This window comes from Schistocerca nitens, chromosome 7 (assembly GCF_023898315.1).
Source record: "Schistocerca nitens isolate TAMUIC-IGC-003100 chromosome 7, iqSchNite1.1, whole genome shotgun sequence".
Lineage (NCBI taxonomy): Eukaryota > Metazoa > Arthropoda > Insecta > Orthoptera > Acrididae > Schistocerca > Schistocerca nitens.
In genome coordinates, this window is record NC_064620.1 from 401,806,634 (window position 1) to 402,094,991 (window position 288,358).

The window sequence follows — 288,358 nt, forward strand, 5'->3', positions numbered from 1 at the left end:
TCACCGTCTAGATGATGACGTCACCATCACCAAGATAGGCCATTTGTCACAGGATTGCTACGTACAAAGGATTTCGACAAAAAGTTAGAAACAGCGCGAGAAATCGAAGGTTAACATAAATAAACATGTTAGTCAATCCTGCAGGTAGTGCTGTTGTATTTAACGACGAACGGCATGAGCCAAACGCCTTCAATACGTTACAAGTGTTGCAGTGAGCAGTGTTCTGTGTAGTTGTCAGTATATGAGGTCGGATCTCAGTGGATTCGAACGTGAAAAATTGTTCTTGCTCATTTGGAGCCGACGTGTTGGGTTTTCAAGAGGCACGCAAACACAAACGGGAAAAAAAAGATATTATCTGCTAAGTCACAACGCGTCCGAAAGTGTAATTTGAGTGCTCGCACACATGGTCATTGAAAAGGATTGTGACGACAAAAAAGAGAATGACCGCTGCAAAAGTCACTGGAGAACTGAATTACGCATTCATGAACCCTGACCGCACCGAAACAACACGAAGGAAGTTCCATAAGCTAGGAACTGTAGGGCGAATTGTAATTCGAAAACCACACATCAATGGGTCAAACGGCCGTAACAGGAGAAACTGATGCCGAAGCCGTGAAAGTTGAATCATGGAGCAAAGGAAGAATGGCATTTGGCGTGATAAGACTTGTTTCACACTGTTTCCAAATTCTGGCCGAGATTACGTCCCAAAGGTGAAACACAGCAGTTGTTAATTGATGATTTGGCAGCCATGTTGTGGTATTTCATGTACCCCGTGGCTTCTACGCGAAGTAGCAGTACTGTCAAGGATTATGTGACCATTTTGGCTGATCATGTCTCACATTTAGTTCCATACAGTCGTTTCACTTGATGTCGTTCCAGAGGATTGTTCCTGTGTACTTTAATTTTGTCACTGTTTCCAATGAGTTCTCGCTAATAGAGTAATCTAATAGCACTGGATCTCTTTGCATATTTACGCCCACCGCGTTATATTCATCTACGTGTTTCAACTGCCATTCTCTGCACCAATCATCGATACCTCTAAGGTATTCCCACGCTTCGCTACAGTCTTCTTGTGTGGCCACATTCTTGTGGGCAACGAGGTCATCTATAAAATGCGTCATGGAACTTCCTACTTTATCCACTAGATCATGACTACTTACAGTATATAAAGGCACATTTGCATGCCGAGCGTGAGTTTCCGCGGAAACGCGAAATATTAATTAAATAAATAATCAGTGACAAATAAATAAAGCCTATGGCACACAACTGCAGCGCTGTGTCGCTGATAAAACAAAAGCGTAATTACGTTACTCTTATGTTTGATTAAGAAGAGAGAGCTCTGGTAGAAGTGGTGCGAGAAGCACGTATTTTATTTTATTGTCTGGCACACCGTCATATTTTCATGTTATAGAAGAATACTGCGAGTTGCAACCACACTAGGCACTCGATTCTGTAAAGAATTTGTATTTGTAAAAGTAAGTAGGATTATGAACTGTAGGCAATTTCATTGAATATATCTGATTTAACTAACTATGTAACTTTTTTATGTTCAGTAGACAATCACCTCTGTACGACGTATTGGCATGGCTGGCAAATCATTGTAATATTGAGATTAGATTATGAGTCCGTACCTACCGCAGCAGTCTTTGGAAACGATTTAATTACGAAGTCCGATTATTTCAGTTTTATTTCACGGTCAACTACGAGTAACATTGCCTTTACCAAATAGCCATTGTCAAGCGTCTGATTCCGAATAATTAAACGTCCACGTTCCAGATAACGAAATGTCAATTACAACCAATCACAATCATATACATCACAAATAGTGAATAATTGAAATATTTTATTTATTATATTTTATTTATTTTATATTGGCGACTGCGTGTCGGACTTGTTATTTTGTCATTTGTTACATTGTTCTTTTTGTTTCATGTCAAAAATCAACTTTCTGGACCTGGACGTGAATGTATGAGAGATAACAAAAATCTGAAGATATTTTCCAATTCTAAAGTTTTGCCGGAAGACGCAATGAAACTTCCAGCAAAATAAGGTAAGACGCAGCATCTTTGCATTAGCAGGCTTGACCAGATATATAAATTCAGTGTATTAGCTTTTCAGTAAATTCTGTAGTGTTTCTTTCGCGCATAACAGTTTTCAGTAATAAATTCCATTCTCAGTACTTTTTCCTAAACAATAACGTATGCAACAATACCAATACACGAGTGTACAATATGGCCGACTTCTGTACGATATGATGTAACATGGCCAGCAGCCATTACCAATAATCTCAAATTCAGTTTATATTTTTAAATTAACGGACAGCCATTGTTGCTACGAGCGATTCATGCTCAACTGCATTTCATTTTAAAATCAGTGTCAAATATTTTCTTGAAACATAAATCACGTGTGGCATGGTAATGACTAGAAATCAATACGCAAAAATGGAATAGCAAAGACGTACTATTCAGACACAATCCGACTCGGACGAGAGACAAATGTTAGAAAATGACTTTACGACAGCAACCGGTAGTGACGATTTATCAAACATTGACGCAAGTGTTGACGGAAATTTTGACAATAGCCCGTCCACCACAAAAATTTCAAAGTCTCAGTCAGAGCCCATGTTAATGCATGACGTCACGTCTAATGACGCGGCGGGGGCACAGACCTTGCAAACGGTAAACATTGCCGACATGTTACAAATGTTAATGAAACAGAACGCGGAGAACATGGCAACCTTAAAGACACAAAATGACGAAATTAAATCTGACCTCATAGCACTCAAGACAGGTAATGACACTTTATGTAAACGTGTGGAACTTATAGACGCCACACTGACCAAACAGATGAATGAACTCAGTACTAAATTTTCCCAGCTTAATACGAGACAAGAAAAGACTACAACTGACGTAGCACTTTTAAGACACAAGTAAAAAACCTTAATGTCACGTGTGAAGTTCTTACTGAACAAATTCAAACATATCCTTTAGTGCACGACAACCTTGAAAGACGAATTACTGACGTGCAGAATAAATTTGACAATGTTGAACAACACCTGACTGACATCTTACAATCTGATGCCACAGCTCATTTTCAAAACATTAATAAAGAATTTCATGATTGGGTAGTGAACAAAGACAAACATTTTGATGGATGCTTACGTGAAAATTTACCAACAATTGTGCACGACTCCGTAGCGGAATACATGACTAATAACAAACAGCTGATCAGTGATGCAGTACAATCCGTCACTGCACCCATGAGAGAATTCACCGATCGACCACAGACTGAATGTAACGAAAATATCAGTCAAAATGCACAGTTCAGGAGCCAATATACATTCGAGTATGACACACACATACCGCACACGTCAAACACACAAGAACAAAACACACCACGACTACAATACATACCACGATGTGCAAACACAAACACAAGCTATTATCATGGTAAACCACAGCAACATTATCGTAATTACTCGCCAGCTGAACATAGCAGTAATTACAGTGGAATAAATCCATATCACAATGCGAAGGAAGAAGAAAGCTTAATGAAACACAGGCAATTTCAGATTTTTATCCCAGAAAAACGAACCATTCATCCGGTGATTTTTCTTAAATCTTTTAGTAACGCATTTCCACGCACTTGGAGTGACCGGAAAAAGATTTCATATATTGTCGGTTACATCCAAGGCGATGCAGCTGACTGGGCATACAGTCAAGCTGACGTATGTACCACGTACAGTGAGTTTGAGCGTGCTTTTCTGAACAAATTCTGGTCGCAATCCATCCAGGAGCGACTCAGAAGACAAATTCTAGAACCTGAATTTTTTAGCAGTAAAAATGGCAACTTACGCAGATATTTTGAAAAATACTTGAACATGGGACTCTTTTTAGACGAACCAGTCGCAACACGCGATATACTCCGTGCGTTGAAGGCCAAATTGCCTTTCAACATTAAAGAAAAACTCCTACATATTCCGGATGACGATTCACATTATTTCTTAACAGCTTTAGATTCGGTTGACATGTTACTTGAAGATCAGCGCTTCGCGCGGCAAAACAGCAGCCACAATGTTTACACTAGTGGAATGCAAAACATGCAGGCTTGCCAACTCAATTCTGGCGCGCCCACAGTTGGATACGCGGAACAGCAAAAACAGCAAACTCACATGCCGTCTCAATACGGAAATCAAAATCAACACGCGTATTCCAATACAAACAATAGTTACAACAGTAATAACACTTCATGCGGCAATCCATACAAAAGGCACCGCGGTAATAACTACAACGGTAACAAAGGGAACGACAAAAGCACAAACAGAAATAGAAATAATAATAACTACGAGCCAAGACAGCGTCAAGGCTGGACTCGTAACGATCAGTACTTTCATTCAAACACTGCTTTACCACAGCAGCCACCAGGACAAAATTGGAGCATACCTTACGACCGACAGGTAAGTTATAATGCGCAACAGCAACAACAACCGCAAAAGTTTGGAGATCACAATAGGCAATATCCGAATGTGAATATAATAGAAATGACACCTGATACACAACCTCAATCTGTGTCAGTACCTAGTACAAATGCTAATCCGACAAACTAGAAACAGTCACTTCTATGCCCCAGGTCGTGGCTGAAGAATTCTTGGGGGGCGACTTCAATGTTAATCAGTTATTTGACACCACACTTGAACAACAGAATAATGATATGCCGAATAACTCTAAACAGAAATTACCTGTTTTATTTATAAGATACAACCACAATAACAATATATCAGATGAACTTTTGCAAGACAGTACACAATGTCGTTCAAACACAAATGAAATTGTTTTAGCATCTACTACTGGTGTAGTAGGTGGGATTCCAACTACTATTATCCTAGATACAGGTGCAGCTGTGAGCGTTTTGTCTTTTAATTTCTATAAAAAGATGTGTGAATTGGAACCCGTGCCTGAGTTTCCTGCCCAAAACTGTAAAATAACTACTGCACTAGGTAATAGGTCATGTAGGGTTACGAAGCAAGTTTTTGTAAACATTAAAATAGGTAATGGAACCGTACAATGGCCATTCCTGGTTGTACAAAACCTTGTGACAAATTGCATATTAGGAATAGATATTATGAGCGAGAAGGACTGCATTATAGACTTCTCCGAAGGTAAATGTATTTTAAAGGATAAAGGCAGTGTAATTATTATTGATTTGGACAGGAGAACTCTAAAGCATGACAAACACTGTACAGGGTACAAGGTTCAGTTAGTACTTGACAATGACATTCAAGACACGCACACACACTCATCTGACACAGAGCTAATGGACTTGAAAACATTGCTTGATCATAAGATAAATGAAGCTACAGCTCTCAGTGCACATGAACGTATAAAACTACAGGAAGTGTTATCCAAATATTTACAAGTTTTTACCAAACGAATAGGTGTTATCAACACGTATGTGTACAAGATTGAAGTTAAGCCTCACAAGATCTTCTACCACAAGACATATAACGTACCGTTATCTCAACGACCTGCTGTGTGGCAAGAATTAAAACAAATGTTAGACTGGAAGGTCATTGAACCATCCACCTCACCTTACTGTAGTCCTCTACTTGTTGTCAAAAAATCAAATGGAAACATTAGGTTAGTGTTAGACGCACGAGCAATTAATGAAATAATTTTACCAGTTCACACAAAACCCGAAAATTTAGAAGAGCAATTACAGAAATTTCTAGATGCAAAATATTTTTCCACAATAGATCTCGCTAATTCATTTTGGCAGGTGGGTATCACTCCTGATTCTCGGAAATATACTGCATTTATGTTCGGGGGGCGAACCTATCAGTTTTGTGTTCTACCTTTTGGACTGAATGTCAGTTCTGGGGTATTCATTACAGCCCTGGATACCGTGCTTGGCGACGATTTAGTTGAGACAGTCACACACTATGTAGATGATATACTGATAGCTACACAGTCTTGGAATGAACACGTTGACACACTTCAAAGAATTTTAGAAAAATTTGCACAAGCTGGAGTCACAGCCAATCTTAGAAAATCAAAGTTTGGTTGCAGTGAGATAAAATATTTAGGACATATCATTGATTCACAGGGCATACGTCCTGATCCCAGTAAATTAGATGCTATCAGAAACTTTCCTAGCCCTCGAACTAAAAAGCAGTTAAAATCATTCCTTGGGCTATGTTCATTTTTCAGACGTTTTTTGCCACAACCACTTTTGAACAGTAAACATCTGCTAAATCTACTCAGAAAGAATCAAGTTTGGATCTGGTCAGAACAGTGCCAGAATGACTTTAATACAATTAAACATGCCTTAGTGAATGCAAACTTTTTGAGCCATCCAGATTTCAATTTAGATTTTTGTATGACTTGTGACGCTTCAAGTTGTAAAGAACAAAGAAAAGGAACAGATATGAATTATTGGGTTTGCGAGTCGTACTTTATCTGAATGTGAGCGTACATACTCCACTACTGAGTTAGAAACACTTTCCATAGTATGGGCATTCAAGAAATTCAATTATTATTTATTTGGAAAACATACAGTAATTTACACTGACCACCAGGCCCTGACATTTTTGTTAAATTGTAAACTTGTACATCCTAGACTATCACGATGGGCAGTTACACTTCAGAACTACTCTTTTGAAATTAAATACATAAGAGGTAAGGACAACACCATTGCAGACGCTTTGTCTAGACTTCCACAAGGTGTGAATGATACCAACAGTGACTTGGAAAATGTAAATGACTACAGGATTCTCTTAATGCAAGATAAGCAGTATCACCAATATTATATTGATATGTGCAGAAACATGGCTGAATTACAAAAACCTGATCCTCACCGGTATAAGATAATAACATTACTGGTAGAAAAACACAATCATCCTTTGACTAAGTATTACAAGTTACACAATGATGTGTTATTTTATCGCCGACATCCAAATGCTACTAACTGGTGTGTATGCATTCCCAAAGAGTCTGAACGTAATCTGATTTGGCACACACACTTAGTTTGGGGTCATTATGGGACGAAAAAGTGTTTAGCAAAGATCAGCACATACTGTTATTTTAGCAATATGAGAAGAAAAATTTACAGGGAACTGAAAACATGTGTCATATGTCAAAAACCAAAACCTCAGAATTTATCCACAAAAACAGATTTACATTCTATTTTACCCAGTAAACCCCTGGAAATTCTGTGTACTGACATCAGTGGACCGCATCCAGCAAGCTCTGGAGGCGTCAAATATATCTTAGCTTTTTACGATATATTTTCTAAACATGTAAAACTTTATGCTTTAAAATCCGCCACTGCAAGTGCTATAATACGAAGATTCTCAAGTGATTACCTGACGCACGTGGGAAAACCTAAAGCAATTCTGTCAGATAATGCAGCATACTACTCTGGGTACAAATGGAGAAATTTCTTGAAGGACAATAACATTAAAAGTATATTTATTTCGAGGTTTAGTCCACAATGTAACGCGACTGAGAGACTTTTCCGAGAATTAAACCGATTCATGAGGACCTATATTTCATCAAAACATACTAATTGGGTGTCCTACCTAAGTCTTTTCGAAGACGTACACAATAACTTAAATATTTACGATACAAATTACACACCTAACGATATCATGTTCAATTGCAAACAGAACGATCAGTGGATACAACCATTACCTAAGTTGTCAGACAAGGAAATCACACCAGAACAGAAAATAAAAGAAGTTTTGACTACGCTGACACATCACGCACAGATATGAAACAAACATCACAGAAACACAATAAAAAGAAAACAAAAATTCGAGGTAGGAATGCTTGTACTACTTCGTACTCATCATAAATCTGTAGCACTAAAACGACGCAACGCTAAGTGGCGTCTGCTATATGAAGGACCTTATATAATTATTAACATACCGCATCCTGGTGCGTATCTGTTACAACATCGTAGAACTAACAAAATTATTGGGCTATACGCACACCGAGATCTTAGAGCATTTCATGCGGAATAATGTCAAAGTCATACCCATCAAAACATTGCTAAGCAACTCGAAAAACTCTGTTGCTACAACACAGATAATAAGTAGTATAGAAATTTTCATTTCAGCGGTTCCAGTGACGCAGTTGAAGGCAGAAGAACTCTTCTTTCAGCGCGCGCCACCACCTGGAAGACGGAATATTAAAATAAAATTTATGTTTACGTAGCAGTGAATGATATATTAATTTTTCACGAAACATTTGTTACTGTAGGTACCACTGACTTGGTATGACACCTGACGAACCGACAGACGTCATCTGTGAAGCGATCTTTTACTTCGAAAAATAGATTAGACGCACATCTCTCAACACGAAAAGCATCTATCAGTAGTCAAGGCCACACAGACACTATACACACACGCACAAAACGCGAGGAATCGAACAGTTTTCCGTCTCTTATTATTTTGAATATTTATTGAGTAGTGAAAATGCCTGGTCTTGCCTACTGATGTAATGAATGTTGTGTCTAACCAATCTTAATTTCAGATAACATCATAAAATAAACATCGATAAAATTCCAGCAAAACCGATAAAGAGGACGTCAATATCTGCAATTCATGTAATCAAATGTGACACAATGTAATAACCCATAGCTATGTAATGATGATGTAAACATGTTTATGTGCAACTGAATTATGTTTATGCTAAGAAATTATGTAACGTGTATATGTACGATTACTCATGTTTATTTTTCTTTCAATGATGTATAATGTAACTGTTACTATGTAAAAAATTGGAACAAAACGAGTGCCAAAAAGACATTGCATAGTGAACCACTGTTCACGGACATTAACGAACATTACTAACTCTGCAACCACGCAGAAACCTATGTGAAAGAAACGGTTAATGCCATTCATTATGCATCGTACCTATGTAAACGCGATGAACCATTTCTTTGATTAATAACTACGAACATTTAGGTGAGCTATATTAAAAAAAAAAAAACTGAAAATGTGAAGTGCATAATTCGTGCATCGTCTAGTGACATTACTACAGTACCTAACTTCAAGATGTTAACTGGATTAAATGGACACAAAGTGCCTGTCCAGAAAACAACACGACGGGTGGAAGAATTTTGGTTGGAACTTCAGGGAATGAAATGTTCTCGAAATGTGACGGACACTCTTACCTGGACTGTCCAAGAATCGACGCCAGCTATGTGCCGTCCGAGGTTCTGCAACCAAGCTTCCACGGAATGTAAAAAAAAAACGAACTGCACGTGGACCAATTACTCGACGGGTCACGTCAGATCTGTAATAAACAATGCTTTTTGTCACAATGAACTGTAGCACAACGACTATAATGGAAATGGGAAATGGACACGCTTATGTATTAATCACGTTGTTATACAACGATGTTACTGTGATCAAAAAACTTTACCACGACGACACTAACCTGTAAAAAATTATTGTGCAGCAGGTGAATATGAACTGAAATAACGTCACGATGTGTATAGGTCAACGCACCTGAAACATACGGACATTTTTCTTTGAAGTATTTCAAAACAATACTAAGTAACTAAGAAACATTCAACAATCTAAGTTGTATTGTGTTATAACAAATATTGCAAATTTAAAACTAAGTTACCTGTCATAGAATGTAGTCTTCATATGAAATCTTGCTTGAATATCTTCTTTGTGCAACGATTTAGAAACGCGCGCGCACGAACAATATGAACTGCAATACTGTGCCGCGTTATCTAACTGTACAATATAACGGCAGTGCCGGAGTCACACAGACGCTTCTGCGCATGCGCGCACTCTATCTGCCAACATAAGAACTTTTACGGCGCACCCGCATCATTCAAATTTTGTACATAATGTGTATAATGTGTGTAATGTAAGTCATGTAAATAGTTGTAGATAACTTAGATTTTCTTGTGCCTTTAGGTGAATTGCTCGCCTGCAGGTGTGTCCTTTCGCCTCGCAATTCAGGGGGCAATATAAAGGCACATTTGCATGCCGAGCGTGAGTTTCCGCGGAAACGCGAAATATTAATTAAATAAATAATCAGTGACAAATAAATAAAGCCTATGGCACACAACTGCAGCGCTGTGTCGCTGATAAAACAAAAGCGTAATTACGTTACTCTTATGTTTGATTAAGAAGAGAGAGCTCTGGTAGAAGTGGTGCGAGAAGCACGTATTTTATTTTATTGTCTGGCACACCGTCATATTTTCATGTTATAGAAGAATACTGCGAGTTGCAACCACACTAGGCACTCGATTCTGTAAAGAATTTGTATTTGTAAAAGTAAGTAGGATTATGAACTGTAGGCAATTTCATTGAATATATCTGATTTAACTAACTATGTAACTTTTTTATGTTCAGTAGACAATCACCTCTGTACGACGTATTGGCATGGCTGGCAAATCATTGTAATATTGAGATTAGATTATGAGTCCGTACCTACCGCAGCAGTCTTTGGAAACGATTTAATTACGAAGTCCGATTATTTCAGTTTTATTTCACGGTCAACTACGAGTAACATTGCCTTTACCAAATAGCCATTGTCAAGCGTCTGATTCCGAATAATTAAACGTCCACGTTCCAGATAAGGAAATGTCAATTACAACCAATCACAATCATATACATCACAAATAGTGAATAATTGAAATATTTTATTTATTATTTTTTATTTATTTTATTTATTTTATAAGTACACTTCATCTCATTAAGAAAAACATGACGAGTGCTACACATTAGAAAGTGTTAAAGCCAGACACAAGTATGGTATGATACTGAGCCACCTCTTGTTAAATAAACTACAGAGGGAGAACTGTATCTAATTTTCTTCTGGAAACTATAGACCACTGTATCAAGATGGGCGTCTTTGTCTATGGTACTACAGAGCGGATCGTTTTTGGTAAAATCTCTGTTTACGGAACCCATGATGGTTTTTATAGTGTATATTTTAAATCTCCGGACCTTGTTCCATAATTCTACAACAGGCGCTTTGCAATATGTTTCCTATCACTAATTCCCTCATCTACTTCTATGATCGGAAAATCTCACGTTTGTAAGCTGCTACAGGTCTAAGACATTGACTCGTTTCTCCACAGCATCATCTGCTTTGGAAATGAAAATTTCGCTGTGGGAAGGTTATAAGTGGAACGCAAGGTAAATGCATATACATTATGAAAGGTTTTGACTTAGTCCGACATGTGCTAAATGAGCCACTGACCTAACATCCCGGCATGTAGCGAGCAGAGTATCGCTAAGAGATCCAAGCTATGTCGACAAACGACACTAGCGAATATTAATAGCAATCTCAGACTTTTCGCTAATGGTACAGTAATGTATGATGAAGTAGCAGAGAATATTGTGTTTTGGTACTTTTTACAGATCGACCTCTAGCCAGCCCTGCAACACAAATTTAATACACTTTCTTATTCCACTTCGAAACAGTCAGTATTTCAAGATAATGGAATTCTGCTGCACTTGTGGGCCATAGGAAGCTTACATAATGCAACTAAATTTATAACAAAAATAGGGAAAAGGAAATAAGAATGACATTATAATTAACCAAGGAATTCAACACGGCAGCAGTCTTCATCCAGCTTCATACAGTGTGAGTATAATTGACATTGTTACGCGGTGGAATGAGGAACCAGAAAACAGCAATGGAATGAAACTGGATAAGGACTATTACAGAAAATCATTCATATATGCTGACGACCAGACTATAACAGCCACTTCAGAACAAGAATTACAAAACAATATTTTTATATGAAACCAATTTGACCAAAATTATAATTTCAAAATATCTGTAGAAAATACGCAAGAAATGATGCAACACATGCGCTTACAAAACAAAATCGTCGAGCAAGTAGGTCACTTTAATAACACGGGCTACGACATTTCTTTTGATTATGATAAGAAGAACAGATATCAGGGTGGCATTAAACAATTAACAAAACCTGAAACAAAAAGACAAATAAGTAAATACAGTTGCAATTCTATAAAACATTAAGTGTTCCAGAGCTGCTTCACAGATTAGTGGTCTTGGGCAGCAATGAAATCCTTCGGATAAGTTAAAGGATGCACACTAGTAGATAAAATAAAAAACGAAAATATTGGAACTGAGGATGAAATATTTTTAATAATAGAACAAATCAGAAATAAGCGTAACATATACACAGAATGCAACAAGACAGATTTCCCAAAAATGGTTCCTCGAAACTAGTCTATGAATGTTGTTGTTGCTGAGAGTGATGATGATAATGATGATGTTGATTCTGAAATGATAGAACTTACTTTGTGTCTGCTGCAAACTTTTTCAGAATTCACGAACATTGGTCCGGAAGATTAAGGATTTTCCAAAGGTAAAAAACTGTTCCTAGGTACAAGATAGTCATGTATTTAGGGCCAAATCGTCTATTGAGATTTAAATTGTTGCAGTCGAGAAAATCTTCTAAACGCTGTATTTCATAGTCTGTGAATTACATTATTACTCTACTGCACACCAACAACGAGTAACAGAAATCGGTAAAAAGTAGAATTTTCAAAAACCAATTACAAGCTGAAAACATTCTAAATTAGAAGCTATTGACGACTAACACACATTTCCATTTTCGAGACAGGGGAAATTGTTATCACTAGAGACCGGATTATATGCATTTGCAAGTTGCATATGCATTTGCATATTTGGCTCCTTTTCACAGGTTATTGCTTCTTTTAACTAAAAATAGCGACGATGCATATTTTCGCAATATGCTAAAAATATTTATAAAATTTTAATGGGCGGTCTCTAACTCGATCTCGTTTTGATGTCCCATGGATTGACCGCGACCTAGAACTGTGTGCAGTCGCTAATCGAGAGGCCACTGCCTAGCGAAATCATTACAGGAGAGGAACAGGGACTGGCAGACAGCGTCAATGCTCTTGCGCTCGCGCCCCCAATTAGTCCCCTCCGCTGTCACAACGTACGCGTCGGCAACAACTACTTTAACTACGCAAGCTTTCAGTCGCACGTTCTTTGTTTCAGTTTAGCTTTCCATTTAGTTGTACATAGTTGAACGTGTTTACGACGTGTAGTGTCTAACGTGTTGTGCGCCATGCCGCCCGAGAAAAGAAACGTCGCTTCGTGGACAGCTGAACATCCTGGAACATTTACATATGACGGAATTTTTTTTATATTATCGAGTATGCGACGAAAACGTTTCGTGCAAGAAAAAGTTTCAAATAGCCCAGCATGTCAAGACAAGTCTTCATATCGCAGGAATGCAGAAGAAAGGACCACGACAACAACTTCTGACAACAACAAGTTGCAGTAGCAGGGATTTGTCCAAAGGTATAAAAAAAAAGTCGGTTTAACATGGATCTAAGTGAAGCATTCCTTGCAAGCAAGATTCCTCTTCACAAACTTACAAACTCTGTCCTCAAAGGCTTTCAGCGCAAATATTGCTTAAATCAAAATATACCAGATAAATCAACATTCCGGAAAAATTACATACCGACAATTTATGTAAATTTTCTGGAATAAAATACGCAATGAATTCAAGGAGAGCATTAGCTGGATTTCAGTTGACGAAACGACAGACGCTTGCGGAATTACAACGAAATCCAGACCTTTAGCTGCTTACAGGAGTTGATAAATATCAACAGGGACAGTTGAATATGTGTGCCCTGACCAGGAGTCGAACCCGGGACCTCCTGCTTACAAGGCAGATGCTCTATCCGTCTGAGCCATCGAGGACACAGAGGATAGTGTGACTGCTGGGACTTATCTCTGGCATGCTCCCCGTGAAACCCACATTTCCATCTTAGTGACCACACACTACGTTTGTAGCGTCCCTGCCCACTATATTCATTACTCGCGGCAGTCAATCTACCGATTCCAGCAAGAGTTCGGACAACGTGAGTGCATCCGCACTGAAAAAGGTCATTGGCCGTTAATGAAAATGGTATCTGTTCTTTCTCACATGTGCGATAGAGCAGATACCATATCCTTACAGATAAGGACATATCATCTTCATACAGACACTTGTCGCCGTTACATTGCAAATTTAACTGTTTGTGCGTTAAAAGAAGAACCTTCTTCTTCGTATTTAGCGGCCTACATAGAACTTGAAAAAGTAAATCATCCTCGATCGCCAAATTTGTAATGAGGGTATCAGAAAAACGTTTTCAGAATCTTCTGCAGATGAAAGGGTGTTTGTTTTTATTTAAAATGTTCCTCAAAGCACGAAAGTCCTTCCAAGTATTTTATCCCAATTTGATTCATGTGACGTGCTTTGCTCATGGAGTACATCGCCTTGCTGAAGAAGTACGTTTCACGTTTGTGAATGTAAAGAAACTGATTTCATTCACAAAGAAAGTGTTTCTAAAGGCTCCTGGTCTCATGAAGACCTTAAAAAAATGTAACTTTATATCCCAAACCAGTGGTAACTCTTTGGGGTATGTGGGTCGAAGCTGTGTTGTTTTACAATGAATATTTAGAGGCCATTAGAGGGGTAGTAAATGACTTCGATAGCGCAGAGGCTTTGGCAGTTTGCCAGTGCAAGGAAGCTTTTAATGATTCCGGTATTAAGACAATGGTGTGATTACCCCTGATTTTAGCCATATACCTGTAAGTATTACAAAGCTTGAAACCCAAGATTTGACGTTGAATGAATCTATTCAGTTAATGAATAAAATTATTCTAGTGAACTCCTCATTGCCGGAGGTATCCCCAAGGAAACTTAAAGAAAAGTATGAAAACATTTTAAACAGTAACCTAGGCTTTGAATCCTTGTGCCAATTTGATAGTTTTATTAATGGGATGGGTGGACAGTTACCAGAAACAATAAGTGCCAACATAGCACCCAAATTCAAATACTGCCCAGTTACCTCAGTTGATGTAGAACGGTCCTTTTCTGTTTATAAAAATGTTTTGAGTAGTCGAAGACACAATCTGACTACCGAACATTTGGAACAGTACTTGGTCGTTTATGTTTACCATAGTAGAAAAATGTAAAATAAATTGCAAATGATGCTTTGATTGAATAGTATTAATTAAAAGTTAATGCTGTACAAAAAATTCATGATTGTATGTTGTTTTTTAAATAAAATATTACGGAGTTTTTAGTGTGCCCCTCTGCGTGTGATACATCTCGAAGTTAGTCCTATACATATCGATTGTTTCGCAGCGACTCATTCGCGTCGCATCCGCTTGTTACCGACAATAACAGCAAAGTAGGAACAATTCTTCGAACATGGTATGCGTCCCCATTTTGAAAATTGTTATAAAATAATCCCAGAAAGGCCCTCTTCCTAACCTCTACCAGAAAGTATTCAGAAAATGATATCAGCGTTCTAAATGTAGGGATTTTTCGCATGGCCGGCACTCTCCCTTCTAACAGATATGCACAGATTCAACATCGAGATATAATTCACGCACCAGCGAACGTATTTTTTATTATTTGATCCTGCATATTTCGATACTTTTCAAGCACTTTTAAGCATTTGTCATGCATATTAGCATGAGTATTTTAAGGTTTCTATGATGAATACTTATGACATTAAATAAACTCAGTTCATTTGCAAATATCACGTCTTCCATAGTCGAAGATCTTCTTCCTGAAACGTCCGACGACATATAGCTTAATGTGCACACATTATGTAACTAGTTTTGCGAATATTTAGAATTTAACTCATCATAAAACTGTGTCCTCCAGATAGCTTCAAAATATTATACACCACTTAAATATGGTGAAATTTTAACACACAAAATATTAATTTTTGTCTCACAAAAACATAGACAGTAGAAGATTCAAGAATCTGCTTAAGGCAGTCTCTAGTGCGTATTGGCTCTGAGCACTATGGGACTTAACATCTGAGGTCATCAGTCCCATAGAACTTAGAACTACTTAAACCTAACTAACCTAAGAACATCACACACATCCGTGCCCGAGGCAGGATTCGAACCTGCGACCGTAGCAGTCACGCGGTTCCAGACTGACGCGCCTAGAACCGCACGGACACAGCAGCCGGCCTCTAGTGCGTATTCTTCCATGTGATTCTAAAACCGGAAACAACAGCAAGGACTCATCATGTGTTCCTAGATAAACTGTCCCTCAGATAGCACTGTCTCCCCTAATAAGTACGTCTGGGAACAACCGATCATTTGATGTTAGTCTCAAGCAACAAAAAGTTACTTAAAAAAGTCAATGAGAACTATTAGAGTAGATTCGATTTTCTAAAAACAATTCTCAGCATTAAATAGTATTTTATTATTTTTCAAAATGTTATATAACACATTGTTCACGATTTATGCTGTTGTTTCAGAAAAGCCACAAACTTATTGGAGACTGGCCTATAACTTCGTATATTTTGGTAATCGCCCTTTCTATGAAATGCTTTTGCTATTAATTGTTATAAGATGGTGTAATATACATATGTTTTTTAACGTTCGTTCGTTATATCAGTTACGTAAGGAGTTATTCTACTGGAATCTTGTTTAATGTTCTCATACGGGATGTCTGCTAGACTAAAGGATACATTATAGTTTACGGTTAGTCTTCCGGTTACTCTTACAGGAGTATTCCACCTAGCATTTCCTATATATGAAGACCTACGCCTCACCCATGCGTACCACCGGTTACAGAAACACCTTCTTTGTGACAGTTTTCTCTCTGTTTTGTTTCCAAATCACGTCAGAGGTCTACTGCGTGTTTTCTGTGTTTGCTTCTGTCAGAGGATCCTCTGTAGTAAACACCACTTAAATATGTAGAACTTTTAACACACAAAACATTAATTTATCTCTCACAACCACATAGACAGTAGAAGATTCTAGAATCTGCTTAAGGCAGTCTTACCAACGTATTGCTGGAGGCCCTTGTAAAGCTCTCTCTCGGCCCCTATCCAGCTTTCGGACGTTTCGCTGCCCTTCTTTTACTTCCGCTACTTTTTCCTAAACTGGGCTATGTCCGGACTACGATATTGCCAACATGCTTGACATTCCTGAAGGCTACCTGTCGCTCTCTTCAGCGGCAGAGGTCAGCGAATAAGGTTAAGGGGAAGCATCCCCACATCGACTGACGTGCCGTGCGACTTTCCGTGTGCGCATCTTACCTTTCCAATAACGTCCAGTCTGCATGGTGGGCTACGGTCAATGGGAAGCGCCTTCGCGGAATTAATCTTCCAGACATTCCGTTGTGTGTCGCCTGTAATGTTCTGGATACGGACGAGCATCGCCTGGTGTGTGGAGAGGCGGCAGTTGTCTTGCTATTGGAATGATTGGTGCACGCCGTAATTATCGGTACGACTCCTAATCAGACATCTGGTCCTCCTTCTGGACTCGTGATACTTCCCAAAAATGAAGACCAACTCCGTGAAGTGGACTTATGGGCACGCAATCACTACTTGTTTGCTGACGCCGAGAAAAATGTCCTCGATTTTTGGCACAACGTTAATGAACAATATTGTGCAGTTGTCCGCAATCCCAAAATGCAGACAGTTTTCCTCCAGTTTCCTTTGCAGTGTCTTTCTTAAGCCGTAATGAGGAGTCGATCCACGTCATTTCCACTCTCACAACTGGTTATTCTCTGGTCACCGAAATTTTCTTCTCCGAAAAATTATGCGTCGCTAGTCTCGCTGAGTCTGGCGACTTGCCGCTCCTTCGTCATTGTGACGTCCGTTTTCTGCTATTCTCGGTGATACGAATAACAACGAAAAATATAATGAAAAAGGGAAAATAAATAAATCATTGACGTTCTTTGTACCACTACTTCATGTTCCCTCCGCATTCTTGGTTAGAAAGGTTACTTTCGAAGAAAAGGGCGGTTAAGGCGGCCGCTCACGTAAAGCGGGGTATCTGGGTTCGAGACCAGGTCTCGCACAAATTTTCGTTATCGTCATTCCCTTATACAACTGACGGTTTTTCGTATTCGCAACTGCAAATACTTTTCATGCATTTCATAACGACTGTAGACGCTGCAGCCCCTGCTCCTTCAGACATATATTCATGCACAATTGCATTGCTCTTCTTATCAACACAGGCACTGCAATATCGTTTTTTCTGTTAGATGATTTAAATGATACCAAATTACTAGATTTAGAAGTGTTCAGTAAAGGAAAGCCGAAGTTTCGTACTTTGCATTTAAGAATCGTTCACACAGGGCACTCGTACATACTACCGTCGTTTGACAATCGCACAGACTCCCACATGGAGAACACAGTAATAGGAATCCCTGGCGTAGACAAACAACTGAAAGAGTTTACAGCAGGTAAGTCACCAAATTCGGATGTAATCCAAGTTCGGTTTTTACAGAGTACTATACGACATTAGCCACTTATTCGTACTTAGCTTGCGTTCATCGCGAATCTCTCGCTCACTGCAAAGTCCTATGCGATAATAAATTTCCTTGAGACGGAAAGTTTCAGTCCTCGTATCACCACCGTTTTACAAGGCACCGCTCTTGTCTTTTTCTCGCTTTATATCCTGAGAACCGTAGATGAAGGGCAACAAACTGATTCCATATTCCTAGATTTCCGAAAAGCATTTGCCACAGTGCCTCAAAGCAGACTGTTAACTTAAGTACGAGCACACGGAATATGTTTCCATGTGAGTGTCTCGACGACTTCTCGAGTAACAGAACCCAGTACGTTAGCGCCGACGGCGAGTGTTCATCAGAGACAAGTGTTTCGTCAGGAGGACCCCATAGAGAGGCGTGAAAGGACCGCTGTTGTTTTCCACATACATAAATCAACTGGCAGGTAAGGTAAACTGTAATATGCGGCAGTTTCCTGATTATGCTGTGGTGCATGAGAAGGTGTCATGGTTGAGTGACTGTAGGAGGATACAAGATGACTAAGACAAAGTTTCTGTGTGTTGGACAGTAGCTGGCTCTCATTGTAGAAAAAGATGTAAATAAATGCAGATGAGTAGGCAAAACAGAAAAAAATGGCTCTAAGCATTATGGGAGTTAACATCTGAGGCCATCAGTCCCCTACACTTAAAAATACTTAAACCTAACCTAAAGACATCACACACATTCACGACCGAGGCAGGATTCCATCCTGCGACCGTAGCAGCAGCGCGGTTCCGGACTGAAGCGCCTAGAACCACTCGGCCACAGCGGCCGACGGCAAAACAAACCCATAATGTTCGAATACAGCATTAGCAGTGTCCTGCTTGACACAGCTACATCAGTTAAATATCTAGACATGATGTTGGAAAGCGATATGAAATGGAACGCGTATGCAAGGATTGTAGTGGACATAGCGAGTGGTCGACTTCGGTTTGTTAAAGGAATTTTAGGAAAGTGTGTTTCATCTGTAAAGGAGAGGTCATATAGGACACTAGTGCGACCCATCCTTGAGAACTGCTCGTGTGTTAGGGATCAGCACTTGGTCGGTTTAAAGAAAGACATCGAAGCAATTCAGAGGCGTGCTGCTAGATTTGTTACCAACAGCTTCGAAAAAGGAAGCAGGTATTACGGATATGCTATGGGAAATCAAATAGTAATCCCTGGAGGGAAAGCAATGTTCTTTTCGAGGAACACTGTTGATAAAATTTAAAGAGCCGGCATTTGAATACTGACCGATTGTACAGTCGCCAACGTACATTTCGCGTAAGGGCCATTAAGATAAGATGAAAGAAAGCAGGGTTTTTACGGGGGCATACACACAGTCGCATTCCTCTCGCTCTGTTTGCGAGTGGAACCGGAGAGACAATAACTAGTAATGGTACATGGTACCCGCCATCACGCATCACAGGATAGCTGGCGGAGTATGTATGTATGTTTATATGCATGTATGCAGGTAGATGTAGTTTTTGAGTGCGAAATAGGTGCGTAATTAGTCTGGCGACCACCTGGAAACTGTCATAAATGGGTAGAGAAAGCTAGGGATAGCATTCTGGGCATTCAACCTCAAATATCAAAGTATGCTGGCAAATTAATATTTCCCTCAGCAGTAGACAAGTAAGATTTTCAGATGAGTGCGCAGTAGTTAATTGCTTCAAGTATGAATCATACAAGTATATCTTTCCCTTTGGCACAGTAATCAGGAAGATAACTCGGCAATTGGTCAAATTATTCGCTTCCAGCAGCGTCGCCTTGGGTCTGTCATTAACGAGGATTAATTCGGCTAACAGGGATGGGCGTCAGAGTCGCAGAACTTTGGTCAATAACGCCTTTATTCCGCAAATTATAGCTTTCCACCAATCACACCTCGACCCAAGACACGACGGAGGGGCAAACTGGTTTCGGTCGGCTAAACTGAATTATTAGTTCTCTAACAGAATTATATGGTCGTAGCAGGAGTTCAGATTCGGGACCAGTTTCTGTAGCATTTACAGCTGCGTTAACAGAGCATTTCGTGTTATAAGCGCCTCTGCGTTCCCACAATATGGACATGGAACTTTATACTGGCGGCAGTCAGTTTGCTTGTTTTTTCCCGTGATCAAGCTAACAGACGGACCGCATAAATGGAACACTTATGTATGAAACCAAAGTAAACTTAATTTGAACTAAGCTTATGAAAACGGATCTCGGTCACGATGTCTCCATATTTTAATGAAACCCATCCCTCAAAGAGAAAGTGTCATGTCATATTTTTTTCGTAGTGCCTTCGTCTCAGTGGAAGTTTTCTCCGCAGTCTGGCTCTACAAGAGTCCACATCATTATTCCAAGTCATCCATCTACAACGAATTAGCTTATTTCAAGCAATTGTTTCGGCAAATTCCCTATTCTTGATCGTCGATTGAGATAGAATGCATAGTACCAAACATCGCTGTAGTCATTTTTACGCTACCCGCTGGCTGTTAGACATTGTAAAAGACACAACCGCCTTTTTCAGACCCTTACTTTAGCGATGACTTTTCTTTAGGTCTTGCTTCAGCATCAGAGATTAATGAGTTATCAGTTAAAATACTTCTTGAAAAGTGTTTCATGGTGAATGTGAATGTAGCTATGCGGAATACATTTTAAGTTAATGTATATATCTCGTCAATAAAAGGAATGGCTATTGCTTCATTAACTAGAAGCTGTTATTCGTTAATATATCCTCATCGTTGAATTACCTAAGAAAACAAAAGAACAATAATCCAAACAGTGGTTGACCTAAAATAACAAGTCCCTTTTGTCATAACTTTGTCTGGGAGTCTAGAATTTTGTTGTTCGATGAATCTGCTACACGTGTCAATTTTAAACATTCGGGTTATTCATTTTAAACCCTACAATAAATACAAAGACATCCAGTGCCAATCGCTACCAGATATGACTATCGCTATTCTAGTAGTAATTGTATATTTAATATGCTGCCTGGCTAGCTTTATTATACATGGCTACCCAGATTTTTGTCTCGTGCTATGAAATGTTTAGTCACATTACTTTAGTACGTACAACAGATAAGAAAATTCTAATATCTCCAAGTACGATAACACTTGCTCTGGCGTTGCGCTAAATTTAACCGTAGTTACAATTCATCAACGAATGGAGGTACAAAGTTGTATTATAGTACAGGGAAAAAGGAGCCTAAATCGCATCCGATAGCACTTTTTGACAAGTCTCGTATTACAGCTTTATTGAAGACTGTTGCTCGCAAGTGGTAAGGACAGCCAATGGGATGTGGGGGGGGGGGGGGGGGGGAGGGGAGGAGAGGGGAGGGGAGGAGAAGAGAGGAAGAGGGGAAGGTAGTCCAATGTTAATCGAGATCCCACGGGACCTCAATTTGCTCTCTTTCAATGGAAACCATTTGAACTCTGTGTCCTGTCATAAGATTATTATTTTATCAATTTTTGTGTTAAATTATTGTTTAAAAAATTATCCCTTTGCTGATAAGAGCTTCGCACAGCCAGCATCACGTGCGACGACATCATAGACGCCGATGTCGACGTTGGCCCTGATTTCGACGTCGCACCTGAGGGCTATATTTTCACACTATATAATGATTCAAAACATACAGCTCTAGAAGCAAGGCTATGCATGGCGTACAACACTCCCCGCTGGATGGCGACACAACCACAATCTCTGCACATTAATGCAGAAGAGAATTCGTGCAATTAACTGGATGAAAATATTAAGAATCATCAGATATCCAATAAAAATGATTTAAAGAACGCTTTACTAGAAGAGCGATGTGAAATTACAACACAAACAACAGCTTCTCTGGTGAAATACACGACGACTAACAATGCAAGGGGTTATAAAGGGGACCTTTACTTTTAAATCTTCTAGTGTTCTTGTTGTAGTCTTCATTCCAAAGACTGGTTTGATGCAGCTCTTCATGCTACTTTATCCTGTGCAGTCGTCTTCATCACCGACTAATTACTGCTATCTAGATCTGTTTTGAATCTGCTTACTATATACATCTTTTGGTCTCCTTGGTCTCCCTCTACGATTTTTACCTCCCTTAACCATAACACTTCCCTCATGTATTAAACTGGTGATCCCTTGATGTCTCAGAATGTTTCCTACCGACCAAGCCCTTCTTCTAGTCAGGTTGTACGATGTATTTCTTTTCTTCCCAGTTCTATTCAGTTCCTCCTTATTAGTTGCACTCTCTACCCTTCTAATTATAAGCATTCTTATGTGCCAACAAATTTCAAAGGCCTTTAGTCTCTTTTTGTCTGAAACGTTTATCATACACGTTTCACTTCCGTACATGGATACATTCCATAATAATACTTTCAGAAAAGACTTCCTAAATCTTAAATCTGTATTCGATGTTAACAAATTTCTCTTCTTCAAAAACAATTTTCTTGCCACCAGTCTACATTTTATATCCTGTCTACTTCGGCCATAATTAGTTGTTTTTCTGCCCAAATAGGTCCCCAGTCTAATTCCCTCAGCGCCATCAGATTTAATTCGACTACATTCCTTTATCCTGGTTTTGCTTTTTTATGTTCGAATTGTATCCTCCTTCCAAACACCTTCCATTCGGTTGAACTTCCAGGTTCTTTGCGGTTTCTGACGGAATTACAATGTCATCGTAAAACCTTAAAGTTTTTATATCGTCTCCCTGAATTTTAATCACTACTCGAAATTTTACTTCGGCTTCCTTTACGGCTTGCTCAGTATACAGGTTGAATAACATCGGTGATAGGCCAAAACCCTATCCCATGCCCTTTTCAATAACTGCTTACCTTTCATGCCACTCAACTTATATAACTACCTTTCGGTTTCTGTGCAAGTTGAAAATAGCCTTTCGCTCCCTGTATTTAACCCCTCCTACCTTCAGAATTTCAAACAGAGTATTGTAATCAATAGGTTTGTCTTTCCTTAACCTATCATCTAAAGTACGTCGTATGTCCAGCATTGACTCGCGTGTTCCTACAGTTCTCCGGAATCCAAACCTTTCCCGATGTCAGCTTCTACCAGTTTTTCCATTCTTCTATAAAGAATTCATGCTAGTATTTTGTAACCACGACTTATTAAACTGATAGTTTGGTTATTTTCACACCTGTCATACCTGCTTTCTTTGTAATTGGAATTATTACATTATTTTTTTAATCTGAGGGTATTTCACCTGTCTCACACATCTTGTAAACCAGATGGTAGAGTTCCGTCATGGCTTGCTCTCCTAAGGCTGCCAGTAGTTTTACCGGTATGTCTTCTACTCTCGGAGCCTTGTTTCCACTTAGGTCTTTCAGTGCTCTGTCATCTTCTTCTCGCAGTATCCCATGTCATCTTCGTCTACATCCTCTTTCATTTCTATTGTATTGCATTCAAGTTCATATGCCTTACATAGACCGTCTATATACTCTTTCGGGAGAGTATCTTTGACTAGCGACGAACGTAAACAAGTGTGTCTGTCTGCTGTTGGAAAAGTATTTAAAACAGTGGATTAAAGCAACTGTTACAGTTCGTGAACTTGACTTTGTTATAATCTAATTCACAAACAACTGTTGTCAAATTCGTTGTAGCGTAGAGATGCTTCTCACGTGTAATCAAGTTAAATAGGGCAGCTTCGTCGGCGTGGAGAGCTCTTTAAGTAGTGACAGTACGACGCCGCAGTCAGCTGTTCTGAACAGCGAAGCTACGAACGTGCGTGGAAATAGGCGCGCTATTGAAACTTCCACGACTGAATCGTATTAACAGACACCTGCTGCCCCAGCAAAAACAGCAATCTTCTGTTTATAGCGATAATGTAATCTCATCTGAAAGGTGTCATCATCGACATTATTCCCATTAGCGTAATATATGACTGTAAAGTCGGTGAGTGACATAATTTCTCGCATATTACACATTTCTCTCTCATATCTCTCGGCAACATTTGTATTTTTGCTAGAACTACTGAATATGTAGTTTGATTAGTGCAAGAGGGTAATTTGTGCGTTAAAGAGACAATGACAACAGTAAGGCGAGTTTTTTAACTGATGTATTTTTATTTATTAATAATGCTGTAATTGTTGGCAAAATGTCTAAATTGGAGACGTATACCAGGGCATGTCAGAGATATTCTAACTAGCTCCATGGTTCAGGGATGTTCTCATATAAAATCATTTTGTCACACTGCTCAATGCATATTCGACGACTTAAGCAAAGTACCATCCACGATACAGATCCCCTATGACGGACATTATTTCAGAGTATATTTTACGATGGATGACGTTGTATGTCATCATTGCAAAGGTGTTGGTCATATTAAGAAAGATTGCTCGCAGTTACTGACTATAACAAATGGTGAAACTGAATTTCCTGGTCTCGTACACAATGCTGCTACACAAAAAGTCCATACCATGGGTACAACTAACAGCTCCAAAATATACAATACTCATGTGCTACAGTACTAGAAATATCACCAACGGTACAAGATGGAAAAGAGCAACATACATCTGACTCTGGCCGTAATACACAAGACTCATGTACTACAGTACTAGAAATATCACCACCGATACAAGATGGAAAAGAGTTACATACATCTGACTCTGGCCGTACTGTTTTAGAAAAATCACCTAAACACCCAAAAAGACGTAGATCTGTTTTAGATTTTAGTAAGGACACTGTCAGCAGTTCAGTCGTCACTAATAACAATATTTCGTCCAATGAAAACTGTCAAAAAAAACTGTCAATGTTCTTCCTATGGAAACTAATGACTTACGTGAATTTAGCGAGGCTGACGAATCTAATACTAAAGCTGACATAGCGTCAGGCGCAGTAGCTACCACTGACACACTACCTGCATCTGGTGCTACACAACAAAACTATGATATGTTACATACGGAATCAGGATGTGATGAAGAAATTCATAAAGATTACCTCATGTCTTCAAAAGAATTCAAAGCCTTTTTGAAAGCGACAAGAAATCATAAAATAATACTTATAATTCCAAAACAAATCATTAAAGATTTTGTACTTTGCAACAAGTGATTGATAATTACAAAAACCAAAGCAATCGACGAACTTTGTCACCTACAACGATTGTTAAGTGTGATTAAAAAAGAAACGGTCACTAAATGAGATACGTGTTTCTTACTTCTGTGTTCAAGCAAGAACATTTCAGTAGCATGGATATGTCCGAAGTGAATAGCATACAGTGCAAACAGAACACTGATTATCACTAACGGACACACCAAGTATAAGCCCAGGAACTTGATCACGTGCTTACAAATAAATCTACAGCGCTCCAGAGCTGCAACAGCTAACTTAATGCAGCGTGTTGTGCTACCTCTAATTAACTTTTATTTCATACAGGAACCATGTTGTTATCAACAAAACGGAGGTAGAATCACAAAATACTACAGGATATTTAGCGCAGGTGACACAAGGTAAAGGGCAGAATACAGACAACGAACAAAGATATTGATTCCGTAACGGTCATCCACTTGTCAGTGTCCGACGAAGATGCAGTATTTCTAGAAACAGTAGAACAAAATTTTCGATTTTTCAGATATAATGTGTACTTAGATGTCACAAAACCCATAAAAGATAACCTGAGAAAAATTGACGACATGATAACCTACAATAAAGGAGTTGGTTTATTAATTGCTATAGATAGCAATGCAAGATCTAGAATGTGGCGTAATACAGTAAAAAATTCCTGAAGAAAGAAGATGGAATAATTTCTCGTATCCACTAATCTGTACATACTGAACGCGGGGAATCACAGATCAACATTTGAAAATAATAAAGGAAAGAGCAATGTTGATTTAACTTTAGTCATTCATCTATTGTGCCCAACGGCATTTCCTGAGAGCATAATTAAATTAGAGAATTTTTTATTAGAGACGAAAACCTGGGAGACTGTGATGGATGTTTGTTGAAAGAACTCGTGCACGAAAATTTAACAAACACAGACTTATAAAATGTAAAGGAAACAGACCAGGATTTGTCAGCAAAACTTCAATAAGAAACAAATATTGAAACTGTTATCACAGAATTTGAGGAACTTCTAGGTTTACAAAGCCAGCCGAAGTACAGAACTGGAAGAAAGTCTGTCCTGTGGTGGACATCTGAATTAACTGCAATGCGATAAAAACCAACACGTTAAAGTGAATACAAACACGGACAAAGGACAGCGAAAATTTTAATGAGGTACGAAGGAATAAGTATTCCAAAGAGGAGAAGGAATGCAGCACAGCTATACATAAAAAAGTTTAGTAAGCAGCTTGAACTCAGCAACTAACCCTTGGAATGTAGTTTATGGAATCACATCAGGGAAAATCAGAACTAATACTGGGCGTATGTCACCCCAGTTCTTTTTTGCACCGTAAAGCAAAACACAAGAAGAACTAATACTCCCATGACAATGCTAAGGAAAACACGACAACGACTAATTTAACCGAAACTGCCACCTATTATGCTCGAATACTTTCTGCTAGAGGACGATGCTATTCAAGACACGGAACACCATGAATTAATAAGATCCCAAGGCTACGACCCAACTGAAAGGTAGATGATGTAGCTTATGCACAGACAGGAATGGAGGAAATAATAACAAACGTGATTAAAAACAATACTCCTGGTGAAAATGGTGTTGCTGGTAAGATTCTTCGTCGATTGAATAGCATTATTCCCAACTATCTTGCCGCTTTATATAACAATTGCCCAAAGGACGGTTGCTTTCCGAGACTGTGGAAAAGAGCTAAAATAGCACCCATTCTCAAACCTGGTAAAGGAAACAGCATGGAAGTGTTCACATTTTTTTCCCATCAGCCTTCTGTATATGTAGGGAACAGTATTGGAGAAGCTATTAATTAACAGAATTATCAGCGTATCTTCTCTAAGGATTTCCTAAGTAATAATCAGTATGGATTTAATCCACAGAATGGGATAGTCGATGTATCGTTGGCTGTTAAGAACTTCGTAGAGGAGAGCGTATCACTACGACAGTATGGTTTGATGTTCAGGGAGCTTTTGGCTCAGCTTGGTGACCCAGCATCCTTAATGCGATACTAGAATTTGAAGGTCGTAGGAACTTATATAACCTAGCAAAAAACCATTTTAGTGATAGAACAATAGTGTTGGTGTTTAACAGCATGCGCTACGGTCGCAGGTTAGAATCCTGCCTCGGTCACGGATGTTAGTTAGGTTTAAGTAGTTCTAAGTTTTAGGGGACTGATGACCTCAGATGTTAAGTCCCATAGTGCTCAGAGCCATTAGAACCATTTTATTAACACCATGAAATTAGAAAAGAAGAAGACAAAAGATTGCCCACAGGGGTCTTGCTGTGGCCCAGGTTTTTTGAATATACATAATAATTCTCTGCTTGGTTTGGATTACACAGCAAACACGAAAACGATAGCATTTGCAAATGATTTAATTCTGTTGAACAAAGCAGATACTATCGTTCTTGCTGTTGAGCTCTGCAATATAGAAATGGAAAAAATCACAGCTTGAATCCAAAACAAGAATATCATTTTATTGAGCAAAAATGGAAAGTAATGCTAATAATAAGGAGAAGGCATAAATACGAAGCAACAGCTAGTATCGTTCTGACGGATTAAAATATTTCGGTATAGTTATGATTCTAAATTTATGGTTGGTTGATTGATTTGACGGGAGGGGACCAAACTGCGAGCTCATCGGAGCCATCGGATTAGGGAAGAATTGGGAAGGAAGTTGGCCGTGCCCTTTCAAAGGAAACATCTTGGCATTAGCCTGAAGCGATTTAGGGAAATCACGGAAAACCTACATCAGGATGGCCGGACGCGAATTTGAACAGTCGCCCTCCCGAATGCCAGTGCTACCCACTGCGCCACCTCACTCTGTCTAACTTTGTGTCTCATTCTTTGTCCATATCGGTGAAGGTCAACGAGGAGACGCCATAATACCAATATTGGCATATGCAGCTTCTGTGTGGATTCACGCACTAAAGGGAAAATATAACTATATTTGAGGAATCCAGCGCTTAATTAACTTAAGGATTGCTAAGGCTTACGGAACGACGACGGTGGAAGCATTGTGCATTCCAACAGGCCTTACGCCAATAATTATTAAATTACAGGCCATAGCTGGAGAATACAAAATTACAAATATTGAACACGTAATCCATTCTATACACACTGCTTTAGATTGCAAACGAGACCCTATCCACCAACTACAGTAACTTCAGAAGAAAATTAGAAACTCAAGGAATATCCTTTATGGATTTGTACCGATGGGAGATTTTCAGAGAATGCAACAAGTTTAGAAGAGGTAATAGTGGTTAATGAGACACCTACTTATCAGTTAAAGTACACACTAAAAACTGGGTGCAGCATTAACTAATCAGAAGAATTAGCAATTTTGCGAGCTTTAGAGAAACTAGAGAACTTACGAGAAAAAATGTTAAAATGGTAGCTGTAATACGCACTAACAGTAGAATTACGCTGGATTCATTAAAATATTCCAGGAATAATACATATTTGATAGAAGAGTTCAGAAACAAAATTAGGGAACTGCGGCAGAAAAGTGGCATCTTAACTAAGAATGGACGAAAGACACACAGGAACGCCTGGGAATGAACTGGCAAACAAGCCAGCCAAACAAGCTGCTCGAGAAAACGCAACAGCAAGCTACAACAAAATCCTTTCGTCTGTAATCAGTAGGAAGCTAAGATGCACTGCCATAGAATAATTCAAATGAGAAGGGGATGAAACTACAAAAAGGGAGAACACAAAAGACATTTTTCCGACATTCAGCATCGTCTTTCCATAAAAGTTACCTCACTCATCTAATCTTACAACAATGTTATCCGGGCATGGAAAATTAATGTCTTACTACCATAGGTTCAGCCTAGCTCCATGTGCTGCTTGTAGGTGCGAAGAGGGTGATCAAACAGTAGACCACCTGAATGAGATTTTCACTCTGCAGCGGAGTGTGCGCTGATATGAAACTTCCTGGCAGATTAAAACTGTGTGCCCGACCGAGACTCGAACTCGGGACCTTTGCCTTTCGCGGGCAAGTGCTCTACCAACTGAGCTACCGAAGCACGACTCACGCCCGCTACTCACAGCTTTACTTCTGCCAGTACCTCGTCTCCTTCCTTCCAAACTTTACAGAAGCTCTCCTGCGAACCTTGCAGAACTAGCACTCCTGAAAGAAAGGATACTGCGGAGACATGGCTTAGCCACAGCCTGGGGGATGTTTCCAGAATGAGATTTTCACTCTGCAGCGGAGTGTGCGCTGATATGAAACTTCCTGGCAGATTAAAACTGTGTGCCCGACCGAGACTCGAACTCGGGACCTTTGCCTTTCGCGGGCAAGTGCTCTACCAACTGAGCTACCGAAGCTAGTTCTGCAAGGTTCGCAGGAGAGCTTCTGTAAAGTTTGGAAGGTAGGAGACGAGGTACTGGCAGAAGTAAAGCTGTGAGTACCGGGCGTGAGTCGTGCTTCGGTAGCTCAGTTGGTAGAGCACTTGCCCGCGAAAGGCATAGGTCCCGAGTTCGAGTCTCGGTCGGGCACACAGTTTTAATCTGCCAGGAAGTTTCATATCAGCGCACACTCCACTGCAGAGTGAAAATCTCATTCTGGAAACATCCCCCAGGCTGTGGCTAAGCCATGTCTCCGCAGGATCCTTTCTTTCAGGAGTGCTAGTTCTGCAAGGTTCGCAGGAGAGCTTCTGTAAAGTTTGGAAGGTAGGAGACGAGGTACTGGCAGAAGTAAAGCTGTGAGTACCGGGCGTGAGTCGTGCTTCGGTAGCTCAGTTGGTAGAGCACTTGCCCGCGAAAGTGGAAGGTCCCGAGTTCGAGTCTCGGTCGGGCACACAGTTTTAATCTGCCAGGAAGTTTCATATCAGCGCACACTCCACTGCAGAGTGAAAATCTCATTCTGGAAACATCCCCCAGGCTGTGGCTAAGCCATGTCTCCGCAGTATCCTTTCTTTCAGGAGTGCTAGTTCTGCAAGGTTCGCAGGAGAGCTTCTGTAAAGTTTGGAAGGTAGGAGACGAGGTACTGGCAGAAGTAAAGCTGTGAGTACCGGGCGTGAGTCGTGCTTCGGTAGCTCAGTTGGTAGAGCACTTGCCCGAGAAAGGCAAAGGTCCCGAGTTCGAGTCTCGGTCGGGCACACAGTTTTAATCTGCCAGGAAGTTTCATATCAGCGCACACTCCACTGCAAAGTGAAAATCTCATTCTGGAAACATCCTCCAGGCTGTGGCTTAGCCATGTCTCCGCAGTATCCTTTCTTTCAGGAGTGCTAGTTCTGCAAAGTTCGCAGGAGAGCTTCTGTAAAGAGTGGAAGGTAGGAGACGAGGTACTGGCAGAAGTAAAGCTGTGAGTACCGGGCGTGAGTCGTGCTTCGGTAGCTCAGTTGGTAGAGCACTTGCCCGCGAAAGGCAAAGGTCCCGAGTTCGAGTCTCGGTCGGGCACACAGTTTTAATCTGCCAGGAAGTTTCATATCAGCGCACACTCCGCTGCAGAGTGAAAATCTCATTCTGGAAACATCCCCCAGGCTGTGGCTAAGCCATGTCTCCGCAGTATCCTTTCTTTCAGGAGTGCTAGTTCTGCAAGGTTCGCAGGAGAGCTTCTGTAAAGTTTGGAAGGTAGGAGACGAGGTACTGGCAGAAGTAAAGCTGTGAGTACCGGGCGTGAGTCGTGCTTCGGTAGCTCAGTTGGTAGAGCACTTGCCCGCGAAAGGCAAAGGTCCGGAGTTCGAGTCTCGGTCGGGCACACAGTTTTAATCTGCCAGGAAGTTTCATATCAGCGCACACTCCGCTGCAGAGTGAAAATCTCATTCTGGAAACATCCCCCAGGCTGTGGGTAAGCCATGTCTCCGCAGTATCCTTTCTTTCAGGAGTGCTAGTTCTGCAAGGTTCGCAGGAGAGCTTCTGTAAAATTTGGAAGGTAGGAGACGAGGTACTGGCAGAAGTAAAGCTGTGAGTACCGGGCGTGAGTCGTGCTTCTGTAGCTCAGTTGGTAGAGCACTTGCCCGCGAAAGGCAAAGGTCCCGAGTTCGAGTCTCGGTCGGACACACAGTTTTAATCTGCCAGGAAGTTTCGTTTCAGTAGACCACCTGCTATGGATGTGCCATGAACTTAATACAAGGGTAGAAGCCATAAGGAAGAGAATTTCAGGAAAGGGAGGCAGCTGGCCAGTCTACAAACCTGTTATAGTAAAGCTATACATGAACGAATTTCACAAATTTTGCACCGAGCGAGGTGGCGCAGTGGTTAGCACACTGGACTCGCGTTCGGGAGGACGACGGTTCAATCCCGTCTCCGGCCATCCTGATTTAGGTTTTCCGTGATTTCCCTAAATCGCTTCAGGCAAATGCCGGGATGGATCCTTTGAAAGGGCACGGCCGATTTCCTTCCCCATCCTTCCCTAACCCGAGCTTGCGCTCCGTCTCTAATGACCTCGTTGTCGACGGGACGATAAACACTAAATCTCCTCCTCCTCCAAATTTTGCAATTAATAAGGTGCATATTATGTTACTAAAAGTTTTTTAAAAAATGATGTTCTAGCTGGAAATAATCATATCACAAGTTTACCGTTGTGAGTATAGCTATTAGTATATTTTTATCGTTTTACGTTTTCTATTGTGAATACTTATCATGCATACTACTGTAACTCGCTAAAATTAGGCTTCTTCTTTATGTATCTTGATATCTAAACATGTAGTATTACAAATATTGTAATGAAGCATGTTAAATAAATGAAATGAGAAATATAGGTGGTATCCATCTTTCACCTTGTGAAACATGCTTCTAAATCTTTACCTTTTTCCCCTATCCATTCCTCACTAGCCACTTTCCATTTCCTGCGAATCTAGAATTTTATTTTTTTTCTGCCTGCTTACTATGCTGCATTTATACATTTTCTCCTTTCATCAGTGTTTTTTCATTTCTGCCAACACCAGTGAGGTAGCTGTTGTAGTGTAGAAACTGCGTGGTGACGCTAAATGTTGCAGTTTCCGTTGGTAGCACAGAGCGCCGATTGCGTCAGCATTTACCCTCACGCGTCACCACCCACTGCAAAGACTAGCCTTTAGATTTTTGTTCATCATTTTCAGCAATTGCTTCTGAAGAACGCCGATGTGAAGAAATAGCACGCTAGTTACTTTAAACATTGTTTTTTAACGCAACTGGTATTCTATTTCTTCACATCGGAAATCTTGCTATTCTATTCATACTGCCACCCCCACAGTGCAATCGGAGTTCTTCTTTTGTGCCACATATGTTTGTACCCGTGGTCTAGGGGGGACAGTTCCGCTTCGAGCGCCGAGCGGAAAGGTTCTTGTTTATTTCACTTGCCGCAGCGTCGCTTGTATGAACTTCTCCTCTTAACTGTTGTTCGGTCTGCCGAGTGAGTCGTACAGCCTTCGCTCCGCGTTACTGTTTATTTGTGTTCGTCTACTTGCAGAGGCGTCGGCCGCTCCACGATGGCTACCGTGGTTAGAACGTGTATTCCACTAAAAGGTACTGTGAGCTTTACTTTAGATAAAACAACACGACACGTGCAGTCCGGGTCTCTAGAAATCCACGACTGGCTAGTCGACACAATTCATGTGAACTCTGATCAGGTCCACACCACTTACTGTGAAGCAGACGAGTACGTGTTTTACGTGATTTATGGATACCCTTCACGTTGAAAGGTTACTGTCTCGACATGGTTCTCAAGCCCCGTTCAAGCATCGAGATAATTCCGTTAGTATGGTGTCACTCGCAGATGGTGAAATCAAATATACCAATGTTCGAGTGTTCAACCTCCCGCTGGAAGTTGATGATAACTTTCTGAAGGACATATTAACTCCTTATGGCAACGTGAAAAACGTCCGTCGTGAACGCTGCTCTACTCAAGACAGATTACAGAGTTGTAGTGGAATTCGTTCCGTGGAAATGCATGTCAAACGCAATATTCCATCACATATACTATTGTGTGGTTATCGCGTTGGCGTCATGTATACTGCTTCCTATCTAATGAAAGTGGACACGTTCGGTCTAACTGCCCGCGTAGGGTTTTTGTATTAAAGCCGTCATTAATGAAGTGTCGCAAATTGACAGTTGCTCATCTTGTTCCTTCCCTTCCCACCTTCGGATCTACTTCTGCTTCGGATCATAATGAACAGACAGTCAATTCTAATAGTCGTGTCAATGAATTTCCGCCTTCCCTTCCGCGACAGGTTCAGAATCCTATTGCCCCAGGATAGAACCTGTAACCGTGACAAACAAGAGACGTCACACTCAGGATGGGGACAGTGGGGATTTGGCTGTGCCTTCTGTCCCAACCTCCTCCGCATCGATTCTATCGCCTGCCCCTCTCGATGCTACGATACCTCCCGTCTGTTGTACTGTGGGTGGCAAAGAAGTTATCTCCACCATCCTTCCTGCTTGCGAAGTGGTTCCTCCTGAGCTGCCTCTGTGTGGTGAGGGAGCGGAGTTCTCCACTTCGTCCTCGTATTCTCCGTTACAGTCTCAGCCGATGCAATGTCCTCCTGCTCCTTCGTCTTCAGCCGCCGACGGTCTCCTGAATTTGTCGACTACAGTAACTTCCAAGGAGAATAAGTATCACTTGGATTGGCAGTTCCACAGAATGCTTCCGCCTTACTGAATGGAACTGCATTACACGACCATAATTCGGAGGGGCAGGAAGCTGTGCCTATGACTCCTCCCACGCCCCAGTCTATAAAGGCCGTCATGCAACGTAGCGACAGAAACAGCGTATACAACCTGACCGTGCGGTGGCACGTAATAAATCTACGAAAAAAGGTTGCAATGACGGGGGTTCTGGTCCCACGGTGACTGATTCCTCTTTGGATTCCGCAATGGATATTGACTCTCAGCTGTCTACCTAATTCTGCTCTGATGTTCCGTATATCCCTGTACAGCTGTGATCAATGATCCAAGACTACACGTTCCTTTCCTTAAATGTTAACCGTGTGGAATCAGAATTGCGATTGGTTTCTCTGCGTCAGTTCATTTACGATTCATGTGCGGACACAGTCTTCTTACAGGAGGTCTTATTTAGCCATTTCTCCTTACCTGGTTTTAGTGTGATCTTTAATGTAGCATCCGAATATTCTACAGGGACCGCCTCATTCTTTCGCGTAGTCATTCCTATCGCTGAGGTCGAAATGTTGGATTCTGGCAGGGGCATAGGTTGGTAACTTTTTAATATTACCTTGGTTCTTTTAGGCGCTCTTCTGGCACTGGATCGTTCGCGTTTTCATAAAGCACTCTCCATCTTCGGGCCACAAGTGGCCCATCGGGACCATCCGACCGCCGTGTCATCCTCAGGTGAGGATGCGGATAGGAGGGGCGTGTGGTCAGCACACCGCTCTCCCGGTCGTTTTGATGGTTTTTCTTTGACCGGAGTCGCTACTATTCGGTCGAGTAGCTCCTCAATTGGCATCACGAGGCTGAGTGCACCCCGAAAAATGGCAACAGCACATGGCGGCTGGATGGTCACCCATCCAAGTGCCGGCCACGCCCGACAGCGCGTAACTTCGGTGATCGCACGGGAACCGGTGTATCCACTGCGGCAAGGCCGTTGCCTGTTTTCATAAAGAGAATATTGTTTATTTATGTAAGTCATCCGGGTATTCTGTTGTGTGGTGATTTTAACGGTGTGTTGCGTCCTGCAGATCGATCTCCAAATTTTAATTTCTGTCGTGAATTACATGAATTGGCCCTCTCCTTACACCTGAAAGACCTTTCGATATGTAAATACCCGACGTTAGTTAAATTTACTCACTTTACTGCGACTTCCAGTAACCAGTTAGATAGCTTTTATTTATCCGACTGCCTGCGCGATTGCATTCTTAATGTTGAAGTAATCCCAGATTCCTTTCGGATCATTATGCTGTAACTATAGCCCTCAATCTAGAACAGCAACCAGTTAAAATGTTTCGCACTTTGTGGATGTTAAACGTCGCTCACATAGCTGACCCGTTTCTCGATGACGTGATGCGAGCCGTGAGGGAGCGTACTCTACCGTCCACTGGGAAGTAGTCTTCTATCCTTTACTGGTGGACACAGCTGGCAAAATCGAGGCTCAGCCAACGTCGATGCTTTTTTGTGGTGCCAAAGCGCGAGACTTTCGGAGAAATTACAAATATTACTATTTCACCTTGGGTGAATGTTATGATGCTGCGGATCACGCCTCTATAAGAATGTTGGATATTAGGAGTGTAAAGGCAAAATTGTTGACCTCGAAAAAAAATACAAATGGAATGCGATCGAAACAACAACCATTGGTAACGGAGTAACTGACTTCCTAATATCATTTGCTCCGGCATGAGACCCGTAGCCAACGGGCTTGTATACATTCTCTCACGACAAATAATGAAAGTATCGTATCGGAGCAAGCTGATATAGTGCGTGTCTAACACCAATACTATGTAGACAAATGGTTCAAATGGCTCTGAGCACTATGGGACTCAACTGCTGTGGTCATAAGTCCCCTAGAACTTAGAACTACTTAAACCTAACCAACCTAAGGACAGCACACAACACCCAGCCATCACGAGGCAGAGAAAATCCCTGACCCCGCCGGGAATCGAACCCGGGAACCCGGGCGTGGGAAGCGAGAACGCTACCGCACGACCACGAGATGCGGGCACTATGTAGACATCTACGAAGTCGAAGAGTTCAGTGCAACCCTGGGGAAGTTTACAAACTTATTGTGGGATCGCCTTCTCACATGTCTCCTGGTCTGGATGGACTTCCCAAGGAATTTAACGGTGCTTTTGGCCGCTGATAGGTGCTACCTTTACGACTTTTTTGAACGAAGTGTTACAGGTTAGAGTGGTGCCAACCTCTATGAAAGTTGGAAAAATTGTTTTAATCCCGAAACGCCCTGGACCAGCTTCTCCTCATAGCTTTCGCCTGAAAACTTTTTTAAACTTTGGTTATAAGACTGTGGTGAGGGCAGTTAATAGTAGGATGTCGGCTGTGATGGAGATGATTGTTGCCAATAAACAAAGCTGCGTACCTGGTCGTAGCATTCTTACTCCTGTAGTCGAGTATCGTGGCGTGCTTTCGGTTGCTGCTGTCACGTCCGTCTCTTGTGTTCTTGCTGTCCTAGAATTTGGTGAGGCATTTGATCGTGTTAACCACGACTTTTTGCTTCGGATTCTGGAGGCAGTTGGTTTTACTAATGACACACGGCGAGTGCCCTCAAATCTATTTATGGGTTTTTCATCTTCGGTGGTTGTTAAAGGGCAATTGACGCCCCCGATAAATATCCGTCGGTAAGTGCCTCAAGGAAGTCCGCTGTCAATAACTGTGTTTGTGTTGTCTCTGGAGTCCCTACTTCGGAAGCTAGCATCCCAGCTGAAAGGTTGGACGCTTTCTGGAGAGACTACAGCTGTTCGTGCATATGCGGATGACATGATGGTTCTACTCCGCAAATCTGCAGATATAACTCGACTGAAGTGTACTCGGCGATTATTTTCGGACTTCAAGTGCTCTACTTAATGAAGGTAAATTCAGGATTCTTACTTTGTGAGGTTTTGATTACGCCATTGTTCAAAAAAATGGCTCTGAGCACTATGGGACTTAACATCTATGGTCATCAGTCCCCTAGAACTTAGAACTACTTAAACCTAACTAACATAAGGACATCACACAACACCCAGTCATCACGAGGCAGAGAAAATCCCTGACCCCGCCGGGAATCGAACCCGGGAACCCGGGCGTGGGAAGCGAGAACGTTACCGCACGACCACGAGCTGCGGACAACGCCATTGTTCCGTGGGCTGCTGTGGTGGATCTCTCGGTATCATCATTCATCGTTGTCCACTCAAAATGGCAACGCTCAACTCGAAGTCTGTTACGGAAAAAATAGAGGGAACGATACTAGAACATTAAAGGTGTTCTCTTACTCTGGTCCAGAAAGTCCGAATACTGGATGCATATGTCTTATGCAAAGCTTATTACATGCTTCAAGTTTATCCACTTCCCTCGATGATGGCGAAGAAACTACAGCAACTGTCTGGTCGTTTCTTATGAGAAAGATTTTCACGTCTCGTTTATTTCTCTGTGTCCGTCCTGCTAGTCCTGAACCCCCTATTGATGTCGGTCTCAAAAATTATATGTTACAACACATTCGTGACTTCTATCTTGTGGTGAGCTACTTTTAGGGGCTGACATTTTATGGAGACCCGTCCTCATCATGAAATTCTTACGGACTCGTTGGAAAGCAGTCTCTTGCTCCAACCTCGTTGAAAGAGAATCGCCGCAAACGAACTGGGCGGCAGTCTGGTGCAATATCAGTCTTCCGATATTGCTGATGCGCGTAGCGTTCTCTTAGTATGAGTTAGTCAGTACCTTGATTTCAACGAACGAGCGACTTTCCCGTTTTGATCTTGGCGAAACGGATTTATGTAGTCGTTGTGCGTCTACAGATACGATTCGACATCGCTTTATTTGTGGAGGCCATATGACAAATTGGTCTTGGAATTGGACGCAATAGGCCTTCCTTACTCGATCTTCTGAGACTTTATACACTACGGACATCATATTGCCACCTGATTCTTCCTTCTTTTCACGGTCGAAAACCCGTACCGTTATGTGGCTACTGGCACACTTCGTTCATTATGTTGTAGAAGGCGAGGGGGAAGATCACATGAACTTCATGCAGTACATGATCACCGTATATTGGACATACATTCGAATGCCTCGATATCGAGACCTCTTGGCCAAGATGTTGAATCTCGTTTTCCGTCGGCAAGGTGTTGGTTAATTTCATTTTTCTGATGACAGTTTTTTTCCTTGTTATGTGTGCTTCCCGTCTGATTTGCTTTGGCTTGTTCTAGTTTACCTGCTCGTTTTGTTTAGTTTTTTGAGTCAGTGTCTCTTCAGTACTATTTTACATTGTAAATAGAAGTATATACACACACTTGAGCATATACACTCCTTGAAATCATTATGGAAATTTTTTTGTTTGCTATTTAGAATTTAATCTGGTTCGCTTGTCTTTCTGCTTTTAGATTATATATAAAGATTAATATATATAGTAAATCAAAAAATAAAAAAAACAAAAAACTAAAAAAATATAAAAAACTAAAAAATTGTTTACATATAACATAAGAGCTTGGCGGTGGTTTTTCGGCTATGTTCTTGGTTTTATTTCCCTTTCTCCTCCTCTTATTATTTTGTTATCATAATTAATTTTTTTCTCCCACTTGCAACTTATATTACATGATGATTTAACTACGGGCTACTGAAGTTTCATCATAGTTCCAAGTCACTTTGGTAATAAAAAAGGGTAGCGTCTATGATTAGTAATCTAAACACTCTCGTTTCCAGGTTCGAAACACGCCATCACTTAAATTTTGATTAATCATTAGCGGCCGAAGACCACCACTATAAGGAGGTCACTCTCATTCTGCCAAAGGCTTTGTCAAAGGCTTTCTTGTCGTTGGAGTGGGAAAATGCTCCTAAAGGCGGAAGAATCTGCAATGGCCAACGGCATGAAGATACAGAAAGCAATGAAAAAAAAAAAAAAAAAAGATTGAACAACCAACGAAAGGATAAAGTTCCACGTGTCGGGGCGTGGAATGTCAAAAGTTTGAATGTAGCAGGGAAGCTAGAAAAGCTGCTAAGGGAAATGCAAAAGCTCAATCTTGATATAGTAGGGGTCAGTGAAGTGAAATGGAAAGAAGACAAGGATTTTCGGTCAGATGAGTATAGGGCAATATTAACAGCAGCAGACAATGGTATAACGGCAGTGGGATTTGTTATGAATAGGAAGGTAGGGCACAGAGAGTGTTAACCTGAACAGTTCAGTAACAGGGTTGTTCTTAGTAGAATGGACAACAAAGCAACACCGACAGAGATAGCTCAGGTATACATTCCTACGTCGCAAGCTGAAGATGAGGATATATAGAAAGTACATGAGTATATTGAAAAGGTGATACAGTACGTAAAGGGAGATGAAAATCTAATAGTCATGGGGGACTGGTATGCAGTTGTAGTGTAATGAGTAGGAGAATATAGGCTTGGGACAAGGAATGCGAGAGCAAAAGACTAATTGAGTTCTACAGTAAATTTCAGCTATTAATAGCGAATACTCTGTTCAAGAATCATGAGAAGCTACTCTTGGAAAAGGCCGGGTGATACGGGAAAGTTTCAGTCAGATTATATCATGGCCAGACAGAGATTCCGAAATCATATACTGGAATGCAAAGCGGTCCCAGGAGCAGTTATAGACTCAGATCACAATGTAATAGTAATGAAGAGTAGGCTGAAGTTTATGAGATTAGTCAGGAAGAATCAATACGCAAAGAAGTGGGATACGGAAATACTAAGGAATGACGAGACACGGTTGAAGTTCTCTAAGGCTATAGATACAGCAATAAGGAATAGCTAAGTATGAAGTACAGTGGAAGAGAAATGGTCGTCTCTAAAAACGGCAATCACAGAAGTTGGAAAGAAAAACACAGGTACAAAGAAGGTAGCTGCGAAGAAATTATAGTTAAAAGAAGAAACACGTCAGTTGATCGATGAAAGAAGGATGTTAAAGGAAATTCAGGAATACAGTAATACAGGTCGCTTAGGAATGAAATGAATAGGAAGTTCAGGGAAGCTAAGGCGGAATGGCTGCAGGAAAAATTTGAAGAAATCGAAATAAAGTGATTGTCGGGGGGACTGAATCAGTATACAGGAAAGCCAAAACAACTTTCGGTGAAATTAAAAGCAAGGGTGGTAACATTAAGAGGGCCACGGTAGTTATAACGCTAAATGAAGAGGAGAGAGTGGATAGGTGGAAAGAGTACATTGATGTCCTCTATGAGGGGGAAGATTTGTTTAATGTGATGAAAGAGGAGTCGATTTAGAATAGATAGGGGATAATGTATTAGAATGAGAATTTAAGACAGCTTTGGAGGACTTAAGATCGAATAAGGCAGATGGGATACATAACATTCCATCCGAATTCCTAACATCATTAGGGGCAGTGGTAATAAAACGATTATTCAAGTTGGTGTGTAGAATGTATGAGTCTGGCGAAATACCATCCGACTTTCAGAAAAATATCATCCACGCAATTCCGAAGACTGCAAGAGGTGACTAGTGCAAAAATTATCGCTCAATCAGCGTAACAGCTCATGCATCCAAGTTGCTTACAAGAATAATATAAAGAAGATTGGAAAAGAAAATGGTGAGTGTGTTAGACGACGATGTTTGGCTTTAGGAAAGGTAAAGGCTCACGAGAAGCAAATCTGGCGTTGCGTTTCATAATCGTAGGAAGACTAAGGAAAAATCATGGGACGTGTAGACCAGGAAAAAGCGATCGACAATGTCAAATGGTGCAACTTATTCGAAATTCTTAGGAAAATAGGGGTTAGCTATAGGGAGAGACGGGTAATATACAATATCTACGAGAGCTAAGAGGGAATAATGAGAGTGACGACCAAAAAAAAAAAAAAAAAAAAAAAAAATGCTCGGGTTAAAAAGAGTGTAAGAAAGGGATTGCAGTATTTCGCCCCTAATGTTCAATCTGTACACCGAAGAAGCAATGATGGAAATAAAAGAAAAGTTCAGAAGTGGAATTAAAATTCAAGATGATGAGATATCAGTGATACGATTCGCTGATGACATTGCTATCCTGAGTGAAAGTGAAGAAGAATTACATGATCTGCCGAATGGAGTGAACAATCTAATGAGTACGTAATATGGATTGAGAGTAAATCGAAGAAGGACGAGAGTAATGAGAAGTAGCGGAAATGAGAAAAGTGAGAAACTTAACATCAGGATTGATGGTCACGAAGTTAAGGGTGTCTGCTGTCTAGGCAGTAAAATTATCAATGATGGATGGAGCAAGGAGGACACCAAAGGCACTGGCAAAAAGGGCATTCCTGGCCATGAGAAGTCTACTAGTAACAAACATAGGCCTTGATTTGACGAAGAAATTCAGAGAATGTACGTTTGGAGCACAGCATTGTATGGAGGTGAAATATGGACTGTTGGAAAACTAGAACAGAAGAGAATAGAAGAATTTGAGGTGTAGTGCTTCAAACGAATGTTGAAAACTAGGTTGACTGATAAGGTATGGCATGAGGAGGTTCTGCAAAGAATCGGAGAGGAAAGAAATATGTGGAAAACGGTGACAAGAAGAAGGGCCACGATGATAGGATGTCTATTAAGACGTCAGGAAATAACGTCCATGGTACTAGAGGGAGTTGTAGAAGGCAAAAAATGTAGAGGAAGAAAGAGTCTTGAGTACATCCAGCAAGTAATGTAAGACGTAGGTTGCAAGTGCTGCTCTGAGGCGAAGAGGTTGGCGCAGGAGAGAAATTCGTGACGGACCGCATAAAACTCGTCGGAAGACTGATGACTCAAAAAGAAAAAGAAAAAAAAACTTGATTAACACAGTCAAAGAGGAAGATTGGACATGATGAAAGCTCAGTTAATTGTAAGACTCCCTCATGCAGCGAAAGTAAAATTATGTTCTACTACAATTTCAAAAGAACAGCTTCAAACATGTACGGGTAATTGTGAAGAAATTTAATATAAAATAAAAATTGACATTTTGATATTTATATATCTATATATCGTGGGAGAAATATCGCCGTTACATTCCCACACCTTTTGGAGAAAATTTCAATACATCGATATTTCAACAACAGCCCTGAAACTCCGCCCATGACGCATTTTTGGATATTCACCATTCTATTATTCGCACTTGTGCAATTTTGCTTCTGCGTGATTCTGCCGATGAGTTCGACCGATTTAGACCTTAGGTATTTAAAATGAATAAACAAATGATGGCTTAATTTATTTTATGTTAGAGGAAAACCCATGCCTTTGTCACCAAAAGGCCTTCAAAGACAGCAAAAAATGATATTTGGACAAATACTTAAAAAAATGCTTGCTTGCTAGTAGTGTATGTGGATATTAACGCACAACATTTCAAACACTCTAATGTCCCGCCTCTGGCCCAAAATTCGTATAGTTACTCCCAATTGTTTGTTGTCTGGGACTGCCTGTCTCATTGTCGTGTTTTCTTTTTACATTCTTTCTTGTGTTAGCATTAGTAAATAATTCTTGTCCGTTCTGAATGTACAACAAAACTGCAAAGTGCAGCTGTTGAAACTAAAGGTAATATGTAATGGATTAGTAGCAAACGGTTCCCTTTACAGCCGTTTATATTACCATGATGACATTTCAAAATGACTGGCACACCATTTTCAGGTGTTAATATTTGTTTATGTGCCATGAACATTGTTTCTTTACTGACAATTTTGCAATGGAAGTTCTTAAGACATCGATTGTAATACGTCGTAAATAATAATACGACGTAAATAACATGATCATGTAAGTAAACGTAAACATCTGCAGATGGAGTGAACGTAAAATGAACGTACACTCAAAAACGCAAGTTGTGAGGCGTGTCGGGAAAGTGGTGCTGTTCACGTCGCTGCGTTATTCCTTAAAAAGTGGCACGGTCTTTGTAGTTTTGACTTTATTCGCTAGAAGCGCTGCTGTCGCTTCACGTGACTAGTTGGCCCGCCAGCTTTAAGTATGTGAATCAGACCCCGGATACGGTACCCAAGCACCAAGCACAGGGACAGGGAGGGGCCGAGGTTCCCCACCTCCCCCACCCCACCCCCACCCCCACCACCCACACCACACCACCCTATCTCCCACAGAAAGTAAGAATGTAGTGTACTGAGACGTTTTCCTTTGAAAACAATGATTTGAAAGTCGGTATTACGCGGGTTTTTTGTAAGGGTAGAAATGGAACATTCTTATGGCTATTTGCAAGTGCCATCCGTCTTCCTAAATATTAAAAAGTACTTCACCCATGTATTGCCTCCCCCATTCCCCTATAGTATATCGTATGGGCTCCCTTAGTACCACGGTTCACAAAGATTGTCCTTACCTCCTTTACATTCTTTAATCAGTAGTAATTGTTCCATGCTAAATACTGATACTCCTTGAAATTGACACGGACGCGTGTCTTCACACTAGAGCATATACGAAATTTCCAGGGAAATTTCCCTGTTGGATTGCCACTGGAAGCAAAATTGCTTCCTCGATAGCGTCCTTCCCTCTTGGGAGAAGCGATCACTGCGCAGATGCCCTCGGCAGCGAGTTGTATATTACCTCTGCGGGCAGAGTTATCGTCGGGGAAGTGGGCCGTGAACTGTTGAATGGCTCTGTCATCCTGCTGGCGGGTTTCTTTTGTGGCGCCCAGTGTCCGGGCATCGTTCACGCCGCGGGGGCCCCCCACGGGCCATTTCCTGGACCGGGTCCGCTTCCAGAGGAGCTCCACCAGCCTATCAGGACTGCGGGCTCAGCGCTTGCCGCCACATTCAGCCGAGGCGCCCCGTTACCGAGAGAAAGGCCGCGCTCTGGCGAGTCGGAAATGAGGTGACGATGTGAGGAACATGTGATACGATGGCAAGGCGAAAAGTTTTCCGCCTTTCGTCGAGAGACTGCATTTTAAAACAAGTTCTTTTTTCCGACGTAAACTGCCTTTACGCAAATGAAATTTGCCCAACCTTTTCCAGTGAGTGGATCTTATTTTTGAAGTGTGGATCTGGAAAATCTGTAGAACACTCGTTCATCTCGCCGCAGCATTTTCCTTGGATTGAAACGACGGCTCATATTCGGCAGGACGACGGTTCAAGTCCCCATCCGGCGATCCAGATTTAGATATGCCATGATTCCCTTAATTCGCTCCAGGCAAATACGGGGATGGTTGCTTTAGAAAGGTCACGGAAGATTTCCTTCCCCGTCTTTTCGTAATCTGAGCTTGTATTCCATCTCTAATGGTCTCTGTGGAGATGGCAGATTATACTGAAATCTGCCTTCGTTATTTCGGCTGTAAGTATTTCCGAGATATAAATTTTGGTATAAATTGCGGTAGTTTACAAGAAAAACAGCTTTCGCACACTGCATTATAACTATTTGTTTTGTTTATGTAACCAGACGCGTTTCGCCTTTATAACAATGTACTTATGGAAGAGCTTCTAATTCATTATCTGAATACAAAGCAGCTTCCCCTCATGTGGAAAATCGGTTCGAAGTCTCCAATTTTTCTTGTACTCACTGTGTTTTTACCACTTTATCCGTACTCAGCAGCGGCAAGAGTAGCTGCCGAAAAAAATCAGTAGGCAGTTGCACAGATGATATTTTAATTTCTACACTTGTCTCAGGCCTCTAGTACCTGTCTTCAGAAGCTTAGAACTATCGTATTGCTAACGAGCTTTAAAACTAAACAGGTGTATTCACCCTACTACAACTTCAGTTGAGACTACAGCAATATCATACGTACACCTGTTTATTTTTCACAGACGCTAGTCTTGCGGTAAATCAGAAGAAGGGCACTAAGTGCCTGAAACCGATCAAGAAATAAAACTTCTGTTAGGTAAATGGCTGTTGATTTTTTCAACGGTCACTGTATTTTCATAATATGACACTTAAGCTGCAATTTTGTATTTCTAGAGTGTCGTTTGTTTTTGTAAGTGTTGCTAGTTTTTGCTTTCAGATGATTTTTGTTTGGCTGTATATGTGTTGGTGAATGTCTGTCTGTCTGTCTGTCTGTCTCTCTCTCTCTCTCTCTCTCTCTCTCTCTCTCTCTCTCTCTCTGTGTGTGTGTGTGTGTGTGTGTGTGTGTGTGCATAGTCAAAACAACCTTAGGAATACGTGGTCCCACTCAAACGTTGCCAGGCTGTTTCCAGTCTGCTGCAAAAGATTCCCTGGTAAGCAATTACAAAAACGGTTCAAATGTCTCTGAGCACTATGGGACTTAACTTCTGAGGTCATCAGTCCACTAGAACTTAGAACTACTTAAACCTACCTAACCTAAGGACATCACACACATCCATGCCCGAGGCAGGATTCGAACCTGCGACCGTAGCGTTCGCGCGGGTCCAGACTGTAGCGCCTAGAACCGCTCGGCCACCTGATCCGGCTAAGCCATTACATATCGTCCATACAGCCCCTATCTCTCCCCCATGTGATTGCAACGTCCCTAGAGACTTGAGGAAAGACATTCATGGTTGTCGATTTGCTGCGGAGGAAGAGGTACTATCAAGGTTTCATAGATAACCGCAAACATTTTTACACGAAAGCAATGACCGTCATGTCTTACAGTGGGGCAAATGTATCAACCGTCACAGCGTTTACTTTTGATATAATGAACAGTATTCTTTCCATCTGTCTCGTTCTCATTTCACTGCATATTATACACTCCTGGAAATGGAAAAAAGAACACATTGACACCGGTGTGTCAGACCCACCATACTTGCTCCGGACACTGCGAGAGGGCTGTACAAGCAATGATCACACGCACGGCACAGCGGACACACCAGGAACCGCGGTGTTGGCCGTCGAATGGCGCTAGCTGCGCAGCATTTGTGCACCGCCGCCGTCAGTGTCAGCCAGTTTGCCGTGGCATACGGAGCTCCATCGCAGTCTTTAACACTGGTAGCAAGCCGCGACAGCGTGGACGTGAACCGTATGTGCAGTTGACGGACTTTGAGCGAGGGCGTATAGTGGACATGCGGGAGGCCGGGTGGACGTACCGCCGAATTGCTCAACACGTGGGGCGTGAGGTCTCCACAGTACATCGATGTTGTCGCCAATGGTCGGCGGAAGGTGCACGTGCCCGTCGACCTGGGACCGGACCGCAGCGACGCACGGATGCACGCCAAGACCGTAGGATCCTACGCAGTGCCGTAGGGGACCGCACCGCCACTTCCCAGCAAATTAGGGACACTGTTGCTCCTGGGATATCGGCGAGGACCATTCGCAACCGTCTCCATGAAGCTGGGCTACGGTCCCGCACACCGTTAGGCTGTCTTCCGCTCACGCCCCAACATCGTGCAGCCCGCCTCCAGTGGTGTCGCGACAGGCGTGAATGGAGGGACGAATGGAGACGTGTCGTCTTCAGCGATGAGAGTCGCTTCTGCCTTGGTGCCAATGATGGTCGTATGCGTGTTTGGCGCCGTGCAGGTGAGCGCCACAATCAGGACTGCATACGACCGAGGCACACAGGGCCAACACCCGGCATCATGGTGTGGGGAGCGATCTCCTACACTGGCCGTACACCACTGGTGATCGTCGAGGGGACACTGAATAGTGCACGGTACATCCAAACCGTCATCGAACCCATCGTTCTACCGTTCCTAGACCGGCAAGGGAACTTGCTGTTCCAACAGGACAATGCACGTCCGCATGTATCCCGTGCCACCCAACGTGCTCTAGAAGGTGTAAGTCAACTACCCTGGCCAGCAAGATCTCCGGATCTGTCCCCCATTGAGCATGTTTGGGACTGGATGAAGCGTCGTCTCACGCGGTCTGCACGTCCAGCACGAACGCTGGTCCAACTGAGGCGCCAAGTGGAAATAGCATGGCAAGCCGTTCCACAGGACTACATCCAGCATCTCTACGATCGTCTCCATGGGAGAATAGTAGCCTGCATTGCTGCGAAAGGTGGATATACACTGTACCAGTGCCGACATTGTGCATGCTCTGTTGCCTGTGTCTATGTGCCTGTGGTTCTGTCAGTGTAATCATGTGATGTATCTGACCCCAGGAATGTGTCAATAAAGTTTCCCCTTCCTGGGACAATGAATTCACGGTGTTCTTATTTCAATTTCCAGGAGTGTAGATATTGCGTCTGGCCACGGCAAACATCTGCAGCCTCCAACACAATACCGGAAATTGAGTACTGTCAATATGACAAATTGTTAAAGAATTATATGAAGACCCGGTATTTCAGTGTATCCTTTAGAAGGTAACTCTCACAACATTGCCGCTTTGGAGAACTGTATAAATAAAACTATTCCTCCGACAAAATTGAGACGTGCTTTACATTGTTGTATTTCATATACAACGTGGTAAAACCAGATTTCATTTATATCATAACCGACACTATAACAGATCCACATAATGTTCCATCTTCCGAGCCGCGCGGGGAAGCCAAGCGGTCTGAGGCGTTTAATGACGGTCCGCGCGGTCTTAGGCGTTTTGTCACGGTCCGCGTCGGAGGTTCGAGTCCTCCCTCGGGCATGGGTGCGTGTATCGTCCTTAGCGTGAGTTAGTTTAAATTAGATTAAATAGTGTGTGATGACCTCAGCAGTTTGGTCCCATAAGTCCTGAACACAAATTTACATCTTCCAGTTGCGTTATATTTCGTGGAAAATAAAATTCGAGACAGTGTTCAAACATAAAACCGTAAGAAACTTCCTGGCAGATTAAAACTGTATGCATGACCGAGACTCGAACTCGGGATGTTTGTCTTTCGCGGGCAAGTGCTCTATCAACTGAGCTACACAAGCACGACTCACGCCCCGTCCTCACATCTTTAATTCCGCCAGTACCTCGTCTCCTACCTTCCAAACTTCAGAGAAGCTCTCCTGCAAACCTTGCAGAACTAGCACTCCTGAAAGAAAGGATATTGCGGAGACATGGCTTAGCCACAGCCCGGGGGATGTTTCTAGAATAAAATTTCATTCTAGAACTTTGATAGCAGAGAGAGATAGACAAAGATCGCCATTATCATCAATCATAGTTTCACACTTCTCGTGAGTTGGCTCTTCCAGCAATGACCAATATATTTCCACAGCACCGAATACTCATTACCAGCACTAAGCAGGATATGCCATTTCTGTTCAAATGGTCGAAGATACATTCTGCTACGTACTGATAATCTTCCACTTGTACTATCAAAAGCTTCAAGTCTTTCAGAGGGTACATTTAAGAAGTAATGGGATTTAACCAATGCTTTAATGGAGTTCCTAGTTAATGACATCTGCATCTACATGTACAATCCGTAAACCAACACACAGCGTTGAGCCTGTTGAGTATATCTCTAACGCTCTCGCATCCACTAAACGAGTCCGTAACGGAACGTGCCGCTCCTCGTTGGGTCTTGTCTCTCTCTTCTATTAAACCAACATTGTAAGTGTGTCAAACTTATGAAAAATACTGAATAATCAGTCGAGTATACGTTTTTTTAGCCACTTCTTTCGCGAATACATTGCGTTTCCATAAGAGTGTTACTATGAATTTCAGCCTGGCATCTGCATTTCCTTTAATTTATTTTATGTATTCAGGAACGTGGAATGGTGGTTGTGGGTGAGTGACTGTTTGGTAAGAAAATGAAGAGCTCCAGAGAAAACAACAAGAGGACATTATGCCTCACTATAAGGCATAAGTGTGGAGATTTAACACCTGTTAATGCATAGGCACCAACAAACGTAAGTAACAACGAGGACAAAAATGAGTTTTATGAAGAACTGGACAGAATATTGGAATACATTAGTAAAAGAAATATTAAGATCGTTTTGCAGATTTAAATACCAAAGCTGGACAGGAAGACAAGTACAGGTCGTGAATCAGAAAGGAGAATCGACTTGCAATAATAAATGGTAATGAGGTGCGTCTCTTTACTTTTGCGCTTACACCCAAACTTCCAAAAGCCAGACTCTCAGGCGGGTACCAAACGTTGTACGTCGACAGAGTATCAACGAAAACACCGATTCAGTTCGTGCTATGTGCTGTCGTTCAGTAGAACATGCGTAAATTGCAATGAAAAGTAACATCAGAACTGTGAGTGATTCCTTCGAAGACCTCGCGTGTTGAGCTGGTAGAGCACGAAGTCACCGCACCAAAGTCCTACGTTCTACCCTGACTGATGAAAATTTTCGTTTAGGTGTTTACGTATGAAACTGTTTTATGGGAGAACATTGTCCTAAAATGTAAAAGGATTTTTCCGGGGTTGTAGCAATGTGCTTTAGGCAGTCTACTTTCGCTCGTTAGCTGAAAGCAGCAGACCTATAAAGTACATTTGTACGGATAGTTGTGGTGTCCTGTCGGACATGTCCCCTATCTATACAAACGTACTCTGTAGGATTGCTACTTTCAACTAATGAAGCTGAAGCAGACTGCCGAAAAAACATTGCTACAAACTCAGAAAAATCCTTTTACATGTCAGGTAAATGTTCTCCCATGTAACAGTTTACACGTAAACAGTTTAAAAAATTGACATCAGTAGGGTTTGAACGCGCTACCCTTAGTGTGTCCATTTCACTCTCTACCACCTTTTTTTTCCTCCTGGCAACTAGGAAGATGCATTAGCCACTTTTTCTTTCTTTTCTTTTTTTTCTTAACTCTATGACGACCGCTTCAAAACACGATCAAGATACCACCATCGAGTCGGGTATAGGAAGGTAGGAGAAACTGAAATCTTTGTTATTCACAAAACCATAGTATGTCCTTATATTGTTATAACTGTCCTGGAAGGAATCTCGTTTCCGTCCTACTATGCAGCAGGAGGTAACAAGAAAAAGTGCGGCCACCTCCGGCACCCATAAACATTAAACAAAAATAAGAAAGGGTTGTTAACCGTAGTCCCGTACGTTCATATGTGTATCTCAATGTATGTAGTGGAGCGTCATTCCTGTGATCCACGCCACTCACTGCGTTCGTCTTATAACGCAGAAAATACGTTCCCTCTGGAAACAATGCAATGTCGGGATAGTTTGCTGTATGTATAGTGTGCCGCCTGAGCTCTATGACCTTTGCCCGGGTCCACATAGTCAGCGCCTCGCCGCAGACCAGCCGGTGTTTGTGCGTACCAAACATGCCGCATTGTTGACACATGGGCCAATTCGCCAAACAGTACTTTCTGTCAGTCGTTAGGTACTTCCTGTTCAGTTCAATGTACCATGTGGGTGGGTAGGTTTGTGTGGTGTCACCGCCAGACACCACACTTGCTAGATGGTAGCTTTAAATCGGCCGCGGTCCATTAGTACATGTCGGACCCGCGTGTCGCCACTGTCAGTGATCGCAGACCGAGCGCCACCACACGGCAGGTCTCGAGAGACTCACTAGCACTCGCCCAGTTGTACAGCCGACTTTGCTAGCGACGCCACACTGAGAATTACGCTCTCAATTGCCGAGACGATAGTTAGCATAGCCTTCAGCTAAGTCAATTGCTACGACCTAGCAGCAGTTGAACGGAATGGATAGTGTCTTGAAAGGAGGATATAAGATGAACATCAACAAAAGCAAAACGAGGATAACGGAATGTAGTCGAATTAAGCCGGGTGATGCTGAGGGTATTGGATTGGGAAATGAGACACTTAAAGTAGTAAAGGAGTTTTTGCTATTTGGGGAGCAAAATAACTGATGATGGTCGAAGTAGAGAGGATATAAAATGTAGACTGGCAATGGCAAGGAAAGCGTTTCTGAAGAAGAGAAATTTGTTAACATCGAGTATAGATTTTAAGTTTCAGGAAGTCGTTTTTGAAAGTATTTGTATGGAAGTGAAACATGGACCATAAATAGTTTACACAAGAAGAGAATAGAAGCTTTCGAAATCTGGTGCTACAGAGGAATGCTGAAGATTAGATGGGTAGATCACATAACTAATGAGGAGGTGTTGAATAGGATTGGGGAGAAGAGAGGTTTGTGGCACAACTAGACTGGAAGGAGGGATCGGTCGGTAGGACATGTTCTGAGGCATCAAGGGATGATCAATTTATTATTGGAGGGTAGCGTGGATGATGAAAATCGTGGAGGGTGACCAAGAGATGAATACACCATGCAGATTCAGAAGGTTGTACGATGCAGAAAATACTGGGAGATGAAGAGGCTTGCACAGGATAGAGTAATATGGAAAACTGCGTCAAACCAGTTTCAGGACTGAAGTCCACAACAAGTCACGCTAATACGTAACGTTCCAAAATATAGCTCAATACTTCATGCGTAACCGAGCAAGCTATTTATATAGCTCAAAGACTTGTTACCACTGCGAGAGACAGATTATTTCTGACTCGTGATGTAAAACTGTGGAAACAATATGGAACATTGCGAGGACAATGAACTTACTTTGGATTGAGAATTGCGGAGAGTAGGATCGCAGTGGAACTGTAATTAGCAGCATTGTAGTAAGCTGTCATTTTGAATACTGAATGTAATTTGATGAATTATGATTACATTTCATGTCATGCAAAAGGATGAAGTATACTTGAATGTAGCTAGGAAAATCATTTATGGGGAAATATAGTTTCATGTGGAAAGGTACGTTAAAATTCTCTGGTTATTTTTGCTTGTCCCTCGTTTGTGGGTCGGAACTTAATTTGGTGTGTCGTAACTCGTAGGGAACTTTGAGTCCTGGGAAAACAGTAGAGCCTGCACCACAGTCGTTTATGCTCCATTTTAAGAGATTAAATTCTGGACTTTATCGAAACTGATACACTACTTGAACACTAATTTCCATGCTGCAGAGTGAGTACGTCATAGCACCCAAGACGGATTCCCCAAGGCGTACGCTTGTGCCTCTAATTATTTTAAGCACTTTCAGATCAACGATCGCCGGAATTATTCTAAATTCTGCCTAGAGTTGCTTTACAGATCGGTCTTGTGACGGTACGTCATATAAATATTGACATTTTTATCGGTTGTAAACTGCATTTAGAGTATTTTATGAATACAATTAGTGTAAAAGATATAGTTAATGTTCTTGAAACAACTGATATGCAGCGATAATTTAAGAGTAGCATCTTTATTTAATGTCTATGAAAATAAAAAAGGATCGAAAGAGACGCGATCGTACGGCCGAGGAGGAAGGACGTAGTTTATGGTACACACGCTGTTTTGTTTCGTGGTACGGAAGGCAGCCCTTGAGCGACTACACATATTTTATGTAAGTTATTCGTATTTATTACTAAAATAAAGTTGTTATTATTATCACAAAATGAATTTCTTTGTAATAGTTGTCACCTCAAATGCTCGCAGTGGCTAACTATTTTTAATAAGCATTTTTTCAGTAATTTGCGCTGCCAGAAGCTCATCTTCCGATGCAGCCTCTGGTCGGCCATTACGCGCCGAAGTATTAATTTATTTTTGAAAGTGTTAACAGTAACTGTAAATGCGAGATATTTCGTTATAAGAAGCTTTTTAAATTGCAACAGATAATTAATTTACGCTAAAGCTCATTTTTTAAATTATACGAGTACATTTTCCATGAGTTCAGTAAATTTTATCTTGGCTGCTCCACGGCAACAATCGAAATTCTCTCGAGCTTTGATTTGCAATTAATAAATAGAAATTAACAAAATTACATTCAATTCAGTTAACGGCAACTATATTTTAGTCATCACGTTCAAAATCTAAAGTTGGTACATGAATAACTGAGGCCCTTCAAGAACCCGTTTCATATTTACTTATGCACGTAAGTAAAAGTGATAAGAAAAGACAATATCCCTGAGAGAAATAACCATGCTGATAAATTAAAAATAAAAATATATATGTAATTTCCTTATGTATATGACGTAACGAATTGGCACCGACGTCACAGTCTCCAGCCGTCTCTAATGAACTCGTTGTCGGCTATGCATTAAACCTTAATCGAACTGCCTTCCTTCTGTCTCCTGTACACACTGGAGATGTCATAGTCGATGTTTCTCCCTAATTCTCTTCCTATGTCAACATTGTCAGGAAGACTCAGTTAACCTTTTAGCCGCAGTTCTTGATAACTGTGTCCCGATGAAGCTCAAGGAAAAGCAGTAGCTTCCAACTCAGAGTTAAGGTACGCCCAGTACACAAGAAGCACAGATCTGGCCGATCAAAGACACTCGCTTAAAGGTGAACCATGTAAGATGTCCCTTCTCAAGCTCTGCACAGGCACACTAATGGGCTGCGCGACCACCCAACTTCGCCCTTTCAAGTCAGACACCTCTTTTTTCCCCTGTTAGCCTCATCAAGTTCCTCCCGACGGCCGCTCCCGCACGCCGCCTCCCTCTGCCATGCGAAGCCTTTCGCGCTACCTTCATAATTAAAACATCAAGGGTCTTATTAATATTAAGACCGTCGCCAGACTAAGTCGTCCGGACTAATTGGCAATAAGATTTAAACTGGCCAAATGAGACTCCCTTTACGGACCAGTTAATGAGATACGCGGAGCAACAGAACAGCGGGGCGGGTCGTCCCTGCGCTGTCGGAACACGGTTTCTCCTCTGAGGAAACAGGGGCGGTGGGCGATAAAAAGCCGGAAAAGTGCCTAAACAGCAGCGGCTGGCGGGAACCGGGCGTCTTGTTGTTTATGTGACCGTGCTGTCCGGGGCCGGCGCGCGCCAGTTGACTCCCCAGGGTCTGAGAGACGAGCGGCTTTGGTTTTTTGTAGCGTAGGGTGAAACAAGAGGCCTGAAACTGAACCTCGAATACATTTTACATACGTAAAGTGTCACAGTGTAGGAGACACTGTCTAAAAGTTTTACGTATCGCCTCGAAAAATTGAAACTCCTACCACGAGTCTTGGTGGTGGTTCCAGTCCTCCACCACATGTTCATGCTTTAACGAAACACGTCTTTCCCACTAATGGATGACTTAGCGGAGACCGTGGGTGTGATAATTTGTACTCCGGCGTGATCGTAACTAGATGGGGTAGCAAAATGGTATCTCCAAACTTTCAGGACACATCCCTCATGCGTAGAAGAGGAAAATACATGGCCTGGAGTAAAAGCGATTGCTACTATTTTTTTCCCTTGCAGATACCAGCCAGAAAAACGACATATGCAGATGAAACAACGAGATGGGAACTACATACACTACTGGCCATTAAAATTGCTACACCAACAAGAAATGCAGATGACAAACGGGTATTCATTGGACTAATATATTATACTAGAACAGACATGTGATTACATTTTCACGCAATTTGGGTGTGCATAGATCCTGAGAAATCAGTACCCAGAACAACCACCTCTGGCCGTAATAACGGCCTTGATACGCCTGGAAATTGAGTCAAACAGAGCTTGGATGGCGTATACAGGTACAGCTGCCCATGCAGCTTCAACACGATACCACAGTTCATCAAGATTAGTGACTGGCGTATTGTGACGAGCCAGTTGCTCGGCCACCATTGACCAGAGGTGAGAGATCTGGAGAATGTGCTGGCCAGGGCAGCAGTCGAACATTTTCTGTATCCAGAAAGGCCCGTACAGGACCTGCAACATGCGGTCGTGCGTTATCCTGCTGTAATGTAGGGTTTCGCGGGGATCGAATGAAAGGTAGAGCCACGGGTCGTAACACATCTGAAATGTACCGTCCACTGTTCAAAGTACCGTCAATGCGAACAAGAGGTGACCGAGACGTGTAACCAATGGCACCCCTTACCATCACGCCGGGTGATACGCCAGTATGGCGATGACGAATACACGCTTCCAATGTGCGTTCACCGCGATTTCACCAAACACGGATGCGACCATCATGATGCTGTAAACATAACCTGGATTCATCCGAAAAAATGACGTCGTGCCATTCGTGCACCCAGGTTCGTCGTTGTGTACACCATCGCAGGCGCTCCTGTCTGTGATACAGCGTCAAGGGTAACCGCAACCATGGTCTCCGAGCTGATAGTCCATGCTGCTGCAAACGTCGTCGAACTGTTCGTGCAGATGGTTGTTGTCATGCAAACGTCCCCATCTGTTGACTCAGGGATCGAGACGTCGCTGCACGATCCGTTACAGCCATGCGGATAAGATGCCTGTCATCTCGACTGCTAGTGATACGACGCTGTTGGGATCCAGCAAGGCGTTCCGTATTACCCTCCTGAACCCTAACAGTCATTGGATCTCGACCAACGCGAGCAGCAGTGTCGCGATACGATAAACCGCAATCGCGATAGGCTACAATCCGACCTTTATTAAAGTCGGAAACGAGTTGGTACGCATTTCTCCTCCTTACACGACGCATCACAACAACGTTTCATCAGGCAATGCCGGTCAACTGCTGTTTGTGTATGAGAAATCGGTTGGAAACTTTCCTCATGTCATCTTCGTGGTGTAGTAATTTTAATGGCCAGCGGTGTATGTCGTCACTGAAAAACATTGTACCTGACATATATGGGGTGTAACAGGTATAAGCGCACATATTTTCATATGTGATACCTTAATATGTACACAGATCAGCGTTTTGGTTGCTTTTCCTCTCCATCGAACAATAATCCCACATGCATATGACAGATTTTACGACCTGATATTTCTTCCATGTTAATAGATGCACCAGTAGGGTAGACTGGGGCAAAACGATCCCTTGGGGTATAATGGTCACGCTCTCTGTCTTCACAGTTAGTGATTCCATGCAGCGGACAATTCGTGAATTAAGAGCTCACATGTGTCTAAGGTTACACCAGTGATATAGTTCCGCCGTGTGTTCTGCAACAAGATTTACAGAAGAAAACTTCGTTTTATGCACTGTTGATCTAAGGTAAGTTCTAAATCGATAATTGTATATGTAACACTGTGTTGCCTCTCAAGCGAGTCACAAATACTTCCACTTTTAAGGCAGTTTATAAGGAAGTTGTATTCGCTTTGTTGTTAGCATATAAGATGGCGTCCTCCCGCAACGTTGTTGGTGCAGGACGAGGGTTTGGGGCCAAATGATCATGTAGGGGGGATCATTATATCCCGTAGGGATCATATTACCCCACTAATAAACTATTACATATAAATAAGGCTACTTATATATTTTTATGCATGCGTTTACTTAACGACATACTTAATTGTTCAGTTTCATGCGATTGTTGATTTAAGTGTTTCAATTTTCAGATTCAAAAATGGTGCGAACTTACGTTTGGAAAACTGATCGACAAAGCTGGTGTTCTGACAATATGAACAACGCCATTAAGGCAGTTCAAAATGCAATGCCTGTAAAAACAGCAAGTAGGAATTGTAATGTCCCTAGAATGGCACTAAAAAGATGAGTTACAAGAAAAAATACATCTGCTGTGCAAGATAAGAAAGTCTTAGGAAATTATAAACCTGTTTTCACTCAATATCAAGAGGAGGAACTGGTTAACCATACCATGGATATGGAATCAAGATTTTATGGTCTGCCAACGAAAGATGTGCACCATTAGCATTCCAATTAGTAGTGAAAAATAGTATATCACATCTTTTTAACACAGAACTGGGTATGGCCGGAGAAGATTGGTTAGCTGGTTTTCGACGACGGCATCCAGAGCCCTCCCTCCGAGTTCCAGAATAAACATCAGCTGCAAGAGCTCGTACATTCAATCGGCCTGTAGTGACGAAGTTTTTCAAAATTCTTTGGGATGTAAATTCTGATCGGCCATATCCTCCTCACAGAATTTTTAACGGCGATGAAACTTCTATTGGAACAGTTTCATCTAGTAATTCACGAGTTTTGGCGAAGACGAGACGACTAAAAGTAGGGCAAATTGTGTCTGGCGAGCGTGGTGAGTGGAATACAGCTACTTTATGCATGTCTGCTGGAGGAACATTCATATCACCGATGCTCATATTTTCCCGAAAAAGGATGAAAGCAGAGTTAACTGATGGAGCTCCGCCTGGAACTATTTTTGCCTGTAACTCTAGTGAATGGATGAGACTCAAAGTGTTCGATGATTGGTTTCAGCATTTTGTGCAACATGCAAAACCATCAAAGGATGATCCAGGAATCAAAATTTCATTTCCCCTTACCTAAATGCATTTATGTAAAATAATATGTTATCTAATTACATTGCACAGTATTAGTTGAATAACATATGCATTTAATTTACTGAAAAAAAATTACAAAGAATGGCAGTAAACTGCAAATTATAAGCCAGGGGATCATTTTACCCCAAAGACCAGGGGCAAAATGATCCTTTACATTAAAATTATCTGTGCATTTATTCTAAACTTCATTTGAGTTTCAAAATTTTATAAGACAGTTAAATAACAAGTAAAATATGTGCAGAACCCAATGGATTTTATAAAATGTTTTTGTGGTGTCACCGCCAGACACCACACTTGCTAGGTGGTAGCCTTTAAATCGGCCGCGGTCCATTAGTATACGTCGGACCCGCGTGTCGCCACTGTCAGTGATAGCAGACCGAGCACCACCACACGGCAGGTCTAGAGAGACGTACTGGCACTCGCCCCAGTTGTACAGCCGACGTTCATAGCAATGGTTCACTGACAACTACGCTCTCATTTGCCGAGACGATAGTTAGCATAGCCTTCAGCTACATTTGCTACGACCTAGCAAGGCGCCGTATTCAATTGATATTGAGATTCTATTAATGTATCATCAAGAGCGATGTTCTACAAATGTGGATTAAAGTTAACTATTCCAGAAGCTACGTACTTTTCTTTATAGCATTCATTACGTATCCTGTTTCAGACCTCACGCCAGCCTGCGTGAGTTTAAGCGCGTGCCTTTCGGCTTCCTCTCATTGTGTCTAGGCTGTCTTGTCTAGACACAACAGTTTTGAATGTTACCCAGAGTAAAAGGACTGACTTCTTAAAGGGATCGTTTTACCTGGTCTCCCTTAAGTGGACTTTTTTTGTGTTATCAGTCTTCTGACTGGTTTGATTTCGCCCGCCGAGAATTCGTCCCTGTGCCAACCTTTTCATCTCAGCCTACATCCTCAATTATTTGCTGCATGTAATCTAATCTCTGTTTTCCTCTACAGTATTTACCCTCTAGATCTCCCTGTTGTACCACTGACGCTATTCTCTGATGTCTTGACGGATGTCCTGCCATCCTGTCCCTTCATCTTGTCAGTGTTTTCCACGTATGCATTTCCTCGCCAATTCGAGAGACCTCATGCCTTTCCTTATCAGTCCACCCAATTTTCAACATTATTCTGTAGCACTACATCCTAAATGCTTCAATTCTCTTGTGTTCCGATTTTCTCACTTTTCATGTTTAACTAGCATTCAGTCATGTGCTCCCAAAGTGCAGTGTCCTGCGGTTGGCAGGAAAGAACTAACGATCAAGTTTGAACACTGTTTATTTAACTAAAACGCCTTCTTGGCGTACACTAATTTCCAAAAGCAGGAACAAGAAGAAGCACAACAGTTATTGTGGTGGTAAAAACCAGAAAGAGTACAAGACGATGAAAAGAAATAATAACCAAAATACTACTCAACACAATTACAAAGTGGCGTTACGCCCAACAAAATACAAATTTCTACTAAAGTCTATGGCGAGTGCCTGCTAGACTAGAGCCTGCATAGGTACTGGCCGGAGCTATCCTAGCCGTTGGTACAAACTGCCGGTCTGACTCTGCTGGCGTGTTTATAACACCGATTCAGCGAAGTCTTACACGTAGTCACATTAGTTCCAATTGGTGGATCTCTATCTCATGGCTTTTCACGAACTGGTGCCGTGTTTATGCGGAGAGTCTGTTGATGCTTACATCCACTGGCGAAGTTTTGATCTGAACTATTGAAGAGAGGTCAGCAGCCCACCTTGGTTGTTTGTTGTGCGGTCTCTCTAACTGATAACGGGCCGTTACGACACAACGTACATGCTCGGGAATTTGTACCTCAAATTAAGATTTGTGTTCCTTACTAACAGCCTTCTCTTGGCCAGGAATATGCTTTTGGCCACTCCTAGTCTGCTCCCTGTTTTAGTGCCTAGGTACCAAAATTCTGTAACTATTTTACTTTGAGACTTCCAATTCCGATGTTAAGTTTGTCGCTGTTCCCGTTTCTGCTACTTTTCATTACTTTCGTCTTTACCGGCCGCGGTGGTCTCGCGGTTCTAGGCGCGCAGTCCGGAACCGTGCGACTGCTACGGTCGCAGGTTCGAATCCTGCCTCGGGCATGGATGTGTGTGATGTCCTTAGGTTAGTTAGGTTTAAGTAGTTCTAAGTTCTAGGGGACTAATGACCACAGCAGTTGAGTCCCATAATGCTCAGAGCCATTTTGAACTTTCGTCTTTATTCATTTACTCTCATTCCATATTCTGCACTGATTAGACTGTTCATTCAATTCAATAAGTCCTGTAATTCTTCTTCACTTTCTCTTCCACTAAGGGTACTACACTTCTCAATATTGACCAACTGTCTTGTATCCATATGTCAACAGTTCAACACCTGATTTGCTGCCAAGAGGAAAATAAGCATTAATAGATTGCTCTTGCCTATAGCTGTAAGATCGCCGTGGATTATCATAACTAACCATGGTCTGTTATGATCGTCACTGCGTTATCTAAAGATTAGGTGTGTTGCATACCCCTCAGGCGTTACCTCATTTCGATCCCTTTGTCTGCAAATGAGATCAGCCTCTTACTGCATTACCCTAGAAACAGGAAGTGATGAACTGTCTAGGAACTGAGTGAGTATATATAAAGGGCTGCGTAACCTACAGAACATTTTTGTAGTACATAGTTATCTTCTTTTCTGTTACTTAAAAATAAGCAGTGTTTATAGCAAAATAAAGTTGTCATTTTTTAATTCAAGTTTTATTCGAAAACTGTTTATTTGTTACGTGAAAGCGAGGATGTTGTACAAAAAAATACAAAGAACTACAAATTTATCATACAATGCTAGAAAATGCAATTACCCCAGAGAAAGGTAAAATTAAAAAACACCGCAAAGAAATTCTACATCACTTCAGTACCTTGCCGAGATTGTATGGAACACGTGTATGTTATACAGACACCCGCCAGGGTAGCCGAGAGCGCTAATGCGATGCTTCCTGGACTCAGGTAGGCGCGCAAGCCCCGGATCGAATCCGCCAGGCAGAATAGCGACGACGCCCGGTTTGCCGGCCAGCCTGGATGTGGTTTTCAGGCGGTTTTCCACATCCTCCTAGGTGAATGCCGGGCTGGTCGCCACGTCCCGCGTCAGTTACGCGACTCGCAGACATTTGAAACACATTTACATTATTTCACGATCTACACTAAACGTAGGCAGCTGGGGTACACTAATTCCGTCCCAGGGGGTATGGGGTGGGCATCTGGCCACCCCTTAGAATTAACCATGCCAATTACGTACTTAACCCTGACGACCCTGTGCACAGTGCGGGATAAAGGCTGTAGCCAAAGAATGTTACTTACAGACAACTTTCGGACTTACGAATAATAATAGGAAACTCTTGCTTTTGATAATGATGAAGAACACCCTTTTGAGTACAAAATAACAACAATAATTATATACATATTTTTATGTCTGTGCTTGTAGACTGTACTTGCATCACAAACAGTTGCTTCGGTTACATAATAGGACAGAAGTTACACAATCAACTAATTTTATTACTTATAAAATGCAATTTATATTTTGTAAGAATATAAAATACACAGTAGACGAACACTAAACGAAGTTCGGTTCTAATTATATGCAGAAGAAACAATAAATAGAAGTCAGTGACACCCCGTTTCTATCACATTTTCATTTTCGTTTCTTTCCCTACCAATGATACAATTATTACTGTTATGCTGTCATTTACTACGTCATTTACGTAGTATATCAAAACTAAATTTTGGTTGAGCGCTACTCTACTCTTGCCAATGAACACTGACGGAAAAAACCGCAACACCAAAAAATAATTAATATACAGTAATGACATGTTAGGAATACGGTTGATCAGGTAGCATATTTAAGTGATTAACATTGCAAGATTGCAGTTTAACATAAGAGCGAGGTGTCACTGCAAATATGAAATTCTGGTACATTAATAACCCATGTAACCACCAGAAAATGGAATGTACGCTTGCAAACTTGGATGCATTTTGTTGTACAGGTGCCAGCTGGCAGTTTGTGGCATGGAGTTCTATGCCTGTGGCACTTGGTCGGTCGTTAGAAGTACGGTTAATGCTGGTTGTGGATGATGCTGGGGTTTTGGTGTGATGAAGTGCCATATGTACTCGACTGGAAACAGATATGGTGATCGATCAGGCCAAGGAGACATGTCGACACTCTGTTAAACATGTTGGCAAAAACTGTAGAGAAAGACAGAGCCTGGAATACATTCAGCAAATAAGTAAGGACGTTGATTTCAAGTGCTACTCTGAGATAAAGAGGTTGGCGCAGTAGAGGAATTCGGGGCGGGTAGCATCAAAACGGTTAGAAGACTGGTGATTCATAAAGAACACACGTTGGGTAACAACAGCAGTATGTGGGCGACCGTTATCTTGTTGGAAAGCGCCCCCCCCCCCCCCCCCCCCGCCGGCCGAAGTGGCCGCACGGTTCTGGCGCTGCAGTCTGGAACCGCGAGACCGCTACGGTCGCAGGTTCGAATCCTGCCTCGGGCATGTATGTGTGTGATGTCCTTAGGTTAGTTAGGTTTAACTAGTTCTAAGTTCTAGGGGACTAATGACCTCAGCAGTTGAGTCCCATAGTGCTCAGCGCCATTTGAACCATTTGAACCCCCCCCCCCCCCCTGTAATGCTGTTCATGAATGGCGGCGTGTCTAGCACACGTAAAAGTTGTCTGAAGGCCTAAAACTGACCTTCTTACGAGGATACGACCATCAATGGTGCCGAGGAAGAACCAGGGTTCACCAGAAAACACAACAGACCTCCATCCTGCCCCCCAATGAACTCTCGTTGGACACCACTTAAGTCGCAAATGGTAGTGGTTTGCTGTTAGTGGAACACACGTTACTCGGATTCTGGCGTGGATCTCTCCTTGAATTAGCCGATTTGTTACAGTTCGTTGTGTCACTAAGGTGACAACTGCTGCTCGAATTACTGCTGCAGATACACTACGATGCGCCAGTGCCATACGGCGAACACGATGGTCTTCCTTCTCGGTAGTGCCACCTGGCCGTTCGAGCCCGGTCTCCTTGTGACCGTAAATTCTCGTAGCCACCGCTGCCACCAATCACGTACAGTGGCTATATCCTGCCAATTCTTTCTGCAACATCGCACAAGAAACATCCAGATTCTCGCAGTACTAATAACCGACCTCGTATAAAATCAGTGAAGTTCTGATAAAGGTGACTTTACCGCCTTAAAGGCATTCTTGAGTGACATTAACTCACCGCGTCCGATCTGAAACCTGATGTGCATCATAATACTGTCACTATTAACGCTACTCTTATGTGACTGGTGTGAAATTTGTAAAAATATCATCTTTCAGAAGTAGAAACACGCCTACCAACTTTCGTTTATGTCGCACAACTCCTTCTTGATGTTGCGATATTTTTCTTCCGTCAGTGGAATTGAAGGTGCCACTCAACCTAAGGACATACGACTTGTAATAGCTAGAATTATTAGAGTGTAAACGACGTAACCGCTGGTGTCGTGCTGTTCAGTACAACGTCCCCAGCCATAAAATAAATGTCAGCACTTACACCCTGTATATTTCGGTAGTGTACAGGGCAATACTGGATTCTTCGTGAAAAATGATTACTGTACAGCACACATGCATTTGACGTGCTTCTGAGTCTGATAGCCCTCATTGCAGACCCCTGCAACGTTCGCCCACGTTGTTAACGATGTGGCAGGCGCTGAAGTGGATAGCGCTATCGCACAGCACGACAACAAAAAACCACATAAAGTACAATGTGTACGACGGCAACTGCGATGCTGGTGATGGGAACAAGGGAAGCATCTGCCGTACTATCTTGACCGTTCACCCTGTGACTTTGATCTCATACGAAAAATAAAGGAACCAATACGTGGTAGGCAATTTGCGTCACGAGAGGACATTGCCACTGATGTGTGACATAGATCCCGGTCCAGATATGGGGCAGCAAATGGTGACGCAGATGGTATTCAGCTCCTCCTAAATCATTGGGAGCGTGTGGTAACCGTTGCAGAGGACTATATGAGGGCCCTTAGACCCGGTTTGGTCATGTCCAGTGGTGTAATTATTCTGCACTACGAAGGCAGTATTCTTCATTATACTACTTTTACAAATATGTGAGGCACAATGTTCGCTTGTTCTTCAATGACCACACACGTAATTCACAGCTTGTCCTTCCCTCTGTATATGTCACTTTCTCCCGCCAGTAGCAGAGACTTTTGCCCCAACCCTCAGCTATATGGACGCGGGTCCGGAAACACTTCGTTTCCAGGTTATAGGTTAGTTTCTATCACGTTACAGGTTAGTTTCTATCACATGGTAACTTTCTCCGTTGTACCTGGGTCAAAGAACATGAGACCTTAACAGTCCCCTACAATGACGGCCCAAAACTTTGACAAAGTATCGTGGTTGATCACGTGATTGCATAATTTCATGAGAAATCAAGACAGCCCATACGTGTAGACTGTGAAAATTTACAACTGGATCGCGATGAAAGAAAGCCTCATACGTCAACAGCAGGTTTGCACTATAGTGAGGGTTAACACACTGTTGATTGAAACATTCAGTGAAGTGTGCCCATGGTAAAAACTCTGCTGCTGATCGAGCTTGCAAACGTTGTACATGGTATGGATACCACAGGTTCTCATGGAGCGCTCTTCAGACAGTCATGTGCCCGAAATAGCTTGTTGCAGGTAGTTGTCTTACGCTGACACTAGAATTGTTGTCAACAGCACGAAGAAGTTTCTCCTCCAGCTTCAGTGCCTTGCTGTGCCCCTGTCTATTTTCTCTTTTTGGCCTATCACAGTCACACTCACGCTCCCAGAGAAGACGATCATCTTCTGCAGACTTTATCTTGCCCAGGCACGCTAGTCCTGGAAATGTCTCCCGACACAAACGCTGAGGGCAACGGCCATTTTTATCAGTTAATCCTTACAGAAAATGAGCATCTGCCAACTCTACGTTTGAGCACACTTCCATTTCACTGTGCCGGAAGCCAAGTACGTGATGAAAACTAAATAGTTAATTCTACATGCTTGATGATGGTAGAGCAACGAAGCAGGTCGACACAGGAAATGAATTGAATCACGTGTCAACGTTACCTTCGTTCAATAGGAACAACCGAAAAATAACTTCTTCCTGTACATTGTAAGCAAATATAATGTTTTATCTGAACATTTGATGAAACTTCCTGGCAGATTAAAACTGTGTGCCCAACCGAGACTCGAACTCGGGACCTTTGCCTTTCGCGGGCAAGTGCTCTACCATCTGAGCTACCGAAGCACGACTCACGCCCGGTACTCACAGATTTACTTCTGCCAGTATCTCGTCTCCTACCTTCCAAACTTTACAGAAGCTCTCCTGCGAAACTTGCAGAACTAGCACTCCTGAAAGAAAGGATATTGCGGAGACATAGCTTAGCCACAGCCTGGGGGATGTTTCCAGAATGAGATTTTCACTCTGCAGCGGAGTGTGCGCTGATATGAAACTTCCTGGCAGATTAAAACTGTGTGCCCGACCGAGACTCGAACTCGGGACCTTTGCCTTTCGCGGGCAAGTGCTCTACCATCTGAGCTACCGAAGCACGACTCACGCCCGGTACTCACAGATTTACTTCTGCCAGTATCTCGTCTCCTACCTTCCAAACTTTACAGAAGCTCTCCTGCGAAACTTGCAGAACTAGCACTCCTGAAAGAAAGGATATTGCGGAGACATGGCTTAGCCACAGCCTGGGGGATGTTTCCAGAATGAGATTTTCACTCTGCAGCGGAGTGTGCGCTGATATGAAACTTCCTGGCGGATTAAAACTATGTACCCGACCGAGACTCGAACTCGGGACCTTTGCCTTTCGCGGGCAAGTGCTCTACCATCTGAGCTACCGAAGCACGACTCACGCCCGGTACTCACAGATTTACTTCTGCCAGTATCTCGTCTCCTACCTTCCAAACTTTACAGAAGCTCTCCTGCGAAACTTGCAGAACTAGCACTCCTGAAAGAAAGGATATTGCGGAGACATGGCTTAGCCACATCCTGGGGGATGTTTCCAGAATGAGATTTTCACTCTGCAGCGCAGTGTGCGCTGATATGAAACTTCCTGGCAGATTAAAACTGTGTGCCCGACAAAACTCGAACTCGGGACCTTTGCCTTTCGCGGGCAAGTGCTCTACTATCTGAGCTACCGAAGCACGACTCACGCCCGGTACTCACAGATTTACTTCTGCCAGTATCTCGTCTCCTACCTTCCAAACTTTACAGGAGCTCTCCTGCGAAACTTGCAGAACTAGCACTCCTGAAAGAAAGGATATTGCGGAGACATGGCTTAGCCACAGCCTGGGGGATGTTTCCAGAATGAGATTTTCACTCTGCAGCGGAGTGTGCGCTGATATGAAACTTCCTGGCAGATTAAAACTGTGTGCCCGACCGAGACTCGAACTCGGGACCTTTGCCTTTCGCGGGCAAGTGCTCTACCATCTGAGCTACCGAAGCACGACTCACGCCCGGTACTCACAGATTTACTTCTGCCAGTATCTCGTCTCCTACCTTCCAAACTTTACAGAAGCTCTCCTGCGAAACTTGCAGAACTAGCACTCCTGAAAGAAAGGATATTGTGGAGACATGGCTTAGCCACAGCCTGGGGGATGTTTCCAGAATGAGATTTTCACTCTGCAGCGGAGTGTGCGCTGATATGAAACTTCCTGGCAGATTAAAACTGTGTGCCCGACCGAGACTCGAACTCGGGACCTTTGCCTTTCGCGGGCAAGTGCTCTACCATCTGAGCTACCGAAGCACGACTCACGCCCGGTACTCACAGATTTACTTCTGCCAGTATCTCGTCTCCTACCTTCCCAACTTTACAGAAGCTCTCCTGCGAAACTTGCAGAACTAGCACTCCTGAAAGAAAGGATATTGCGGAGACATGGCTTAGCCACAGCCTGGGGGATGTTTCCAGAATGAGATTTTCACTCTGCAGCGGAGTGTGCGCTGATATGAAACTTCCTGGCAGATTAAAACTGTGTGCCCGACCGAGACTCGAACTCGGGACCTTTGCCTTTCGCGGGCAAGTGCTCTACCATCTGAGCTACCGAAGCACGACTCACGCCCGGTACTCACAGATTTACTTCTGCCAGTATCTCGTCTCCTACCTTCCAAACTTTACAGAAGCTCTCCTGCGAAACTTGCAGAACTAGCACTCCTGAAAGAAAGGATATTGCGGAGACATGGCTTAGCCACAGCCTGGGGGATGTTTCCAGAATGAGATTTTCACTCTGCAGCGGAGTGTGCGCTGATATGAAACTTCCTGGCAGATTAAAAATGTGTGCCCGACCGAGACTCGAACTCGGGACATTTGCCTTTCGCGGGCAAGTGCTCTACCATCTGAGCTACCGAAGCACGACTCACGCCCGGTACTCACAGATTTACTTCTGCCAGTATCTCGTCTCCTACCTTCCAAACTTTACAGAAGCTCTCCTGCGAAACTTGCAGAACTAGCACTCCTGAAAGAAAGGATATTGCGGAGACATGGCTTAGCCACAGCCTGGGGGATGTTTCCAGAATGAGATTTTCACTCTGCAGCGGAGTGTGCGCCGATATGAAACTTCCTGGCAGATTAAAACTGTGTGCCCGACCGAGACTCGAACTCGGGACCTTTGCCTTTCGCGGGCAAGTGCTCTACCATCTGAGCTACCGAAGCACGACTCACGCCCGGTACTCACAGATTTACTTCTGCCAGTATCTCGTCTCCTACCTTCCATACTTTACAGAAGCTCTCCTGCGAAACTTGCAGAACTAGCACTCCTGAAAGAAAGGATATTGCGGAGACATGGCTTAGCCACAGCCTAGGGGATGTTTCCAGAATGAGATTTTCACTCTGCAGCGGAGTGTGCGCTGATATCAAACTTCCTGGCAGATTAAAACTGTGTGCCCGACCGAGACTCGAACTCGGGACCTTTGCCTTTCGCGGGCAAGTGCTCTACCATCTGAGCTACCGAAGCACGACTCACGCCCGGTACTCACAGATTTACTTCTGCCAGTATCTCGTCTCCTACCTTCCAAACTTTACAGAAGCTCTCCTGCGAAACTTGCAGAACTAGCACTCCTGAAAGAAAGGATATTGCGGAGACATGGCTTAGCCACATCCTGGGGGATGTTTCCAGAATGAGATTTTCACTCTGCAGCGGAGTGTGCGCTGATATCAAACTTCCTGGCAGATTAAAACTGTGTGCCCGACCGAGACTCGAACTCGGGACCTTTGCCTTTCGCGGGCAAGTGCTCTACTATCTGAGCTACCGAAGCACGACTCACGCCCGGTACTCACAGATTTACTTCTGCCAGTATCTCGTCTCCTACCTTCCAAACTTTACAGGAGCTCTCCTGCGAAACTTGCAGAACTAGCACTCCTGAAAGAAAGGATATTGCGAAGACATGGCTTAGCCACAGCCTGGGGGATGTTTCCAGAATGAGATTTTCACTCTGCAGCGGAGTGTGCGCTGATAAGTTTGGAAGGTAGGAGACGAGATACTGGCAGAAGTAAAGCTGTGAGTACCGGGCGTGAGTCGTGCTTCGGTAGCTCAGATGGTAGAGCACTTGCCCGCGACAGGCAAAGGTCCCGAGTTCGAGTCTCGGTCGGGCACACAGTTTTAAACTGCCAGGAAGTTTGATATCAGCGTACACTCCGCTGCAGAGTGAAAATCTCATTCTGGAAACATCCCCTAGGCTGTGGCTAAGCCATGTCTCTGCAATATCCTTTCTTTCAGGAGTGCTAGTTCTGCAAGTTTCGCTGGAGAGCTTCTGTAAAGTTTGGAAGGTAATAGACGAGATACTGGCAGAAGTAAATCTGTGAGTACCGGGCGTGAGTCGTGCTTCGGTAGCTCAGATGGTAGAGCACTTGCCCGCGAAAGGCAAAGGTCCCGAGTTCGAGTCTCGGTCGGGCACACAGTTTTAATCTGCCAGGAAGTTTGATATCAGCGCACACTCCGCTGCACAGTGAAAATCTCATTCTGGAAACATCCCCTAGGCTGTGGCTAAGCCATGTCTCCGCAATATCCTTTCTTTCAGGAGTGCTAGTTCTGCAAGTTTCGCAGGAGAGCTTCTGTAAAGTTTGGAAGGTAGGAGACGAGATACTGGCAGAAGTAAATCTGTGAGTACCGGGCGTGAGTCGTGCTTCTGTAGCTCAGATGGTAGAGCACTTGCCCGCGAAAGGCAAAGGTCCCGAGTTCGAGTCTCGGTCGGGCACACAGTTTTAATCTGCCAGGAAGTTTCATATCAGCGCACACTCCGCTGCAGAGTGAAAATCTCATTCTGGAAACATCCCCCAGGCTGTGGCTAAGCCATGTCTCCGCAATATCCTTTCTTTCAGGAGTGTTACTTCTGCAAGTTTCGCAGGAGAGCTTCTGTAAAGTTTGGAAGGTAGGAGACAAGATACTGGCAGAAGTAAATCTGTGAGTACCGGGCGTGAGTCGTGCTTCGGTAGCTCAGATGGTAGAGCACTTGCCTGCGAATGGCAAAGGTACCGAGTTCGAGTCTCGGTCGGGCACACAGTTTTAATCTGCCAGGAGGTTTCATATCAGCGCATTCTCCGCTGCAGAGTGAAAATCTCATTCTGGAAACATCCCCCAGGCTGTGGCTAAGCCATGTCTCCGCAATATCCTTTCTTTCAGGAGTGCTAGTTCTGCAAGTTTCGCAGGAGAGCTTCTGTAAAGTTTGGAAGGTAGGAGACGAGATACTGGCAGAAGTAAATCTGTGAGTACCGGGCGTGAGTCGTGCTTCGGTAGCTCAGATGGTAGAGCACTTGCCCGCGAAAGGCAAAGGTCCCGAGTTCGAGTCTCGGTCGGGCACACAGTTTTAATCAGCCAGGAAGTTTCATATCAGCGCACACTCCGCTGCAGAGTGAAAATCTCATTCTGGAAACATCCCCCAGGCTGTGGCTAAGCCATGTCTCCGCAATATCCTTTCTTTCAGGAGTGCTAGTTCTGCAAGTTTCGCAGGAGAGCTTCTGTAAAGTTTGGAAGGTAGGAGACGAGATACTGGCAGAAGTAAATCTGTGAGTACCGGGCGTGAGTCGTGCCTCTGTAGCTCAGATGGTAGAGCACTTGCCCGCGAAAGGCAAAGGTCCCGAGTTCGAGTCTCGGTCGGGCACACAGTTTTAATCTGCCAGGAAGTTTCATATCAGCGCACACTCCGCTGCAGAGTGAAAATCTCATTCTGGAAACATTCCCCAGGCTGTGGCTAAGCAATGTCTCCGCAATATCCTTTCTTTCAGGAGTGCTAGTTCTGCAAGTTTCGCAGGAGAACTTCTGTAAAGTTTGGAAGGTAGGAGACGAGATACTGGCAGAAGTAAATCTGTGAGTACCGGGCGTGAGTCGTGCTTCGGTAGCTCAGATGGTAGAGCACTTGCCCGCGAAAGGCAAAGGTCCCGAGTTCGAGTCTCGGTCGGGCACACAGTTTTAATCTGCCAGGAAGTTTGATATCAGCGCACACTCCGCTGCAGAGTGAAAATCTCATTCTGGAAACATCCCCTAGGCTGTGGCTAAGCCATGTCTCCGCATTATCCTTTCTTTCAGGAGTGCTAGTTCTGCAAGTTTCGCAGGAGAGCTTCTGTAAAGTTTGGAAGGTAGGAGACGAGATACTGGCAGAAGTAAATCTGTGAGTACCGGGCGTGAGTCGTGCTTCGGTAGCTCAGATGGTAGAGCACTTGCCCGCGAAAGGCAAAGGTCCCGAGTCCGAGTCTCGGTCGGGCACACGGTTTTAATCTGCCAGGAAGTTTCATATCAGCGCACACTCCGCTGCAGAGTGAAAATCTCATTCTGAACATTTGATGTTAGAAAAGGTTTCATATGATGCTGGTACTTCCTGTTTTTTTGTGCTGCCCGAGATTAATGTGCTTATGACTAGAAGAAGGACATGAGCCCTGACGTGGAAATAAAGTGCTCCTGCACCAATGTCCATACAAAACAATTCATTCCTTTGTGTGTAAGAAATTTTTCCTCAGTGTTTGGCCTTACCATTTCGTTACACCCTATATGAGCTGCAGCACCATGAACGCCAGATGCAACACTTAGAATGTGTTCAGAGGAACAATGGGTACCTCAACAGTTGAATAAGAAAAGTAACAAAAGTAAAGAAACAATACAAGATTTTTTGAGCGGAATGAACAGTCTGATGAGTATAGAAGATGGATTGAAAGTAAATCGAAGAAAGACGAAAGTAGTGAGAAGTAGCAGACATGACGACAACCAGATACTTAACATCACATTTGGAGATCACGTATGAGAGCTAACATCCCTAAGATGTTCGGGGTCACATGCGGTTCCTCTTCGTTAAAATGTCTTGGCTCAAACTCGTCTAATGGTTGAACCGTATGTGTCGCATTACACGCCAGAAATTAGACACTTGTGAACCTTTGGTTAAACTGTGTGGCTAATGGAAAGTTTGCGAAATTGTATGAAAAATTCAAAGTTAATATAACATATAACAACATTAATAATAATATCAGGAGTTAAATTTACGGGCCATAAATGATGTAGGAGACACAGTTGCGATTTGGATAGAATCATGTTTATTCAGAAAGCAAATTAATAGCGAAAGTGGTCGTATTTAGGGTTACTGTTACACTCGAGGGCACACCCATTTGGCACAGTTAGATCATTCACAATCTCAACTCGAAATACAATACTCCACCTCGATATTTACACGAGAAGTTCACACAGGCGCGCGGCTGCTCACCGCTCAGAGACTAAGTCCCGTGATACCACACAATGCGAAATTTTCTCAGTTGTTTTACTTCCTAGTTACCTAAAGACTGACTGTCCGGTTTCGCTTCTCAGTCCGAACTGTCCCCCTGCCCGTCCCCAGCCGCTTTTCCCGCGCGCCGAATATCCTCGCCCAACTGACTCGTACAGTCCCTTTCCTGAAGCCGTCCATCTCATTGGCTTCAGCTTATTCTACATTATTTTACATTTTAACATATTTAAATAATCAAAGCTTGACCACTTTCATGTTCTAAATAAAATAACAATAATACCCGTTACATAATAAATGTTAAATTTTTTACGTAATACCAATTTCCTTCTTAACTTTGAATGTCACGGGCAGTAACCTTGCACCAGTGTGCTTTCTGATATATAAATAAAGAATAAAAGTAAGTATTATGCACTAAACTTAACAACAAATATTCTATTTCCTAATGAAATGTCGTGTGGCTAGGGCCTCCCGTCGGGTAGACCGTTCGCCTGGTGCAGGTCTTTCGATTTGGCGCCACTTCGGCGACCTGCGTGTCGATGGGGATGAAATGATGATGATTAGGACAACACAACACCCAGTCCCTGAGCGGATAAAAACTCCGACCCAGCCGGGAATCGAACCCGGACCCTTTGAATTGACAGTCTGTCACGCTGACCACTCAGCTACCGGGGGCGGACTATTTCCTAATGATTCAATAAGGTGTCATGGAGTCATCGTTCGATGTCTTTTTATGTGGAGGAAATGATGATCTGATGCTTAACTGATAATACTGACAATTTAAATTTACTATATCTTTTAAACAAATGAAGTTACAGAGTTTATATTTACAACATTTGTCATTTTAATGATGCGCTTCTATTGAAATGTCGATAGTTAAGATCGATTAAATCGTTCAGATTTTAGCATTCAGGTCTTTGTTACAAAACTTGTTAATTTAGCTTTAACAGTAAATCCTAAATTATTACAGATATGATCAATATTCAAGTTTCATTGGGATCACCATGAAAATTTGTGAAGGATGGTAGATTAAAATTACTGTGGCTTCATTCCCTGAGTTAGTACAGAATTAGATAGTTTTCATAAATGTTTCCCTTTATGGCCGATCTTAGATCCTCGATATTTAACACTGCTACGTCTCCCTGGTCACAAACGGCTTCTACAGGGTTTCCCTATGACGTAGGTTCTCGTCTGTCTCACTCGCACCCTACAGCGCCTAGGCCTCATTCACACAATAGACGCCTGTGAATTTCCCCGTTTCGTGGTGAATCTGCGCTCTTTGTGGCACACAGTTCTCGACGACAGTGTTCGTTTCACAATGCCAGAAGGCTGACTCTTTCGGCCATATATTTAAATGGGAGCGAAATGCTCGTTAACGCACATGTAGGAGGCAAAGTTAAGCACTTCTCCTACCTAGGCAGGAAAATAACCCATGATGGACGCAGTAAGGAGGACATCTAAAGCTGACTAGCACTGCAAAAGAAGTCCACGAGTATGAAACGCAGGTCTTAATTTGAAGAAGACATTTCTGTGACTGTGTATTTGGTACACAGCACTGTATGGGAGTGAAACATCGACTGTGGGGACACCGGAACAGATGAGAACAGGTATCTTGGCACAGACGAATGCTGAAAATTAAGTAGAATGATAATGTAAGGAATAGAGAGGGTCCCCGCAGAAAAGGCGAGGGAAGTAATATATGGAAGACACTGACAAGAAGAAGGGACAGGGTGATAGGACGTCTGTTAAGACATCAGAGAATAACTTCCGTGGTACTACAGGTGCTCTGAGATGAAAAGTTTGGCACAGGAGAGGAACTCGAGGTGGGCGGCATCAAACCATTCAGAAGACTGATGGCTGAAAAGAAAGGCTAAAAAAAAAAAGACGATTCCAGGGTGACGGCCTGAAACAACCGTACATTCCTCAAACACAGTGTAGAGACTGTGCACAAACCGACCGAGAAGCCCAAGAGCGTCTCATATTTGCAAAGGATAAAGAAGACTCGTTGGCTGTGAGTATACGGCATACCTTGCACATGTGGAAGAGTTCATATTGGAATTACTATGCCACGATCATTGAGCGTAAACGAAATGCGTATTGTGTAATGATGAGAAATCGATGGAGGCAGAGCCAGAGATGTGTGGGACTGACCATATAATAAAATTTGTCTCTTTCTGTGGAAGAGATTCCACGCCCATTTATTCAGAGAAGTCGTTGTATTCAGGATCGTGACAATACTTTTAACAGCAAAGAAGGAAGCTTCACACATATGCAGTATTCCCATGCTCCAGTGAAACACTGGAGGATCGTTGCTGATAGCAAGTGGAGAACCGAAGTGGTAATTGTTATATCCTAGCCAGTAATGCCACCCGAGCCCGCTGCCAAAAGGTTGGCAGCATCAAAGTCCGGACGCCGTCCGCATAAGCAGCGCCAGCGAGACAGGAAATCGCCGCAAGTCTGCGCGCGCCACGGCTGGCTTCTGGCTTCTTAAGCGCTGGAGTCGCGAGCGCTAGGACAGTTCTGTATTCGCCGCTCAGTTGTATACTCGCCACCGAATTGTGTACTTGCTAGTCAGTTGTGTGTTCATCGCAGCAGAGTTGTTGTTTGTCGTCAGCCGACGCTGACCTAGCCGCTCCGACTCGAACTAGACAGATTTCTGTAGACACGGAGTTCACTACTGTGTGCCTGTATCTTCGTTAATAAAGATAAGTACCGACTTTTATTTAATCAGAGTGTTTGGGTTTTCATCTTTCTGTTCACTGTTCCAGCGGACCGGTCGGCCCGCTATTAAAAGTGTGGCGGTGACTTCGTAAGCCGTTTCTACAGCGAATTGTTTGTCGCTACGAACGCCGCCACAAAACTGGCGACGAGGGCTTCCGAACTCGTGTGCAGGGCTGGTTCAACTTGTTTCTGGTTATACTACTTATAGCGATAAAATTTTGGGGGCTGGTTTAATTTGTGTTCACTATGTCTGCCGAATTACAACAGTTGATCTTGTTACAGAGTCAGCAAATACAAAGTCTGGTGGAAGCAATCGCCAAACAAGCGGCTACTCCACCACCACACAAGGAACAAGCACAGGCAGCACCGCCTTTTCGTGCTTTTGAGGCATCACGAGAAGAATGGCGAGAATATTTCGCGCAGTTGCAGGCGCACATGACAGTCTACAAAATCACGGGTACTGAGCGGCAGCTTTATTTAATTTCCACTGCAGGCGTGGAAGTCTATCGACTACTTTGTAAGTTGTTCCCGGAATCCAAGCCAGAAGCTTTAGACTACGACGTTGTTGTTAACAAGCTTGCTGAGTATTTCGAGTCGCGAGTTCATGTGGCAGCAGCCAGATTCAAGTTCTTCAGATTAAAGAAACTGCTACATCAATCTAATAAACAGTGGTTAACAGATTTACGGGGCCTCACCCGTCAGTGCCGATTTAATTGTGTGTGTGGAGCTTCCTACAGTGATGTCATGTTACGAGACGCTATTACTCAAAACATTGCAGATTCTCGTATTCGTGCTGCTACCTTAAAGTTGCCTGACCCGTCATTAGAGACTGTGATGAACATTATTGAAGCCCAAGATACTTTTGAGTATGCTGAGTGTGAGTTAGATCAGCCATGTATTTCTCAAATTGCCTGTGCTAAGCAAGTTATGTCGCGCCCGCGGCCCCACCGGCAGAGTCAGACTGTAAACACTAGCCGACCGCGTCATGTTAAACACATTCGTCAGCCGCGTGTGCAAAATGATAGAGTTAAGTCTTGCGCTAAGTGTGTTCTTGCTCATCCTCGTGAACGTTGCCCGTTAAGAAACGCGGTTTGTCACTTTTGTCAAATGAAAGGACACATCCAGACTGTTTGTTTGCGTAAACGCAAGAACAATTCTAGTGCTGCCCAGCCCATGGATATTCATGTTCTTCAAAGCCAGCCCGCCCAGAAGGTCGCGTTTAACGACTCTTCCACGGTTCGTGTGGGTAATAATCTTGTTCGCAATAAGCCACCCACCCAGCCCTCTGCTATGCGACCCAAGCGTAATTCAAACGCTGTAAAAAGTAATGTACAGACTGCAAGTGAAGCGGGAGTTGTTGTTCCACCCGCCCAACCCACGAGTTGTCGTACGCAGCGAACACGCGCTAAACGCGCTGATTTTGTGTCTTCCGCCTCCGCTGCATCGATCCAGAGACAGTGTAATAAACTACACTCCTGGAAATGGAAAAAAGAACACATTGACACCGGTGTGTCAGACCCACCATACTTGCTCCGGACACTGCGAGAGGGCTGTACAAGCAATGATCACACGCACGGCACAGCGGACACACCAGGAACCGCGGTGCCGTCGAATGGCGCTAGCTGCGCAGCATTTGTGCACCGCCGCCGTCAGTGTCAGCCAGTTTGCCGTGGCATACGGAGCTCCATCGCAGTCTTTAACACTGGTAGCACGCTGCGACAGCGTGGACGTGAACCGTATGTGCAGTTGACGGACTTTGAGCGAGGGCGTATAGTGGGCATGTGGGAGGCCGGGTGGACGTACCGCCGAATTGCTCAACACGTGGGGCGTGACGTCTCCACAGTACATCGATGTTGTCGCCAGTGGTCGGCGGAAGGTGCACGTGCCCGTCGACCTGGGACCGGACCGCAGCGACGCACGGATGCACGCCAAGACCGTAGGATCCTACGCAGTGCCGTAGGGGACCGCACCGCCACTTCCCAGCAAATTAGGGACACTGTTGCTCCTGGGGTATCGGCGAGGACCATTCGCAACCGTCTCCATGAAGCTGGGCTACGGTCCCGCACACCGTTAGGCCGTCTTCCGCTCACGCCCCAACATCGTGCAGCCCGCCTCCAGTGGTGTCGCGACAGGCGTGAATGGAGGGACGAATGGAGACGTGTCGTCTTCAGCGATGAGAGTCGCTTCTGCCTTGGTGCCAATGATGGTCGTATGCGTGTTTGGCGCCGTGCAGGTGAGCGCCACAATCAGGACTGCATACGACCGAGGCACACAGGGCCAACACCCGGCATCATGGTGTGGGGAGCGGTCTCCTACACTGGCCGTACACCACTGGTGATCGTCGAGGGGACACTGAATAGTGCACGGTACATCCAAACCGTCATCGAACCCATCGTTCTACCATTCCTAGACCGACAAGGGAACTTGCTGTTCCAACAGGACAATGCACGTCCGCATGTATCCCGTGCCACCCAACGTGCTCTAGAAGGTATAAGTCAACTACCCTGGCCAGCACGATCTCCGGATCTGTCCCCCATTGAGCATGTTTGGGACTGGATGAAGCGTCGTCTCACGCGGTCTGCACGTCCAGCACGAACGCTGGTCCAACTGAGGCGCCAGGTGGAAATGGCATGGCAAGCCGATCCACAGGACTACATCCAGCATCTCTACGATCGTCTCCATGGGAGAATAGCAGCCTGCATTGCTGCGAAAGGTGGATATACACTGTACTAGTGCCGACATTGTGCATGCTCTGTTGCCTGTGTCTATGTGCCTGTGGTTCTGTCAGTGTGATCATGTGATGTATCTGACCCCAGGAATGTGTCAATAAAGTTTCCCCTTCCTGGGACAATGAATTCACGGTGTTCTTATTTCAATTTCCAGGTTTGTATTTGTGAAGCTACGCATCCAGGATAAGACCTTCAATTTTCAATTAGACACTGGTGCGTCTGTGACTCTCATAAATAGTGCTACGTATGCGGCTATCGGCCGCCCTAAACTTTCAGCGGCAAAACATTCTTTGGCTACTTATAGTGGAGAACAAATTCCTGTGTTAGGTGTATGTAGCGTGCCAGCCACATTCCGTGGCAATACAAAAACAGTTTCATTCACAGTGCTCCGCGCTACAGACAGTGTAAACATTTTCGGATTAGACTGTTTTGACTTGTTTGGCCTGTCTATCCAAGACAATGTGTTGCAAATTACTTCTGTTGTTCTTCCTCAAGACAGCATAACCGATTTGTGTAAACAATACAGTGACATATTTAAAGACGAACTAGGTTGTGCTGCGAACTTTTCCGCTCATATTACGTTAAAAGATAATGCTCAGCCTCGATTTTTTCGTGCTCGTCCAGTGCCTCACGCCCTCCGAGCACCTGTAGCAGATGAACTTCGTCGTTGGCAAAACAACGGTGTTATTCAACCCGTTTCAGCGAGCCAGTGGGCTTCTCCCTTAGTTATTATAAAGAAACCGTCTGGCAAGTTACGTTTGTGTGCTGATTTTAAGTCGACAGTTAATCCTCAGACTGTCATTGATTCTTTTCCTTTGCCTAGACCGGACGAGCTGATGGATAAGTTAGGGGAAGCTCGTTTCTTTTCCAAAATTGATCTCCGTGAAGCATATTTGCAATTGCCCCTCGACGAGCAATCACAACAGTATTTTGTCATAAACACGTCGTTGGGGTTGTTCCGTTTTCTGCGTTTGCCTTTTGGTTGTGCGTCAGCTCCAGCTGTTTTCCAGCGTTTTTTGTCACAACTTCTGGCTAATGTGCCATCGTGTTGCAACTATTTAGACGATATTGTTGTGTCCGGTCGGACGCCTGCTGAACATTTCCGTAATTTGGAGTGTTTGTTTACAGTGTTGTCTCAGGCAGGCCTACGTTGCAACATCGATAAATGTTCATTTTTCCTTACGGAGATGGAATATCTGGGACATGTTATTAATGCTCAAGGCATTCATCCCTCCCAGTCACATTTAGCAGCTATTCGTGATTTGCCCGCCCCTCGCAATCTGCATGAATTGCAAGCAGTTCTTGGCAAATTGACATATTATATTAGGTTTATACCTAATGCATCACAGATTGCTGCACCGTTGCATCGTCTCCGCCGTAAGAATGTTCCGTTTGTGTGGTCAGCTGATTGCCAATCAGCCTTTCAGCAGCTCAAAGAGGCTTTATTGAATGATCGTTGTCTGGTCCATTACGACCCTAACAAGCCTCTGGTGTTAGCTTGTGATGCCTCTTCTTTCGGCCTCGGTGCTGTGTTGTCTCACCGAGTCGGTAACACCGAACGTCCTATTGCGTTCGCATCTGAATTGCTAAACAAAGCTCAGTGTAATTATAGCCAATTGGACAAGGAAGCGTTGGCTATTGTGTTCGGTGTCACAAAATTCCATCACTACCTCTATGGTCGACCATTCTATTTAGTAACAGATCACAAGCCCCTGACGTCACTGTTTCATCCGTCTAAACCAGTTCCTCAGCGGACAGCTCAGAGACTACAACGTTGGGCTCTTTTGTTATCACAATACCAGTATGAGATACTGTATCGCCCTACAGCTCAGCATGCAAACGCTGACGCGCTTTCTAGATTGCCGATTGCTGCGGATAATGTCTTCGATTCCTCTGACGACTCTTGCCATCAGATTGACGCCGATGAGCATCAATCCCTCCGGGATTTTCCGATTGATTATCGTCAGGTGGCAAGTGAGACAGCTACGGATCCTCATCTGAGTTTACTATTACGTTTTGTTCAACGTGGTTGGCCGTCCAAGGCAAAGGACATATCGGATCCTGTGGTTCGTCGCTATTATCCGCGACGTCATCTGTTGTCTGTTTCGCACGGAGTTTTGCTGTTACGCACCGAGAATGACCAGCTTCGTGTAGTGGTTCCCCACGTGCTCCAATCCAAGGTCCTCGACTTGTTGCACCAAGGTCATTGGGGAGTGGTCCGCACCAAGCAGCTTGCCCGCCATCATTGTACATGGATCGGCATTGATAAGCAGATTACGCAGATGTCTACAGATTGTTCGACGTGTGCCGAACACCAAGCTGCTCCGCCTCAACGCTATTTTGAGTGGGCACGCCCTGCCGGTCCCTGGCAGCGAGTACATATTGATTTCGCTGGTCCATATTGGCATTCTCGTTGGCTCATCGTGATAGATGCATTTAGTAATTTTCCGTTTGTTGTGCCCATGCAGTCTACAACGTCTGCACAAACTATACAGGCGTTGACTTCAATTTTTTGTATTGAGGGTCTTCCAGAAGTTTTAGTGTCTGACAATGGTCCACAATTTACCTCTGCTGAATTTGAAAGTTTTTGTTCTGCCAATGGCATTCGCCATGTTCTTACTCCGCCGTTCCACCCTCAATCGAATGGTGCAGCGGAACGTTTTGTACGCACATTCAAGGATCATATGGACCGCCTTCGTGCTACGCACTCTCGTCAGCAGGCCCTCATCACGTTCCTGTCGTCGTACCGGACCACGCCACGCGACGGCCCTTCGCCTGCGGAGCTTCTCCACGGCCGTCGTCATCGCACCCTACTACGGTTGTTGCACCCCCCGGATCGACCCGCCGCTTCTGAGCATCGCACGCGTTTTCAGCGCAACGACGCCGTTTTTTTTCAGTTTATCACGGTCGCCGTCGTTGGGAACGTGGTACCGTGATAAGTGTCCAGGGTCGCGGTTTTTATACTGTTCGAGATGCTACTGGGGTGCACAGGAGGCATCAGAACCAGTTGCGCCGCGCTGGCCGCCCGGATTCTGCCGCTCGTTCTTTGTCCACAGATTTGGTCCGCGGCGGGTTCCAGCCGCGCCTTCCGACTTCGCTGCCGCCCCCAGGGCAGCAGCAGCAGCCGTCGCCGCTACCACGCCGACAGCCCGTCCCGTTGATGCCTCCCGCGCAGCTTCATACGGGAGCGCCCCAGGTGGTCGCTCCGGCGCCTGCGGTCCCTCTTCAGTCGCCACCACCTTCGGAGCTGATGGACGTCGACCCCTCAGCCGGGCCACCTTCCCAAGCGGTGGCTGTGCAGCCTGTCCTGCAGCCGCTTTCCTTGGGCACCCCCAAGGAGTCTGACACCGCAGCGCCTTGTCCGGCGCCCACTCAGCAGCCGTCGACGCAGCGTCAGGAGACGCTGCCTCTCTTCGTGGGTCCCGACGCCCCGTCGCGTCCAGTGCCAGAAGCTGCGCCCGTGGTCACAGGCGTGCACCCTGACCTCGGTTTTCAGTCGGTGTTTCCCGAGGCCCCGCGCAGCCAATGCTGGGGTGCGGACCGGGGACTGCCACCGACAACAGTCTCCGCCCCGGTCTCTTCTGCTACGCCTGCGGCCAGACCCCTCCCCCACCGTCGACGCTCGCCACGTCATTATTCAACGACGGTGCGGCGATTTGGGGGGGGGGAGGAGTGTTATATCCTAGCCAGTAATGCCACCCGAGCCCGCTGCCAGAAGGTTGGCAGCATCAAAGTCCGGACGCCGTCCGCATAAGCAGCGCCAGCGAGACAGGAAATCGCCGCAAGTCTGCGCGCACCACCGCTGGCTTCTGGCTTCTTAAGCGCTGGAGTCGCGAGCGCTAGGACAGTTCTGTATTCGCCGCTCAGTTGTATACTCGCCACCGAATTGTGTACTTGCTAGTCAGTTGTGTGTTCATCGCAGCAGAGTTGTTTGTCGTCAGCCGACGCTGACCTAGCCGCTCCGACTCGAACTAGACAGATTTCTGTAGACACGGAGTTCACTACTGTGAGCCTGTATCTTCGTTAATAAAGATAAGTACCGACTTTTATTTAATCAGAGTGTTTGGGTTTTCATCTTTCTGTTCACTGTTCCAGCAGACCGGTCGGCCCGCTATTAAAAGTGTGGCGGTGACTTCGTAAGCCGTTTCTACAGCGAATTGTTTGTCGCTACGAACGCCGCCACAAAAGTAATGACCAGGAACGGCACTATGACGTTGGTGCGACACGTGTGTATTTCACGTATTCCTCTTCCATACCTTGAACGCCCAAGGGATGTCGACCGATTGCCGTGTCATCCGAACCTTACGGTGTCAATTGGATGCGGTATTAAGTGGCATGCGATGAGCAAGCCGATCACCAGGCCGTTTTGCCAATTTTCCGACCGTGAAACCACCGCTAATTGTCATTCAGCTAGTTTCTCAGTTGACATCACAAAGCTGAGGGAACCCCGTAATAGTCGAGAAAAAATGATTGGCAGTACCCTAAATCGAACTCGGGTCCTCTGCATGACAGCCATTGAAAGGTGGCTACACTGAGCCACAGCGCCAGAGATCGCGCTAGAGAGTATTGTTCCGCCGCCTCCACTGGCAGTGATTATTGAGATGTCGTAGTGGGCAGTGCTTGTCGAGGACTCGTAGTAGTCAGTTCTTGTCGAGAGGTCGTGGTGGAGTGTGCTTGTCGAGATGTTGTAGTAAGGAGTGCTTGTTCCATGTTTTATGCAGTTGTTTGATGGGCTAGACAGCAGATATTGTTGGAATGGAAAATTGTAATGATCAGAGTGCTTTGCGTCAATATATATGAAGGTAAAATATTCTGTGTTTTTCTTTCATTATTTCAGTGTCTTAAATAATGCGTCATTACAGGTTCAGTCAACAAAGCATCTGGCTTGTGTTCTTGGATTAGAGTATAATTCTGGTTTTCTTGAGTAATTATGGTATTTCTATTTCCTTTAATTACTTCAGTATAAATGGTATTTGAAATTTTTTGTCTTACTGAAGAAGAACCGTGCCAGATGTATACGTTGAGTCATACTTCCATACACAGAACAGTGACACTTGTGTTTTGGTTTCGTAGGTTTTATAGTTGCTGGGGACTTAATTAATTAATTGTGTTAACGAAAATTTTCATTTCATTCTTTGTTGTTATTCTATGCAGTCAGATTGCGTAATAATACTAGTCAGGGCCAACCGTTTACGAGACTTCGTAATCGGACAGACAGCTACTAAAGCAAAAAATTAAAATTATTTTCATTTTCATTTAATTAAGCCCCCATGCACGTGGCGACCGCTGCTTCGGATCGTCCCTTGGAATTCTTCTGATTGTAGAAATAGTAGACAGTAGGATTGTTGTAGTAATTTGTAGTTAGTAATTGTAGTCTATATTGCATGTGTAGATTTGGTAATTGTCATTCTTCTAATGGTATTTTTTTTGCAAAATTTTATTTTTTGTTGTCTTGTCTATGGGTGTGACAATTTAGTGCAATTATTTCAATTGTTCGATTAATCGTGTTTGAGGGAAACATTTCGTGTGAATGGTATTGTTGGAGATAAAGAGTCATTGTGTGTAATTTTCATATAGTGACGAGTTTTGTATGTTTTGTAAATGATTACGCGATCAATGAAAAAGGCAAAAATGATGGATAGTGAGAATGACGAAATTGTTGACATGGCGAACTCGCCAACACAGGACAACAGTATGGTGAATAATGAAGTGGAAAACAATTTAATAAGTCGGGAAAATAGTCCGGAACCATTTCAAAATTTTTCTCAATCAGGAAATTCACAGAATACGAGATTAACGATAGAGGATTCTGAAATAGTATCGAACACAGATAGCTTTACAGCTATGACGAAGGAAACTGGTTTTGCGGGAAATGTTAGGGGCGAAAGGAGTTTCGAATCAGTTACTATGGAGCAGTTGATGAGTGCTATATTAAAAATGGAAACACGGTTTGGATCTGAATTAAAAACACAGATGGGAACAATGGAAACACAGATGGGCACACTGGGATCAGAGTTACGATCTGAATTAAAAACAGATAGGGGAACAATGGAAACACGGTTAGACTCACTGGGATCACAGTTGGGATCACAAATAGGAACAATTAAAACAGAGATGGAAACAATGGAAACACGGTTAGATTCACGAATAGGGACATGTTTCAAAAACATGAAGGATGAATTAAAGAAAGAAATTAGAGAAGAAGTACAACCGATTTTGAATTCTCACAATAATAGATTAATTGCAGTAGAGATTAGACAAAGGGAACAAGATAGAGAACAGGAAGAAAGAGATCGCGGGATAGTACAAAAATTTTCAGAGTTAAATTTACAACGTGCACACGATAAGGAAGAAGTATTTGAGAGAATCGAGGAATCCATACCAAATGACAGATTAAATAACCTAACACAACAGTATGAACAGTTAACTACTAAAGGTGTTAATACTGAAACCCGAGTCGCGACACTTACGGAAGACGTAAATAAACAGAAAGAAAAAATAGGTGACTTATCGGAAAGAGTTGAGGAGATTTCCGATAAATTGACAAATCTTAGTTTACATTGGGACAGAGATTCGGATGATACAGCTCCATTGCCATTTGCGGAAACTGAAGAGTACCAGAACATAAATAAACATGTTGAAAATCAGGGAAAATTTAATGATCGCTTTAAAAGGGAAGTTTAGGCATTACGGAAGCAAGTCAAACCAATTGAAGGCGAAATCGTAGGAAAAGACAGCAAAAAAAGAAATTTAGAATCACAGATACCAAGGGGGTTTGAAGAAAGTAATTTATTTCATTTACGGGATGCAACAAGAGAGCGCCAGGCGCGCGAACTTGACAATAATCGACATTGGGACTGGAACAGACGCGGTAGGTCTTTGTCGCCACGAGGCGAAAACTTTGACTATAAACACTTTTTGACTGTTCGAAAATTTAAGATCTTCCGCAATTCTAAGAATGACATACATCCATGTTCATGGTTAGATCAATTTATGTACGCACTTCCGCCAGATGTGCCACAGTGTCACAAACTGGAAATTATGTGCGGCTATTAAAGTCCTCAGGGGATTCACTACACTAAGTGAATATGTGCCGTAGCGTTCATAGGGCCCCGAGCTGTAGTGGTGCTATTTCCCTTTTAGTTTTCTGCACCGCTGCCTACTCTTTCACTATTCTTTGTATCTATAAAAACAACTCTTCTACTATCAATCTATCTAGACTGTAGGTAAAGAATAACCGGATTTGACTATTTTACCCAAAAGTGACTTTGGAACTTACCGTTTGGACTTATTTTCTGCAGCATTCATTCGTAGTTAAAACGAAATCTTACCTGTTTATCTTCGTGACAATATTACTTCATATGTTGACGACATTCTTATTGCTAAACGTTCTTGGAGTGAGCACAAAAAAATTTTGGATTCATTATTACGTATCTTAGCAAGAGTTGACATTACAGTGAACTTAGAAAAATCTGAATTTGGTCGTTCTCAGGTGAAATTTCTCGGTCATATTATTTATACAGACGGTATTCTTCCTGATCCAGAGAAGCTAGACGCAATTCGTAATTATGCTGTTCCTACCACAAAACGTGATGTTCGTAGTTTCCTTGGTGTCTGTAATTTTCTTAGACGCTTTGTTAGATTGGATGATTTGGCCACACCTCGTTTACACATTTCAGTTATGCGCACTTTGGTCCCAGAAAATGCTTTCATAAATTACGAGAAAATTGCTACTTCAGTAATATGGAAAAACGTATTCGATCTGTTTTTGCCAAATGCAAATTATGTCAAAAGGCTAAGCCTCCAACGATTTCTCACAGAGCACCGTTGTTTCCTATCATTCCAGCGAAATTAAAGGACATGGCTGCAGTCGATTTGTTCGGTCCAGTGGTTCGTTCTACTAATGGTTTTGCGTACATTTTGGTAGCAGTGGAACTGACATCAAAATATGTGTGTTTTACACCGTTACGCAAAGCAACAGCTCTTTCTGTATCTAACGCTTTCATCAAACATTTTCTTAAAGAAGTCGGTCATGTTGATAAGGTTATATCAGATAATGGATCACAGTTTCACTCTAAAATTTGGCTTCGTACTCTACGGCGTCGTAAGATTAAACCAATTTTCATTTCACTTTTTCACCCTCAATCTAACGCTTCAGAGAGATGGATGAAGGAAATCAATAAATTGTGCCGTCTTTATTGTCATCAGAATCACAGAACTTGGGATCAGTATCTTCATATTTTTCAAAACATTCTGAATGAACTTCCAAATGACTCAACTTCTTTACCGCCTCTATTGATATTAAAAAATAAAGTACCAACAAATCGCATTTCTGAAATCGTTCCTTTTCCGCCTTCACGGAAACTGCGGCATTCTGAAGTTGTCATCCTGGCTCTACGAAATATTGCGTCTGCGGCTGCAAGAACAGAGAAATCAGCTAAACGTCCTTGTCGTTTAAAAATCTTGTCAGTTGGTCAAAAGGTCTTAATTAAGTCTCATCGTTTGTCTCATAAAGGAAAAGGCTTATGTCGCAAATTTTTTCTGCTTTATAACGGTCCATACAGAATTCGCAAAATTATCCATGATAACACTGTTGAAGTAGAAACTCTTAAATCTCGACGCTCTAAGGGAATACATCACATATCTAACGTTAAAATTTTTGTGGAATGACATACTTATGAGAAACCAACAGTTATACGTAAACATGCGGAGAATGCAAGGATACCGCGCCGTGTTCCGGCGGCGGCAGATACTCAAAGCAACAGTGAAGTCTGCGCGCCGCACAAGGCTGTCGTTGACCGCAAACAATCACTTTCTACGTCACGCGTCTACAGCTGATCGAGCGCTCAGTGTGAATGCACTGACAGACGTAAACAAATACACAGTCTAATTTCTCCGACTAAATTCTGTATAAAGCTATGGTGACTTTATAAATTATGTTATTAACGTTCAGTATTTTTCAGGATACGGTTGTGTAAAATATTTAAGACCTTCAGGTAAATTCTGTGCGTGTCCGACTTTAAGACGACTTGCTATCGAGAAAATTTCAGGAAGAATGTAATTTCGAAGAAAAAAGTAATAAACTAAAAAAAGGTAACTGTTAATTGAGTTTATTTTTCAGGTAACATAATTCCACTTAGGTACGTATTTTAGATGTAATTTGCTGCTCGCGATTACGTGATTCATACTTTGTGCTAATTTCATGTTCTATGAATTTACTTGTGAAGCGACGTGCTTGTGTACATTTGCTGATTTTGACAATTATTGATTAATGAACAGTGTTGTTACTTATGTATATTATGCATCGCTTGACTGCTATGCCTTTTTACTGATGTCATATTTTTTTATTATGTGCCTGCTGTGCTTATTTATTTAAATTGTAATTGTCAACTGATTAATTGTGCTGACTGTGGTTATGTATGTAGGTTACACTTTGTGATTTATCTGCTTGCACCTTCATGTTTACTTATTAAGATTACGTATGAACATTTATTTGCTTATGCTGATATGATGATAATGGCCTGTTTATTATGTAAGATATGTATTTGCTGCTTTGCGTATGGATTGCATATTTACACATTTCTGTTTGTTGTCATAACTATTCTTTAATTTGCTATATATAGAAATGCTGATATGAGGTGTACGTACATGGAGTTTAGGCCACACTATGGTGTTAATTATAGATTGTTTGCTTGGCAGAGCCTTGTTGTAGGAATTGTGCTGCATCCACTTGTTGACATTCTGTTCTCTACTGGTATATTGTCGCGCTATTGCATGTTTTGCTTACGCTCAGTGCCTTATATTTTTAAGATAAGAAAATGAACTGCTATAATTCGATGAATGACATTAGTACAAGAAACTTCATAGAAGTCACATGAGCTGGAGGTTTTATGGAAGCTGTATAAATTTATGCTAATAGGAAGGAAGATAACGACATGACATACCAACACTAGGTTTAGACCATTGACAGTTATTACACTGCATACTTCGTGAGCATCTGAAATAGCAAGTGACACTTGACACAAGAAATACTCCACATGTTTGCTTCTGTTTGCCATAATTCTTGAAGTGGTGTACACACTGAAATATCACGATTATTCACACTTCGTAATCGTACTTAATTACTGAGAGTTGTTCGAACTAAAGTCTGTTAGAGGTCATGTATGCATTTCTTTTATTTAATGATGGAAAAAGTAACCAAAATATATTTTATGATTCATAATGAGTAGAAGATTTGGATCAGATGGATTACACAGAGGTTGTGTGTGGACACTGTGTCTTCGGATTGTATGGGATGATGAATTGAAGTTGCACTAGGATTTTGTCTGTACTTGTTCGTGGAGACTGACTAGAGGAAAGAGTTGTTATGGAAGTGAAATGATATTGGTGCTGAGGTTTATATGTATCGACGTATTGAAGAGGTATTATTGAGGTATTGAGATTATGTGAAGTTGATGATTATTGGAGTTTTGGTGGATAAGAGGTAAAGTAAGTGAGAAGTTGATGATTATTGGAGTTTTCGTGGACAAGAGGTAAGGTAAATGATATTGATGATAAGGTTTATATGTATCGACGTATTGAAGAGGTATTATTGATGATAAGGTTTACTGAAGTATTGAGATTATGTGATGTTGATGATTATTGGAGTTTTGGTGGATAAGAGGTAAAGTAAGTGAGGAGCATATTTTTTTTTTTTTTGGTCTATATGGAACGAGGAGGATGAAGATGGCAGACTAGAACACTTAAGTAGAAGGAAGATTGTCTACACATACACTTTGTTAAATCACTAAGCAGTATATATATTTTTTTTTTTGGAGAGAGGAAGCATTTGCATATCTTGGCACACTGACAGTTGTTCAGCAACCGTACATTTTGATCTGGCTTGGCAAACATTGGTCTTGACATGATGACTATGACGTTGACTAACTATTATTGACTGTTATACATTGCTGCCACTACTACTTGATACACATGATGAACATAAAATTTTGACAGAATTGCATTTACACAGTTAACACTATTCAATTACACAGTAGTACTTAATGTGGATGAAAGATGAGTGAGTGTGTTTTGTGTGTTTTCCTTTTATAATCCCAGAGAAGTGATCCCAACCTATCTCCTAAATATTTTTTTTTTGTTGTTGTGGCTTGCACTGACACCCATAAATATTATAGGTTTACTGCTATTTGTGTATTGTAATAGTTAATATGACAACTACCTGATATCATTTGTGCGTTTATTATGATTTGTATGTTTAGTGTAAGAGCATTGATAATAATTTTGTTAATTGTGTGTGCACTCAAACTATTGTTCATGACTGAACTGTCTCATTAATGATAGTTATGGACTGTTACCTGCACTTGTTCAACATAATGGGTGCCACTTGGAAATGTTTAATTTGTGCTAATGAACTTTGAGTAACTGACTGATTAGTGATAGGGAATATTATGGACTGTGATTTGCACTTTGTCTACATGATTCGTGCCACTAGGACATGTTTAATTTCTGCTGATGAACAGTGTGATTAGTGAAAGTGAATATTATGGACTGCGGTCAGCACCTGCTCAACATTGCTGGGTGCCACTGATGGACAGCTTCTACTGAAAAGATGTTACTTGTGGGTGTCTGCACCTGTTCAACATTGCTGGTGCCACTAATGGAACTGCTTATACTGAAATGGTGTTACTTGTTGGTGTCTGCACCTATTCAACATTACTGGGTGCCACTGATGGACTGCTTCTACTGAAATGATGTCACTTGTTGCTGTCTGCACCTACTCAACATTGCTGGGTGCCACTGATGGACTGCTTCCACTGAAAAGATGTTACTTGTGGGTGTCTACACCTGTTCAACATTGCTGGTGCCACTAATGGAACTGCTTATACTGAAATGGTGTTACTTGTTGGTGTCTGCACCTATTCAACATTACTGGGTGCCACTGAAGGACTGCTTCTACTGAAATGATGTCACTTGTTGGTGTCGGCACCTGCTCAACATTACTGGGTGCCACTGATGGACTGCTTCTACTGAAAAGATGTCACCTGTTGATGTCTGCACCTGCTCAACATTGCTGGGTGCCACTGATGGACTGTTTCTACTGAAAAGATGTTACTTGTTGGTATCTGCACCTGTTCAACATAGCTGGGTGCCACTGATGGACTGCTTCTATTGAAATAATGTTACTTGTTGGTATTTGCACCTGTTGACCATTGCTGGGAGCTACTGCTGGAACTGTCAACTGCTTATTCTTGAGCTATGGAAAGCGTTTATGGGAATATTTGTATAAACTGATTTTTTGTGTATTACTGTTTGTGAAAAGTTATGAGACTCGTACCTGCACATATTCGTCATTGCTGACGTTATTGATTGAACTGTTTAACCACATAATACTTGTGTAAACTATTATGTAAAGTCACATGTATGAAAGAATTTGTATTGCTTACTGTATTTTATATATTAGGTTATTGAAAGGTCAGTGCAAAGTCAAAATTTTATCTAGTTATATGATATTTACGCATTAATAATATCTTTTATTTTTGTCTGTATTTTTTTGACGAATTTGGTGGTATTTTCACCATCAATGGTGGCAAAAATACCATCAAATTCTAGCCGTGGAGGAAGGGCATATGAAAGGTGGCTACACTGAGCCACAGCGCCAGAGATCGCGCTAGAGAGTATTGTTCCGCCGCCTCCACTGGCAGTGATTATTGAGATGTCGTAGTGGGCAGTGCTTGTCGAGGACTCGTAGTAGTCAGTTCTTGTCGAGAGGTCGTGGTGGAGTGTGCTTGTCGAGATGTTGTAGTAAGGAGTGCTTGTTCCATGTTTTATGCAGTTGTTTGATGGGCTAGACAGCAGATATTGTTGGAATGGAAAATTGTAATGATCAGAGTGCTTTGCGTCAATATATATGAAGGTAAAATATTCTGTGTTTTTCTTTCATTATTTCAGTGTCTTAAATAATGCGTCATTACAGGTTCAGTCAACAAAGCATCTGGCTTGTGTTCTTGGATTAGAGTATAATTCTGGTTTTCTTGAGTAATTATGGTATTTCTATTTCCTTTAATTACTTCAGTGTAAATGGTATTTGAAATTTTTTGTCTTATTGAAGAAGAACCGTGCCAGATGTATACGTTGAGTCATACTTCCACACACAGAACAGTGACACTTGTGTTTTGGTTTCGTAGGTTTTATAGTTGCTGGGGACTTAATTAATTAATTGTGTTAACGAAAATTTTTATTTCATTCTTTGTTGTTATTCTATGCAGTCAGATTGCGTAATAATACTTGTCAGGGCCAACCGTTTACGAGACTTCGTAATCGGACAGACAGCTACTAAAGCAAAAAATTAAAATTATTTGCATTCCATTTAATTAAGCCCCCATGCACCATCTACGCTGATCCTGTGGCGGCGGACGCGGCAATTGTATATAATCTGTATAAAGCCTGTATTACTTTTTTTTGTAACCTGATAAGACATTTTGTGAGTATCTTGTACACTACAGGGAGGTGGATCATATACCTATTGCTTTTTATTAAGTGTGTCCTGTGATGTAAGGTACATCAGTTACAGTATTATTATTATTATTGCGATTTTCGCGGAGTTGTTTCGATTAACAGATATTTTGTTATAATTTTCCGTTTCTTTTCTTCTAGCTTCAATTAATAATTCAACTGTGATTACGTCCTAAATATTATTATTTTCATTAGTACTTATCTATATTCTGATTCTTTTGTTAAAGTACGCATTCATTTGAATAACTCAGCAATTTCTACAAATTTTGCTTCTCTTTGTACTTTGCGGTAGAAATGGCGTAATATCGCTATTTACTGTGTGCAGTAAAATGTTCCGTTCCAGTTTTACTGAATACCGATCTACTATAGGAAAAGTGTTTCAAAGCCGTGTTACGCAGTAATGTGGGTAGCATTCCACTCTAACCGTGACACAACCTAATACATTTGTGAGAAATAAGAGTAGTTTTCCTGTTGTTAATAATTTCTGCCTGACAAGTTGTATATACACACGGAAAGCATAGTGCAACAGCGCTATTCATAGCGTGATCGCAAATTTCGCTGTAGGAAATATATCCCTTGTTCTTTACTTCACTTTATGGTTTTTGATAAACTTAAGGCTCTCTAAACACACTATGGGGATTCATCAACATTGAACGTGATCACAACACTTTGGAGTCCACCACAACCACAATTTTAGCCCCTGTATACAGTTTGGAAGAACTAGCGACCGTTCTAAATCATTCGACAAAATTTGAACGTGAACCGAATCAGCGAACTGTACTTATGCCTTTTCAAGCCTCCAGTTTTCCGTCCTCCAGTAGCGTGATCACCCAGGAGTGCGGTACTAACATGTGCGTGAATAAAACAGCAAAGGGTCCCTCTAAGACCCCAGTCCGGCGGCTATCTCGATACCACGTTAAAAATGTACCTGTAAGACACTTCTATCAGCCTGGCAGATGCTCTAGCACCTGACGGCAGGCAAACCCTCCAAACTGGTGTCGAAAATGTTGCCTAGCCCTCAGATGCTAGAGAAGCCACCAATTTGATTGTGTGCCGAAATTTCCGAAGTTACATTTCTAACGTGCTCATCAAAGGTATGTGAGTGGTGCCGAGGATGTTGCCGATCTGTTTTATTCAGGCACATGCTGATGTTGCACTACCGTGTGATCACGCTTCGGGAGGGCCGAAGACAGGAGGGTTGAAAAAGCGTAAGCACCCTTAGCTGGTTCGTATCACGTTCAGATTTCGTCGAATGGTTTTACACGGTCCCTAGTTGTCCAAATCGTACACGATAGCAAAAATTGTGGTCGTGTTGCATTCCGCAGGGGTGCGATCACTAATACTACACCGAGCGATGTGGCGCAGTGGTTAGCACACTGGACTCGCATTCTGGAGGACGAGGGTTCAATCCCGTCTCCAGCCATCTTGATTTAGGTTTTCCGTGATTTCCCTAAATCGTTTCAGGCAAATGCCGGGATGGTTCCTTTGAAAGGGCACGGCCGATTTCCTTCCCAATCCTTCCCTAACCGAGCTTGCGCTCCGTCTCTAATGACCTCGTTGTCGGCGGGACGTTAAACATTAACCACCACCACCACTAATACTACAACCCGTCAGTGTGGCTGTAGTGTGCACATATTATAGCTTGTTGCCACCGAACTCAGTCCTTGTCGGCGTTGCATTTATTTTCAATTTTTTTTTTTGTCAGGAGTGTAACATTTCCTTATTTTCTGTTACATCGACAAATTATATTCACATGCTGCAATGTATGCAACGTGTACAATACAAGGGAACACATCCACTCTGGCAGAGTAGATGCTTTTCTGCTTGTGGGCGACCACTTATGGACTAACATACACACCGCCCAAGGTATTTATAGTATTTCATAGCGTGTAGAAGGAGGAGTCTGTGGTACAGAACCCAATACAGGACCTCTTTGAGTATTGTAAATTGATTTTATACAGGCTCTTTAAGAAAAATTACTCCACATTTTTAGATGATATAAGACGTATGCTTTGCCGGCGATGGGCGAGGCATGGCAGAGTCTCTGACCAGAGAGTAGTAGGTAGTTAGTTGTTGCTTGTCGCTAGTCTGCGCTTGTCCGCGCGAGTCGACAGTAGTCTTGAGTTGTCTGCGTGAGTCGGCGCGTGTCGGTTGTCTGCTCTGCTCGGGACTCTGGTCAGGACTCTGCAGGATGGGTATTGTTGTAGAAGGTAAAGAAGCAGCCTTGCGCATATCTAATAATGTATGTTAATTGTCAATTAATTTGTTCCAAAAAATGCCCCAATAATAATTTTTACAATAGAAAGTAACTTTTTTAAAGAAATGCATTCATTTCAATTTAAAGAATATTTCCAATGCATGATCATTCCTTCCAAGAATCAAAAAAAATATACGCCAGCATTGCACGAAGCTGTGTCAAAAAATTTCTACATAAGAGCAGATATATTTGCAGTTTTTTTTTTTTAGGTAAGAATTTTTGCCTCATAAAATTTACCAGGTTACTAATTTTTTTATTATTATTTCCGGATTTACGAATTGAATTTTGAGGTTACATTAAATGTGAATGTATTTTTGCACACAGATTATAAATGGGAGCCAGTTTTGTTCAGTGGTTACATTAAAAGCAATTTTGTTCTGAGGTTACAATATTAACAAATTCATTTAGTTATAATTTTTGTGGGGAGTTTACGCTTGGTTCATGGTCCATTTTCATTATTAATTTTTCTGTGGGGAGGTTACACTTGGCGACATCCGGCCAGGATCGTATTTCTTTGTGAATCTTCTGATAAGTAGTCATATATCTGCTCTTATTTACTTAAATGTAGTTTGCATCTGGCGCAACGCATTTACTAATTTGTCACTCTTTCTTTCACAGATCATCGGCAATTTGTTGCTCTTTGTTGTAATTGTGTTTGTTGCATTTTGCATTGTCTTTGTTTCATTTGTGCTTAATTCTGATTTGTGAAAAATGCCGCGAAAAACTGTTAACAGTACATCGCGATGTACAATAAGTGAAATAGCCGACTCTAATAATTTGACCGATAATATTTGCGACACTCAGTGTAATGATGACAATCCTTCATTTACAGCCAATCAGTGCGTACCGACCACTAGTAATGATTTTAATGCTAATGATGAGCAAACAAGTTCAATTGTGTCCTCTGTTAATTTAACGACAATTGATGAAGCGGGACGTTCTGTTACAATGAACGCAGCCCAGTTTAACACACCCGAATCGCAACATTTGAATTGTGAACAGATAAATTTCTCTAACGAAAATGAACAGTGTACTCAAAGTACGACAGATTTATTTGATTCCGAGGTAGTGACTAACAGTGCACATCCGATTGGGAAACCTTTTCGAGAATCACAGAATGACCAAATAGCTACACAAAACGTGACAATTGCAGGTACGCCATCAAACAGCACAGAGAATAGAGTAGGTAATATTGGCTTGGATCAAATTATGGCAATATTGCTACAACAGAATGAAAATTCCAAACAGCAGAATGAAAGACAAGACAACAATTTCAAACAACTTGGTGAACAGAACAAACAACTTATTGAAAAATACGACAACCTTAATGAAAATTTCAAACAACTTAATGAATCGTACAAACAACTCAATGAAAAATATGACAGGTCGATTAAACAATTTAATGAAAGTTCCAAACAGTCGAACGAAAAACACGACAACCTTAATAAACAGAACAAACAACTTAGTGATCAGATTACAGCCGTTACCGTGCAATGCTGGCGTATATATATATTTTTTATTCTTTTAAGGAATGATCACGCATTGGAAATATTCTTTAAATTGAAATGAATGCTTTTCTTTAAAAATGTTACTTTATATTGTAAAAATTATTATTGGGACATTTTTTTGGAACAAATTAATTGACATTTAACATACATTATTAGATATGCGCAAGGCTGCTTCTTTACCTTCTACAACAATACCCATCCTGCAGGGTCCTGACCAGAGTCCCGAGCAGAGCAGACAGCCGACACGCGCCGACTCCCGCCGACTCACGCAGACAACTCAAGACTACTGTCGACTCGCGCAGACAAGCGCAACCTAGCGCAAGCAACAACTAACGGCATACTACTCTCTGGTCGGAGACTCTGCCATGCCTCGCCCATCGCCGGCAACGCATACGTCTTACAATGAGACAGCACGATTGAAAAGGACAGAAAATAATTTCTGTTAATACGTATTAAGAAACAAATACTTGCTCTCATATGCGCCATTTTAATTGTGTCGAGAATGTTGTGTTCTGCAGTGTTGGCTGTCATCATTTCGGCGCTCGATAATAGTGCATCACAGCCTACGATTTTCTCCGTGTGGTTCCGTTTTTACAGGCTGAGTTACAGGACCATAAAACTGGAAGGAAGGTTAAGGTTTAACATTCAATTGATGACGAGGTGATCAGGGACACCGCACCATCTCTGATGGGAAGGAAGGCAATTGTTTTTTCTCTTTCAAAGGAGCCATCGTACTATTCACATGCCTTTAGCGACATAGGAAACACGAGAAATCTGAAATGGGAATACGAACGGCCGTTCTCTTCAAAGTCAGTCCAACGTCTCATCACAACGCCACACTACGCGGTTTCTCAAATTACTGTTCTTCCAGTGGCCTCCAGCAGCGAAATTCAGCAGGTTACTACACTCATGCTCATAAATTAAGGATAATAGCAGAATGTGGTGCCACACAACGTGGCAATACACAATACTGGCGCTAATAGCGTAGGCACATAGGGAACACACACGACACAGGTCTCTAAGTCCACGGTATTGGTGGTAAGTTGAGAAAACAGTCCCGAAACACATGTGCTACAAAACGCCACTGTTTCCTGCGCACGTACCCCCACATCAATACGGGATATGATCACCGTGCACACGTACACAGGCCGTACAACGGGTTGCCATACTCTGGATCAGGTGGTCGAGCAGCTGCTGGGGTACAGCCTCCCATTCTTGTACCAGGGTCTGTCGGAGCTCCCGAAGTGTCGTAGGAGTTTGAAGACGTGCAGGGATACGTCGACCGAGAGCATCCCAGACGTACTCGAAGAGGCTTAGGTCAGGAAAACAGGCAGGCCAATCCATTCGTCTGATATCTTCTGTTTCAGTGTACTCGTCCACGATGGCAGCTCGGTGGGGCCGTGCGTTATCGTACATCACGACGAAGGTGAGACCCACTGCACTCCTGAAAAGGCGGACATACAGGTGCAAAATGATGTCCCGGTACACCTGATCTGTTACAGTTCCTCTGTCAAAGACATGCAGGGGTGTACGTGCTCCAATCATAATCCCACCCCACATCATCAAACCACGACCTCCATACAGGTCCCTGTCATGGACATTAAGAGGTTGGTATCTGGTTCCTGGTTCACCACAGATGAAACCCGGCGAGAATCACTGTTTCTGGCTATACCTGGACTCGTCCGTGAACATAACCTGGGACCACTGTTGCAATCACCATGTGCTGTGTTCTTGACACCAGGCTTTACGGGCTCTTCTGTGACTAGGGGTCAGTGGATAGCACCTGCAGTCTCCGGGCGAATAACCCATGTCTGCTCAGTCGTCTGTAGACTGTGTGTGGAGACAACTGTTCCAGTGGCTGCGGTAAGGTCCCGAGCAAGGCTACCTGCAGTACTCCGTGGCCGTCTGCGGGCACTGATGGTGAGATATCGGTCTTCTTGTGGTGTTTTACACTGTGGATGTCCAGTACTGTAGCGCCTGGACACGTTTGCTGTCTGCTGAAATCGTTGCCATAATCTTGAGATCACACTTTGTGGCACACGGAGGGCCCGTGCTACGACCTAGTGTGTTTGACCTGCCTGCAGGCGCCCTATATTCTACCCCTCATAACGTCATCAATATGTGTTCTTTGAGCCATTTTCAACACACAGTCACCAAAGGTCTCCACACTTACTCACTGCACCGTACCCTGACGTGCACCAACACACCTCTGGGTATGTGGACTGCTGCCAGCGCTACCGTGGGACGACCGCAAGTCAAATGCACCGCGTGGTCATACCCCGAGGTGATTTAAACCCGAAAACCGCCGACCAGAGCGCTGTTTCACCATGAATCAGCATTATCCTTAATTATGAGCATGAGTGTACTTTCACTTTATTTACTGGTGAGGTGAGACTCAGCCACGATGTGATAATCGGTAACCACAACAATTAAATGTACACAGAAGCAAACTGTCAAGCGATCATGTAAGCATGACATCTTTTCCACTTTAGTATGAACGATTGGCCAGGAAATGTAGGCTCAAATAGCTTACCAAACAAGTTACGAGGTGCAGTTGAGCACAAGTTTCTGTACGATGAATTATTCATGCTATTGTTAAAGGACAGTGGATGCGGATTTATGCAAGAGGGGCCGCCACCTCATTTTACAGCACCTGTACAGCAGTCCCTCACACGAATGTTTAACGAGCAATGGGCCGGTCCTGTACACATCTGTTTCAGATGTCTTCTACACCACGGTTTCCTCTCTTCTACGACACTGAAAGCCATTGACAATTGACAAAGAGCACATGCTGCACTTGCATAAGACCCATACAAGTAGCATAAACTGAAGATAGGCTGGTGTATGTATACTGCAACCGTGTCGTCAGTAACTAATGTAGTAAATAACTGCATTTGGAAATGGGAATAAATACCAGCAATGCATCGTGTTATGCATTGAAGTGCGCCGTGGTGAACAGTAAATTCTGTGCAGGGCCGGGTAAGGAGGCGGGAGAGGGGGGGAGTAGGTCATGGTGGTTGTACAGACCGTCGATAGATAAGGAAAAACTATCAGAATGTCATACATTTTATTAAGATTTGTGCTACAACACTTGAAGTGCTTCGGCACAGCGGCGACGCTGGCTTTGGCGCGTGGCGCGGATGGCTGAATTGTGGTGCGCTGCGGTGGCCAGCTGATGACCAAGAACTGGCTGAGACCTCTGCGCTCAACAATGCTACCGCCCACTAGTCGGTTCACCGGAGTGTGCAGCAGTTACGCGACACTTGGCTGCTCGTGGGAGGAGCCAGTTGCGCGGAGGTCTGCTGCAATACTTGCAGGGGATTACAGCCCCTGGGAGCGCAACTCGCCCCTGCCACCCAAGGCACGTGCCGCCAGGTTGCCCCCACCAGCGTAGGAAGTCACAATCTGCTGCCATCCAGGCAGGAGCCTGGCTGCTGTTGGAGTGAACCTGGAGGCCGTCCAGCAGTAGGAAGGCTCCGGATCCTAGGAGGACGAGTTGGTGCTAGGAGACGGTTTGGTGGTGGCGGAGGCCCATACTCATGGCGGCTGCTTGCTGACCAAATACCTCTCGGGCGCCTGGCATAGTCCTCTCGTCATCGTAGGGACTGCCAGACCGAGGCTGGATTACCCCCAGTTAAGTACAGAATTAGAAATCAGTGGCGCAGTGGTATGGAAACCGCTTGGCCTGTCATGGAAGGGCCCTGTCTTTCTGCTGTGTCGCAAGGATTGCGGCTGTAGGCTTGGCTCACCTCACAGTGCATTAACAGCACTGTTGTTGCAACACTTGTGCTGAAGACTTGGCGCCCGCCAGCTGCTAATGGCTTTTACCATGTGGTTGAGCCGCTGTTTTCAAAAAAAGAAAAAAAGGAAAAATAAATAGGCTCGATAATACGGCAAGAAAAAATGTAACTGATTCAGCTTTTTATTATTTAAATCGCTTATGTTTACTTTAGGTCGTGCATCTTTGAGAAAGATGAATGAACGTTGTGTAAAAATGAGTCGGGAATATAAGAAGAACAGGTTAAAATCTTTGTAATTTTACTTTGTCAATTTCTGTAATAGAGGTTTCAGAGGACATTATTACAGAAAACTACAGTGTGTTAACTTTCCCAATGCCAAGGAGAGGGAGCGGGTGGAGGGGGGTGGCAGGTTACCCAACGCCCACCTTTTTAAAATACTATAATCTGGTCATGTGTTTTATATTTTAAAAATCTGAAAAAATATTTATTGTTTTAATTATTTCGTATGCCAGAATTCCACAATCGTTTTAAATTTCTCAGTAAAACTTTACACAAAAATTTAAGTCTTTGTAATGAATGTGACTTTCTGCAAAAAATCTCATTTTCATATTTCCAAGTTAAGGACCCCTTCAAGACTTTTACATGTCTTTAAAAAATACACTCCTGGAAATGGAAAAAAGAACACATTGACACCGGTGTGTCAGACCCACCATACTTGCTCCGGACACTGCGAGAGGGCTGTACAAGCAATGATCACACGCACGGCACAGCGGACACACCAGGAACCGCGGTGTTGGCCGTCGAATGGCGCTAGCTGCGCAGCATTTGTGCACCGCCGCCGTCAGTGTCAGCCAGTTTGCCGTGGCATACGGACCTCCATCGCAGTCTTTAACACTGGTAGCATGCCGCGACAGCGTGGACGTGAACCGTATGTGCAGTTGACGGACTTTGAGCGAGGGCGTATAGTGGGCATGCGGGAGGCCGGGTGGACGTACCGCCGAATTGCTCAACACGTGGGGCGTGAGGTCTCCACAGTACATCGATTATGTCGCCAGTGGTCGGCGGAAGGTGCACGTGCCCGTCGACCTGGGACCGGACCGCAGCGACGCACGGATGCACGCCAAGACCGTAGGATCCTACGCAGTGCCGTAGGGGACCGCACCGCCACTTCCCAGCAAATTAGGGACACTGTTGCTCCTGGGGTATCGGCGAGGACCATTCGCAACCGTCTCCATGAAGCTGGGCTACGGTCCCGCACACCGTTAGGCCGTCTTCCGCTCACGCCCCAACATCGTGCAGCCCGCCTCCAGTGGTGTCGGGACAGGCGTGAATGGAGGGACGAATGGAGACGTGTCGTCTTCAGCGATGAGAGTCGCTTCTGCCTTGGTGCCAATGATGGTCGTATGCGTGTTTGGCGCCGTGCAGGTGAGCGCCACAATCAGGACTGCATACGACCGAGGCACACAGGGCCAACACCCGGCATCATGGTGTGGGGAGCGATCTCCTACACTGGCCGTACACCACTGGTGATCGTCGAGGGGACACTGAATAGTGCACGGTACATACAAACTGTCATCGAACCCATCGTTCTACCATTCCTAGACCGGCAAGGGAACTTGCTGTTCCAACAGGACAATGCATGTCCGCATGTATCCCGTGCCACCCAACGTGCTCTAGAAGGTGTAAGTCAACTACCCTGGCCAGCAAGATCTCCGGATCTGTCCCCCATTGAGCATGTTTGGGACTGGATGAAGCGTCGTCTCACGCGGTCTGCACGTCCAGCACTAACGCTGGTCCAACTGAGGCGCCAGGTGGAAATGGCATGGCAAGCCGTTCCACAGGACTACATCCAGCATCTCTACGATCGTCTCCATGGGAGAATAGCAGCCTGCATTGCTGCGAAAGGTGGATATACACTGTACTAGTGCCGACATTGTGCATGCTCTGTTGCCTGTGTCTATGTGCCTGTGGTTCTGTCAGTGTGATCATGTGATGTATCTGACCCCAGGAATGTGTCAATAAAGCTTCCCCTTCCTGGGACAATGAATTCACGGTGTTCTTATTTCAATTTCCAGGAGTGTATATTGTGAATAAAAATCAACTACAGTTAATAAAATTTGTAATTTTGCGGTGATCTTAAAGTACCCATTCCTCTGTGTACAGATAATAAAAAATGTGTCGATACTGCAAATTTATTTTCTAGTTCTGCACTTATACATCAGTACTTATTTCAAAGGTATATTGTTAACAAAGTTAACAACTGTTATTGAAATTTTTTTAAAATTTCTATATGTGTTGGGTGTAACGTAACCCTCATTCTTTGGTAGTACACGTTATGGAAAATGAGTTTAAAATTCTGTGAGGATCAAGGTATAATTTATCACTTATTTTTCTAGAACGTGTTTTTAACATCCAGTTTCAGTCTATGAATATACAATCATCGGTTTCCATTTACTGATACAACTAACTGTCCTTAACTATCTCCAACAAATTCATAATGATATGTGGAATAATTTTATACTGCTGCAGTTACTTTTTACTAATATTTTATTAGCACAGTGCATTTCGGCAGCACGCTGCCATCATCAGGTGCATTATACAATTACTTATACATAAGCTGATAGGTTATGTACATAAGCTGTGTGTTCCAGTGGGGCTAAGAATCGAAAACTAAACCTATGTCGAAGGATAAATCTGTTACAGTGTGTACATTATGTGAATAGCATGATTAGGTAATATGTATTAATATGATTACTTACATTATTTTGGCGATTTCATTTTCTGGCACACAGAGCACAGTAACAGGTCAATCACAGCTTAGCATTTTCACAAACGTCTGTGTACACCTTTCCAAAGAGTTTTAAAATCTAAGATAAACTACTTACAGTTTCAAAGACTGTTTTCAACTTTCAAGAGAGTTATAAAATATAAACTAAACTATTTACAATTTCAAAGACAGGAATGTATACCTGTAGTGAAGATGAAAACTTTTATCTAGATGTATTATCAATATGGAAAATGTTACATGGGTACTTAATGGAAACTATTCTGTCAATGGAATAAACATTTAATGGTGGTAAAGTTTTTGAAGAAGTTAACATTATTACTTTCAAGTTTATCATTTTGTAACACATCTCCATGTGCTGTGCCATGGACGAAAATTTCCAGTTGTTCATATTAGTCCATTTGGTGTCCCTTATAATTTTTATAGAATATATGAAGGTCATTCGCAATATCATGAAATGGGTGACCTGTGTCTTCTATGTGGGGAGCTGTTGCTGATCTAAATTGTTAGTGTGGTAAGCATTTTTGTAATTGTTAGTATGGGAAGCATTTATGTGTTCATTATATCTTGTTTGAAGTCTCTTCCAGTTTGGCCTATATAAAGGGATCTGCAACAGTAACAGATACCACCATACACAGCTCATCCTGTCACTCCACAACACACAAACTTGCTGCATACGGAGCACTAAGTAACAGAGCCAGCTACATACCAATGGATAAATATGCACATCTTGATGAGCTCTGCATAATAAAACAAATAGCTTCAGCAAATACCTACGATAAAGTATTAATTGATAACCTTAAGCAAAAACGGAAAAACAACGATAAACCAGAATGAGATTTTCACTCTGCAACGGAGTGTGCGCTGATATGAAACTTCTTGGCAGATTAAAACTGTGTGCCGGACCGAGACTCCAACTCGGGACCTTTGCCTTTCGCGGGCAAGTGCTCTTTCAAACTTTTTTTTTTTTTAATCTCACTTTGTTCGCTTTTGTTCGTTGTATCTGCTCGGGGCAGACGTCGCAAGACATCCGATTACGTTCGTTGATGATCGATTAACTCACTTTTTTTTATTACAGAGGGTAATAACCCTCTGACCGAACACGCTGAGCTACCGTGCCGGCTATAGCAACCGAGCTACCCAAGCACGACTCACGCCCCGTCCTCACAGCTTTACATCTGCCAGTACCGCGCACACTCCGCTGTAGAGTGAAAATTTCACTCTAGAAACATCCCCCAGGCTGTGGCTAATCCATGTCTCCGCAAATATCTTTTCTTCCAGGAGTGCTAGGTCTGCAAGGTTCGCAGGAGAGCTCCTATGAAGTCTGGAAGGTAGGAGACGAGGTACTGGCAGATGTAAGGCTGTGAGGACGGGGCGTGAGTCGTGTTTGGGTAGCTCAGTTGGTAGAGCACTTGCCCGCGAAAGGCAAAGATCCCGAGTTCGAATCTCGGTCCGGCACACAGTTTTAATCTGCCAGGAAGTTTCAATGATAAACCACCTTCCATACATGAAGTGAAAAAGACACTCACGGCTGGCATACCTTTCTCAGCAAACTCTCCTACAAAATAGCGGACATTCTCAGATCACACGACGTTAACATTGCCTCTACAACACACAACAAACTGCAACACTCACTGAGACACAATATACACACACAGACTGATAAACAGTCACAATCAGGCACCTTTATAATAGTATGTAATACCTGCAGATCCCTTTATATAGGCCAAACTGAGAGAGGAGCACTCAACAATAGGTCGCACCAGCGTCCTAAATGCGGTCGCCTTCAGAGGTGAAGCACTCTTTCCTAAAATTTTCCCAAGAAATCGAAGTCGACCATTCGCTTTCCTTGCCACATTTCTCATGTGCTCATTCCATCTCATATCGCCCACACATTTAAACGACTTGACTGTATCAAGAAGCACACTAGTAAAACTATATTCGAGCATTACAGGTTTGGTCTTCCTACTCATCCGCATTAACTTACGTTTTTCCCATATTTGGGACTAGCTGCCATACATAACACCAACTGGGAATATTGTCTAAGTCATCTTGTACCTTCCTACTACGACATGAGTGTGGCAAGAATGCCAAAATTCAGGCATTACCTTTCGCCATAGACAACGCTGTGGTCGATGGCCTTCACTGAACGACCGAGAGCAGCGGTGTTTGCATAGTGTTGTCACTACTAACATACAAGCAACGCTGTGTGAAATACACAGAGAAATCAGCGTGGGACATACGACGAACGTTTCCATTAGGACAGTGAGGCGAAATTTGTCGTTAATGGACAATGCTTTGCAGTGCACAGGGAGTCGGCCGAACGCTGGACATGCCTGCAAGCACGCTGGATAAAATCCTATGAAATATCTTGCATTGCTAGACATACGAAATTACCCAAGTTCAGGGGTAGGCTCATGCTGTCCTGCCAGAAAGACAAATTCTCGCTCTGGAATTTATTGGTCGCATGGAATTTCTGTGGACAGATGAAACCCATTGTCATCTCCAAGGACATGTCAACACGCAGAACTGCAGAATATGGGCAACAGAAAATTCGCAACCACAGCAGCCGGTACTACTTCATTTTCAAAAGGTGACTGTGTGGCGCGAGTTGACAGCATCGTTTATCGCAAGGCCGTGTCTATCGCGGAGATGAATCCTGCGGGTCCTGTTATCTGTACCCCCCACTGGTAAACGCTATAAGACTCTTTTGCGCCTCAACGCCATTCCGACCCTTCAGCATCAAGGATGTACAGGTAGGATCATTTTTATGCAAGATGCTTCTCCTCCGCACATTGCGCAGCCAGTAAAGCGACTGCTGCAGAGGCATTTCGGAAATGCTACAGTTATCAGGAGTCACTTCCTTACAGGCTGCCGTCCAGATCACTTGATCTTAATCCGTGTGACTTCTAGCTGTGGGTTTAGGTGCAAGATGAGGTATTCAGTCTGTGGTGTCACCGCCAGACACCACACTTGCTAGGTGGTAGCTTAAATCGGCCGCGGTCCATTAGTACATGTCGGACCCGCGTGTCGCCACTGTCAGGATCGCAGATCGAGCGCCACCACACGGCACGGCAGGTCTCGAGAGACGGACTAGCACTTGCCCCAGTTGTACGGACGACATTGCTAGCGACTACACGTACGAAGCCTTTCTCTCATTTGCCGAGAGACAGTTAGAATAGCCTTCAGCTAAGTCCATGGCTACGACCTAGCAAGGCGCCATTAACCATATCTGGAGAGAGTCTCACTTGTATTATCAAGACAAATGTACCACAAGGAATTAAAGTTAAGTATACGAGAAGCTCCGTTCTTTTCTTTATAGCTTTCATCACGTATCCTGTTTCAGACTTAACGCAAGACGGCATGAGTTGACGCGTGCCCTTTCGGCTACCTCCCTTGTGTCTAGACTGTCTTGTCTAGACACAGCACAGTCTCCAATTGCGTACGTACCTGCGTTGAGGCACGCGTTCTCCAAAACATACTGAACGTGACTCCGATCACTCTGGTATGCTGTGGAACGTGTTGTTTCTCGATCTCAACTTGCTACGGAACACGTTGGACAGCATATTGAACATGTCTTGCGTCGGTCCCGCGACAGGTAGAAACCGACGTCTTTTTGGTTTTTATGAAGTTTTTGCTTCAAGACCATTCAAAATTGTGTAATTTTGCTTTTTATGGGTTTTTCGGTCTCAGGACAATTTTTCACACCCTAATGAACAGTGCCCCAACTGTGACGACCGAACTTGTGTGGTCACGCACATTTAACTGTACGGGCTGTGTAATGTGCAATTCAAACTATATTAGTAAAACTATAGCCATCGTATAGCGATTCGTTTGTCGTTTGTAGCTGACTCCGTTTACGTCAAGATGCTTACAACGCCATCTGTTGGTAAAATATTCGTTGACATTGTTTTGTTCCATGACGGTTCTCCCCTACGTCAATAATTTACTGTTAAAATTTCACATCATTCTTAGCTGTGGTTCTCTTTCTAGTGTTTTGAAACTAGAACATTAATTATAGACACCTTGCGTTTTGAAAATGGAGCCCTAGTACGTAAACTGACAGCTAAAGTAATGAAATATTACAGAAGATATACGTCCTCAACGAGCGTAAGGTTGTTATGTAAGTAAAATGGTGACAATTAAATTAACTTTTTCACAGCGGAAGACAATGCTGCTAAACACTGACTTGCGGATATACCGTAATCGCTGTGCTAGAGTGAAGGGACGCATAGTCAAATAATATTTCGCCTTTGTTCTGCACATAACGTTACCTGATAAACACAAAGATTTTTTGTAATCATCTGATGAAGATTGTAGAAAAATTCCGCTTTATGCAAGATACCGCTTTTGCAGTTTTGTTTTCACCCAGATATGTTTCAACAACTTTTGTGGCGAACAAATAACACACACACATATACACACACACAGAGAGAGAGAGAGAGAGAGAGAGAGACAGAGGAAAAAGACACCACCACATCAAAAACTGTAAGTAAAACGCCGAGTAGCTTCATGCTGTGTATGTAGACAAATGTATACATCAAGTTTATTTCTAAATTTTTTATAAATCCAGAAGTTTGAGACAGGTCGTAAATGAGGAACATAGAAAACCGCTGCTCAGAGGTACAGTTCTCAACTCTGTGCTATATGGAAATTAATACAAAAAATTTGACAATTATTTTACAAAATTAAGTATTTTGTACTAACAGTTTCTTTATAGGTTAACATGTAACAACAATTTCATGCCTTGTATGAAATAAACTAACGCTAAATGCCAGTAAGACTCAGTTTTTACAGTTTCTGATAAACAATTCAACAAAACCCGACGCTTTAATTTCACAGAATGGGCATATGATTAGTGCAACTGAACAGTTCAAATTTCTAGGTGTTCAGATATTTAACTGTCATGGAAAGTCAACGTTCAGGATTTTGTTCATAGACTTAATGCTGCTATTTTTGCTATCCGAACGGTATCTGAAGTAAGTGATCGTTCGAAACGAAAAAATTTATCTATTTTGCTTATTTTTATTCGCTTATGTCGTGTGGTTTATATTTTGGGTTTATTCATCCCATTCTAAAATGATGTTTTTGGCTCCGAAACAGGCAGTTCGGGCAATAAAAGGTTTAAGTTCGCGAACCTGTTGTCGACCCCTTTTCACTCGTCTGCGTATTTTGACATTGGTCTCACAATATATCTATTCTTTACTGTCGTTTCTTGTTAACAACATCAGCTTATTCCCAAGAATCAGCTGCTTTCACTCAGTCAATACTCGCAGAAATGCACTCTGCGTTTGATTCGCACTTCCTTAACTCCTGCGCAGAAATGTGTGCAGTATATTGCTGCTTCCATTTTCAATAAGCTACCACAAGAATTCAAAAATCTGAGTGGTAAGCCATGCGCTTTCAAATCGAAACTGAAGAATTTTCTCATGGGTCATTCCTTTTATTCTGTTGAGGAGTTCCTTGAAAAATTTAGCTGATTCTTATGTTATATTGTTGACTGTGTTTACTTCAACTTATGGGCTGCTTTTTTTGGGATTCATAAACATTTCATTTCATCTCTTGTTAGTTTTATGTTGTAATGTCATGAAATGACACGTTCCATGACCTTGGAAATTTGCTCCTAAGTTTGGTCCTACGGGACTAGACCTGTAAATAAATTAATTCTGCAATAAGAAAATGAATCCCCTGAAGATAACACAAAAAGTGCTGATTCACGTCTGGTTGGAAACATATAAACATGGTGACTTTCATAAGTCAGAACACCTTTCCAATTTTTCTTAGCAATCACGGAAGTTAAGAGAAACTGTAACGTTTACAAGATGATTACTCCTGACCAAGAGTGATGCCTAACAAAATAAAATTTGACATTCCCCCTTTTATCGTTAGTATTTCACCCTAATTGTAGATATAAATTGAAGTGCCGAAAATAGCTGCTATGATGGAATAAACGACATATGTGGCATTTCCGTGCATTCTTTATCAAGTTACTGTCTTGAGAAGCCCACAGACAGACACTATACTTGGCTGCAACAGACTGTACTACTGCACTGGACAGATGCCGAGAAGACGAACATTCCCTTACCCATTGTGCAGACGCTTTGAATAAAATAACGATAGCAATAAAATGTGCGATAGTGAATGGCAGATAAAAGGCACATATCGATGTAGCCTCCAGCGTCCAGAATACGGTCTCGTCTGTCCCTCTTCTTTCCTTTAGCGCTCCTCGGGCCGTTTGCATTTAAAGTATCGTCGTTAACGCCCTTAAATTTTAAAGTGGACCGGATTGCATTTGTAAGATTCTGTTTCGTAGCAGTTTGCATTAAGAAACGCCCAAGCGAAACTGCTGCAGAATACTATTAAAACGAAACACTGGAAAGAATAGTTCACGATTTAAATGAGGATGTTACGGAAAGTCAACGGCTGGGAAACAGTTTTTCAAATTTTCGTATCGCAATCTTTTTACTGATGGATGAGATTTCACGATTCTAGAAAGGAGATCTGTAACCGTTTCGTGTCTCTGTAAAATATGGACATTTTAGAGATATACTGATTCTTATTGGAGAGTGAATGTTTGTTAAAAATTATGAAAAGTTTTCCCAGAGACCGGTACAATCGCAATATTTCGTTAATAGGCTTCAGTTATCTAACCCTGCCACATGTTGCGATGTGTAGTCTTATCATCAGACAAAAATGACAATACATGAACTTTTAACATAAGTACACATAGATATTAAAATAATTGTATTCTGTCTTGGCCTTCATTTTCATCCACAGATGTGGCTAACTGTATCTTGATGATCACTGTTTACGTACGTGTAAAGAATACAACATGCTCGATACAGTCTAGTTCATCGTCCAATAGGCACAATATCAAGGCCAGCCATTTCGGATGAAATGTGCAGGCCACAGGACTTGCTTAGGCAGGGTACCGCTACTTCGTGGATTATGTATATTTACCTCGAATACTTCTAAATTGTCATTTTTGAGTGATGATGCGGTTAACCCCGAATTATGTTACTGCAGTGTTTGCTGTATCAAATGACCTTGCTGCAGGGGTAATACCGGTTCCCGTCAGATCACTGAAGTTAAGCGCTGTCGGGGTGGGCTACCACTTGGATGGATGACCATCCGGTCTGCCGAGCGCTGTTGGCATGTGGGGTGTACTCAGCCCTTGTGAGGCAAGCTGAGGAGCTAGGGGAGAATAGGACAAGAAGAGGTTCTAAAGCACTTAACAATTTTTTGTAATCTTACAAAATGCTCAATAAAAATACCAGGTATTCCACCTTAAACTTCACTATTTCTAGAGTTAATAAAAAAATTATATCCAAAAACTGTTAGTATTTACTATAAAAAAATATTTTTTCAGGGTTTACCACGTACCCCATCTTGCCCTATTGTGAGGTCAAGATGGGGTACGCAGGTGGGGGGCAAGATGGTTTACCTCAATACTGTGTAAGGCAAAGGTTATTAAATGACTCAATGAACACAGGTTTATAAATTTATAAAAGATTTATTTTAATATCTAATGAAAATGCGTTAAGTAAACATTATACGAAAGGCTTATTTCAATAGTGGTACAAGTCCATTTTTGTTCATTCTGAGATACAGAGTCCTGAAGGTAAACGAGCGCTGAAAGATCTACAGTTGAGATACCAGAAATATTCAAGTATATATTGGTGGATTTTTCGTCAGTAAACCCATCCATGCTGCTGTGTGTCACTGTTACCGCACAACTAAGACAGCTGGAAAAACCAACCCGAGACTGGACCGAGCAGTACTGAATGCAAGACTGAGTAGCAAGAGTAAAGTAGGCCTTACTATTGTCAATAGCAAGTACCGTCAGTGAATGGAACAATTTTGTTTCCGAACAAGACACACTGTGCGTACTGTCGACATTTTCACTGTTGTGCCATGCAGTACCTATACAAAGCAAAAATATCAAACTAAAAGGGATTGTTTGTAATTAGCCACAGAAGAGCACACGTCCCTTATACCAAAATGCTTGCGAAATATCCCTTAACAGCCTCTGAGATTTTGTCTGTGCAGTTCTGGTTCACCCCGTGTACATGGAAAACGGCCTTTTCGTTTGAGACAACGCATTGTATGCACATTATGCTGGTCCACGGGTATAGACTGTAATGTTTTCTGAAGACATGGTCGTAACAAAACAAAAGGAAGAAATGTAAGGGCGGACCGGGGTAGGCCCTTGGCACTTTTTCCTGCCGGGCAAGTCGCGGAGCTGGGACGAGGAGGGAGGAAATTAATGGACTCTTCTCGACCTTCTCTGGGTGCAAATTTCACTGGGTGCAGATTTTACTGTGTGCAGTTTACAGGACACCTTGTCGGACTGTGGCTAAAAAGGGCCATTGTGATGAAGCGTGTATCGTGCTCCCTCGATGCAGAATAAATCATTTTTACAAGTCGGCCCCTGTGCTAAAGGAACGGCTTTGTAAAACGTTGTTTTCTGCCGGTGACGATCTTCCCAGAAGCCCTGAATGTGCCGGGCTGGTCGTGGAGATATTCCTCTCTGCTTACTCGTGTGAAGTCTTTTCTTCTCCCCTTGTGGGAGAGGGGGGAGGGGAGGGAAGAATGTGTGACAGCTGGATGCCACTTTACATAGAATGAGAGTTTCTCCCTCTCGCAGGGCGAGAAGTTAGCTCATTAAGTCAACTAAAAAAAAAAAAAAAGCTTTAAGTGGGAGTTCAGGACGCCATTTCCGAGAAATTTTAGACGCACAAAAACAGCACATTTGGCGACATAAAAATACATGCGAAAAGTGGGTGTTTGGTGTCCAGTTTTCTCAGAATTGTATACGCCAGGAAGAAGCTCATTGGATAACGTTTAAAATATTTGCTAGGTAGGACGTTGGACCGCAGTTTTAAAAAATATCTCTTTGGCCAATATTCAACCAATCCTTGTTATTGGTGGAGTATAATCTGGTTGGTTGGTTGGTTGGTTTTGGGGAAGGAGACCAGACAGCGTGGTCATCGGTCTCATCGGATTAGGGAAGGATGGGGAAGGAAGTCGGCCGTGCCCTTTCAGAGGAACCATCCCGGCATTTGCCGGGAGTGATTTAGGGAAATCACAGTATAATCTGGCATAGGTTATGAGCAGAGCAGATGGGTAAGTTATAATAACGTGGACACTGTGGATGGAGACGCGGAAGCTGATGCTTGGACCTTGAAGACATGGAAAAATGGACCTTCTGACTTCAGACACATGACAAGAGCCAGATATGCCTTTCTGAAGGTCAGCCCGTTAGACAGTGGCTGATGAATAGCGGCTGGAAGGAGACTCCAACGCATGCAGGACTCAGTTTCCTAACTCATCAACTACGGTGAGATTATCTTTCAGCACATGCTACCCTGGAAGGAAAGCAGTCAGGCATTTTTCGATCCGTTGCTTCTAATCTTGATTAGGTCCGGTGATTTAACACCTGATCAGAAGTTCCATGGCACATCCATGACAGACCACATTTTGTCATTCGTACACGGATTTCATATATCTTACTGGCACGGCCATCGACGGTTATACAGTTTCAAGACAGCACTTGATTCTTGCCGGCTTTTGCAAACTAATCTAGCTCTGATTTAAGTTTGTTTCAATATTCATTGAAACCCGGTATCGCGGGACAGAGCGGATCAGGTTGTGGAAAGGGGCCAAGATCAGTTACTGTTAGTTACACAAGGACACACAACATTATTCCTCGAAAACGCAATGCAGTTTTCTCTTTAAAACAACAAGGATCAATTCACGGCTGAGGGCCGAAGTAACTTCTCAATAACAAGGTTTAAATAATTCCTTTTGAAACACAAGGATTTAGAGAAACGGTTGACGGTCTTGCTTAAGTAAAATTAAAATATCCTTAAATAATTCCTTTTAAGACACAAGAATTTAGACAAACGGCTGAAGGCCTTACTTAAGTTAAATCAAAATATCCTCTCGGCTTAAGTCCCAAATATAATTTCAGATCAGCAAAGGAAATTCTTTAATGGCAAGCATTTACAAATCTCAGCTAAAAGCCACATTAAGGAAAATTTAAATTAATTCCTCGGCTGAAAGCCCAGTAACATTTCAACACAATAAAAGGCAACCTTTAAAGATAAGCATTTACACAGTACAACAGAAAACCATCATAAGAAAACTTGAAATATCTTGACGGCTGAAGACCCAAACAATTATTCAAAATAATTAAAGACAAACCTTAACATAAGCACTTACACTGTATGGCTGAAGGCCATTTCAAGAATTCAAGATAATTAAAGAGAAACCTTACAGACAGGAATTTACACACTACGGCTGAAAGCCACAGATTTTAAAACAAACGTGCCTGAAAGTCTAAATACAAAGCAAACGAAAATTTTAAATAAAACACAGCTGAAATCCTAATCTTAAATTACTTCACATAAGGTGTTGTTGAAGGCCATATACTGAACATAGAACAGACAAAATTAATACACGGCTAAAGGCCTGGCACAGTACTTGTGACAAAAGAAAATCATAATCACAAACAACGGAACAGTGGTGCTCAGAAGTGTTCCATTGGGCGTTCTGGGGGGGGGGGGGGGGAAGTCTAACAACAGTTTAGGTGAGACGGGCAGCCAAGCGTGTACTAAATAAACGGATAGCAACCCGACCCAGAGACGGCTGAAGGACCGACCAACAACGTAATCAATTCCCTTCTGCCGACCAACGGCACGACAACCGAACACGTGAACGAGGGCGAAGATACCAGCAGCACTACGTCTTAAATATGGGCAACTAAGTACAGCCAAGGCACAATAACCACTGAAAAATATGAACAAACACAAGACTGTTGAACTACACCCTGTGCCGGACTGCATCAACACGGCGAGAAAACACACACTAGCTATTCTCTACCGCAACCGACCACCTGGCTACTCGAGTACGCAGACAGCATGATCTGCTCAGTGGAAATCACAGAAGCTACACACAGCTCCACGTAAACACTTGCACGAAGAACACGACAATCCTAAAACCAGTCACCGTGGAACAACAAGGAGAAATGACGAGTCGACACACACAAGTTTCCATAAGTCGTCGGCGACCAAATACACGTCGTCCGATGAGACGACCGACCGAACGACCAACCAAGGTCGTTCCCACTCAAGTTATGGTGTCGGGAACGGTCGGGTGAATCATGGCTGTCCGGAGCTCACTGCAGCTCCATCCCGACTCCCTTGATGTCCTTTCGGAACTCGGAGACACGGCGACCCGGGCACACTGGCTCGGACCCAACCATGCAAAGGTAACACTTGCCCATTGGCCACCCGACACCTGCGCAAGGAAGGAACCGGCCCACGTCGGGCAAGATGACCTACTGACGAGGTCCAGAAACGGTCAAAAGACGAAATGCCCGTTGAGACGACCAAATGCTCGTTGAGACGACCGACCGAACGACCAACCAACGGTCGTCCCACTCAAGTCTCCTTCCGTCGGACGGTGCGTGTGTATCCCAGCGGTCGGGCGAGTACTGGCTGTGCAGACCTCACTCGAGCTCCATCCCGACTGAACTCACGACACACGACGAGCCGGAAATACCACCGGTCGCTTCAAAGATAATGCTCTTTCCGATACGCGCTGCTGCTGCCACTCACGGGCAGGCAAGCCAGCAACTTATTGACGCCAGTGACAGCTCCGTAAAGAGAAGCTGTCAAGCAAGAAACGGCGAGAACACGAGCCAAGCTCGGTTCATTCATAATTCGTGCTTCTTTTCACATTCTAATTTATTGCTTACACTAATATTAAGTTATTGCTTTCTTTTTTTAGCTAAGCTTTCAACAAGTAGTTGCAATAAATTGGGGTCAAAATGGGCTAAGATCTTCATTTCCGTAGTTAGGTATCCACACTTCTAGCTAATTAAACCCTTCATGCTTTTTGTAAGAACCAAAAGCGGGAACTTATTTATTAGGACCATCTTGTTCGAAACGTTTTATCCGTTGCGCGACAGAGTAATGTCCGTATCTGGATTCATGGGGAGTGATTCGTCTCTCGATTGGCCCAAATGGTGCAGATAATTGTAATTACTAAAAGGCTCATTGTCTCTGATGATGGCTTACATTGTGCTTTCACTCCTGGATGAGCAGTTTTCTCGTGTGCAGGGGACTCACGTCGGTAGGTCGCTAATGAAACAATGAGTGTGAAAAACCTTAGATTTGAACATTATGCAGTGTGTGCTTTGATGCGAGTAAGCCTTGAATGCTTTCGTGTCACTCACTTAACTGGAACAACTTTGGGCGCTGATGACCTCGATGTTGAGCGCCCATAAACCCCAACACACACACACACACACACACTGGAACAACTTTGTCACTGAGCAGACTTCGTATTGACAAATATGCGCCGTAAATGCATCCGTGCCGGGCGGTTCAAACCGTGCATACTTTGAAACTGAAATATCACAACGTCAAGCTCCCGATGACAGCTGCGACAGCGACGATGTAGTACCCTTACCTGAAACAGATATAGAACTCATCTAGAGACATTATTTTCAACGCAACGTTTTCAGGTACCGGCATGGTGCATTATCATTTCCGCACTATCGCGGATCCTACGACGAGGTGAGATGTCACCAAAGCGTAGGTTTCTGGAATATATTGCTAATAAGATCGGCTCTCAGTTGCAACAGTTGAATACTATGTGTTTTCTGTTTCTCAAAAATATTGTTCCGTTACAATATTGCCTTTATCGACGAAGCTGTCAGTAATTGTCTCAATAATATTAACATAACACGCTGTGTTTGCTCCACATTCCTGCCTACAGTTTCTCTGATAATTTGTAAAGTAACAGTCATACAGTCATTCAGTACATTTGCGTGTTCCGCATATTATGATTTGTGTGAAATAAGTAATTTAAACTATACGAGTATAGTGGACAGACTTTCAGACCACCATTATATGACACTTGCCCGGAGCTGTCATAAATATCCTTTGTTCTGATTGGTCGAGAGGCTCAGCAGGCCCTACAGAAAAATATGACTGTTGCTGTATGTGTGTTAGTGGGTTAGCTTGTTTACACTGTTGCGTGAGACGCTTCGGTTGGACACGCCATTGCATTTCGGGTGACCGTATAAATTTCTGAGAGCATGCATTATTCCGCAAAACCCTTATTATGTACTTCTGTAACTGTATTAAATAGCACGGAATCATGTTTATTTAATTTTCTTAACCCTGACTTTGTTTGCTTGAATGAAGGTGCTGCGTTTGAATACGAGTATAGATTTACTGATTTTGAGTTCAACAGTAAATTTAATTTCATTATCTTCACTTCTGAATCCCATATGTAGAATTAATTAACTGTGACTAACACACTTCAAGTATTTCGTTGTCAGATAAAGAGATGGGATCACCAATCGATTACACTGCCATTTGCACTATTTAAATTTAGATCGATCATCCTGTTGAATTACAGACCATCAGTCCAAAAAGTTCCGAGATCGGAATAATATAAAATAAAACAGAGAAGAGTTAACATGGTGGTTTAAAGGTTAAGGTATTCTCCATCGTCTCCACCACTTGAATAGAAGACACAGAACTTTCATACAATCAAGAAACTCTCTGAAAAGTCTTTCAGTGGATGTTGATCACGTCATGCTTCATATTGGGTCGAAGGCTGCTAAGGCCGCTGTTATCGCCAAAGGGTTGACCCTTCATTTAAATTTATTCACTCTATCGTTTTGCAGTAAGTTCGCATTGATAACAGCAAGTCTCTTCACCTGTGGAGATATTTCCCAGAAAGGAGCTGTCCGCATTTTGCTTGAAACAAGTCACTGCATGCTTCCATGCGTCGTCATTTTTATTCGGAAGTCAAGGTGTGTAGCACAATAATCAACACACTTTCTTCTTATGCAAAACATTCTGTGTAGTCTTGGAACTTGATTTAGATGCGTTTAGTTCATTACATCATTGCGAATTGTGACCCAACTACACTTACACAGTGGTGGGGTGTTTACTGGTTCAATTGGCTCTGAGCACTATGGGACTTAACGTCAGTCTCCTAAAACTTAGAACTACTTAAATCTAACTAACCTAAGGAAATCACACTCATCCATGCCAAAGGCAGGAATCGAACCTGCGACCATAGCGGCTGCGTGGTTACAGACTGAAGCGCCTAGAACCGTTCGGCCACACCGGCCGGCTCGGCTGTTTACTACGTAACACTGCCTGCTCACAACTGACTGGTCTAACGCCCATCCCTTGTTTGCATTTCTTAGTTCACAGTGCCACCGTAGCTACTTCTCTGGCGTCGCTTTTACTACAGGAATGAAATCAGTACCGGAACTTTGTGGACGGACACTGTATGCTCACGTCATTTTTTCTGGTCTCTGTACAGACCTAATTGCCGTCAAGGGCACGGTGTGTGCGACAGAAGGTACGATTTATTGCTGACGCGCGTGCGTGCTCACACACCTGGTGACATTGTACGGCAGAAATATAAGCGGGCTGCGTGCAGTATTTTACACGGGAGTCGCACCTGTTTTCCTGCCGCAGCGCGGGCGGCTAATGCGAGCCCATCTGGCTGTCCCATAAACGGCGAGAGTGTTTGGGCGTTGTGTATTGGCGGTACGATACGTCGATTAGCGCGCACGGGGATCGTTAACCTCCGCCATTGTGCGATTGACAGGCGAATCGCGGCTGCGACTGGCAGCGCCCGGCCGCCTAACCGCAAATTTGCGGCCCGCTGCGTTAATCAAAAACTGCCCGGCCCGATAACCGCGCGGGACGGGGCGCTGTGCTGTGCGTTTATTGCGAGGACGCCATTCCACCCCTGTGTGTGAACGCCGAACGCGTGCTTTTCGTTGTTGCAGAGAACAAACATCTTTATAGTACAGAATACTAGCTGACGAACCCGGTATTGCTCGGGTATTCAATTTGTCAATTTTCTCTTAGAAACGAAAACAAGAAATTTCATTTCCATACATTTGTGAAGACACCTTCCAAATTATGAAAGAGTCAAAAAAGATCCCGGATAGTTTCTGTACGCTGGGCACACCTGCGTGGCACGTCTACAATGCGATTTTGTAAACGTCTCTACGGCAATGCCTCTTCGTAGCTCTATAGATGGCTATGTTTTGGCCAACAGCCGTTTTGCGCTTCGCACTTAAAGACAGCCAAATCGCTGCCAGGTGTCAAGGATTTTCTTAAGCTTACTCGACTGTAGGAGTGTCTTAATAGTAAAGAATAAACATACTAAAGCTACATGCATGATGCAGCAGTTTTTAAGCACCTCAGTGTCGACGACGTCATGTAATAATGTAATTGTGTAGATACATTGAGCAACATATGTAGATAGTGTTTGGCAAACGTTTTTCTAACAGAGTTAGTAGCAACGAAGTGGTAAGTTTAAAAGCCAAGCACAATTCGTCTGTTTCTCACGCGTCTCATTGTTTATAGCGTTATATCTCCAGGACTCTACCAGGCCGCTATTCTTACAGCACAGCGACTGTTGACTGACAGGAAGGAATACGTATACTGAGTTTGACTGAAACCGGTCCAATGGTTTAGGAGGAGATAAAGGATTACATACTACATCCATTTTTATAATTTGTGTCAATACCGACAAATATTTCTTCGTACGCAGTTTGTGCTTTCAACTGATTACACCTAACAGGGAAATAAATGTTTTTGATAAACGAGACTGCAAAACTTGAGTTTATTTCTGAGATACGTGTGTTCCTCAGTACTTTTTCTGCTATTCTGTGTATGTAAACTAGGTGATCTAGGGACAATTTCCATGAGGTGTCTGAAAGTCCGTGGAGGAATTGAAGCCCATTCTTGTTTGAGAGCCGGAACCATAGGACTTAAGAGTTATTTATCCCCCAAAATTACAGCTAAGGTAGGCTATACAAATCACATTTCCCACGACAATAATTAACCTATATACAGGGTGACATTTACTGAACTATATGGAATAAAATCGTCATAACTTCTCAATGGTTTGCGTTAGGACGTTCAAACGGTTGGCCCAGGGCATGATGGGAACTAGTATTCCCATTAGTGGTTTGGTTTAGCGAAGGAAGCCCAATTTCACGTGGATGGGTTCGTGACTAAGCGAAACTGGCTTTGGGAATACGCGTTTCGCGATCCAGAAGTTTATTCACACTGAACGGGTGACTGTGTGATGTGCAATTTCCAGTCACGAAATAATCTGTGCGGTATACCTTGATGGCTCGGTGACTACCAAACTGTACGTGAAATTTCGAAGATGATTTCATCCCCATTATCCATTCTCACCCTGATTTCGACATTCAGGATGGAGCTCGACTCCATCGAAGCGGGAGTGTGTTTGCTGAGGAGCACTCTTGGGGCCGCATTCTGGCTCTGAGGTACGCAGAGGTCACTGGCATGGGCCTCCATTGGCCGCCATATTCTCAGAATCTGAACACATGTGACTCTTTTTCGAGGGGCTATATTAAAGACAAGGTGTACAGCAATAACCGCAAACCCTTTGCTGAGCAGAAAACAGCCATTCAGGAGGTCATCGACAGCATCGATGTTCCGATACTTCAGCAGGTAATGCAGAATTTCGCTATTCGTCTGCGCCACATCATTGCTAATGATGGCATGGATATCGAACATATCATAACCTAAATCTGAATATCTGTAGTGACGTGTACATGTCGAATAAAGTTGTGTGAATGCCGCAGTTTGTAACTAATTTACGTTTTTTTCCATATAGTTCAATAATTGTCACCCTATATTAACTAGTTATATCTCATACTTATTTTTGTATGCTACAGCTACTTTACTATTACAAAACTACAATAACAAAATTAACCAGCTATCCAAATACTGATACTACGATTAGCACTACAGAATCCCTTGTTTTTTTTATTTATTTTGGTTCATTTAACCTGTGGGTGATTGTTTATGCTACTGGATACACTCTCGTATACGTTGGTCAACAGCCATTGTCTGCTGGACTTCTTGGGCGTCAGGCAGCACGTCAGCAACGTTTCTACTGTAATAAGCCATTCCACCAATCACGTCACGTCTTAAAAGTCCACACTTCCATGATCACTTGCACAAGAACAACCAAATTTCCTGATAAACTATTTCATTCGGTGGTTGCCGATCTCAGTTGTCTTCTCTCCATCAGAACGGTTTGTTGTCTAGCCTGGATGGCAGCATGCTGACATTGGTCGAATGCCTCGTGAAGTCTTCCTTGACTTTCCTGGATATTGCGGTTGTAGTATCGTCCAAGATGTGCTAGATCTACTCCCTCCTTAGGTCTGTTTTGGGATCCAACATCCTTAAGTACAGAAAGGGCAGCAGGCTCAAAGGGTGCGGGGCAAAGTCAGGACACGCGGGGGCCAAGCAGCAATCGGTATTGTAATTGTAAACTATCGAAGCTGCATTGGTAAAGTACCGGAACTTCAAGCGCTGATAGAAAGCACCGAAGCTGAAATCGTTATAGGTACAGAAAGCTGGCTGAAGCCATAGATAAATTCTGCCGAAATTTTTACAAAGGCACAGACGGTGTTTAGAAAGGATAGATTGCATGCAACCGGTGGTGGCGTGTTTGTCGCTGTTAGTAGTAGTTTATCCTGTAGTGAAGTAGAAGTGGATAGTTCCTGTGAATTATTATGGGTGGAGGTTACACTCAACAACCGAGCTAGGTTAATAGTTGGCTCCTTTTACCGACCTCCCGACTCAGCAGCATTAGTGGCAGAACAACTGAGAGAAAATTTGGAATACATTTCACATAAATTTTCTCAGCATGTTATAGTCTTAGATGGAGATTTCAATTTACCAGATATAGACAGGGTCACTCAGATGTTTAGGACGGGTGGTAGGGACAGAGCATCGAGTGACATTATACTGAGTGCACTACCCGAAAATTACCTCGAGCAATTAAACAGAGAACCAACTCGTGGAGATAACATATTGGACCTACTGATAACAAACAGACCCGAACTTTTCGACTCTGTAAGTGCAGAACAGGGAATCAGTGACCATAAGGCCGTTGCAGCATCCCTAAATATGGAAGTTAATAGGAATATAAAAAAAGGGAGGAAGGTTTATCTGTTTAGCAAGAGTAATAGAAGGCAGATTTCAGACTACCTAACAGATCAAAACGAAAACTTCTGTTCCGACACTGACAATGTTGAGTGTTTATGGAAAAAGTTCAGGGCAATCGTAAAATGCGTTTTAGACAGGTACTTGCCGAGTAAAACTGTGAGGGACGGGAAAAATCCACCGTGGTTCAACAACAAAGTTGGGAAATTACTGCGAAAGCAAAGAGAGTTTCACTGCAATTTAAACGCAGCCAAAACCTCTCAGACAAAGAGAAGCTAAACGATGTCAAAGTTAGCGTAAGGAGGGCTATGCGTGAAGCGTTCAGTGAATTCTATGTACAGACTTGACAGAAAATCCTAGGAAGTTCTGGTCTTACGTCAAATCAGTAAGTGGCTAGAAACAGCATATCCAGACACTCCGGGGTGATGATGCCATTGAAACGGAGGATGACACGCGTAAAGCTGAAATACTAAACACCTTTTTCCAAAGCTGTTTCACAGAGGAAGACCGCACTGCAGTTCCTTCTGTAAATCCTCGCACAAACGAAAAAATGGCTGACATTGAAATAAGTGTCCAAGGAATAGAAAAGCAACTGGAATCACTCAACAGAGGAAAGTCCACTGGACCTGACGGGATACCAAATTCGATTCCACACAGAGTACGCGAAAGAACTTGCCCCACTTCTAAACAGCCGTGTACCGCAAGTCTCTAGAGGAATGGAAGGTTCCAATTGATTGGAAAAGAGCACAGGTAGTCCCAGTCTTCAAGAAGGGTCGTCAAACAGATGTGCAAAACTATAGACCTATATCTCTGACGTCGATCTGTTGTAGAATTTTAGAACATGTTTTTTGCTCGCGTATCATGTCATTTTTGGAAACCCAGAATCTACTCTGTAGGAATCAACATGGATTCCGGAAACAGCGATCGTGTGAGACCCAACTCGCTTTATTTGTTCTTGAGACCCAGAAAATATTAGATACAGGCTCCCAGGTAGATGCTGTTTTCCTTGACTTCCGGAAGGCGTTCGATACAGTTCCGCACTGTCGCCTGATAAACAAAGTAAGAGCCTAAGTTGCATCATTAGAAAATTGTAGCGGAAAAAGCAGGAAGATCTGCAGCGGATAGGCACTTCGTGCAGGGAGTGGCAACTGACCCTTAACATAGACAAATGTAATGTATTGCGAATACATAGAAAGAAGGATCCTTTATTGTATGATTATATGATAGCGGAACAAACACTGGTAGCAGTTACTTCTGTGAAATATCTGGGAGTATGCGTGCGGAACGAATTGAAGTGGAATGATCATATAAAAGTAATTGTTGGTAAGGCGGGTACCAGGTTGAGATTCATTGGGAGAGTCCTTAGAAAATGTAGTCCATCAACAAAGGAGGTGGCTTACAAAACACTCGTTCGACATATACTTGAGTATTGCTCGTCAGTGTGGGATCCGTACCAGATCGGGTTGACGGAGGAGATAGAGAAGATCCAAAGAAGAGCGGCGTGTTTCGTCACAGGGTTATTTGGTAACCGTGATAGCGTTACGGAGATGTTTAATAAACTCAAGTGGCAGACTCTGCAAGAGAGGCGCTCTGCATCGCGGTGTAGCTTGCTCGCCAGGTTTCGAGAGGGTGCCTTTCTGGATGAGGTATCGAATATATTGCTTCCCCCTACTTATACCTCCCGAGGAGATCACGAATGTAAAATTAGAGAGATTCGAGAGCGCACGGAGGCTTTCAGACAGTCGTTCTTCCCGCGAACCATACGCGACTGGAACAGAAAAGGGAGGTAATGACATTGGCACGTAAAGTGCCCTCCGCCACACACCGTTGGTGGCTTGCGGAGTATAAATGTAGATGTAGATGTAGATGTAGATGTAATGTTTGACGGCCCGTATCTGCCACATCTTCGTAGAGTGGGTACTCCCATAATGTGTGTTCTGGAATGCCCATACTGCCATAGGTGCAGCTATCATTCATCTGTCTTTTGGTTTTGTGTAGGTATTTAGTGTACAGGCCGTGGCCAGTCAGATAGTGAATCTACCCACTCGATAGGTTACGAAATCTCGATTTTAGTCTCACCCTAATGTTAGGGAGAAATTAATCTATTTTCCTGCGTGAGCCTGAAGCTTCCCATTCATTTTGCTACAGTTGAAATACGCGACCTTTTATTAATGTATACGTTTTTGGCTTCAGTTCCAATCATCCTTCGTATTTCCATGTGATTGATTTTCTTTAAACAGTAAGGGTCTCCATATACCTAATTTCCAAGTCCCGTGGGCATATTTATAGAAATGCTAACAAAGCATCATTCGGGGTAGTGCTGTAGGGCCGGCCGCTGTGGCCGAGCGGCTCTAGGCCCTTCGGTCCGAAACCTCGTGCCTGCTATAGTCGCAGGTTCGAATCCTGCCTCGGGCATGAATGTGTGTGATGTCCTTAGGTTAGTTAGGTTTAAGTAGTTCTAAGTCTAGGGGCTGATGACCTCAGATGTTAAATCCTATAGTGCTTAGAGCCATTTGAACCATTTGAACCAGTGCTGTAGGTTGTGATATTGGACGCTGAGCGAAGTCGACTCTCTGCCTCACCCTAAAATGTTATAATGGGTGCAGATCGCGACTCTGGGCAGGTCAGCTTATTTCAGACATGTTATAGCCCACAAAACATTGCTTCACAGATGCTGGTTAATGACGGGGGGCGATACCATGATGATCTTCTTCGAACTCTCTACTGCACGCAGAAAAAAAAGTTGTAAATTGTTTTCATATCGTACCACATTTAGCGTTTTATTCGCCGTAAGAACGGGACCACACCCTAACCCCGGAAAACACCCCCATACTGTGACACCAGTTTCTCAGTACTACTCTGTTGGCGGTACACATGATGGCAAGTACAGTCTCCAGGCATTCACCAAACCCAAACTCTTCCTCTGTGTTGCCACCTAGGATAGCGTGATTAATCACTCTAAATTAGTCGTTTCTAGTCATCCACTGTCCATTGACGTCGCTCTTGAAGCCACCTCAAGCGTCACTGAGCGTTGACTACAGAAATGAGTGAATTACGAGGAGCTGCTCGAACATTTGATTCCATTCGTACTAGCAGGCCTGCCAGTCCTATCCGTCATTACATGAAGCCTGCCTAGTTTCGGTTTGTCTGTGGTTGTTATTTCGCTTTTCCATTTCACGGTTGCGTCGCCAACAGCGACTTGTACTGCTTTAGGTTGGTTGAAGTGTTCATGATGGATTCCTTACTCAGATGACATCCAACGACTGGTCAATGTTCGCAGTCACTGAGCTCTCCTGCCAACTCAGAATGCTGTTACCGCTTCTCTACTGACAACACGCTACTGCCCATGGTTTTTTTTTTCTTTTTCTTTTTTCACTCGCAGGTAGCTATGTACCTTTGCTTCTAGCATTGGCAGTGGCTTCAGGCAGGGGAGGAAGAGACTCTACAAGTTTCTTCGTGTATTCCATATCCAGCGAGGGCAGTTATCGATGATTACTTGTCATAGAAATATGAAATTACGAGTATTGCTTACTTCCATTCACCGACAACTCTAAGTAGTCTCAGACATTTTTTGAATGTATACGAGTAAGCGCTCGTAAAAACAGGAACGTTCGCGCACAGCCTTGTAAACAATGCCGTCGTCATCTTAGATTAAGAAAGAACAAGCGTTCGTCATCAAGAATGTTGAAATAAACATTTTGTTTCATTTTTATGGTGACCTGAATGAGGGAGCTCAAGTAATGGCACGAAAAACACCTCAGAATCATTACACAACCACCTCTGGCCTAAATGGCATGTCCCCTAACTGTGAACTGTGATGTAAACACCTCCGGCTGGTCCCGGCGGAGGTTTGAGTCCTCCCTCGGGCATGGGTGTGTGTGTTTGTCCTTAGGATAATTTAGGTTAAGTAGCGTGTAAGCTTAGGGACTGGTGACCTTAGCAGTTAGGTCCCATAAGATTTCACACACATTTGAACATTTTTTAAACACCTCACCGCTAGGCATAATTTGAAACGAGAATAAATCGCTACTTCTTTAATTACACGTCTCCGGCTAGCTACTGTGCCGTTTCTGTGATGTAAGGGCCATTCTAGATGTCAAGCTTCAAGGGCGTCTTTCAAAAATGGCCTTTTGCGAAATACCCTACTCCACATGTCCGCTATAAGCAGTTTACTTCGCAACATTACCTCGGAATCTAGATGAGATGACCTTCATTCATTGGAAGAAGGAACTCATGTCGGTTTTGAAACCGTTTATAATTGATAAGGGTTAATAATTGTCTCCAGTATTTGTCATTTAGGAACAGTTCACCACCAGACCACATCACACGACTGTGAGTGATACACCGTTCCTTGTAGACATGTCGGACACTCCCCGCTGATACATTAACAATTTCGTGGTATGGTGATGGACACGCCAGCGAACGATACCTCGTTCCTCTCACTATGTCACATCTACACGTTGACCCGTCGTACTGATACTATACAACAAAAGGGCACATATACACCTTCGGTGCTGAGCCGTGCCACGATTTATCGATAAATTGCAGTACGTTTCTGAGGCAAAGATTCTGGTGCGCTATACGGATCAGCAAGAAGGCGCGCGTGTGCTGGAAAAGGGGGCTTTGGCAGCACGGCGCGAGGCCAGTTGGAAGGGGCTGAGTGGCGGTTGCGGGCTGAAGCGGTGCGGTTTTAGCCCGTGACTTTCTGACTTCCAAGGTTCCCGGGTCCGATAGAAGACGTCGTCGTCACACAAGACGCGGAGCATTGGGGGACACCTGTTGGGAGGTCTGGTTGGAACCGACCAGTGCGGTCCGAAGGGCCGAAGGGTCTGGTATATCTGCAGTAGTACCGGCTGTTGGAGGTGTGATCTGTTGGAACAACGTCGGCTAACATCTCTGCCGCCGCTACGCAAATCAGCTGTCTTCAACGCCAGCTAAGAATCCGGTGGGGACGTGATTGGTGTGGAAAATATACGAACTACAGTTCCGTTTCTGTGCTGCATTTATGTGGCAGACGGTGTGGGTGAATTCGACGGCTAGCTCGTGGCTCCGCAGTAACGGTTCCCGCTAGAGGTCGCTAGTTGTACTGTTGGTATCCGATATTTGACCAAGTTCTATAGAGTGGTTCTGCTGAGGATCCTTGTATTGTAAGCACTCCCGGGTTAGCGGTACCTGTATCCACTTATCCACTTGAAAGGTGGCTACACTGAGCCACAGCGCCAGAGATCGCGCTGGAGAGCACTGTTCCGCCGCCTCCACTGGCAGTGATTATTGAGATGTCGTAGTGGGCAGTGCTTGGGGAGAGCTCGTGGTAGTCAGTGCTTGTTAAGAACTCGTAGCAGAGAGTGTTTGTTGAGATGTGCTAGTAGAGAGTGCTTGCTGAGATGTGATACTGAAAAGTTCTTGTTGAGATGTGGTAATAGCGAGTCGGTGTGGAGATATATTGTAATGAGTAGAGTGATTTTGGTCAATATATGAAGGTAACGAAATTTGATTTATTTTTCATTATTTCCATGTTTTAAATAATGCGTCATTACAGGTTCAGTCAACAAAGCATCTGGCTTGTGTTCTTGTATTAGAGTGTAATTCTGGTTTTCTTGAGTAATTATGGTATTTTTATTTTCTTTAATTAATTCAGTATAAATGATATTTAAAATTTCTTGTGTTATTGAAGAAGAACCGTGCCAGATGCGTACGTTGAGTCATACTTCCACACACAGAACAGTTACACTTGTGCTTTGGTTTCGTAGGTTTTATAGTTGCTGGGGACTTAATTAATTAATTGTGTTAATGAAAATTTCCATTTCATTCTTTGTTATTGTTCTATGCAGTCAGATAGCGTAATAATACTAGTCAGGGCTAACCGTTTACGAGACTTTGTTAACGAACATTCAAATACAAAAAATTTAAAATATTATTTGCATTTTATTTTAATTAAGCCCCCATGCACATGGCGACCGCTGCTTTGGATCGTCCCTTGGAATTCTTCTGATTGTAGAAATAGTAGACAGTAGGATTGTTGTAGTAATTTGTAGTTTAGTAATTGTAGTCTATATTGCATGTGTCGATTTGGTAATTGTCATTCTTCTAATGGTATTTTTTTTGCAAAATTTCATTTCTGTTGTCTTGTCTATGGGTTTGACAATTAGTGCAATTATTTCAATTGTTCGATTAATCGTGTTTGAGGGTAACATTTCGTGTGAATGGTATTGTTGGAGATAAAGTGTCATTGTGTGTAATTTTTTATAGTGACGAGTTTTGTATATTTTGTAAATGATCACGCGATCAATGAAAAAGGCAAAAATGATGGATAGTGAGAATGACGAGATTGTTAACATGGCGAACTCGCCAACAGAGGAAAACAGTGTGATGAATAATGAAGTGGAAAACAATGTAATAAGTCGGGAAAATAGTCCGGAACCATTTCAAAATTTTTCTCAAGCAGAAAATTCACAGAATACGAGATTAACGATAGAAGATTCTGAAATAGTATCGAACACAGATAGCTTTATGGCTATGCAGAAGGAAGTTAGTTTTGTGGGAAATGTTAGGGGCGAAAAGAATTTCGAACCGGCTGATATGGAGCAATTGATGAGTGCAATATTAAATTTGGGATCACAGTTACGATCTGAATTAAAAACAGATAGGGAAACAATGGCAACACGGTTAGACTTACAAATGGGAACAATGGAGCAGTTTCGATCTGAATTTAAAACAGAGATAGGAACAATTACAACTGAGATGGGAACTTTGGGATCTGAATTAAAAACTGATATGGGAACACTGGAAACACGGTTAGATTCACGAATAGGGACATGTTTCAAAACCATGAAAGATGAATTAAAGAAAGAAATTAGAGGAGAAGTACAACCGATTTTGAATTCTCACAATAATAGATTAATTGCAGTAGAGATTAGACAAAGGGAACAAGATAGAGAACAGGAAGAAAGAGATCGCGTGATAGTACAAAAATTTTCAGAGTTAAATTTACAACGTGCATACGATAAGGAAGAAATATTTGAGAGAATCGAGGAATCCATACCAAATGACAGATTGAATAACCTAACACAACAATATGAACAGTTAACTACCAAATGTGTCAACACTGAAACCCGAGTCGCGACACTTACGGAAGACGTAGGTAAACAGAAAGAAAATATAGGTGACTTATCGGAAAGAGTTAAGGAGATTTCAGATAAATTGACAAGTCTTAGTTTACATGGGGGCAGAGATTCGGATGATACAGCTCCATTAACATTTGCAGAAACCGAAGAGTACCAGGACATAAATAGGCATGTTGAAAATCAGGGAAAATTTAATGAACGCGCTAAAAAGGAATTTGAGGCATTACGAATGCAAGTCAAACAAACTGAAGGCGAAATCGTAGGAAAAGACAGTAGAAGAAATTTAGAATCACAGATAGCAGAGGGGTTTCAAGAAAGTAATTTGTTTCATTTACGGGATGCAACAAGAGAGCGCCAGGCGCGCGAACTTGACAATAATCGACATTCAAACTGGGACAGACGCGGTAGGTCTTTGCCGCCACGAGGCGAAAACTTTGACTATAAACACTTTTTGACTGTTCGGAAATTTAAGATCTTTCGTAATTCTAAGAATGACATACATCCATGTGCCTGGTTAGATCAATTTACGTACGCACTTCCGCCAAAGTTGCCACTAAGTCACAAACTAGAAATTATGTGCGGCTATTAAAGTCCTCAGGGGATTCACTACACTAAGTGAATATGTGCCGTAGCGAGCATAGGGCCCCGAGCTGTAGTGGTGCTATTTCCCTTTTAGTTTTCTGCACCGCTGCCTACTCTTTCACTATTCTTTGTATCTATAAAAAACAATTCTTCTACTATCCATCTATCTAGACAGTAGGTAAACAATAACCGGATTTGACTGTTTTACCTAAAAGTGATTTCGGAAATTACCGTTTGGACTTACTGTATCTTCAGCAGCATTCATTCGTAGCTTAAATGAAATTTTACCTGTTTATCTTCGTGACAATATTACTTCATATGTTGACGATATTCTTATTGCTAAACGTTCTTGGAGTGAGCATAACAAAATTTTGGATTCATTATTACGTATTTTTGCACGAGTTGGCATGACAGTGAACTTGGAAAAATCTGAATTTGGTCGTTCTCAGGTGAAATTTCTCGGTCACATTATTTCTACAGAAGGTATTCTTCCTGATCCAGAGAAGGTAGACGCTATTCGTAATTATGCTGTTCCTTCCACAAAACGTGATGTTCGTAGTTTCCTTGGTGTCTGTAATTTTCTTAGACGCTTTGTTAGATTGGATGATTTGGCCACACCTCGTTTACACATTTCAGTTATGCGCACTTTGGTCCCAGAAAATGCTTTCATAAATTACGAGAAAATTGTTACTTCAGTAATATGGAAAAACGTATTCGATCTGTTCTTGCCAAATGCAAATTATGTCAAAAGGCTAAGCCGCCAACTGTTTCTCACAGAGCACCGTTGTTTCCTATCATTCCAGCGAAATTAAAGGACATGGCTGCAGTTGATTTGTTCGATCCAGTGGTTCGTTCTACTAATGGTTTTGCGTACATTTTCGTAGCAGTGGAATTGACATCAAAATATGTGTGTTTTACACCTTTATGCAAAGCAACAGCTCGTTCAGTATCTAACGCTTTCATCAAACATTTTCTTAAAGAAGTTGGTCATGTTGATAAGGTTATATCAGATAATGGATCACAGTTTCGCTCTAAAATTTGGCTTCGTACTCTACGGCGTCGTCAGATTAAACCAATTTTCATTTCACTTTTTCTCCCTCAGTCTAACGCTTCAGAAAGATGGATGAAAGAAATTAATAAATTGTGTCGTCTTTATTGTCATCAGAATCACAGAACTTGGGATCAGTATCTTCATATTTTTCAAAACATTCTGAATGAACTTCCTAATGACTCAACTTCTATACCGCCTATACTGATATTAAAAAATAAAGTACCAACAAATCGCATTTCTGAAATCGTTCCTTTTTCGCCTTCACGGAAACTGCGGCATTCTGAAGTTGTCAACCTGCCTCTACGAAATATTGCGTCTGCGGCTGCAAGAAGAGAGAAATCAGCTAAACGTCCTGGTCGTTTAAAAATTTTGTCAGTTGGTCAGAAGGTATTAATTAAGTCCCACCGTTTGTCTCACAAAGGAAAAGGCTTGTGTCGCAAATTTTTTCTGCTTTATAACGGTCCATATAGAGTTCGCAAAATCATTCATGACAACACTGTTGAAGTAGAAACTCTTAAATCACGACGCTCTAAGGGAATACATCACATATCTAACGTTAAATTTTTTGTGGAATGACATACTTTTGAGAAACCAACAGTTATACGTAAACATGCAGAGAATACAAGGATACCGCGCCGCGTTCCGGCGGCGGCAGATAAAGCAACAGTGAAGTCTGCGCGCCGCACAAGGCAGTCGTTGACCGCAAACAATCACCTTCTACGTCACGCGCCTACAGCTGATCGAGCGCTCAGTGTGAATGCACTGACAGACGTAAACAAATACACAGTCTAAATTCTCCGAATAAATTCTGTATAAAGCTATGGTGACTTTATAAATTATGTTATTAACGTTCAGTATTTTTCAGGATACGGTTGTGTAAAATATTTAAGACCTTCAGGTAAATTCTGTGCGTGTCCGACGTTAAGACGACTTGCTTTGGAGAAAATTTCAGGAAGAATGTAATTTCGAAGAAAAAAGTAATAAACTAAAAAAGGGTAACTATTAATTGAGTTTATTTTTCAGGTAACATATTTCCACTTAGGTACGTACTTTAGATGTAATTTGCTGCTTGCGATTACGTGATTCATACTTTGTGCTAAATTTCATGTTCTATGAATTTACTTGTGAAGCGACGTGCTTGTGTACATTTGCTGATTTTGACAATTATTGATTAATGAACAGGCTTGTTATTTGTATATATTATGCATCGCTTGGCTGCTATGCTATTTCACTGATGTCATATTTTTTTTAATTATGTGCCTGCTGTGCTTATTTATTTACATTTTAATTGTCACCTGATTAATTGTGCTGATATGGTTACGTATGTAAGTTATACTTTGTGATTTATCTGCTTGCGCCTTCATGTTTACTTATTAAGATTACATATGAACATTTATTTGCTTATGCTGATATGATGCTAATGACTTGTTTATTACGTAAGATATATGTTTGCTGCTGTGCGTATGGATTGCATATTTACACACTTCTGTTTTGTTGTCATAACTACTCTTTAATTTAGAATATAGAAATGCTGATATACTGTGTACGAACATAGAGTTTAGGTTACACTGTGGTATTAATTATAGATTGTTTGCTTGGCAGAGCCTCGTTGTAGGGATTGTGCTGCATCCACTTGTTGACATTCTGTTCTCTACTGGTATATTTACTCGCTATTGCATGTTTTGCTTACGCTCAGTGCCTGATATTTTTAAGATAAGAAAATGAACTGCTATAATTCGACGAACGACATTAGTACGAGAAACTTCATAGAAGTCACATGAGCTGGAGGTTTTATGGAAGCTGTATAAATTTATGCTAATAGGAAGGAAGCTAACGACATGACATACCAACACTAGGTTAGACCATTGACAGTTATTACACTGCATTTTTCGTGAGTAATTGAAATAGGAAGTGACACTTGACACAAGAAATACTCCACATGTTTGCTTCTGTTTGCCATAATTCTTGAAGTGGTGTACACACTGTGAAATATTATGATCATTCACACTCCGTAATCGTAATTAATTACTGAGAGTTATTCGAACTAAGTCTGTTAGAGGTCATGTACGCATTTCTTTTATTTAATGATGGACAAGGTAAACAAAATGTATCTTATAATTTATAATGAGTAGCAGATTTGGATCAGATGGATTACACGAGAGGTTGTGTGTTGACATTGTGTCTTCGGATTGTATGAGATGATGAATTGAGGTTTGCATTAGGATTTTGTCTGCACTTGTTCGAGGAGACTGACTAGAGGAAAGAGTTGTTATGGAAGTGAAATGATATTGGCAATGAGGTTATATATATCGACGTATTGAAGAGGTATGATTGAGGTATTGAGATTATGTGAAGTTGATGATTATTGGAGTTTTCGTGGACAAGAGGTAAGGTAAATGATATTGATGATCGACGTATTGAAGAGGTATTATTGAAGTATTGAGATTATGTGATGCTGATGATTATTGGAGTTTTGGTGGATAAGAGGTGAAGTAAGTGAGGAGCATATTTTTTTTTGTTGGTCTATATGGAACAAGGAGGATAAAGATGGCAGACTAGAACACTCAAGTAGAAGGAAGATTGTCTACACACACACTTTGTTAAATCACTAAGCAGTATATACTTTTTTTGAAGAGAGGAAGTATTTGCATATCTTGGCTCACTGACAGTTGTTCAGCAACCGTACATTTTGATCTGGCTTGGCAAACATTGGTCTTGACATGATGACTATGACGTTGACTAACTATTATTGACTGTTATACATTGCTGCTACTACTACTTGATACACATGATGAACATAAAATTTTGACAGAATTGCATTTACACAGTTAACACTATTCAATTACACAGTAGCACTAATGTGGATGAAAGATGAGTGAGTGTTTTTTGTGTGTTTTCCTTTCCCTATCCCAAATTGGTACCAACCTATCTCCTAAATATTATTTTACTTGTTGTTGTGGCTTGCACTGACACCCATAAAAATGATAGGTTTACTGATATTTGTGTATTTGTAATATTTAATATGACAATTATCTGATATCATTTGTGTGTTTATTATGATTTGTATGTTTAGTGTAAAAGCATTGTATGTGTATTCAAACTATTGTTCATGCCTGAACTGTCTGATTAGTGATGGTGCTGCACTTTTCAACATGATGTGTGACATTTACTCATGTTTAATTTCTGCTGATGAACAGTGTGATTAGTGAAAGTGAATATTATGGACTGTGGTCAGCACCTGTTCAACATTGCTGGTGCCACTGATGGAACTGCTTATACTGAAACGGTGTTACTTGTTGATGTCTGCACCTGCTCAACATTGCTGGGTGCCACTGATGGACTGCTTCTACTGAAAAGATGTCACCTGTTGGTGTCTGCACCTGCTCAACATTGCTCGGTGCCACTGATGGGCTGCTTCTACCGAAATGATGTCACTTGTTGGTGTCGGCACCTGCTCAACATTGCTGGGTGCCACTGATGGACTGCTTCTACTGAAAAGATGTCACCTGTTGCTGTGTGCACCTGCTCAACATTGCTGGTGCCACTAATGGAACTGCTTATACTGAAATGGTGTTACTTGTTGGTGTCTGCACCTATTCAACATTACTGGGTGCCACTCATGGACTGTTTCTACTGAAAAAATGTCACTTGTTGGTTTTTGCACCTGTTGACCATTGCTGGGTGCTACTGCCGGAACTGTCAACTGCTTATTCTTGAGCTATGGAAAGCGTTTATGTGAATATTTGTATAAACTGATTTTTTGTGTATTACTGTTTGTGAAAAGTTATGAGACTCTTACCTGCACATATTCGTCATTGCTGACGCTATTGATTGAACTGTTTAACCACATAATGCTTGTGTAAACTGTTATGTAAAGTCACATGTATGAAAGAATTTGTATTGCTTACTTTATTTTATATATTAGGTTATTGAAAGGTCAGTGCAAAGCCAAAATTTTATCTAGTTATATGATATTTACGCATGAATATTATCTTTTATTTTTGTCTGTATTTTTTTGACGAATTTGGTGGTATTTTCACCACCAATGCTGGCCAAAATACCATCAAATTCTAGCCCGTGGAGGAAGGGCATATGAAAGGTGGCTACACTGAGCCACAGCGCCAGAGATCGCGCTAGAGAGCACTGTTCCGCCGCCTCCACTGGCAGTGATTATTGAGATGTCGTAGTGGGCAGTGCTTGGGGAGAGCTCGTGGTAGTCAGTGCTTGTTAAGAACTCGTAGCAGAGAGTGTTTGTTGAGATGTGCTAGTAGAGAGTGCTTGCTGAGATGTGATACTGAAAAGTTCTTGTTGAGATGTGGTAATAGCGAGTCGGTGTGGAGATATATTGTAATGATTACAGTGATTTTGGTCAATATATGAAGGTAACGAAACTTGATTTATTTTTCATTATTTCCATGTTTTAAATAATGCGTCATTACAGGTTCAGTCAACAAAGCATCTGGCTTGTGTTCTTGTATTAGAGTGTAATTCTGGTTTTCTTGAGTAATTATGGTATTTTTATTTTCTTTAATTAATTCAGTATAAATGATATTTAAAATTTCTTGTGTTATTGAAGAAGAACCGTGCCAGATGCGTACGTTGAGTCATACTTCCACACACAGAACAGTTACACTTGTGCTTTGGTTTCGTAGGTTTTATAGTTGCTGGGGACTTAATTAATTAATTGTGTTAATGAAAATTTCCATTTCATTCTTTGTTATTGTTCTATGCAGTCAGATAGCGTAATAATACTAGTCAGGGCCAACCGTTTACGAGACTTTGTAAACGAACATTCAAATACAAAAAATTTAAAATATTATTTGCATTTTATTTTAATTAAGCCCCATGCACATGGCGACCGCTGCTTTGGATCGTCCCTTGGAATTCTTCTGATTGTAGAAATAGTAGACAGTAGGATTGTTGTAGTAATTTGTAGTTTAGTAATTGTAGTCTATATTGCATGTGTCGATTTGGTAATTGTCATTCTTCTAATGGTATTTTTTTGCAAAATTTCATTTCTGTTGTCTTGTCTATGGGTTTGACAATTAGTGCAATTATTTCAATTGTTCGATTAATCGTGTTTGAGGGTAACATTTCGTGTGAATGGTATTGTTGGAGATAAAGTGTCATTGTGTGTAATTTTTTATAGTGACGAGTTTTGTATATTTTGTAAATGATCACGCGATCAATGAAAAAGGCAAAAATGATGGATAGTGAGAATGACGAGATTGTTAACATGGCGAACTCGCCAACAGAGGAAAACAGTGTGATGAATAATGAAGTGGAAAACAATGTAATAAGTCGGGAAAATAGTCCGGAACCATTTCAAAATTTTTCTCAAGCAGAAAATTCACAGAATACGAGATTAACGATAGAAGATTCTGAAATAGTATCGAACACAGATAGCTTTATGGCTATGCAGAAGGAAGTTAGTTTTGTGGGAAATGTTAGGGGCGAAAAGAATTTCGAACCGGCTGATATGGAGCAATTGATGAGTGCAATATTAAATTTGGGATCACAGTTACGATCTGAATTAAAAACAGATAGGGAAACAATGGCAACACGGTTAGACTTACAAATGGGAACAATGGAGCAGTTTCGATCTGAATTTAAAACAGAGATAGGAACAATTACAACTGAGATGGGAACTTTGGGATCTGAATTAAAAACTGATATGGGAACACTGGAAACACGGTTAGATTCACGAATAGGGACATGTTTCAAAACCATGAAAGATGAATTAAAGAAAGAAATTAGAGGAGAAGTACAACCGATTTTGAATTCTCACAATAATAGATTAATTGCAGTAGAGATTAGACAAAGGGAACAAGATAGAGAACAGGAAGAAAGAGATCGCGTGATAGTACAAAAATTTTCAGAGTTAAATTTACAACGTGCACACGATAAGGAAGAAATATTTGAGAGAATCGAGGAATCCGTACCAAATGACAGATTGAATAACCTAACACAACAATATGAACAGTTAACTACCAAATGTGTCAACACTGAAACCCGAGTCGCGACACTTACGGAAGACGTAGGTAAACAGAAAGAAAAAATAGGTGACTTATCGGAAAGAGTTGAGGAGATTTCAGATAAATTGACAAGTCTTAGTTTACATGGGGGCAGAGATTCGGATGATACAGCTCCATTAACATTTGCAGAAACCGAAGAGTACCAGGACATAAATAGGCATGTTGAAAATCAGGGAAAATTTAATGAACGCGTTAAAAAGGAATTTGAGGCATTACGAATGCAAGTCAAACAAACTGAAGGCGAAATCGTAGGAAAAGACAGTAGAAGAAATTTAGAATCACAGATAGCAGAGGGGTTTCAAGAAAGTAATTTGTTTCATTTACGGGATGCAACAAGAGAGCGCCAGGCACGCGAACTTGACAATAATCGACATTCAAACTGGGACAGACGCGGTAGGTCTTTGCCGCCACGAGGCGAAAACTTTGACTATAAACACTTTTTGACTGTTCGGAAATTTAAGATCTTTCGTAATTCTAAGAATGACATACATCCATGTGCCTGGTTAGATCAATTTACGTACGCACTTCCGCCAAAGTTGCCACTAAGTCACAAACTAGAAATTATGTGCGGCTATTAAAGTCCTCAGGGGATTCACTACACTAAGTGAATATGTGCCGTAGCGAGCATAGGGCCCCGAGCTGTAGTGGTGCTATTTCCCTTTTAGTTTTCTGCACCGCTGCCTACTCTTTCACTATTCTTTGTATCTATAAAAAACAATTCTTCTACTATCCATCTATCTAGACAGTAGGTAAACAATAACCGGATTTGACTGTTTTACCTAAAAGTGATTTCGGAAATTACCGTTTGGACTTACTGTATCTTCAGCAGCATTCATTCGTAGCTTAAATGAAATTTTACCTGTTTATCTTCGTGACAATATTACTTCATATGTTGACGATATTCTTATTGCTAAACGTTCTTGGAGTGAGCATAACAAAATTTTGGATTCATTATTACGTATTTTTGCACGAGTTGGCATGACAGTGAACTTGGAAAAATCTGAATTTGGTCGTTCTCAGGTGAAATTTCTCGGTCACATTATTTCTACAGAAGGTATTCTTCCTGATCCAGAGAAGGTAGACGCTATTCGTAATTATGCTGTTCCTTCCACAAAACGTGATGTTCGTAGTTTCCTTGGTGTCTGTAATTTTCTTAGACGCTTTGTTAGATTGGATGATTTGGCCACACCTCGTTTACACATTTCAGTTATGCGCACTTTGGTCCCAGAAAATGCTTTCATAAATTACGAGAAAATTGTTACTTCAGTAATATGGAAAAACGTATTCGATCTGTTCTTGCCAAATGCAAATTATGTCAAAAGGCTAAGCCGCCAACTGTTTCTCACAGAGCACCGTTGTTTCCTATCATTCCAGCGAAATTAAAGGACATGGCTGCAGTTGATTTGTTCGATCCAGTGGTTCGTTCTACTAATGGTTTTGCGTACATTTTCGTAGCAGTGGAATTGACATCAAAATATGTGTGTTTTACACCTTTATGCAAAGCAACAGCTCGTTCAGTATCTAACGCTTTCATCAAACATTTTCTTAAAGAAGTTGGTCATGTTGATAAGGTTATATCAGATAATGGATCACAGTTTCGCTCTAAAATTTGGCTTCGTACTCTACGGCGTCGTCAGATTAAACCAATTTTCATTTCACTTTTTCTCCCTCAGTCTAACGCTTCAGAAAGATGGATGAAAGAAATTAATAAATTGTGTCGTCTTTATTGTCATCAGAATCACAGAACTTGGGATCAGTATCTTCATATTTTTCAAAACATTCTGAATGAACTTCCTAATGACTCAACTTCTATACCGCCTATACTGATATTAAAAAATAAAGTACCAACAAATCGCATTTCTGAAATCGTTCCTTTTTCGCCTTCACGGAAACTGCGGCATTCTGAAGTTGTCAACCTGCCTCTACGAAATATTGCGTCTGCGGCTGCAAGAAGAGAGAAATCAGCTAAACGTCCTGGTCGTTTAAAAATTTTGTCAGTTGGTCAGAAGGTATTAATTAAGTCCCACCGTTTGTCTCACAAAGGAAAAGGCTTGTGTCGCAAATTTTTTCTGCTTTATAACGGTCCATATAGAGTTCGCAAAATCATTCATGATAACACTGTTGAAGTAGAAACTCTTAAATCACGACGCTCTAAGGGAATACATCACATATCTAACGTTAAATTTTTTGTGGAATGACATACTTTTGAGAAACCAACAGTTATACGTAAACATGCAGAGAATACAAGGATACCGCGCCGCGTTCCGGCGGCGGCAGATAAAGCAACAGTGAAGTCTGCGCGCCGCACAAGGCAGTCGTTGACCGCAAACAATCACCTTCTACGTCACGCGCCTACAGCTGATCGAGCGCTCAGTGTGAATGCACTGACAGACGTAAACAAATACACAGTCTAAATTCTCCGAATAAATTCTGTATAAAGCTATGGTGACTTTATAAATTATGTTATTAACGTTCAGTATTTTTCAGGATACGGTTGTGTAAAATATTTAAGACCTTCAGGTAAATTCTGTGCGTGTCCGACGTTAAGACGACTTGCTTTGGAGAAAATTTCAGGAAGAATGTAATTTCGAAGAAAAAAGTAATAAACTAAAAAAGGGTAACTATTAATTGAGTTTATTTTTCAGGTAACATATTTCCACTTAGGTACGTACTTTAGATGTAATTTGCTGCTTGCGATTACGTGATTCATACTTTGTGCTAAATTTCATGTTCTATGAATTTACTTGTGAAGCGACGTGCTTGTGTACATTTGCTGATTTTGACAATTATTGATTAATGAACAGGCTTGTTATTTGTATATATTATGCATCGCTTGGCTGCTATGCTATTTCACTGATGTCATATTTTTTTTAATTATGTGCCTGCTGTGCTTATTTATTTACATTTTAATTGTCACCTGATTAATTGTGCTGATATGGTTACGTATGTAAGTTATACTTTGTGATTTATCTGCTTGCGCCTTCATGTTTACTTATTAAGATTACATATGAACATTTATTTGCTTATGCTGATATGATGCTAATGACTTGTTTATTACGTAAGATATATGTTTGCTGCTGTGCGTATGGATTGCATATTTACACACTTCTGTTTTGTTGTCATAACTACTCTTTAATTTAGAATATAGAAATGCTGATATACTGTGTACGAACATAGAGTTTAGGTTACACTGTGGTATTAATTATAGATTGTTTGCTTGGCAGAGCCTCGTTGTAGGGATTGTGCTGCATCCACTTGTTGACATTCTGTTCTCTACTGGTATATTTACTCGCTATTGCATGTTTTGCTTACGCTCAGTGCCTGATATTTTTAAGATAAGAAAATGAACTGCTATAATTCGACGAACGACATTAGTACGAGAAACTTCATAGAAGTCACATGAGCTGGAGGTTTTATGGAAGCTGTATAAATTTATGCTAATAGGAAGGAAGCTAACGACATGACATACCAACACTAGGTTAGACCATTGACAGTTATTACACTGCATTTTTCGTGAGTAATTGAAATAGGAAGTGACACTTGACACAAGAAATACTCCACATGTTTGCTTCTGTTTGCCATAATTCTTGAAGTGGTGTACACACTGTGAAATATTATGATCATTCACACTCCGTAATCGTAATTAATTACTGAGAGTTATTCGAACTAAGTCTGTTAGAGGTCATGTACGCATTTCTTTTATTTAATGATGGACAAGGTAAACAAAATGTATCTTATAATTTATAATGAGTAGCAGATTTGGATCAGATGGATTACACGAGAGGTTGTGTGTTGACATTGTGTCTTCGGATTGTATGAGATGATGAATTGAGGTTTGCATTAGGATTTTGTCTGCACTTGTTCGAGGAGACTGACTAGAGGAAAGAGTTGTTATGGAAGTGAAATGATATTGGCAATGAGGTTATATATATCGACGTATTGAAGAGGTATGATTGAGGTATTGAGATTATGTGAAGTTGATGATTATTGGAGTTTTCGTGGACAAGAGGTAAGGTAAATGATATTGATGATCGACGTATTGAAGAGGTATTATTGAAGTATTGAGATTATGTGATGCTGATGATTATTGGAGTTTTGGTGGATAAGAGGTGAAGTAAGTGAGGAGCATATTTTTTTTTGTTGGTCTATATGGAACAAGGAGGATAAAGATGGCAGACTAGAACACTCAAGTAGAAGGAAGATTGTCTACACACACACTTTGTTAAATCACTAAGCAGTATATACTTTTTTTGAAGAGAGGAAGTATTTGCATATCTTGGCTCACTGACAGTTGTTCAGCAACCGTACATTTTGATCTGGCTTGGCAAACATTGGTCTTGACATGATGACTATGACGTTGACTAACTATTATTGACTGTTATACATTGCTGCTACTACTACTTGATACACATGATGAACATAAAATTTTGACAGAATTGCATTTACACAGTTAACACTATTCAATTACACAGTAGCACTAATGTGGATGAAAGATGAGTGAGTGTTTTTTGTGTGTTTTCCTTTCCCTATCCCAAATTGGTACCAACCTATCTCCTAAATATTATTTTACTTGTTGTTGTGGCTTGCACTGACACCCATAAAAATGATAGGTTTACTGATATTTGTGTATTTGTAATATTTAATATGACAATTATCTGATATCATTTGTGTGTTTATTATGATTTGTATGTTTAGTGTAAAAGCATTGTATGTGTATTCAAACTATTGTTCATGCCTGAACTGTCTGATTAGTGATGGTGCTGCACTTTTCAACATGATGTGTGACGTTTACTCATGTTTAATTTCTGCTGATGAACAGTGTGATTAGTGAAAGTGAATATTATGGACTGTGGTCAGCACCTGTTCAACATTGCTGGTGCCACTGATGGAACTGCTTATACTGAAACGGTGTTACTTGTTGATGTCTGCACCTGCTCAACATTGCTGGGTGCCACTGATGGACTGCTTCTACTGAAAAGATGTCACCTGTTGGTGTCTGCACCTGCTCAACATTGCTCGGTGCCACTGATGGACTGCTTCTACCGAAATGATGTCACTTGTTGGTGTCGGCACCTGCTCAACATTGCTGGGTGCCACTGATGGACTGCTTCTACTGAAAAGATGTCACCTGTTGCTGTGTGCACCTGCTCAACATTGCTGGTGCCACTAATGGAACTGCGTATACTGAAATGGTGTTACTTGTTGGTGTCTGCACCTATTCAACATTACTGGGTGCCACTCATGGACTGTTTCTACTGAAAAAATGTCGCTTGTTGGTTTTTGCACCTGTTGACCATTGCTGGGTGCTACTGCCGGAACTGTCAACTGCTTATTCTTGAGCTATGGAAAGCGTTTATGTGAATATTTGTATAAACTGATTTTTTGTGTATTACTGTTTGTGAAAAGTTATGAGACTCTTACCTGCACATATTCGTCATTGCTGACGCTATTGATTGAACTGTTTAACCACATAATACTTGTGTAAACTGTTATGTAAAGTCACATGTATGAAAGAATTTGTATTGCTTACTGTATTTTATATATTAGGTTATTGAAAGGTCAGTGCAAAGCCAAAATTTTATCTAGTTATATGATATTTACGCATGAATATTATCTTTTATTTTTGTCTGTATTTTTTTGACGAATTTGGTGGTATTTTCACCACCAATGCTGGCAAAAATACCATCAAATTCTAGCCTGTGGAGGAAGGACATATGAAAGGTGGCTACACTGAGCCACAGCGCCAGAGATCGCGCTAGAGAGCACTGTTCCGCCGCCTCCACTGGCAGTGATTATTGAGATGTCGTAGTGGGCAGTGCTTGGGGAGAGCTCGTGGTAGTCAGTGCTTGTTAAGAACTCGTAGCAGAGAGTGTTTGTTGAGATGTGCTAGTAGAGAGTGCTTGCTGAGATGTGATACTGAAAAGTTCTTGTTGAGATGTGGTAATAGCGAGTCGGTGTGGAGATATATTGTAATGATTACAGTGATTTTGGTCAATATATGAAGGTAACGAAACTTGATTTATTTTTCATTATTTCCATGTTTTAAATAATGCGTCATTACAGGTTCAGTCAACAAAGCATCTGGCTTGTGTTCTTGTATTAGAGTGTAATTCTGGTTTTCTTGAGTAATTATGGTATTTTTATTTTCTTTAATTAATTCAGTATAAATGATATTTAAAATTTCTTGTGTTATTGAAGAAGAACCGTGCCAGATGCGTACGTTGAGTCATACTTCCACACACAGAACAGTTACACTTGTGCTTTGGTTTCGTAGGTTTTATAGTTGCTGGGGACTTAATTAATTAATTGTGTTAATGAAAATTTCCATTTCATTCTTTGTTATTGTTCTATGCAGTCAGATAGCGTAATAATACTAGTCAGGGCCAACCGTTTACGAGACTTCGTAATCGGACATACAGATACAAAAAATTAAAATTATTTGCATTTAATTTTAATTAAGCCCCCATGCACACTCTGAGGTTTTTTTTTTTTTTTTTTTTTTTTTTTTTTTTTTTTTTTTTAAATCGTGTGGCTAGGGCCCCCCGTTGGGCAGACCGTTCGCCGGATGCCGGTCCTTCAATGGACGCCTCTTCGGCGACCTGCAGTCGATGAGGGTGATAGGATGATTATGACAGCACAAAACTCTGTTCCTGGGCGGAGTAAATTCTCCAACCCAGTCGGGAACCGAACCCGCTCCCAGAGGATAGTCAATCCGTTACGCTGACCATTCAGCTACCAGGGGGCGGACCACTCGAAGTATTCTATGCATGATAGATCATAATGCCCGTACCTACCTGGCCGTTATCCTGCGAGTCCCTGTGGTACTAACCTTGATGGTTATTTTCTGTGTAAGATATTAGTGATGTTGGTATTGATTTTACTGCTGTATTTGCGTATCTTAAAGTATGAAACCCAGCGGGCCCACTTGCTTGTGGTCGCTATGTTATGTAACTTGTTTCTTTTTCGCGGGAAGGTTAAAGTGCAAGTTAACCGGAAGATTACTAACTCATTCGTCGTAGGGCGTGCCTGTTACACTTTAAAAGCAGTGTGAGGGACCCTACTTAAATTTTCTGGCACTTTGTTCTACATTTGTGGGCCTTCTTCTCTCGAGTTAAATTTTGTTATTAGTCTAAGTTGACCTTTTTCTGTAGCACATCGCGATTCGTTTACTATTCCCGGGGAAGGAGAGTCAATAACGTCTTAACAGTAATTATTCATTGCGTTCTTAGCTCTCTCACCTGAAGATTTTGTTTCATCGATGTGTCCTAAGCTGCACTCTCATCCGATATTGCGGTCAGAGCCTTGAACTGGTGTTTAATTGTTATGTGTATTTCTAAGGTAGTGTTTTGTGCGTTATAGACATGTTATGCTCCTGTGCATAGTCTAAGGATCAGTGTGTCGGGTCGGTTGATTTTTCGGCTCCGGACATGACAGTATACTCCCACCTGGTCGTCTAAGGTGATTTGCACTAATTCTGACGTTGCTGTACTTTGATATGCTCTTATTGTGTATCTGCTCTTGTTGGTAAAATTTTGATTTTGGTGCGGATCTTGGAGCACTTTAATTTTCCGCTTTTGGGTTTCTGATTAGTAAAGTTATTGTAATTCCCGTAAGTTCTAAAGGCTGTTCAAAAATCGTTTTTAAATTACATTTAACCTGGACGTTAGTTTTCCATTAGCACTTCAGAATAACTGTTCCGTTCATATTTGAAAGCTCTAACGAATGCTAAAGGCTCTTGTTCTGTATTAATAGAAATATTTTTATCATTAGTAAAATTGTTTTAAATACTCTCTGAAGATAGCATTTCAGTCTAGTTTAAATAAAATATCGTAAGTATTTTACGAATGGTGCTTAATCTGCATTTGGTTCTAACCCTTCCAACCCTTGAGCAGTCGCCAGCGGGTGTGGCCGAGCGGTTCTAGGCGCTGCAGTCTGGAACCGCGCGACCGCTACGGTCGGAGGTTCGAATCCTGCCTCGGGCATGGATGTGTGTGATGTCCTTAGGTTAGTTAGGTTTAAATAGTTCTACGTTCTAGGGGACAAATAACCTCAGAAGTTAAGTCCCATAGTGCTCTGAGCCGTTTGAACCTTGAGCAATCAACAGATCGCAGGAAGCGTATCAACTGCAAGGACTTACGCCTAGGGTGGACAATGAAATGACCACCTGATACCAGCACCGCCTGCAGTAGAGTGTTGCAGCGCTCTAAATTTGATCGGTTATAGCTCACCTGCTGGGGACCGAGCCGCTCGTGTCCAGCCCCACACGATTCAGTGCAGCCAAATACTCGCTCCATGTCCGTTGTCTGGACTCCGCATACGCGAGTAACCGAGCACGATTACTCATTGTTGACATGGCTCCACACCTCGCCGCCACGTGCCTCGCCACAGTTCACGGATCAAACGGCTCTCTCACTCTCTCTCTGTCTATCTCTTTCTTCCTTTATTCTCACCCCCTGCGGGTCCGGGGTAAGAATAGGCCCGAGGTATTCCTGCCTGTCGTAAGAGGCGACTAAAAGGAGTTTCAACAGTTTCGGGCTTCCATGTGATGGTCCCCCTTGGGGTTTGACCTCCATTTTCCAAAATTCTACAGAAGTACGAGCCTTTTGGGGAAGGACGCCTTACATGGTGTACCACTGGTCCTCAGTGCACAAAGACCTTGGCACTCAGCATTGTAACGGCGTTGTAACCATACCCACTATTCCTCAAATTGGGCCTCAACGCCTGATGGGTTGTACAAGTTACACCCATAGTGCGTCCCCATCTGCACCTACGATCATGATGGACTTTCCATGGCACCAGAAATCCAGCACAGTAGCCAGCCCGTTGTGGTGAGGTCGTCATGTACCCTCTAGGTTGTAGCCCCCTGACAACACAGGGATCGTACTGCCGATACCTGAGCTGCACCCTCCCCACGTCGGCCAAGGAGTAGATGCCCGTCTCCTTGGGGCATCAGGACTCCCGGCAACGGTCATCCTGCCAGGTGGCCCTTGCTGAGGCTGGGTGGCGCCCGTGGTGAGAGCCCCTGGTCGGAGTGGGTGGTATCGGGGCGGACGTTTCGCAGATGAAACGTCAACACGTATCAGGTCACTCTGCAGCCGAGTCTTTCAAACGGAAAGGTACTGTCTCTAGTTCTGGTTCTCCTGCCCTTTCCCCCTTGGCCACTCCCTGGGAGGAGGGACAGGCCCGTCAGCTTGAAGTACTTCCCCCACTATTTGGTCTGTTCTCGAACCGATGGAGGGACGTTCGCCACCTCCAAGCCCATGTTCTTTGTTCAGCACATTCAGGACATCTTCGGGGAAATCGAGGCTCTCAGTAAGATGCGTTCGGGGTCCGTTATTATAAAGACCACCTCCGCCACACAGTCGGCGGCGCTCCAGGCGTGCGACCGCCTAGGGGATATCCCAGTGTCCATTGTCCCGCATCTGGCACTAAATAGGACGCAGGGGGTTATTTTTCATTGGGACCTCCTGCTGCAATCTGATGAGGAGCTCAGGGCCAACCTGGAGCGCCGAGGCGTGCATTTCGTCCGGCGAGTCCAGCGCGGCCCCGAAGACCGTCACATTGACACCGGGGCCTTTATCCTCGCCTTCGAGGGGGACGTTCTCCCAGAGAAGGTAAAGGTGATGTGCTACCGGTGCGACGTGCGACCTTACGTCCTGCCTCCTATGCGCTGTTTTCGGTGTTTGCGCGTTGGGCACATGTCATCATGGTGTGAGGCTGAGCCCCTTTGTGGCGATTGTGGACGTCCTCTTCGTGAGGAACATACATGCACCCCACCACCTCGGTGCATTAATTGTCCTGGCATCCACTCGCCTAGATCCTCAGACTGCCCCGCATATAAGAAGGAGAAGAAGATACAAGAAATCAAAACTTTGGATCGTCTCTCTTATTTTGAGGCCAGGAAGAAGTATGACCGCCTCCATCCCGTGCTGTTGACCACTTTGTTTGCCTCAGTTGTGTCCCCTCCTTTCGCGGTATCCTCACCCCTTTCCTGTCCCCCCTCCGCCTCCTCGCCCCATCCGGGGTCTCTGCCTCCGCCTCCCAAATCCCTCCCTTCCAAATCCTCCTCCCCCGTGGCCCCCGCCCCCTCTGCCCCAGGGGCCACCCTTCCTCCTCCTCCTCCCCCCCCCTCGCCGCCTGAGAAGCGATCCTCTTCTCAGGCGTCCATCGGGGAAACGTTCTGGACCCCAGCTTCCGAGGTCCGGCGTTTCAAAATGGACCCCGCGCGTGAGGACCTTCTTTGGGTCCAGCCCACCACCCCTGTGCCTCCTCGGACTTCCAAGAAGGCACCCCGATGCGTTTCGTCTGACGCTCCATCCATGAGTCACTGCTCCCGGCTGTCCTCAGTTTGCCAGGACGCTCTGCTGCCAGGCGCTCAGCTGGCCTCTCGTTGGCAAATGATGCTGCCCCTTCTACACCACCAGGGACAGCGGCCGCAGCTGGCGACGACTCGATGGAACAGGATCCGCCTCCCGCCGGTTGTAGCGTTGTTCCCTCGAAATCTGGCCCTCCGCGGACGTCGAGGTGACCAGCTCTTCCCCCGTCTCGTTCCCCCTCTTTTTTGACTAGCGATGGCCTTGTTACATTGGAACATAAGAGGTATTCGATCTAATCGGGAGGAATTACAACTGCTCCTCCGCCTGCACTGTCCGCTCGTCCTTGGTCTCCAGGATACCAAGTGGCGCCCGACTGACCGTATTGCCTTTACCCGCTATACCTCGGAGCAGTATGACCTCACCCCTGTGGACGGTATCCCAGCTCATGGTGGGGTCATGTTGCTCGTTCGAGACGATGTCTATTACCATCCCATCCCATTGACCACCCCACTCCAAGCAATAGCTGTCCATATTACTCTATCTGCTTTTACTTTTTCAGTTTGTACCATCTACACTCCATCGTCATCCGCTGTTAGTCGGAGCTGACATGATGCACCTGATTGTTCAGCTTCCCCCGCCGTTTTTATTGTTTGGCGACTTCAATCCCCATCATCCCCTTTGGGGCTCTCCTGCATCCTGTCAAAGAGGCTCACTCTTGGCGGATGTCTTCAACCATCTCAATCTTGTCTGCCTCAATACTGGCGCCCCGACTTTCCTCTCGGACTCTACTCATACCTACTCCCACTTGGACCTCTCGATCTGTTCTACCACTCTTTCCCGTCGGTTCGAGTGGTATGTCCTTTCTGACACCTATTCGAGCGACCACTTCCCCTGCGTTGTTCGTCTCCTGCACCACACCCCATCCCCACGTCCTTCGAGCTGGAACATACCGAAAGCTGACTGGGGACTTTACTCCTCTCTGGCGACCTTTCCGGACCACGATTTTCTCAGTTGTGACAGTCAGGTCGAATACCTCACGGCTGTTATCATCAATGCTGCCGAACGTTCCATTCCTCGTACTACCTCTTCTTCACGTCGCGTTTCCGTCCCCTGGTGGAAAGAGGCTTTTAGAGACGCTATCCGTGCTCGACGACGTGCTTTACGCACCTTTCGCCGCCACCCTACGTTGGCGAATTGTATTGGATACAAACGACTCCGAGCGCAATGCCGTAGAGTCATCAAAGACAGCAAAAAAGCTTGTTGGGCCTCTTTCACCAGCTCCTTTAACAGTTTTACTCCCTCTTCTGTCGTATGGGGTGGCCTGCGCCGGCTGTCGGGCATTAAGGCCCACTCCTCGGTACCTGGCCTGACCTCAGGTAATGAGGTCCTCGTTGATCCTGTGGCTGTCTCCAACGCCTTCGGCCGGTTTTTCGCGGAGGTTTCAAGCTCCGCCCATTACCACCCTGCCTTCCTTCCCAGGAAAGAGGCAGAAGAGGCTCGGCGACATTCCTTCCACTCGCTGAATCCGGAAACTTATAATGCCATTCACGTTCAGATGCTGGCACACCTTTCTCCGGCGGGCAAAAGCTTCCTTCTTCGTACCTACAATCGCGTCTGGACCAAAGGTCAGGTCCCCATGCGTTGGCGTGACGCCGTCGTTGTTCCTATACCCAAACCCGGGAAGGATAGACACCTTCCTTCTAGTTACCACCCCTTTCTCTTACAGGCTGTGTCTGTAATGTGATGGAGCGCATGGTTCATGCTCGATTAGTTTGGATTCTTGAATCTCGGCGGCTACTTACCAATGTCCAATGCGGCTTTCGTCGCCGCCGCTCCGCTGTTGACCACCTTGTGACCTTGTCGACATTCATCATGAACAACTTTTTGCGAAGGCGCCAAACGGTAGCCGTGTTCTTCGATTTGGAGAAGGCTTATAATACCTGTTGGAGAGGAGGTATCCTCCGCACTATGCACAGGTAGGGCCTACGCTGTCGCCTGCCCCTTTTTATTGATTCCTTTTTAACGGATCGAAAGTTTAGGGTACGTGTGGGTTCCGTATTGTCCGACGTCTTCCTCCAGGAGAACGGAGTGCCTCAGGGCTCCGTCTTGAGCGTAGCCCTTTTTGCCATCGCGATCAATCCAATTGTGGATAGTATTCCACCTAATGTCTCAGGCTCTCTCTTTGTCGATGACTTCGCGATCTACTGCAGTGCCCAGAGAACATGCCTCCTGGAGCGCTGCCTTCAGCATTGTCTAGACAGCCTATACTCATGGAGCGTGGCAAATGGCTTCCGGTTCTCTGAAGAGAAGACGGTTTGTATTAACTTTTGGCGATATAAAGCGTTCCTTCCGCCATCCTTACATCTCGGTCCCCTTGTTCTCCCATTCGTGGAAACAACTAAGTTTCTAGGGCTCACGTTGGACAGGAAACTGTGTTGGTCTCTGCATGTCTCTTATTTGGCGGCCCGTTGTACATGTTCCCTTAATGTCCTCAAAGTTCTTAGTGGTTCATCTTGGGGAGCGGATCGCACTGTCCTGCTTCGCTTGTATCGGTCCATAGTCCGGTCGAAGCTGGATTATGGGAGCTTCGTCTACTCGTCTGCTCGGCCATCCCTCTTACGCCGTCTGAACACCATCCACCATCGGGGTTACGTCTTGCGACCGGAGCCTTCTACACTAGTCCTGTCGAGAGTCTTTATGCTGAAACTGCCGAATTACCATTGACCTACCGGCGCGACGTACTGCTGTGTCGGTATGCCTGCCGGCTGTTGTCTATGCCCGACCACCCCTCTTACCAGTCCTTCTTCGCCAATTCTCTCGACCGTCAGTACGGGTTGTATGTGTCTGCCCTGCTGCCCCCCGGAGTCCGCTTCCGTCGCCTGCTTCGACAATTGGATTTTGCCCTCCCTACCACCTTCAGAGAGGGTGAGAGCCCGACACCACCTTGGCTCCAGGCTCCGGTTCATATTTATCTCGACCTCAGCTCACTCCCGAAGGAGGGTACTCCGGCTGCAGTGTATTGCTCACGGTTTGTCGAACTTCGTGCTCGACTTGCCGGTCACACCTTTATTTACACCGATGGATCCAAAACAGTCGATGGTGTCGGCTGTGCCTTCGTCGTCAGGGCCGCCACCTTTAAATACCGGCTCCTCGACCAATGTTCCAGCTTTATGGCCGAGTTTTTTGCTCTCCATCAGGCCGTTCAGTATGCCCGCCGCCACCGCCATTCATCGTATGTACTCTGCTCTGACTCACTCAGTGCTCTTCAGAGCCTTGGAGCTCCCTATCCGGTCCATCCCTTGGCTCAACGGATACAGCAGTCCATTCTTTCGCTGATAATGGTTCTCCTGTCAGCTTTCTGTGGGTTCCCGGACATGTAGGAGTGCCTGGGAATGATGCTGCGGATGCTGCAGCTAAGGCTGCAGTCCTCCTGCCTCGGCCAGCCTCCCATTGTGTCCCGTCATCTGACGTTCGTGGGGATGTTTGTAAGAGGCTTGTGTCGTTGTGGTGGGATGCTTGGTCATCCCTCCAAGGAAACAAGCTCGGGCAGTAAAACCGCTCCCAACTGCTTGGACAACCTCCTCCCAACCATCTCGGCGAGAGGAAGTCCTTCTGACCAGGTTGCGGATTGGGCATTGCCGGTTTAGCCACCGCTACCTGCTCTCCGGTGACCCAGCCCCGCAGTGCCCTTGTGGTCACGCATTAACAGTGCGCCATGTTTTATTGTCGTGTCCCCGCTTTAGTCAATCTCGTGTTGTCCTGTCCCTGCCATCTACTTTACCGGATATTTTAGCTAATGACGCTCGAGCAGCTGCTCGTGTTCTGCGTTTTATAACTTTGACTGGCTTGTCCAAAGACATCTAACCTTTTTACTTATTTTATCTACATCTTTGTTAGGTGTTTCTGGTGTCCCTCCCTCCCCTTGAGTTTTACTAGATTCCCTGTGCTCTAACAACAGTGACTGGGCGCTAATGACCTCAGTAGTTGAGCGCCCTTAAACCCCACCAAAAAAAAAAAAATCCTTTATTCTCTTTATTTCTTCCTTATTGTCTCCCTTTTATAACAAAAAAGTAATGCTTCCAGCAACGGTTATGTGTGACAGTTAACTTAATACATTACAAGGAAAATAATTTGTTATTCAGTACAAGCACAGAAAAAGAATCGTCCCAAATAATAGATTTAATCTGCTTGTCAATAGTAAGAAAGCAGATGTACTGTAAATAAATACTATGATGTCGAGGAGATGACCAACTCAATGCAGAAAACATAAGAAGAACGTTTATATTCACAGCTGTAACTTCCATTTATTGAATTATTTAATTTTTTGAAAAGAGAAAAAATTATGGATATGGAACTTTAACTTTAAAACTTTTGATTTTTTTTTTACGGGCTGTATTGACCTGCTTGAATGCGGACAAATTCAGTGCTGCGTGAAATTTGCCTGTAATATAATTTACAATTTGGATTAATTACATTTTTTAATTCTAGGTCATTGTTGATTTAATCAGATTTCTCACCTTAGACGTAGAATTAGTCCTTCGACCACAATATTAATTCATTAGTCGCCACCGATGTCTTCTCATTGTTGACTGGGTGTATCTTCCTAAGTCGGCATCGGTTTCCTTCACGAAGATGGTGGAAACCAGGGAATAGAATGCTACGTCGCTTTAAATAATTCTCATAAAACTTGGATACTTCCCACTATTTTTTATTCACAAGACAATAAGACTTGCTCTGCTCGTCGCACAAACCATAAATATTGCCGTCCGGAGTGGCCGTGCGGTTCTAGGCGCTACAGTCTGGAGCCGAGCGACCGCTACGGTCGCAGGTTGGAATCCTGCCTCGGGCATGGATGTGTGTGATGTCCTTAGATTAGTTAGGTTTAATTAGTTCTAAGTTCTAGGCGACTGATGACCTCAGAAGTTAAGTCGCATTGTGCTCAGAGCCATTTTTGAACCATAAATACTAACAAGATGGCTGTCTTTGCACATACACCAAAAATTACGTCCATCCCCTAAAAGGTAACAATAGAGAGTGTATCTTAACTTTTTCTTGGAATATGAAACAAAAGAGAATCCAATATTAACATTACAGAGATTATATTCTACATTCCTCTCAATTTAATCTTTGGCGCAGACTTTGAGGTATTATATGTCTCTGCGTCGGAATGTGTTATTACAATTTGTTGTCAAACTAAAGAAGAATCAACGATTTTAGTTTCTTTTTCGCATTCTAATTCACCTGTCACCTCTATAAATGGTTTCAGGAAATCTGCAAATCTTCCCGGTAGCTCATTATCATATCCCTCTAATCTGCAAGCAGAACTGCCGTCCGCTGTGCCGATCGGTTCTAGGCGCTTCAGTCCGGAAACGCACTGCTGCTACGGTCGCAGGTTCGAATGCTGCCTCGGGCATGGATGTGTGTAATGTCCTTAGGTTATTTAGGTTTAAGTAATTCTAAGTCTAGGGGACTGATGACCTCAGATGTTAGGCCCCATAGTGCTTAAAGCCATTCATTGTAAGCAGAATTCTTTTCCGTCACTAATGCAACAACTTCGTTCTACTGAGTGTGTAAGGACTCCAGCATGGTGTACAAGTTGTTCTAGTGTGTACTGTCCTGTTGTTTCAAAGATAAGCAAAGATCATTTCTCTGCATGCTCCATGCGACGAATCTTCGACCATTTATTGTTACTGTGACGTTAGGGCCATCATGTAATAAGAATCTATTATCACTGAAAATGAGGCTAAGTGCTATGTTAATTCAATGCGCATCACAAAGAAGCCTTTCGCGATTTTCCAAAGCGTTTATTGTGTTGGCACCCTGGTCAAAGAAAAAGACAAAATTATGCAACATGTCCGACGAAATTTTTCAATCAGCTATACTCTCTCCCATTTAATTTTTAATATTGGCTCCAATCTTTTTAAAGCCAGGGAATTTAGTTGTAAGTAAGAAAAAAATTTACAAAAGATCAGTATGTGTATACGTGATGTGCTGTAAGCAACAAATAAAATATCTGATTATGTTAATCCGCCCACATAACATCTGATGCAGCAGATGTTTTATTAATAACTACCGTAATAACAGAAGGCGTTATACTGTATCAGACTGTACAACATTTACTTTGACATGTCTCCTTACAGCACAAGAATGTAGCATTAAATCTGAAACAGTGATTTCTCCATAATGTCCACCTAGATATTCTTGCCTAGTTCTTCGAAAACTTGACCATTATAAAGTCCTATATCTTTTTCAGGCAGTGTAACACATTTTCCTGTTACATTACTTCATACCATTGTTATTACTATCGGAATCCTTGACGGAGCTGTGTCAATGTGTAAGTCCAGACCTTCTTTTTTAAATGAGTCGTTCCCAACCATAAACACAGTTACATAGAGCCGTTTATGCACGAAACGTACCCAATGAATAAGCTGTTTTTGTCTGCAACCAACAGAAATTTCTTCCATATTTCGTGTTTCAGGCTGTACCGCCTCTTTAACGTCTACGCATTGCCTTCAGTCTGACTCTACTGGCTTAACTCACGCTGCACCATTACAGACGGACACACCACGAATGAGAAGCCTGTGCTTGCTGTAGTTGCGCACGGATAAAGTCTAAGGACTGAGACATTACCTAGGATTCGGTCTTGGTCTCTATGCTCGGCGATAACAATTAATGAAGGCAGCGTACCTAATTGGACTGTGCTTGCTCCACCTCGCATTTTGTACTCGCTTATTCGGTCATGCAGGACTCTGTAATCCACAGTGCTGCAGAACGACCAATGTGGTCTTTTCACGGAGTGAATAATATTTTGTCCAGTGAGCTTATGTAGTATCGTGTCATTACGTGCATATCCCTATTACTCCGCATTATGGAAAATTCCTTGCCGGGTGAAGAAAACGAACGATACTGGAAAATATTACTGAGCGAGTTAGAGTAGTGGTTAGTACACTGAACTCTAAGTGCTATGATTCAAATCCGCGTGCACCCATCCTGATTTAGGTTACCGTGATTTCCCTAAATCGCTTAATCATGCTTTTGCTCATTCTTTTGGAAGGGTACGACCGATTTGCTTTCCCATTCTTCCATAGTCCGAGTTCGTGCTACGTTTCTAATGACTTCATTTCTTGTCAACACGACATAACATACAACTCATCCTTCCTTTAGCTTTAACTTTCCATTTGATAAAAGAAGGACGAACACACATAACCCATTTTTGCCTAACAAAAGCAGCAAAAGGATTAAGAAGCTCTACTTGTTCTGCTTCTTCGGGGATCGTCACTTGTTGTGTGGTTTTGCCAGTATTAGTGACAGCTATTCTTACGCCACCACCGAAGCAGTGTCTGCGTCTGGAGTGAACTTCATGATCAAGTGTGAGAAAGTATTTGAAATGTCCGGGTAAACTGTAAATGAGACGGGACGTTGGTACCGGTATTCGGCTAGCTGCTTGTGGAAAACCGCCTAGCAGTCTCACTAGCACTCGTCGTTAATCCACCTAGCGGATGAATTGAGGGGGGAGGGGGGGGGGGGGGCGGGCAGGCACGCGCGCTGCTATCTGGTCCGGTAAGAAGATCATGGGATTATGGTCCTCTAAAGGCAAGTATGTGGTTGCTCGAGTGCCACTCGACAAACAATGAAAACTGGACTACAAAAGCAACACATCTGACAGCGTTTTGAGTGAAACGTCTCTCGGAATAGATGATAAATGGATTATAAATAGTCTTCATCAAAGTGCCAATCCTTTGTCGTTAAACGATACTTTCGATTGAAATCAGCGAACATTCCTGGTGCCGACAGCCTTGATTTTAATATGTAGCATGTGGCAAAATATGAAATTCTCCCTTTCATGGATTCGCAGGTCCCGTCAAAAATGGTCCAAAGCCCCGTTAAAGAATAGCAAGGTGTAGTTGGTTCAGAATATCGCCCAAACCGTTTACAGTGATTACAGAATAGCATAATAATAAGCGCTTTGGATTTGGTCACTTCCTGTCTCTAATTCGATACCTTCCAATGCATACACTTCGTTTACTGATTCCCTAACACATGTTATTCAACTCCCTGTAAGGTATATAAGTAAGTATAATCTTTAATTTTTAAATTTATTCCCTTTGGGTCATATAAGCGAAAACTACTCACTCGTTAAAGGGGCAGTAATATATTTAAAATAATTTTAATAAAACTTCTGCACAAGAAAGAACAAGCACACAAAAAACACAAAAACACTAGTTGCATTAATGTATACACGAGGTGGGAGGAGATTTCAATGACCAATGGCTGATTACACTAAGCTGTATAATATGGATGAATGGCTCTGAGCACTATGGGACTTAACATCTATGGTCATCAGTCCCCTAGAACTTAAACCTACTTAAACCTAACTAACGTAAGGACAGCACACAACACCCAGTCATCACGAGGTAGAGAAAATCCCTGACCGCGCCGGGAATCGAACCCGGGAACCCGGGCGCGGGAAGGCTACCGCACGCCCACGAGCTGTGGACAATATGGATGTAGATAGCCGTAGTTGTGCCAAGAGGAATCGCCTCGCACTGTATACGCCAGCGTGGCTAAGCTGCATCAAACCAGTCTCGAACTGAAGACCACAAGAAGAGAAGTGCAACATTACACTAAACTATTGTGGGGCACATTTCAGCAAAGCTGTAGAAACGTGACCGTTGGAAGCAATGCAACTTAGATTTCCTGTTCTTCTGAGAACCCGTCTAATCTGGAGTCTACAGAAGGGTGCACACATTTCTGTATATTTATCATGAAAATGATGACCAAGTGCCAATATTTTTCCTGCTCAGTGCCCACTGAGTGAATGCTGTGATTCTCTTCTTAATGTACAGTTCCTTAACCGTAATCCACGTGAGATAAATGGCAGAAATAGCTTTGCACCGACTGCTACGGTCGCAGGTTCGAATCCTGCCTCGGGCATGGGTGTGTGTGTGTGATGTCCTTAGGTTAGTTAGGTTTAAGTGGTTCTAAGTTCTAGGGGACTGATGACCACAGATGTTAAGTCCCATAGTGCTCAGAGCCATTTGAACCATTTTTTAGCTTTGCACGTCTCGTGAATAACGACCTGCCCGAAGTTAGTGAACTCACAGCTTTGTTCACCGACTGCACATTTTCAAAGCTAAAAACATTCTTTCTGAATGTAAAGAGTTGCTTCTGAATATGAATCCATTTGGTTTAATAGTGTGATGGTAAAGTAAAACAGTCTTCGAGTTTCAAATCTGCGTAGAAGTGGTCATTATTATTAAGGTGAAGAAACTAGACCAAAAACCTGCACAAGATTTGGAAAAATCTGTTTCTGGAAATTTTATTAACAATGCTTCCAACAATATTTGAGCACACGTCCAGTTTTATGAAAATCATCTGCCAGAAAGTGTGTTTACCCTTTTTATTTTATTTTATTGATAGACAATTTGCCCTCTATGAGCCCTTATGTAATGTTATTGTTTACGGGTTACTACATTTACTAAATAATTTATATTAAATTCCATCTCATAATAAGATTTGTGTCGGAGACAAATGCAAACTGTTTTATATCATCTGGCATTTATTGTCCAAGCTTTAGTATGTACAGGCTGAGCCAAAAATCCGTTAACGTTTGCAAATGCAGCTCCACGGAATGTGTAGGTAGAGAGGTAAATATTGATACACACGTCTGAAGTGACGCTGTGTTTTATTGAAACCAAAAACGAATGCAAATTCTGAAGAACAGATGGCGCTAAAGATGCGGTGTACCGCATTTTAAAGTGTCAGAGTGACAGTCGCGAGGTGCTGGGGAATGTTGCAGAATCGCTTCATCCCTTTCCTCGCTTATAAACACCTGCTGGCACGAGCGACTTTTATGCAGGATGTCGCTGCACCCCATATTGCTACTGTTGTAAGAGATTTCCTGCATTCGTCGTTTGATGAGCATCGCACGCTGAGCCGCCACTTCCGTCATGCTTGATCTTCCAGGTCTCCAGACCTAAATCCGTGGTTGCTGTGGTTACCTCAAATTGAAAGTCTACCGTGATCGTCTGACGTCATCACGAATGCTAAGACTACAGGCAATGGCAATTTCTCACCGTATCTACTGCAGTTCTGTTCGTAACTTTTCCCCTCAACTACAGGTATTGTTGATGAATGGCGGGCGACATGCTGAGCATTCCATATAAGGAACATCGTTCTTGCTAAAAATCAATTGTTAAGCTAATTATTGCTTTTGTTTGATATGAAGCGCAGTATGTTAGTCATTTGTGCACTTTTATGGTTTTAATAAGACACCATGTCATTTCAAGGATGTGTGTAAATTTTTACCTCTCTACCCACACTATTCCGTGAAATATTAATTTTCAAATGTTAATGTAGAGTGGCGTACACTGTCTCAACACGCTCAGACTGACATCAGTTCACAGTTTGTTGACCCTGGTAACCTGCTTGTGTTTCTTCTTAGCTGAAAGTGGGAAGAACAAAAGAGATTTTCATCTAATTGTGAAAGGGAACCAAATATGAGAAATTACCTAATTTTTAATGTAAGTCACATTTCCCATGCTTTACTGACGAAACACAAAGACCATCATATTTGAGTAGGAAACGTGCAAACACTCGCGCTCTGGAGTGTTGGCATTTACGCCCAAAAACCGGCCCCTAGACTGTCAATATTATTAAGCAATATTTCCGGAAGCCCAATAATACTGAAAGTGAGGGAGTGGACCGTTTTTATATAAATAAGTTGGTCAGTTTCGAGATGTGTCATGCACAAGAAGTAATTTAGTAGGTGCAACAAATATTATTGTATCTCAGAGAATTGATGGCTAACCTCTGTGTATTTGTTGCGGTAGACTACTTAAACACCTAATAGTAATAAACAAAAATAAGTTATACAGCTATTAATAAGCCATATTATTGTCTCTCTGCAAACAGCCATGTATTGCTACAGTTGACCGAACAAGAGGTTTAGCGAAATCATGTCTAGAAGTGTACGAGAATTTAATAATGAATGAAATTTCTGTAATCCATACTCTCTGCAAAACCTTTTGTGAATGAGGTTAGTAATAAAGAAGTAATAATGCAAAATGTCATGTCTCATGCTGAAGTTTTACCACATGAACAGCTAAAATGTAGGGAGCAAATAAACTTTGTTTCTTTCGCCATTTTATGGATGTGTCACCGATAGAATGTTTGTACTGGGCTTAGAATCATTTGTAAAGTTATTTGCAAGTACTAAGTGATCTCGTTTACTAGATTACCATAATCTGGGCAAATTGTGCGCCTTGAGCTGCGCTGCCTAAAGATATACACGTATTTTTTGATTGTAGCATTTGTCCTCTTGTGTTAACATCTGAGGTCATCAGTCCCCTAGACTTAGAACTACTTAAACCTAACTAACCTAAGGACATCATACACATCCACGTCCGAGGCAGGATTCGAAACTGCGACTTTAGCAGCAGCGCGGTTCCGGACTGAAGCGCCTAGAAACGCTCGGCACACGTAGCGTGTTAGCCATTTCGTAATATAGACACGTAATACCAAGATCAGGAGCTTGAAGGAGCAACAGTAAGAAATATGCTACGGCAAGGTAAAGAATGGGAAACAGAGATACACTTTGGTGGAATTTGTGTGTCAAGATGCAAAATATATCGCAAGATAATAAGAGACACAGAGCAGTACGAGGTAAGTCTAAAGACTTATCACTCTAAAAATAAAAATAAAAATAAATATACACTGCAACATTCCTTATATAGGTCTGTGTTTCCGCTTTTTAATGATGTTTTTTCACGTGTTTAGCGCGTCTGAAATACCGAATAAGTGTCATTCTCCAACAAAGGAATTCAATGTGAGAACTATGCGTTATTGTTCCATCAACAATCCACGATAGCTCCGACAGATAAAGCATTAACGTCCATGGAACGTTAATGTTTGATGCGGAAATATTGGCGATACCGCTATGGGACCTTTCTTTGTAAATGGCAAGCAAAAGTGGCAGAGAATATGCCCGATTTTTAAGGCGCAGTCTTCCTGTTCTCTTGGAGGCCGTACCTCTGAATCAGAGGATGGTCATGTGGTATCAGCATGGTCGATGCCCTGCACATAGCGCCTTACGAGTGCGACGAATTCTGCACCGTAAATACCCTGGGTGGATTGGACGCTGTGGGGCAGTAAGTTTTCGTGCCCGATCTCCGGACCTTACACCGCTGGATTTTTTTCTGTGGGGAGCAAGTCAAGGATTCTGTCTACAAAATTTTCCAACAAAACCAGAGGACATGCAGCAAAGCATTATTGATGATTCTACAGCCATCACAGAGGAAGTAATAGCACGAGAGTGATCCTGTGAATGAATGCCAATGATCACCATTTGGAGAACATGTGATGTAAGCGTTCCGTTTTTCATGTAGTGGTAGTATCGCAGTAAAAGTTACCACAAACGGGCATGCTACTTCTGCGTTGCCATAGGTACTGTAAAACGGTAGTGTACAATAACAAGTGCAAATTTCCATACAGTGCAGTTCTATTGCATTCAGTGTTTATTGTTAATTCGTAAAATGTTCAAATGCGCCTTGAAGTGATAAAATTATTTAGTTAATGAAATGCACTGAAGCGATATTTAAATTACACAAATTTTCGTAGCTTCAACTTTCGTACATAAAACAATACAGTATGATACGATTTTGAATAGCTCTTGGAGAGACTGAGTATATTCTTGAACAAATGTATCTCCTACGTCGGTGGGAACACATAAAATGTATACCCTCAGCAAGAACTACCAAATGATGTTAAAAAGCATTTGTTGATCATTTGACGCACCACGAAAAAGTTATTTTGAGTGAGAAAAATAAATGGGTCACCCAATATACGCACAAGGGCGAAGAAAAATTCTCGCACTCGGACTTTTCAGCGAGATTCCTCACGTATTAGCAATGCAAAAGTGTCTGTTACAAAATCTCGTCCTGCACATATTTCCGGCAGTGAATGGACGTTAAAGACTGGCAGTCTAGCAATACTGTAGTGACATGTACGGTAACTATCTCTGTCAGCATAAGGTACGAGTGCTGTGCAGTTGCTGCAGCGGATAAGGTTTTAGATTAGCATACAGGAGGCCAAGGTTTCCATTCTCTGTTAAGGCATATTTGTTTTTATTTGCTAAATGTAGTCTGCATTTCACGGCATCTAATGATTTTATAGTCATACAGCAGTTACAGTGGGTCTTCTACGAAACGTTTGCACTCACAGAAATGGAAGTACAATCGTTTTCACTGGTCAACGTTTAAAGAAGCCTTTTGCACATTGCGGACGCGAATTGTTTCACTCCACTGCATCTACTAGATTTCGAACCTGTTTTCCGTATACCCTCCCCCAATGGCCTCATCGATTAGTACCAACTATCATTCTTGCCACGTTCAGATCCATTTCATTTAGTTGTGGTCTTACGTCACCAGTAGGGCTATCAATGTGATTTTCAAATAATTTACAAGCATGTACTATGTAAATGTCGAACACATGAAGCTTAAGCAACGATGTATACTACAGCATTGTGTGGCGAAATGAAATTTTAAATTAAAAACAAACAAGCCTCGACCAGGAATCAAACCCTCGACCACCTGTAAGCCAATCCAAAACACTATACACTGCACCAATCGCACAACACTCCTACCTCACACTGACACGGGTAGTTACCGCACCGTGATTACAGTGTTGCCAGACTGCCAATGTTCAACGTCCATTTACTGCCGGAAATCTGTGCAAGACGAAATAATGTGGGAAACATTTTTGTATTGCTGGTGTGAGGAATCGCACCATGAAGTGCGATGAGTGCGCGAATTTTTCTTCGCGTTTTGTTTATATCACTAGAGATTGATCGTTTTGCATCCACTCGTCCACACGTCGAAGTCTGATGTGCTGCCCCGGGGAAAAGAATCATTAATGGCTTGCTGTTGCAACATGTACCTGCAGGCACTTACCAGCCTAAACCCCATTACATGTGATGGTTATACACTATGTGGTCAAAAGTAAGGGAAGATTGAAGGAAAAAGTATACAAGGGCGAAGAAGAACATCCTGGTTGGATAATATAAAGCTGTGGACAGAACTAAGAAGTGTAGACCAACTATTACATACTGCGGTTCACAGAACAAAGATGTAACATGTGGTCGCCAACATCCATTAATAGATAAGCAGCAGAAAAAGAAGATCAAAAGTATTCGGGGACACCTGATTGAAAATGACTTACAAATTCTTGCCCCCCCCCCCCCCCCACCATCTGTAATTCCGGAATTCAATATGATGTTGCCCCACCCTTAGCCTTGATGACAGCTTCCACTCTCTCAGGTATAAGCTCAATCAGGTGCTGGAAGGCTGCTTAGGGAATGGCAGCCCATTCTTCAAGGAGTGCTGCACTGGGGGAGGTATCGATGTCGGTCGGTGAGGTGTGTCACAAAGTCGTCGTTCCAAAACATCCCAGAGGTGTTCGGTAGGATTCAGGTCAGGACTCTGAACAGGCCAGTCCATTGCAGGGATGTTAGGATGTTACTGTCGTGTAACCGCTCCGCCCCAGGCCGTGCAATATGAATAGCTGCTCGATCGTGTTGAAAGATGAAACATCCATCCCCGAATTGCTCTTCAACAATGGGAAGCAAGAAGGTGCTTAAAACATCAATGTAGGTCTGTGCTGTGATAGTGCCATGTAAAAAAACAAGGGGTGCGAGACCCCTCCATGAAAAACACGACCACACCATATCACCACCTCCTCCGAATTTTACTGTTGGCACTACACACCCTGGTAGATGAAGTTCACCGGGATTTCGCCGTACCCACACCCTGCCATCGGATCACCACATTGTGTACCGTGATTCGTCACTGCACACAACGTTTTCCCACTGTTCAATCGTCCAATGTTTGCGACGTGATGTGTGGCTTATGGGCGACCGCTACACCATGAAATCCAAGTTTTCTCACCTTCTACGTAACTGTCATAGTACTTGCAGTGGATCCAGATGCATTTTGGAATTCCTGTGTGATGGTCTTGATAGATGTCTGCCTATCACACATTACGACCCTCTTCAACTGTCGGCAGTCAATGTCAGTCAGCAGACGAGGTCAATCTGTATACTTTTGCGCTGTACGTGTCCCTTTCCGTTTCCACTTCACTATCACATCGAAAACAGTGGATCCCATGTTTAGCAGTGTGGAAATCTCGCGTACAGAAGTATGACACAGGTGACACCCAGTCACCTGACCACATTCGAAGTCCGTGAGTTCCGCGGAGCGCCCCCTTCTGTTCTCTCACAATGTCTAACGACTACTGAGTTCGCTGATATGGAGTACCTAGCAGTAGGTGGCAGCACAATGCACCTAATATTAAAAACGTATTATTTTGGGGGTGTCCGGATACTTTTGATCACTTAGCGTAGTTATCTGTTTGAAAATGAAGTAAGTATTGATGTAAAGTTGTTCAGTAAGCTACCTTCAGATACCAGTAAAAATATCTGCAGCTATACCTCTAACATCCACTGTGTATCTTGTATGGGGCAATACATTCTATCGGTACACTCAAAGCCTAATATTTTAATGCCAATAAATGTCTCCGTAAGATGAAATTCTTATGACCGTCAGACGTCAGTTTAACGTCGTATTGCAGAGTGCTTTAGGTTGCATCGCTATCAGAAGCGTCGGCTGTTAAAGCTCCAGGGTCATCAGAGGCTGATCCTCGTGGAATGGCCAGTAATGTCACTCGTGTTATCGTCGTTAAAGACCAGTTCTGCGCTAAGCTGGCGCGATTTGACGACGGCACACGCGGCCTGATACATGATAGCGGCGCTCTAAAGCGCAAATGAGCCTTTTCAAACGACGTGGCTTTATTCCCGCCGGTTGTGCGCAACAGCCTGTCGTTCGCCGACGAAGCACATATATGCCGCACCATAGAGAAATAGGGCCATCACTCGCTCGGCTAGAGTAATTAAAAGCCAAAGCTGCGATCAGCTAATAGAAACAAGACCATAACTGTCATCCACTACAACTGGAAAATATTACGAGATAAAACTACGAAATCCAAAATCCTGCAGCATAATATTCTCCACACAAAAATTGCTGCTTTTCCGGTATGCAGTCCTTAAAACATTTGGCTTGGTTTTTTGGTTCAAATGGCTCTGAGCACTATGCGAGTTATCACCTGTGCTCATCAGTCCCCTAGAACTTAGAACTTCTTAAAACTAACTAACCTAAGGACATCACACACATCCATACCCGAGGCAAGATTCGAACCTGCGACCGTAGCAGTCGCGCGGTTCCGGACTGAGCGCCTATAACCGCTAGACCACCGCGGCCGGCGCTTGGTTTTTTAAATAACAGTATAGTAATAACAATTTTATGTGTCTTGCGAACTGAAATAAGACCACATGTTTCGAGGAAGATTCATCCAAATGAAGACGTTACATCAGTGAATAAAATCTATCATTTGGGGAGAGGTGACAATGATCAAGGTGGAATTCAAAGAACCTCTTTTTATTCAAGCAGCAAATAAATGAATCACTTATGGAATATTACGAAATTAAAAGGTTGATATGAAGTGCATTATAAACAGAAATATTCTTTTCAAAAACGTCTTTGAATATACTTATCATGGCAATACAGTGAACTAGCCAAAAGCATTTTCTTCAATCCCTAATAGTTATTTTAGCCACATTATAGTTAATGTTATGACAAGATGTAGAACATGTGCGTGTTAATGGATATGAGTAAGTGAAATATTGGACTCTTACCCTTAGATATGTATTTAATCTTTGTACTATGTGCTAAGAAGAGGGAAGTACTTGTAATAAAAATAACATGTTTGAGTACAAAAACTGTAAAACGGTGGTCAAATATATCATATCCTGTTAAGAATCTTATACCGACATAGACGCCATGCCCAAAGCGTCAATTATTTAACCACGTTACAAAGACAAACAGCAAAGGCACTGTACGAATGAAGAGCTAAGAAAAGATATTATCTCAGATTAAACAATTCAGCTACTAAACAGAACAACAGATATTACAAAAATGTCGTTGAACACGATGAACTGAATAAAAACCATTTGAAAATGTCTTTCAGAATATACTACGAAAATATGATTTAAAAATAACTAAAAACGTGAAGAGTATCAAGAAAAGAAAGCTAAAATTTGTGTTGTACATACGTTGACTTTCATCACTTAAGCTGACATATAGTACAATAACTAATAACACAGACAGATCATTCGAAAATTTCCTTAAATGTTTGAACAGTTCAAGAGATGTAACCGAAACACAAATAGTTAAAGATGTAAACGGACTGATTCCAGAGCTAATGCCAGAAAATGGGTGCACAGCTATCGGAACGACACACATATGTACACATGTGTATAATCCTGCACATGCATATATATATGCAAAATTACACTTACAAACATGAATACATTCATATACAATTGGAAACACATTCTCAGCCTCGACATTTTCTGACACAAATAATCTTTGTACGTAATACTCCTCACATCTACACTGAAGCGCCAAAGAAATAGGTATATTCATGCGTATTCAAATATTGAGATGTGTAAACAGGCAGAATACGGCGCCGCGGTCGGCAGCGCCTATTTAAGACTACAAGTGTCTGGCGCAGTTGTTATATCGGTTACTGCTGCTACAATGGTCGGTTATAAAGATTTAGGTGCATTTGAAAATGATGTTACAGTCGGCGCACGAGTGATGGGACACAGCATCTCCGAAATCTCCGAACTAGCGATGAAGTGAGGATTTTCCGCTACGATCATTTCACGAGTGTACCGTGGGTATCAGAAATCCGGCAAAACGTAAAATATCCGACATCGCTGCGGCCGGAAAAAGAACAGGGCCAACGGCGACTGAGATAATCGTTCAACATGACACAAGTGCACCCCTTCCGCGATTTGCTGCAGATTTCAATGCTGGGACATAAACAAGTCTCAGCGTCCGAACCAGTCAACGAAACATCATCGATGTGGGCTTTCGGAGACGAGGGTCCACTCATGTACCTTGGTGGCTGCACGACACATTTATGCCTAGCCTGGGCCCATCAACATCGACATTGGACTGTTGATGACTGGAAACATGTTGCCTGGTCGGACAAGTCTCCTTTCAAATTGTGTCGAGCGCATGGACGAGTACGGGTATAGAGACAACCTCATAAATCCATTGACCCTGGATACCAACATGGGACTGTTCAAGCTGGTGAAGGTCTGTAATGTTGTGGGACGTGTGCAGTTGGAGTGATATCTGAAACCTGATACGTCTAGATACGACTCTGACAGGTGTCACATACGTAGGCAATCTGTCTGATCTCCTTCATATATTCACGTCCATTGTGCATTACGACAGACTTGGGCAATTCCAGGAGAACAATACGTCACCCCACACGTCCAGAATTGCTATAGAGTGGATCCTCGAACACTCGTCTGAGTATACTGAGTATAAAAACTTACGCTGGCCATCAAACTCTCCAGACATGAACATTATTGAGCGTGTAAATGATGTCTGGCAACGTGCTGTTCAAAAGAGATCTCCATCCCCCTCCACATCTATACTCTCAACACCACTGCGAAGTGCACGGCGCAAGGTACGCCCTACTGTACCGGTTTTTAGGCTTTTTCGTTCTATTCACATATGATATCTCGGTAAAATGATTGGTTAAGTGCCTCAGTGGACGCTGTGGTTAATCGAATATTGTCATCACGATCAGTACGGGAGCAAATCATTGTTTATTTTAGGGTATTCCCAAAGTCATCATTTAAAGCCAGTTCCTGAAACGTTGTAAAGATACTTTCTTGGGATTATTTATGCCTCTCTTGAAGAATCTGCCTGTTCAGCTCCTTCTGCTTCTCTATGACACTCTCCCACGTGTCGAACAAATCTGTGACCACTGGCGCTACCATTCTGGGTATACAGTAGGTATATCTTGTTTGTCCAGTCTGATATTGTTTCCAAAACTTGTACAATGTTATGGGTCACACGAGTGACTTGTAAGCAGTCTCCTTTGTATAATGATTGCATTTCCCCAGTATTCTAGCAGTAAACCGAAGTCTACCACCTGCCCTACTAAGACGGAGCCTACGTTATCCTTCCAGTTGATATCTCTTCACATCAGTACCACCCATGTGTTAGTATGAGTTGACCCGATTTCAGTTGTGACTCATTTATATTATAATGACAGGATACCATATTTCTTCGTGTTGTGAAGTGCACAGTTCTATATTTTTGAACACACAAAGCGTATTGCCAATCTATGCACCACTTTGAAATCTTATCATAATCAGACCCAATATTTGTGCAGCCACATTCAGACAGACCTTCGTTATAGATAAGTGTATCATCTGCAGAAACCCTGGGGTTACAGTTTATATTACCCGTAAGGTCATTAAAATGCAAATGAATAGCAAGCGTAGCAGGATATCACTGCCATTTTTGGGGTAAAACACTGTTTCAGCGTCCGTCAGGACGTGTTTTGCGGTGTCATATATAATGTGTTCCATTTCTGTTAGGACTGCTTGTATGAAATTCCAGACTGTAAATGTTATCTCGCTGCGAGATGCAGCGTTACTATCCTTGAAGTTTGAACAACTGCCATGCAGAAGGCCGCGAATATATATCTGACACTCATCGTAAAATGGTGATGGAGTTTTATGGTAACATACCAAGAGACAGGTTCCAGGTCGCTCTTCCTCACAACACCACAGCACGCAAAGCGAATATTCTGTGCGAATTTTTCGCCAGCAAGCAAATGACAGTCCTGGATCACCCCCTGTATTCGCCGGTTTTGGCCGCAGCCGACTTATGGTTGTTTAGCAATGAAAGAACACTATTACGATGGAATTAACGAAATTCAAGAAAACTATTCTGCAGTTCCAAATGCATTTCCGTAAAAAGGACTACAGTGACTGTTCTAAAACAGTTTTCATCAATTTCACCTTCGTATTGATGCAGGGGGGCACTTTTTTGAATAAATAAGGTGATTCTCTGAACATAATCCATGGATTTTGTTTTTCATAGCCACTGTCCTAAGTGGAATGGGAGACATTGTATATTAGAACTGATGCAATTCTGCATGTCGCTTTCAAGGTCAATCCACCCCTACCGTCGCTCTCTGATCTTATCCTTCTCCTCCCACCCCTCACAGCCCTTCCCCCCTCCGCTTTGCTGTCCCCCAATAATGATCATTGGGGGTTTGGGCTGTGTAGTGAAAAGGTCGTCATGAAGTGCGATCAGCAGATGAGACCAAAACCCAGATAAAGACTGAAAGTAAATATTGGTCTATCAGTTTTCATGGTCCAGTTGGAAGCGGTTTGCCCTAACCTTTTCTTGTCTATTCAATTGTTCACCTAATGAGTTATAACAGGACCTAAAGAGTGACTTAGGATTCATATCATGCTGCATGTTGGCATTTTTCTCAAGTACAAATCAAGTCTCGGGGTTAAAAGAAGCCGGCCGCTACGGTCGCAGGTTCGAATCCTGCCTCGGACATGGATGTGTGTGATGTCCTTAGGTTAGTTAGGTTTAAGTAGTTCTAAGTTCTAGGGGACTGATGACCACAGCAGTTAAGTCCCTTAGTGCTCAGAGCCATTTGAACCATTTGATTAAAAGAAGCAAGAAGGGATACTGTTATTTTCTTTTAGTTGCCGTATTCAATTCGCAGACTGGTTCGATGCAGCTCTCCATAGCGCTATTCTGCGCTGTATAACTACTCAAAGCTATATCTGCATGAAGCTGTTTACAGCAGTCTAGCCTTGGTCACACTCTAGAATACCACCCACTCCGAGCACTCCCACTGCTGCATATGAGGTAAGAGGATTCTGTCGTCGGAAGGGATGAATGAAGTAGCTGAACGGCACTGCAGTCTGACGTAATAACTCACCCAGCACAGCGATTTATGGAATATTTTGACGTTTTATCTTCACTGGCGTCTCTCAATCGTTGCTGCGTCAGGCAGCAACTATCCTTCCTAGTGGTTCCGTCGTGAGGTGTCAACTTCGGTAAGGGGACTCGTTCTTCAGTCGACAGCACACGAACAGAGCGATCATAATATACAAAAAATAAAAAAACAGGAACTAAAATTTAACTCCGCTTTTGTTCTTGTTTTAGAGATACTCCAGAACTAGCAAACAAAGCAAATAAAAAATTCAAGAGGTTGATTTTCTACTTCTTGGTAGTAATTTAGTAGCACATACTACTGGTATGGTTTCTGAGTCGACTACTTAGTACGGTATAACCTTTCCCAGGTTGTCAGGAGTATACTTACCACAAATTGTACTTCTTTAGAGCATAAATGATAATACGTCGTACCACCTCTGATAGCTCCCAGCATCTAGTGGTGGTACGCCAGCTGTAGTTTCTGTTCGATGTGAAATACAGATTTTAATGGCCGTGTAATTTCTCTTGTTCCTTTCAGGAGCTTTTGGATATACAAATACCTTCAACAACGGTTTTTAAAGGCCTGTGGTAAGTATCCATACCACAAAAGTACTTTTTCCACTACACATGGGATGTATACTAACCACAGAATTAATATTACCTTTTGTGGACTGCTTGAAGCATACTTACCACTAACTTTGCTGTTTTACTATGGTAACTAAGGTCTTTCCACCTATGGATGTGCCTGACATCTTGTGATAGTACGCTCTACCGGATGTGTTAAAACTGCTACAATAATCAGTTTCTGTTCGTCGTGATGTAACTATTGCTGTTACTTGTCAAGTCAGAAACCATTTCCTTCTTTCTGTAGTATATACTATTGTGACATGCAGCACCTTTTACTTGACTGTCTGTTAAATAAAGCCGGCCGGTGTGGCCGAGCGGTTCTAGGCGCTACAGTCTGGAACCGCGCAACCGCTGCGGTCGCAGGTTCGAATCCTGCCTCGGGCATGGATGTGTGTGACGTCCTTGGGTTAGTTAGATGTCCTTGGGTTGGTTATGTTTAAGTAGTTCTAAGTTCTAGGGGACTGATGACCTCAGAAGATAAGTCCCATAGTGCTCAGAGTCAATTTTTTTTTTTTGTTAAATAAAATTTATAGGATTGCTTTCAGACTGTGGTAAGTAAATTCGACAAAATGCCGTTTCGTTTTTTCATTTTTTCACGTGTGATGGCGACCCAAAGCAGTTCACCGCAATTTTTATGCTAAATCACTAAAATAAAATTCTGACTTATAAGTACACTGTCCAATCACATTAACGTGATCACCTGTCAAAAGCCTGAATAATAATGTTTTACAGCGCGAACTGCTGTAGCACGTGCAGAGAGAATCAATGAGGTTCTGAAGGGCACCGACATGGATGTGGAGACATGCCGACTCCATTGCCGTGGCCAACTGCACTAGATTTGTCGGCTGAGGAACGATGGCGCGATCAGCCAGGTCGAGGTTGTCCCACAGATTCTCGACTAGGTGTAAATAAGGGAAATTTGGTGGCCAGAGGAGTACGGTAAACTCATCCTGCTGCTCTTCGAACCAAGCATGCACGCCGCGAGGTCTGTGACACGTTCCGTTGTCCTGCTGGTGGATGCCATCGTGCCGAGAAAATATAAACTGCATGTAGGGGTGGATGTGGTCCCTAACGACATAGGCACACTTGTGATGACCCATTGTGCCTTCCAGAATGACGAGATCACCTAGGGAATGCCACGAAATCATACCCCAGACAATTACGCACCACCTCCTTCGCTTTCAGAAGTTTCGCGCCTTAAGCGCCTACTGCCCTCTGTATGATGGATTCATATGAAATGGCTCCTGCGCCACCCAGTGCACGTCCAGTTGAAGTACTGGCGTGCAAATTCCAGCGCTTGTCGCCTCTGTACAGCACACAGCTTCGTCGCACGAACCAGGCGCACACACACAGCAACGGCCGCTGAACGGTCGTTGAGATTCTGGTAGACCCTTGATTCATCTGGGCGATCAGTTGCTCAGCAGTTGCAAGTCCATTTGTCGGTATACATCTCTGCAGCCATCGTCATTCCAGTCATCTATATGGTCCGTGCTGCACTAAGTTGCCATTACGACAGTTTCGGATTGCGCACTTTTGGCACGTACGGTATACTTTGACCACGGGGGCAGGCCAACAGTTTAGAAAATTATCCATTTCGGAAATACTTGACCCTTGAAACTTCCTGGCAGACTAAAACTGTGTGCCGGACCGGGACTCGAACTCGGGATCCTTGTCTTTCGCTGGCAAGTGCTCTACCATCTGAGCTACTCAAGCACAACTCACGACCCCTCCTCACAGCTTCAATTCTGCCAGCACCTCGTCTCCGACCTCCCAAACTTCACAGAAGCTCTTCTGCGAATCGTGCAGAACTAGCACTGGAAGAAAGGATATTGCGGATACATGGCTTAGCCACAGCCAGGGGGATGTTTCCAGAATGAGATTTTCCCTCTGCAAGGTTCGCAGAAGAGCTTCTGTGAAGTTTGGAAGGTAGGAGGCGAGGTACTGGCGGAAGTGAATCTGTGAGGACGGGCCATGAGTCGTGCTTGGGTAGCTCAGATGTTAGAGCACTTGCCCGCGAAAGGCAAAGGTCCCGAGTTCGAGTCTCGCTCCGGCACACAGTTTTAATCTGCCAGGAAGTTTCATAGCAGCGCACACTCCGCTGCAGAGTGAAAAATCTCATACTTGACACTTCTTCCGAAAGCCAATAATTATTCCCTCTTGTACGTCAGATAAATCGCCCCTTTTCTGCATTACGGCAACGACTGCACTGTTGGCTGCTTTCACCACTGCGAGTGTTCCCATTGCCATCTCTCACTGGTTATGGCATGTTGTCCTCGTACATAGTCGGTGGTCACATTAATATGACTGGACTTTGTATAATCAATTAATCAGAACTACAATACGATACCAAAAGAATTTATACAACTGAGTCTCTACAAACAATCTTCGCGCGAAGGTAGTATGGTATGCTTCTTGCACGTATCCTCTCAAAAACACAAAATTATAGGTGCGTGAATTCGCCAGCATATTTTGTTTGCTTTCTAGACACCGCGGGGAGATACGTGACGGGGAAGTGAGACACTTCGTAACACACGTTCCGAGTTGGCGGTGTCGTGGTGGTGGTGCTGAGGGTGGTAGCAGCCTAACTGCCAGCACTGCGAAGTGTTTATGGGAGGGGGCGAGCGCGGATGCAGGGAACGCGTGCTGCGTGGCGCGTGACGCAGCCCCTGCCTGCTGGAGGGGAGTGCGGAAGGGCGCTGGAGGGCGGAGCTGCGGTCTGGACAGACACGCTGCTCCGGTGGCGTCTGGCGTCATCTCCGTGTCCGATTGTTCCGCTTTCCGCAGATTATATGTTTGTGTCATAACAGAGGACGTCCTACAACTACGCTCTTGGAAAATAATTCGTCAACGTAAAGGCTACGGCTCCACATGCCTTTTTTCCAGCGGAATTTGAGCTGGAAAAAATGTGGTAGGAATTACATTGAATGTGGCGACCAGGCAGAGTATGAAAAACTGCCGGGCAGTGGCATCCACGCGGCCAAGTACACATGCCGGACCCCTTGAGACAAGCGTAGCCAAAGGTGAAGCCGTCACATTTGGCAAAGGCGCAGTTTCATCAACTATTGGAACTGACTCCTCACTACTTCCTGTGGTCCTGAAAAAATACATTTCTGTATTACACTGATTAAGGCTAGCGAAACATTCAACACAAATTTTTAATACATCTCAATAACTCACTCTATTATGTGAAAATATGAGCTGAGGAAGCTCATTTGCTTGCTGTACAGGTAAGGCTTCTTATTCTTTACTGCATCTCCACTTCTGCTCTCCTGCATTTTAAGGTTCTCAGTCAGCCATCCCTTTTGCTTTTCGGATGTTTCAGTATATTCTTAACTAAAATAAAATTTATGTACATTCTAATATGCTGATTATAATGTTCACATAACTTTCAGGAGTCTAGGATCAAGAAAGTCATTTGTTCACTTCTGTTCGTGTTTCTGTTTGGTCGTTCTTCGGCTGCACGTCTTATTCGTGATAATGAGTGTGGCTATATAGGAGAAGCTCAGAAAAGAGTTCATTAAAAAACCTACAATTGAAGATTGAATCAAAATCTGTCAGAAGTATGAAACAAAGGTAAATTTTCCTCGTTGTTGATGGGAAACACATCATGATTACAAAACACCCTGAGGATCAGCATGTGAATTTTTCAACCATAAAAAGTTCTCCTTTTACTAAGGTTTCAAGCTCCTCTTGAAGTTCTTCCGTTGCGGTTTATAATTGGGTTCTTTTGAAAATCAGCCTTGTGCAAAAACCATTAATTTATTTTCGTATTTACCCAGACTTATTTCGACACCTGTGTTTCATCTGCTGTGGGTCAAATTCTATTTCTGTAAAGTACAATATGAAATCTATAATAATTTAACTGCTGTAGGCCTAAGAGTTACAATATGTGCTACCTGCTTTGTTTTGTTTTGTTTAGACTCTCACCTTAAAATTACACCGCTAAATTAACTGCATTATTATACACCGGTTTTTGTGCTCGTTTTCATTGTTTTTGATAACATGTCATCTGAAAACTAGTTATGAAGAAAATTAATGCGTATTCATCGATAACTGTTTCGTGCGTGGAGGTTACGTGCGTTTTTGTACTTACATTTGCTTTCGTCCTGTTGCGTGTCTGGTTGGTGTTTCGATAAGCAGCTATTCAGTGCACTGTTTCAACACAATTTTTCTCACAAGTTTCGTTCACTAATTCACTTCACATGCACTTGGGCAAAATGTGGCGAAATGTGGTATGAGCAGAAAACATCTGACTCCATTCTCAGAGAGAGGTGTTAAGTTGTTGCCGCTGCTCACTTGATCATTTTTAGTCTTGTATTTGTTGTGGAGCTAATTTTGAATGTTTCGTCAGAACTGGTGTGGTGTGGCTGCAGGAAGAGGGCTTGATGTATGTAATACGTATGTTTGTGTGTGTGTGTGTGTGTTGAATAAGAGAGAGAGAGAGAGAGAGAGAGAGAGAGAGAGAGAGGAGACAGAGTGAGCTGGAGAGGGAACCGAGAAAACGGAAGTATTTATTTTTTATTTCTATTAATTTTTTTAAGGCTTTCAGTATTATGTTTTATGTGGGGAGGTGTTCACGGTGTTGTACTTTCATTCAGGACTCTCCTTGTATTATTGCTTTTTGCATGTATAGTTCTCCTCTGTTGTGAGTTTTTGATAGAGACTGCTGCTTTCTCTGAAGATCTTAAGATCAGTCTGTATGTTATTTGAGTGGTGGTTTTCTTTTATTAGGAGATATGCAAACGTGGGGTGTGTAATATCACTTTTTAAGGCTCTGAGGTGTTCAGAGTGCCTCCTTTTCAAATTTCTACATGTTTGGCCTACGTAGGCCGACTGGGTGAACTAGAGGTTAACTGATATATTCCGGTCTTTGGAGAATTTGTCTGCTGAGGTGTTCTTAGTGCTTGGATTTTTCTGTACTGTGTTATTTTTCTGTACTATGATATTTGTAGCCCTTGTTTCTTCAGTATGTTTCCCACCCTGTGCACATTTTTGTTACTTCATGTTAGTAAGTTGCATGCTGTACTCTTTGTAGGGTCTTCCTGGTACCTTGTGTTTGTCTGGAGTTTGTGTTCTTGATTCTCTGTCGTGGCTGGTGATTTTTTCATGGTTTGCTTTTAACTTTTTTTTAAGTTTTGTTGTTCAGTTTGTTTATCATTTATATGTTGTACCCATTCTCTTTGGCTATTTCGTGAATTATGTTTAGTTCCTGCGTGTAGTTGAGTTTGTCCAGTGGAGTTCTGTTAAACCTGTGTAGCATGTGTCTGAAACGTGAGAGTTTATGTGCATGGGGATGGTGAATTTTCTGTTTGGGTTAACTGTATTTATGTCACTGTGTAATTGTTTTATTCGGGCGTCTGTTTCATGAGTCAAGCAAATGAAGTCATCCACGTATTGGAACCAGTATATAATCTTGTACTGGTTTGCATGTATGATTTCATTGAATATTTTGTTTTCATCTTGGTTTAGAAATATGTTTGCAAGTAGACCACTGATGTTTCAGATCAAATGGCTCTAAGCACTATGGGACTTAACATCTGAGGTCGTCAGTCCCCTATACTTAGAAATACGTAAACCTAACTAACCTAGGGACATCACACACATCCATGCGCGAGGCAGGATTCGAACCTGCGACTGTAGCAACAGCGCGGTTCCGGATTGAAGCGCATAGAACGTCTCTGCCACAGCTGCCGGCTAGACCACTGATGGGTGAGCCCATTGGTAGGCCATGTTTTTGTAGGTAGAACTCCTTCTTGAAAGTGGAGTAGTTCTGTTCTGTTAAAATCTTTAGGGTGGCTTCTATCTCATCTGTGTGTGCAGTTGTTATGTCTCTTTGACACTGCAGCTATTTTTGACCCACAGAAGATGACACATAGGTGTCGAAACATGTCTAGCTAAATACGAAAATAAGCTGATTGTTTTCGCATAAGGCTGATTTTCAAAACAACCCAGTAAAAAGTTCGTTTTGTTTGTCCTAGTAGCTGTGATAGCCAGCAATTACTGTTCCGATAAACTGATATGGGAGGCTAGGGACGCGGAGGAGATGAAAATTTGTTCAAAGCAACTGACATACAGAGAAAAATATACGCACAGACGTTAAATCAGCCACAATCGAAACTTCCTCCAGAATGTTCTATTGGTACACCTTTTACACTGTTTTTGTGCTGATGAGGAATTTTCCCTGCGCGAAAACCTTTTACGACCTTATTCAACACAAAACTCGACCCCTCTAAGAAGAGCTTTTAACTACATTGTATCATGAGCAAAACAGCTGTAATTCCATTAGAGAAATACGCCGTGGTACATTTCGCTGAGTGAGACCTGGGAAATATGATGCGCCCGCTCAGCAGCCGTGTGAATTCCAGTGCTGTGGGACCACCCTTACTTAGACCTCATTTCTGTTTCTTCTGTGATTTTTCCACCCAAATTCCCCTGGGAAAAACGCATGTGGGGATGTAGTCTTAGGAACATCACAAAATCAAACAGTCAAAATGCCTTGATGTGAACATTATAGAAACCGTACCTTGCACATGGAAACAATGAGTCTCTAACAGTCTTATTCACCTTTTTCAAATAATTGTATGCTCTTCCGAAAGATGAACTGTTTAAGGTCGTTATACCCAACTGAGAAACACTAGTGAACTTATTTACCTGATCAGTTAGCTTTCCTCTTATTTTAAAATCACTCTACGGTCTCGTTGAAGTTTATCTTCCGCCATTCTTTTCACTTTCTCTTGTTCTCAGTTCTTGGTTTGTCTCCAAAACAGAAATGCTTCACACGATTTCTGAATGCATCTGTGTCATGCATCGTGTAACCTGTGACGCCAGTTTCCTGAAACTTACAGTTTCAACCAACCATTCTTTTTCAGGTAAAAACCATTTAGGATATATGACACGTTGAGAGCAATTTTTCTTCATTTAAGACTCATTTCAAATATATGACATGTTGTGACAAGCATGATATTTTCTGGACCTCACTAAGAAAAAATAAAATTCAGAGTATTACGTAAAATCAACTTACAAGAAAATAAGCATTATAATAAAAGAAGTGATTTTTAAAATAAAACCAAGTTACACATATTCTGAACTATACATAGCGTTAGATAAGGAAAGTTAACAAAATTTTGATGTTCCTTCAAATCGGGACGAATGAGGTACCTCGTAATCTGACTGAAAGTATCCGGGCATCCATTAGTGGATATTAATATGGGGTCTGTACAGCCTTCACTGTTATGGCAGCTTGAACTCTGCTAGCGACTGTTTCAGTGAGGTGTCTGGATGTCTGTGGGAGGATGATAGCCGAAACCTGGGAAGGCAGCGACGTTGTGCACTGGGGTCTGGAGTGAAGTCGAGGTTCTCGCTCGTACCAAATGTGTTCCGTTGGGTTCAGGTCGGAACTCTCGTCAGCACAGTCAATTTTACGAGTACCGTTGTTCATAAGCCATAGTCTCCCAGATACTGCTTTATGACAATGAGCATTGTCAAGCTGATACAGGTAAGTCATTCTTTCATAAGTGTTTCTCCATTGTATGGAATATACAGTGCTGTAAAATTTGTTCATAAGCTTTCCCCTTCAGCAGTAGCATAGCCAAAGGATTTTTAAGCATGAAAATAGGAACTACCCAAGACAGACTGGCCCTGAATCCGTTTTCATCTTCTGATTCCTTAAAATGTTTCTTAATTCTCTTTTTAACACCCTCGTAGAGCCTAGTCACCGTACGTGTTAGACTTATATCTCTTTCCACGATACTTTCTGCTTTCTTTGTCAAGCACATATGGTATAATGACCTTGTTCCATTCTAGAGGCTGATTATCGCCATATAAGAATGTAAAAAACTTACTGCAAGAACTTGCGCCAAAGTATCGCGCGTCGCTGTTAGGATCTAGATGCCAATATTCCCTGAACCAGAAGATTTACTGTTTTCTAGTATGTCAACACTTTTTCTTATTTGTACGGCTGTTATCATTTCTAATTTGCATTCGTCATGTGATACGTGTTTTCCTGCTGGAATTCTGTTCTATTCTCTCACAAGCTTGATTTTTTTTTTCATTTCAGGACACTAATTTGACCTATTACGTTAATATTTCTACTGTAAATGATCTTGGATGACTGTATTTATCAAATATTATTAATAACAGTACAAGCTATCTTCAGTGAAGAAGAAATCACTGGCTGAAGAGAGAACATGTAAAGGTTGAGAAGTGCTGATGTTACCTCCTCTTAGTTGTTAAAATGAACGATTCGTTTTCTCGTCAGCTCACATCTAAGAGACTAAGAGTGGCGTGTGGTACGTTGTTGCATCGCCCTGTACCATGCGCCTCTGTTGCTATGAATCGGGGGGACGATAAAACGATCCAATTAATAGTTTAGTCCGATTATAAGGTATAACCTCTACCCATACTATTTCACACGAACTATCTACTTCAATTTCGCCACAAGGCAAACTACCTCTGACAGCAATAAATACTCCACCACCCACTGTATTTATCCTTTCTGAACACTGTTAGATCGTTTGAAAAAATTTCGGCTGAACTTATTTCTGGCTTTAGCCAGCTCTCTGTGCCTACAACTATTTGAGCTTCAGTGCTTTCTATTAGGGCTACGACAATTTACAACTACAATAGCAATCGTTTCTACAACTACCTTACTGTGTTTTACCTGCCTTTTGTATCCCTTGTGGGAGGCGGCGCGTGGGTAGGAACAGGAAAAGGAAAAGGTACTGCAGATACTGTTCAAGCACCATTACTAGTGGATACACATATGCAAACATTAATATCAGAACAGTAATATCAGAAATTGAGTCCGCCTTGATGCAAAACACCTTGTTATTCATTTACTTCTTTATTATCCCAAACTAGTTTCGACGACAAATGTCACCATCATCAGTGGTTTTTTTTAATCTAAAACATGCAGAAAATGGTATGGTTGTACAAACACAGTAAAACATTATTACATTTTTACAAATCGTCTTTTGAAAAATAGTTTTATATTGTTACTTTCATACTACCTTATTATTGTATGTTGTTTTAAGCAATTATAGGCGCTGTTTGTGACATATTTTCTGTGCTCTTATTTTTCTGGTGCCTTCTTTTTACATAGCGAACATCAGGTAGTATGAAAGTATCAATATAAAACTATATTTCAAAAGACGATTTGTAAAAATGTAATAATGTTTTACTGTGTTTGTACAAAAATACCATTTCCTGCATGTTTTAGATTAAAAAACCTCACTGATGATGGTGATATTTGTCACCGAAACTAGTTTGGGATAATAAAGAAATAAACGAATAACAAGGTGTTTTGCATCAAGGCGGACTCAATTTCTGATATTACTGTTTTTCTATGCAAACACGGACCAAATGGAATATAATATTACTATATGCAAACATATTACATAACTTGCAAGGTGGTGCGAAATTGATGCTAAGTGTCCTGGCTGGCTGCACCTGATGGACTGAAACAGTCGCGGAACTCGTACACCTCGACAGCGTCGGCTAGAGGGTGCTGTCGTCGGTGTCTCTCGTAGCGCCAACCAAGCAGAGCGGAACTACGTTGTGGCATCGTAGCTATCGATACCACACTGCCTACTTTTAGACGGACGCCCCTTCTGTGGTTCCCTGAGACCCTCTAATCTAAGAAAACCGCCCAGTCCCTTCAACATAGCCACCCCTACCCGTGTAGCCACCTGCTGTGTGTAGTGGACTCCTATTAAGTGGAACCCAGAAACCCAACACCCGATGGCGCAAGTCAAGGAATCTGCAGCCTACACGGTCACAGAACCGCCTGAGCCTCCGATTCAGTCCCTCCACTCGGCTCTGCACCAAAGGACCACGGTCGGTTCTATCGACGATGCTGCAGATGGTGAGCTCCGCCTTAATCTCGGAAGCAAGACTGGCAGTCTTCACCATTTCCGCTAGCCGCCCGAAACCAGACAGAATCTGCTCTGATCCAAAGCGACACACGTCATCGGTACCGACATGAGCCACCACTTGCAGTTGGCTGCACCCTGTACTCTTCATGGCTTCCAGAAGCACCCTTTCTACATCCGGAATGACTCCCCCCAGAATGCACACGGAGTGCACACTGGCTTCCTTCCCTTCCTTGGCAGCCATGTTCCTAAGAGGCCCCATCACGCGCCAAACGTTGGAACAACCAACTACCAGCAAACCCACCCTCTGTGAATGCCCAGACCTTGCAGGCCTAGAAGCTTCCTCTGGAATAGGGTGGACGATTGCATCCAGCTCAAAGATATCATCAGCCACAGATGCCAGAAACCTGTTCGTCAAACGAGCTGGGGAGGCCCTATGATTGGCCCCTCAGAAAGTTTTTCGCTGCCTGCCAGACTTTGGAACGATGTCCCTCCGAACCATGGGTGTGGGGCCAACCTCAGTGCAGGCAATACCCGTGGTAGTCACAGCAGTGGACCGATCGGAGGAAACGTGGGACGTGCTCAGCGTCCCTCGCATCCCCGCATTCGATCCCACACAGTAACCCTCCTTGGCAACGGCCTCAAGTTGTGTGACGGAAGTCAACGCAGCCTGGAGCTGTGAGTGAAGGGTCTCCAACTCAGCTTGCATCTGTACACAACAATCACAGTTCCTATCCAATACTGCAGTAGCTACTGTTTTAATCTCGTAAAAATATGCAACAAACGAACGGTGTACTCGTCTTATTAGCAGTGGGAAATCGAAGTGCTGTCTCACTGATGGTCTAACTGACACAGCTGTTCAAACAAACAAACAAAAGCCTGTGCGATACGAGGGTCGATACAACGGTCGATAGCAAAGGCTGTACTGTACACTACACTGTTATTGAAGTAAAAGTTTGTGCCTAGTAAGCACTCGAACACGCAAGAAATTTCAAAAATGAACTAGTAACTACACAGATAACCGAAAATAAGTCGATCCTGTTAGAAGCTCGTAAAAATATGTAACAAGCGAACGGTGTACTCGCCTTGTTAGTAGCAGGTACTAGCAGTGCGCTCTCGCTGACGGTCTAACCGACTTTTATGTTCAGTGAGTGAAGCGAAAAAGCTTCTGAATGTTTGTTTGCTAGAGAGATGTATTTCTGTTAATGTTAGTGTGCAGCAGAAGTCTTTTACGGATTGAATAAGAGTTCACTCCATCTTCAATAAACGCAATAGTTCTGTAAACGTCTCAGGGGAGCAGTAAAGCCGCGTACTGCGCTCAAAAGAGATAATGTATGGGGAAACTTTCTGCTGCAACGGCTTATTAAACGGGTCATGTCCACGTCTGTAACTTTTCTGGTATTTTAACTCTCTGCCAGATGTGTAATTTCAACGGTAAGAATCACAGAATTACGGAATTAAAGAAAGACAAATGATATTCTTCCACCGCAGCGGACGGAATCTGGTACTTTACACACAACGGAATAGAGCAACCACGACAAGGCAAAAAGCAATCATCAACATACCTCAGGAAATAAAACAAGTTATATCTTAAAGCTGGTGGAGACAATGAGAAGCTAGCGTATTTGATAACTTAGGCCATAAAAATATAGTTCAAATGTAAATAAATAAACAATTTGAAGTAGGAAATAAGATGTAGTTAGCATGCTACTGATATGGTGACAACATCTGAGATTGCATTTACGTGTCACTCGCTGTCTAAAGAGTGCCACTGTAAAGACCTACTGCGTTTCGTGTCAGTTTTCAAAGCGGTTCTTGTGCGGATTCTGGGATTCTCGATGTATGAAAAAGAATTTTTATTGAAACTTCTTTTCAACTTCACTGATGATTGTAGAATATGTGAGGCACACTTGGCTTTCAGATATTTCCACAGGAACAAAATCTCTAGGACAGAGAGTACTGAGACTATACTGAATTTCGCGGTTACATGAAGTGAAGGACCTTCCGGCAAACGATTTCCATCTACTGTGGTACATCGATAAGTCTTGAAGCGTGCGAGCCTATAATGTTTCAAACTTTGTGACAGATAAGCCTCTTTTTGAATTGCCCTTAAGACGATAAATAAAAAGGGAGCCTACGATACCACTTACCTGATAAGCTTACAGCCTCGATGCAGCGCACCGGATGCTTACTAAGCTGTCAAGGATCTTCCGTTGCACGGCAATGGAAATTCTATCAACAGTCTCCATTCGAACTTCATGCGTTATTAAGGAAACTGGCATTGCCGTTTTTATCAACCAACATCCTTTCGCCAAAGTACTTCCACATCATAAAGTTTCGAAAATTTCGCAATACATAAGAAGTGAAATGGTAATTCGCGTAGTACCCTTAATAAAAATTCTTGCTTCCATAATCCGTCGCTATTGACCTTGTTGCTAACTAGAGATTGAACACTGATCTTCCTTTCTTCCTTTGCTCATGACCGCAGTGCCGATCTATGTTGAATGCAGCGAAGGAAATTCTGTCGAAACCGCCTTGAGTGGCGTAATATTCTGCAGCCTATGTACAGACTTATCTACTTAGGTGTAAAGGAAGTACTAGAGGTAATGGTAAAGCGAAGGTTTACATTCTTAGGACATCTCTAAGGAATAATAAAGGAAAGGCTAACAAAACAAACATTCATGTACATCTTGAACAGAACTCCACAATTGCATGGATAACGGAAATAAGAAAAGAACTGGAAAAGAACAACGCCAAAGAGTCAGAAATAACAGAAAGAAATTTTTTAAGAATAAAATACTACTAGCAGATTTATAAGGCTTTCAAGGCAGAATAAACCAGAAATGAGGAGCAATACGAAAAAAGAAAGAAACAAATAACGTGGTAAGAAGATGAAGGAGTACTGGAGAAGTAGTAAACGACAAAAGAGGAAGAGGAAATGAAGTTCTTACGTGAACCTTGTTGGCCAACACCGAGATTGAAAAATATCACACGTCAATATTAAGTGAAAAAGTACAAACCGTTATATGTTCCCATGGCTGATTGAAGTATCACAAGAGAAGGAATGTTACCAAACCTTTTACAATTCTTCGGGCTGACGCCGGAGGGCAGACTGAAGCACGATCGTATACAGGTCGTGAATGAGCAAATCACCGAACACTCAAGCTGGAGGTGTTGGAGGCTGTACACAGTAAATTCGAGACTTTGATATACAACTATTTTTTTCTCTCTCTTCTCTCTCTCTGTTTACTATGTAATTTAGGTTTACCGTCTCGTACATGGTCCAGTTTGTTGTAAAGGTAGTAAACAGTGCCATGTGACAGTGGGACGTGAAAATACTTCAAACTTTGTACTGTAATTTCAGCAAAATTGTAATCACACCTTTTCTTATTTTTCATTGATACCCTTTTAATTGTGTTGTTAAAGATTTAAGTAAAATGCTAATAACAGAATATGTATTATGAAATACAATCTTTATTTGTAAACGCAGGAGAGAGAGCGACTCTAAGTAGGGAAAAGACAGTATTTGTTGTTGAGTGTGCTGACATACACACTGTCCAGTCCACCACCTATATTCGAAGTCAACGTACAATAACCTCTCGCAAACGGCTGTTGGCAGTACTGTCGGTGGAGAAAATACAAAACGTGAGGCGAACACGGAAAACTGTGCAGCCATTGTCGTAATCTGGAAACAGAGTGATGTACCTGAAGTGCAAAAGGGCATCATTATTGGCTTTCGGGCCAATAGTGAAAGCATTTCCGAAATGCCGCAAACCAAAACCTTAGCCGAAGCAACTGTGGTGCACCATGGGCCATAGATAACAGGTGTGGAGGACTACTGCGGAGATGTGTATGGGCAAACAGGCGTGCAACTGTTGAGTAAGTGACCGCTCAGATGAAAGAAGGGGCTGCCAAAGGTGCTTCTTCAACGAGCGCGTGGTCTCCACAACAGAGGCCTGGTTGATGCATCCATACTGACGGTGAAAACAGTACAGTCATTGTCATAATGCGGAAGCGAAGCGATTTATCTGACGTCCAAAAAGGGCATGATCACCTTGCGAGCCAAGTGTGGAAACAATGCCAAAACGGTTAAGTTTAAAACTGTTCACGTGCCGCCTTGGTTAAAGTATACCGTGCCTGGAAAAATGGCACTTTCGAAAACAGGCGGCGAGGCAACTATGTTGCATCTCAGGATCATAGATGAGAGGTGAAGAACGTCTGCAGAGATGTGAACGGCTGAATAGCCGTGCAGCTGTTGAGTAACTGATCATCCATATGAAACAAAGAGCTGCCAGGAGTGCCTCCTCAACGATCGCTCAGCTAGTGTTCCCGCGGTTGGGCATTCGCAGCAGGCGCCTGGATCCTGCTCCCCTGCTGATCTTCGGTGACTAAGGCTGGAATCTGCACGTCAGTACCACAGCTGGACGGCCACCGAGAGGCGACAGGTGGCCTTTCCAGCCAAATCACATGCTCCATCCTACAGACTGCCGTTGGCGTGTGCGGTTTGGAAAGTCTGAAAGAAGACATCTTACGACAATCGTCGGAAGGGTGGGGGTATTGTAGCATCTACCAATAGAACAACGCAACGTACAATTCGGGTCGCAGTGTGCGTGCGTGGTTCGAAGAGCACCAGGATCATCTACATCTACATCTACACTCCTGGAAATTGAAATAAGAACACCGTGAATTCATTGTCCCAGGAAGGGGAAACTTTATTGACACATTCCTGGGGTCAGATACATCACATGATCACACTGACAGAACCACAGGCACATAGACACAGGCAACAGAGCATGCACAATGTCGGCACTAGTACAGTGTATATCCACCTTTCGCAGCAATGCAGGCTGCTATTCTCCCATGGAGACGATCGTAGAGATGCTGGATGTAGTCCTGTGGAACGGCTTGCCATGCCATTTCCACCTGGCGCCTCAGTTGGACCAGCGTTCGTGCTGGACGTGCAGACCGCGTGAGACGACGCTTCATCCAGTCCCAAACATGCTCAATGGGGGACAGATCCGGAGATCTTGCTGGCCAGGGTAGTTGACTTACACCTTCTAGAGCACGTTGGGTGGCACGGGATATATGCGGACGTGCATTGTCCTGTTGGAACAGCAAGTTCCCTTGCCGGTCTAGGAATGGTACAACGATGGGTTCGATGACGGTTTGGATGTACCGTGCACTATTCAGTGTCCCCTCGACGATCACCAGTGGTGTACGGCCAGTGTAGGAGATCGCTCCCCACACCATGATGCCGGGTGCTGGCCCTGTGTGCCTCGGTCGTATGCAGTCCTGATTGTGGCGCTCACCTGCACGGCGCCAAACACGCATACGACCATCATTGGCACCAAGGCAGAAGCGACTCTCATCGCTGAAGACGACACGTCTCCATTCGTCCCTCCATTCACGCCTGTCGTGACACCACTGGAGGCGGGCTGCACGATGTTGGGGCGTGAGCGGAAGACGGCCTAACGGTGTGCGGGACCGTAGCCCAGCTTCATGGAGACGGTTGCGAATGGTCCTCGCCGATACCCCAGGAGCAACAGTGTCCCTAATTTGCTGGGAAGTGGCGGTGCGGTCCCCTACGGCACTGCGTAGGATCCTACGGTCTTGGCGTGCATCCGTGCGTCGCTGCGGTCCGGTCCCAGGTCGACGGGCACGTGCACCTTCCGCCGACCACTGGCGACAACATCGATGTACTGTGGAGACCTCACGCCCCACGTGTTGAGAAATTCGGCGGTACGTCCACCCGGCCTCCCGCATGCCCACTATACGCCCTCGCTCAAAGTCCGTCAACTGCACATACGGTTCACGTCCACGCTGTCGCGGCATGCTACCAGTGTTAAAGACTGCGATGGAGCTCCGTATGCCACGGCAAACTGGCTGACACTGACGGCGGCGGTGCACAAATGCTGCGCAGCTAGCGCCAATCGACGGCCAACACCGCGGTTCCTGGTGTGTCCGCTGTGCCGTGCGTGTGATCATTGCTTGTACAGCCCTCTCGCAGTGTCCGGAGCAAGTATGGTGGGTCTGACACACCGGTGTCAATGTGTTCTTTTTTCCATTTCCAGGAGTGTACATTCATAATCCGCAAACCACCTGAAGATGTGTGGCGGAGGGTAATTTGAGTACCTCTATCGGTTCTCCCTTCTATTCCAGTCTCGTATAGTTCGTGGAAAGAAAGATTGTCGGTATGCCTCTGTGTGGGCTCTAATCTCTCTGATTTTATCCTCATGGTCTCTTCGCGAAATATACGTAGGAGGGAGCAATATACTGCTTGACTCTTTGGTGAAGGTATGTTCTCGAAACTTCAACAAAAGCCCGTACCGAGCTCCTGAGCGTCTCTCCTGCAGAGTCTTCCACTGGAGTTTATCTATCATCTCCGTAACGCTTACGCGATTACTAAATGATCCTGTAACGAAGCGCGCTGCTCTCCGTTGGATCTTCTCTATCTTCTCTATCAACCCCAGCTGGTACGAATCCCACACTGGTGAGCAATATTCAAGCAGTGGGCGAACAAGTCTACCTACTTCCTTTGTTTTCGGATTGCATTTCCTTAGGATTCTTCCAATGAATCTCAGTGTGGCATCTGCTTTACTGACGATCAACGTTATATGATCATTCCATTTTAAATCTCTCCTATGCGTACTCCCAGATAAATTATGGAATTAACTACTTCCAGTTGCTGACCTACTATATTGTAGCTAAATGATAAGGGATCTTTCTTTCTGTGTATTCACAGCACATTACACTTGTCTACATTGAGATTCAATTGCCATTCCCTGCACCATGCGTCAATTCGTTGCAGATCCTCCTGCATTTCAGTACAATTTTCCATTGTTACAACCTCTCGATATACTACAGCATCATCCGCAAAAAGCCTCAGTGAACTTCCGATGATATCCACAAGATCATCTATGTATATTGTGAATAGCAACGGTTCTACGGCACTCCCCTGCGGCACACCTGAAATCTCTCTTACTTCGGAAGACTTCTCTCCATTGAGAATGACATGCTGCGTTCTGTTATCTAGGAGCTCTTCAATCCAATCACACAGATGGTCTGATAGTCCATATGCTCTTACTTTGTTCATTAAACGACTGTGGGGAACCGTATCGTACGCCTTGCGGAAGTCAAGAAACACGGCATCTACCTGGGAACCCGTGTCTATGGCCCTCTGAGTCTCGTGGACGAATAACCATACACTCCTGCCACCAAACTGCTCCGTTTTGAACCCAATGAACCCTCAGCCGTGAAACAGAGCTCAACTGAACACGACACTGGAGTCGTCACAGCTCAGCATCTCTGTCGGTACCTGCTAGAACTTTAGTGACGCCCTTCCTTCACGTCTTTCTGTGGTTAGTCAGGCTTTTGACAGTTCCCCACAGTAAAGTGACTGGGCTGTGTGTGTCTGGTATAGTTAATCAAAGTTTACAACAAGAATCAGTGATTGGTCGCATATGATTCTAGGCCTGCCACACGTTTGCTTCAGAAACGTGACAACTCCCAGAGTTGTCCACAGTTAGAAACAATAGCGGAAATCAATCCGCTCAATGCAAGCATCAAGCCAATGACAGCATCCCGTTTTAATTACAGTCGATAAGTCAATGTCTCAAGATGCCGAAACAAACAAAATCTATATTTTCAATTTTTGAGGAGTTATCGCATTTAGTAGAGGCAAAGGTGGAAAAATGGGCCCCTGCTGGTATTATGGGTCCCCTACATATTTGGAAGTACAGGCCACGAATTTTAGCGGAGAGCACGCGAACTACTAGAACTAGTTGCCAAACTTCACTGTAGAGTGCGCAGTGTAGTAGCTGTCATGGTTTGTGGGTAGCTGATCTGTGAATTTTTTCGCTATCGTCAAAAGTTTGAAAGGTTAGTGTTTACTTGAATAAAACACAAATTTCTAACACGTTATTAGTAAAAGTAAGGTAAGCTACGTATTTGGCTTGTTGTTGGGACGCCGTTTTACATTAATTAACGTCGGTTGCGAACCAAACTAACCGTAGGCAAAATCGTTTCTCCCAAGATGGCGAGGGTGGATATATGGGCCCCTTTGGCTGCTGGTATTATGGGCCCCGTAAAGTCAATCAGATTTTATGGGATCATTTACAAATATTGCTACTCTTTATGTTTCAGATGCCTCGAAGGCATCTTGTACCCCTAAAAAAATCGAAACGGCAATCGTGGGACAAAGCAAATATGGCAAATGCTATTGTAGCTATTAAAGAGAAACAAATGGGGTTGAAAAAAACAGTTAAAGAGTATTCCGGCCCTCGTTCTACGCTCCAAAGGCTTTCACGAATCGATAAACCGGTCGAAGAAACACTTAATATTAAATTGGGCCGTTCACCGATTTACCACAGAGACTTGAGGACGAACTGGTTAAATATCATCTCATTATGGAATCCAAATTCTACGACCTTACCAGAAATGACGTCAGGCGCATGGTCTACCAGCTTTGCACAAGAAATAAAATCCCTCTTCCATCTGTACAGGGCGAAGTTGCTGGTCGAGCTTGGTTCGACCATTTTATGTCACGGTACAAAATTATTCTGTCTATTTGGAAGCCATCCGCAACTTTGATTTCACGTGCGAATGGGTTTAATAAACAAGCTGTCGACAATTCAGTAACTACAAATATCCTACGGACAGAGTTTTTAATGTAGACGAGTCAGGTCTTAGTGTCGTTCAAAGCAAAATTTCTCGTGTCTTCGGCCTGAGGGGAAACAGGCAAGTTGGTGCATTATCTGCAGCTGAAAGAGGATAACTTGTAACGTGTGTGTTGTGCATGAGCGCGTCTGGTACTTTCGTCCCACCAATGCTAATTTTCCCCAGGAAAAATATGACGGATACACTGATGAAAGGGGCTCCGCCTGGCTCTAGAGGAAGGTCTCATCCCTCTGGTTGGATTGAGAGCAACCTATTCACTGATTGGTTAATCCATTTTATCTCTAAAACAAAGCCGTCAAAAGATGATCCTATTTTGCTTATTTTAGATGGGCACCATACCCACATAAAGAATATTGACGTAATTGATATAGCTCGTGAACACCATGTTACAATAGCTTGCCTCCGCACACTACACACAAGCTGTAACCACTAGATAGGAGCTTCGTGGAACCCCTTAAGAATCGTTATAGTGACTGCATAAGGCAATGGATGCTGCACAACAATAGGCCTCTTGGACCAAACAAAATTGCTGAACTACTTGGGAATGCATTCCTGAAATGTCAAACAGCTGAAATAGCCATTTCAGGCTTCAGAGTCACAGGAATTTTTCCTGTAAATCGCAAAGTGCTTAATGATATTGACTTTTCTCCCTCTGAAGATATTGGCGTTCAAAGTCTGACTCTAGATGCTCTGAAAGCCAGTAAATGGCGAACTCCTAAGGACAAGCCTTCAAGTCAATCAGCTCAATGCATTCATCCTGGCACATCATCGACATTAACTACACTATCAGTAAGAGACTTGGCAGACGCTGGGCCCTCAGGATGCTCTTCCCAACAACGTTTCGGTCATGTTTCTCCCCAAGACGTATTGCCGATACCAAGACCAAAAAGAAAATTGACAAACAAAGGCTCTAAACCCATTACTTGTGCTATTGTAAGTTCTTCTCCTTATAAACGTCACTAGAAGAGGCAGAAGAAAAGAAAAATAAGAAAACTAAGAAGAAACAAGACGGAAAAGAAAAGAGCAGTACAATGAAGAACGGCGGCAATGAAAAACAACCAAATTCTAGAACAAGTAGGAGAAATAAGTTAGTGTATGAACATGAATCAGATGAAGAAGGTGAAGAGGCAAGTTTAGGTTTTGATTCGGGAGAATCCCTCCCAGACATTGAAGTTTGTGTTTCTGTCCCTGATGTTGACGACGCTGTATGTCTATTCTGTGAAGGGGTTTTTTCAAAGTACACAAAAGGTGAACTTTGGGTTCAGTGTATAGCCTGTGAGATGTGGGCTCACAACGAATGCGCTGGATGCGAAAAAATTCTTATGTGTCTGACTATTGCAAATAGACTAGGCGTAGGCTGTTAAAATCATCCCACCAGTATACTAATCAACAATGTTCAGAGTGAATCTTTCTTTCAATATACACAAAAATTAAATAAAATAATTTTTTTTTCAAATTTTTGTTTCTCTTTATTTCAAACTACCATGGGGCCCATATTACCAGCACAAATTCTTGACGCAACAAAATGCAGACTACCATGAAAAAAATAAAATTTTCTTTTAAATATTAAAAAGTTGAACCAAAACAGGTCGTAACTATTGCAGGACATACTAGAGAAATGTTATATGTTAATTTCAGGTGATTATACTAAAAATAAAAGGTGTTATATAAAAAAAACAAAGTGGGGGCCCATTTATCCACCTTTAACTCTAATAATCGGTTCATTTTGAATCTATGTTCCATGCGGGAATAGACGTTACAAGTTACAGGACAGATTCATAATGAATTAATCTTGTATTACTCATCCCATTAATGAGGGCGCTTGTAGCATCACGTCGCAGTGGGGAAGTGGAAGTGGAGTGCTGGAAATTGCGGTACGAGGTACGGGTCCGCAGCGCGGCCCAGAGGCACACTCGGAGTGCAGGCCCTTGTCGGGGGTGGAGCCTCCGCCCCCCAAGACGCCGGTGTCGAGGCTCACACGCCAACACCGTCCAGCGGGGGCGGCCCAGACCCTAGCTGATCGATAGCCTCCTGTCCTGTGCTGTCACCGTCTTCTGCGGCGCCCTGCTAGGGAGAGGTCGCTGCATCTCGTGCGACACTCTCCTGTTAGAACGGTACAGCCCGACAACTTCCTCCTCATGTTTCTTACATCTAAATCTACAGCTACAGATGTACCCCGCAAGTCACCGTGGCGGAAGGTACTTTATACCACTATACTTTATACCACCACTAGTTATTTCCTTTCCTTTTACACTCGCAAGAAGAGCGAGGCAATAACGACTCTCTTTATGCCTCCGTATGAGCCTTAATTTCTTACATCTTATCTTAGCGGTTCGTACGCGAAGTTTACCTTGCAGCAGAAGAATCCTTCTACAGTCAACTTCTGATTCCGGTTCTCCATATTTTCTCAGTACTATTTCGCGGAAAGAATTTCATCCTCCCTCCACAGATTCCCATTTGATTTCACGAAGCATCTGCATAAGACTCTCGTGTTGACCGAACCTACCGGTAACAAGAACTAAGAGGGTTGCCTATAGAGTAATGCACCGCATTTTTTTCTTCAACAATTCTTTATTGAACATAATCAGAATTATACACACGAAAGAGTGGTGCGTTATCCACACATTCTAATTTTCCACGTAATCTCCATCCCGTTCTATAGCCTTCCTACAGGGCGAAACAAGGGCGCGTATGAACTATCGGTGTTGTGGATTGGCAAGACCGCCAACCCACGGAGTTTGGAGGAAGCCGAAAGGCAGGTTGGCGTGAGGTCTGGAACAGTTCAAGGAAATGAGACTAACAAAAAACGTACGTAGCTGCTGGAATACTTAACTTGAATCCATAATTGGTGAACATCGCTCTTGACGGTACATGTCTTACAGCATCAATAGTAACTGGTAATGGCGCCTTGCTAGGTCGTAGCAAATGACGTAGCTGAAGGCTATGCTAACTATCGTCTCGGCAAATGAGAGCGTAATTTGTCAGTGAACCATCGCTAGCAAAGTCGGCTGTACAACTGGGGCGAGTGCTAGGAAGTCTCTCTAGACCTGCCGTGTGGCGGCGCTCGGTCTGCGATCACTGATAGTGGTGACACGCGGGTCCGACGTATACTAACGGACCGCGGCCGATTTAAAGGCTACCACCTAGCAAGTGTGGTGTCTGGTGGCGAAGCCAGTTCTTCACTGTGCTGACTGACAGATGCAGCGCCAACTACCGAGATGTAATGTATTTGCGCTCGCGAATGACAACATCAGTTCGCTGCAACATGTCAGGTGTGACAGCCCTTGATGGTCTGCAAATCGTGAAGGTCTTCCGAACCGCCATCTGATGATTTCACCCTCCGTGCCCAGCGACTAACTGTACTTCTGTCGACAGCAGATGCTCGATAGACTTTGCACAAGCGTTTGTGAATAATCCCCATAGTTTCTTTCTCTACAGTGAGAAATTCAATGACGGAACATTACTTGTAACGTACGTCACTTACAGAGGACATTTTGAAACTCTCCTGCAGCTACGCTATCTGTCGTAAGTGACGGAAACGTGGCACGCTCACTCAGGGGACTTCACGTAACGTTTCGCATTCGTAGAGTTGTTTTCATCCGAGAAAAAAATATGCGGTGCATTACTTCCTGGGCAACCCTCGTATATGCTGCCTCCTTTACAGATAAGCTATAATTTCCTAAAATTCTTCAAATCAAGAGAAGCTCACCATTCACCTTCCTTACTACAGCACTTACCTGCTCGTTTCACTTCGTATCCCTCTGCAACGTTGCGCCTACATATTTGATCGACGTTTTTGTGTCAAGCAGTATACTACTAATGTTGCATTCGAACATTACGGAATCGTTTTTCCTACTCATCTGCACTAATTTACTTTACTTTACACCTTCCAGTTTACCACAGGCATCATTAGTAAACAGCAGCAGATTACTGCACAGCCTCTCCGTCAGATCACTGATGGGTAGTTGTACGGAATAGAGAATATTAACCTGTCTGAATGCACAATTACCTATTTAATAATTCGCCTGAATTTTAAATTACAGTCACGGTCCAACAGAAAAGGCTTTAAGGGAATATGTTGAAAACAGTTTCTACATTTAAGCTTTATTTTACGACTCCACTTTTAACGTCCTGAAAACATTTTCCTTTCAATTTATTGCCACGAATTTTAGACCACTATTTGCAAACTTTAAAAAGGTTGCACATTTTCAATAATCATGATAACACAACGTATTTTATATTATGTTCACCGTAATAAGTTATGTTAAGAGCAACCATTGCTAATATTAATGCAGAAATAAAACAGAACATAGAAAATAAGGGTCAATTAAAAAATATTATAAAATGAAAGGAACTCGCTGAAGTTATGAGTAAATTCCATGTTATATTACTAGATATATCACTGGCAGCCTTGGAATAACTCGAGGTTTGCCATCCAAATACAACTTTACCTATATCTAAACGTATTGATGCTACACTATTCTACATCGCCTATGCCCATATGTGCGTGCCTCGGCCAACCTGAAGTTTGCACATACCCCTGTGGTTGGTCATAGCTTTCTTTTCTCTGTCTTTTTTTTTTACTTCGCATTTTTTATATACGTATTTAAAATTTCTCTAAAATAAGTCTGTATGTGATTATCGTTATCTGTGATTGAGGGAACGGTTTTTGTTATTGTCGTTATTGTGGTCTTCAGTCCTGAGACTGGTTTGATGCAGCTCTCCGTGCTACTCTATCCTGTGCAAGCTTCTTTAACTCCAAGTACCTACTGCAGCCTACATCCTTCTGAATCTGCTTAGTGTATTCGTCTCTTGGTCTCCCTCTACTATTTTTACCCTACACGCTGCCCTCCATTACTATATTGGTGATCCCTTTATGTCTTAGAACATGTCCTACTAACCGATCCCTTCTTCTAGTCAAGTTGTGCCACAAGCTCCTCTTCTCCCCAATTCTATTCAATACCTCTTCATTAGTTATGTGATCTACCCATCTAATCTTCAGCATTCTTCTGTAGCACAACATTTCGAAAGCTCCTATTCTCTTCTTGTCTAAACTATTTATCGTCCATGTTTCACTTCCATACATATCTACACTCCATACAAATACTTTCAGAAACGACTTCCTGACATTTAAATCTATACTCGATGTTAACAAATTTCTCTTCTTCATTAACGCTTTCCTCCACATTGCCAGTCTACATTTTATATCCTCTCTACTTCGACCATCATCAGTTATTTTGCTCCCCAAATAGCAAATTTCCATTACTACTTTAAGTGTCTCATTTCCTAATCTAATTCCCTCAGCATCACCCGACTTAATTCGACTACATTCCATTATCCTCGTTTTGCTTTTGTTGATGTTCATCTTGTACCCTCTTTTCAAGACACTGTCCATTCCGTTCAACTGCTCTTCCAAGTCCTTTGCTGTCTCTGACAGAATTACAATGTCGTCGGCGAACCTCAAAGTTTTTATTTCTTCTCCATGGATTGTAATACGTACCCCGAACTTTTCTTTTGTTTCCTTTATTGCTTGCTCAATATACAGATTGAATAACATGGGGGATAGGCTACAACCCTGTCTCACTCCCTTCCCAATCACTGTTTCCCTTTCATGTCCCTCAACTCTTATAACTGCCATTTGGTTTCTGTACAAATTGTAAATAGCCTTTCGCTCCCTGTATTTTACCCCTGCCACCTTCATAATTTGAAAGAGAGTATTCCAATCAACATTGTCAAAAGTTTTCTCTAAGTCTACAAGTGCTAGAAACGTAGGTTTGTCTTTCCTTGATCTTTCTTCTAAGATAAGTCGTATGGTCAGTATTGCCTCACGTGTTCCAACATTTCTACGGAATCCAAATTGATCTTCCCCGAGGTTGGCTTCTATCAGTTTTTCCATTCGTCTGTAATGAATTCGCGTTAGTATTTTGCAGCTGTGGCTTATTAAACTGATAGTTCGGTAATTTTCACATCTGTCAACACCTGCTTTCTTTGGGATTGGAATTATTATATTCTTCTTGAAGTCTGAGGGTATTTCTCCTGTCTCATACATCTTGCTCACCAGATGGTAGAGTTTTGTCAGGACTGGCTCTCCCAAGGCTGTCAGTAGTTCTAATGGAATGTTGTCTACTCCGGGGGCCTTGTTTCGACTGAGGTCTTTCAGTGCTCTGTCAAACTCTTCACGCAGTATCATATCTCCCAATTCATCTTCATCTACATCCTCTTCCATTTCCATAATATTGTCCTCAAGTACATCGCCCTTGTATAACCCTCTATATACTCCTTCCACCTTTCTGCTTTCCCTTCTTTGCTTAGAACTGGGTTTCCATCAAAGCTCTTGATATTCATGCAAGTGGTTCTCCTTTGTCCAAAGGTCTCTTTAATTTTCCTGTAGGCAGTATCCGTCTTACCCCTAGTGAGATAAGCCTCTACATCCTTACATTTGTCCTCTAGCCATCCCTGCTTAGCCATTTTGCACTTCCTGTCGATATCATTTTTGAGACGTTTGTATTCCTTTTTGCCTGCTTCATTTACTGAATTTTTATATTTTCTCCTTTCATCAATTAAATTCAATATTTCTTCTGTTACGCGAGGGTTTCTACCAGCCCTCGTCTTTTTACCTATTTGATCCTCCGCTGCCTTCACTATTTCAGCCCTCAAAGCTACCCATTCCTCTTCTACTGAATTTCTTTCTCCCATTCCTGTCAATTGTTCCCTTATGCTCTCCCTGAAACTCTCTACAACCTCTGGTTCTTTCAGTTTATCCAGGTCTCATCTCCTTAAATTCCCACCTTTTTGTAGTTTCTTCAGTTTTAATCTACAGTTCATAACCAATAGATTGCGGTCAGAGTCCATATCTGCCCCTGGAAATGTCATAAAATTTAAAACCTGGTTCCTAAATCTCTGTCTTACCATTATATCATCTATCTGATACCTTTTAGTTTTTGTGATACGTTGACGTTAATTTCATATTCAGAGCGTCCACGTGATCTTATGGCCTGAGAGTTAATCAGTTGCTATCTAGATATTAGAAGAGCAATCACATTAACTGTCGTCCACAACTTTTGGTCACTTACAATTGTTTGCAGATCGCAATCTAGTTGTCTGCATCCTCTCTCTCCCTGAGAGAGTCTGAAAACTAAACCTCTCTGTCCACATTCCAAGGCCAGTTCCTGCTCGTGTAGAAGTTTCGTATATGGTCAGTGACCAGTTAATAGGGGCAGCATACCTCTAGAAAGGGCAATGCAGCGCAATTTGACCCCGTTCCTGATGCTTGGGGATATGCTGTATACTGCCTTGCAGTGCTTCTAGCGTTCCAGTCAGACTGCCATTCATCTACTTTCCAGGCTCGTTAATGTTTTTATCAGTAACATGAACTCCTGTTCGCCCTGATAGCTGAATGGTCAGCGCAAGGGACTCGCATGCCAAGGAGTCACAGTTCGATTCTCGGCTGAATCGTCGCTTTTCTCCGCTCATGGACTGGGTGTTGTGTTGTCTTCATCATCATTATTGTCTTCATCATCATCATCTCATCCAACGGGGTGACGACAGGAACGGCATTCGGACACCCCTATAGTTATCTATGCCACATCTGCCCATAACCATGCCGACCCTGCGCAAATGCCGGACAAAGGCTCAAGGGAAAAGTAGAAGAAGATTAGTAATATGAGTTCCTGTGGTCTCGTACACCTGATCATATTTTTCACGCCCCAACCCACACAGCGATGCCCTGTAACGTACCACGATATCCATCGACATATCCCGAGAATCACCACCAAACCCTCGGCAGGTATAAGGAGAAAGGCATCGGTGAGCCTCTGAATCAGGCTTCACTGAATTTGTATTGTTTTGTAGATGTCAAGTGGAAGATGAGGCGCCTAGAAGCTGGCAGCGATGGCCACTACGCACTGAAGATAGCTTCGTGATATGACCACAACACATGCAACGGTAGTTTATTGTTAGCAGTGCCGGCACGGGCCATCTTAAGCGTAATTTTGGACGCTTTCCGATTAACAGATTTTACATGTTCTAGGAAGTTTCTTTTGTCTTCTAGAAATATACCTAAATGTCAACAAAAAGTGCTGTGCTTTAGAGGGATTTCGTCGAACCTCACGGAATGATTTCTGGCACGAGAAAGTTATCCATTCAGAAGCATGTATGTGGCTTTATGAACAACTATAGTTAGTTTGTTACCCTTGCACCAGTGATGCATCTGAACCAGAACCTCGTTCGCCTTTTCCTAAGGTCTCGCCGTGGAGTCCGCAGACACAACTACTAGGACATCATCTGCATATGGAACAACACCTTCAATAGCATCTGTGCCATCTGGCAGATATAGTAAGGGTGGTTATTATACTTCAGCAAGAAACAGTTGGTTTAATTCATAAACTAAATACAGAATTTGTTTTCACTGACCAAGATTTTAGAAGATATCATAGAAACACACTGAAAGCTGTCTGCTGTTGACGACCTTCGTACCATATATTCCTATGTGAGTTGCAGAGTAGTTGTATGGCTCAAAGACCCTATAATCAATATTTCCATCTGCTAGAGTACCTGTATTTATGATTGGTAACTGCAAGTGACGACTTTAGCCACCCTATGATGAGTCTCCATGGACTGCTGCTAAAATGTATTCTCTCATCTTCTGCTACCCGCCGTGAGCAGGTCTCTTCATTTGTTGCCATGAAAATACTAAGTTTAGATCCTTTGTCTCATTGTACTGAAATGGACACATCGATGCTACAGCGTCAAGGAGTGAGGTGAAATGGTTGGTGGCTCGCACTGCATGTGTATAAGTATTAGATGTTTTCTCAATTTTGCTTATATGTGGCATTTTATAGGCGTATTTCACGGGTGCAATGCCAGCCTGTACGTTAGAATACATGTCGCTGTTTCAGCATCTTTGCGATTATTAATTTTACAAGTGTTTGTATGACTGTGGGGCTTTTTTTCGATCTTTTCTAAATATGTGGCTGTTTAAACACACATGTCAGTTGAACGAAGTTTCTGTGTATTATTCATGAGGTTTTGCATTCACTTTCTGAATAGTAATAATTAAATTTTAAGCTTCATGCGAACTAGGTTTTTCAATGTCGTTATTTTTCAATCTTTTGATATCTATATTAATCTGCATACTTTCTCATTTAAAGGTTGTTCAAGGAAGAGCTATGTACATGTGAAATATATTCAATTATGAGAATGCATGTACAGTCTCCAGCAGAAAAATCAGTTCTTAGTTTTAAATCATTTTTAAGGTAAATATGATGAGTTCGATTTGCAGATCTCCAAGAAAAGCAACGAAGACTTCGAGTATTAGCTTTAAAAAGACTGATTTTCAATTGGTTAGGTACAATAGAATACAATGTGCTGGTTCATCTACATTGCACATAACATTCCTACGAGGAGTGATACACCAATACTGATAGGTTACATTACATCGGTTGAAGAATTTCACTGCAATTTTTCTTCACTTAACTCATGTTAAATATCCATTTATTATTTCACTACACAATGAGAAATATTGTTCTCAACAACATATTCATTCATATAGTAAGTTTGCATCATTTTTGATCTATATGTGAAATTTCATATAAAAAGAAATGACTTGGGTATGAAGTTACTGCAGTCAGTATATTTAAACATGGTGGTAATTTACCAGTTGAATTCAATGAAGGTAAATTAAAAATTGACAAAAAGACATATGAAGAGACAAAATCAATATTTTAGATGGAAAATAGACTTTTATGAATGATATGGGTGAAAAATTTGATGTTGTTGATTTGTCAAACTATGCAATTACAGTATATCATTTAATAGTATTACATTCTGAAGTAATCCAAATAAAATAAAGTTGAGTAGAGATAAGACATATAAATATTTGCTAAAAAGTTGTTGATGATTATTTCCCAAACATAAAAAGATTAACTTTACATTTTTCAGATTATTCAGAAATAAGTTCTCGTGAGAAGAGTCTACCCTTGGTAGCTGAGTAGTCAGTATGGCAGAATGTCAATCCTAAGGACCCGAGTTCAATTCCAGGCTGGGTCAGAGATTTTCTCCACTCAGGGACTGGGTGTTGTGTAGTCGTAATCATCATTTCACCTCCATCGACGTGAAAGTCGCCGTAGTGGCGTCAAAGTGAAAGACTGCCACCCGGCGAACAGTCTGCCCAACAGGAGTCCTCAGTAACACAACATTTACATTTACCTGAGAAGAGATGTAAAAGTTTAATAATGAAATTCACAAACATAACAATCAGACATATTTCGATGATTGATATTTGTCAATACATTGATATACTAACAATTTTCCACAGTAAAGGATTAGCTGAAAATAAAATTTGTCATGAATAAAATTTGGAATAACAAAAATGTTCACAGATAAATGTATAATGTTATTAAAAATATGAACTCACTAGGCTATACCTAGGTTTATTATATCATTAATCAACTCTTGTTAGTGACATTATTAAAAATATTATAATAATTATGCCAATAAATAATTCTTACAACTTCTATCATTCATTTATATAGATTCAATGACTTAGGATTGTAATTAAGTTTTAACATTTCTTCACAATTTTCTTGTCAGTCTTCACATTTCTATATTGCCCTTTGTAAATTTTTTGTGGAGTTCTAATTATGTAATAAGTATATATAATTTCAAAAGAACAGTCCTTATTTTTAAATTTTTCATTATCTCTTTGAGGAACGAAATAAGGTAAAACTATTTACTTCTTCATTTCTTTCATGTAGACTATCTATGGCTCTATCAAGTACTCCATTTTAAGTTTGAATCTGATCTTCTCGAATTTTATTTACATTTTGTATGTCAGTTATTTGACCTCTCAACATCTCTTTTACTTCTTTTTTTAATTTTATATTCTTCTTAAATTGGGAAAACCAAAATTTTCAAATGGTTAATTTGGAAATTTTTGGTTAACAAAGTCTTGAATTGCTTTCCTAGGACAAATATATCCTGAAAGATCAGCAAGTTGATTTGGATAAATCCTTGAATTATTTATCATTTATCATAAACAGTTGAGTATTGTTGTATGTAACTCTTTGTTGTTTATCAGATTTACAACTGACTCCATTTAAAAGAAAATTTTTATTAGATTTTTATTTTCATTTTATTTAATAACCTATGCTCATTTCATTTTTTATGTATTTTATTGATGACAACATAAACTTTAAACTTTCCCTCATCAAAATTAAATCAAGTAAATTTACAACTCAATTGCTCTTCTATTAATTTACATCTTCTCATTTCTTGTGTCAACATTATGTTTATTTCATCATATTCAATAGCAATTCTGTATTCTGTAAAATATAAATCCATCTTGTACTTTACAATAGCGAATTGTGTTTCAAATTTTTATTTTTGAAAGAATTAATGATAATTCTAGTAACTTCTTGTTTCATTATAACAATGAATTTGATTTACAATCAGTCACTAATGAGCTACGCTATTAGATTTTTCGAAGTGTTTGTTCTATGTTTTCGTACAAATGAAGTTATAACTCCTTTATTAAAGAACACTGTATGAGGCTGTACTTATCAATATTTGGGATATTTTTCAATTCACTAAAATATTTTTTATCATAAGGATTTACGTTTTTAATAATAGTATATCTAGGTTAGAATATTCAAAATGATCACAATTATCTTTGAGTTTAAACCACAGACAATTTTTTTCATGAATACTTATTAACAATTACTTATTATTATATGTAAACTTGTTGTTGAATACGTCTATAATCGATTCCATTTTTGGGAGGACGTTTTTCTGATTTTTTTCCTAATAGAATTTTATCTATATAGAATTTTTTCTATTGATTGTTCAGGTTCAACAACTAGAGCAGTCTTCTGCTAAATCCAAATTTTCGAGTTAGTGTAACACTGAAAATTCAACTGATAATTTTACAACACATAACATACAAAAGAGGATACAGAACCATGTGTAGACAATGTGTAAATGAGTGTCCTGTTGAAAATTGCGACAGTAAATGAATTCCTTGTGTATGTAGAAAACATATTTCTAAATGTTACTATAAAAATAACTTCTAACGAATTCCCAGCAAAGAACATTCCAAAATATTGTTACTGATGAATAATTATTTAAACCAAGAAACTAATACACAAAAATGTAAAGCTTGTCAAGACATTAAAAGTTGTTCTATTGTAACGATTCACATAGACATCAGCATAATAACAAATGTATAAAAATGAGCTTGGGAATATAAAAAATTAAAAAGCAAAATCCTCTCAAATTTAATATTTAAATATCTATTAAATAAGAATTTTTACTAGTCAAAATTTTGAAAGTTATTCTTTTCAAATCCAATAAATTTTGCTTGTGTAAGTAGGAAGACCAAGTGAAAAAATTAACAGTTGTTGAGCGTCATGATTGCTGTAAAAAAGAATTTATGAGGTTATATTAAATTAAATCAAGTTGATACAATTAGATTTATTAGTAGACCTCATCTAAAGTGGGGTAGAAGTGTTTGGAAACAATTACCTTATCATATAATTGGAAGTGATGATGAAATTTTTAGAAATAATGAAACTAAACCACTGTAAGAAATATTTACATTTTCTATAGATGTGTTTGTGAATCAAAACAAGAAGTAATGATGAAAAATTGGATTTCTTCTTACTGATTTGATTGAGAAACCAGGAGACAGAAGAACTGTTCATGATTATCTAGTTGATAATGCATTTGCAGACAGCTTACAAACTATAAATTTTCAAAATAATATAAACTCAATTGAACCTAATCAGTTCTCGGCTGCAGTTAAACTGAAAATTATAAAAACTTGAAAAACAATCTAAAAAATATCAGAGTCTGAAAGTAAATTTAAATGTTTTTGTGAATACTAATGGAGAGAAATAGAAGTATTATGGAATTTAATTATCAAACAGAAAACTATATGATAACAAATGAAAGATAAATAATTAAAAAATTTAAGAATGGTAAATGAAAGAATTTTCAGGAACATCTAATTTTCAAGTGCATAGATCATAATAGTCATTAAATAGAATTATTGATTTACAATCAGGAATTAACAGACATATTCCATTAAGAGGGTCATCTTACATTGATTTACAAGACAAAATGGAAAGTAAAATAACATGTATTAATGTAAAAAATAAAGACAAAATTTTTTTCTATGATTGATAATATCTGCATTACATCCTGGAGATAAAAATGAAGTAAATAATACAAAATATAAAAAGGGACATCTTTAATTGATACTTAAATATTTTGAATTTCCTGTAGCAGTTGATAATACTCCAAAAGAGAGCAGTATTAATGTATATGTTATATTTATTCATTTGATGGAAAATATCATGTGTATCCATTAAAAATTTCTAAATATAAGACAGAGAAACATGTAAATCATCTTTATCAGCAGGATGGAATTTATTCACATTATTTTTGTAAAAAAAAATTGTAGTAAACATATAAAAGCATAATTTATTTCTATTTCATGTTCACTACATTTTACTAGTAAAGAAAATCAGATAATCACAAATGTAGCCATTTAGTTAACAAATCATTAAAAGTGGAAATGCTAAAAGGAGGTACATATGTTCATTGTAAAAATGACCAATATGCACATAAAGTTCCATTTGTTCTTAATGCTGATTTACAATGTTTGTTATTAACAATGAACAATTGTCAGGAGAATTCAGAAAATTCACATACAATAAAATATCAAAAATGTGGGAACAGTAGATTGTGTTATATATATATATATATATATATATATATATATATATATATATATATATATATATATATATAAGTGGACATTATGAAGATACTGTTGTTTATACAGGGCCTAATTGCCATAAGAAATTTATTGTGTGTATATAACAAGAAGTAGAAGAAATTGGAAGAAGTTATTCTGAAATTGAAGAAATGAGGCCATTAACTCCTGGAGAATAATCAGGATATGCAAGATGGAAAAAATGTACATTGTGTAAATGCCATTACTCTACAAAAAATAAAAAGGTTCATCATCATGGTCATTTAACCAGAAAATTTATAAATACATTGAGTAATAATTGTAAGTTGCAGCGAAAACACGCTACTTTTGTATCAGTTTATATCCATAATTTATCTGGATATGATTGACATCTGATTGGAAAATAATTTGGTTATGATAAACAAGAAATATATTAAATACCAAATAATGAAGAGAGATCTATTAGTTTTGGTAAGAGCACAAAAGTTTGAAAATGAGATTTATTGACACATTTAAATTTATTACCTCTTCACCAGACAAACTTTTTAAAAAATTAAAAAAGGATGAGAGGAAAAATATTACAAAATTTTTCTCAGAAGAATTATTCAATCCAGTGATCAGAAAAGGTGTATGTTTATATGATTCTTGGAAAAAATTTCAAGAGACCCATTTACCAGCAAAGGAAGAATTTTACAGTAAACTGAATGAGTGTGAAATAATTGACAAACATTATAAATACATAAAAATTAATTGGGGAAAATGTATTGTTATACATAATGGTGAAGACCATAATCTATTTCTTAAAACTGCTGTATTATTAACTGATGTGTTTGACAATGAAAAAAAAAACATATTTTAAAGCTTATGATTTTGATCCATTTTGGTATTTTAGTGCACCTGGTTTATGTTGGAATTCAGTGTTGAAAATGACTAAACAACCAATACATTTATTATGTATTATGATACGATTTTAATGGTTGGGGGGGAAGATGGAATATCACAGTGTTGTACAATATGGGTCAAAGCAAACAATAAATATGTTAGAGATTATCATGTTAAGAGGATATTGAACTTTCTAGCATATTTATATCAGAACTGTTTATATGCTTATGGTATAAGTTAATGTTTATCATATGATCGATCTGAATGAGATGAACCAAATAATTCTGAATGTACAAAAATAAGTGAAATATCAGATCCTACTAAAATTGGATATATTTTTGAAGTGGATTTAGAATATCAAAAAGAATTACATAAAGATTTAACATTATCTCCAGAAAATATAATTGTACCAGGAACTACAGAAAGCAAGTTGTTGACTAGTCTGAATGACAAATATAATTATGTAGTTCATTATAGAAATACTAAACAGTTTCTGTTGGAGTGGAAATATTAAAAATATATAAAGTCTCAAAGTTCAATCAATCAGACTGGTTGATGAAATGTGTAGATTTTAATATGGATATGAGAAGTAAATTCAAAAATGATATTGAAAAGTATTTCTATAAATTAATGAATAAGTCAGTGTTAGGAAAAACGATGGAAACCATAAGAAACACAGAGGATATAAAATTAGTGCACATGGGGGTAAATGTGATAAATTTATATCTAAACCAAACTTTAAAGGAAGAACTAAATTTATTGAAAATCTTGTTGCTGTTCATATGAATAAACCCTTTAATGGTGTTATGAGTATACTAGATTTACCTAAAGAATTTATGTATGATTTTTACTATGAAATAATGAGACAGAAATATGTAGAAAGTATTGAATTGTGTGATCAAGACACGGTCAGTTACGTTAACAACATTTAAACTGAAGATATTTATGAATATACAATGCTGGTGATTGATACTGCTTTGATAGAAGTGATTATCCAACAGATAAAATTTATGGAATTCCATATGTAAGCAGTAAAGTTATATGAAAAATGAAAGACAAGTGCAATGAAAGAATAATGGAAGACATTTGTGGCTTACGTATAGAAATCTATTCTTATAAATTTGGTATCATAATAGAGAATCTAGAGGTTTTAATAAAACTATTATTAGAAACAGAATAAGCTTAGACAATTATAAAGATTGTCTGTTTTATACTAGAGAACAATACAGAGAAAGTAATATGATACCCAGTGAAAAACATGAAATCTACACACTTGAAATAAACAAGAAAGCATTGAGTCAACGTGATGATAAAATATATGTTTTGGAAAATAAAATAGGTACATTACCACACAGACATCACAAATTGTAAATATAAAAAATAAAAATTTCTCTATATAAATGGAAACTGTAACCAAGGAGCTCAACAACACAAGTATTTCCAAAGAGATTAATAACTTAAGGGAGTTAAAGATAAATATTTTATATAATATTGCTGAAAGTAAATATTTAGATACCAGTTATAGAGAAGCAATTTGTATGGATAATAAGTTTCATGAGCTTAAGATTATTTTAGCAGATAGATATTCTACATTAATTGCTGATTGGTATTTTCGATTAGTTGAAAAGGGATAAACGAAAGTAAAATATAAAAGAATTAAGAAACTTAAAGACAGAAATAATGAATTTCATAATATGAAATTCACTCTGTGATTTTTTTTTTAGCTTTATGTTTTCGTGTTACAGTTTACAATCTTTAAATGACCAATAGGCAACAGCTAAAGCTGCATGGTCGCTGTTTGAATAAAAATAATATTAATGAATTTCATAAAGGTAAGTATCAAAATAATGGATGTTGTTGGATTTGGAAAGAATGTGTATCATATCAGGAAATTCAAGTTATATATGTGTATGTTGCAGAACTGTAGGTAAAAGAAAACACTAAATAAATGTACAATCGATAGTGTATAAAAATGTATGGCTACTCAAGAAGAAAGAATTAGAAAACGTTTGGGTAAGGAATAGAACAATTTTTATTTATTTACTTACATTCACCTTTTAAAATTAAATATACTGAACTGGTGAACCAGTAAAATTTTAAAATGAATTATTCTTTGTGAAAATCAATGAAATTTTTTTCTTACAAGCATCTTTTATAAAAAGATACTAAATTTACTTCCTTACATTCATCTTTTGAAAGAAAAATATATTATTTTATAACAAGCGAAAGTGATAAAAAAAAAGAAATTCATTTATCTTCATTTTATGAATAATTTATTATGAAACAGATGTTTTCTTAATGAAACAAAGTGAGCTACACCTGAAAAATTGGATTATAGTACGTTATTTGTGTTACTTGGTTAGGTCCTGGCCAGAGGCAGGACTGAGTCAAGTGAGCTAGAACTTCCAGAAATATCCTACTCCAAAGGTGTGTATGGTGTCGGTAAATTCCTTACAGGCTGACATTACGTTCTGTTCAGGGCTCAAACCTAAAATATCACTTTTCAGAGTGAACTCTGTTACCGACTGAGGCGTCCAAGAGCAACTATCGACCTCTTCTCACAGCTTGAAGTTTGCTATAGCTTCTCCTACACTTTCCAAACTTACCAGATGATGTCTAATAAACACTGCTGGATGAGCACTTCTGAAAGAAAGGATATTGGAGAAAGACGGGAATGGGGAAGACAAGGAATGTTTTAGGTAAGGTCAATGATCGACCTCGGTTTATTGGGACAATTTTGGAAACATTTAGTTCATGTGTAAGGGTGACAGGACATAGATGCTGGTGTGACCCATTCTTAGGTAATGCTAGGATGTTTTGGTTCCCAAAGACAGACACTGATGCTATTCAGAGGCAGCCTGCTATATTTGTTACTAGTTGGTTCGATCAAAATTCGAAGAGTAGGGAAGGCTTTGTGATCTCAAATGGGAATCCTTGGAAGAGACGTCCTTTTCGTGAAAAGCTGTTGAGTAAAATAAGAGAAGAAGTATTTGAAGCAGACTGCAGGAGGATTCTACTACAGCAAACGTACATTCCGCGTAAGAACCACGAAAAAAGAAGAGAAGTTAGGGCTCATACAGAGGCATATAGACTGTCATTTTTCCCCGCCCTAGGACTATTGACTATTAAATCATTATTATTGGAAATGAAATGACTATTGTCGGTAAGAGTGTACGTAGGCTGTTTAGGGTTTTTTTATTGGTAACGCCACCTCTGTATGAAAATCACTGGCTGTGCTGTGTGCAGTCTGTGGCTGCTTTGCATTGTTGTAATACTCGCCATTGTAGTGTTAGGCAGCTGGCTGTGAACAGCGCATAGCGTTGCGCAGTTGGAGGTGAGCCGCCAGCAGTGGTGGATGTGGGGAGAGAGATGGCGGAGTTTTGAAATTTGTCATGAACTGCTATATTTATAAATGATGATATCAAGGTAAATACATTGTTTGTTCTCTATTAATATCTTTCATTTGCTAACTATGCCTATCAGTAGTTAGTGCCTTCAGTACTTTGAATCTTTTATTTAGCTGGCAGTAGTGGCGCTCGCTGTATTGCAGTAGCTTGAGTAGCGAAGATTTTTGTGAGGTAAGTGATTTGTGAAAGGTATAGTTTAATGTTAATCAGGGCCATTCTTTTGTAGGGATTTTTTGAAAGTCAGATTGCGTTGCGCTAAAAAATACTGTGTGTCAGTTTAAACACAGTCTTGTATAATTGTTCAAAAAGGGGATGTTTCATATGTCGACCCTTAGCTGAGGATACCTCACTGGAATCTTCTGATTTTTTTCTTGTAGTTTGTGTAATTAGTGTAGCTTTTGTTTATTGCTAGCGCGTAATTGTAGAGAAAATCTCCTTTGTAGTTGCAGTCTTTCATTGTTGTACAGTAAAACAGTTGTGGCATGCATGTAGATTTGCACTAAGTATTTCGCAGCTGCAATTAACTAGATATTATTTTCAGTGTTATGTTAATGTGTTCTCTTATTTTTGGTCTTCAAATTGTGTTTTTCTGTGTTGTCGTGTGAAATACTGTGACAATAATGGCGTGTGAAAAACGTAACACTAGGCTCCAAAGTAAATTGAGAAATAATAGTGACGACGAGCGTAGCTTATCAGCACCACTGTGTAATGAATTAACAGACATTCAAAGTAGTAATTTGGTAACTGTGCATGGGGAAATGGAGCGGGCGTCAAATAATGGAGTAGACAATGAAACAAGTAATGAACAGGGAAGCATTATCGATCGATCGGTCGGTTCAAAAATGGTTCAAATGGCTCTGAGCACTATGGGACTCAACTGCTGAGGTCATAAGTCCCCTAGAACTTAGAACTACTTAAACCTAACTAACCTAAGGACAACACACACATCCATGCCCGAGGCAGGATTCGAACCTGCGACCGTAGCGGTCGCGCGGTTCCAGACTGTAGCGCCAGAACCGCTCGGCCACCAGCGGCCGGCTGATCGGTCGGCAATAGCTCGCCTCAGGAATCCGAAATAACACGACACGATCTCGCAAATACTGTAGATTCAGGTTTTGGGTTCTCACCGTTTCTTCAAATAAGACAAGACGCATTTTGTGCTTGTCAAAATGTGAATGTTTCCGGTGCAAATTCACTGCCGAAAAGCACTGAGGAACATGTTCCAGACACCAGTGCATTGTTATTACAATTAATACAACAAATGGGACAAACACAGCAAAAGCTTCAAAAGTTAGACACAATGGAACAAAATCTTCAAAAGTTAGACACAATGGAACAAAATCTTCAAAAGTTAGACACAATGGAACAAAATCAGAGACAAACACAGCAACAGTTAGACTCAATGGAACAATACCAGAGACCAACACAGCAACAGTTAGACGCAATGGAACAAAATCTTCACACCACGCTTGAACAAACACGTGAAGATTTAACTACTGAGTTACATAACATTGAATCGAAATGTCAAAAAGTATGTAATGATGTAAAAACACAAATTTGTGAGCATTTTCAACCTATTTTTTCGCAGCATGAAAATGCGCTACAGAATCACGAAGCAGCCATAAAAGAACTGCAAACTATTGTTCATGAAAATCATGAGACCTTGCAAGCTAAATTTGACTCAGTTGCATCTACCGATTCGGTTACGCAACTTGCAAAAACACAGGAAAACTTAAAGGACACAGTAGATACTCTGAAACTTGGTTCAGAAACACACACTGAGGAAATGTGTTCACTATCGGAGAAAGTAGCCGAACTTTCGGATCAGGTCACTAACTTATCTACAAAGGTAGATGATGATCTGAATGACACAAGACCCGTAGCCTTCACTGACACAGAAGAGTATGCACAAATTAGGAAATTCAAACAAAATCAGAATCAAATTAATACGCAACACCAAAGAGAAATCCGGGAAGTACAAGATCAGCTGACACAGGTAATACAAGAATTACGTATTTCAGAGGACACTCGCACCCCAATACGGGAAGAGGGACATAGAAATACGGAACAGCCACAAAATAATAACTCAGGGCATTTCGGAAATTATGAAAGAAACTTGCAATGTGCACCGAATTTTGAGATGGAACGGCCGACACGACCTAACAATGACCGATATGCGACTCGCCGACATGATGATTTTGAATATAAGCTGTTCATTACTACACGTAAATTCAAAACATTTAAGAATTCTGGCAACGACATTCATCCACAAGCATGGCTCCATCAATTCTCTCATTGTTTTCCACCCAACTGGTCGTTAGAACACAGATTAGAATTTATGTGTGGCTACTTAGAGAATGAACCAGCTGTAAGAATGCGAACGGTCATTCACGATTGCCACAGTGAAGGAGAATTTTACCATGCCTTCCTCTCAGCATATTGGTCTCAAGCCACACAAGACAGAGTAAAACATGCCATCATAATGATGAAACATTGCGAACAATCTGAATTCTCCAGTCTTGTGAAATATTTTGAAGACATGTTGCACGAGAATCAGTACCTGTCAAACCCATACAGCCCCTCAGAACTCATCCGCATTTGCTTAATCAAATTACTTGAACATTTACGACATATTATTTTAGCAGGACGTTGCAAAGAGAACATTGAGGCTTTTCAGGGACTGTTACAAGAACTGGAAATTGACACTGACAATTGGGGAACGCGGAAACAGGAGCACAACAATTACAGGTCACATCTGTCACAATTCCGCGATGAAAGAAATAATAACTGGACACGACAATGCTATTCTCACAACACATATCGTGACCAAAACAGACATCACCCGTATGACAACCATTGGCAGAGTAGTAATAATTACAGGGAAAGATCACCTCTCCGCGGTAGTGACTATCACAGAGACAATCAGAGAAACAGACAATTTGGGAACCAAAATAATTATTATCAAGGGAGACAGAATAACTTTAGACGCAACGGTCCAGCGCGCGGTTACGATTCAGGGAGAAATCCTCCACCACGTGACCGACAAGAAAGAAACTATGGCATCTACCGACATGACGACAGACGATATGATCGTAACGACAGACCTGAATTGCATCAGAACTGGCGGGATTCAAACAGAGCAGGGGCCTCTCATCATGGTGAATTTGTAGAAGTTAGGTCTCCTAATCCCAATAACGACGCACGCCAAAGAAGAGACAGACAATGACCCGCACAGCAGGCAGCCGCGTGCGCCAGCTGGCTCAGGGAAAAATAACATAGACGCTAACCTTGAGAAGAATTCCAGTTTCTAGTATGCTTTGTCAGACTTAAGAAACTGATAACATGCAACAATGTTTGAAGTTAAATATCCAGTCAAGAACCAAGAGAACTTTTTTAAACAGAAATTACGAGTGCATTGTTATTGTGAACAGACGACACAGTGTTATTGTGTGTGTGCATTCTTGCTTGGTAGTTGCACGATTACGTAACGACTATAAGGCTCACATACTTAGAACGTTTACCAGTACTGCTAATGAGATTTTAATGCAACATTTTAGTTTATTTGAAAATACATTCTGAATTTAAAGTGCTTTCTGTGAGATACCAGATGACACAGAGGTTAGTTTATGTGACAGCTACACGATTTTTATCACGACGCTACTAATGAGTGACAATTTACAATGTTGCTTTTGCGGTGTATCTATTTTATATCTGCACAGTTTTCTGAATTCTTCTGGAAAGAAAAACATGTTTTAGTAGTAACTTTTGTGGTATAGCAACAATGAGACAGCCTTTTTCGTGGCACAACAATACGTTACTGTACAGTACTTTCTTCATCACGCCAATAAGCGTAATATCTACGATATCTATACGCAAAGCATTTCACTTTTGTTTATCATGAGGTAAGTACATTGTCTTCTGCAGAACTTAGCTTTCGGAGGACGATAACTACGACACTTCCACAGAGATTTTGTTACAAGACGCACAGTTTAGCACTACAGTACACGTATTTGAGTGATTAATTTTATACTTAAAACATTTATTTTTAAAGATTTTTGAATTACAAAGAAAGTTTTCTGTGATACATTTCATTCCATTGGTGTAATCTGTAACACCTGAGGGTATAATTAATCCTCAGGGGGGTACACGCTTACTTTGTGTACCATGTGTTTGGCAAGCGCAAGGAGCCCTAGCTAATATGGTATTTGCTTACACAACTTTACACATCGGTACCATATTTCTCCAACACAAAATACACAGCTATCTGATTATTTAACTGAGAGAGACAAACTTTTTTACTACATCAGTGACAGATGTTTACGCAATTACACAGTTGGATAACTTCACACTCATGAAATTGTATTTTGTCTGTACCTTGTGAAATGCTCATATTTTGTCGGAACCATTGTGATATTATGAGAGCTTTGAATGATATATTTGGTATGGGATCATGATTTTTAAAGTACATTTGAGGTAGATGACACTTTTGACATGAGCAGAGAATTTTTTTAGGTTTTGAAATTATTGAAAGAAGCTACGACGATTTTGAGGTTTTGCTGAGGTAATATGATGTTATGATAACGATGTGTATTATGCTGTTGCGGTATGTTTATGATCAATAATCTGATGCTGTATGAGTTATTTGATTATGCTACGTATCTGTGATGATGAAATATTGAAGAAGTGTCGACGAATAAGGTAAGAAATAATGAGTAGTGGTTAGGGACGCTGATTTGTGAAAAAGGTTGTTGGTAACCAAGAATCGTACTTTAAGAGTTATGAAATGTGTGTAAATTCATGAATGTATCACAATGCCGACGAAAACGTTTTGAACACTGTTATATTCATAGGATTTTGTATCTACACATTTGCAACGAAAATTCTCGACCTCTGAAATTTTTTATATGAGACTGCCACTGTAGCGGAAACTGCTGTCATAAATATTTCCGTAAGAAAGTTAAGTGACCACCTGCACGTAATGCGTCGTGGGCACCCAGCTGGGCGACACAATCGCCTGGAAAAAAGCCATTAGTGTGTGCCCATTTCAGCGGCACAGGTAGAAAAAAAAAGGGAGGCCATTATCCTCGCTATTGACGTTCCTTTGTAGAAAGCATCGCAAAAACGACACGGTCGAACTTGAAAACATATGATTACACTGTGGAGCTCTTAATTTATGATATTTACTGAAATGCTTATGAATTGATGGGAAATATTCTTACATCTGCAAACCTGATAATGACAAGTGTCTTTCTACGAGAGTTGAGAGCTACTGACTTAGGAAATGCCACATAGCTATTGAATGATGTTTTTATGCTTTGGTTTGCGTAATTGCTTATTTCATTTGACATCTGTTTTCCAGCTGTGTTGCAGCATTGGTTTTATAAAATAAACTTAAATGCATTTGCTAATGTGAACACTTTCTGTCAACAGATCTATTAAATAATTACTTTATGATCCACATTCTTAAAAAAAAAGGAGCACTTGGAAAGGAAAGAACAATAAGAATGGACTAGTAACAGTAACTGCACACATAATTTTCTTTTCAAGTACATAGTAATATTTTTTTTACAATAAGTTGTTGTGGTGCACCACTTTAATTACTTAGACATTAAGATGTGAGTATACATTTCCCTTATCTGCATTGTTATCTTTAGTGTACTATTTTTTCTGCTTGAACTTTGTCATGTTTAGGTATTTCATTTTCTGCTGCTGTTTGCCAGGCATAGTGTTGCTGAATTTGAATTTGTGTTACTCTGCTAAGCCAGATTTATTTTTCTTGTTTGCTGCGCATTGCCTCATATTAGTTGTAATGTGAATTGCTTCGTAATTTAGATTTACTGTAGCTTGCTTTGCAAATTTCCATTTTTTTTGTCATTGCCGTTTGTGTTAATTTTTTTGTGCTGCTGCATTGCCTCGTCCCTTAGTTTAATATCTGAGCTCAGTAGATTTAAGTTAGCTTAAGAGGGGGTAGACTATATAAGAACCTAACTATGGAGAATAGGGAAAGAATGCTTTGAAAGTTATATGAAAACGATTTGGGCCTAAATGAGTATTGTACAATGAGCCATATTTATTTTGAAAGAAATATGGTTAGAATACAGAAAAGAGGTATAGATAGGACTTTTTGGGAATAATGATGAACGAAGGGAGATCTCCAAGAACAAAAAAGGTTTTGTTCGCAAAATACTGCAGTACCAAAAGTTACACTGAAAACGAACCCTGTCCTTTCCATTGTGTTATCCCCCTATGTGTTTGTGTACCCTTGTGTATTTGTTTTCTTCCTGTCTCTGTGTACTGTTTCATAGAACTTTTTTCCCTTTCTAATACTAAGCTACATTCACTATGATGATTAATACTGTTATCCTCAAATATAATTTGCATTAATAATACGTTATTTACTTTGTAAAGATATTTAGACATTATTTATTCTGTTTTGTTTTAATGCTCATGTGTGAAGTTGATGTTTCAATAATTATTCTGATCTTTTATTTTAATTCCTGTAACACTGATGTATATGTTTATTTCTATTCTTTTGTAAAGCCCCTATTCCTACAAATGTTATCTGTATTATTATGTTTTTAATGATGTATTTTGTACCTTTGTAATTGTATTCTTCTGTTATACAATTGTAATTGACACCAGTTCATCAAATTAAGTAACTTATAAGTTCCATTTCACTGCACACGTTTCTGTTGGTCATAGCATATGGACAATATGTGAGAAGTAGGGACTGTTAGTGTTTGCACGTGTGTTAATAATTCAGCAAGGGACTGGATAACAGCATTGCTGGTTCTAAGGACAATTCCAAAAACTTTGTGAGTGCACAAGTGGTGGTTTGTGGACTTGCTCTATTCTCCGCAAGACTCTTCGATGGTGATTGTGTACCTGCACAGTCACAACAGATGGCTGCTGGCCATCTCTACAAGGACTACAGTGGGAATACATCTTTGATGACCCACCAGTACCATTATTTCTACAAGGACTACAGTGGGTCTGCACCTCTGGTGGCCCACCAATACCGTAATCTCTACCAGGACTGCAGTGGGTCTGCTCTGTGATGACCTACCAAACGATATTCTTCAAAACTTCGATTGACTCCGCTGTGGGTTTGCTCTGTTGTGGCCCATTACCTGTCAGCATGTCAAGAGTCAGCACTGTCTTTCCATTGGAAGGACAACACTACTTTTTCAAGACTGCATGGAAATCCACTACTTCTGTGTGCAATTTCTTTTACTAATGAGACTTTGTGAAAAAAACTGTAATTACTATTATGATGAATGATCAGGACTATCTTTATGGACTGTGAGAAAATTTTTGCTTTTGACCAACATTGTATCAATAAGTGTGTGCATTTGATTTCTTTGTTATTGTAATTACGATTATGAAAAATTTTAACAAATATGTATTGGCCAGTGCCCAAGAAAATTTGTAAAATTTTTTTTGTTGGTAGCATGGGGGCTATGTAAGTAGGCTGTTTAGGTTTTTTTTATTGGTAACACCACCTCTGTATGAAAATCACTGGCTGTGCTGTGTGCAGTCTGTGGCTGCTTTGCATTGTTGTAATACTCGCCATTGTAGTGTTAGGCAGCTGGCTGTGAACAGCGCATAGCGTTGCGCAGTTGGAGGTGAGCCACCAGCAGTGGTGGATGTGGGGAGAGAGATGGCGGAGTTTTGAAATTTGTCATGAACTGCTATATTTATAAATGATGATATCAAGGTAAATACATTGTTTGTTCTCTATTAATATCTTTCATTTGCTAACTATGCCTATCAGTAGTTAGTGCCTTCAGTACTTTGAATCTTTTATTTAGCTGGCAGTAGTGGCGCTCGCTGTATTGCAGTAGCTTGAATAGCGAAGATTTTTGTGAGGTAAGTGATTTGTGAAAGGTATAGTTTAATGTTAATCAGGGCCATTCTTTTGTAGGGATTTTTTGAAAGTCAGATTGCGTTGCGCTAAAAAATACTGTGTGTCAGTTTAAGCACAGTCCTGTATAAATGGTTAAAAAGGGGACGTTTCAAGAGGTACACTCCGCTATGCAGCATATGGTGGTTTGTTGACTATGTATGTAGATGTAGATGCTGAAATTATGGAGCCTTAGCGTAAGAGTTTGTCTACACAACGAATACTCTACTCGTGTAGTGTACGTAGGTTTGTTGCTTCTTGACTGATGAAAACCGTTAGAGACACCGACAATCAGATTCCGAAGCTTGTTATCATTAGGTAAAGCTGTTAATAGTTGATCTAGCCATGTATAACTGACGACTTGTCCTGAAGTCATGAGTCGATAAAAATAACATGTTCTGAAACATCTCGTACAGCTATAGTGACTCACGACATGCAGTCAGTTTGACAAAGGTAGTCTTCTGCTGGGTAATGGGAACTTCTGTGTGAGAGTTTGCAGCGGCATGAAGCACATCCCCTGAAACAGTAGCCCAAACAACGAACTTTGTTTCATTAAAATGGAATCGGTTTACTGTTGCGACATCACATGCAATCCTTCAAATACTAAACGATGTTTCAGTAGGAGGTCGTAGGACTTAATCTGTGTCTTGAGGAAGGTTCCTGCAATGCGGCTAGAATGTTTGTTTAGAGTTTTATATGACAGGCGAGCTTATCCAGAAGGATTCTAATGAAACTGGCAATGTCTGTGGAAGTTTGAAAAATTTAGGCCGGACTCTATTGTCTCTCTACTATTAGATAAAAGACAAGATAATGATTCTTGCTAGAGCATGCATTTAAAATTTAAATAATGTACTTGTAAGCCTTTTACTCTAATCTGATATCAATCTGAAATTTCCTGAATGTGCTTATTGTATTTCTTGATGAAATAACTGAACTTTGACTATAATATCAATTTACTGCCAGAATTACTCCACGAAGCTGAAAACTTTTCAGTCGGATCTCTGATTATGAGCAGCGAAAAATCTGTGCTCTGTTTCTTCTGCATCTCATAGATTGGCACAATGACGAAATTCCTAGTACGCTAAAAGTGAATATTCTCATATTTCCTCTCGCAGCCTGCATGCCTTGGAAAACGTACATACGAGGGACATTGAATAAGTACTGCAATATGTTTTTTTCTCAGTCAGTTTTGATTGAAAAAATGAGGAACTTGAATCGGAACATCATAGCATATTCCTTTTTCAGTCCCTAAGATTTCATTAAATTCCGGTAGGTGGTGAAGCAACACGTAGGCTTCAAAACGAAGTCTGTAACGGAGGTGCTTTCCAAGCATGAAACCGTCACTCAGTTTCTTTTGGTGGAGAATCAGAACACCTCAAATATTGATGGAAGCTTGCAGTATTTCTACGGTGACATGGCAGTGAGAAAATCTCGGTGAGTCGTTGGACGAGACATGAGTTCATCACTTCGAACCGGAAACGTAATGGCTATCCATGGAGCGGTGCCACACCAACTTTTCTCTGAAGAAAATGTTCAAAGCCACACCCTCAGCTGGTAAAATGTTGACAAAGGTCATCAGAAACTCTAAAGGGTTTTTCTGTTTGATGAATTTCCTCGTGGTGGAACGATCCACTCTGAAGTGTATTGTGCTAAACTCAGAAAATTGAAGAAGTGACTTCAGCGCGTTCATCACCAAAAAATGGAAACGAACTTCTCCTCCGTGACAGCGCCAAGCCTCACGCAAGTCAGCGCATCGGGGAGGAGCTCACAAAACTTCATTTCACTGTTCTTCCTCATACACTCTACAATCCGGATCTCGCACCTTCCGAACTACATCTCTTTGGCCCAGTGAAGAATGCACTCCGCGGGAAGGAGTACGTGGATGATGGGGGAATTATGCTGCACCAAGACGTTGGCTCTGACGTCGACCAGTAGAATGGTACCATGCGGGTGTACAATGCTTTCCAGTAAAGTGGCGTAAAGCAGTCGCATTGAAAGGAGGGTTTTGAATTGAAAAGAGTGGGCAGTACTATCGTCTATTAGAATCCTGAAAAAAGAAACACATTGTTTCAGAAAAAAAAATTGCATTCATACTTACGCCCCTCGTAATTACAACTTTGTGAAACCATGAGAGGAAAAATGCGGGAAATTGCGTTGTGTTGACGAAACGATTTATGTCAGGGGAAAAATGTTCGCTGACGCTTCCCAACGATGCCAGGTGTCCCTCTGTGCGTATTTCGCGGCCCGGCAACGTTTCACTGGACTATCAGAGTCTACGAATTAGATGTCCTACTTTCTACCTAATTCTTTGATCTTCAACAAGAAAATCTTAAGAATGATGGTTTTTAAGTGGAGAAAGTATTTTAGAAGTGAAAAATCAAACACAAATTTTGCTAGGCTACACCCTTTCATTACCGGATTAGAGGCGTCACACAAGGCACACGCTCTGCTCTAAGGCATTTAACAAATGTTCTTGTAGGATCCTGCCCACTCGTCTTTTATAGGCTGCCTATGGAGCTGTTTTCTTGCATGACAAGCCAACATACAAGCAAATTATATTAATGGAGTTTATTACACTAATTGAATTGACAATACTTACGTAGGTAGGAAGTGGTTTAGCAACCAATCGGCGACTAGCAAATAATCAGTGTCCTTCGAAGCATAAAATTTCCAAGTAAGTAATTGATATGGATCACAAGTCACGATTCTTCTAGTGCCAGTGTTCTAGTCCGTCTACTAGCGCAGCCGCAGCTAGGCGGCGCGTCACGGTGTCATCCTAAAGATCGCGTCATGTAGAAAGGCGGTCCTATTTTCAGCCGTTCTGCGCATCCCCCACCATTAATTGCTAATAGCCAATAAGATTCACTCTCTCTCCGAGCGGCTAGTCGCAATTCACCAACTAGACTGCGAGAATGTCTCTCCCGCATGCTGCGCTGTTGCCGCATTTCGCAACAAAGCAGTTTCATTCACAGTGCGACCGAAATATTCATTCAGATGTCGACGTTATTTTCTTGTAGCGGTATAGCTGTGAATATGTATCTGTAAACGCTTTAGTGTGATTTCCAAATGAACATGTCAGGTGATGACAATAAACGTGAAGTTCCTCACAAGCAACTTTAATTAAATTATGTGCCTATGGAGTATCATCTTAGTTGTGCCACTGGGTTCGTGATTTCCTCTCAGAAAGGTCACAGTATGTAGTCCCCGATGGAAAATCATCGAGTAAAACAGAAGTGATATCTGGCGTTTGTAAGGAAGTGTTGTAGGCCTTCTGCTATTCCTGATGTAGTAAACGGTTTAGGAGCCAATCTGAGCAACTCTCTTCGACTATTTGTAGATGATGCTGTCTTATAAGTTATGATATGATTAAAACAAATTACAAAACGCTCTAGACAAGATATCTGTATGGTGAGAAAACTGGCAGTTGACTCTGAATACTGAAAATTCTGAAGTTATCCCAATGAGATACTAAAAGTAATCCGCCAAATTTCTGTTTACAGAATAAAACACACAAGTATAAACTTTGTAAGTTCAAATTAATATTTAGGGATTACAATTACGAATAGCTTGCATTGCAATGATCACATGAATAATGCTGTATGGAAAGTAAACCAAAGACTGCGATTTATTGGTAGAACACTTAATAGTTCAAATGGCTCTGAGCACTATGGGACTTAACAGCTGAGGTCATCAGTCCCCTAGAACTTAGAACTACTTAAACCGAACTAACCTAAGGACATCACACACATCCATGCCCGAGGCAGGATTTGAACCTGCGACCGTAGTGGTCGCGCGGTTCCAGACTGTAGCGACTAGAACCGCTCGGCCACTCCGGCCGGTCTAGAACACTTAGAAAATGCAACAGGTCTACTAAAGATACTACTTGCGCCACGCCTTTCTTCCTCTCCTGGAGTACTGTTGTCCGGTCGCGGATCCCAAGCAAATAGGATTGATCGAAAAAGATTAAAGAAGGGCTGCTCTTTTTTGCATTATCTCGAAATGGGGAGAGATTACCACAGATATCATACGCGAATTGGGGTGGCAAACATTAAAACAAAGGCGTTTTTCCTTGTCGCAAGATCTTCTCATCAAATTTCGGTCACCAACTTCCTCCTCCAAGAGTGAAAGTATTTCGTTGGCGTCCACCTACATAGGGAGCATGGTCATCATCATAATATAAGAAAAATTAGAGCTCGCCCGAAAGATTAACGTATTCGTGTTTCCTGCACGCTGTTCGAGAGTGGAACAGTAGAGAAATAGCTTGAGGGTATTGGATGAACCATCTGCCAGGCACTTAATTGTGAACTGCAGAGTAATCATGAAGATGTGGATACAGACGCTTCACAAGCAGACATGGTGGTTTATGTCCTCAATTTATAACTTTTTCAGTTGTGAATCTGAAAGCGAGACATGTTGAAGACTCAATAACGAACTGCAGAAGCACGTGTCGGCAAGAGAATTGTACAGCGAACAGTAAAAAAAATTAATGTTGTAGCTGTAGAAACCTCAGGAAAATTTGTTTTCGTGTCGCATGGGAAGCATCGAAATCGCAAGATACCATCTGTAACACAAATATACGGGTTTGACAATGATATATTAAAGCGCTTCATGTTTGAAATATATATGAGGAGGGAATACGACACATCACAAAAACTTGTTGCAAATACGATTGAGCAAATTGGCTTCAAAGGTAGCGCTTCGAAAACGCAAAGAATTTTAAAAGACATCAGTTTTCGAAATATTAGGAAGAGAGTTTTTAATTGAAAGAAGTGATATAGAAACAGCACGAACCACGTCCTACATTAAGATGCACGATGCAAGAGAAGGTGGTAGTTCTACAGTGTATTGTCTTAATAAAACATGGGTTAATCGGAATATTCCATAAATACCTGCTGGAAAGTGAGTGATGGTATTGGTGGATTTAAAGTTTCAACAGCAATAGGTTCTCCGATACTTATTCTGCATGCTAGCTCTTCTTCTGATTTGGTTCGTGAGAGTAAACTAGTATTTAGGTGTAAGAAGAACAACAATGACTACCATTCGGAAATGAACGCTGTCAGTAATTCACTGGATAATTGTTGCCATACCTACCTTCAAAGTCGATCAGTGTAATTACAGTGCCAGTTCTCATTCAACTGTTACAGGGAAAAGACCAAGTATGAGAACCAGCAAAGAGGATATTGTGCTCTGGGTGAAAAATAAAAATATTCCGGACAATATAAGCAAGACTCATGCTGAACTCCTGCAGCTCGTTAATTTATATAAGTCACATGACAGAATGTACAAATGTGACTTTCTTGCACACGAATGTGATCTCACAGCTTTGCGTTCACCCATATATCACCGTCAGTATAATCCGATAGATTTAATTTGCCTACAGGTTACAAGCTATGTGGGAGAGGGGGGGGGGATATTTAAGATTACAGACGTTGAAATGCTTGTGCATGAAGCAATAGACAGCAACTTCTACAGAGTGGCCACACTGTGTGGCATGGTGAAAAGTTTCAGAAAGAAGACTTTGACAGGGGGATCAAGATGGATAAAAGCGTTCAACTTGTCATCCTAAAGTTACAATCAACTGGTTTGGATGGCACATGGTATTACAATGTAGACTTTGAAACAAAGTGTATTAATAATCTTTCAAACTATCAATTGCGTACCTATTACACAATGTCTTCCCACCTTTTGTCGATTAGGAATATGTAGCCTACGATTTTGTCGATTAGGAATATGTAGCCTACGAAGTATTCAAACTATAATGTTCAACACATTACGCAAGGAGAAGTTAAGCTTTTTCCAGCGTTCTGAATGCTCTAACTACTTGCGAGAATGGGACTGGATAAATTCGTCTAAAACTCTAGTATTTCGACAAGTAAACCCCTGTCATTTTCAAGGTACGAAATGTAAAATGCCTTAAAATGAAAAGGAGTGTTACCTGTCGACATATCGGTGGTTTTCAACGTTATCGGTCAACATTCCGTTATTCATAGAAGATGGTTAATCGTTTGCTTGTTCAATGGATCATTAATGCTTTCTCCCGCTTTAATGTCGAACGAATTACTTTAAATTCATAATGCCTGTTGACACCGAAAAATACTATAACTTACTGACAGTTTTTGCGATAGTCTTTTGCACTAGTCTTTGATACCAGTAATTCTTTATTACGCGTAGTGAACCACATCCACACAGGCGTGAAGTAGAGGCAGTTGTCAAACAAATGTAATGATTTCGGTTTGAGTTTGAAGTTTATTGTGTTATAAACTACGTTTTTACTTATAATATATCCCAAATCGCAGTAGATGGAACTTATTGCAGTCATTTTCGATGATCTTGTCGCTAGACAATCGTCGTTTTGAGAAAAAATGTACTTGACATCTTCACATAGCGGCGTCAGCTGTTCTAACGTCATACAGACGATTGCTGTGGAGCAGTGGACAGAGCCTCAAAGACGTGAAGTATATCTCTCCTGTAGACGACCCATCAAAATTGATTTTAAAATGTGTTATTCCCTCTGAGATTTGACCTTATAGTATGATGTACCAAAGGCAAATAAACCTAATTGTTGTCCACTGCAACACAATTCGGCAACGCGGACTTAGTTTGCCCACTCTCTGCCACCACGCATGCAGAGGCAGACCTCATCTGCATGCCTCCCTATCGCTCTGGCTCTATGCCGGGAAGCGGCGTCCTGCGTGACATGGGGTATAGTCAGCGTACTATTGGCTGACGTCGTCTCACAGCCTTCTCTACCTAACGTTCTTCATCTTCATGGTGGCACTTGTCGTTACGCCAGAACAGTTCTTCCATACGACATGATCTATCGACCTTAGACAGTCTGATGTAAGGGATTTGAAAAAACGTGTATATGCTGCGTGATCATGTGTTACTGAAAATACATACTATACGAAATCACACGTTAAACATAGTTATATAAGTAAGGGGAAAACTCACTGATAGTACAAAAGGTTCTCAAGAAAGATTTCGAGAAGCAAGGATGTTGATTTGAATTACTAGTCAGCAGTTAAACAAGTTGTCATCAGAGTACAGGTGTCGTGAACACCAACTAATTGTAATTCTGTAACCATGATAGTGCTAAACTGGCTTGAGATTTAATACATGGTTAGTACAAAGGAAAGGGATAGTTACAAAAGTTATAGAAACCATGACACATTTTGCAGTATTCCTCTATGTACGTGCCGTGAAGCAACGAGAATTAAACTTTAAGTAACTCATCTTCACCTGGCGAGAAAATGTTTTATTTACAGCCCCCTCTCAACGAGACGCAAGCTGAAGGCCATACGTTAGATATGCAACGAATAGAGAAAATATTTGTTTGCAACTACTCAGCTCACAGAACGGCCTGTAGAGCTCATCTGGAACAGGCCTTATCACAACCCCAGTCTCTGTTTCAACAGACTTCGTCTCATAAAGCAGTGAGAGAAATGTTCTAAAAAGTTATTCCCATACGTACAGTCGTCTTTTAAGTATATGTACTGTCAGGGGTTGTTTTGGAAATTCTGAAGAAGTTACACACCAGTAAAAATTTTACTGAGTAACTGTTGTTAGTTTATAAACAAGATTAATTAAAATTTAAAGCTATCGAATATGCTTTTGTTTAACATTTTTGTTATTGCCTCAGTAGTGTTACCAAATTGTGAAAGCGAGGCCGACGACCAAAATATCACAAGACGCTTATTAAAATCTTTTTACAATGCCTCGAAGTGAGAGCATTAGCAGTGGATACGTCTTTTCCCAGTTACCTCTTCAGTGGTCGTAAGGAAGCTGAAGGCTCGAACTCAACGGTTAGGAATGCCTAGGCGAAAAGATAGCGGCTATTGTCAGGGTGCTTGGTTGGTGCAGAGTAGCGCTTCTCCAACTTTCCTCACAAACAGAACAAAACGCTGCAGAGCGCAGATAAGCGTCCACATTTTCGACTCAAGTGAGCTCCATAAACTGTGCGCGGCTTGCGATTACAGAAGAGCAGTTAGCGAGGCACGGCCGAACGAAATGCGGCCTGTGGAAAGCAGTACAACTGATGCTGCAGTGCCAGCTACGCGGGGTCCTTTTTTATTGTATGTGTAAATCAGCAGGTGCAGACGAGCAACAAATATCTAGGGGAGGAAAAGAAAAAAATGCGAAAGAGGCAGTAGACTGTGTACTGTCTACTGCTTTTTTGTGAAAACTGTTTATGAAATATTATATGTTGTAAGACGAGCTAGCTAAATAACTGACTTATATAAATTAACGAGCTGCAGGAGTTCAGCATAAGTCTTGCTTATATTGTCCGGAATATTTTTATTTTTCACCCAGAGCACGATATCCTCTTTCCTGGTTCTCATACTTGGTCTTTTCCCTGTAACAGTTGAATGAGAACTGGCACTGTAATTACACTGATCGACTTTGAAGGTAGGTATGGCAACAATTATCCAGTGAATCACTGACAGCGTTCATTTTCGAATGGTAGTCATTGTTGTTTTTCTTACAGAGTCAAAACAGTGTAAGAGTTTTCGAATAATGGAGCTCGAACTAGAAATTTCATATGCTGAAAGACATGCCACATTGGTTTTTATTTCGTTAGAATTCATTTAACAATATAATTCCCTTTCTGTAGAGAAAGGAAATCCGAAAATTATCTACAACCATTTGAAGTTTATTAGCACTTCGACTTCCAAGCTGTGTCGCTCTACTATGAATCATCTATAAGCAAAAAAGTAGTAACGTTTAAAAATATTTTTTCTTGTGTTTGTGAAGTAAATGTATAAAAGTCAGAATACGCAGAGTCCTATAGTAACATTGTTCCTAAAAGCTCACTCTAATATTGAAGTAGTGCCATTTTTACATGTACGTTGTTGTTGTTGTGGTCTTCAACCCAGAGACTGGTTTGATGCAGCTCTCCGTGCTACTCTATCCTGTGTGAGCTTCTTGATTTCCAAGTAACTACTGCACCCTACATCCTTCTGAATCTGCTTCGTGTATTCATCTCTTGATCTCCGTCTACGAGTTTTGCCCTCCACGCTGCCCTGCAATACTAAATTGGTGATCCTTTGATGCCTCAGAACATGTCCTACCAACCGATCCCTTCTTCTAGACAAGTTGTGCCACAAATTCCTCTTCTCCCCAACTCTGTTCAGTACGTATACCAGCATATATTATTTTTGAAACGAGGAACTTTTGTATTCTGAAGGCTATTCTTTTCTTCGGACAAAAATTATTCATGTCATACAAGTTAATCATTTAACTTTTTAAAAACTGAATTATAGTACAGAACAATATAGTCTAGTGTGTAGTTCATCGGAGCAGGTACACTTAAGTAGAGAGTATATTCTAGTATGTAGTTCACTGGCACACGTATACGTAAGTATAGCAATGCTTCAATATTAAAGTGAGTGGGTTGGAATAATTCTACTACAGAAAATTTATTTTTTCATATTGAAACACTTATTGCACAAATACATGGAAAAATGTCTTACGTTAATACAGCTATTGAATTTACAAAAATGAAGAAAACATTGTTGCAAATCGTTTATAATTATATTACACTTACGTTTTTTTAAAAAAAAAAAACTAGTGTCATTTGCACATGATTGATTGCAGAGTAGTAAAGCATCAAAACCAATCTGACAGTCAATAACTTAAAACTGTCGCTGCTCAATTTTACTATTATAGAAAATGAAATGCATAGCTGCTGATGCACCACAATTAACCAGACATGGAAATTCGTAATCTGAATAGTTATCATTACTGAGAGCCAGTTCGATTGTCTTACAAAATCTTAAAGCCTTTTCTAATCACCATATCGATACATACGTTGAATTTAAAACAAGGAAAAATGAAAACCATAAATTCCCTTTATGTGTGCCTTTCTTCGTATAAGCGATTAATCATTCATACTTTTAGGGTTCCCTCTCATTCGTTAAGCATGGAACTCTTCTAGGATTACTTTGGTGTACGTCAGTGTGTCTGTCTCTCTGTCCGTCTGTTAAGAAAAATTTGGGTCAGGGACTGGTATACGCATCATGTTGAAATGAATGTCAGTTACTAATATCTACGTTCCCTTGGCGATGTCAATAACTTAAGCTTCTACTTCACTGCAGTTAAAGATAGCGTCATGAATGTTACGGATTTTGGTACTCTCAAACTCACTCGTCAAAAGTAAAGGGTACTTCCCTTAGATGTAGAGTCATATGATTAGGCAAGAAGCAATGTTTCACAATGCAAATAAAGGAAAGGGTCCGAAAACTGTTTATTTGCAGTTATTTCACACAAAATATTGTATATCTTTTTCATTTGTTGTGCGTCTGACAGTCTGTCCGTCTGTTAAAAGACTTTTTTCAGAAACAGGCAAGGGTACCAAACGAAATTTAGGTCCTGTACTAAGGCCTACGGCTCCTTCATGATCTAAAGGCTTTCGGCTCCTATCTAAGGCGCTGTAGTCATGGACTGCGCGGCTGGTCCCGGCGGAGGTTCGAGTCCTGCTTCGGGCATGGGTGTGTGTGTTTGTCCTTAGGATAATTTAGGTTAAGTAGTGTGTAAGCTTAGGGACTGATGACCTTAGCAGTTAAGTCCCATAAGATTTCACACACATTTGAACATTTTTTAACTTTCCGCTCCTAAGCCAATGCAGGAACTGGTAGAGGTATCAAGAGGAAACTTGTGTCAAATAATGAGGTCTAAGATCCCTTGGCGGGGATACTCGCAAAGTCACTCATCAAAAGCTGCAGACTAACTGATTGTGCGAGGTTTGACTGAAAAGTAATGCGACCACCTTCGTAACTCTTCAACAGTTGGTAGCATTGGTATGCGGCAGGTACTGCATTGTTCGGTAGCCTCTTCTCTACAGCTCCAGTTGATGGGAAGCCTTAGCATTGAACGGTTGTGTTGTTACAGTGTAAAATATGGAACCCTGCGCAGACGGTCGGTCAATGCGTTTTAAGCAGTGTGCAGTCATTGCATTCTTGACAGGAGAAGGTGTCACCCCAAAGGAGATTAAACAGAGAATGAAAGCAGTTTATGCTGATTGTATTGATGTGAGCATTGGGTGAGGTTCTTGGCGCTTCAGTCTGGAACCGCGCAACAGCTACGGTCGTAGGTTCGAATCCTGCCTCGGGCATCGATGTGTGTGATGTCCTTAGGTTAATTAGGTTTAAGTAGTTCTAAGATCTAGGGGACTGATGACCTCAGATGTTAAGTCCCATAGTGCTCAGAGCCGTTTGAACCATTTGAGCCACCACTGGGTGCCGTTGGGTGAGTAAGTTTAAGATGTTGAGGCCTGACCTGCGTGTCAAACAAAGAGTTGGACGTCCTGTGACAGCAACTACCGTGTTTCACAAGCAAAATGTTGACAGATTGATTCAGGACGATCGTCGTATCACTCAGAGAGAAACTGCACGCAAAATAGGCATTTAACAAGAACGTGTGGGTCACATTATTGCTTTGTTCTGTGCACGATGGGTACCCTATTACCTGGAGACGAAACATCAGTCTATGGAATATCGACACAAAGACTCGCCCCAGAAAAAGAAATTCAAGGTGCAGCCCTCAGCTACAAAAATCATGGCCACAGTGCTCTGGTACGCAGATGGTGTTATCCATGTTGATTTCCTTGATCGTGGAACAACAATAAATTCAGAGCGTTATATCACAACGCTACGAACTCTGAAACAACGGCTAACAAGGGTGCGAAAGGAAAAGGGAAACGTTTTCCTGCAGCATGACAATGCCAAACCACACACTAGACGTACCTCCACAGCAGAACTTCAGAGACTGAATCTCACCACCGTACGGCATCCTCCATACAGTCCAAATTTAGCATCGTCTGACTTCCATCTGTTCCCGATAATGAAAGCCGATCTGCGGGGACATCATTATGCTTGTGATGAAGACGTTGAGAGAAATGTGAGACTGTGGTTGCGGAAACAGAGTGTCGACATCTTCCGTGACGGCTTCAGAAAACTTTTTCATCGTTGGCAGAAATGTATCCAATTGGCTGGTTCGAAAATGGTTCAAATCGCTCTGAGCACTATGGGACTTAACATCCATGGTCATCAGTCCCCTAGAACATAGAACTACTTAAACCTAACTAACATAAGGACATCACACAACACCCAGCCATCACGAGGCAGAGAAAATCCCTGGCCCCGCCGGGAATCGAACCCGGGAACCCGGGCGTGGGAAGCGAGAACGCTACCGCACGACCACGAGATGCGGGCTAATTGGCTGGTGATTGTGTGGAAAAGTGAATATTGGTGATTAAAGATCACATTCTAAGGATTATTTCTGCGTTTGATTTATTGAAATATTCGTATCCAAACCCAATTAATTAAGATGGAGGCATTACGTTACATTCAACGCTCGTAGAAGCATGTATAAGTCGGGCCTTGTAGGCTACCGGTAAATCGAGTGCCTTGAATATGAGAGGTCGCGGGATGGAATCTCTCTCGGATTGCGCATATTTAACCTAGTCTTCACCACTGAATGATGCGAGGAGTCGCCAGAAACAACACGTGGTTCGGATTCCTTCTGACACTGTAGGTGCCCTTTACCCAGTTACGATTTGCACCGGACCATTGGCCCACAATAAATAATTATTATTATCCATGTACATACGAGGGTGAGTCAAATAAAAACTTTAAATATTATTAATTGTGCTGAAGTGGTACAAATCTGTATCACTTTTCAACATTCCCCCACGCTCAATGCAAGTCCTCCAGCGCTTACAAAGTGCATAAATTCCTTTAGAAAAAAATTCTTTTGGTAGTCCGCGCAACCACTGATGCACCGCGTGGCGTACCTCTTCATCAGAACGAAACTTCTTTCCTCCCATTGCGTCTTTGAGTGGTCCAGACATATGGAAATCACTTGGGGTATGGTTTGGTGAGTATGGTGGATGAGGAAGACACTCAAAATGCAGGTCTGTGATTGTTACAACTGTTGTACGCGCACTGTGGGGCCTTGCATTGTCATGTTGCAAAAGGACACTTGCTTTGTCATGTTGCAAAAGGACACTTGCTGACAGCAATCCACGTCACTATGATTTGATTTCAGGCTACAGATGATTTTTTTAAGAGATCTGTGTATGACGCACTGGTGACAGTGGTCCCTCTAGGCACGTAATGCTCCAAAATGACGCCTTTTTCGTCCCAAAACAGAGTCAGCATAACCTTCCCTGCTGATGGTTCTGTTCGAAACTTCTTTAGTTTTGGTGACGAGGAATGGCGCCATTCCTTGCTCGCTCCCTTCGCTTCCGGTTGGTCGAAGTGGACCCAGATTTCGTCCCCAGTAACGATTCTTGCAAGAAAGCCATCACCTTCTCGTTCAAAGCGCCGAAGAAGTTCTTCACAAGCATCAACACGCCGTTCTCTCATTTCAGGAGTCAGCTGCCGTGGCACCCATCTTGCAAACACTTTGTGAAACTGGAGCACATTATGCACAATGTGGTGTGCTGACCCATGACTAATCTGTAAACGTGCTGCAATGTCATTCAGTGTCACTCGGCGGTTTTCCTTCACTATGGCTTCAACTGCTGCAATGTCCTGTGGAGTCACAACTCGTTGTGCCTGACCTGTTAAAAGCTATTATGTTGTATGGGAGATCAGAATGGAAACTTCATAAGCCCTTGTTTTGCTCGGATTGACCTCATTTTGTGAGATGAAATCAGCCACTAGCGAACTGAGGACGGATGCCACGCCTGTCATCTGCCCAGCCAGATGAAGTGTGCGTCCGTCGCCGACCAAAGAGTTTCGTCGTGATACGAGTACGTAGTCACAGCGCTAGTCTGTGCACTGTCTATAAATCATACTCTGTGTGAACTTAGGTTTTCATCACGCTAGATAGCGGATTTAGGAAGTAATCACTCGCTCCATTTCAGAGGAGCTTAAGCGCTGTAAATGTTACAACTCTTTTGTTGTGTGGTATTAACATACACTCCTGGAAATGGAAAAAAGAACACATTGACACCGGTGTGTCAGACCCACCATACTTGCTCCGGACACTGCGAGAGGGCTGTACAAGCAATGATCACACGCACGGCACAGCGGACACACCAGGAACCGCGGTGTTGGCCGTCGAATGGCGCTAGCTGCGCAGCATTTGTGCACCGCCGCCGTCAGTGTCAGCCAGTTTGCCGTGGCATACAGAGCTCCATCGCAGTCTTTAACACTGGTAGCATGCCGCGACAGCGTGGACGTGAACCGTATGTGCAGTTGACGGACTTTGAGCGAGGGCGTATAGTGGGCATGCGGGAGGCCGGGTGGACGTACCGCCGAATTGCTCAACACGTGGGGCGTGAGGTCTCCACAGTACATCGATGTTGTCGCCAGTGGTCGGCGGAAGGTGCACGTGCCCGTCGACCTGGGACCGGACCGCAGCGACGCACGGATGCACGCCAAGACCGTAGGATCCTACGCAGTGCCGTAGGGGACCGCACCGCCACTTCCCAGCAAATTAGGGACACTGTTGCTCCTGGGGTATCGGCGAGGACCATTCGCAACCGTCTCCATGAAGCTGGGCTACGGTCCCGCACACCGTTAGGCCGTCTTCCGCTCACGCCCCAACATCGTGCAGCCCGCCTCCAGTGGTGTCGCGACAGGCGTGAATGAAGGGACGAATGGAGACGTGTCGTCTTCAGCGATGAGAGTCGCTTCTGCCTTGGTGCCAATGATGGTCGTATGCGTGTTTGGCGCCGTGCAGGTGAGCGCCACAATCAGGACTGCATACGACCGAGGCACACAGGGCCAACACCCGGCATCATGGTGTGGGGAGCGATCTCCTACACTGGCCGTACACCACTGGTGATCGTCGAGGGGACACTGAATAGTGCACGGTACATCCAAACCGTCATCGAACCCATCGTTCTACCATTCCTAGACCGGCAAGGGAACTTGCTGTTCCAACAGGACAATGCACGTCCGCATGTATCCCGTGCCACCCAACGTGCTCTAGAAGGTGTAAGTCAACTACCCTGGCCAGCAAGATCTCCGGATCTGTCCCCCATTGAGCATGTTTGGGACTGGATGAAGCGTCGTCTCACGCGGTCTGCACGTCCAGCACGACCGCTGGTCCAACTGAGGCGCCAGGTGGAAATGGCATGGCAAGCCGTTCCACAGGACTACATCCAGCATCTCTACGATCGTCTCCATGGGAGAATAGCAGCCTGCATTGCTGCGAAAGGTGGATATACACTGTACTAGTGCCGACATTGTGCATGCTCTGTTGCCTGTGTCTATGTGCCTGTGGTTCTGTCAGTGTGATCATGTGATGTATCTGACCCCAGGAATGTGTCAATAAAGTTTCCCCTTCCTGGGACAATGAATTCACGGTGTTCTTATTTCAATTTCCAGGAGTGTATATTAGCGTGTGGCGAGTGGAATCTTTTCACATAAAGAAAATTTCATTGAACGTCACGTTTACAATGATCCGCTTGAGAACAATCCATCACATGAATTTTGGTGAAATAAATTAAATCATCTCCATTAGTTTATAAGTCTATGACGAATGCAAAGTCTGAATGTCACCAGTTAAAGGAGAAGTCCGCTCTATTATTGTACAAACAACAGCTACAAAGGACTTGATTAAGTTATATGTTTTTGAAGAGTTTGTTTCCGGGTAAGATAGGTAGGTATATCCAGACAAGTCCTCATCCAATTTTTCTAAAATTGTATTCATTATTGGTTTGTCTGTACATGTATATCACATCTACCGATTTCCGTCCCATTCGGGTAATTCCTACGTGGTGCATCGCTTTGTATTATTATTATTATTATTACGATTACACACTTTCACCTCCAGGACAGTGGTTAACTCGAATGTTAAATGACTATTCATTTTTTCTTGTTTCCTTCTTCGTTTTCACTTCCCAAAACCTCTTCATTCTTTGGCTGTGTTCCTCCTTCCTTTGCTTTGTCCATACTTTGCCTGCTTTCTTCCTTTCCTTTACTTCAGTTTTGTTTCTGAATTTATCTTTTTCATTTATCATTTCGATACTGATCCCTGCTTTTTTAGGTCTTCTTCTATTTCTTGGAACCAATTTGATTTTTTGATTGAACTATTTACTACATAAAAAATTCTCTTTGTGACTCTGTTGTTGGTAATTCTATCTTTGTGTCCATAGAATATCAGTCGGTGTTTTCTGATCATATCTGTGAGGCTGTCTGTATATTCATACAGTTCTTTGGTTGGTCTCTTCATCCACGTACCATCTCTGTGTACTTCTCCAAAAAATTTCCTGAGGATTTTACGTTCTGTTTTTTCTGTCTCTGTCATGCCTGATGCTGCGACTGTTGTCGTTTCTGTAGTGTATAGTGCTTCTGGTAGTACAATTGTATTGTAGTGCCTGAGTTTGGCTTGTCTTAAAATATTTGTTCATTATAGTGCGTCCATGTCAGTTTGTATGCTTTCTGAAATTTTTCTGTTCTTTGCGTGTTAGATGCCTTGCTTGATCTCCTATTTGTATATATTCCCCATAATGTTTGAATTTTTCCCTTCTAGCAACCTTCCTGTATTTTGTGTATACAGATTAGTTGTTGTTGTTCTTTCTTTCAATGTATTGCTTCTTGTCATACATTACCTGTTGATCTGTTTTCGGAGAGACTTCACGTAAGCGCTTCTTGTGCTTCATGCCTATTGTTGCGCAGCATTGCAAGGGTCATCTGCTAATTTCAGGAATTTATGATAGTCTTGTTTGCACACGTTCTTCCTAAGTTAATTTCTTTTACTTTTTCCTCCCATTGTTTGACAGTTTTGTCCAAGACAATATTGAATAAATGCGCTGATAGACCATTCCCTTGTCTGACCCCTGTTTGTATCTCGAATGGGTCTGAGATTCCTCCCATGAATTTGATTTAGGATGTGATGTCTGTAAGCGTCTGTTGTAGAGTGTCCTAGTTTTTCTATGTATTCCATTTTCTTCTAATGTGTCAAGGAGAACCTGCCTGTCTATGGTGTCGTAGACCTTCTTGAAGCCCACGAATGTTTTTCAACACAGGACCTTCCATTTATCAAGCTTGCTTGGTATTCAACCGTATTTGTATGAACTTGTGGCTCTAGTCTGTTGCGTAATGCGTTCGAGAGAATTTTGTAGGTGGCCGGTAATAATGAGATACCTCTGTAGTTATTAAGGTCTGTTTTGTCACCCTTATTGTGGAGTGGGTGAATGGGTGAATCAACGCACATTTCCATTCCTGTGGAATTTTCTGTATCACACTTCTGTAAGAATTTCATTAATTTCCTTTGTGATGGTTTGGTCTTTCAGTTTCCAGATCTCTGAAATAATTCCGTCTTCCCCTGGAGCTCCGTTGATTTTAGTGGTTTTATAATCTCTTCTATCTCTGTTATTGAAGGGTGAATCTGGGTTTGGTACTGTTGTCGTGACGAATAATTTTTCTTTAGGGTGCTCGCAGTTGAGGAGTTAATTAAAATAATTTTAAGAGTTTTGCAGTTTCCTTTAGTATGTGTTTCCAGAGTTCCATCTGTTGTTTTGAAACAAATATTTAGACGCTGATAACCCTTTATATTTTCCCTGAAAGTTCTGTAGAAAGTTCTCGTATTATTTCTGTTGAAGTTCTTCTCGAATTCATTTAGTATATTTGTGTCATATGTCCTTTTCACTCTTCTAATATATTTCGAGGATTGGTTCTGGACTTTGTGGAAATCTTGCCTTGCCTCTTTTGTTCTGTTGCTCCTAAACTCCTTCCAGGTCTGGATTCTACGCTCAGTGGTCTGATCACAACATGTTTTCGTTTCCTAGGACGTTGATCCAAACGCTTTGCAATCTGAATTGTAATAGCGAGGTCTGTCGAATTTTCTATTGAACTTTGATTAATTTCTTCAATAATTTTGTCTTTGTTTGTCTTCAAGTTTTCTGTCACATCTTATAATTTTTTTCTGTGTCGTTTATCTGTTTCTTGGCATTGGCCTAATTTTTACTTGCAGCAGGTGATGGTTGAACTCGCAGAATCATTCGCATGTTGTCACATTCAAAATTTCGCTTTTATTTTTGCTTTGGATGTTTACGTGACCTACTTGAAATTCTCTCCACACGCTTTTGGGCGTTTTCCATGTGGTGACTTTTCGTTTCGGTTTTTGAAATTAGGTTGAGATAATTTTTAAGCTAAAATTTTGACAGTAAAGTAGAAGATCTTCCCCATTCTTGGTGGTGCGTTTGTGTGCTATATATGGGTCTGTGATCTGCTTGCACTTCTTCTTTCCTAGCTATGTGTTGAAATCTCGTAATAAAATCTTAACATGTCTGTCAGATATTTTATTTGTCATTTCTTCCATGTCTTCCAGAAAGTTTTAGACTTCTTGTGATTTCTTTCTGTTGCGATCGTTTGTCGGTGCATGTGCATTGATGAATATGAATCTTTTGTTTCCTGATTTGAAGATTATTGTAGAGACTCTTTCTGATACTGAACTGAAGTCTAGGATGTTGCCTATGACTGAATTGTGAACCACAAATCCTGTGTCAATCATTGTCGGTGTTCCTCTTCTGACAGCAGGTTTTACTTTGTACATCCTGTAGTTTTCTGTCCTAAAGTGATTTCAGTCTGTAAAACGCGTTTCTTGTACTGCGAGACCTTGATGTGAAATTTTTCCAGAAGACCTGTAAGCCGTTTGCCTAGCCAGACCAGCGAATTTGTATTGACTGTTCCAGTACAGTGTTTGTGAAGAGTTTTCGGTAAGCTCCGATTCTTCTCCTGCTCATGACGTTCCTGGTCCCCCAGAATCCGATGACTGGTGAAGTCCAGTATATTTCCTAGGACCTGCGGTAGTAGATATTTTTCCTGGTGTTCCATCATGGTTTTTTCAAGTTGAAGGTTGTTGTGATCATCTCTTTTGGATATCACAAATGTTAAAGACTTAATTGCTAAGATCCAGACATATCTGTAGCAGTCGCACCAACTTTCTGAACAGACGTTGACCACTACCCACTGGATACCAGAATGGGTCCAAAATGGGTTTGTACCTAAGTTAGTATTTGGTCCTCCCTAGTTATTTCAAAAATGGCTCTGAGCACTATGGGACTTAACAGCTATGGTCATCAGTCCCCTAGAACTTAGAACTACTTAAACCTAACTAACCTAAGGACATCACACAACACCCAGCCATCACGAGGCAGAGAAAATCCCTGACCCCGCCGGGAATCGAACCCGGGAACCCGGGCGTGGGAAGCGAGAACGCTACCGCACGACCACGAGATGCGGGCTAGTTATTTCATTTCCCCTGTACCAACCATATCTGGTGGGCCTTACATTACATATCCACCACCTGGAGAAGCGTATATATATATATATATATATATATATATATATATATATATATATATATATATATATATATATATATGACAAAATGGAAGCACCATGAAGAAATTATAGTGATTTAGGGAGTCTCAGACTCAATCACACGCTCTCAACATCGAATGAAGACTGAAGAGAGTGGAGATGACCAATACACACTGCCAAAGGACACCTGACTTTATTTCTTAATGTACAGTACTGGTATCCGTTTTGCCAGGCAGAGTAATCCCTTCTACCTATGCTTTCCTTGCTCCTTGTATGTTGTCTTTCTGTTGCGTTCCAAACAGTCAACAAGCATGTTGAAAATAACTTCATTGCCCAGAAGAAGAATATGAACTTCCCATTTGAGTACATGGCCATTACCAAGGAGACAGTCACGGAACATGTGAAAAGATCGTCCTATTGAGAGGACGTTGATTTTGAGATGGAAAAAGGGAGACTTCTTAGTTAGAGGTGATAGTGAATCCTTCACTTACAGACGTCAAACCAGATACATGGATGATTGCCTTGACGACACTTGTCTTCTGAGCATCACTGGCAGTGCTGCAAGATATCCAACTCTGGTCATAGCCAAAAATACATGCACTGCATGCCACCCCAATCCTGACACCTGTACTTGCTGCCAAGCTGACTGCAGTGTGCATCCTGTCACATTGCAAATAGGCCGACCAGCATCCAGTAAAGGACTTGCACTGTAGCGTTCCAATCAACTTCCACCTGCCACTTCCGTTCCTTTATTACTAAACCACATTTATGACCCTAATAACTTCCCCGAGAGCTTTTTCCACTAACAATCCATAAATTACTACATTATTTAACTAGTAAAAGTAATATGTAAATTATTTGTGTGTCAAAACTCTTTTTTTGTTAAAATAAATATTTACAATACATTTCATTTCTTTCTTGCAGCTGGCACTCCCAATCCCCTTATTTAATGCTAGCCTTTTCCTTGCAATTTCATCTGTGTATGTGTTCACCAAAGATATTGAATGCACCTCCTCCTCCACCCCCTCTACATGTTCACCTATTCCTTTCCCTTTCCTCCCGCTTCTATATTCATCTTGTCCTCCCCATTCTCTCTGTCTCTTCATTGACGCCTTCCCCTTTCTTTGACCATTTCCTGCACCTCACCTCTCTGACCTCATCTTTTTCCCTCTCCCTCTAACTATACGATCCTATCTCCCTCTCTGTTACCATTTCTGCCTGCCCCCCCTCTTCCTTTTTCAACTGCCCATTACCCATCTACTACTTCTACCTGCCTCATGCACCTCCCTCTCCACCTATCTTTCTGTCCATATCTTACTCCCATCGCTCTGTCCAACCCCTCCTCTATTTGCCTCACCCTGTCCCCAGCCATGCTCGAGCAATACATTTCAACAAGCAAGCTGATATAAATCCCTCAACACAGCTGTCATACATGGAATGTTACACATTAGGAGCTCGAAAACGATTTATTTGCCTTGTCATTCAAGCCGCCATTCAAAGCAGGTCGATATACCATGCCAAAACTACTCCAACACAACACCCCTGTCATGCAGGGCACCATACACATGGGGGTGTGGCGTTCGCTGTGTTATTCGGTGGTTTGTTATTTAACTAATTTGTAAATGAAAATAATAATCTTATTTCATTACAGTGAGTAATTACTAAATAATTTTTTGTCCCGGCTAAAGATTTGGTCAAGTTGCTAAAGAACTCAAAGTTAACATTGTGTTAATGTGGTGTCACCGCCAGACACCACACTTGCTAGGTGGTAGCCTTTAAATCGCCGCGGTCCGTTAGTATACGTCGGACCCGCGTGTCGCCACTGTCAGTGATTGCAGACCGAGCGCCGCCACACGGCAGGTCTAGAGAGACTTCCTAGCACTCGCCCCAGTTGTACAGCCGACTTTGCTAGCGATGGTTCACTGACAAATTACGCTCTCATTTGCCGAGACGATAGTTAGCATAGCCTTCAGCTACGTCATTTGCTACGACCTAGCAAGGCGCCATTATCATTTGCTAATTATCTTGTGATGCATGTACCGTCAGAGCGATGTTCACCAATTATGGATTAAAGTTAAGTATTCCAGAAGCTACGTACTTTATTTGCTAGTATTCATTCTGTGTCCTGTTCCAGACCTCACGCCAGCCTGCGTGAGCTTAAACGCGTGCCTTTCGGTCTGCCGTCCATTGTGGATTGGCTGTCTTGCCAGTCCACAACAGTTAAAGCGTTGTCTGCAAGTTGTGTAAGTGTCACTAAATCGCAGTTTATACAACAGATTCTATACAACTATTGATTATGATGGAATGATGTTCAGGAAAATGATCATTAAAACTACTGAATATCAGCCGCGCACAACACTGACGTATGTTACCAGAAACAATATCCTTCGCAACTCGTGCGTAATTAATTTTGGCTCCATACATGAGCAAGAAAAGTTTGTTATAAGAATCGTGATATGAGCACTGTTTCTAAAGAATCAATCTGATTCGAATTATTTTCATTAAAATGAGTTCGGGACCACCCGTGCCCATTTATTCTTACACATTTTTATTACCTTCGGCATTTATGTCTGTGGAGTTGCGTAATTTGAATTTGCCGCTAAGATAATCGCTAAGATGGCGGCAGACAATTGATAGAGACTTTCTATTGTTAGAGCAAATTTCCTATCAACAGGATAAATATTTTAAATGCTTATTAAACTTTACTTCAATACTGTGCACTATTTAGACCTATTTTCATCAAGCAAACCTTCGATACTTTCGTAAGAAAGACAGATAAAAACGCGATCCAAATCGCTATCATCAATGGCTGCGCTCCTTGCAGCGGAAAGAAATAACACAGATAATGTTTATTGAGAGAGGAATTAAAGTTACAAATAATTATCCTCTCTTATTTATAATAATAATGAACTCTATTCTCAAGTAATAATTAATAAATAATTACAATTTATTAACAGACCTCAGTTTGATATGCGTCTTGGGTCCGCAACCTACAAACGCCAACCAACAAAAGGTAAAAACAAAGGAAGACAAACGCAGATCATAAAAGGAATTTACAATTATCATTATCTTTGTATGATACACATCGATATGCCCAATTACCTCATAAAATATTATATAAATAATTAATATATATCACCGTTTTATTTCACTGTTTTTTCATATGTCGGATAGATAATGTTTATAACTGTTAGAGGCATAATTTCCTCTCGCTGAACTGTAGCTAAAATTATCTCGTGGATGCTACAGGGGCCGAAAAATACCTTCTGTTGCACTTGAAATGTATTCTGCCCTGCTAAGCTGGTAGTTGATTTTGCAGGCCGATACCATTCCCACACAATGTGCTCGTCATGCAGTGCAGCCTATGTATAACCCAGAGGATAGGAAAATATCTCCAATCCTACAAAAGCTAGGAGGCTCTAACTCTCACAGTGCCGATACACGTGAGGCTTGTTTTTTAAAGCAGAATTATTGAAATCCAGCTAGAGGTACTGGAGGATATCTCGGACGTACACACATACACTCTGCTTCGTGTAGACACCAGATATGTATCACTCTCTGTCTCTCCTTGTGTATGTGTGTGTGTGTGTGTGTGTGTGTGTGTGTGTGTGTGTGTGTTTGTCTGTGTGGTTAAGAGTGCTCAGAACTTACACTAACGATCTCGTAGCGTCAATCAAAGTCACATTGTATGGACTGTGTTTGTGGCCTGTTGTGACTCACGGTCCAACCGTTCCTCGGAAGCCACGAAACAAGAAAAAGCCACGGTGTGCCGCTGAGGGGCGGCCGGTGATTTACGACGAGAGGTGGCGCCCATCGTCGAGTGCTGCAGCCGACACCCTTCGTCTCTTCCGTGGCGGCGTAATTACGAGCTGCTGCGCTCATAAGGCGAACAGACAGGAAACAGGGAGCCCTCAAACAATCGTTTGACTGCTCGTTAGTCAGGGTCGTGGCCATCGCCATCTGACGCACTTGGCCTGACTTTTATTAGCGCCCCCACCCACCCCCACTAAACGTTGGCGTCACCTGAAGGCCACCAGATGGTGGCAAAAAAATCTCATTTCCCACCTCCGTTGTCTGCGCAGTAATAAAAGATTGTTACAGTCCTATGCCGCCAGGCACACCTGCGGAGTCAACATCGGCAGATGCCGACCATTTTCGGCGCCACGGGCGAAGGCAAGAAATTTACGGTCCAATATGCCCGGAAGAGAAACATGGAGGACCAGAACTTTTGCACAATGTAGGAAAAAAGAGACGTATGTCATTAAAATAATTCTGTTCGATTCGTACTGAGTCGGCCTGTATATTTATTTAGAGACATTCGAATAATTACAGATAATTCTTCTACTGGAGTTAGTTATATAAGATTACTTTAGCGAGATGTGTAACTAAGAATGTAGTAGCAACGCCAGCTCTATTGATCACCAACAACTTTTATGACATCACGACTGTGTTTTTGGTTTCTTGCAGCACAATCGTGTTACAGTCGGAATAGTACATAAAACAACAATCGACAGACAGAATAGAGTTTATTTTCTCAGTTATCTTAAAAAAAAAAATTATGCGTCAGTTTTATTCAACGTTCGTTTGAATTGGGGCTGCAATTATTTTTTAACAATTTAAATAATGATTCGTAGAAACCGCATTAATAATGTTAACACCGTTAGAACCTGAACATATTTAATCTGGCACGTTCCAAAAGAACGAACTTCCATCCTCAAACACCAACAGAAGACCCACAATACGGACATGCTGAATCTTGTTATGGAGTGTGTGTAAAGATGAAAGATTTATCATCTGAAACGTCTCTGTTTTAATGTGACAAGATTTCAAAGCTATTAACACTATTAATGCTGATTAGTCGGATGATTCTGCGAATGGCAGGGCATCAGAAAACCAGTTTCTGAGGCCAAATTTGTAGGAGCCCACCAGGGAGCGGCCTACTAAGTGAGAAGAAGACAGATGACTCGAGGTGTGGTGATGGGAGTCCGGTGCAGCGACGTGGCTGCGAATGAGACATCATTCAATTCACAATCATTTATTAGCACGAGCTTTACATTCACTCTATTTCCTCCTGGCGATGCCTAACAGTGGCTGAGCACCGTTGCATGAAGGCGCAGATTAGCACAGTAGTGGCTGGCGAGGAATTTGCAGTCGCCGGTTCTGGCGTTGTAGGGTGTTAGTGCTGCCGTCCAGCCCTAGGAATGCCCGGCGCCAGGGCGTCGCTTTCACCGGAATAGGTGTGATAGTCTGTCGGAGCCTCGCTGCTTTGGCGGTGTGAAGCTGCACCTAGGCTCGGCCCTAGAAAAGTACATACCCTCACAAGTTGAACAGCTCGCAGACAGGTAGATTAGTTCTTCTTTCATGGAAAATCAACCCGGCTTTCATTTTCAGTCAGTCACTGCTGCGACCAGCAAGAGTACAGGTCGCAGACTCGTAGTTCCCTCCACAGCCAGACAGCTGCGGACATGTAACAGTGGACTCTAAGGTATTAGCAGCTGTAGATATGTCTTTGTATTCACGAGGGTATCCTGCAAATAGTAGAGCTTACCTTCAATCGGTATCCGTGATGCATATGGAATGGCTTAATACTGACTTTAAGAGGAGAGAAGCAAAATGAAGATTTTATAACAGCCGATGACACGATTCCCCTCATACAGGTAACCGAATCTGGTTTCATTTTCTGAACCGGTCAGCGCTCTTGGCTGTGCTTCAGGGCTTCAGAGCATTCCTTTACGCAATGTTAGCAGTCTGAAAGACACTCTTGTACCATCACTAGGTGGGGTTACTACACTCGGCCTCATACCGTAGAGCGTTGTGTCTGCTCGCCACTGCTGTCTTAGCGCTGAATCAGGTGTACCCTGTCGTCCTCTCCTGCTCACTATGACGCAATAAGCTTCTTGTCTGTTTGTATACTGCTGGCCATTAAAATTGCTACACCAAGAACAAATGCAGATGATACAACGGTATTCATTGGACAAATATATTATACTAGAACTGATATGTGATAACATATTCATGCAATTTGGGTGCATAGATCCTGAGAAATCAGTACCCAGAACAACCACCTCTGGTCGTCATAACGGCCTTGATACGCCTGGGCATTGAGTCAGAGCCTGGATGGCGTGTACAGGTACAGCTGCCCATGTGACTTCAACACGGTACCACTGTTCATCAAGAGTAGTGACTGGCGTATTGTCACGAGGCAGTTGCTCGGTCACCATTGACCAGACGTTTTCAGTTGGTCAGAGATCTGGAGAATGTGCTGGCCAGGGCAGTAGTCGAACATTTTCTGTATCCAGAGAGGCACGTACAGGACCTGCAACATGCGGTCGTGCATAATCCTGCTGAAATGTAGGGTTTCGCAGGACTCGAATGAAGGGTAGAGCAACGGGTCGTAACACATCTGAAATGAAACGTCCACTGTTCAAAGTGCCGTCAATGTGAACTAGAGGTGACCAAGATGTGTAAATAATGGCACCCCGTACCATGACACCAGGTGATACGCCAGTATGGCGATGACGAATACACGCTTCCAATGTGCGTTCACCGCGATGTCGCCAAACACGGATGCGACCATCATGATGCTGTAAACAGAACCTGGATTCAACCGAAAAAATGACGATTTGCCATTCGTGCACCCAGGTTCGTCGTGGAGTACACCATCGCAGGCGCTCCTGTCTGTGATGCAGCGTCAAGGGTAACCGCAGCCATGGTCTCTGAGCTCACAGTCCATGCTGGTGCAAACGTCGTCGAACTGTTCGTTCATACGGTTGTTGTCTTGCAAACGCCCCCATCTGTTGACTCAGGGATCGAGACGTGGCTGCACGATCCGTTACAGCCAGGCGGATAAGATGCCTGTCATCTCGACTGCTAGTGATACGAGGCCGTTGGGATCCAGCATGGCGTTCCGTATTACCCTCCTGAACCCACCGATTCCCTATTCTGCTAACAGTCATCAATGTCGCGATATGATAAACCGAAATCGCGATAGGCTACAACCCGACCTTTATCAAAGTCGGAAACGTGATGGTACGCATTTCTCCTCCTTAACACACGGCATCACAACAACGTTTCACCATGCAACGCCAGTCAACTGCTGTTTGTGTATGAGAAATCTGTCGGAAACTTTCCTCATGTCAGCACGTTGTAGGTGTCGCCACCAGCGCCAACCTTGTGTGAATTCTCTGAAAAGCTAATCATTTGCATATCACAGCATCTTCTTCCTCACTGTTGAATTTCGCGTCTGTAGCACGTCATCTTCATGGTGTAGCAATTATAATGACCAGTAGTGTATTTCTGTAATCCCAGTGCAGACATTGGTTACGCCACCGTCGCGTACCCGGAGGACGTGTTCTACTTCGTGTCGTCTCGTTTGGATCTTACAAAATTCCATTTCTACACATAATTGCTATCGTACGTTGCAAAATTCCCCCAACTTTTACAAAATTCGTTCTCAGTTTCTGTACTTTACTAACTAGTACACGTGTTCTATTAATTCCATCTTCATGGAATATCTCCCCTTTTATATTTAACCTAATGTCATGTCTTAATCCGCTTCGAGTATCACACTAGCTCCTAATAAATTTTTACTACTGCTTCTTAATGCTTAGACCTATAATTTGACTTTAACTAATCCTTAACATTTTCTGTTACATTGCTAAACCAGACAACAGGTAACCCACGCACGAGTTCTTCCGTGTGTTGTACCGCTCTTCCCTTGCTACAAACTTAAATTACACAAATGACGAACAGAATGATTACAGTAGTGGTAGCTGAAATGCCTATGTTTATAACCTGCCAGCAGTACTGTTGGATGCGTTGTAACATCTGCTCTGCGTAAATGTTCCCCTTCTGTGGTGATAGTTGGTCTAACAAGTGAAAGATGTCTGGGCTTAGAGTGTGAATTAGAAATGATATGTTTTGTACCGGTAGTATCTCTAACGGCTTCTCTTGCCAAAGCAGCAAGGGATGTGTAAACTCGATCATTGTCGTACCTGTTGTTATGGTAGATGAGATGTTATCCTAGTTACGTTGCTAACCGTTCCATTTATTAAGATTCCGCTGTCTTTTAGCTCCATCAGTGTAATTTCCTATGGTTTTCCTACATATTCAGAATTATAATCTCAGGAGTGTTTACCCAATGTATCCAATGCCCGTCCACTCTTTGAAAATGCTAATAGAGGGTTAATACTTCTCTCCGATACTCTGTTGCCTCAGATTCCTCCAGGAATAATTGTACCTCACATACCTATGTGTCAGTCCGGACTATTCGGTTTGGACAGAGCGTGATATTCTCCTGTTGGCAACCCTGTACTGTTCCTTGGATCCTTTGACATCAGTGCATAGGTATACCAGTTTTCTGAAATTATTAGTACTTCATTAGTGCATACTTGTACCCATTTCCTTATTGTGTCCCATTTCACCGGGTTGATACCGCGTATTCAAGTCTACTACTGGAAATCTTATTGCTAGCTGTAGTATCAGTCCATCTCTCCGCATCTCAGTTATAGACATGAGATAAAATAATGTTAATTGCTGTCAGTTGGTTCCAGTATACGCTTTACTCATTTATGAAATCTTTCTGTTCTTCCCATAGACCTTAGTGTAGCACTTAGTTTCCCCAGTATGGAATGGATGACAGTTGCAAATAAGAAATATGAACAAATCATGAATTTTTTCCAGAACTGGCCAACTGCAGATTAATTATTTTATAACAGTAACGTCATAGTTAATTTTAATCTACTGAACAAATAAGAATTTCACAAATTCGTTCATTAAGGTACTGTACTTCATTATTTTCATTGCCATGTTCAACGCAATACTCTAGGGTCTTCCCACAGAGCTCTTGGGCTTCTTCCTACGACGTATCAAAAAATCTCCCTAGTTTTTTTTATGTCGTCACCTTTTTGGCACGCACATGGTTTCGAGTTTTTATTAAAGCTGGTTCATTAGAGCCCTTTACACTACCTACGTTACTTTTCTTGTGTTCAGCAGTGATAGGAGAGGAAAAGAATGTTGTATCAACTTTGCAGATGGCACTACCTTCGTCTTTTTCGAAAACCAAAACCTCTCACTTCAGACATTTTGAATGATAGCTTCTCTTTGGTTAATTTGTTAGCAGTGGTCCTGAAGTTGTACACATTCCAGTCCTTGCACAGAACCATACACGCGCCATGGAGGCTCAGAACCTCATGATAGTGTGATGGTAAGGTTATGCCTTCAAGTTCTCTCAATTCTTTTTTAATGATATCAAATACTCTTTCAGTGGTATGCATCTTTGATACCCAATTATGAAGCAGTGAGCTACTTTGTCACAAAAACAACAAATCTCTTCCACAAGCAGTAGTGTACGCAAGTGGTAAAACCCATTTTTGTAGGTACTGAATTTACAAAAATTTCTGTTTTATGTGCAAGGTTAAACAGGAAGATAGTAAGTTTTCATAGAATTCGTGTATTACAATGGATAAGTCTCATTTAGAAGTAAATGAAACGTATATAACTTATTTTTGCAAACATTGTAGTTGTGTTTTATTAAAACAATTAATTCCGCTGTTAAATGTTCATTTCCAGGCAGGAAGGAGCGCCTGGTCCCCGGCACGAATCCAACCTACGGATTTGTGTAGAGGTCTGGTGAACCGGCCAGTCTATGGGTGGTTTTTAGGCGGTTTTCCATCTGCCTTGGCGAATGCAGGCTGGTTCCCCTTATTCCACCTCAGTTACACTATGTCGGCGATTGCTGCGCAAACAAGTTCTCCACGTACGCGTACACCACCATTACTCTACCACGCAAACATATGGGTTCCACTCGACTGGTGTGAGACATTCCCTGGGGGGTCCACCGGGGTCCGAACCGCACAATAACCCTGGGTTCGGTGTGGGGCGGCGGAGGGGTGAAGTGGACTGCGGTAGTCGTCGTGGGGTTGTGGACCACTGCGACTGCGGCGGGGACTGAGCCTGTCCGTAGTCTCTAGGTCCCCGGTTAACATACAATTCAATCCAATATATGTTCATTATTAAATTTTTGATGACACAGGGCGCATTACTCTTTTATCCACCATTATGGTAGCTACGGACGAAGAAAGCATCATCAAAAGCCTATTACAGAGAATTAATACAAAGATCAGTAAAATAAACTGGAAGAAACACGGAAAAATACGCAAGAAAGGAACATCGAAAAAAATTGTAATAAACCAGCTGACCTTCGGATGCCTCATGAGCACTCGTGATAGTTTACGGAGATACTAGGACAGAAACCAGAGAAGAAAGCTGGCAAGGACAGGTTAGACGAGCTGTAAAAAAAAACAAGGCGATGTTGGAAGTATCCGAAGGAGTACGTCATTGTTGTTGTTGTGCTCTTTAGTCCAGCGACTGGTTTGATGCAGCTCTTCATGCTACTCTATCCTGTGCAAGCTTCTTCATCTCCCAGTACCTACTGCAACCTACATCGTTCTGAATCTGTTTAGTGTATTCATCTCTTGGGCTCCCTCTACGATTTTTACCCTCCACGCTGCCCTCCAATGCTAAATTTGTGATCCCTTGATGCCTCAAAACATGTCCTACCAACCGATCCCTTCTTCTAGTCAAGTTGTGCCACAAACTTCTCTTCTCCCCAATCCTATTCAATACCTCCTCATTAGTTACGTGATCTACCTATCTAATCTTCAGCATTCTTCTGTAGCACCACATGTTAAGAAATTTCTCTTCTTCAGAAATTCTTTCCTTGCCATTGCCAGTCTACATTTTATATCCTCTCTACTTCGACCATCATCAGCTATTTTGCTCCCCAAATATCAAAATTCATTTTCTACTTTAAGTGTCTCATTTCCTAATCTCATTCCCGCAGTATCACCCGATTTAATTCGACTACATTCCATTATCCTCGTTTTGCTTTTGTTGATGTTCATCTTATAGCCTCCTTTCAGGACACTATCCGTTCCGTTCAACTGCTCTTCCAGGTCCTTTGCTGTCTCTGACAGAACTACAATGTCATCGGCAAACCTCAAAGTTTTTATTTCTTCTTCATGGATTTTAATGCCTACTCCCAATTTTTCTTTTGTTTCCTTTACTGCTTGTTCAATATACAGATTGAATAACATCGGGGAGAGGCTACAACCCTGTCTCACTCCTTTCTCAACCACTGCTTCCCTTTCATGCCCCTCGACTCTTATAACTGCCGACTGGTATCTGTACAAATTGTAAATAGCCTTTCACTCCCTGTATTTTACCCCTGCCACCTTCAGAATTTGAAAGAGAGTATTCCATTCAATGTTGTCAAAGGCTTTCTCTAAGTCTACAAATGCTAGAAACGTAGGTTTGCCTTTCCTTAATCTATTTTCTAAGATAAGTTATAGGGTTAGTATGGCCTCACATGTTCCAGCATTTCTACGGAATCCAAACTGATCTTCCCCAAGTTCGGCTTCTACCAGTTTTTCCATTCGCCTGTAAAGAATTCCTGTTAGTATTTTGCAGCCGTGGCTTATCAAACTGATAGTTCAGTAATTTTCACATCTGTCAACACCTGCTTTCTTTGGGATTGGAATTATTATATTCTTCTTGAACTCTGAGGGTATTTCGCCTGTCCCATACATCTTACTCACTAGATGGTAGAGTTTTGTTAGGCCTGGCTCTCCCAAGGCCGCCAGTAGTTCTAATGGAACGTTGTCTCCTCCCGGGGCCTTGTTTCGACTTAGGTCTTTCAGTGCTCTGTCAAACTCTTCACTCAGTATCATAGCTCCTATTTCATCTTCATCTACATTCTCTTCCATTTCCATAATATTGTCCTCAAGAACATCGCCCTTGTATAGAACCTCTATATACTCCTTTCACATTTCTGCTTTCCCTTCTTTGCTTAGAACTGGGTTTCCATCTGAGCTCTTGATATTCATGCAAGTGGTTCTCTTTTCTCCGAAGGTCTCTTTAATTTTCCTGTAGCCAGCATCTATCTTACCCCTAGTGATATGCGGCTCTACACCCCTACATTTGTCCTCTAGGCATCCCTGCTTAGCCATTTTGCACTTCCTGTCGATCTCGTTTTTGAGACGTTCGCATTCCTTTTTGGGTGCTTAATTTACTGCATTTTTATATTTTCTCCTTTCATCAATTAAATTCTATATCTCTTCTGTTACCCAACGATTTCTATTCTCCCTCGTCTTTTTACCTACTTGATCCTCTGCTACCTTCACTTTTCATCTCCCAAAGCTACCCTTTCTTATTCTACTGTATTTCTTTCCCCCATTCTTGTCAATCGTTCCCTAATGCTCTCCCTGAAGCTCTCTACAACCTCTGGTTCTTTCAATTTATCCATGTCCCCTCTCCTTATATTCCCACCTTTCTTGCAGTTTCACTTATTAAAGGAAAACGCAGAAAAGTGACCTTCTAACATTTTTTCATATTACGTTAAACATAATTATCTGCACTGAACTATTAATAGATTTTTCTTCTGTTTTATTTTCATGTACATCTGTGTGTAAATTTTATATTTTAAGGGCTGTAAAACGTAATTGTGAAATTTCATATTCGTCTCACTGTCGTCCGTTAATGGCGGCCTGACTGCCCATGCTAGCTCAGAAGTTCTCTTTCTCAAATAACTGATGACTGGTTCCATTTATGAACCTTTGCCCTCATTTCAGCTGTTGAATGACCAAAGACTGGTTACACAGTATTTTTCAGCAGTAAACATCTTCAGATTGGTGACGTATGCTATATCGTCAAGGGCTTTTTTTTTTTAATATAGTAAGGTTAAGTTGATATTCGACCAGCTTTACGTAGCTGCCGCTGTTACTGACAGAAACACAAAGCTTCTGATTTAAGTATGCTGTTTGTCAGCTCCTGGCTCGGAAGTCTTCATTTATATAAATAAATCTTCAGTTTCCCTCACAGTTAGTATGGCACTTTGATGCGTAGATAATGTGATGTAGACACCAACAAACTATGAAAGAAAACTGTTAATGTTGGTTTAGCAGATCACTGTTTACTGGCCAGTTATTTAATGCGAGTAATTCCCTAGCGAATGTGTATCATTGTAAGTAAACGAACAGAAAACGAAGACATTGCACCTGCTTCGATCTTTCCCCGAAAGCCGGACCATAAACAGGTTTTTGTTCCGTAAATCCGTACTTCCGCTCGTGGCCTTTCTGTTACTCTTTACCTGACCTTGTGGCAGCGAGTAATATCTTTGTCTGCTGGTAGACACTGGTCCGTCACACAACTGATGCATACAGCTAAGAAAGTCTAAATAAACCACCTGTCTACAATAGGTAATCAACGAATTTATCATGTTATCATGCAGAAGTAATACTAATATTAATATTTTTTCTAGATTTTCCTATTCTTGTGTTGTAGGGGCCTCCCTTCCCTTATCTTATTGAGCTCAAATTTCACACACCTCGTTTCTACATGGAATGGAGCCCAGTTGTGGAGAGGGGAGGGAGAAGCGGTAGCCCAAGAAAGGAAATCATAAATTTTAAAAGTGTCGTAAAAGCTACCATAATGTTACTTCGAATCGTTTATTGTTGACTTGATCCTCACCATTCCCTGCTATCCAATTTCCAATTATTTTAATCACCTGTAATTTTACATATCAATGTTTATTTGAAATGGTTTATACAATGTGTACAGAGTTTCTCTTTAAAACTTTTCAAGGTAACTTTTTAAGGCAAATTAGTGATGAAATTTTAATAGTATTACAGATGCCAAGATTTTCAGCATTTGTATTGTGATATCATTACAATAAAAAGAGACACGGATAGAGGATAATTCAAATATTTCGAAGCCATCGTCGCTATTGCTGGGAACTCCTTGGATAACTTTAAAAAAAGCATCTTATAAAGAAACATCCAACAGTGCCACTGGAGTGGACGGATTTTTGATCTAGGTCTCCATTGTAAACTTGTGCAAAAATATCTCTTCTGTTACCCAAGGGTTTCTATTACCTTCGTCTATTTACCTACTTGATCCTCTGCTGCTTTCACTCTTTCATCTCCCAAAGCTACCCATTTTTCTTCTGTTGTATTTCTTTCCCCCATTCTAGTCAATCGTTAGGAAGACTAAAAAGAGCGAATTCTTTATGAAAGAAAACGAATGCGTAATATGAAAGGAGTCTGCCATTAATTTCAGAAAATCATGTGACAGTAGCCCATCTTCCGTAAGTAAGTAAAGTCTCTCGATTTTTGAGATATTGAGAGATAAAACGCAAAACCGTGGTCGTGAAACAGATCGATGTGCAGGAGACATTAATCTTGCCGCGATAGAGCGTGGCCATATCTCAGCGGTCTGCTACGGGGAAAGTCTTTACCAGGAGGGGGTGCGGAAGGGCAAAGGAAAAGGAGGCAGGGAGCAACCCTCCCTAATGCAGATGGCGGAATGCCGCGGACAGGTGGATCGCTTACTCCGGCCCTCGGATTTATCACTTCGATCGGCGACTGTATACACCGCAACAGCAGGAGGCGCCCCGGGGCCTGTGTCGTTATTTACGCTGCCCTGCCATGCCCTGCCCTTCCCGAGCCTCGCCTGCATAAAAGTGGACCGCCAGGGCGGCGTGCCGCGGCCGGCATCGGCCTCGAGTGTTCGCCTTTTGTGCGGCGCGCGGCGCCTCCCACCAGAGTATTGGAAAAGTTTGTCCAGCAGAGCGGCGCGCCCGAGACCGCGGATGCCCAGTGGGTGGGGGAGGACGGCGAAATTCTCAGGCTTTCTTTGCCGTACATCACGCGAAAAGAAAAACTGCAGCAAATAAGAAGCAGGGCGAGGAAAATTCTGTTACTGCTCTGAATGCTGCGGCGCCAAGATTAGCTCAGTTTGAAGTGCTATGTTCCTCCACTGACAGTACGTTAAAATGATTGCTAGTAGGTATACGTGAACACTACATTCCTTTACCACATTATATTCACAGTAATGATTTGTGGACGGTTTTATAATACACTACCGGCCATTAAAATTGCTACACCACGAAGATGACATGCTACAGACGCGAAACTTAACCGTCAGGAATGCAAATGATTAGCTTTTCAGAGCATTCACACAAGGTTGCGCCGGTGGCGACACCTACAACGTGCTGACATGAGGAAAGTTTCCAACCGATTTCTCATACACAAACTGCAGTTGACAGGCAACGTTGTTGTGATGCCTCGTGTAACGAGGAGAAATGCGTACCATCACGTTTCCGACTTTGATAAAGGTCGGATTGTAGCCTATCGCAATTGCGGTTTATCGTATCGCGACATTGCTGCTCGAGTTGGTCGTGATCCAATGACTGTTAGCAGAATACGGAATCGGTGAGTTCAGGAAGGTAATACGGAACGCCGTGCTGGATCCCAACGGCCTCGTATCACTAGCAGTCGAGATGACAGGCATCTTATCCGCATGGCTGTAACGGATCGTGCAGCCACGTCTCGATCCCTGAGTCAACAGATGGGAACGTTTGCAAGACAACAACTATCTGCACGAACAGTTCGACGGCGTTTGCAGCAGCATGGACTATCAGCTCGGAGACCAAGGCTGCGGTTATCCTTGACGCTGCATCACAGACAGGAGCGCCTGCGATGGTGTACTCAACGACGAACATGGGTGCACGAATGGCAAAACGTCATTTTTTCGGATGAATCCAGGTTCTGTTTACAGCATCATGATGGTTGCATCCGTGTTTGGCGATATCGCGGTGAACGCACACTGGAAGAGTGTATTCGTCATTACCATACTAGCGTATCACCCGGCGTGATGGTAAGGGGTGCCATTGGTTACACGTCTCGGTCACCTCCTGTTCGCATTGACGGCACTTTGAACAGTGGACGTTACATTTAAGATGTCTTATAACACGCGGCTCCACCCTTCATTCGATCCCTGCGAAACCCTACATTTCTGCAGGATAATGCACGACCGCATGTTGCAGGCCCTGTACGGGCCTTTCTGGATACAGAAAATATTCGACTCCTGCCCTGGCCAGCACATTCTCCAGATCTCTCACCAATTGAAAACGTCTGTTCAATGGTGGCCGAGCAACTGGCTCGTCACAATACGCCAGTCACTACTCTTCATGAACTGTGGTATCGTGTTAAAGCTGCATGGGCAGCTGTACCTGTACACGCCATACAAGCTCTGTTTGATTCAATGCCCAGGCGTATCAAAGCCGTTATTACGGCCGGAGGTGGTTGTTCTGGGTACTGATTTCTCAGGATCTATGCACCCAAATTGCGTGAAAATGTAATCACATGTCATTTCTTGTACAATATATTTGTCCAATGAATACCCGTTTAACATCTGCATTTCTTCTTGGTGTAGCAGTTTTAATGGCCAGTAGTATACTAGTTCCTTGAGTTTATCAGGCATTTAATCAACCAGAACTCGACCCAATCGTTCTATCCTCTCTAAAATATTATAATTTTGATTACAAATTTAGACATTATAATAACTTTTATCAGTTTCATACTAAAATACCTTAAATGCTTCCAGTATAGTTTCAAGCGAATCACCAGAATCCATTATCAGCATCATCAATCCTAGAGAAGATCCAATATTATGCTATCAGAGATCTTGCTGATAAATAGCTCAAAACGTTCCAAATATCAAATCGCATATATATTTCTTTATTTACATGAAGAAATTTCTATGCGATCTTAGCTTAGAATGTTTTTAGCAAGTAAAAAATATCGCTCCTTCTGTCTTCTTAAAATCAGAAAATTCAATCAAGTTTTTGGCATCCATACATGTTATAAAAGATGTGTGTATGTTTGTATGTTTCTCGCCTCTTCTTAAACTACTGGACCGATTTCAACCAATCCTGGTACACATATCCCTTACTGTCAGGCAACAATAGCTGTAGGGGTAAGAACCACCTGCTTGTCATAGGTGAGGAGATATGGCGTCATAAACACTGAGATATCTGAAAAATTACCACATCATGCATGACGTTTAAGTTTATTACTTCTCTACTACTAATTCTGTTCGCAACATATTTCCCCTACTGTATCCACATACGCCCCTGAATGTACCTATAAAAATATATCATTATGCGATAAATAATTTGAAATACATGATATCGTAAATAATGATAAGTGTGAAATATACCGGATCATACATGAAGTCTTAATCCATTTATTATTTAGTGCTAAAGCACCCCTACAGTCGAGTGAACTTAAGGAAATCCCTGACACCTGGCGGCGTTTTTAACGGCTTCGAACTGCGAAGCGCAAATGGCTGTAGGCGAATAGAGTAGTTGTCTATAGAACTGTGAAGCGGCGTTTCCACACAAACGTTTAGAAAATCTCGTTGTAGCAAGTTTGCCCAGCATACAGAAATAACATTAGAGAGAATTTTTTTCTTGCGTACTGTGTTTCTTAATTTGAATGCTCTTCTTATACATTTGTACTTCATACATATTTATTTGTATGATTGCTTCACTGAAATTCTGTCAGTACTGAACTTCACAGTTAATTTTTTGTTTTCGTTTCTAATAGAAAATTGGCAAAATGAACGCCCGCCAAAGCCGTGTTTGTCACCTAGTATCTAACTAAAAAGGGCCAAATTGTCGCTTTCTGAAGGCCAGAAAGTGTACAAAATGATACAGTATCTTCAAAAGAGGGAGTAATGACAACTGGTATATCACATCTATCGATAATAGGCGTCACGTATCGTGCTTGTTGCAGTGAAATGGTCAACCATTTTAGCCAAGAAGGTAGAGGCAGTTCCCTTTGTTGATGATGCAACAATTATAATCAAGTCTAATTCTGAAACTTCTACATTTAAAAATGTAAATACTGTTTTCTTAAAAATGAATATCTCGGTCTTAGTAAATGGACTACCACTGAACTTAAGAAAGAATGCATGATATTCTGTACGGACAGGGCCTGACCACACCATTACAAATAGTACATGGAAATATATCAATAAATTCTTTGTCATTTGCATTGATAAGAGATTTAACTGGAAGTAACATGTACAAATTTGTGTAAACGTCTATCAAGGATCCCCATGCGATCGTACCTTTGATATTAAGCGTACATGTATTTGTTACTGACAAGGAACCCCTTGAGTTGCAAAAGTCCAATAATGTTTACCACATTCGACGCCCCACTTATTGTCCAAGATACAGCCACAATATTGGCTGATAATGGCAACAGGATGTGTGACTGGTGACCAAGACATGAGGCTATAGAGCGTAGTTGCACTGCTTAGTCGACAAGTAACTCACAACAGTGCTACAGTGCTACTGGTGTCGATACAAAGCAGACCAATGGCGGCGATAAACAATGAAAATATTGCATTATATCTACAACTACGTTTGCCGAAGTTGACCTTTCGTCAAAAAGGAACCCAAGGAATTTCGTAGAGAGAGAAAGAAACAGCAGATGAAACATTAGCGTTTCTGCAAGATGATTCAGTGGAATGTGTGGTGTCGTATACTTCTGACTTTGCGAATAAGTTACATGAAGAGTACAATGATGACAATACGTGCTTAAGAAGTGAAATTGATACTGAAACAGGTGTTCAGCCACTTGGTGCATCATTATTGTCGGACAGGGAACCGCAAATTTCGTCTCCAACGAAACTTAGTAAAGGAAAATTGTTGTCCAAGCAGCTGGTACTAAACATAATTACGTACATGGAAGATCCGCAACATAGCAAAAAGACATTTACGAACGGATTTCGAATAAGACCACAGCTATATGACTGTGTAGTGCATCAGAAGGGCTATGGATGTTCAAGGGAGGAAAAGGCGCCCTTGTTAGAAAAACAGGTGTTTGCGCGATTCTAGAATGCTCGATACAATCTACAGGATGTGTGTGATAGTGACCTACTACGTTATGCGCGTCAAACTGCTCGTGACATATATTACATGATATCAAGGAAAGCAGTGGATAGTTGCATAACTTGTGTTACAGAACGGGAAGACGTAAGTTAACGAAATTTCAAAAAAAGCGTCAAGTTGACGATACACAGCAAACTGCGGAATTTGTCCGAAACTTATCCCATTTTTCAGTAAGGAATTTGTCATCAACGCCAACCAACCCGGATTTCAAGAGGAAATGTGTGGGTATGAAAGGACCTCTGGAAAGCAGAGGTACCAAGAGAGTCGTTACAAGATTAATTAACATCAACGCCTTTACGCATTCCCATACAATTCTACCAACTGGTAATCTGGATAGTAAATTGGTTGGAAAATTATTCATCGTGCTAAGAGACGTTGGATGTGCCCTGCCCCCTACGATTGTTTCTCGTGTGCGCGATCTTGCAAGGCAGAAGGGAATATTTAAGTCACTGCAAGAAAGAGTGGGAATGTGGGCGTAAGACAACTACAGCTATGTTATGAGCACTGATTGTGGCCAATACCTGATCAAAATAACTTGCTTTTGCTTGATACGTGGTCTGAAAAATACAAAAAGGGGACCTCACACATAAAAAGAGCGAAACAGGGTGGATTTAAAAACGCAGTAAATGGAGGTAATGAAAGTTAAAATATTCATTGGGGGACAGTTAAAAATGTCAACATGAAGATCCAAGAAACACAGCTGGCAATTTGTGGGGCACTTATACACTAAAGTCACACACAACTTAAAAGTCGGCCACAATATAAAAACACACAGAGTGAGAGACACAAAAAAAAAAAAAAAAACACTATAAACGACGGAGCACACACGGAGAATAAAAACCGCTTGTAGGGGCCTGCTGAGTAATGGGAGGCATGTGAGATGGGAAAAAAAGGGGAGGAATGTGCAGTGCAGGGGGCTGGAGGGAGCGGGAGGAAAAGGTAAGAGAGGGTCAAGGGGCGCACCAAGAGGCAGGAGGCGCGCAGAGCAGGAGATTAAATAGGAACACAAGGCACGAGGGAGCCCAGAGACACAGAAGTGGGGTACAGGAAAGGGAGGGGGTGTAGTATGGAGGAAAACCGCTCAGGGGAAGGAAAGGGGAGGGGAGGGGAGCCCTGAGGAGTAAGGAGGAAGGTAGGGTAGAGCTGGTAGGAGGGTAGGGATCAGGGCGAAGCTCATCATCCGGGAGGGGTAGGTGCCGGAAGTTGCATTGGGAAATGATGTGGAGGGTTTGGAATGGAGAGAGGGTGGGACAACACAGTAAAGATACAGCAATGGGCTGGGGTTGGAGAGGAGGAAAGACACGAGGGAGTGTGGGGGATGAAGTCTGCAGATGATGTGCAGCTTGTGGGTGTGTTCAAAGAAAAGAAGGAGATGGGGGAAGGGGATGACATCATAGAGAATTTGCGTGGGGGATCAGGGTGGATACAGAAGGCGAGGCGGAGTGCATAGTGTTCTAGGATTTGGAGGGTTTTGTAGAATCTGAGAGGGGGTGGGGATCCAAGTGGCACTGGCATAACAAAGGATAGGTTGGATCAAGGATTTGTAGGTGTCAAGGATGGTGGAAGGATGCAGTCCCCGTGTCTGGCCAGATAGGAATTTCAAGATGCAGAGTCTATTTTGAGGTTTGTTTTTGATTGTAAGGAGATGGGGAGTCCAGGTGAGGTGACGGTCGAGGGTGAGGCCAAGGTATTTCAGGGTAGGAGTGAGGTGGATAGGACGACCATAAATTGTGAAGTAAAAATCGTGAAGCTGGAATGAGTGGGTGGTACAACCTACGATGATTGCCTGGGTCTTGGAAGGTTTGATGCAAAGGAGTCACTGGTCGAGATTTGAATGGCACATTGGGACTGTTGAAGGGTAAGATAAAGGGAAAGAAAGGTGGTGTCATCAGCAAATTGGAGGAGGTGAACTGGCAGGGAGGTTTGGGCATATCGCCAGTATACAGAATATAGAGGACAGGGGAAAGGATGGAGCCATGGGGCACGCCAAGAAAGTACAGGAGCTGGCATTGTGGATAGTGACATAGGAGGAATGATGGGAGAGGAAGGAAGGAACGAGATGGACGAAATTGATGGGGAGAGCATAGGTCTGGAATTTCAAGAGGACCCCGAGATGCCTGACAAGGTCATAGGCTTTCTGGAGGTCGAGGGAATCCAAGATAGTGGAGCGACTGGACTTAAGTTGGAGGGAAAGAAGATAAGTAAGGTTAAGGAGCTGAGAAGGAGGGATGGAAGCCACAGTTGGTAAGGGGAAGGACGTATTGCTGTTAAGGTGGTGCTGAATATGATTGGAGAAAATGTATTCGAAGACTTTACTGAACACGAAGGTGAAGCAGATGGAACGATAGGAAGAGGTTCAGATGGGGAGGGTTAGGTTGTTGGGTTTAGGTAACAGCAGGACATGGGAAGTCTTCCACAGGTCAGCCAGTGGAGAGGAGGATTTTGTACAGGGTAGCAAGGGCTCTCAGGGAGGATTGGGGGGGGGGGGAGGTAAATTCATTGAAGTGGCGGTAGGTGACCAGAGGTGGTCTTGGGAGGATGAGTGTGATATCGTGTGTGTTGATGGGAGTGTTTGTCTGAGTAGAGGAGAGGAGAGGAGAGGAGAGGAGAGGAGAGGAGAGGAGAGGAGAGGAGAGGAGAGGAGAGGAGAGGAGAGGAGAGGAGAGGAGAGGAGAGGAGAGGAGAGGAGAGGAGAGGAGAGGAGAGGAGAGGAGAGGAGAGGAGAGGAGAGGAGAGGAGAGGAGAGGAGAGGAGAGGAGAGGAGAGGAGAGGAGAGGAGAGGAGAGGAGAGGAGAGGAGAGGAGAGGAGGAAACTAGGGGTGAGCTTAGGGCAGAGGTATCAGTGCATTCGAGGACAGTGGGGAAGAGGGAGTAATCATTTATGAATGTCGAAAGGAACTTTGCATCGTAATCAGAATGATGCAGACACTGCAATATCGTATTTATCTGGCGATACCGGGCAAGCGACTTTTAAGTATAACGTCTGAGCTGTACTGGAATATACATAATGGATGCACGAGTACAGGTCGTAGACGCTTGGTTGATGACATATGGATGGCCAAATGGTAAGGCGACCACTCGCGATAAGCAGGAAATCCGCGTTGGAGTCCTGGTCCGGCACAAATTTTCATTGTGTTATTCCATTCTACAGCTGATGTTAGTTCTAACTCCCAATGGCGAATTAATTTAATGTGAAACTGTATAATTACTTAATGCTTCCTCATTTAATCAATTCAAGTGTCCGTTTCCTATGTTTCTGATTCCTTTTAGCACTCATGATGACTATACTGTAGCTGCAATGTAGGCAGATCTACAACTAAATACAGATCGATAGGCAATATTTTGTTAGGTTCATCCCTGGTTGTAATCATTTCACAGTCGCTGAACGCTACGATTCCTGATTGAATGAAACATGATTATGTATGAATGTGTGGTGTCTGTTTTTTCCGAAAGAATGGACACCACGCATTCATAAATAATTTGTATGCTTGGATACACTTTCTTCAGTGCGGATGCACAAATGCTCCGATCTCCTGTGGGAACTCGGAGCATCACACAGTGAGTATAAAGGACATGGACTACGGATAAGTGACACTCGGTGGGAATGTGGATCGGCCGTGAGGCGTGCCGAGATAGCCCGCACAGTTGTAACAACGCTGTGTCCCAGATCGAACAGTGGTTAACGCACCTGCCTAGAAAGTAGGAGACCCGGGTTCGAACCACGGTTACGAATAAATTTTCGCTCATCTCCGCTGATTCCACGTAATGTCACGCTGCAGCCGACAGCAGTGATCTCCTTCGATATACAAACATGATTAAGTAGTGAATTTCACAAAATGCGAAAAATGTAGTATGCTACCAGCGGAAAAATGGTCCTGTCAGAACACAAAGAAGGCGGATATGTTCCTCGTTAAAATACTCTGACAGAAAAATTGAGAACTCATTGCCTCAATCCTCATTCCACGTTCTTCATTAAAAATTTTGGAACGGGATCATATTCGCCCTCTTTTAACACCCGACGTTCTAAATCCTTTTACTCAGGCTCGCTTTGTAGCTAATCCTTCATATTCAGCATCTCCCACTCACTGCCACAGTCTACGTATGTTCCGCTCCCACTGTCTCCTTTTTCTCCTATTGATATACAGTACACCTCACTGCAAATGTCTCCACTCTCACTTACACTGTCCCTTTTTCTCTTTCTTTTCCACCGCGACTGTTTTCATCATACCTCAACCGATTATGGAGTAGCAGTGTCCGCAGCCCGTGGTCTTGCGGTAGCGTTCTCGCTTCCCGCGCACGGGGTCCCGGGTTCGATTCCCGGCGGGGCCAGGGATTTTCTCTGTCTCTCGATGACTGGGTGTTGTGTGTCTTTCATCATCATTTCATCCCCATCGACACGCAAGTCGCCGAAGTGGCGTCAACTCGAAAGACTTGCACAAGGCGAACGGTCTACCCGACGGGAGACCCTAGCCACACGGCATTTCCATTTCCATTGAGTAGCAGTGAGTCATAAAATTTTATTCGTAAGAAATGATGAGTAAATATAATTCGGTGACCCAGAACACTTGGCATGTGTTAACTACGTCAGTTGAAACTACACCTATTCCTCATACCGCATCTTATGTGCACGTTTTACGTGTAATAAGTACCGTAACTACGAACTGGTGGATTTAGGTAAGGGTAATGACAGAGAATAAATTTCAAGGTTTCCGGAAACATTACCTTAAGAACGTATGGTAAAAACTGCTATGATTTGCCATGAATATAAATTATAGAAGTGGTCTTCCTCACAATTGGTAAGTCTGGTACCCAAAAGTCGTGGTTTCTGGCAAGTTTCTTGACGACGGATACATATGTTCTAAAACTGGAAAATTATTTCTAGATAAATGTCTAATCAATTTACGGAAAAAATTGAGCTATTAGCTACGGTTAATTACTTAGATAATTGCGGCCCACTTAACAAAATTTGCAAAAATGATTTTTGTGGTCTTTGCTTAAGTACGGTAACTTTGAACCTCTGGATCTCGGTAACGTATAATGATATAGAAAAAAGTATAGAAATTCTCCGACAATATCATCTTCAAAGCATAGGATAAAAATTTCAGCAAACTGTCATGAAGATAAATTATAGATGTGACCATCCGCACAATTGGGACTTACAGTACCCAAAAATAATAGTTTTTAGAGCTTTTCTCAGGAACAGCCCATGAACAAATGCTGCTTTTGTAAGCCGTCAAAAGTTGACCATATAGCACACGTAATGCAAATGAACCAACCGATTTGCTCGATTTGCCTGAGTTCGAGGAAGTGTGTAACGTTTAAATTTTGACCCTGCACTGTAAGATAGCTACAGTATGCCCATTCTTCCGATGGGTATACAAATGGTTGCTAGGTCTAGGGCCATCCAAAACATTTGAACCCTTATTTTCGTGTTCAGTAGAAGTGAAGATACGTCCCTCTGAAACATCGCATTTCTGCACACGGCTTTTTGGAACGTATTGCTACCGTGCACTGTCATTCACGAATCGAATACGACAATATCAGTGAGTCCCGAACGAAAACAACCAAATCTTACAAATACCGGCCTGTGAAAATTTATGGTGATAGGGACTGTTAAGCTTACATTGGCACAATCGTAGGTAAAGCACGTGCAGGTCATCGGTTCATTGGCAGGTTACCGGAAAAATACAATCAGTCTGAAAAGACTGTTTACAAATGACTTGCGAGTCACATCTTACAATGTTGCTGGCGTATGTTGAGCGCATACCAAACTGGACTAACAGGGTTACTGAACGGATACAAACAATGGCGCTACGAATGGTCACAAGTTTCTTTCATTCACAGGAGAGCGTCACGGAAATGTTGAATAACCTGAAATGGCTGATGACTGAGGACGGACGCCAGATATTCTGCGGAAGCCTACGTACCAGGTTTATTGTATAATTACCTCAGCCTCCAACGTGCCGCCCCTAAAGGGCACGCGAATACAAGGACTAATTACAGCACGGATAGACGCACTTAAGCAATCATTCTTCGCGCGTTTCGTTATACCGTTAGAATGAAGAGATACCTCAAAATGTGGTGCAATGCTAAGTACCTTCCGCAAAGCACTCAAAGTGGTTTGCATCACATGCATGCAGCTGCAGATGGAGATCAAGGATTTGCCAGAATAAGTTAATGGTGGCGTCTTGCTACAACAAGACGTGAATCCCAGTCCCATGGCTGTTATTGCTGAGAAATGATGTCTATTTCACGTGTTGCGTTCTCTGCAGTGCTTGTATCGCAGCCTTATGATGAGTGTTGTCATACTCAGGTGTTTTTACTGCCACTTCCCACTGAAAAGCCATTTTGTGGCTTTACAACATTTTATGAAAATCCTTACAATAAACTTGTGACTCTTAAATTAATTTTATGATTGTCACCCCCCTTAATATCAGCATCCCTACTCGCGCCCTCAGGAAAACACGTGCTAGTAAACGTCATTATATAAGAAGGGTATGTTGTAAGAGGTCCGAGCAGATGTAATTTTCATGTATTGCTCACGCGCTGCCTGCGATATGCAAGGTATAAGAGAATCTCCGACCAGAGAGCAGTGTTGACTGGAGTAGGAACTGTGTAGCTGTAGCAGTAAGCTTTTGCTAGCGAGCAGTCTAGTCTGGTGTATCGTGTTGGCTGGGCCGGTCGTGGTGCAGCGATGCCGGAGCCTGAGCATTATTGTATAAGGTAAAAGCAGCCTCGCCCATATGTAATATTGTTGTCTCAAGTCCCATGTAAATATTTTAAAAATCTCCTAATAATAATCTTTCTCATAAAAAGTAACTTTTAACAACCATTCATTTCAATTTAAAGAATTTAGTAATTTCTCCAATCCATGATCATCCCGATTATTGCAAAAGAAAAATCAGTTGTTCCCTTTCATAAATGATAAATCTATCGGCCAGCATTGCACAAGGCTGTGCCAGAAATATTTATTATAAGAGCAGATATATATATGCGTTATCCGGCGACTTCATTGAGGTAAGAATTTTTCTCTTTTTTATTCAGAATGATATTTCAGGGCCATGACGCAGCACTGCTGACGTCCAAAATTTACCAGGTTAAATTCACACTCAATTATTGAAAAGTTATAAGTGAGCGTCAATTTAATTGAGAGGTTAGTTACATTGTATTATTACCAGGTTACGGAAATTATTTTGTTGGGACGTTACACTGAATGTGAACGACATAATTAAATTTTTTACTGTTGAGAGGTTTAGGAATTTTTCTGTTTTGAGGTTACACTAAATGAGGATATTGTTTATATTACTTATTTTATTTTGTGGGGAGGTTACACTTGTCGACAACCGGCCAGGATCGTATTTTTGTGAATTTCTGAGAAGTAGTTAGTTATATATCTGCTCTTAGTTACTTCATTTTAAATGTAGTTTGCATCTGGCGCAACGCATTTACTAACTTGTCACTCTTTCTCTCACAGGTCATCGGCAATTTATTGCTCTTTGTTGTAATTGTATTTGTTCCATTTTTGCTTTGACTTTGATTGATTTTGTGCTTAATTTTGATTTGTGAAAATCCCGCGAAAAACTGTTAACAGTACTTCGCGATGTGCAATGAGTGAAATAGCCGACTCGAATAATTTGACCGATAATACTTGCGACACTCAGTGTAATAGCGATAATCCTGTAATTACTGATAATCAGTGCGTACCGACCACTAGTAATGATTTTAATTCTAATGATGAGCAAACAAATTCAATTATGTCCACAGGAAATGTAACAATTGATGACGCGGCACGTTCTGATACAATGAACACTGCCCAGTTTGACATACGCGGTTTGCAAAATTTGCACTGTGAACAGATAAATTTTTCCCACGAAGATGAACAATGTAGTCAGAATACGTCAGATTTATTTGATTCCGATGTAGTGGCCAACAGTGACATCCGATTGGCAAACCTTTTCAAGAATCACAGAATGACCAAATGGTTATACAAAACGTGACACATACAGATACATCATCACACAGCACAGAGAATACAGCAGCTAATTTTGGCATGGATCGAGTTATAGCATTAATGCTACAACTTAATGAAAATCTCAAACAACAAATTAATGAAAATAATGAAAATCCCAAACAACAAATTAATGAAAAAGAAGACAACGATTTCAAACAAATTAGTGAACAGATTACAGCCGTTGCTGCGCAATCACAAGAATTAAGTAATACACATGCAGCCACAACGAAATTACTTAGAGATGAAATTAGTGCAGTCGCTAAACAATGTTCCTAAAACGCAACACAGTTACGCGACGAGTTTAAATTAATGTCAGCAGAACTTTCACGCACACTGGATGCTAAAGTAGACACGAAATTTGACCAACAGAACAGCCAAATTGACGAACGTTTTAATCACCACCTACAAAACAGTGAAACGCGTGACCGTAAATTTATACAGGAACAGAATAAAGTAAAGCAACAAGTCATGGAAACAATTACTGCACAGAGACAGGAAGATAAGCGTAAATTGTTTACGAAAGCAAAAACATACGTAGACAACAATATTGCTACAGTATCAGACGAAATCAAACAGTTGAACACCGAATTGCATGATGAAATCTCCGATCATAAAACAAAAACAGACACACACACATTAGACTTTCAGACAATGACCAACAAACTTGAAAAGTTGAAACTAATACAGGATTCCGATGCCACCAAAGCAGACGTTAAAAAATTGAACAAAACCACACGTAAAATACAAAAACAAATTAATGCTTGTGATACTAAAAACGATGATCAGGTAAAAGCACTGACTGAAAAATATGATGAATTGACCAGTCGTATTGATGTTATCGAAAATAATAATGACACCAAATCAGACGATACGTCACCAGTTTCGTTTAATCAAACACCCGAATTCCAAAATTTACAGCAGACGATCAGTGAGATAGGTTCGTCCAATAATACATTACGTAGAAAATTGTCATCTTTACAGCAAGAAGTGACTGAGATGAAAAATATTTCAGCCTGTAACACATCACAGCATACGCCACTTTCCGGACATTTGTCAGACTCACACAGCCAGTATATTTTAGGTAATTTACAGAGAGTACGTGAGTTAGATTCCTAACAGTCACAGACAAATATATTATCATACAATCCTGAACCTGTTCAGACATTCAGAGACGATAATTTTGATTGCAAACACTTTCTATCGCTGAGAAAATTTAAGGCATTTGAGAATGACAGAACACAGATACACTCTTTGGACTGGATACAACAATTTGCTTTTGAATTTTCATCGGTATTGCCTGTAATGCAGAAACTAAAATTTATTTGCAGCGCGTAAGAGACCTCAGGGGATTCATTACACTTCGATGAATATGTGCCGTAGCGTGCACAGGGCCCCGAGCTGTAGTGGTGCTATTTCATCTTTAGTTTTCTGCACTGCTGCCTTCTCTTTTACTATCCTTTATATCTATCAAAACAGCTCTTCAACTATCGATCTATCTAGTATTAGGAATGTGTAAAGAAAACCAGATACGACATGTTTTACATGAAAGTGACAGTTATCATTATTCGCTTCAGAAATGGTAACCACGAGAACTTTAATACCAGACAAAATTTTAATTATCAGTATCGTCAAAATTATCAGCAACAGGAAACAGATTTTGGTAACAACAGAGACTTCTCCCCACAACAGCAACAAAACCAGTCGGTTAGCATACCTAACCAACAATGTAGTCTGCAAGGTCAACTGAGCTTTAACGTTTCGACGCCTACACGAATAGCGTCGGCCACACCAAATAGTAACGCACAGCAACAAGGAAATCAGTACGTACAGAAAACACATCATTTCAACCCCTATCGCAACGCGCCGTATAGCAATGATTATCATGACACACGTAAATGTAATGAGCACAATTTTCAGCGTACGTTTAATAACAGTCGGTCTTTCCAGCAGCATAATCAACCACAACAACAGATTATCATGAATGAACCAGACAGTAGGTATCATCCCAAACCTAATACGTCAGGACGAAGTAACAGAACAGTACAAATAGTTGAAATGCCACAGCATCCTCCCGCAAATAACAGCACGTCAGAAAGAATTTGACTAGATACAGTACAGGTTGCATATTCCAGCAACGCAAGCAATACCTTTGACACAGAGAATCTTGTTCACGAAAATGTTATTACTTTTGACGACATCGGAGACACTATTTTGCAGGAAAAACCAGTTATTCAAAAAACCATTTCCCACCCTGTCATTGAAGTAAAGATTGGATCATCCAAATTTTCAGCAGTAATCGATTCTGGATCACCTGTGTCAGTTATAAATGAAGAAACTTTCAACGAATGTAACAAAGAGAATACCTAGCCTACGTTACCATTAGGCAAAACTAAAGTAAAAGGAGCAGTATCTGGTAAAGGAGTAGATGTAAAATTACAGACACACTTATCATTTTGTATTGCAGGTCATACGTTCCACTCAAATTTTTGAATTGTTCCCTTATTGACAACAGACGTTATTTTAGGTACGAATTTTCTGGTACAACATGACGCATTTATTGACTTTCAAAATTCCTATATAATGTTAAAGGATGAGAATGTACAACTGGCATTAGAATTTCAGCACTCTTTATCCGTAGAAGAAGAAACAATTAATCGAACAGAGGTCATTTCTACATCGGAACAAATGTAATTTCGATGTATTGCTCACGCGCTGCCTGCGATATGAAAGGTATAAGAGAATCTCAGACCAGAGAGCAGTGTTGACTGCAGTAGGAACTGTGTAGCTGTAGCAGTAAGTTGTTGCTAGCGAGAAGTCTAGTCTGGTGTATTGTGTTGGCTGGGCCAGTCGTGATGCAGCGATGCCGGAGCCTGAGCATTATTGTAAAAAGTAAAAGCAGCCTCGCCCATATGTAGTATTGTTGTCTCAAGTCCCATGTAAATGTTTTAAAAATCTCCTAATAATAATCTTTCTCATAAAAAGTAACTTTTAACAACCATTCATTTCAATTTAAAGAATTTAGTAATTTCTCCAATCCATGATCATCCCGATTATTGCAAAAGAAAAATCAGTTGTTTCCTTTCATAAATGATAAATCTATCGGCCAGCATTGCACAGGGCTGTGCCAGAAATATTTATTATAAGAGCAGATATATATGCGTTATCCGGCGACTTCATTGAGGTAAGAATTTTTCTCTTTTTTATTCAGAATGATATTTCAGGGCCATGACGCAGCACTGCTGACGTCCAAAATTTACCAGGTTAAATTCACACTCAATTATTGAAAAGTTATAAGTGAGCGTCAATTTAATTGAGAGGTTAGTTACATTGTATTATTACCAGGTTACGGAAATTATTTTGTTGGGACGTTACACTGAATGTGAACGACATAATTAAATTTTTTACTGTTGAGAGGTTTAGGAATTTTTCTGTTTTGAGGTTACACTAAATGAGGATATTGTTTATATTACTTATTTTATTTTGTGGGGAGGTTACAATGTGTTTCCGTAACAGAGAGAGGATAGCACTTTTAGTATGTAGTCATGGGAAATGCATTTCACGTTTATTTCCGAGTAATTTTCTTTTTTCAAATTTTGGTCAGTGATAGTGTATTCGTTTCTATGTAGTTTACTGCGTTTTAAAGTCCACGTATTAGGAGATAAGGCGATGAAAGATGTTCATATCATGTGAACTGTCATTTGTTTGGTCCATTTTGACAGTTTATTTGGAATGTTTAATACTATGAGCGTCTTTTCATGTCTGAACACATCGTATTCTTTGGCTATCAGTGGTTGTAGCGTTATTGAATAGAGCTCGGGTGAGGGAAGAGGTCGGTAGCAGTTGTCGGCCAGAGAGGGGACAGTGTGTTGCGACTTGATAGAGTGAGGAGTTGGATGGCGGAGGTGCCACACAGAGAATAGAACTTTATTTGAGACGTTCTCTGGTGTGTAACTGAACATTAAGAATAAAGGATGATTTGGAATAATTTAATATGGAGACATCACCTTGGGAAAAATATCATTTCCATTGAGTTTATTGTACAGTAGAGTAATTACTGTAGTGTAGAGATTTCACTGTGTTTAATAATAATAACTTTGTTTTGATATCCAGAGTAAACTATCAGTCACGTGTTCAGTATACTAATATACCAATTCTGTCCCACAATTGTTAGTTAAATGTATTTCATTTAAAAAGGAAAACTAATTTTGTGTAATTTAAATGTTCTGTGTACAATAATTATGATTGTATACGACAGTTGTGAGAAAAGTTATTGTTCAAGCTAGATCGAGATTCTTTTCTGACTCATTAAAAAGAATTAGTATGATTGCAGAATACTTTCCTTTGATTATTTATAAACATTTCATGAACGTATCCTCACACATTAAGCGAAACACAGATTTGGTGAAACTCTGCACTGTCACGCCTTTCGCTATTGCGTGGACAATGAATCATAGAACAAAGTTTGAGCTGTAAAAGTAGAGTGATATAAGGCAGTTTATTTCAGAAAGAGGCAGTTCAGCACCAGTCATTCTTGCAGTGTGGCGACAGGGTAGAACCATGTTATCCGCTCCAAAGTAAGAAAAAATGGTAGGGCCTAAGCGAAGTTTTTGAGAAAATCCGTATCAGTATTCAATGCCAAAATTGCACGTAAATTCAGTAGATGAGTTTTTCTAATGCGGCACATTTTGAATACGTAATAGTTAGCCACTGTTTGTGGTTGTCCCATGACAAAGCCATTCGAGCATTAATGATAACCATTATTTACATTCAATATCATTTACATATGATCAGATGCTGTTTACATTAATTGGTACCACGCATATAAATTACGCGGTTATATTCTATTCGCCGGCCGTTGTGGCCATGCTATACAGTGCTGTGTAGCAAACGTGCATTCTCAGATATTTCTTCCTCGAATGAAACCCTATGGTTGATACTAATGTTTCCGGATTCTTAGGCTAGCTGCCATGCAGAGCACTGGACTTCGACTGCCGGTACTGCGAAGATGTTTTTCCTGGTGGGACCCCTCTGGAAAGTAGTGCACTCAGCATCAGGGCCGGCCGCTGTGACCGAGAGTTCTAGGCGCTTCAGTCCGGAATCGCGCTGCTGCTATGGTCGCAGGTTCGAATCCTGCTTCGAGCATAGATGAGTGTGATGTCGTTAGGTTAGTTAGGTTTAACTAGTTCTAAGTCTAGGAGACTGATGATCTCAGAGGTTAAGTCCCATACTGCTTAGAGCCATTTGAATCATTTTATATTCCATTCAAAACTAGAGTAGCTAAGGCAATTCTATATCAGTCTCTGTAATCAATCTAAACGTTATACGGTTTCCAATTAAAATGTAATAGATACACCACGTTCATTGAGTTACAGCAGTAGAATTATGTTGGTGAGTTTCACGTTCTTTCCTTTGTCTTCTTCTTGTTAATACATTCCACCTCAACATGCACTGCATATACCACTCCCCGTAAGAAGTTCATTCGAAGCCATTCGACTGAGATACCGTAGCAGGCACTGTGTATCGAAAACAGCAAACACGGATCGCGCTGCGCAAACAAGAGAAGCGGCGCGGCTATAGGCAAACGCATTCCCCTTTCCATCATGTGAGCTACAGTGTGCAGTGCGCCATGTGTCTACGATGGGGTCATCACTCACTGTTCCATGTTGTCTGTGAGTTCTAGCCTAGTAGGCGTATGAACCTAAATTGTTTTCAGAATTAGAAGCAACAAATTCACAAGTTCTACGGATGGCATGCAGAGCATAAACTCACGATAATAGGCCCCTTAAACAGGTAAGAACTTGGAAAAAAGGGAAATTTCTGGATCGAGTCTATGTAAAGCTGCTCCCAGCAGCGGAAGCCGAATTGATGAGGATTTAAGATTGTATTCTGAGCTGCCAGTAATCACATCAGATATCTGGAAGAATCTGTAAGGTCGTATTTAAGTCTTCCATCAGCTTTCGGGATTGCAGCCGGATGACGTCGATATCTTGTCATGATATTTTGGATGACAACTATTCAGAAATTTTCAGTACAGTGGTTAACACAGTGTAAAAGACATGCCTGAAGATGACTGAATTTTTGGCAGCTGAAATATCATGACAAGATGTACATGTCATCCAGATGCGTTCCCGAAACCTCATGGAATACGAATTGCAATATTCTTTCTAGCAGTTTCAGTTGTAAATCGTTACACGTGATAACCATTTGCGACAACATATAATGATTATTTCAGCTATGATTAATCACTAGTTATGAGAAGTGTAAATTCCTTAAAAAGATCTTAGTCAAAGTCGTAAAATAAAGGTAACAGCGAAATAGTACGCTTGTGATAACATTCCATGGCATTTAAAATTTTAGGTTAGTTAGGTTTAAGTAGATCTAAGTTGTAGGGGACTGATGACCTCAGATGTTAAGTCCCATAGTGCTCAGAGCCAATTTTAGAATGTTACCTTTATGTTACAGCTTTGGTTATGCCCTTTTCATGGAAGTTTGACTTCTTACAACCCGTGATTTGTGAAATGCGATGATGATCATTACATGTGATGGAAATTAGTTATTAAGTGTGACTATTTGCAACTGAAACTGTTATAACAACTATCTTATTAAATATGGACAGTTGCGGAGTCATTGGTGACAATATATTACCCACTAGTAGAATATTCAGTACACCAAGAAAACTTCAAGAAAGGTTTTGAATTACAGTTCCACATATAAAACTTTAGTTTCTTTTCCTCTATATTTTTTACAGGTCATAAAAGTACTACTGTCACAGTATGATTTTCTGCATACAGAGTGAGGCAATTAAGACAGGCCATCCCAGGTATATCCTGCACGAATAAATATATTGAAGTTTGTTTTCCTCTTAGTTATAGCGGAAAATGTGGAGAATTTTCAGACACACGCAAGTAATTTTTAACGGTTATAGCTGACGAATTATACGTACATTAATTTTAGTGATGTAATGGGACAACGTACTGGGAACATATGTGGAGCTTGAGGAACAAGCCAACACAGATGCAAACCGTTATCCACGAGACACACCAAAATGTGCCCTATTCTATAAAATGTAAGGAAACACACTACTCAGTACAGTTCGTGTGTCTACCTGTACATTTGAAGCCGGTAAGTCCGTGTTCTATTGACACAGCGATAGACCAACTTGTTCATGAAGTTCTTCACATTTGCACTATGTATGCGAAAGTCGAAAAGTGAATATAACCACCGTTAACGCGAATGTCGCCAAATCATTAGAGCAGCGGTGTGATTGTATCGCGGAAGTTTGTGGCGTAGTTGTTCATCCCGCATGCTGAAAACTTTACAAACAATATTTTTACTTCTGCATGAAGGTCACTATGCAAATGAAATAAAAATGCACAGTCAGCATAAATTACCATATATTATTTAAAATTTACTGCTTACAATGGGTAATGACCGCCGTAGCGCGCGTTAGCTTCGAGACTAGAAGAGAGAATGAGTAATAACGCTGGTCTTTTGGTTTCTTGCGGCAGCCAGTAGAAGAACAATTAATTACCACAAAGATTCTGTACAGTTATATTATAGAGTCTGTTTGCAACATTATTATTTCATATCATTTTCAGAGTTTTTTTTTACAATTTTTATTTTACTTTATTTTGTGTTCGACTTGTCATCGCACGATTTAATATTTTGTACCGCGTATCGGTACAAGGACCGCCTGGTATGAATGGGCCAAAAAACACTTGTGGTTTGCGAATAGTCATACCATCTTTGTAATAACACGTGCTACTTCACACACGTATGCTTTTTAGACACATGTAACTTTATGTCTCTTGCTTTTTACAATGGTTGGTAATTTACATTCATTTTGTTACAGAGAACATTTTCCCTTTCTACGAGGTTTCATCTATTTCGACTGTGGGCATTGCTCTATCTTTCGCCCTTACACTACGCGACGAGTGAGAACAGCTTGATATGCTTGAACAATCCCGCTAAACAATAGCTTTACTCCCCAATTTGGGTTCCGGGCGACGGGAAAAAACCGAGTTAAAAAAAATACGCCCAGAGTCTTCAAACTGTTCACACTTATCATTTGATTACCTTGATCTGTAGACGATCATTTTTACAGTAAACAGTTCCACGCAATAATTACAAGTTACATATTCGATTCATTTCATCGGGCATACCGTATTAAAATATGCAACTCATGGTTAATTTTACTAAGTTCGTTCACTTTTCTAGTGAATCAAGTTTCAGTGTACGTTAATAATTGGCAACCAGTGCTGTACAATCGCAATAAAGTCATAAGATGTTCAATTGACTCTTTTATTAGAACATGTTACGCGTTTCGGGCTTTGCTTCAAGACTGCTTGTGTCGAAATTACAGTCATAAGTTATTGGTCACTTTCTTTGAGTTGTCAACGCTGTACGCCTGGTTGATTAGGACGGAGGTGAAGTATATGATGTCTGAAGATGAGTGTAATCCGAAACGCGTAATATGTTCTAATACAAGAGTCGTCCGCCTCCGTAGCACAATGGTAGCGTTACCGCCTACCACGCAAGGGGGCCCGGGTTCGATTCCCGGCAGGGGACTGGTTGTTGTGTGTCCTTCATCATCATTGACACGCAAGTCGCCGAAGTGGCGTCCACTAAAAAGACTTGCAATACGGCGGCCGAACCCCGAAGGGGATATCCCGGCCAATAAATACCATACGATCATTTCATTTCATTTTATAAAAGAGTCAATTGAACATCTTATGACTTTATTGCGATTTACGGCATTCGTTGCCAATTATTAACATAGAAATGACCGCAGGCTTCAAACGGGATTTTATATCCTGTATATCATCTTTCAATGTACGTCCACTTTACACATGTAACATAGTTTTTAGAAGATATATACAGTACAAAAAACTTTTCATTCATGTCTCTCGCAGTCAATACTGCAGAATATACCAATAATTTTGGTTCAAATGGTTCAAATAACATCTGAGGTCATCAGTCCAAACCCAACTAACCCAAGGACATCCTTCACATTCATGCCCGACGCAGCGGTCGCGCGGCCCCCCACTGAAGCGCCCAGAACCGCTCGGGCACACCGGCCAGCCAATAATTTTGGGTTACAGTATTTTACATAGTTTTTGTAAGAAATTATGACGATGCTCTCGTTGTGGCCGGCCAATAATTTTGGGTTACAGTATTTTACATAGTTTTTGCAAGAAATTATGACGATGCTCTCGTTGGTTGACTTTGTTATTCGGTGTTGCTGGAATGCTGAGCAAACAATCAGGAACTCCCCTCCTGCCGCCGGTCGTTGAACACCGGACAGCTGCGCATCGTTGTCGCAGTAGCGGGTACCGCCCATCGCGCGCTGATCAGCAGTTGGACGGCAGACCGGCCGGCTCCGTCATCGAGCCACCCCAAAGCAAGCATGAAACAATCCCACCACTCATCAGCCTTCTTATCATGACGATATATGCACATATAAGCTGAAAAGATGTTTTGATTAATTCACAATCATTCCTCAGCCACACGTGTCACTGCCTTGTAGACTGTGTATGCTCTTTGTTTTTAATGTCACTAGTCCAACACTTTACAACATTTAGGATTAGTCTTCTACTATCTCACTGGTGAATAAAATACACAGCTCATAGATCGTCAACACCTCCGTCCCACACGCACTGTATTTCCACTTCCTTGAGCGTTCATACAGTCGTCGTGATCCGTTAGGATTTTCTGTTTTATGTTGGTCCACCTGACACTTTAAACATTCAGATGTTCCTTGTTTTCACGTTATTCACTGCCGTATGCAGATTCCGCAGTTTGGCAGTACGTCTAACACTTTTATGCGTGTGATATTTAAACACTTTTGTAGAATGCTTAAAACTATTTTGTGCTTGAAACTTCGCATTAATTCTTAGACATTTCCACACGCTACGGACCTTGGCAATACATGTACATACTATTTACAGATTTACAGTCATTTTTGTGTATCATAGTTATTCCTTGCTGTAATTGTGCTCATCACTTTTTCCACCTACATAGTTCGTGGATTGTCTTGTTTGTTAAAACGTTTTGACCTTTTACTATCGCTACTTTAACGACCAGATTGTTAGACACTTAAAATGCACTTTTCGCACACAATTTGTACATTGTACATGTGAAGAGTCCATTCTAAACACTTTCATTTTTACATTATGTAGCACACATTGTACATATTTTACAATAAAAGTCCTTATATTTCGGTAGAATTCAGGTAGCAAGTGTCCCCTCATGTAGAAAGTTCGACCAATTGGTCAGTTCAGTATATTTAACCATCATATTTGCTCTCAACACTGATTTATTCTCTAGTGTTTACTTTGCTTTCTGATAACAGGATCCGAGCACATTACTCCGAAGTATCAAACGTGTTAAAGGTTTATGCCTTCACAGTGGTAGAAGTTTAATTTCTATACTTATGTTTCACAATTCTGTCGTTATAGTTATTCTAAAATTCTTTGATATTGGTCTATGATTTACAGGCGCATATTAGTCACCTAGGTACCATGCAAATTGCCTACATGTCCTTACTCACATTTTGATTTTATGAAATTTACACTAAGTGCACTGTCCTCATTAGTAATTACCTTTTTCTTGCCATTCTTAATATTCTCTCTCATGCACTCAGGCAGACATCCTGCTTTCATACACAGACACATAAATATACATACAAATAAACATTTAGACACATATTTACGACACACACACACACACACACACATATGCCCACACAAGAAAAATACAAGAATGAGCAGAAAATTAATGAAATAACCTTACACTACTGTAACTACTTTTGTTTCGTGTTCATTTCAGGTCGGTTTCTTACAGACATAATGATTTTGTTACTGTCTAGGGCACTCATTATACCAGGTTTCACGGTGAATACCTGACTATACTTGTTTAGCAGGTGAGTCAGTTCATTCTTTTGGTTACGGTCAAGGTAACTCGATTCCGACACATTTATTTCAATACCTAGTCTTATTTATTTCGTTTCAGGTTCGGTATCATGGACTATCTTCTTGTAAGTTCCCCTGTAGCAGTCATTTTCTACGTGCAGTACCTGTTGGTCAGAGACATCAACCTGAACATGCCTACAGTAATTGTTATATGTGGCAGCAGTCTTTATCAGTGCTAGTTCAATAACCTTATTGTGGTTTTTCAAGATGCATGTCGCACGAGAGAGGTCTATCTTTGCATTTCTCTCACGCAACGATCCAAATCTAGGATACAGGATACCGCTAAGTTCCTAAGGACCAAGAATGAGCATTTCATCGCTTCGTTTTCTATGTCTAGGACGGCCTGTACCTGACTTTTAATTATCTGCACCCGGCCACGTATGGCCCCAACAATTTTAACAGTTTTGTACTGGTAAAATTGGCAGTCTCTTAACCTCGTCTACGCATTTATAAAATTTATAATCCGTAACTGAAGCACTTGCTCCTGTATCATTAATGACAGTTACGGGTATTCCGTTTATCTGAGCCTTAAAAGCAGCTTGTACTAACTCAACCTTTTGTTGCTGCGTCTGTCTCGGTTCAGCAATTTATTCCTCCTGGAGTTTTTTTACCTTCACTATATCTCAACATGAATGCTTGCACGCTTTGCCTGCCTTCTCCCTGTGCCATACCGACGCTATCTGGAAGGCTTACATAGATAGGTTGGAGTTTAACGCCCCCGAACACCCGGGTTGCGGCTCTTCAACGACATACACAATCCGTACTGTTTTATTTTGTTTCTGTTGTCGCTGTTTTGAGACAGATGGCGTTTGTGGTGTCCAATGATGCTGCGTAGGTGGCAGCGGCACTCCAAAACACTGGTACGTTCCGGTCGTCGGAAGCCTGCTGCATCTGCCAATTTGCAGGGCCAGATTTGTGCCAATGCTCATTTGCAGTTCGCATATTTTTGTTAGAGAAGGAAATGTTAAAACTTCCTTCGTTCCTCCGTTTCCTATTAAAATTTCCGTTTTCGTTTTTATTCGTTGAACGGTTACTACTTCCATTGTATTGGTGGCCAGGCGAACCACAGTGACTATTTTGTTTGTTGTTACTGTGATAGGCGTGGTAATCACTTTCTCTATTCTGTCCAGGTTTTCCCGGACTGTTTCCATTCGGATTTCTTTACTTATTGTTACTACTGTTCGATCCGCCGCGAGGGATTAGCCGAGCGGTCTCAGGCGCTGCAGTCATGGACTGTGCGGCTGGTCCTGGCGGAGGTTCGAGTCCTCCCTTGGGCATGGGTGTGTGTGTTTGTCCTTAGGATAATTTAGGTTAAGTACTGTGTAAGCTTAGGGACTGATGACCTTAGCAGTTAAGTCCCATAAGGTTTCACACACGTTACTGTTCGATCCTGGCCCGCCATTGCCAATTCGTTTTGCCTTGCGTCTTCTTGTACTAAATCTAATAAACCTATGGCCCTAAATTGTTCGAGGTCCGTATCAGGCGCATGAGCAAGCTTTTGCTTGATTGAAATTGGTAACTTGTCCTTTATATACCCAATACATCTCTCGGAAGCGTGGGTTCGTCCCAGTATCGTGTCTTGTTTAAATATCTTTCAAAGTATTTTCTAAGATTGCACCGCCGGGGATTGAACAGCTCGGAGATATACACCTGCTTTCTGAGTCGTTCTTGTACACATGACGACCAGAAGTGAGCTAAAAACATCTTCTCAAAGCCTGAGTATACCTGACAGTTCTCTGCAGCCTCCATTGCCCACAGAGTTGCATCTCCGTTTTTAAAAGAAATCACGAATTGTATTTTCTGTTTCTCTGTCCACGAAAGAGGTAAAACGTTTCTAAAAACCTTGATAAATATTGCTGGGTGGATTGATTCTCATTCGTCAGTGAATATTTGGAACTGCCTGTGCTTAATAAGTGACTCCTCATGTTTTACCTGTGCGACAGTTGGCACTACACCCACATCTGACGAACCAACAATACTCCCATAACTGCACGAGCTGTACTGCTTGGCATTATTGCAAGCCAACTGCTCACCGTTTGACATATTCACAGGCACGTGTCCGTACCGGGTACTAATGTGTGATGGGCTATCATGCCCCCTTCGACCACTTTCCCTTTAAAAGTGGGAGTGCGTGGATGCATCTCACTTAGTTCAGAGTTTAAGTGCGTGTTCGAGTCCAGGCTCTCGCACTCAACACCTATATTTAATCTCTGCAGCGCATTCGTTACTTCTTTTTCTATTTTTATTTCTACACTGTCAGCTATTTGATCTAAATTTTTAGCTAGCTTTTTCACCTAATCCTCCAGTGCTTGTTGCGCCCTGTCGAGTTCGGTTACATTCTCGTCAAGTTTAAGTTGGTGGAATACCTTTGCTTTGTATTACCAATCCTGAAACGTGTTCCCGCAGACCATCTAAATCTCCCTGAAGACGTGCTACTACATCTCGTTCACCTAAAATCTGGTTAGTCTACCGACTAAACGCTCATCACGTTTCACTTCTTTCCTTTCCCTAACCTAGCGTTCTGCTTTTGCTATTTCCCCCCTCTTTAAGCGTTCTTCTTTTCCTCTTTCCTCTCTTTCTAAGCGATCTGCTGTTACTATAGCTTTAACTTGATTAATTATCGACTGTTCATTTTCCGCACGCTCTATTTCTAATATACTCTTCACTTGAGCCATTAGAGCCTTTTCTCTTTCGAGATGCTCCTCTTTTTCGCGTTTCTCTCTTTCTAAACGTTCCTCTTTTTCACGTTTCTCCCTTTCCTGTTCTCTCAACCCGAGATTTGCCAGCAACACGGCCAGAAAATCATTCGTCGGTGCTGGCTGAGACAGCACATCAGCTGTGTCTACAACTGATGTTTTGTTTGAGTCGTCAGCTGAGCTGACGCCAGTCTTTTGTTCCAGCTGTTGACAGCTAGCAGCAGGCAATATTACCTCTACATTGCTCTGTTCAGTTTCCAAATTGTGGATTGCTGCAACAGATTCGTCATCTATATCTGTTGTGTCGTCCATGCCCTGTTTTGTCTTTTTGCGTTTCCTAAAATTTCTTGTATTAACATTGTTATCGCCAAAAAACACAAAAATACACCACTTAGTCCAACTCAAACAAATACACGGTACATACAATAATACACACTGTCCTAACCAACTCAAACTGAAAAATGGCTCTCAGCACTATGAGACAACTTCTGAGGTCATCAGTCCCCTAGAAGTTAGAACTACTTAAACCTAACTAACCTAAGTACATCACACACACCCATGCCCGAGGCAGGATTCGAACGTACGACCGTAGCGGTCGTGCGGTTCCATACTGTAGCGCCTAGAACCGCTCGGCCACCCCGGCCGGCATCTCACACTGAAAGACTCACTCGTAGCACCTTGGTAGGAAAAACTGAAATTACTCTTGTATGCAACTTTTAAACGATCTGCAGCCACATAGCTGTTTGTGTAGCTTATCGCACAAAATATCTACGCCAATTGAAAGAATGTGGCTACACTTGCACTTTAACACTGCAATCAAACAAACACATTTGTAAAACTAACATAGCCGGTTGCACTTATCAAAGTACCGAGTGTCACACTTTATTTAAACAGTAAGCACTCGGCATGGCCCCCAGTTACCTAATGATTCTAACATTGAACTTGGGAGCTCATGCAGTCGTATCCATATCTTGGTAATCAATCTCTGTTACTCGTCGCTCCACATCAAGATTCCGAAGTCTATTTTGTGCAATAATCTTATGGCAGCTCCAGTCTGTCTCAGTCCAGCAGCCCGGTTTATTTATTTTCCGCGCTCAGTAATAGATTGCAGTTGATATAGGTACATGGAACAAGACATGTACAGCATTACAAACTGTACAAAATTGTTATTATACGTACATAAACATAATTCGGTACTATTAATTTTTTTAGTATTATTGTATTCACTACAGCAATATTTCTGACTTGTAAGTAGTATACTGAACAGCAATATTTATTTAGTCGAGCCCCACGTTGGGCGCCATTTGCACCGCTACCTCTCCGTTCCGGACACCGTCTTAAATATACTTTACGGTGTACACAAACAATGTGACGTAAAGAGTGTAAGAAGATATTACCGCCTAACTTTACTGATTTTTACGCCCGGAAAGAGCGTGAATATAGCAATGTGGCGGAGCGGACACAAGAAAGAATCGTGATAATATGGGGGACCGGTATCTATAATTTCGTAAAATAGTTCTCTGAGCTCTAATTACACTGGGCAACAACGAAAATGTTTCGGCCTTAAAAATAGAAAATTTACGTGTATTTCCATCTGCTGAATTCAAAAATAACCATAAAAATGACAGATTAGCTCTTGCTTTGAAGATAAAGTGATATTTCATTTTTTAGAGTGAAGACTTTAAATTTGGGGGACTTCTTTTTTGGGAGTTGGCACACCTGTCAAATAACAAAACACAGATGCTTTTCAGCTGTTTGTAAGTCATAAACATAGATAGTGTTGGTGTGACTGTGAATTACATGTAGTTATTACTCAAATTAATGCAAAATTTCTGGTTCGTGAGTGTTTTTTAGTGTAAAATTTGTAAAAATGCCACGAAAATGTGTAAATATGGTGAATAACTTTTGTTATATGTGTGGTTAAATAACACTTTCCTCACAGAAACGCAATCTGACGCTTCTTGTAAAGACTGCCTATCAGAATTATTTCGGTATGAAAGTAGGGGACCAGGATAAGTCTTGGGCTCCACATATATGTTGCAACGCATGTTCAGTTACACTGCGAGAATGGCTTAAAAAAAAAAAGAAACGATCTATGGCTTTCGCTGTGCCTATGATTTGGCGTGAGCCTACAAACCATACAGATGACTGGTATTTCTGCCTGACTCCACCTATAAAGGCAGGATTGTCTGTGAAGAAAAGAAGAACAGTTCAGTACCCGAATCTTCCATCTGCTATTCGACCCATTCCACATTCGGATAGTTTACCAGTTCCTACTCCACCCGAAAATTGTTTGTTTGAAGTAGAAAATGAAGACAGTGTGGAACAAGAAGAACTAAACAGGCCTTCCACTTCCCATGACTCTGATTTTGAGGGAAAAGATGATAAACCGCACAGAGTGAGTCAAGCGGAATTGAGTGTTCTCATTAGAGACCTTGGCCTGTCAAAGGAGAATGCAGAAATTCTTGGGTCTCGACTATAGCAATGGAATCTTCTCCAAAGTAATGTGAGAATCTCACAGTTCAAAAAATGTCAAATGGAACTGCTTCCGTTTTTTGAGAAGAAAATTAATGTTGTTCTCTGCGACATTAATGGCTTGATGAAATCTTTGAATTTGAACCATGATCCAACTGAATGTAGGCTATTCATAGACTCCAAGCTTAGTTTGAAAGCTGTGTTACTGCACAACGGGAACCATCTGTCATCTATTCCTGTTGGTCATGCTGTTCACATGAAGGTGACATACGCAGATATGACAGCTCTCTTGGACTCAATTAAATATCATGAACACAAATGGAAAATCCGTGGTGATCTAAAAGTCATTGCCATACTCTTAGGAATGCAACTGGGCTACACAAAGCATTGCTGCTTCTTATGTATGTGGGACAGTAGAGATAGGAAATTGCATTATATTAAAGAAGACTGGCCTGCAAGAAATCTTCACCCTAGCGAGAAAAATGTTGCCAAGCCTCTTGTGGACCCAAAAGACGTTTTTCTTCCACCCCTACATATCAAGCTCGGTTTGATGAAAAACTTTGTCAAAGCTATGAAACGAGAAGGACGGGCCTTTAAGTACGTAAGAGAGAAATTTTCGAAATTAAGTTAAGGAATGCATTTTTGCCGGACCACAAATAAGAGATCTTGTAAAGGATCCTGCATTTGACCAAGTTTGGAGGGGAAAGAAAAGGAAGCTTTGAAGCCTTCAAGGGTGTTGTTCATGGATTTTTAGGCAACAAAAGAGATGACCACTACAAGCATTTGGTGACAGTGCTCCTGCAAAAAACCGTAACCTTGGATGCAACATGTCCCTTAAGATCCATTTTCTCCACTCTCACCTAGACTTTTTCCCTCCTAATTGTCGAGCTGTTAGTGATGAACATGGTGCGAGATTCCATCAGGACATTTCTGTTATGGAACAAAGATATCAGGGCCGTTGGAATGAAGTAGTGCTTGCGGATTACTGTTGATCTTAGTGTAGGGATTCTGCGGAACTCCATTACAAGAGGCAAGCTAAAAGACAACGAAGTCAATAGGCGACCACATAATTCTCTTCAGACACGACCATCTGCTAAGAATTTTTTAGCAATTTAGAACTCTTAGCGTGTAATTACCAGTTAAAAAATCAAATGCACTTTGATTGTTGATAGCATGTATGTAATTAAAATGTATCCTTTTTCTCTCAATCCGTTAATATGTAATACTTCCACCTTCTGCATATCATAGAAACTAGAGCTAATAAAAATTTTTCATTGGCATATTTGTTTTTCTCAACACAAAATTAGTAGGAATTTCCTCATGAAGTGCTCGAAACATTCGAAATTTTTTTTTGTTGCCTAGTGTTATTTAACAGCGCGCGACTCACCGCCTCGTTAATATAGGAGTGCACGAGGCGCTTTTAGAATTTGTTAAAACTGATGTCTAAGTGGCGCGTTCATACTGACAAAAAAGAGAGAAAAAAAAGAAAAAAACGTAAACATAATCTCAGTGATTGTATTCCTCGTTATCACATTAAAATATTGCTGCAGGATTTTAATTAAAAGAAACCTTTGAATTAAAGAAAGTATTTTCCTATTTTAAACGTAATAATCTTTGTTTTGCCGAGAAGCGGCCGATGTCTGCACCGAACTGAATGTTCTTAGTTTTTACCTTAATAACTAACTAACTCCGTCTACAGGCCGCAAGCGACCCATCGGGACCATCCGACCGCCGTATCATCCTCAGGTGAGGATGCGGATAGGAGGGGCATGGGGTCAGCACACCGCTCTCCCGGTCGTTATGACGGTTTTCTTTGACCGGAGCCGCTACTATTCGGTCGAGTAGCTCCTCAATTGGCATCACGAGGCTGAGTGCACCCCGAAAAATGGCAACAGCACGTGGCGGCGGGATGGTGACCCATCCAAGCGCCGGCCACGCCCGACAGCGCTTAACTTCGGTGATCCCACGGGAACCGGTGTATCCACTGAGGCAAGGCCGTTGCCAGTTTTTACCTTAATACGACATAAATTAATATATTCACTTTCTTTTCCTTAATAAGTATGGTGGGAGTCTTCTAAAGCGACCGTTGATGAAGGAACCCAATGAAATTATTCTTACGCAAGATATCTGCCAAGAATGGTCGATTGTTCGAACGTTCTTGTTGTTTATACCGGGTGCTGAAAACCTTGCAAATAATATCTTTACTTCTGCATGAAAGGCACTATGCACATAAAATAAAAATGTGCAATCAACATAAATTACCATATATTATTTAAAATTTACAACTTACAATGCGAAATGGCCGCCGTAGCGAGCATTAGCTTCGAGGCTAGAACAGAGTGTGAGTAACAACGCTGGTATTTTTGGTTTCTTGCACCAGCCAGTAAAAGAGCTATTAATTAACCACAAAAATTCTATACAGTTATCTTATAGAGTCTATTTGTACCATTATTATTTCGTTTCATTATAAATTGCCGTTATGACAGCTAACTGCACGCGCATTTTCAGAGCTTTTTTTTTTTAACAATTTATTTTACTTTGTTTTGTGTCCTCTTGTCGCACGATTTAATATTTTGTACCGCACATTGGCACATGGTGACGTGGAAAGAGTACACTGAAGGCCTCCATGAGGGGAAGGAATTGACTGCTGACCTGGCAGTGAAAAGGAACTAAAAAATGTTGTAATTTAATCTCAAAGATACAAGAAGAAAATCTGTTCGACTGTCATACCAGAGGAATACTCTAAAAAACTTTTTTATCATTGAGAGACAAAGGACTAATTTCGAGATTCTTTTATTACTTCTAGTATTAACTACCTTTTTGTTCTGATGTGCTTGCGTAAAGACGTACTGTATAGTTTCATGTCTATGTGTGTGTTAAATGAAGGTGTTAAATGAAGAAAAATGTGTTTTATAATTTCTGTCAAGATCAAGCCTAAATCCCATACCAATGGAGTACAAATTATTCTGTTAATTCGAGAAGGCGAATTTTAGATGGAGGCATCGATCATTACGACGGCGCTGCTCAACAATAGAGGTACGTGATTCTGCTCACTACTTTCCTTTGGTGGCCGCTAAGATTAATTTCGATGTGTTTTTGCCGAGACATTCAGAACCTGCAATCTTCCTTTTCGTATAAAAATAGGAATCCGATTGAAAAATAAATATTCTTAAATTTAAATAATTGCAATTCTTTTACCCAGGCCACGGGGAATGATAGAAAGTACGTGCCTCTACCCTGATTGTACGTTCGCAGTCTCAGAGAGTGTTACGACGTAATTATTTTACACAAAAAAAAATTAAGATAGATCTTTCTCATCAGATCGCAACCACTCGTACGCAAATGTACGTACCCTCTGAATGTGTCTAGTCAGTCGCGCGCATTGTTCTAAAGCTTTTCTGTTAATATTCTGTGGATTGCATCTCCGCAATTAATTTTTGTTTATGCCGCAAATCGCACTTCACGCGAAGTATTTATTACGCAAGTTTCAGTCTCCATATAATGTCAAAACATTCCGAAGTCCGGCTGAAAAAGCAAACTGCTACAATAATTTCATATCTCTACAACTACAATAACATAAAACATTGACAATAACAAAAAAACAAAAACAGTAACAGAGAGTGTACGTTACAACAGAAGAAGAAATTAGAGTCTAAATGGGATCCAGTATTAGACTCAGGTCTTAAAAAACTTTGGGAGACCTGAAATTAAATAAGACAGAACGGATAAATAACACTGAATCTGAATTGTGGGAAGTGGCAACCAGAAAAACTACTCAAGCTGGTGTGTAGAACCTGTGAGACTGGCGACTTAACATCATACTCTGGGAAAAATTTCAACCATTCAGTTCCGAAGATAGCTAGAGAAGATGTGCGAGAACTAGCGCACAGTCACCTTAAGAGATCGTGCATCCAAGTTGCTGACAAGAATAATATATAGAAAAAAGAAAGGCATCTGTTAGATAGCTATCGGTCTGCCTTTAGGAAACATAAAGGCGCTGTTGTGTGCATAGTTCCGCGTAGTCAGCGCGTACACAACTTTTCCACCAGAGCGCGCCCCGCTAAGCACAACAGTGCAGGCGCAGCGCTCGTCCGTCTCCGCACTACGAGATGGCGCTGCCAGAGAGACGGACCAAATTCTGCTTCAGCCGATCCGCGTGTTAATATGTAACGCAGCCAATGAGATTGCTGCTTACGTAGAACCTTTTCTCCTCGAGGATCAGACTCGAGCAGTGATACATGAATGCGCAAGGTATTATAATGAGTGTACAGACCTCCGATTAGTCAGTCTGCATTTGTCTGCAACAGTCTGTATCAGTCTGCATCAGTCTGTACGAGTTCCACATTTGTCTGTACCAGTCTATAGTCAAGTTTCAGTCTGCGCCTATTAAGATTACCATATTCCTGTACATAGCCATGAAGATAAATGTATAGACACTTTTGGCAAGTATCAGAGATATGTTTGAGAATAAGATTAACGTACCAATACCAAAGGAACTTCAGATTGTCAATTGTAAATAGCATCCAGAACCAAGTTAAGTAATTTTTATGCTTGTTATTATTTTAATAAATGTGTGTGAAAATTAATCAAGTTCTGTTTAAAGTTGGTTACCATCAATCTGCTACTCTAACCGTGCAAGTGGCATTTCTATCGTCTGACCTAACGGCAGAAGATAAACACGCCCCGATAAGACCATGAGACATATTGCTGACACTCGTCTACTTCGTTAGAGCGACGAGTCAAATAATCTGATGGTGTGTGTACTGAAGGTCTTACAGTACGCACACCAAAAAAAAATGGCTCTGAGCACTATGGGACTCAACATCTTAAGTCATAAGTCCTCTAGAACTTAGAACTACTTAAACCTAACTAACCTAAGGACATCACACACACCCATGCCCGAGGCAGGATTCGAACCTGCGACTGTAGCAGTCCCGCGGTTCCGGACTGCAGCGCCACAACCGCTTTTTTTTTATTTTTTATTTTTTTTTTATAATTCTGATGTAATCTAAGAGGTGTGAAGCAATATACAGTGGAGTGAGGGAAAGACCAGTGTTGTCTGGGGTAGTGCATTGAAGAAAGGAGGCGCGTGTTCATGCGCCTACTCCACTGTGGGTTACAAATGTAGAAAGTAGCGCGGGGAGTCTCACATGTCAGCAGGGGGGGCGGGAGTGCTGTCGGCGTGTGGCACCATCCAACTGAGCGGGGGTGAAGTAAAGATCGCATGTAGGTAGTTGGCGAAGAAGGCGCGGTAGCACGGTCGCTGTTCAACTTCACTGTGGGCGGTTTGTAAGTACTGCCAGAAATCAAGGCGTGATTTGTCGCCACCATTATACATGTAGGTGATCGTCCACCCCCTCACCCATACAATCGCATGATTTTTGGAGGCGGGGAAATAAGAATTCTCAGGATGGATAAAAGTCCGTGGGTCAACCGAGTCCGGCGGAACACGGAGGTAACAGGCAACAAACTGTCGGGCAAGTTTCCAGACGTCACTGGTGGCAGCACAAGTCAGTTGGTGGACATCGTCATCCACGAGGTGGCAAAGGGAACAAAGTGGAGAGTCCTGTAGTCCGATGGCGTGAAGGCGATGATTTGTGGCGAATTTTTCATTTGCGACTTGGTACCATGTTGCCCGGACGTTGGAGGGAAGAAAAGGCTGGTGGATGTGACACCAAACCGTTGGCCACCGCGTGGACGGATGTCTCAGTTCGATAGTGTTGCTGGATATGGAACGAAGAAGTGGGGTGTAAAAATCTTTAGGTCGAGGAGAACGCGTGGTCGGTAAGTGCGTGTGAGCATAACTTAAGTCGACGATGAAATCAGAAATGTGGGTCAAATGGTGCTTGATGTGTCCGACTGGTACTGGTGGTGTTATGGTCGCGGGCACAAGAATTTCCAGCAAGCTGCGCGTAAGGGAGGTGCCCCCGTGCCACTGCTTGTGCATTGTGGACATGTACAAGGACGCCGCTCGGAGTCGCACATTGACAAGGCCGAGGCCTCCCGCTCGCGAGGGAAGGGTGAGCGTGTCGAAGCGGACCTTAAAGATCGTACCGGCCGTAAGGAAGTATCCGAGGGCAGCCTGGAGGCTGCGTCCAATAGTTGATGGCAGCGGGAGGACCTGTGCGATGTGGACCATTCTGGCCGCCACATGTTGATTGAGGTATTGGACACGTTGTAAAGAATCGAGTCGTCGGAGAAGATTTTGTCGCACCGTCGTGCGGATAGTTTGGAGTGCACGCCGAAAATTGATGGCAGCGGAGCGGCGCACGGTGGAGGTGAAAATGATACCAAGATATCGTAGTTGTTGTACACACGGGAGAGGTGCTAAGTCGTCGTGTGAGAGGCCGCGTCCAATGGGCATCGCCGCGGATTTAGCCACATTCATGTTACTGCCCGCTGCAGTGCCGTACGTTGATATCAAATCAAGTACCGTGTGCGTTTCACTCCGTGAGCGGATCAAGAGGAGGAGGTCGTCCGCATACGCACGACATCGAAAACTGTGCTGTCGCAAAGTGAGACCAGAAAGGTGGCTCGTCAGACTCCCGATGAGTGGCTCCAGGCTTATGGCATACAGTAGGGTCGAAAGTGGGCAGCCTTGCCGTACGGAACGCCGGATCGCCACTGGTCCCGCCACACGGCCGTTAACCTGAATCAGAGATTCGGCGGTGCCGTACAGGCGCCGGATCACGTCGATAAAGGTTGGTGGAAAACCCATGCGGTTCATCACTGAGAACAGAAAAAGATGCCGCAATTTGTCGAATGCGCTGTCAAAATCAATGGCAACCACTGCTGCGCGGAGTCTGCACGCCGCTGCCAGTGCAATTAAATCGCGACATTCTCCTGTGGCCGTTTGCATATTAACTGAGCCGCCCGGAGTTGTCTGTTCCGGGGATAGAATGCTAGGCAGGATCTTGCGGCATCGCGTTGCCAGTAGGCGTGTAAAAATTTTACAGTCTGCGTTAAGCAGAGTCAGGGGACGGTAATGTGCTGTCGTCACACCTGGTGTCGGTTTGTGGATGGGTATAATAATTCCCGTGACGAAGGACGGCGGTACGGCGTTCCCCATCGTCAGCAGTTCATTAAACATCGTTGTCCACCGTGACGCCATTAGTGTGAAGAAAGCGCGATAAAATTCTATCGGCAATCCGTCGACACCAGGTGACTTATTCAGAGCACCTTTTTTGATTGCAACGTGGATTTCGTCACGCATAATGGGCTCCATCAGCTCGTCCGCTTCGTCGCTAGTGAGGGTGCGAGTTACGTGTGGTAACACAGACTCCTCAGGGTGGTTGTTGGTAGTCTCCTCCTGGTACATTGTGCGGTAGTGGTCGACAAAGGCACTGACGATTTCGGCCTGGCAAGTGACGTGCTGGCCGCGACAGGTGGTGATCTCGGTGATGAGTTGTCGTCGTCGGTGTTTCCTATCGGAGGCGATATGATGCATGGTCGGATGTTCTTGTTCCGCCGAATCTTGACGTCGGGTTCGCACCATAGCCCCCTGCAGTCTACGGCGTGTCAAAGTTACAATTTGCGCCTTAATCCTGCTGCGTTCCCTCTGGGTGTCGGGGGTGGGCGGTTGGGCGTCCAGGTCGCGGAGAACGGCGTAGAAATAGTCGGTAGTGTGCCGGCGCCACATAGCAACTTCCTTTCCATACTGAATCAAAGTACGTCGAATGGCAGGTTTGGCACATTCTAGCCACCAGGTCAAGGTCGTGCCGTATTTAGGTAAGCGACGTTCACAGGTGGCCCATGTCTCGGTAACACGTTGAAGACATTCGGGATCATGAAGATGGGAGGTGTTTAGCTTCCACGGCGCACGACTACGCCAGACCACTTGCTTGGGGAAGAGAATGTTGCAGATGTAGGCACAGTGGTCCGAAAAGGCCAGGGGCCAAAGTTCTGCACCTTGGACTGCAGGCGTGAGTTCCCGAGAGACGTAAATTCTATCAAGGCGGCTCGCGGAGTGACTCGTCTGGTAAGTATGTCCAGGCGCGTCGCCGTGCCGAACTTCCCAAGTGTCGCGGAGCAACAGATCTCGGACGACAAGACGCAGTTCTTGACAGGTGTTGTAGTGGGGCACTTGATCTTTAGGGTGCAAGACACAATTAAAATCACCCCCAAGCAAGTAATGGTCGCAGCGTCCAAGAAACAAAGGAGCGATGTCTTCTGAATAGAAGAGTGCCCTGTCGCGTCTGCGGGTGGAGCCTGACGGAGCGTAAATGTTGATGATACGGGTCCCCATGACGGTAACGGCCATGCCTCTGGCAGATGGAAGGTATGTGATATCGGCCACGGGAATGCCTTCTCTGGCGTAGATGGCTACGCCGCGTCCCAGGTGGTCACCAGGAGAAGGATAAGTGTTGTATCCCGCGACGTCTGGAAGTGTGGCCAGGTGTACTTCCTGTAGTAGTGCGATATCGACGTCCGACGCCCATATCATCTCTCGCAGCAGTTGAAGTTTCACGGGTGAGCTAATGGTGTTAGTGTTGATCGTCGCTATTCGGTAGGTTTGGAGCCGTACCCCGCCGTGGAGGGGAACTCCACCGGCGGAGGATGAAGAGGGACGAGGCAACGGTGAGTCGTGCCGTACGCCACCCGACGGCGTTATCAGCGGCGTAACGATGCTTCCGTCTGGGGTAACTCTGTCCCCAGCGTGTGGTCCAGGTCCTCATCGACGTCCTCACTCCACACCATTGAAGGCGTTGTCGTTGTGATGGTCGTACGTTCCACTTCGGTCGTAGGGGCAGAGGACGTCTCGGTGACAGTCGCATCTGTGGAGTCCATTGGTTCAGGAGCACCTGAGCGAGCCAGTAGAGTAGGCATCGACGTATCCACAGTCGGCGTCATGTTGTCGTCATTCGTATCGTCGTGTAGGTTCTCCGAGGCCTCGTCGGGTCGGACGGCCTCTGGAGCATCGGGGGGTGGTGATCCGTCTCGTTCCGAGACCGTACGGCGCCTCCTCTTGCGCCTCTTAGGTGAACGTTGTTTGCGGGTTCGCCCCTCCGTGTCGGAAGACGGGAGGGAGTCGCGTCGCTCTGAGAGGAAGGCCGCCGCGGGAACGTCAGATGAAGGGGCGTCCATATGTTCAGGCGGGTGGGTGTCGGAAGTCGTCGCTGTTGGTAGTGGCGCCGGAGTAGCGTCAGGCTTTGAGCGCGACGCGTCGGCCCCAGCGGTATCCGTAGCAGCTGGAAGGGTCACCGGTGCATGGTCCGATGGGCGGCGGCCGGTGGGAGGAGAAGAGAGCGCCGAGGCGTAGGTGATCGGTAAAACCGTCGTCGGAGCCGGAGGTGCCACGGTAGCGGCTGGCAATTGGGTGATTCGTCGCTGAAGACACTCAGATCTGAGGTGGCCTTCTTTGCCGCACCAGGAACAGGTCTTGGGTTGGCCGTCGTATATGACAACCGCGCGGCACCCGCTAATTTGCAGGTAAGATGGCACGTGGCGATGGAGGTCGATGGTGATCTGCCGTACACCGTTAAGAACGGGGTACGTTTGGAATTGCGCCCAGCGTTCGGCAGTGTGGCCATGTACAGTGCCATAGGGGCGGAAAGCCGCGATAACGTCTTCCGCTGGAAGCTCGAACGGGAGTTCGAAAACTCGTATGGTGCGCATTCCTAAGCCGGCATGGTCGACAGTGACCGCTCCGACATTGCCGTCGGCATGGCAAAAGCGTAATCCATGGTTGGTGTCACGAAGTATTCTTTCACATACTGCGTCATTGACGACTTTGACGTACACAGTACTGCTCAATATGGACAAATGGATGCCCAAGATGTCAGAAGCTGGGATCTTAGCAACGTCGCGTAGGAAGCGTTCCACTTCCAAGGCCTTTGGTCGTGCGTAGTCGTTGCAGAAGTTAAAACGTAAAGTTGATTTTCGCAAACGGTTGGCCATGATTCTAGTGCACGTAAGCGACACGCAAGTGACGGCCGCTGAAATGTAAACAACAGCGAGCGCGCGCGCTCCGCAGGCGGAAATAACAACACGTCCGTACTGCACGGCGGCGAAAGCCGGACTGTACTGTGTATGATATTGAAATTTTAGTCTTCAGTGGTAGTAGCATCAGGTATGTCGGTTGAAGAGCGTTGCGATGTCCCTTCAACCGCGTGCAATGAATCACGGGATTCATTTTGCACTTTCATCATTTACTACAGTTGGTCAGGATTGACCCCACTGAAGACGACCGCTAGACCACTGCGGCCGGCAGTACGCACACCACAGGCGCCATACAGGCAGTCCTGTCGTTGCGCTCGAGAATTCAAGCACTGCTAAAGAAGGATCAGGGGGGCTGGAAAAAGCGTTGTACAATGTAAAATGGAGCAAGATGTTAGAAATTCTCAGGAGAACAGTGGTACGTACGGGGAAAGACGAGTATAATGTACGAGAACCAAGAGCGAGCAATAAGAGTGCAAGACCGAGAAGAAAATGCTGGGATTAAAAGGGTGCAGAACAGGGATGCAGTCTTTCGTTGCTACTGTTCAATCTATACATCGAAGAAGCCATGACAAAAGTAAAAGAAAGATTCAAGAGTGAGACCGATATTCAGGTGAAAAGATATGAATGACAAGATTCCGCGATGACATTGCTGTCCTCAGTGAAGATGAGGAAGGAGTACAATGTCAGTTCAACGGAATTAGCAGCATAATGCGTACAGAATATGGATTGAGCGTAAACCCTAGAAGGACGAGAAAAAATGGCTCTGAGCACTATGGGACTCAACCTCTGAGGTCATTAGTCCCCTAGAACTTAGAACTACTTAAACCTAACTAACCTAAGGACGTCACACACATCCATGCCCGAGGCAGGATTCGAACCTGCGACTGTAGCAGTCGCGCGGTTCCGGACTGAGCGCCTAGAACCGCTAGACCACCGCGGCCGGCGAGAAGGGCGAGAGTAAGGAGAAGTTGCAGAATGAGAACAGTGAGAAAATGAACATAAAAACTGGTGATCAGAAAGTAATCTATCTCCGAAGTAAAATAATGTGTGATGGACGAAGCAATGAGGACATAAAAAGCAGACTAGCACAAGCAAGGAAGTATACTAGCATCATGTCATCGTTGGCCAATAGTGTAATTGGATGCGGCATTGAGGAGCTTGAGACCAGCATACCGCTCTCCCGGCCGTTGTCAGTTTTTGCGTCCTGCACCCGCTACTTCTCAATCAAGTAGCCCCTCAGTTGGCTTCCTGATGCTGGTTCAAATTGTTCAAATGGCTTTAAGCACTATGGGACATCTGAGGTCATCAGTCCCCTAGACTCAGAACTACTGAAAACCTAACTAAACTAGGGACATCACACACACCCTTGCCCGATGTAGGATTCGAACCTGCGACTGTAGTAGCAGCGCGGTTCCGGACTGAAGCGCCTAGAACCGCACGGCCACAGCGGCCGGCCCTGATGCTGAGTGCACTACTTTCCATAGGGGTCCCACCAATAAAAACATCCTCGCAGTACCGGCAGTCGAATCCCAGTGCTCTGCATGGCAGCTAGCCTAAGGATCCGGAAAAATTAGTATCAGACATAGGGTTTAATTCGAGGAATAAATATTTGAGAACGCAGGTTTGCTAAACAACACTGTATGGTATGGACTGTGGAAAAACTGGTACAGAAGATACTCAAAGCGATTGACATGTAGTGTTGCAGAAGAAAGTTGAAAATTAGATGGACTGAGAAGAAATGAGGCGGTTTTCCGCAGAATAGGGGGGGGGGGGGGGGGAAGGAGCTTATGGAAATCACTGACGAGAAAAAGGACAGGATGATAAGACTTGTTTTAAGACCTCCGTGTATAAGCTGTGGTGGGCAAAGACTTAAGAGGAAAACCGAGATTATAATATATCCAATAAATAAACGAAGATGTAGGGTGCAAGTTCTACTCTGAGATGAAGAGATTGGCACAGGAGACGAATTCGTGGCAGGCTGCATGACACCATACAGAACCCCGATTAAAGAAAAATCCCCGAACAGCCACGTGACAACGTGCTGGTGCCCCATTACGCGTATGTTACATGCGCACCCGTTCACCATAATCTGCAGCACATAAGTACGCTTGGACACTAACGGTATTAAAACATTTGCGCAAATGCACATGTGAGTAAGTCTTATCGGACAAACCATTGATTTCTGTACCTATGTTTATTAGGATTATTTGCTTGTTCCGTTGTCCTGTTCTAGCCCTTCCGTTGGTAGATATAACAGTCAACACCCTATACTGCCCCAAATACGACTTCACTATTTCTTCCTGATATCTGATGTGATTTGGTGTATTATCTCTCTTTATTGTTGACATCGTTTCGTCTTTTTATCGAGTTACTTTCTAAATTCATAAAAGATGCAGTTAATCATCTCATTTCTGCAGCATCTAACTTATTACAAAAATATTATCAACTACATTTGGCGTTTTGCTTTCGCGTGCAAAGACGAATATGTTTTGTCATTGTCCAACACGGGAACACGTTACGTGCAGTTGGCAGTGCGAGAAGTACTTTCCCTTTAAATTCACTTCGCGCAATTTTTGTGGTGGTAAGTTTTTGTGGGACCAAACTGCTGAGGTCATCGGTCCCTAGGCTTACACACTACTTAATCTAACTGAAACTAACTTACGCTAAGGACAACACAAACGTCCATGCCCGAGGGAGGACTCGAAACTCCGACGGGGGGAGCCGTGCGAACCGTGGCAAGGCGCCTTAGACCACAAAGCAACCCCGTACTGCTTCACTCTGCAGCATTGCAGTTTTAGCCTATGGGCTTTAAACTTAGCGGTAATTTCACCCTTCTAAAGGATTAAGTTAATTCAAATGAATGGAATATGAGGTATGAATACTTAACTGCCTTTTTTATTTTGCGTTTAATATTTCTGTTTCTACAATGTTAGAAAGCTTCTTTTGTGACGGAATACTGTGAAAATTGAGTGAAATTAGGAATTTTATTTGAAGGTTGACGATTTCGTTTCGGTTAATGGTCTTCATTTTCTTCGATTGGCTTTATTTTCTCTATTCAGTGATTTGTTTATTGATCTATGTCACTTTTTGTTGCGAAAATCGTTCATCGCAGAACAATTTTTGGACGGGGTTTCTCCCTCTAACCGGAAACACTTTCTCGATGAGTTGCTACCCTGTCTTTACAACGTAGCACAATTAATTATTTGTGACGGTATTGCCGGACTGTTGATCAATGCGATATTTGATGTCTCCAAGTTGCATTCTTCAAGTTTCCAAAATACCCTAGAACAACTGAAAACACTCCCTAACATTCGCGGATATTGGCAAATGCTCGAGGTCGTTATAGAAGTACCTCGAATTTTATTTCTTTAAATATACCTGGATACGAATGAAACGGAAGACACCCTAGTGACCTAGATGTGCAATAATGACATGGAAAAACTATTTTGTTTTTAAATTTGTTCAGCAGCTTTTCGAATCCAGAATTACTTTCTGCTTCATCTCGGCCGGTAGGCCAAGCAATACTTCCAGGACGCATGCTTTCCATCTTTCGTTATTATTCTCCTTCTGCCATTTTCGCATTCTGCACAATTGTTTCTGGTGGACTTTGTGAACTTAATACACTCACGATAGCATTTATGTGGTTTGTTATGTGCTTACTGCTGCAAGTCTGTAAATGTTATATATGTATAATATTATATAACAGCAGCAAACAAGCGAAATCAGTAACTGATGTTAAAAATACGAGCTATTTTTACTCCCACAGTGCTAGTTAGTCTTGCTACGGTCCACCGCAAATCGAGATGTTAGGGTTGTTGGAAAACTTGCGTACAGTTGAGACAGCTCTCGCGGTTGTGGAAGTGATATTGATGTTACACTAATTAATTAGTTTAGATTACTCATAATGTGTGATCCGTTTCTGGCCTTCTTTGCCGCTAATACTGCTCCTGAGCCCCGAGCGACGTATTAAACATAGTGTTATTAATTACCCCAGGTAGATTCCTAAAATATACAGTCCCACGTGATTCTTCGATTATTCTTGGTGGTATGCGGAGAGGCTGTACAGCCGTCGCACTACAAACCTATCGTTGTCAGCTGCTATCCCATTTACAGTAGCACAATATGCCAAGAGTAAAGCAAACTGAATAGAATAAGGCGATCTGTTACTGCAAATCACGATTCGTATTCCTGTGAATAATGTGGCACGCTGCGAACAACGTCTGTCACCCTCAAACACTACGCTCGAACTCTCCAACGACTAGGCAACACCACAGCATGTTTCTCCCAAGACCTCACCACCGAATACTTCCTGGCATACTGCCAAAAACTGCATCCACCCCTCGACGCCGTTTTCCCATCCTATTTGTAGGCGCTGCTCTGCCCCTTCAAGAGGCTTGTCTTGCTGCCGCTGCAAAACTACATATTTGCAAAAATACATGCGTGTAATTGTTCTTTTATTACTAGAGGTTATACGATCAGCCAGATATGCAGCGTGTGATACTAAGTGTGTAGCACAATTTGGAACCCCACACACCGTTTCTTTGACTAAGGAATAAACAAAATATAAAAAAAAGTTAAGTACGTGATTTACAATTCAGTAAAATCTAAGCTGCGCTACTTTCGATTATTCTAAGATTACTATCTAAACATCCTATGAATTATTACCTGAATTGTGTTTAACACTTTCGGTCACGGGGTCCTCATATAAGGTCATAGAAAATAAATGCTTAGTATATTAAAATAAGTTATTATTTACCATTTGTGATTGTTGTCCCCATATTGTTACAAACAGAGAGTTTATTTGAGATCAATGTTGACATCTCCTATCAATCTGTGGTACCACAAAACAAAATTGAATATGCACAGTCACATGGAAGCTTTCCAGTAATCTTTGTACCTCCCATCAGCCGGTTAATATCTTCCGAGTTTAGATAAAAAAATTATTTGTGCATAGGAAGGTGCATTCTTGAAGGTGAAAACTAAAGACGTCTTTCGGTAAGGTAAGTGACGTTTTCGTAACTTTATACATGTCTGTAAATGAGGACGTTGTGATTCAAAGGTTGTAATAGCACAGAAAGTTAGAACATTATTTCGTTATCGTTTTATTCATCTTACAGTGATTTCATAATGCCCTGAGTCCAAGATAAACGAATGCCACTTACAGAAGAAGAAGAAGTTGTAGAGCTCCTTTCTTCATCTGAAATTGACTATGTGTCCGATGATCTACATCTACATGGATACTCTGCAAATCACATTTAAGTGCCTGGCAGAGGTTTCATCGAACCACCTTCACAGTTCTCTATTATTCCAATCTAGTATTTCGCGCGGAAAGAATGAACACCTACATCTTTCCGTACGAGCTCTGATTTCTCTTATTTTATCGTGGTGATCGTTCTTCCCTATGTAGGTCGGTTTCAACAAAATATTTTCGCATTCGGAGGAAAAAGTTGGTAGTTGGAATTTCGTGAGAAGATTCCGCCGCAACGAAAAACGCCTTTCTCTTGATGATGATCCTTGCGATAATTTTGAACAAGAGGACAATGATGGAAGTAATGTTAGACGTTCCATATGATACGGTATCTTGTAAGTTGAGTAGCCTAGACGCAAAGCTCACTTACTGCATGATAAATGACACTGAGATAATCACGAAAGACTCATCCCATCCAAACGACAATGAATTGGCAAAATGTGTGTGAAATTTTATGGGACTTAACTGTTAAGGTCATCAGTCCCTAAGTTTACACACTACTTAGCCTAAATTATCGTACGGACAACACACACACACATGCCCGAGGGAGGACTCGAACCTCCGCCAGGACAAGTCGCACAGTTCATGAATTGGCAGCGAGAATGTTATTGTTGCGTGCGACTTTGTTACAGCGCTGCCAACATAAAGCTGAAGAAGAAAAATATCCATTCTAATCGTAACAGACTGAAAGGTAGCTTTGAATGTCCAGATTGGTAAGTCTGATGTTTGTTCACGTGCTTTGCATCCGGACACGGCAGGACATCAGCCACGCCTATTGGACATTTAACGGGCTTTGCACCCGAAGACAACATGCAGTTAGTTGCTCTTGAAACATAACACGATTTTCGACAATCATTTCTGACGGTTTATAGCCGGGTTTGCAACCTGAAACATATTCCATCACGCAAGTGCTGAAAAAATCGATACGGGCGTGTGCCCACCTCAGAATAGACATAAAATGAATTTAGCTGCATTTTCATCTGGGCTACTGAGATGTGCGTTTTTATGAGTTTTTCTTTTTGTAATAGCATTTTTATTATAGGTTCTGGAGACCCCTTACCACGAGAATTAGGTATCCTAAAAATAAGACGCTTGATTTGCTTCACTTTTCACAAAGTGCGAAAGTACTGACAAAAATAGACAAAGAGGCGTCACACTAGTGAGAGTCCAAAGCCATCTCCACGTATTTCAAAATGAGCCAATTCGGAAGTTCGTCCAGAAGCTGGTGCTCGTTTGGACAACGTTGGGCATCTTCCAAAGGTCAGCGACAAAAAAATTTGACAGGTGCAAGAAACCGGGTTGCAAAGGCGAAACTAAATTTAATTGTGCAAAATGTAGCATTCACTTACGTCTGGATGGAAAAACAATTACTTCTTTGATTATCATTGTTCGCAAGTGTAAATCCGTTGGCCGGCCGAAGTGGCCGTGCGGTTAAAGGCGCTGTAGTCTGGAACCGCAAGACCGCTACGGTCGCAGGTTCGAATCCTGCCTCGGGCATGGGTGTTTGTGATGTCCTTAGGTTAGTTAGGTTTAACTAGTTCTAAGTTCTAGGGGACTAATGACCTCAGCAGTTGAGTCCCATAGTGCTCAGAGCCATTTGAACCATTTTTGTAAATCCGTTGTTTACATTGCGTAATTTATGTATTTTGGCGAAATAAAATCAAATAAAATATTTTGACTTTTCGACTTATACAGCACCCATTTGAACACAATGTCCTCATTTGGGGACACGTTGTATCCCACCTTGGGGGGCACCTCGGACACTGAAAAATCATAATTTAATTCGAAAAACTGAACAGCAAAGCCATTATTTTTTTCAGGAATAAAAAAGTAATTCGTAACCGAAAGGGTTAATAATCATCTTGGGGTTGAAGCTCTTTTTTCCGTGTTTGCTTTAACAGTACATATGCTTTTGGATAGGGTCTGCCTTTAGCAAAACACAATTTTGTTTTTTAACCCATAAGATAT

The 288,358-nt window shown here is 42.1% G+C and overlaps 1 protein-coding gene and 2 non-coding genes across 3 annotated transcripts; 2 read left to right on the plus strand and 1 right to left on the minus strand.

The window, feature by feature from the left end:
* Positions 1-13,668: 13,668 nt before the first annotated feature.
* On the minus strand, positions 13,669-13,743 carry Trnat-ugu (transfer RNA threonine (anticodon UGU)). The gene has a single exon. It is a non-coding gene; the product is annotated as a tRNA-Thr (tRNA).
* A 16,640-nt stretch (positions 13,744-30,383) lies between these two features.
* On the plus strand, positions 30,384-30,458 carry Trnas-aga (transfer RNA serine (anticodon AGA)). The gene has a single exon. It is a non-coding gene; the product is annotated as a tRNA-Ser (tRNA).
* Positions 30,459-62,527: 32,069 nt separating this feature from the next.
* On the plus strand, positions 62,528-185,047 carry LOC126195660 (proline-rich protein 2-like). The gene is made up of 3 exons (XM_049934285.1): positions 62,528-62,648; positions 79,079-79,555; positions 184,923-185,047. The coding sequence occupies exons 1-3, from the start codon at positions 62,528-62,530 to the stop codon at positions 185,045-185,047; spliced, it is 723 nt and encodes a 240-aa protein (XP_049790242.1).
* The last annotated feature ends 103,311 nt before the right edge of the window (positions 185,048-288,358 follow it).

Excerpts from the sequence above, each read along its gene's own strand:
- LOC126195660 (XM_049934285.1), top strand. The coding sequence starts at position 62,528 with ATGTGGCAGGCGCTGAAGTGGATAGCGCTATCGCACAGCACGACAACA. Across the intron at positions 62,649-79,078 it reads GAACAAGGGAAGCATCTGCC|ATTTGGTCCGCGGCGGGTTC; the intron begins GTACTATCTTGA and ends CTTTGTCCACAG. Across the intron at positions 79,556-184,922 it reads CCCGCGCAGCCAATGCTGGG|CGCGGCCCAGAGGCACACTC; the intron begins GTGCGGACCGGG and ends ACGGGTCCGCAG.